At 41.0% G+C, this 288358-nt stretch overlaps 2 protein-coding genes across 14 annotated transcripts; one reads left to right on the plus strand and one right to left on the minus strand.

Moving 5' to 3' along the window:
* Nucleotides 1-780: 780 nt before the first annotated feature.
* On the plus strand, nt 781-36359 carry AASDH (aminoadipate-semialdehyde dehydrogenase). 11 transcript variants are annotated; one of them, XM_079153899.1, is made up of 16 exons: nt 781-897; nt 1613-1770; nt 3596-3861; nt 4986-5106; nt 7481-7794; nt 11395-11587; nt 14474-14715; nt 15215-15321; nt 15796-15968; nt 23090-23282; nt 24749-24864; nt 26178-26973; nt 31317-31480; nt 32844-32966; nt 33511-33642; nt 35951-36359. In XM_079153899.1, the coding sequence occupies exons 2-16, from the start codon at nt 1768-1770 to the stop codon at nt 36338-36340; spliced, it is 3333 nt and encodes a 1110-aa protein (XP_079010025.1). In that variant the 5' UTR covers nt 781-897; nt 1613-1767; the 3' UTR covers nt 36341-36359. The 11 variants fall into 11 exon arrangements, with proteins under 11 accessions (XP_079010025.1, XP_079010026.1, XP_079010022.1 ...); XM_079153900.1 differs by having other exon boundaries at nt 795-1028; XM_079153901.1 differs by having other exon boundaries at nt 848-866.
* A 518-nt stretch (nt 36360-36877) lies between these two features.
* CRACD (capping protein inhibiting regulator of actin dynamics) lies at nt 36878-169935 on the minus strand. 3 transcript variants are annotated; one of them, XM_079153737.1, is made up of 10 exons: nt 169805-169935; nt 96790-96961; nt 76362-76497; nt 68844-69008; nt 66326-66394; nt 63766-63948; nt 59626-62329; nt 54239-54429; nt 52742-52904; nt 36878-42096 (listed from the first exon to the last, which is right to left on the minus strand). In XM_079153737.1, the coding sequence occupies exons 3-10, from the start codon at nt 76479-76481 to the stop codon at nt 41936-41938; spliced, it is 3756 nt and encodes a 1251-aa protein (XP_079009863.1). In that variant the 5' UTR covers nt 76482-76497; nt 96790-96961; nt 169805-169935; the 3' UTR covers nt 36878-41935. The 3 variants fall into 3 exon arrangements, with proteins under 3 accessions (XP_079009863.1, XP_079009861.1, XP_079009862.1); XM_079153735.1 differs by lacking the exon at nt 169805-169935 and adding an exon at nt 74424-74445 and having other exon boundaries at nt 96790-96925; XM_079153736.1 differs by lacking the exons at nt 76362-76497; nt 169805-169935 and having other exon boundaries at nt 96790-96929.
* Nucleotides 169936-288358: the final 118423 nt, after the last annotated feature.

A 288358-nucleotide genomic window follows, 5' to 3' on the forward strand; every position in this document is an offset into this window, starting at 1 on the left:
TAATGAAAACGAGTTAAAGCAACTACCGTTTCTCCATTGTAACAGAAGGGTTCCAACTTATAGAAACAAAAGCTAGGCGATATATACACACGTAGATTTAGCTAGGCTGTGCTTAGCCAGCCTAAGAATGTCTCTTTCTTTAAGCTGCCTTGGCATCCGTCTTCAGCATGAGGAAGTGTGGAAGTTCTACTTCACAAATACCACAGTTACTGTCCTTCACCCTTATTGTAATAATTTACATGTCTCCAACTATAACAGCCACTTGTATTCAGGGGCATGGCTTAGGAAATTCGCTCCATCTCAGAACTGCTTTGTTTTCTTTACGGACCCTATTAAAAGTTGCAGATTTCTTAAAACGTCAGTTTCATCATGACAGGAGCTTTGCTTGTAGGTTTAGCCACCGCATAGTCCCCACCAGTCTTGGGTAAAGTTCTCAGAAAATGCCGAGTGAATGGAAGGCAATCATTATCATATTTCACAATGATTTCTTCTTCATAACCTTAGGAGATATTTTTAGCCCCCCTTTATGAATGAAGAAACAGCGGGTCAAAACTCAAGATTCTTGTCCAGGGTTTTCCTGGCAAGTGGTAAAAGGTAAGATTTTACACAGATCAGCTCCAAAGTCCTTGCAGTCCCTGTCCGAGACCCACCGTAACTCGACTCAGCACCGAGGCCGAGAACCGTTAGCAACAACCCACGAACTCGCGCTGGTTTCCTCTACAGCTTCCGAATGGGTCGCCGGCGTGACGTCATTCCAGCGACACGGAACATTTACGTCATCCCAGAAGCACGGCGGTGTAGCTTTACGGCTGCTGGGTACTCCTCAGCGAGGGGTGTTCTCCTTGGGCTTTTGGGAAAAGTTCCGGGTGGGTCTGACGTCTTTGGAAGATCCTTTCAGTGAGTCGCTGCAGGGTGTCGGTCAGGGTTCTGTGAGAGGAAGGGGAAAGGTGGCGACCCCCGCACAGCTTTGCTTAGCTTCAGAACCACTGCCTCACCGAGGGCTTGAGTTGGTGGGGTTTGGCGGACTGGTAAGGTGCAAGTTAAATGTGACCTGTGTGATCTACCGATTCACCTCATTGAATGGAAGTAAACTACGCCTGTAATCCCAGCGACTCGGGAGGCTGAGGAAGGAGGATCGCAAGTTTGAGGCCAGTCTCAACAATTTAGCAAGAACCTATCTCAAAATTGAAAGCATAAAAGAGTTGGGGGTGTAGCTCAGTGGTAAAGCGCCCCTGGGCTCAATCCAAAATGCCGCCCCAACTATTAAAAAAAAAAAAAAAAATGGAAACTTGCTTTGCCTGTTACCTCTTAATGTGATTTCAGAGCATAAATGAAAGAAATGTTTTGGAAGCTATAAAGTGCACGTTTTTGCTAAACGTGATTGTAAGAGTCCTTAAAGCAATAGAATTTGTTAACACTTTCTTTCCTCTTGTGTTTTGCGGTGCGCTGGGGATTGAACCCAGGGCTTTTCACATGCTGTAGTTGACACTTTTAATACCTCTGATGACTAAATAACAGTCTTTAGAGTAGTAAAATAGCAAATAACTTAAACTTGATACCTTTATGAATAAAACCTACTTACCATATTTTTTGTTATTGCTTTTCTTATAAGGACCCAGAAATGTCTGGACAGCTAATAAGCAGAGTATTCTTTATTGGAGAGATTATATATTTACGATTCAGTGAATAAAAATGAAAACTTGAGACAACACTGGATTTTGCCACTGGAGATTAACAATAGAAAGACATCTTCCTGTATTGGTGCCTATGGTGAGTTGTTATAATGTGTCATAAAAATGGCATTTTAGGGGCTCAGTGGTAAAGTGCTTGCCTTGCATGTGTGAGGCACTGGACTTGATCCTCAGCACCAAGTAAAAAAATAAATAAAGTTATTGTGTCCATTTACAACTAAAAATATTTTTAAATGGCATTTTAATTTTTAAGAATTTATTTATAACCCTGCCCTTTGATATAATTGTGAGGAGTTTAGTATTGTAATCAGGTTGTTATCATGTGGAAAAATGCATCTTTTGCGCATAGACTAAATATTTGTAATACCTCAGAATGATATATAGTGTAGGCAATTTGGTAATCGTGTAAAAGAGGATAGCAGAAGGCACTCTTTGCACTAACTTTATGTTGCAAAATAAACACATTCCCTGTAATTGCAGCACATGCTCTGGCTCTTATATTTAATTCTAATTAAAAATTTTATGCATCACAAAAGACCTACTACTTATAGAAGTTCTTATTAAAAATACTGTAAGTACAAAAGTTATGTTTTAAAATTTCACTTTTATAAATTACAACATTGAAATTTTTTAGGTCTCAACAGTTACTGGTTCATTTTATTGATTTTTTTTTTATTTTGTCAAAGTAATTTAGTTAAATGACACGAATGAAAATCAGTTTGAACACTGGGCAGGGTGGCACGTGCCTGTAATCCCAGCAACTCAGGAGGCTGAGGCAGGGGGATAGCTAGTTCAAAGCTAGCCTCAGCAACTTAGCAAGGCCTTAGGTGACTTGGTGAGACTCTGTCTCTGAATAAAATACAAAAAAGGTCTGGGTATGTGGCTCAGTGGTTAAGTGTCCCTGGGTTCAATACCTGGTACCAAAAAAGAAAAGAAACTCAGCTTGAAATTTGTTCAAATAGCTATAAAGAAATAAAAAACTTGAATAATGAAAATAAACTACTTGATAAATCTTGTTTGCTTTGAAATATGGAAAATAGAGTTCAGAGGGAAAAGTCACCTTTACCTTCAAGGAAACTCTAAGTTGAGTGTTTTTTGTTATCATGGTTCTCTGTTCTTTGATGAAATACTTTTTCATATTTTTTTACATAATCTGCATTGAGAAGCCCAGAAAACACTATGCTATTGTGCTGTAATACTTTGAGTTATAATACCTTTTTTAGAGTCTTTAAATAAATTTATTGTTCGTTAAAAATCAAGTAAAATTGACCAAAGAGCTTGCTTCTTAACAATTGTAAAAATTACTCTAAAATATAAAAAGTAATGGTAAGCACTATTTGTATACATAGTGCTCTAAAAGTGGGTGCATATGGCATGAAGTTTTTTCTTTTTTTTTTTTTCTATCAAAGATTGATTTTACTTTTACCTAGGTTCAGTTCCTACTTGAATTTAGAAGCAGACTTTTATTTACATAAGTCATTATGTTGGATATTGACCATGTTATACAGCTTGATCAATCTGTAGCAGTAACTGAAGGAAATGGAAAAAATAAGTGTGTGGTGCTTTAAATTCGGTCTTACTGGTTAATTTTCAAATATATTTCCTTTTTATATTGTGGCCAGTTGAGAACGAAGTCTATATATCTATCTTTTTCATTCTCATCTATGTATATATCATGACCTTCATTTTTTTTCAAGCTCTAACCCAGTGCTAGTTTGGCTATATCAAGTTAATTTTTAACTTTGTTGTTATAAAGGTACCATAAACATTTCATAAATTCAGAGCTGCTCCAGTTATGTATTTTGATAGTTATTTTGTGTTTTTCCTCTCCCTGGACTAAGCTCCCTAAATCTCCCTCTCCCCAAATCTCCCTCTCCCCCTAACATTTCTGTGTACATATACAGTCCTCTGCCAAGAATATTTGGATAAACTTAAGTGAAATGACTCTTCAGGAATTGGTACATCAGGCTGCTTCCCTTTATTTGGACAAAATAGCTGTGTGTTTTGATGAGTGCAACAACCAGCCTCCAGTTTATCATACCTACAAGACTGTGCTTAATGCTGCTTCAGAATTATCAGATTTTCTGCTATTACACTGTGACTTTGAAGGAATTCGAGAAATTGGTCTCTACTGCCAACCTGGAATAAACCTACCCTCTTGGATTTTAGGGTAATATTTTTTACTGCTATTAATTAGCAATAACTTACTCTAAGCTAATTTATAATTTTTAGTATAAGAATATATTGCACATTACTGTTTTGTTTACTGTTAGTTTCAGTGAATGAGTGAAAGTATTGGACAATGTCTATTAAAATTGAATATGAAGTCAGGTACAGTGGTGCTGACCTGTAATCTCACTAGTGACTCAGGAGTCTGAGGCCAGAGGATCACAAATTCAAAACCAGTCAGTCTCAAACAAAAAGGACTGGGGATGTAACTAAATGATAGAATGCTTGCCTAGCATGTGCCAGGCCCTGGGTTCAATCCCCAGTACAAAAACAAAACAAAAACTTGTGCAAACAAATGTTTACAAAATGTTTAATCATTCAAATTGTTCTAGGATCTTATCCTCTTGTAGTGATTTCTGTTTTAGGACTCTGCAGTAAATAAATGTGGCCAACAAATTAAAGTTGGTATTTATCTCATAATATGTCCTAGATTAATTATATAATTGTAAAGTAAAAAATGTTCCAGAATTTACTCAGTCATTAACAAAGGTTTTTGAGAATTTACTATATGCAAAGATCTAGTTCCTCCAAGTTTACCTTAAGTATTTTTACTTAAAATGATTAAATGATGTTTGACTTTGTTCATATAATATTGCTATATACAGAAATTTAAAGGTGGGTTTTTTTTTTTTTTCCTCTAAAGGTGTCCTAATTTAGGTGAAGTATATTTTTTGTAGGATGCATAATCTGCATACTAATAAGTTGAGTGTGGATGTTTAGCTTCATTATACTAGTCTGCATAGACAGTTGAAGAAATTAGATTTTGCAGGCCTTTTGGTATTTTAGTAGTGGCCAATTAGTCAAGTATATTACACTGTAATACTTTGCTTTTTAAAAATCTTGTATTTCTTTATATTAAATGGTAAGAATTTAATGTAGAATCATAAACATCTCAGGATGTTTGTTAAGAGCAAGATAAAATAACAATGTTTATAACCAAAAGATTTGTCCATGAGAAACACTGGGAATTTTTGATAAACAGTAATATGCATAAAGCAGTAGACATGCTTAACGGAGGGTTACATTTGGTAGACATTCTATCTGACTCTGTACATGTTTCTTTAGAATTCTCCAGGTTCCTGCTGCTTATGCTCCTGTTGATCCAGATTCACCACCATCTTTATCGACACATTTTATGAAAAAATGTAATCTCAAGTATATTCTTGTTGAAAAAAAGCAGATTAATGTAAGTCTAGGTGTTTAAATTGCTTTTTTGTGTTACATTTATCTTTGAATTTAAGAATTCCCTTCACCCCCATCTTGATTTCTGAATGTGTTAACTCTGGCATGGTGAATCAGTCAGCTTTTCAGTTGCTGTGACCAAAATATCTGTCAGTAACAACTCAGAGGAGGAAAAGTTTATTTTGAGCTCACAGTTTCAGAGGTTCAGTTCCTAGTTGACTGACTGTCTCTCTGGGCCCAAGGTGAGGCAGAGCTACATGGCCAAAGGTGAAGTGGAGGAAAACTGCTCACTGCCTGGTAGCTGGAAAGCATAGAGAGAGAAGCAGGAGCTGGGGGACAAGATATAATTCCCAAGGGATGCCCCCAGTGAGCCACCTCTTCCACCCCATCACCCTACAGTTACCACCCAGTTAGTCAAATGGATTGATCCCCTGATTAGGTCACATTTCAGGTAATCTAATCATTTCACATCTAAACATCCCTGCATTAATGCAGGAGGAACTTTTGGGGGACACCTTATATCCAAACCATAATAACATAGTTTCTCAGGCTTAGCTTTGTTGATATTTTGAGTAGAGTAATTGTTTATTGTGGGAAGTTTCTATGTCGTTTTGAATGTTCAGCAGATTTCCTGACCTTCACTCACTAGGTACCAGTAGCACCTTCCAGTTGTGACAACCAAAAATGTCCAAACTTCGCCACATTGCCAGATGTCCTTGGCACCTTCCACCCTAGCAAGAACCACTACTCTGTGGCATGAAAGTGTCCTCTGATCTTATGGTGTCCGTGCATTGTTCTGAATTTTCTTTGTGTTTCCAAAGTATTTCCTATACTGAAAAATTTTTTTTAATACTTGAAACTTTGATCATTTATGGCAAGTACATTGGTCAAAACATTAAAGAATTATAATCAAGCTTAACATTTTGAAAAATAGATTGGCACATAGACCAGACCTTCCTGGGAAACGAACTTTGTTATTTTTTATTTTTAAGCGTCTGCCAAGCAAAGGTATAGCTAAGGAACATTGATTTAAGAGCAAGAATTAGTATTATATATTCACCAATGTGAGGCAGCTCATACTGTATTATTTCTTATTTATAAGATATTGTTCTACCAAAGAATGTTACATGTTTTTACCTATTTCCTATATGAACCAGTTTATATTTGGGAGTAACCAAAATGCATTGTGTGTGTGTATGTTTACATGTGTGTGCCCATGCATACACACATATGAAGTAACAAGAGCTTGAGATGAATGAGACTTCCTAGAGAATCATAGGTACTAGAATAAGATGCTTAGAAAAAGATCTAAAGTGTTAATATGGTTAATATTCGAAAATTTTTGAAATAAACATTTTTCAGAATCTGGCCAAAGCTTTCTCTTTCCCTCAATTGGTTATTCCTATATTATTGGTAAATAAGCAAAACTGAAATGGGGATGTAATATTTACTTTTTTTAACCTTGGTGAAAGTTTTATAAAGGAGATGGTTGGGTAGGAGAATTGTTAATATCAAGCTTCTCTCTCTCTCTCTCTGTCTCTCTCTCTCTGTGTCTCTCGTGTGTGTGTGTGTGTGTATGTGTGTTAGTTACTGGGAATCAGTCCAGAGGTACTTTACCACTGAGTTACATCTCCAGTCCTAAAAATTATTTTGAGACATGGTCTCACTGAGTTGCCAAGGCTGGCTTCACATTTGTAGTTCTCCTTAGCCTCCTGGGTAGCTTAGGATTCACGTGTGTACAATTGCACCCAGCTTTAAGGTACTATTTATTTTTATTTATTTATTTATTTTTTTATGTTACAGAGGATTGAACTCAGGGCTTTTTTTTTTTTTTTTTTTTTTTTTTTTTTTTTAATACTGTTGAGCTATGCTCCCAGTCGTTTATTATTATTTTTTTAAATTTTGAGGCAGGGTTTGGCTAGGTTGCTGTGGGTCTTGCTAAATTGCTGAGACTAATCTTAAATTTGTGATCCTTCTGCCTCAGCCTTCCATGTCTCTGGGATTACAGTCATGCTACCATTCCTAGTGAGAATAGTTACCTTATAACACAGATGTTACCTATAGAGCAATTTGTGACCACCCATGCAGAATTCAGTCTAACCTTCTCTGTCTCCATTAGTATTTCAAGAACACATTTATTACATTTGCCAAACTGCATTTCAGTTGCATGTTTTTGTCTATTTTGAAGGTGAGTTTGAAAATAAGTATAGCATTTGACTCTTGATGTCTCTTGTCTTTTTATCCCTGGATATATAGTGAATATCCCATCGACCCTAAAAAGCCACATTCAGTGAGTAAGTGAATATTTCATGTTACTTCTATGTAAAAATACATTTTAACATTTTAATATTTTAAACTCTGTCCTTTATCCAATATAGAAATTCACATCTTTACATGAAACCTTATTGAATTATGATATAGTCACAGTAGAACATAAGGACCTGGTACTCTTCAGACTGCACTGGAAAAATGCTGAGGTGAACTTGATGTTAAATGATAGAAAAGAGAAACATGCAAAAGATAAAAGAAAAAACAGCATGAGCTCCGAGATCAGCATTGAAGAAAAAGAACACATGAATGTGAGACTAAAGCATTGCTTAGCCTATGTTCTGCATACATCAGGGACTACAGGTACCCCCAAAATCGTCAGAGTGCCTCACGCATGTATACTACCAAATATTCAGCATTTTCAGTAAGTTCTATTATGTGAATTCTTCTTAGAACTTGTGTTTTAAAAAGAAAATAACTTTTAAATATTTGTTCTTTGTAAGTCTTGTTTCTAAATGGATAGTACTAAGTAATTGTATCTGTTTTGTTTCATTTCTCTCTGAATGTCAGCTCTCTGCCAACTAGTTTGCTTTTTGATCCAGGTCAATCAAAGGAAAAAAATGATATGTTTAGAAGCCTTTGTTTTTCTAATTATTAATAAGAAGAGAAGAAAGATGTTCCTAGCAGAGGTACCAGCAGAAGAAGCGAGGGAGAAAGGGGTGGGTCCTGTTAGAATGTGTCAGGGCAGGACTGAGCAAAGAGTGGGAGAGCAGGAGCCTGGAAATGTCCACTTGAAATTTGAACTTAATCTATTAGATGATGGGAAATGATTAAAAGAGTTGCATTTTATTAAATTCACTTCTGTGGTGCTGTTTTGGAATTTGGCTAATTGATGTGGCTAAGAGATAAAAAATAGCTGAAGTTGAGATTCTCAATTTGTGAAGAAAGAAATAGAGGAGGAAGAGTGAACCAGAGGGGTGTAGGCAATGGAGAGGAAATAATTCCTGGTACTGCAAAAAAAAAAAAAAAAAAAAAGTTATATAAAATTTACAATGACATGAAATTATATGTGTGTATAAGGTAGCTTGATAAATAAAAATTAGTAAATAAATAATAAAAATTAGATAAATAAAAATTTGTCTTTAGTAGCAGAAAGAGATGGGAAGAAAAGACTTCTCTTGGAAGAATAAGGAAAGACAAATAGAAATAGGTTTTCAGAAAAACAAACAGGAGATTGAAAGTTTGTGATGATTGCTGTATATTAGTTGCAGTAGGCTTCCTGTCTTCCTCATGGTCATTGAACTTCCTCTGGGGGGAGGGATTTATGATAGACTTTTCCTTGGCCTTCCTGGGAAGAAAAGTCACTCTGAAGAGGTGGTTTACTGCAGCCTCATTTCTCAGAAGTTTCTGCTTTTAGTCAGATAAGGGAAGTTCCAAGAAGGTTTCATCTTGATTTGTTGAATCTCAAATGTCTTCTGCTTAAAGAAATAACATACCAACTTTAGGGTTCTGAGTGTCTTCATACAACATACCTGCTTTGTATGGTGGTTGGAAAATTAAGAAGCAGTTTATTAGACAACCAATGCAATATCACAAATAGTAAGTTCAAACATTCCTTCCATTCCACCTTTTCCTCTTTCCTCTAAAATCTCTTTTTTTTCCTCAGGTTTTCTTGTAACAGGTAACAGAATACGTCTATTGTGACTTAGATATAAGGTGTACCACAAAAGTCATATGTGAGATAATGCAAGAAAGTTTAGAGGTAAATGGTAGGATTATGAGAGTCTTAATCTGTGTATTAACCCCCCTAATAGGAATTAACTGGGTGGTAACAGTAGGCAGGAAGGGTTTGGTTGGAGGAGGTGGGTCATTGGGGAGTGTGTCTTCAGGGTCTATATTTTGTTCTTGGTGAGTGGAGTGCTCTCTCTGCTTCCTGGTGTGAAGTTCTGAGCTGCTTTGCTCCACGACACTCTTCTGCCATGATGTTCTGTCACCTTAGGCCCCAAGGAATGGAGTCAACTGTCTATAACCTGAGACCTCTGAAATCATGAGCCCCAAATAAACTTTTCCTGCTGTACTTTGTTCTGTCAGGTCTTTTGGTTACAGCATTGGAAAAACTGACTAAAACAGCATCTTAAGCTGCTTTCTTGAAATTAATGCCCAGATAGATTTTCTGTGAGTGTTTAACATTGCCCATGTTTCAGGGTTTAAGCTTTATTAGAAGCCTGTTAGATAGTTTGCTTTCCCCTAAACCAGAAAACCAGGCAATATTTGTGAAAAATAATTGTTAGAAATTGAAGTTTGAGTGTAACCTTAATTGTCAATGAGTTTTTATATTATCTGAGACACAAGTGTAGCATAGAGTTTTTAAATCTTTATACCATGCTTGACGATCTTTTGAGGTTAAGGTTATCTCTGCTTTTAGATGGGTTTTGTGTGCCATAGGTTCAACCCTGACTTTCCATGCTCTGTGATATCCTAAGTACACATATTCTTGTTCTGTTCTCATTTTAGATCCTCAGAGGAAAATGCCAGATAGTGGGGAAAGGGAGTGGGAGTCTCTATTAAGCATTATTGAAAAACTATGACAGAATAAGATTTTTACTAGAATAAATCCAGGAGGATATATCGGGGTTAATACAAGGAATTGGCCTACACAATTGGAGCTGGCAAAGTGAGTCTGAAGGCTCTAGGCAGGCAGTCAGGAAAGGATGATTACAAGCAGGCTGGAACCCCAGGGGCATCAGATTATCCACAGGCTAGTCAGAAAAGAATTCAGGTGGAAAGGAAGTTAATTGCAGACCCAGCTGGTGTCTCTGGGCTCTTCAGAAAAAGGCTAACCCTTCTAATAAAGGTCTCAACTGAGTAAATCCAGCCAATTAAGCATAATCTTCCAGTTGATTGACTTAAAAGCAGCTGAGTAAAGATTTTTAGATTAGGCCAGGTGCATACCTGTAATTCCAGTGACTCAGAAAGGTTAGGGCAGGAGAATTAATAAGTTCAAGATCAGCCTCAGCAACTTAGTGAGACCAAATGAAAAATGAAAAAATGAAAAATGGGTTGTATCTCATGGCCGGGTGATGTGGTTCACACTGGTAATCCCAGCAACTTGGGAGGTTGAGGCAGGAGGATTGTGAGTTCAAAGCCAGCCTCAGCAAAAGTCAGGCACTAAGCAACTCAGTGGTGAGACCCTGTCTCTTAAATAAAATACAAAAAAGGGCTGGGGATGTGGCTTAGTGGTCGAGTACCCCCGAGTTCAATCCCTGTACCCCACCCCCCAAAAAAAACGGGCGGATGTATCTCAATGGCCAATACAAAAAAAAAAAAAAAGACTAGATCAGTGTTTGATTGAATAACTGGGAGGAGGTGGGTGCTACCAAGTGGCAGCTGCCACCCTGGTGTTCTTCAGCTCTCACTCTTAAGAAGAAGCATACTAGAAAGGGAATTCTGGGAACTGTAGTTCTGTCTGTCCAAGTTAATGTGTCAAAATTATCATAAACTGGTGTGATGGGGCACACCTATAATCCCAGAGGCTTGGAAGACTGAGACAGGAGGATCACAAGTTCAAAGTTGCTCAGGATGTGAATTAGTGGTTAAGTGCCACTGGGTTCAAGCCTTTGTATCAAAAAAAAAAAAGAAAAAAGAAAAAAGAAAACCATAACTGATGATAAAATATATGTAATATATATGCATGACCTGGAGGGACACGTCCAACTAAGCTGCTTGTGACTGGATGACTTTGTTCTTTGCTTGTGTTTTTATTTTTCCTGTAATGCCACACATTAACATTTAAAAAATAAATGCTATTTTAAAAACAAAAAACAAAACAAAACAAAAATATATATGTAATAAAAAAATGGATATTGCTTTTATAAAAGGTATTTCCAAAATTAATGGCACTATTTTTGTTACTGTAAAGAAGAATAAAATCTGGCAACATTCAGAAACTTAGTCATAAATATTTATTTAGAGTCTTTTTACAAAACGTTAGACATTCTTATGACTATGTGCTTTTTTGCCTTAGGATACTTTTTGACATCACACAAGAAGATGTTTTGTTTTTGGCTTCACCTCTGACCTTTGATCCTTCTGTTGTGGAAATGTTTGTGGCTCTATCAAGTGGTGCCTCTCTGCTTATCATACCACCTTCTGTCAAAGTGCTCTCATCAAAATTAGCTGAGGTTCTCTTTTCCCATCACAGAGTGACTGTTCTGCAGGTACATTTTAGGAGCAAATGAAGTGTTTTGTTTTTTATTATTTAATATTTTAAATGTTTTAGGGAAACTATATTGCTTTAGTTCTTTGTAGTAGATTAATGGTAATCTAGTTTAATTGGCAAGTGCTGTTCCCTCATGATGTCTCTTATTTATTTAAAAATTTAAAAATCAGTTAATTCTGTCAAGAAAATTATTTTATCATGTATTATATGCCTACTATATAATACTAAAGGAATTTCACTCAGATCTGTTGGAACATGCTGTTGGGATATCTCTGTTGGAACATGCTGTTGGGATGTTAAGAAAGTGTATTGAAAGCTAACATAATAATTATAATTGATGTAGACATTTAAATTTTTGAAATTTTTACATCAATACATTTACATTAACCTCTAAAAACATAGTTTTGAAGTTTGATCTTCTAAAATTCTTTTCAAATGTGTACTTGTAAAGTATGTGGTACACAAACCTAAAGATACTACATTATAAATGGTTACAGAGAGAATGAACAAAATTACATACATATCATGATATCTTAGTTAAGTGTTTAGCTGCTGTGAGATTGCTTAATCCATAAATAGAAATATCCATTTCATATGGTAGTGGAAATTAAATGAGATAGTATAGCACAGTTCCTAGTATGTATGTGTCTCAGACTGTGTGAATTATTATAACAAAACACCACAGACTGGGTAGCTTATAAATAACAGAAATTTATTTCTCATAATTTGGGAGTCTGGGCAACCCAGGATCAAGGCTCCCAGCAGATTCAGTTTCAAGTGAAGGCCCGCTTGCTCATTCATGGATCCTTTTCTTCACTGTGTCCTCACATGATGGAAGGGGTGGGGGTCTCTCTTGGGCCTCTTTCTTTTTTCAATTTATTTTTATTGTAAACAAATGGGATACATGTTGTTTCTGTTTGTACGTGGAGTAACAGCATACCATTTGCGTAATCATACATTCACATAGGGTAATGAGGTTTGAGTCATTCTTGGGCCTCTTTTATAAGCAAATATTTTATTCATGAATGCTCTGCCTGTGTGACCGGATCACTTCCCAAAGGCTTCACTTCCTAATTCTATTACTTTGGGGGTTAGGATTTCACCTTATCTTATTGTCTAGTGCAATAAGATAGAGAAGGATGATAAATTTCTGCTCCAAAGGCAAAATTTGATATTTTGAACTTTTTTTGGACAGTGTTTTTCCTCTAAAATTTTGACTAAGTGGAATTTATCTCAGAAACGTATGTTTGACTTATCCAAAATCCATTGATGTTATGTATTACATGAAGAACAATAGACAAAAAAGTACATACTTATCTTAATAAATGCAGAAAAATATGTTTGGCAAGATTTAACACCCATTGAAAAGAAATTTAAAAGAAAATTATCAAAAGAAAATATATTTAAAAAAAAAATCTTTCAACAAACTTTGAATAGAAGGATACTCCACCTGCCCCCCAAATCATGAAGGGCATCTGTTATTAAAAAACTACAACTAGGACTGAGTATACAGCTCAGTGGTAGAGCACATGCCTAGCAAGTAAGAGGCCCTGGGTTCAATTCCCAATAACACACACACACCCACAGAGCTCCAGCTAACATCATACTTAATGAAACTCTGAATGCTTTCACCTTAAAACTGAGAACAAGACAAAGATGTTTGCTTTTACCACTTTTTAGCATTGTTTTGGTGCCTCAGCAACTTAGAAAACTGTCTCAAACTAAAAAATGAAAAGGACTGGCATCAATGGTTAAGTCCCCCTTGGTTCAACTCCCAGTACCAAAAAAATTGAAAAAAAAAAAAAAAGGAAAAATGATAAATAATAATGATAGTAATTATCTATTGTGGCTGAAAGTAGATCAGCAGTTATCTGGAGATGTCCAATTGAAGAAAAAGAGTTACAGTGGTACTTAGGTAATATTAAAGGTAATGTATACACTATAATTTGAATATTTGTCTCCCCAGGATTTATATATAGAAATTTAGTCCCTGTTGTGTTGTATTAAAAGGTAGGACCTTTGAGAGGTACTAGTTGATAAGGGTGGAGCCCTCCTGAATGCCCTTATGAAAGAGATTTGAGGGAGCTTTTTGATCTTCCACCATATGAGGACACATAGACACTGAATCTGCCAGCACCTGGATCTTGGACTGCCCACCTTCTGGACTGTGAGCAATAAATTTCTGTTGTTTATAAATTACCCAGTCCATGGGTAAACTAAGACAAATATATTCATTCTTTGGATTGTGGTGAAAGTTTCACCAATGTATACATATATGAAACTCTGTACTAAATTGTACACTTAAAATAATTTATGTCAGTTGTACCCAAATAAAGCTGTTAAAGACATCTATTCATATCATTTTGCTCAGGTATATTTTTAACCCTTTTGTTTACTTTTTGTAGAGCTAAAGGGGTAAAAGGAAATATAAAATTATTTTGTAGATATATTTTTTAACTTTAAATCTTTTTAACTTTAAATCATTTCTTATAAACTGTATAATGAGAGCTTGGCTCATTATACAGTGTGGCTCAGTGATAGAGTGCTCGCTTAGCATAAGTGAGACCCTGGGTTTGATCCTCAGTACCACAGAAGTACAAAATAAAGATATTATATCCACCTACAACCAAAAAAGAAAAAAAAAAAAAAAACTGTACAACGAAACAACTAATATTGTTGCATAAGTTTTTCTTAAGGCATAATCCCTAGTCACATTAAAAAGGTAATGCTTGCATCAATAGTTTTCTAAATATGATTTACCATTTGATAAATATTGCCTTAATTTTATCCATGTGAACTTAAAATGCATAACTGTGAATTAATTAGTACAGTGTTTACCTTCTCAAGAAGTGAGAAGAAAGAAATTATTTTAATGTATCTGCAGGCAACGCCAACATTGCTTAGAAGATTTGGAACTCAGCTTATTAAGTCAACTGTTTTATCATCCAATACTTCTCTTCGGGTGTTAGCCCTTGGTGGGGAAGCATTCCCATCATTGACTGTTCTCAAAAGCTGGAGAGGAGAAGGCAATAAAACACAGATTTTTAATGTTTATGGTATCACAGAGGTATCAAGTTGGGCGACCATTTATAGGATTCCAGAGAAGATTCTTAACTCTACGTTGAAGTAAGGATTTTAATTGTTCTAGAGAGGAGACTGTATTTTTCTGGATTTTAGTACTCTGAATGGGGTTTTTGTTGGTGGTGTTTTTGACTTTTTTTTTTTTTGGTGGGGGTGGGGATGGTTGGTGCTTATGATTGAACCCAGGGCCTAGTGTGCCAAGCACACGCTCTACCCCTGAGTTATATTCCTAGCCCCTGCTAATTGTGTTTTGATAGACCCTGCAGTAATAATTTTAGAATCACTATTTATCCAGTATTTTAAGTTGGGAATCCAGAACCTTATCGTAACTAGAGCTGAGATTTTGCCAGAACTTTTTGTAACAATTATAATGAACAACGTATGTGACAGCTTTTTCACCTACCTTTTCCTCTTGTCAATCTTTGACTTATATCACAATATACTTCCTTTTCTTCTTTATTTGGTGTAGAGTGATTTAAATACACTGGGAAATATTCTATTCAAGTGTAAAATTTTAAATCTACTTTGGGTTTGTTTTTCACAGATGTGATTTTCCTGTACAACTGGGATTTCCTTTGTTTGGAACTGTAATTGAAGTCAGAGATACAAATGGATTCACAATTCAAGAAGGCAGTGGCCAAGTGTTTTTAGGTTGTATTACATTTGTTGATTGGCAATATTTTTTTTTTTTTCAGGAAGAACAACTAATGTGTTTATTTTTTTTCTTGATTTTTTAAATGTCTAGTGTGCTTTTCAGTTACAATTTTTAACTCATTCTCAATCATGAAATATTTCATGTTGCCATAATTATATCATCTACAGTGTCTAATATCTAATAAAAGTAATTTAGAAACTAACTTGGACTGTTATGACAAAATTATATTTAATGATTATTATAGAATTTTTAAAAATCACATTTTTACAAATAAATTTTATTTTATCCCTTTGTTTATCTACTGAAGTTATGTCTAATTTTATCTGACATTTAAAAGTGGGCCCCCTTTAATAAAAATGGTTCAAATTTTGAGTGTTAGTAATTAAACTATTAGAGTCGTATTTAATTTTAGGGTTTTTTAATATACGTTCTGTGCATTTTTATGGTATCTGTGTTTATATCTTTGGAAGGTGGCAAAAACAGAGTGTGTTTTGTTGACGATGAAATAACAGTACCTCTTGGCACAATGCGAGCTACAGGAGACTTTGTGACTGTGAAAGATGGAGAGATATTTTTCTTGGGAAGGAGGGACAGTCAGATCAAACGCCATGGTAAACGTCTTAATATTCAGCTTCTGCAACAGGTATACCTATTTAAATATTAAGTATCTACTAATATATGTAGACATTAGCAGTGATTAGCACCAATCTTCTATGCCAGTTCTTTTATCAGTATCATTTATGTCTAAGATTTTTTTGTGTGTGTGGGGCAGTACCAGGGATTGAACTCAGGGGCACTCAACCCCTGAGCCACATCATCAGCCCTTTTTTGTATTTTATTTAGACACAGGGTCTTGCTGAGTTGCTTAGTGCCTTGCTTTTGCTGAGTTGCTTTGAGCTTGAGATCCTCCTGCCTCAACCTCCTGAGCTGCTGGGTTTACAGGCATGCGCTGCTGCACCCAGCTAAGATTTTTGTATTAGTGATAAGTTACAATAAAAATTCAGTATGCCTCTTATTCTCAGCATAAATAGATTTGTGGTTTTTTAGAACTAGAGATTGAACCCAGGGGTACTCTACCACTGAGCTATAGCCCCAACCCTTTTTATTTTGTATTTTGAGGCAGGGTGTCACTAAGTTTCTGAGACTGATAAACTTTTTTTTTTTTTTTCCATTTTTTTAAATTAAAAATCATAAATTTACATAGGGCAATGTTGTTTGATTCATTCTGTTATTTTTTCCCTTCCCCTCACCCCTCCCACCCCTCTTTTTCCTCTATACAGTCTTTTCTTCTTCCATTCTTACCACCCTCCTTATCCCTAACCCTAAATCTAATCCCAGCTCTAAAGCTAACCCCTCCTACCCCCCATTATATGTCCTTATCCGCTTATCAGCGAGATCATTCGTCTTTTAGTTTTTTGAGATTGGCTTATCTCACTTAACATGATATCCTCCAATTTCATCCATTTGCCTGCAAATGCCATAATTTTATCATTCTTCATGTAGGAGTAATATTCCATTGTATATATATGCCACAGTTTCTTCATCCATTCATCAACAGAAGGGCATCTAGGTTCGTTCCACACTCTGGCTATGGTGAATTGAGCAGCTATGAACATTGATGTGGCTGTATCTCTGTAGTATGCTGATTTTAAGTCCTTTGGGTATAGGCCAAGGAGTGGGATAGCTGGGTCAAATGGTGGTTCCATTCCAGGCTTTCTGAGGAATCTCCATACTGCTTTCCAGAGTGGCTGCACTAATTTGCAACCCCACCAGCAATGTATGAGTGTACCTTATTCCCCACATCCTCGCCAACACCTATTGTTGCTTATGTTCTTGATAATCGCCATTCTAATTGGGGTGAGATGGAATCTTAGTGTAGTTTTGATTTGCATTTCTCTTATTACTAGAGATGTTGAACATTTTTTCATATATCTGTTGATTGCTTGTAGATCTTCTTCTGTGAAGTGTCTGTTCATTTCCTTGGCCCATTTGTTGATTGGATTATTTGTATTCTTGGTGTAGAGTTTTTTGAGTTCTTTATAGATTCTGGAAATTAGCGCTCTATCTGAAGTATGAGTGGCAAAGATATTCTCCCACTCTGTAGGCTCTCTCTTCACATTACTGATAGTTTCCTTTGCTGAGAGAAAGCTTTTTAGTTTGAATCTATCCCAGTTGTTGATTCTTGCTTTTATTTCTTGAGCTATGGGAGTCCTGTTAAGGAAGTCTGCTCCTAAGCCAACAAGTTGAAGGTTTGGACCTACTTTTTCTTACTATAAGATGCAGGGTCTCTGGTCTGATTCCGAGGTCCTTGATCCATTGTGAGTTGAGTTTTGTGCAGGGTGAGAGATAGGGGTTTAATTTCATTCTGTTGCATATGGTTTTCCAGTTTTCCCAGCACCATTTGTTGAAGAGGCTATCTTTTCTCCATTGCATATTTTTGGCAGCTTTGTTTAGTATGAGAAAATTGTATTTATTTGGGTTTGTGTCCGTGTCCTCTATTCTGTACCATTGATCTACCTGTCTATTTTGGTGCCAATACCATGCCATTTTTGTTAGTATTGCTTTGTAATAGAGTTGAAGATCTGGTATTGCGATACCCGCTGCTTCGCTCTTTCTACTGAGGATTGTTTTAGCTATTCTGGGTTTCTTATTCTTCCAGATGAATTTCATAATCGCTTGCTCTATTTCTGTAAGGTGCATCATTGGGATTTTAATTGGAATTGCATTGAATCTATATAGCACTTTTGGTAGTATGGCCATTTTGACAATATTAATTCTTCCTATCCATGAACATGGGAGATCTTTCCATCTTCTAAGGTTTTCTTTAGTTTCTTTCTTTAGTGTTCTGTAGTTCTCATTGTAGAGGTCTTTCACCTCTTTTCTGAGATTGATTCCCAAGTATTTTATTTTTTGATGCTATTGTGAATGGGGTAGTTTTCCTAATTTCTCTTTCTGAAGATTCATCACTTACGTATAAAAATGCATTGGATTTATGGGCATTGATCTTGTAACCTGCTACTTTACTGAATTCACTTATGAGTTCTAAGAGTTTTCTGGTGGAATTTCCAGGTTCCTCTAAATATATAATCATGTCATCAGCGAACAGGGATAGTTTGAGTTCCTCTTTTCCAATTCGTATCCCTTTAATTTCTTTGGTTTGTCTAATTGCTCTGGCTAGAGTCTCAAGAACAATGTTGAATAGAAGTGGTGAAAGAGGGCATCCCTGCCTTGTTCCAGTTTTTAGGGGGAATGCTTTCAGTTTTTCACCATTTAGAATGATATTGGCCATGGGCTTAGCGTAGATGGCCTTCACAATGTTAAGGAATGATCCCACTACCCCAGTTTTTTCTAGTGTTTTGAGCATGAAGGGATGCTATGTTTTATCGAATGCTTTTTCTGCATCTATTGAAATAATCATGTGATTCTTAACTTTTAGTCTGTTGATATGGTGAATGACATTTATTGATTTCCAGATGTTGAACCAACCTTGCATCCCTGGAATAAAACCCACTTGATTGTGGTGCACTATCTCTTTAATATATTTTTGTATGTGATTTGCTAAAATTTTGTTGAGAATTTTTGCGTCGATGTTCATTAAAGATATTGGTCTGAAATTTTCTTTCCTCGATGTGTCTCTGTCTGGTTTAGGTATCAGGGTGATATTGGCTTCATAGAATGAGTTTGGGAGGGTTCCCTCCTCTTCTTTTTCATGGAATACTTTGAGAAGTATTGGAATGAGCTCTTCTTTAAAGGTTTTGTAGAACTCGGCTGAGAACCCAACTGGTCCCAGACTTTTCTTTTTGGTAGGCTTTTGATGACCTCTTCCATTTCATTGCTTGAAATTGATTTATTTAAGTTGTGTATGTCCTCCTTGTTCAGTTTAGGTAATTCATATGTCTCTAGAAACTTGTTGATGTCTTCGAGGTTTTCTGTTTTGTTGGAGTATAGATTTTCAAAATAGCTTCTAATTATGTTTTGTATTTCACTCATGTCTGTTGTGATATTTCTTTGTTCACTCCGAATTTTAGTAATTTGAGTTTTCTCCCTCTTTCTCTTTGTGGCTAAGGGCCTATCAATTTTGTTTATTTTTTTCAAAGAACCAACTATTTATTTTGTTAATTTTTCCAATTGTTTCTTTTGTTTCAATTTCGTTGATTTCGGCTCTCATTTTAACTGTTTCCTGTCTTCTACTACTTTTGATGTTGGTCTGCTCTTCTTTTTCTAGGGCTTTGAGCTGTAGTGTTAAGTCGTTTATTTGTTGATTTCTACTTCTTTTGTTGAATGCGCCCCATGAAATAAATCTTCCTCTCAGTACTGCTTTCATAGTGTCCCAGAGATTTTGATATGATGTTGATGTGTCTTTGTTCTCATTTACTTCTAAGAATTTTTTAATTTCCCTCCTGATGTCTTCTGTTATCCATTCTTCATATAATAGTGTATTATTTAATCTCCAAGTATTGGAGAATATTCTGTTTTTTATTGTCTCATTTATTTCTAATTTCAATCCATTATGATCTGATTGAGTACAAGGTAGTATCTCTATCTTCTTGTATTTGCTAACAGTAGCTTTGTGGCATAAAACATGGTCTATTTTAGAGAAGGATCCATGTGCTGCTGAGAAGAAAGTGTATTCGTTCTTTGTTGGATGGTATATTCTATATAAGTTGGTTAAGTCTAAATTGTTGATTGTGTTATTGAGATTTATGGTTTCTTTATTCAATTTTTGTTTAGACGATCTATCCAGCGGTGAGAGAGGTGTGTTAAAATCACCTAGTACTATTGTGTTGTGGTCTGTTTGATTTCTGGAATTGAGAAGGATTTGTTTGACGTACATGGATGAGCCAATGTTCGGGGCATAGATATTTATGATTGTTATGTCTTGCTGATTTATGCTTCCCTTAAGCAGTAAATGTCCTTCTTTATCCCTTCTGACTAGTTTTGGCTTTAAGTCCACATTATCTGAAATGAGGATGGATACTCCAGCTTTTTTGCTGTGTCCGTGTGCATGGTATGTTTTTTCCCATCCTTTCACCTTTAGTCTATGGGTATCTCTATGAGATGAGTCTCTTGCAGGCAGCATATTGTTGGATTTTTCTTTTTAATCCAATCTTCCAGTTATGTCTTTTGATTGATGAGTTCAGGCCATTAACATTTAGGGTTATTATTGTGATATGATTTGTATTCCCAGTCATTTGACTCATTTTTGGTTTTTTGACATGATTTGGTTTCTCCTTTATTTGGCTATTCCTTTAGGCTAGTTCCTCCCGTTGCTGATTTACATCGTTGTTTTTCATCTCTTCCTCATGGAATATTTTGCTGAGAATGTTCTGTAATGCTGGCTTTCTTTTTGTAAATTCCTTTAGCTTTTGTTTATCATGGAAGGATCTTATCTCATCGTCAAATCTGAAAGTAAGTTTTGCTGGGTATAAAATTCTTGGTTGGCATCCATTTTGTTTCAGGACTTGGTAAATGTTGTTCCAGGCCCTTCTAGCTTTTAGGGTCTGGATTGAAAAATCTGCTGATATTCTTATTGGTTTTCCCCTGAATGTAATCTGATTCTTTTCTCCTGCGGCATTTAAAATTCTGTCTTTATTTTGTATGTTAAGTATTTTCATAATAATGTGCCTTGGTGTAGATCTGTTGTAATTTTGTATATTTGGAGTCCTATAAGCCTCTTGTACTTGGATTTCCATTTCATTCTTCAGATTTGGGAAATTTTCTGATATTATTTCATTGAATAGATTGTTTATTCCTTTGGTTTGTTTCTCTAAGCCTTCCTCAATCCCAATAATTCTTAAATTTGGCCTCTTCATGATATCCCATAATTCTTGTAGATTCTGTTCATGATTTCTTACTATCTTTTCTGTTTGGTCAACCTTGTTTTCAAGATTAAATATTTTGTCTTCAGTATCTGAGGTTCTGTCTTCCAGGTGATCTATCCTATTGGTTATGCTTTCTATGGAGTTTTTAACTTGGTTTATTGTTTCCTTCATTTCAAGGATTTCTGTTTGTTTTTTTTTCAGTATCTCTAACTCTTTATTGAAATGCTCTTTTGCTTCCCATATTTGCTCTTTTAACTGTTGATTGGTGCGTTCATTTAATGCCTGCATTTGTTCTTTCATCTCCTCGTTTGCTTCCCTGATTGTTTTAATTATGTACATTCTGAACTCCCTTTCTGACATTTCTTCTGTGCTGTCATTGGTTTTTATTGATGTAGTGTCTAGGTTTGTTTTGGACATTTTCTTCCCTTGTTTTCTCATATTGGTCAGATGTCAGTGGGACTCTGTGATATTGTAGATTTCCTCTATTGGCTTATAGTGTCCCTGTGGATTTCCAGTGTATCACCCACCAGCCTTCAGTAGCCTGAAGTCTTGGATTAACTTGATAATGTAGTGCTTCCGAAGAACGCTGCCCCTAGCCCGCTACTGGTTCCAGGGAGAGAGACCGGGAGAGGTCTCTTGCTGCTCAGCCCTGGTCCCAGAGGCTGCTTGCAGGTCGGAGGTCTCCACTGGCTTGGGGACTTGTAGCTGGCTCTGTGTAGACAGGCTTTCACTGGGCAGTCTGCCCCGAGAAGCTAGCCTAGAGAGGCGCTTCCTGCTGGAGGGGGCTGGGCTGCTTGGGGAAGTCCCTGGCGCCCTGTGCTGGTCTCTGAAGCAACCTGAGGGCGGGCCGGAGCTGGCTGCGCTGCTTCTGTGCAGAAAGGCTCTCACTGGGGGGCCTGCTCCACGAGGCTGGAGAATCTGGCCCTGTGGGAGGAGCCCACCACCAGAGTGCTCAGAGCTGCCTGGGGGAGCCTCTATCTGCCCTGTCCTACTCTAATAAGCCGCTCGAATCCGGGCCTGCCGCCCAGCTGAGTTTCACTGGGTGGGGGAGACTCACTCTGTGGTTCTATTTTAGTCCGAGTCTCTCAATGCCTCCCCTTCTTGAATCCTGGGTTCTGGAGCAACTGGAGATGCAGTCACCCTCTAGTCCGCCATCTTGGATTGCCCCGTGGAAAAAGCCTGCAGCTGGAGGGGTGCAAGGCTGCCTGGAGAGGTCTCTGGCTGCCCAGCCCTGGTCCCAGAAGCTGCTTGCGGGTTGGAGGTCTCCGCTGGCTTGGGGACTTGTGGCTGGCTCTGTGTCGAAAGGCTTTCACTGGGCGGTCTGCCCCGAGAAGCTAGCCTAGAGAGGCGCTTCCCGCCGGAGGGGGCTGGGCTGCTTGGGGAAGTCTGAGACTGATAAACTTTTGATCCTCTTGCTTCATCCTCCCAAGTCATGAGATTATAGGCATGCGCCATTGTGCCTGGCAGTGATTATTTTTTAAATTAGTGACAGAATGGATTTTGAGATCTGTGAAAGTAAATTTGGTGTATTTGCTTTAGGACACATTATTTTTGAAAAATATTAAGAACCCTGCATGCTTGTAATATCGTTCTAAACAGTTTTTAAAAAAAAGATCTCTAGGATATTCCAGAATTTAATTCAGCAGTATTTCTTTCTTTCTTTCTTTTTTATATCAGCAGTTGAACCCAGAGCACTGAAACACTGAGCCACATCATCCAGCCCTTTTTAATTTTTAAATTTTTAAATTTTGAGACAGAGTTTCACTAAGTTGCTGAGGTTGACTTTGAACGTAATCCTCCTGCCTCAGCCTCCCAAGCTACTGGGATTATAGATGTATGCCACTATGCCTGGCAGCTTTACTGATTTCAGACAAAATTTGAACATTGAAGAAGTTCATTTTTAAATGTCTTCATTGGCAAATAGGAATATTCTTTCTTATAGGTTGCTGAAGAACTTCAGCAAGTGGAATCTTGTGCAGTTACATGGTATAATGAGGAAAAATTAATTCTCTTCATAGTGTCTAAAGATGATTTAATGAAGGATTACATCTTTAAAGAACTGCAGAAACACCTTCCAAATCATGCAATCCCAGACGAGATCGTGTTGATTGATATTCTGCCATTTACATCTCATGGTAAAATAATTTAAAGCAGATATATTCTATGCCAAATCATACTGATTGTATTCATACTGGTTTAATGGCCACATAACTCTCTGTTATGACAAATGATACTAGAATTTATTGTAGTAGAACCTCTGTTAAGTACTTTATATAATTAACCCCTTTTCAGAAAATCCTCTGGGTAGGTGATCTTATTCCCATTTATAGCTGAGGAAAATAAGACTTAAAGAGGTAAGCTAATTTTCCCAAAATCACTTTGCTTGTTAGTGGGTGTATTAGTCAGGATTCTCCTGAGAAACAGGAGTAATTTTTTTCTAATTATTATTTTTTTTATGTTGATGGACCTTTATTTTATTCATTTATTTATATGTGGTGCTGAGAATCAAACCCAGTGCCTCACACATGCTAGTCAAGTGTTCTACCATTGAGTTACCACCCCAGCCTGACAGGAGTCATTTTTAGATAGTTATATAAAAAGGAGATTTAGGGACCGGGGTTGTGGCTCAATGGCAGAGCACTTGCCTAGCATGTGTGAGGCACTGGGTTCGATTCTTGGCACCACATGAAAATAAATGAATAAAATACAGGTCTGTCAACAACTAAAATATATATATATATATATATATATATATATATATATATAAAAAGAAGATTTATTGTAAGAAATAGTCTCATGTGATTATAGAGACTGAGAAGTTCCTTGCTCTTTCTACAACCTGGAGACCCAAGAAAGCTGGTGGTATAATTTGGACTGAATTTAAGGCCTAAAAATGATACAAACCCCAGAGGACAGGAGAAGACAAGATGTCCCAGCTCAAACAGGCTCCTTCTTCTGCCTTTTGTTGTGTTTTAGGACTTCTAGGGATTGGAAGATAACCAACACTTGGGAGGGCAGTCTCCTTTACTGAATACACTGATATTTATGCTAATCTCATCCTGCAATACTGTTATAGTCACCCAGAAATAGTGTTTAATCTTGGCATCCTATGAATCAATCAAATTGACACATGAAATCAACCATGATAGTGATAGAGTTAAAATTTTGCCTAGCATTGTTTGTACTTAAAATATGCTCCTAATGTTCATATTATATTACCTTCCCAACTTAATTTTTATTTACTAGATACTTCAAAATGTAGTAATTGCTCAGTTAACAGTACCATTTCTTTTAGCTCTTTAAATTAGATATACATTAGCTCCTTTGCTTTTAGCTATTACTACATTCTTTGTAGCTTTAGACTGTTTTCTTTAGAATTTATTATCTATGACAAACTATATGATTCCTAAGCTTTGTAATAAAAATCGTGCCTGGCTAATGAAGATGTAAAATATCTCCGAGATGAAATTTTATTTATTTATTCATTTGTGGTGTTGGGAATCAAACCCAGGGCCTTGCACATTTAAGCATGCTCTCTCCCAGCCCTGAGATTAAGTTTTAAATATTATTTTAAAACATGTTGTTTCTCTTTTATATTAAGGCAAAATTGATGTTTCTGAGTTAAACAAGATATATTTAGACTACATAATCTCAAAGCCTGAGAATAAACTCAATGGAAAAGAGGAACTTTGGGAAAAATTACAGTTTTTGTGGAAGGTACAACTTTTAAAATATAAACTTATTATTATAAAGAGTTCATTTTAGGAAATGACAGCATCCTAATAAGTCTGAAAAGATTTTCTAGGAATGTTATCAATGTCCAGATGTCAGGTGGTATTTATTCAATTTGTATAAAAATAAAGGATAGACTCTTAGATTAAGTTTCTCACAAAGAAATGTATTGGATGCTGGGTGCAGTGGCGCACTCCTATAATCCCAGCTGCTTGGGGGGCTGAGGCAGGAGGATCTCGAGTTCAAAGCCAGCCTCAGCAAAAGCAAGGCACTAAGCAACTCAGTGAGAGCCTGTCACTTAAATATAATACAGAATAGGGTGGGGATGTGGCTTTGGGGACAATTGTCCGGTACCCTCTGCCCCCAAGAAAAGAAATGTATTAGAAGTGAGGTAGTCAAGATGTAGGTAGACAAAGCCTGTCTTGACCTAATTTACATTTAGGATTATGTTATTAGTCCAAAAGAACTTTAGTAACAACCTGTGTTTCTGTTTAAGGGAATTTTTTTTTTTTTAAGTACTAGAGGATTGAACCCAGAAAGTCTCTACCACTGAGTCATTTCCGTAGCCCTTTTGTTTTATTTTGAGACTGGGTTTCTAAGTTGCTTAGGCAGGCCTTGAACTTGTGATCTTCCTGTCTCAGCCTCTGGAGCTGTTGCAATTACAGGTGTGTGCCAGCACACCTGGCTCAAGGGAATTTTTTTAAATACATGTGTCTCATTAGGTCAACAATTTTCTTAGATAAAATGTAGATTTTTCTTTTCTAGAGTTCTGAAAAGGTATATTTGTTTCTCTTGTCTATAAAAATAGAGGCTATCTAAAGTCTTAATCACTTCATATTTAGATTTTTAAAAAAAGATATATATATTTTTTTAGTTATAGGTGGACAATACCTTTATCTTATTTTTATGTGGTACCCAGGTCTCATGCTAGGCAAGCGCTCTATCACTGAGCCACAACCTCAGTGCCATTTTTAGATTTTTATTAACTAATTTTGATTTATGCCAATAGATGAGGATAAATATTATTCCCGCTATAGATGACAAACTATTAGTATCTTAGGGAGTTTAAAATTAGTAAAGCAAATGTTTTTGTAGCCTTGGTAGAGTTGGTTAGCATAGTGTTGGTCTCCTTTTGTATAAAGAAAAAAAATTGATTTATTTTAATTATAAAAATATTTATTTTGTATTTTTAAGTTTATATCTTTAATGTAGGTACTGTCTTCTTTGTATCTTACTTGTCAATGATGGAGTCTTTTGGTTTGAGGCCTTTACCATATTTCTCCCTTTTCCCACTCTAGTCTGTACTAAGTCTCTCAGAAGATCTTTTGAAGGTTCCCGATGAGTCACTCTTCTTAAATAGTGGTGGAGATTCCCTAAAGTCCATACGGCTCCTTAATGAGATTGAAGAACTTGTTGGTACATCAGTCCCTGGCCTTCTGGAAATGATTCTCAGCAGTTCCATTTTAGAAATTTACAATCACATCCTTCAAACAGTGTTTCCAGATGAAGATGTGACATTCAGCAAGAGTTATGCCACAAAAAGGAAACTCAGTGACACTAATCAAGAGGATGCCAGTGGAAAACCTGTGCATCAGAAGTCTTTCCTGCCTTTAAGTTATGACAATGAGATAAATGCCTTTATTGCACTGAGCAGAGGGAGTCAGATCTTGTCTCTGAATACCACCAGGTTTTTAGCTATGTCAGGACATGGCACTTCAGCCTTTTCTTCTGATTTAACTACACAGACCAACAGTGAAAATTTGAAAAGCTTAAGTCCTCCAGCTGTATTTGGGAAGTCAGAAGATCCATCCTATGTTGAAAAAGTTTGTGAAGAGGGGAAACCTGTGATAAGGGCTGAGAAAATGGAGTTAGGTGTGCGGTGGAGGTCAGATACAGGCAAATGCGTAGATGCTTCCCCTCTGGTTGTAATACCAGCTGTCGACAAAGCTTCTACAACTGTGTACATTGGCTCTCATTCTCATAGGATGAAGGCGGTTGACCTTTACTCTGGGAAGGTGAAATGGGAGCAGATTTTGGGAGATCGGATTGAGTCATCAGCATGTGTATCTAAATGTGGAAACTTTATCGTGGTGGGTAAGTGTCTGAATTTGAGGTGTGTATAGTTAAATTGAATTACCTTACAAGAATGCTAAGGGCCAAGTTAAGTTAGAAAAGAAAAAAAAGTGGGGGCTGGGGATGTATCTCAGTGGTAAAGTGCTTGCCTGGCATGCATGAGGCCCTGGGTTTAATCCCCATCACCATACACACACACACACAAATTATTTTTTTTAAGTATGTATGGTGGTTTTGGTTGCTGCCAATGAATAATAGTTTAGTCTGTGCCAATTAAGTGTGGACCTGGGGGTCAAAAGTTCTTGGGTTTGAACTTAGTGCTATAATTCTTACAAGCTGTGACCTTTGGCAAGTTGCTAAACCTCTCTGAACTTCAATTTTCTTATGGGAAAAATAATAAAATGTGTTGTTGCATCCCACATTTCCCTAAAACTTAATGACCTAGAGCAACAAACATTTATTATCTTATAGTTTTGTGGGTCAGGAATTTAGGAGCTGCTTAGCTAGCCTATCTCATGTAAAGTCTCATGTTTCTGTAGCCATCTGACAGCTTTACTTGGGCTGGAAAATCTGCTTCCAATCATTGCTCTTGGCAGAAGGCCTCAGTTCTTTGCTGGTTTTTGACAGGAAGCTGCAGTTTGGGCCATATGAGCTCCTCTGTAGGCTGCTTGACTGTCCTCACAACGTGGCAGCCAACTTTCCTTAGAATGAGTGATCCAAGAGAGAGCAAGTGAGGAGGAACCCAGACCACTTATGACCCAGCCTCTAAACTTGGGTACTATGATTTTTGCTTTATTCCCTTCATTAGAAACCCACATTCAGGGGGAGGGGAATTAGACTCCACCTCCTGAAAGAAAGAAAAGCAAAGAATTTATGAACTTGCTTTATTTTATTTTTATTTTTTGGTTCTGGGAATTGAACCCAGGGGTGCTTAACCACTGAGACACATCCTCAACCCTTGTTTTTTACTTTGAGATAGGATCTCACTAAGTTGATGAGGCTCGCTTTGAACTCAAGTTGCCAGGATTACAGTCCTGTGTCACTGCACCCAGCTATGGATTTATTTATTTATTTTTAAACTACTATGATCATCCTAGAGCTTTTGGGAGGATTAGATGAGATGCTTTCTTGTGAACCCTGTAGTATCTTACCAGGCAAGTACTGAACTTTATGGTTCAGTTGATTAAGGTGTAGGTGACTTTGCTAGGAACATGGATCTCTTAAGTGTAATATCTCTCTCATTACACTTTTTACTCCCCCATCTACATTAGGTTTCACTTTCTATGCTCATGAAATCTGTCAAACTTTGAAGACTAAGTGCTTAGAAATTTGTTTCCCTTCTTGTGCTATCCTAGCTGGGATCTACTTAAATCTAAATTTGATAATTTCATTTTAAACACCTACATTTTGAAGATTATAGTAAAGGAAACTTTTAGTTTTACTTGAGATTATAGGTTCTAGAGTAATGCCCATCCCAAAATCAGCTTGTTGAAATTCCTGTTTGTATTCTAAACAGCTAGACTGGAATGAATTCAAGCATCCTTGTTCTGAGTGACCATCCTTGTTTGAGTCTTGATGCTTGAGATCATAAGTTCAGGATCAACCTAGGCTAAATTGCAAGACCCTATCTCAAAAATAAAAGTTTAAAGGTGGCATTTTTTTTTTTTTTTTTTTTTTTTTTGCGGTGCTGGGGATCGAACCCAGGGCCTTGTGCATGCGAGGCAAGCACTCTACCAACTGAGCTGTACCCCCAGCCCGCAAAAACAAAAGTTTAAAAAAATGCACAAAAGATTTGAACAGATACCTTATAAAAGATAGCACAGATTACAAATAAGCTTTTGAAAGCTGCTCTACATACTGGGCAGTGGCTCATGCCTATCATCTCAGCAACTAGGGAGGCTGAGGCAGGAGGATCACAAGTTTGAGGCCAGCCTCAGTAGCTTTGCAAGGCCCTAAGCATCTTAGGGCCTTGTATCAAAAAACAAAAAGCGGCTAGGGAGATAGCTCAGTTGGTGGAGTGCTTGCCTTGCAAGCACAAAGCCCTGGGTTTGATCCCCAGCACCGCAAATAAATAAATAAATAAAAATAAATAAATAAATAAAAAGGACTGGAGATGTAGCTTAGTGGTAAAGTGCTCCTGGGTGCAATCTCCAGTACTGGAAAAAAAACAAATAAATAAAAGCTGCTCAATATCATCAGTCACTAGGGAAGCGAAGGTTACAAGATACAAGTCCTATTTTGTTTTTTATTTTTGCAATGCTGGGGATTGAACCCAGGGCCTCCTGCATTTTAGGCACACTGTATACCCCTGAGCTACATCCCCAGTACTGTATATGGGTCCTTTATCACATGTTTCTCCCGGTCTTTTGCTTGTTTTATCATTTTCTTAACGTGGTATCTTTATTATTATTATTTTCCTTTTTTGCAGTACTCGGGATTGAGGAACCCTCTGTCATTGAATTACATCCCCAGCCCCCTTTTCGTTTTAAATTTAAGATAGGGTCTTGCTAAATTGCCCAGGCTGTCCTTGAATTTATGATCCTCTTGTATCTGTCTCCTGAGTAGCTGGGATTACATAGTATCTTTTGAAGAGAAGTTATTAAGTTTGATTAAATCTGTTTTTCCCCCCTGGTGCTGGGGATTGACCCCAGGGGCCCTCTACCACTCAACTATATCCCAGCTCTTTTTGTTTGTTTGTTTGTTTTTTATTTTGAGACAGAGTTTTGCTAAATTGTGCAAGCTGGCTTTGAAATGGTGTTGGTCTTGCCTCAGCCTCCTGAGTTGCTGGGATTACAGTTATGTGCTAGCACACCCAGCTCAATTTATTTGGTTTTTTATTGAGTTGTGCTTTAGGTGTTCTATCTAAGCAATCTTTGACTAACCCAGAGATTTTCTTATATATTTTCTTGTGGAAGTGAATTTAACTGAAAGAAATGTTATTACTAAGCAGGAGTCCACTATTTTCTTGCCATTAAGTAGTCATTTACACAGAAAATACTGCACAAAATTATATTGGTAATTGAACCTCAAGTGAGCAGCAATGGCCTTGGCCATGGGCATCGCCATCTGGAAAATGGAGGCCAATTAAATTGCCCTAAATGTCCTCAAATTCACCTTCCTTTGATTTACATATGGCTACATTACAGGGAAATCGAGTAAGCTCCTCTTTGTAGATTTGACCACTCGTACTTCTAACTAGGTGTTTGACTATACCAAGGTCAGGGACCCCTGCCGTCTTCTCATTTATGGCTGTAATCTGGGAAAAGCAGTTTAGTGTGTTATTAAGAACATAGGATCTATAGCTTGACTTCTTAGTTTAAATATTGGCTCTGCCACATGTTACCTTTATAATTTTGCTCCAGTTAACTTACTCTCTGTGTGTTTCAGTGTTGTCAGCTGTAAAAGGCAGATAGCGCTTTTTTATGTAGTTTTTACTTTATGGTGAGTTTTAAATAAGTTAACAGATATATAATACTTAGCATAGTGCCTGACACATAGTAAATACTCAGCAAATATTATTTATAAATAATGATAGCATTTCTTGTTACAATAACCCTTGAAGTAGATGAATCCACATTCTGCCGAAGAATAAACTGAGGCTCATTGGTGCTGGATGATTTGCCCAGTGTCAGCCACGATGAAGTTTGAATCCAGATTTGTCAAATTCTTTCTCTGCTACACCACACTTTATTGTTTTCTTGGTTGTGAAGCACTTCACTGTACTTTTTAATAACTAGCAAATGAAGTAGTGCATGCCAATAATTCCAGCTACTCAGGAGGCTGAGACAAGAGGATCACAAGTTCAAGGGTAGCCTGAGCAACTTAGTGAGACCCTGTCTCAAAGTAAAACATAAAAGTGGTTGGGAGTGTAGCTCAGTGGTAGAGCATCCCTAGGTTCAATACCACACACGTAAACAAAGATACAACTGCTAAGTAGGTGTTTTACTACTGTTCATTTGGTTTATGCTTTATGTTGTAGGAATTTAAATTAGATGAGTGAGCAGAGACTGAATACATATGAAGACCATCCAATACAAATTGTTATGATTTAGGCTAAAGAGTATTTTCTGACTTCTGGAATCCAAGCTTTTGGGTGTAAGTGAGCTGGAGAAGTCCTCAGATGTCTCTTGTGAACAAGTGGATCTAGATTCTCTGACCTGGGTTATTCTAGGAGTTCCTTGGGCCTTGCAGGAAAATGACAAAGATAAATGACAGGAGAGTTAGGTCAGGAAGGAAACGTCTGGGTAATAGGCTAACAAATCTGTGCTGAGTGCGACATTAACCAGTAAATCTCAGATGAGGACACTTAAAGTTATCTTCTAGTGATGTATCTAAATCTCATTTTTTATATTTTGTTTCTGTAGGCTGTTACAATGGATTAATTTATGTTCTGAAAAGTATTAATGGAGAAAAATACTGGATGTTTACTACAAAGGATGCTGTCAAAAGCTCAGCAACCATGGATCCAACCACAGGCCTCCTTTATATTGGCTCTCATGACAAGCATGTGTATGCTTTAGATATTTATGTAAGCATTCACCTCATTGGTCTTGTACTGTAAGCACAGAGGAGTAAGAAACTATCAGGTGCTGTTGAAAAGAATAGGTATTAACTGTTAAGTAGGGATTAAGTTTTAATATCATAAGACTTTTTTATTAGAGCTTTGTAGTTACAGATAGTAGTTCATAAAACATTTTTAACTTCCTTACCAAATTTAGCACAAATACATGTTGAAATATAAAAAACTTAGAATTATTATCTTAACAATAGAGAAAATTTACAAAGTAAGATATCAGGAAGATATTTTAAGACCTGATTACATAAAAGTACAAAAGTTAATGTAAGAATTATAAAAATAAACAAGCTTGGAAAAGTTTTGAAATAACTCTGAAAAGTATAAAAAATTGTTTATAAGTATAAATTTAAAATAAAAAGCAAATACAAATTTGTATAAAAAAATGAAGACTCAGTAAAATAAATTTAAGGGACATAAACATTTTTTCTAGAACCTCAAAGAAAAAATGGCTAATAAATGTATATAAATGTTTCATACCTTTAATAATCAAAAGAGTGAAAATTAAAACTATAAGATAAATAGTATTAGATTATAAAAAATGTTGAAATTATAATGTAAGTGCTGATGAGAGTAATAGAGGGTTGTAACTGGCGAGGCCTCTAAGGAAAACAGTTTGATCATGGATAGAAATTTTCTATCTTTTGATCAGATAAAATTCTTTTTCTAGAATTCTATCTTGCCAAAATAGTTAGAAACAAACAAATACATGTACAAGGATGTCTGTTTCTAAGTTGTTTAAAAGCCAGGTGCAGTGGTACATGCCTTTAATTCTAGTGACTTGGGAGACTGAGGTAAGAAGATCATAAATGTGAGACCATCCTCAGCAAGATCCTGTCTCAAAATAAAAAATAAAAAGGGCTAGGGTGTAGCTGCTGTGGATTGGACTTCCAGCACCACAAAAACAAACAAGTCATTTATAATACCTAGTAATTGGTTCAAAGCAATTTTCAGTGGTCAGGTAGAAAAATTACTTTATGTTCAAATGGGATATTGTAAATTAAAATATTTAAGTCATTTTACAAAATAAGTGAGAAAAACATAATACCAGGTGATTTATTCAGAATTATTTCAACTGTATTAATCAACACAAATACACATATACCAAAAAGATTAAAAGGGAAAATACTAAAATATTAACAGTAAATCTGGGTGATGTCCTTTGTTGTCTTTATATTACTGATTCTCCACCATGGGCATGTGTTTTTTGCTGAGTTAAAAACCTACGTTAACTAAATAGACATAACACATGGGAAGTGAGATATATGGATTTGTTACCCACCAGCAAAACCCAATTATTTTCCATTCTTATTTGCAGGAAAAAAAGTGTATTTGGAAGTTAGCATGTGGAGGAACTGTCTTTTCGTCTCCTTGTTTGAACCTGATTCCACATCATTTGTATTGTGCCACGCTGGGAGGACTTTTACTGGCTATAAATCCTGTAAGTTAAAAAAAGCATGTGCGTATTCTTTTCCTTAATTTTCTTTTCTTTTTGCTTTGGATTCTGAAAATGTAAGTTTTCAGTTAGATATAATCCACATAGTACTACTGAACCTGGATTTGTTTAAAATGATTGACAAGAAGTCTGGAAAGATAAGAAAATCTGAGTTCATGTGCATTTTTTTTAGCCTAGTTTTAAAATTTTTAGAATTTTCCTAGTTATATTAAGAACATGTTGTCCATTGTAAGGAGATATTAATTTGTTTTGTTATTTTTTAAAATATGTCTTCCTTAGCCCTCTTTTTCTTTATAAGGCTAGGTCTTATGTGCTGCCTTTTTCTTTGTTGGTTTTCTTGCAGCTTTTTATCCTAGCTGTCATAATTAGCACTGATCAATTTTGTAGCTGTGTACATGTGTTCTTCCTTCATTTAGCAATTCCTGATCTTCTAGCTCTGCCTCTGGGAGATTCATGAGTTTGTTTTAAAAAGGGTAACTGATTAGTAGAATGATTTTAAGAGCTGTGTAATACTTTTTGCCCATGACAGGCTACCGGAAACATAGTTTGGAAACACTCCTGTGGAAAACCGCTCTTCTCCTCCCCACGGTGTTGCCAACAGTACATCTGTATTGGCTGTGTAGATGGGAATTTACTCTGCTTTACTCACTTGGGAGAACAGGTAAGAAAGGTATAGTTATGTTTTGTATAGCTTTCTTAAAGGCATAGTAGCAAGTGGCAATGGAAATAAAATTTTCAACATCATTATTTAATGCACTGTGTTAAGACTAGTTGTAATTAATTGTCAAGTCATAGGTTTCTTATTATTTGAATGATGATATAGTGGCATTAAAATATTTCTACCTAAACATTGTTAATTTCTTTTGCCATGTCTCTCCCTCAGGTTTTAAATTCTTAACAGTGTTTTCCCAGTTTTATTATAACTTCTGTAGAGGTTGTATTAGTGTTTTAGTCAGCTTTTTCACTACTGTGGCTAAAAGACCTGACCAGAACAATTGTAGAGGAGGAAAAGTTTATTTGAAGTCTCACGGTTTTCCAGGTCTCAATGCGTAGGCAGTAGGCCCCATTCCTCAGGACTCAAGGTGATGCAGAACATCATGGTGGAAGAGTGTGATGGAGTGAAGCAGCTCACATGCTGATCAGGCAGCAGAGAGAGACTCCACTTGCCAGATACAAAATATATACCCCAGGCTGGGCATAGTGACGCACATCTGTAATCCCAGCAATTTGGGAGGCTGAGACAGGAGAATTCTGAGTTCAAAACCAGCCTCAGCACTTAGCAACTCAGCAAGACCCTGTCTTTAAATAAAATATTTTTAAAAAGCGTTGGGGATGTGGCTTAATGGTTAAGTACCCCTGGGTTCAATTCCTGGTACAAAAAAAAAAAAAATATATATATATATATATATATATCTGTCTCCCAAAGGCACACCCCCAATGACCCACCTCTTCTAGCTATACCCTACCTACCTTCCAGTTTCCACTTAGTTAATCCATCAAGATTAATTCGCTGTTTGGGTTTAGACTCTCCTAACCCAATCATTTCTCCTCTAAACCTTCTTGCATTGTCTCACACATGAGCTTTTGGGGGCCACCTAATATCTAAACGATAGCAATAAGTTTAAAGGAGCTAGACACAATGGTGCACGCCTTTAATCCCAGCTCTTCAGGGGGCTGAGGCAAGAGAATTGAAAATTCAAGGCCAGTGTGGGCAGTTTACCAAGACCCTGTCTCAAACGATAAAAAGGACTTGGTGTGTATTTCAATGGTAGAGTGTCCCTGGGTTTAATTCCCTGTACCAGGAAGAAAAGAAAGTTTAAACATGCTTTATCTTTTAATATGAAAACAGCAACCTGTTTTGCAATTAGAATTGCATTCTGTTTTGGTCTTATTCCTCAACTTCATGGCTGTCAAGGTAGGCTTTTTCTGGTTTAAATTAGCTCCCCACTTTCATAAATTTTTGCAGTGGCTCCTTTATGCACAATTTTTTTTTCTTTATGCACAACTTCTGCTGCATGCTTGATCTGGGGGATTATTGTAAATTTGAGAGTTCACTTGGTACATCACTTGATACAACAAAGTTAGCCCATTGACAACTGATCTTGATTCTGTGTTTTTTTCTTCTGTACTAGAGATTGAACCCACGGGTGCTTTACAACTGAGCTGTCTTCAGCCCTTTTTAGTTTTTATTTTGAGAAAGGGTCTCACTAAATTACTTGACGCCTCAGTAAGTTACTGGGGCTGACTGGCCTTAAACTTGGGATCTTCTTGCTTCAGCCTCCCAAGTTGTTGGAATTACAGGTGTACACCACCATGCCTAGCTTATTTCTGTATGCTTTTAATTTACATTCATCCTTCATAACTTAGCAGTTCCTTTTGCTCTGTGTAACAATTTATGATGAATTTATTATTACATTCATTTAATTTTATTTACAAAGTAGTATGAATATATTCTCACCTTGAGATTCCTGAGAAGTAAGAAGAGGCAGAGGCACATGCTATTATACCCTTCTTTTTTTTTTGTATGAGCCTTAGAAAAATAAAAGTGATTTTGTAAAAGTCAGAAATAGATTTGAGATCACAGATTGTATTTTGTAAATATGTCCAGTTTTTTTGTTTTTTCCATTATGCTACTGTTACTGTGCAGTTATGAGCACTACCTTAGATATCATGTCTTTTTTTTTCCCTTGTGTCTTTTCTTCAAAATATTGACCCAGAGGTTTGTCTGTAGTAGCTTTTTTTTTTTTTTTTTGCGGTGCTGGGGATTGAACCCAGGGCCTTGTACTTGTGAGGTTGGCACTCTACTAACTGAGCTATCTCCCCAGCCCCTGTAGTAGTTTTGAAATAAGAATACAGTATGTACCCACAGGGCAGACACACATCTCATGTTTCTGTTTAAAGCTCTAAATTATTACATTTAAACTCTTTGAGCCCCAGTGCATTATTTTTGCTTTTACTTCCTTGTATAGGTTTGGAAGTTCTCTACCAGTGGACCAATCTTTTCGTCTCCATGTACTGCAGCATCAGAGCAAGAAATATTTTTTGGTTCCCATGACTTCTTTATCTACTGTTGTAATATGGAAGGTCATCTCCAGTGGAAATTTGAAACTACTTCAAGGGTGTATGCAACACCGTTTGTTTTCCATAACCACAGTTGTAGCAATGAAATGTTAGTGGCAGCAGCATCTACTGATGGGAAACTATGGATCTTGGAATCTCAGAGTGGAAAATTACAAAGTGTATATGAACTTCCTGGAGAAGTCTTCTCCTCTCCTGTAGTCTGGGAATCAATGCTTATTATTGGGTGTAGAAATAATTATATTTATTGTTTGGATTTATTGAGTGGAAGTCAAAAATAATCAAGTCTGATTTCTGTGAGATGTTTGAAAATATTTGACCATGATAGAACATGAAGATAGACTTATTTTATATTAAAGATTATATTTTGGCTAAGAAATGTGCCTATTATACTTTAAGAGGGAACAAACATTTTTTACTTTCTGTAGGAGCAGCAAAAACTTTTAGAAGGAAAGGATAAAACATGTCAGTATATTAATAGTGCTTTCTTTTAATTAGTTGTGATGGTTAATTTTGTCAAAAAATTTTAATTAGCCAAAGGGATGTGCTGCTGTGGTTTAAATGTTCCACCAAAACTCAAGATAGAACCTAATTCCCATTGTGAGGTATTAGGAGGTGAATACTTAATCTGATTATAGTATTAGCGTGGGGCCTTTCAGAGATGATTAAGGTTAAGTGAGGTCACAAGGGTGGGCCCTCATCTCCTGGGACTGTGGCTTTGTAAGAAGAGAAGAGACCTGAGCTAGGACATTGTCTTGCCATGTAATGCCCTGTGCAGCCTTGGGACTCCAGAGAATCCCTACCAAAAAGAAAGATGCAGCTACCTGATCTTAAACTTCCCCGCCTTCAGAACTGTGAGCCAAAGTAACTTTTATTCTTTTTTTTTTTTTTTTTTGCGGTTCTGGGGATTTGAACCCAGGGCCTTGTGCTTGTGAGGCAAGCACTCTACCAACTGAGCTGTATCCCCAGCCCCAACTTTTATTTTTTATAAATGTGGTATTCAGTTATAACAGAAAATGGACCAAGACAGATGGCCAGATAGTTGGTCAAACACTATTTCTGGGTGTGTCTGTGAGGATGTTTTTAGAATAGATTAATATTTGAATTTGAAGCAGTAGACTTGAATGAAGTCTGTCCTCACCAATGGGCCACTATGGATGGGCATTATCCAATCTGATAAGGTCTTAAATAGAACAGAAAGGACAAATTCTCTCTCTCTCTCTTTTTTTTTTTTTTTTTTTTTTTTTGGTCAATGGACCTTTATTTATATGTGGTGCTGAAAATCAAACCCATGCCTCAGCCGTGCCAGGCAAGCGCTCTACCACTGAGCTACAACCCCAGCCCCCAAGTTCTTTTCTTGAACTGGAGTAACCATCTTTTCCTGCTCTTGGACACTAGAGCTCTTGGTTTTGGGGCTTTTGGACTATGGAACTTAGACCAGCAGCTGCTACCTCTCCTAGTTTCTCAGGCCCCTGCATTCTGAGCTTTTTGGATTTGTACTGAATTGAATTATACCACATGCTTTCCTGGATCTTCAACTTGCAAACAGAAGATGGTGGGACTTCTCAGCCTCTATAATCAGATGAGTTAATTCCCAATCTCTCTATCTCCTATTGGTTGTTTTTCTGGAGAACCCACATTAGGGCTACACATTTTATATGTAGTATATAAGAAATCTTTAAAAATTTACATATACGTGTATGTATACATATGTATATATGAAATTATAATTATATGTAAATATATATATATGTATATACACACACAAAGTCCTATTGGTGATATTTCCGTGGAGAACCTTGACTAATAGACTAGTTTTATGGGTTTGAATTTTAAGAAAAAACCCCCGTGGAAAAGAAAGATCTAAATATAACTTAATGGATTAGAAACAGACAGTGATATAATAACCATTCACTTATTGACACTGAAATTCATACCAAAAGCTTTTCAAAGGTAGGAGCTGTCAAATTAGGTTCCTTATTTGTTGTTGGGGGGGGGGCGGTGTGTGTAGCTGGGGATGAAACCAGGGACCTGTGCAGTTTGGCAAGCATTCTACCACTGAGCTACATCCCCATCCCCATATTTGGTAATTTTTAAGTGAACTAAAGTACCACTAGACACACACACAGTGTAGCTTTAAGTTGATCTGCGGTGATCAGTCAGGCATTCGCTGTTCCTGGCTATATAGCTCGAGCCCTTGTCAAAATTCTTCATCCTTTTAAGTTCTGAATGCTCCATTCGTGGCTCCCTCAGTTAACACTGGGCACTGTTCCCTATCACTGGTATCACTGCAGGCTTCCTCACAGTTCCTGCATCTTTTGGTGGGTTGCTCCCAATTCATTCTTTTCTAATTCAAAGTGAAACACCCTCAAAGCAGTTTAGTGAAGCACATAGGAATCTGTGGTAGGAAGAGGGTGCTCTCTCCCATTAAGACTCATGACTTGGACAGTGCCCCAGACCGGGGATTTTAGTGCTGGCTGCCTAAAAGACCTATCTTCTTCCACCTTTTAGATCAGTGCATCTCAGGCCTTAATGTGCATGATCACTTGGAGCTCTTGTGTACATTTGGGTTGAGCAAGGCTGGGAGTGGGATGCCCTGATAAGCCACACTGGAGCCTGTGGCAAAAGGAAAATCAGTAATCCAGAGGCTGTCTCTGCTTAAAATTTTGGTCTTTTGTCCATTGTGGATTTTTAAATTTTTTTGCATTTTAATTTTTAAAAATATTGTATTAAAATAGCATTCTCTAGATTGCTGAGATTTTTGGCAGCTGAGGCAAGTGCCTGACTGACCTCCCTCACTTTATCTGGCCCAGCCCTGTGAGTCAGCCCTAGCTGCACTGTCATAGGCTCTCAACTAAAGCTGATGCTGCCTGAACATGGCCCGAGCTGTAAGGAAGCTGTAGGATCATTCTGTCTTAAAACCCAGGCCATTCAAGATTGAGATCAGCCTTTGTCCCTGTTCATTATTTTTCTCCGAAATACAATACTATATAAAACATTTTGAAATTCTTATTTCCAAAAGCTCTGTAAATGAGACTGCTTGTAGTTGGTCATCAGAATAAGTAAAAAGTTCAGCTTAAAAAGGAAATTCCATCAGTGCCAAAGATATTGTCGGTATTTTTTATTGAAAGATCTTTTCCCTTCAATAATGGACATTTTACATTAAAACTTTATACAACCAAAAGTCCCAAAATAATATTAAAATCACACTAAGGTATTTTTATTAAGTCTCTACTTAACTTTATTGTTGGTAAAAATATTGCAAGACACTTGTAGCTAATATTTCTGCTTTAAAATAAGCAATTAAACTAAATGTCACAAGAAGAGACAATGGATACATACTATACATTTGCAGATAACTGGCTAAACTGATAATTTAATAGTAATTAATAATGTTTGTGTAGAAACAATTGCACTTGAAAAATTAAAAAAGTAAACAAAAAAACTCTAGTTTTACATATAAGTCTATGAACCAGAGGTTAATCATCTATAATTTTGCCAGAAGTATATTTAAATTCAAAACAAAACAAACCTCATGTATTTAACATAGCAATCATTCATTTTTTTTAAAAACTGTCTTGAACTTTTTATATGGTTTTACAGAATTTTCCTATAGTTTGTTGCTCAGAAAAGACTACAACACAACTAAAGCAAAATAACACTTCATTGGTATTTAGTGCAAATTTGGGGTGATGTGTAAATGAAATGTTAAACATGTACCCTTCAGAAGTTGTTAGAAATAAATATGATGACTGCCCTTACCCCAGTAGACTCTTAAAAAGATGTAGATGGAGCATTTTTAACTCAGGTATTTCTCCTACTTGGTATGACACCTGAGCCAGTACAGACTTGACTAATCTTCCATTCTTTGTTAATGACCTTATTTCCTCTCTTGTTCCCTTCCATTACTGTGATATTGTCCAAAGCTGATAGGATGAAAGAAAAAGTCAATTCAGAAGAATTACCTTAGCACTGTGATTCCAGGGCTCTAGGTGGACCATTCCCATTAAAAAGTTATATTAGTGAAGAAGTCATTGAACTAACAAATTCCTACCCACAGGACTTAGAAATGAGCAGCAGCATGGAAAACGTGCAGTGGGATATTAATTGCTTCCAGTAGCAATAAAAAAAATTACATTGATTCTTAACAGTTTGAAGGTCCAGTATCTATAATATTAAATCTGATTTGCAAGAGAACAACTATCCACTTGGCCACACATGCCAGCTGCTACTGGGGAGTTGAGCCATTGTTTCTAGAAAGAAAATGGTTTCACTATGGTAAATAAGTTTGCTGTCATGCTTTCTTTAAGGTAAATGATAAAATGACAGCACATTGCATATTGAGTAAGCATAAAGTAAAGTAATAATGAATACTATAAAATGCTTTTGTAGGAGAGAAAAATGGATGTAATTCCTCCTGCGCTGGGCAAAGAATTTGCACCTATATTTTGGAGTAAGAATCTAAGAAAAGGAGAATATGCCAACACCATGAAATATAAAGTTAGTGCCACAGTATGTGGTGGGAGAGGGTTTGCTGGTATGTCTGTGTTTTGTATAAAGCAAATTTAGGGAAATAAAAGTAAATACATGTGGCTTTGAAACTTCCAGATCCCTTATTAGTATGCACATGTGTATGATAATAACAAGGCCACTTAAAACTCTGAGATGTTTTTTAAAGGTAGCAAGGTGAATGCTCTGAATTTTAAATGCTACTGAACATTTGACTCTAAATATGAATAACTTGATTATAGTAAGGACAAAAAACTTCCTGCAGGAAATACTTAGTACAAAGGCTTCAAATCTTGGCTCCCTGTGAATTTTCCCTAAAGACGGAAGGGAATCTTCAGAGACATGTAATTTCCATAGTCTGATATTATTGTTCTCACTTGAACAAGCTGCCCCTTCAGAGTCTAGAAAATGAGATCACATTAGAATACGTGAATCCCAAGGTTCTTAACATTAGATACATTAGCATCATCTGAAGAATTTTTGCTAGCATGTACATTCCTGGCCCTGCTCTCACAGAATTGATTCAGTAGGCCTGGGATGTAGCCTGGACACCTTTTGACCCACTGCACTAGGTAGAGAGTCTCAGCCAGAATAACAACATATAATTAATATAGAACCTCCTTTCTTCGCCACATTGAAAAAAAATGTTCCCTGGGAGCAAACTGAGTCACGTGTTTCACATGCCCTTGAGGGTACTAGTATGACAGAGACTCATACTGTGTTGACGATATTGTGGATCCACAGTGTGCCAGAAGTGTGAATGGATTTGCCTTCCATGTGACAGCTTCAGGGCGGGGGAATTCATGAAAACTGGACATGGGCACAGAGTTGGGAGCCAGACTGTTCCTTGTGCTCCCCAGTACTGCATTTAGGAGAATAGGCAGTCTTGTTTTAATCTATATAAAATCCTTTTATCATTACTGTGGAAAGGGTAGATGCACCCAAATATATGGTAGCGTTAATGTTTTGGATAGAAGAAATTAAGGGTAGAGAATCAAAAAACAATTACAAAGGTTGGCAAAAGTATATGTCCTGAATGGTGCATGGGTGTACGTGTGTGGAAGGACCATGGAATGGGCATGGTAGGCTTTCATGAGGAGCTGTTTGGAGATTTTGCTTCATGTGGTCCCTTGGACGGAATTGTCTCTTGAGAATTAGGGGGAGCTCAAGGCACCAGGACCTAGGGTTGTGCAAATACACTCTTTACAAGGAACACCACCAGTTCAGTTTCTAAACATTATTTTAGAACCTATAAAACATGCTTCTTTCCCCTAACTTGGTTTCTTTACCTCATATAAAAAATAAATAAATAAAAAGGGCAAGAGAGGAGCCAATAACAGGCAATAGGAATGGATAAGAGTCACTCTTTACTTAATAATCTGTGGACAGTCGCTCCAGGCCTTTGCTTTTCTTTTGGCCAAAGCCAGCCAGGCTGGCTCTGTGGACACAGGGGCAGCATCTGGGGTGGAGAATCTCTTGGTGACTTCTTTCACCAGTGGTGCTGGGGGAGCTGAGTCTGAGATCTCCACTGTATTTTGTTTGGAAGAAAAAAGAGAAAGGATTAAGTCAGAACCACATTAAAAATTTTTTTTTTTTTGTTTTAAAATGTTTTTTAGTTGTAGATGAACATAATACCTTTATTTTTATTTATTTAGGCAAGCACTCTACCACTAAGCTACAACCCCAGCCCCTAAATTTTTTTTAATGAACAGAATTATATGTACTTAACTGTGTACATAATGATGTTGTTTTTCCTTTTAACTCTTTTTTTCTTATTTTTAATTTGTTCTAATTGGTTATACATGACAGTAAAATGCATTTAGACACCTTGTACCCAAATGAAGCATAACTTCTCATTTCTCTGGCTATACATGGTGCTGAGTCACACCAGGAGTGTATCTATACATGTATATAGGGTAATAATGTCTGTCTCATTCTCCCATCCTTCCTATCCCTACTGCTCCATCCCTCCCCTCACTCCCCTCTGCACAATCCAAAGTTCCTTCATTCCCACCTCCCACCCCCCACTATGGATCAGCATCCACTCATCAGAGAAAACATTCAGCCTTTGATTTTTTTGGGATTGGCTTATTTCACTTAGCATGATAATCTCTACAATAATGTTTTACACACACACACACACACACACACATTGTGGAATGAAAAAATCTAGCTGATTAACATGTATTACTTCACAAAGTTACCTTTTTGTGCCGAGAACATTTAAAATATACTTCCAGCATTTTTCAAGGATAGAGTGCTATTAACCATAGGCACCATGTTGCACAAATATTCATCTTATCTAATTGAAATTTTTGTAGCCCGTATCTCCCCACCCCTTACTCCAGAAGCACATTTTGATTTATCAGTATGATGAGGAAAACCATAAAACACAAGAGAGGCAAGTTCCTAGGTGGGCTTCAGTGAGAAGATCTGGGGAAAGCAAGCTATGTGGTTAGAGAATTGCAATGATCACAGTGCAGTAAGTTCAAATTTTGGGGAATTTCTAGAAGCCTAGTTTTCTGTATACAATAGGTATGCCTGTATGAATACAAGAATTAAAGGCATATTTTGTAATTCCAGTTGCACAACCAGGTAATATAAATAAAAAGATCAAAGCAGTTTGCATCAATCAACCTGGCAGGGTTAATAGCTACCTCCTCCACAAAGCATACCCTGGGTCCCTCCACCTGAACCTCGTGAATCCTGCCAGCTCTTGTGACTTGCAGTCCTGCAGGAATTCCTTTGCATCCTCTCACTTTCTTTAGTAGAGCTTACAGGCTTCGTGAGAGTGTGAGAGGGTTCACATCTTTTCTTTGGGTCACATTTAATGCCTGTCCCCCGCCCCTCGCACCCCCGCTCCCATTGCCTACATGTATGCTTCTAGAACTCGGGCAATAGTGATTGAAAAGACAGATACTTCAGAACAAATGTCTCCTTCATTAAACTGGAGCCACGGTTGAGTTGTGATATCCCTTTCATACTTCCAGTTGGGCAGGGAAAGGTATGACCTCTTCAACTTTTCAGAGCTTTTACTTTATTTTGAAAGAAATTCCCCCTCTTCCCCTCTCTCCTTTGTTCTCCCTCTCCCTCCCTCTCCTCACTCCAATCCTACCATTTAGAATCTTTAATTCCTATATGTAAGATCAAATGATAATGCCTATGGAGGTTCTAGAGAAATTAGTGTTCTAAAATGTTTTTCAGATATAAAGCATGCTCACCATCTCACCAAGGAGTACATACATCTTTAGTATTGAGACCTCTTTACATTTCCAGACCTCAGGTACCAGGTAACCAGTGGAGAGGAAAGCCTGGCTTGGTGGTTAGGATACTGCTACAGTTTGAGTGTCCACCCATCCAGAGTTCATATTTTGGAAACTTAATTCCTCAGTGTGACAGTGTTGGGAAGTGGGGTCAACTGGGAGGTGCTTGGGTCACAGGGGCAAGCCTTCTGAATAGATGATGAATGTTTTAATCACATGAATATGTTAGCTATTACATAAGTTCACCTCCCTTTTCTTTCTTCCACCCACTTGCCCATCCATTTTCTTTCTTTCTTTTTGGTACCGGGGATTTAACCCAGGGGCACTCAACAACTGAGCCACATCCCCAGTCCTTTTAACAATTTTATTTAGACAGAGGGTCTCACCAAGTTACTTAGGGCCCTGCTAAGTTGCTGATGTTGGCTTTTAACTGGCAATCCTCTGCCTTAGCCTCCTGAGCCAGTGGAATTACAGGTGTGTGCCACCATGCCCCGCTTGCTCATCCTCTTTCTACCTTAATAGCACAAGGCCCTCACCAGATGCAGCTGCCTAATCTTGGACTTCCTGATCTGTGAGCTAAAAAAAAATTCCTCTTGTTTTTATTAACTACCAGGTCTCAGGAATTTTGTTATAGCAGCAGAAAACAGACTAAGACAGATGCCCTCTGGAGAATAGTACTGCCAAATGAGGAAAATAGATGCTATGTTAATTCCTGGGAGGAAGCATGTTCAAATTTCTCTATCTTCCACACAGTTTATTATAAGGAAACAGAAACTGTTGGATCATTTTATCTTTCAATGCAGTAAAAGATTTTTTTTTAAAAAGCGTGTGTGTTTTTATGTGTTATGAACATATAAAAATTGATGTTGCTTTGGCAGCATATATGCTGAAAACAAACCCCAACACTCCTGTTGTTAATTGACATCAAGGACAGTGCTGAGAAACCTAACTCTGCAAAATCTTAGACTATCAGAAATGCTGTTTGAAATCACAGCAGTAAGAACGGATCTTCACAGTATTGCCAGGATCATCTGAGCCACATGGGTCACTATGACACAGAGAAGCAGTTTCCACTTCCAACTTAGATGTAGACTCCCAGGTAGGAGATTTTAAATACGAGATTTCACACATTTATCTTTTTTTTTTTTTTTCCTTTTTGTGGGTACTAAGGATTGAGCCCCAGGGCCACTTTACCACTGAAGTCACATCCCCAGCTCTTTGTATTTTTTTTAAATTTGAGACAGGGTCTCAACTAAAATGCTCAGGCCCTCAGCCTCCTGAGTCACTGGGATTATAGGCATGTGCCACTGCTGCCGGTCACACATTTAACTATGCAGTTTTTCAAAGGAAAAAGGACCTTGAATCTACTTCGCAGCTCAGCTTGATGTCCACCCTTGCTTTGCTTGGAGCCTATCAAAATGTTGCTCCATTTAATTTTTTTTTAAATTCATTTTTATTGTAAACAAATGGGATACATCTTGTTTCTCTGTTTCTACATGAAGTAGAGGCATACCATTTGTGTAATCATACATTTACCTAGTGTGATGGGCTGACAGATCTGACTCCATGAGAATGTTCTAGGCCAGACTCTAAGGGAAATGACTAAACAGACTCCATTTTGCTCTGAGACTCCATGTTATGTAGGAAATAAGCTTCTCCCATGGGAACACCCCGCCTCTGTATCCATCATCAGTTACTTGGTGTGACATGTTTAATAATATACAATGGCAACTCCTATGTAGTAAAAAATTGCTCTCTTTTGATTCCTATTGCTCCTAAACAATGTACCATGTGAACAATGATTGTGTGGATGTTAGTAACCATTCTTTAGTTTGTACCTAGGTAAGGGTCACTTTGACCCACTTTCCCCTGTGTAGATGATCTCATGATGTTAGTTTGTAATTTTGAATCATAGCAACAGACACTTATGATTGACGTGATTTTTGGTATTAGAACCCCTACAACCCTGTGTTCGGGGCTGTTCTCCCAATAGCCATTTTTTGGGGCATTGTGTGAAACAGTCAGCCGGCCGGCTTAATAAAGACTCTCAAATTTGGACTTCTCAGTGGTGATCGGTCTGTTCTTAAGTTGTGCCCCATGACATTTGGAGGCCCCAGCGAGATCCTCGCTGCCTGGTGGGTAACCACTGCTCACTGCTGACCTGGAAACTCCTGCGGAGGGGAGAGGCCACAGCGTTGCTCCTAGGGGAAGGCCTCTGAGAGAGGTTCCTCAGCCCCAGGCTGCACGGTCTGTGGAGCCCCGCCTCAGGACTGAACTAAATTCTCTAAGAGAGTCACCTGTTTCTGCCCCGCTGGGGGACCGGTAAGTCTGTTTCTGGTGGATCCGCAACTGGGGACTCTGAGGAAGGCTGGACGCAGCATTACTTCCTGAGTCCGGGGCTAGCAAGGCGTTGCTCAGTCCCTCTGGTCAGGAATCTGAAGTGGCCACTTATCTGTGTCTTTGTTGTTTTATCTGTTCTCTGTTTGTTTGTCCTTTTCTGTTTTTTGTTGCCTTTAAGTGTAAGTATGGGTCAGTCTCCCTCACGTCAGTCATGTGCTCCCCTCCAGTGCATGTTAACTAATTTCCAGGAATTCCAGAAGAGAGCCAGTGACTACGGAACCTGCCATGATGTCTTTTCTCTCTCTAAATTCTGTAAGAGAGAATGACCAACTTTCGAGGTCAGATGGCCCCCTCAGGGGTCCACCAAATTGTCTTTGGGCAACCTGAACATCCTGATCAAATGTTTTATAGTCAAATTTGGGTAAAAAAAAAAATGGTTAAAAATGTTTTTAGCCATGTTCACTGAAGCTTACATTAAAATGTAAACTGCTGCCAATTGGAACTTCCAACTACTGGAGTTGGTCCACCAAAATGCCAGGCTAAAATTTTGATGGCTGCTTTCCAAGAGACCAGGAAAACCGGTTTAGAACAAGACCCCAACCTGAGGGGGCTCTCTCAAGGAGACCAATGGAAGCAGCTCCTTTGCTGTCTCTTTGGGAAACTCCTTCAGGGAGAGATAGGGCATAACTTTTGTCTATATTCTCTTAATTCCTTTTCATCTCTGATGAGAGGGACCACATCAGGATGGAAGCCAAAAAGACTTTAAAATTCTATCTTTTTGACTTCATAATTTTGATCTGGTGTGCCTAGGTTAATTTTTGATCAGACCTATTTTATCCAATTACAAAGTTTTCTTAATGCTCTGTTTCATTCAGAGGCTAGTTTACAAGGGTTAACTCTCAATCTAATGGGTTTTAAAAAATAAGCTATAAGGTCTTTGTCCTTCTGTTTATTTTATGTATATGTACACCGGTGTATTGTCATGTCTACATATATTTGGTACCAAAATTAACATGTGAGCTCATAAATTAAAATTTAAAAAAATAGATCCAAATGCTTTTGATTTGTGATTTAAAATGTTTTTAAATTGGGTAAACAAAAATATGGCTTTCAAGTTATTAACAGTTTTGTTTCCAGGTGGTCAAAAAATAAATAAATTGTTATTTTTATAAAATGTCTAATAACCATTGTTTCCAGGTTTTTCTTCAACAGGAAAGAAATGACTGATATGGCTTAATACAATTCTCTGATATCTTGGCTTTTAAAAAATAACTAAATTAGATTTAACACATATAGGATTGATCATGGATATGTTTGTTAGAGACATCTGATTGGTTCAGAGAGTTAAAATGCTAACTGTTAAATATAACATCAAGTACTCTTAACTCCTTAAATTCCACAGGGTAACATACTTAAAACATTTTTAGTGTTTTCATAAATTGGTAAATAAAACAAGGGTTTAAATTTACTTTATGTTATCACTAAAAACATGATTACTAAAAGTCTTAACAGGTATTATTCTGTATAAAGGGTCCAAAAGTTTCAAGTGTATTTAAATAGAGTTCTATAAATAACAAAGTATTTCATTGGATTAAAATGGAGTAATTTATCTGAATTCAGAGATTTATAAGGGTTGTTTCAGAATATAAATTTTAAAAAGGGGATCAACAGATTAAAACATAAGGTTTTAGATATAAAAATATATTTAATAAAAATGTTTAGATAAAAAAGTCTATGTGATAAAATAAGGCTGTAATACATCTAAGTAAACAACAAGAGTCTCTAAGTGATTAAAAATTATTAATTAAGAGTAAATTTTAAAAGGTTTACGTGTAAATGTAAGTAACACAACAGTTAAAACTATTCAAGGTTTTTCCTAAGGGCAAATATTAATGTACTGATATAAACCAAATTTCAGTCTAGATGCTAAAATGGCCAATAATTCTAAAAACATTAATTTACTCTTAACATTGTATCTGTTAAGTTTTATTCTGTAGAGCAATTAGTCTTAAAAATTAAGGGTTTGTACAATTCTGGTTAAACAGCAACTGTTATTTTAGAGTATTGTACTACATTACAAAGTCTAAATTTTCTTTAAAAGTTAAACATGGTTAATATAAAAACATCAATGTAATTATGATTTTATTATTCTTATTCATATATTAAATGTTTTCATGTCTTCCAAGTCTTTAAAAGGCTTAAAAGAACATTTTGTCAAGCTGGTGTTCTCCAACCTAAAGTTGTAATGATAAATTTAAACTTATCAGAATAAGAAATTTTATTGGGGATTTTTTTTTTAATTTTTATTTTTTATTTTTTGGGTGCTGGGGATCGAACACAGGGCCTTGTGCTTACAAGGCAAGCACTCTACCGACTGAGCTATCTCCCCAACCCCTGGGGATTTATTTATATCATTTAGTGTTCTGTAACTGAACCTGAACCTTCTGTTACCTTCTGCACTGGAATAAAAATGTAAATGTATTTCTAAAAGATAATGAGAGCCTGATCTGTTTAAAAGTAAATATCATAAAACAGGAAAAACATTTTGCCACTTTACTATACAAAAGGAAAGCTAAAAGCTCTCAGTTTTCTTTGATTCATGTTTTAGATGTAATATCATATTGTGTTAACTAACATTCAAATAGACTTGGAAAAAATATATGTAAACTTTATAAAGTGATATTTAAAAAGACAAATGTCAGCTTCAGAACTAGGACTGCTTTAACTAAGATTTATGAAGAGCCCCGCCTTACCTGAGATAAGGCTCTGCTTCCTACCTTACTACTTGTTACAATGGCTCCAAAATAAGTCAGACTTCAGCTCATTTAAAGCTATATTCAAAAGATTGATTTTTTTGTTATTAAATTACCGTGATCTCAAACAGGGGACCTAATATATAGCTCAGCCAAAATTCAAGACAGCTATTACACAACTAAATATGTTTTTACTGTTGTTAATTCCATTTTGTATTTTCCTTGTAAACTCTGTAACTGTTGACTGATTAATGTTTTACAGAGGTACTGCTTCAAGAACAATCTAAATTAATTTGAGATAATAAGCCATCACCTATAGGACAGATAATATAGACCCCAGTTTAATAAAAGTTGGTAAATAACTATAAAGTCATAGACATTAAAGTTAAAACCCAGTACTCTTACTGTATGACTGGTGAAACTGACTTGCTGGATGTTAAAGATCAAAACTTAAAGATTTAGATTAAAATAAAGGGGTCAAGAGATCATATTTGGCTCTTGCCCTTGGAGTCAGCCTAAACCCAGGGAACAAGAGAACTTCTCTAAGGAGCTTTGCAACTCTGGGCCACACAACCTTCTGATCAGGGAGACTAATAAGACCACTAAAGGATGATAAGCCAATCAGTGCACCTGCTGCAGAGGAGGGTCCTTGGGAAAGGGAGACATCCTAATGCTTCCAAAGGAAGCCACCTCCTCAAGGAGACCCTACCAGGTGAATGGCACTAAAGGAGCTAAGAAGTTGCTCTCAAGTTCCCCAAGAGTGACCCCTGTGGGAACTCAGCTGACTCTTAACAGCAGATAGGAACAAGGTCAATTTGACCAGCTTGGTCTTAAACACCTAGCAAAACAGTTAAAACCAAAACACAGTCATTCCTGGACATTTTAAAAACTAAACAAGAGTTATTTTCATGTAACTTAAGATGTACACTTGTGTTAGCCCCTCAAATAAATAAAACTAGAGGTAACAAAAAAGATTCTTAGACAAAAATGCCTGATAACTATTAAGAGAAACCACCAGAGTTATAAGTTTTTAGTCAGTTTAAGACCTGCAGATCATCTTAACCTCTGATATAGGTAGACTTAATCAATGTTTGCTAGTATGATTCTCTAACCCTAAGTAATAAAAGTAAAGGAATCTCTACTAAACAAAAAGATCATGCCAGTAAAAAGATATTTTACAAAAATCAGGTGATATTAAGTAACTTAACTAAATGTTGTGCTTACATTCCTGATCACTCCAACAGTGTTAAAGATTTACAATTATCCTCTCCAGACTTGTTAGGTTTTGTTAGGCCTTTTTATGGGAACAACCTCTCAGCTCTTCTACCTCCTGGTAAGAGATTATTCATTTCTATCAGCTTCATGATATTCATTCAGAACATGATATACATGTTCCAGATGCTATTTATTTTGTACTCATGTTTTTTTTGTTTCTTTCATAAACAAGACTTTTACCCCTACAAGGGAACTTTTTACTGCTTGCCCCACCCCACATCGCCCCCTCTCAGCTTGAAGCAGCAAGAGCAGTCATCACCTTTTTTCCTTACAGCAGTAAAAAGTCCCTAAAATTACAGGGGTAATAATAAAAATTTTAAAAAGACAGTCAATATAGATAGGTAAGTTGGGTTAAATCACAAAAATAAGAGCCAGTTTGGGTCCAGAAAGTTGGAGGCAAATGACCTCTGAGAGATTAAAAGATTAATATTTTCAGAGCCCTTCCTCCAACCTTACCAAGAACCTACTCCTGTTCTAACCTGTTGTTAAGTCTCTCCAACAGGTTCAACTTATGAAAGAACCAGTCCCAAGAGACCACTGATTTCCAACACCCATTTCAGTCAGAAAACTATGTCTACATCAAATTGTTCCAGAAAGGACTAACATCTGGCTGAAATGGAAGGGACCTTACTCACAACATGGGCTCATCACATGTGAGTCAAGACAACAGAAAAATGGACAGCCCTCAGAGACCCCAACCACCATCTAAAGATAAGACTGAAAAAAATGTTAATCGTGTTTTTTTTCTTGCTTGGACTACATCAGGAATAACTCTGAGCTTAACTGTTCAACTTTTTGAGATTGCCAAATAGGCTAAATTCTGTATACTATTATGATGGAGAGGAATAAAAGGAACATATGGGGCTAATATCTAAACAAGCAGCCCCTGTCTTAGTTCCCCTCCTAGTGGAAATAGGTATAATGGACTCCAAACTGTAGGAACCACTGCCCTGATTACCGGATACCAGAACTTAAATATATTAGAGACAGAATCCAGTCTGTTAAGCTAATGGGGTTGCACACTCACTACAATCACCTATGCACTACTAATAAATCAATGATTTGATTAGGTACATAAAACCAGTGGGGAATGTGATGGGCTGACAGATCTGGCTCCATGAGAATGTTATAGGCCAGACTCTAAGGGAAATGACTAAACAGACTCCATTTTGCTCTGAGATTCCATGTTATGCAGGAAATAAGCTTCTCCCATGGGAACACCCCGCCTCTGTATCCATCATCAGTTACTTGGTGTGACATGTTTAATAATATACAATGGCAACTCCTATGTAGTAAAAAATTGCTCTCTTTTGATTCCTATTGCTCCTAAGCAATGTACCATGTGAACAGTGATTGTGTGGATGTTAGTAACCATTCTTTAGTTTGTACCTAGGTAAGGGTCAGTTTGACCCACTTCCCCCTCTGTCGATGATCTCATGATGTTAGTTTGTAATTTTGAATCATAGCAACAGACACTTATGATTGATGTGATTTTTGGTATAAGAACCCCTACAACCCTGTGTTCGGGGCTGTTCTCCCAATAGCCATTTTTTGGGGCATTGTGTGAAACAGTCAGCCGGCCGGCTTAATAAAGACTCTCAAATTTGGACTTCTCAGTGGTGATCGGTCTGTTCTTAAGTTGCGCCCCATAACACTAGGGTAATAGTTTTTGATTCATTCTGTTATTTTTTTTCTTCCCCCCAACCCCTCTCACCCCTCTTATCCTTCTATACAGTCCCTCCTTCCTCCATTCTTGTCCCCCTCCCCCCGCCGCTCCATTTAAATTTTACTTCAATTAACCCTATCCCCCAAATCCTAATATACTCTTGTCTCTCCCTTCACTGAGGTTTTTTCTGGTATTGCTCTTCCATGTTGCAGAAAGTTAACAACTCAACTTTGTCAGACAGTAAGCAAGATAGGTGTTGTCACACTGTCTTGTTGAATGTTCAAGAATTTAGCAGGCCAATCACCAGGCATAGTAGCACACACTTCTAATCCCAGCAGCTTTGGAGACTGAGGCAAGAGGATCGCAAGTTCAAAGCCAATCTCAGCAATTTCACAAGGCCCTAAGCAATTTAGTGAGACCCTGTCTCAAAATAAAAAAAATAAAAAGGGCTGGGAATGTGACTCAGTGGTTAAGTGCCTCTGGGTTCAATCCCCAGTCCAAAAAAAAAAAAAAAAAAATAGCAAGCCAGTTGATGTCATATTGGTAGCTTCAAATTGGCCATGGTGGAAGTATTTACACCATGGGGAAGTACTTACACCATGATGGAAAATGGCAAATGCTACACATGAGAGGTTTCTCCACTCCCTGAAGAGCTGATAGCTAAACATTCACCATCACACCATGGACAGCAGGCAAGTTCCTGGTGGTCTTCACTGGATGAGCTTTATCAATGTGAAAGTTTATGAATGGGGTTCTGAGACAGCCTGTGCTCTCTGATGCCCAAGGTGCTGTGCTAGTTGCGACACTGTAGGAAATAAAGCATGTTCTAAGAGAAACCTGTAACCAGGGTCAAACAGAAATGGACCTGCTCTCTACCTGTCACAGACGTAGGGAGAGTGTTGGCCTTTTTCAGTTGTTCTCTGCGCTCGAGCCTCGACACTGCGGTCTCAGGCTTCTTCTCTTCTGGTTGAGCAGTGGACTTGTGCAGGGAACCCGCTCTGCTGATACTGCCACTTCCAGGCTGTGGGCTCACACTGACCTGGGAGGGCAGAGACAGAGAAAGCATGTTTTTAACCTGTGATGTGGAGAAGCCTGAACTTGAGAGCCTCAAGACCTCCACCTGCCAGCCCTGACCTCTGCTCCTAAAGGAAGGAAGCAGCTCAGTGCCCTTGTGCCAAGGAAGGAAAGTTATTCTTCCAAAAACACGCCATCAAGCTGACTGTAAAATCAGGTCACAGAAGAGGCTCCTGATTTCCTCTTCGACTACTGCTAAAAATAAGTCATTTTCATATTTCTCATATACAGTAGTCTCCCCTTAGCCAAGAGGGATCTATTCTAAGACCCCTGTAGATTCCCAAAATCATGGAAGGTACTGAACCCTGCATATATTATGTTTTGTTCTTATTTTAGATGTTAGCAACATCAGTGTATATATTTTTTTCATATTATCAAGAACTTTCACCTTTACACATCAAAAAAATACTTCACATTTTCACTTTGGCATATTCAAATTGCCAATATCACTTCTCTTGTGCTTCACAGCCATTCTTAAGTAAAATGAGAGTTACCTGAACACAAGCATTGTGATACTGTGACTGCTGATCTGATAACCAAGATGGCTACCAAGAGGCTAACGGGGGCAGTACATACAGTGCAGATACACTGGACCAAGGGCTGATTCATGTCCCAGAGGATGGAGTGGGACGGCATGAGATTTTATCACATTATTCATAACAGCAATTTAAAACTCATAAATTGTTATTGCTGGAATTTCCCATTTAATATTTTTGAACCACTGCTGACCTCAGGTAAGCCAAGAAAAACGAAACCTCAGATAAGGGGGATCTACTGTACCTGTGTTGTGTGTGGATCACTGCAACGTATATATCCCAGATGGATTCATCCTCCCTCCCTTCCTCCCTCCCTCCCTCCATTCCTTTCTTCCTTCCTTTCTTCCTCCTGTCTCTCCCCATCCCCTCCCGACCCTCCCCGCCCTTCCCGCCTCTCTCTCCTCTCTTCTTTTCTTGTGGTGCTGGGGATTGAACTCAGAGACACTCTACCACTAAGTGTATCCCCAGACCTTTTCATTTTTTAATTTTGAGCCAGGGTCTCATTGAGTTACCCAGGCTGGGTTTAAACTTGGGATCATCCTGCCTCAGCCTCCCCAAGTGGCAGGGATTACAGGTATATGCCACCACGACTGGCTGGTTCCCTGCTTTAAAGGTGGTCAATATATTTACCACTCTGCTCTCTGTAAACTCTACCACCCCCAGCTATCATCTCCTTCTCTTTCTTTCTCTCTCTAATCCTTGTGACTTAAAAGAGAGCCAAACTTAGACTAGCAAAACTAAAGCAGTGGAGCAGGCTACTCACGTTTTCTTTGGAGAGCTTCTCTGCCTGTTTGGCTTCTCGGGCTTGCTTTCTCTCCTCTCGAGTTGCTTGCTGCTCACGAAACCCCTTTTGCTTTTGTAGTGCTAACGTTATCCATAGTGGCTGGGCAGTTTCAACTTTCTCTGTAATTTTGGAGCCATCTAAAGAGTGCCTGCTCTGAAGCATTGGCTTCTCTGTAGGGAAAAAGAAGAGGTTTGCTGTGAAATTCACTGCTAACTTGTCTCAGTTCCCTACCCCCTAAATCTTGTGGCATATTAATACACCTAGGAAATATTCCTTCCTCACACAAATCTGTGCCAATGCCTGAGGGACTCCACTGGGTGGGAAAGTAACATCTTCGATCAACTGAAAATGGGGCATTTCTCTTCCCTAGATATGGAAGAAGCTACTTTGCAAGAAAATTAAATTTTCAGTGTCATCAAATCTCACATCTACAGGAGACCAAGACAGTTATATGGTTCAAGGTTGGTTGTTTTTCTTTTAATTCATTGCTTTAATGAGATTTAAAGCTTCAGCAACAGAAGTGTCCCTGAACCCCACCCTTGTAAACAACATCCTATGTGGAACCCCAATGTTTGAAAAACAAACAGGTACTGCTCTGACTTAGGAGCTGCTGAGGGCAGCAAGGCTCTGAGGAACACAGTGAGAAACCCATGCTTTTGGTCCAACACCCTCCCGTCTGATGGCTGGGAGCACTGGCATCCACAGCAAACCAGCTTCTTCTGACTTCCGGTCTCTGCAACCGGGTAAACACCTGGCAGGTGGTTGGTGTCAGAGTAAGCATGGCGCTCTGACACTGAACAGGTCTGGCTTTGATCTCATGTGACCTTAGGAGAGCTACTTAACCTTTAGTTCTGTAATAAATAAAATGAAAATAATGGCACATGCCTTATCTGATCAGAATATTTAGAACAATGCTTGGCACTTAGTCATCACTCCACAAAGTGAGCTGTAATTATTACTTATGTCTGTGAGACAGAGGTCTCCCTTCTTTACTCTCAAGTAAAAAGTAAAGAGATACTTATTCTAGGATGGGTTTCTTTACTAATTCAAAGGAAAGGGGTTCACTCTAGTCTTGTTCTTTTGCAATCCAACAGAAATTTATTCTTTGATATTGCAGAATCTGCCACCAGGGCTCTCAATCAGCTGGACTTTTTAATACTGTGCTCCAGGATGAGGGCGAAGTCCAAATGATAAGAAAACAAATTAGAAAGCTTGAATGAGGAATTTAAACAATAGTAATAATAATAAGATATTCTACTAAATTTTCTTTTTGGGACTGGGGATAGAACCCAGAGCACTCTACCACCAAGTTACAACCTCAGGCCCCCTACTTAACTTTCTATCTCCTTTAGATAAGGCTGTACATAGAGCATTTGTCTTCATAATGAATCCTGCACATTGCAATGTCCCTAATCAAATAGAGATTCAAGTATGATCTGACACAAGAAAGAAAAACAAAACATTTAAATCATAAGGTTTAAAAACAAAATAAAACAAGTGAAACTGAAATGAGTTTTGATTATTTCTGGTTCAGTTAACCAGAAAATTTGAAAGAACTACTTGCCCCTCAAGCTTCTTTGGTACTGAGTTGTTTACATACACGGGAACTAACTTGATGAGTTCCTGTTTTCTACCCAAGGACTGTAGAGCACTTGTTTGTAAAACTTCTAAAAATCAAACTGCCAAGACCTAAATGATTTCCATATAAAGTTATTCTGCAAAAGAGAATTTGAACTAAACTTTCAGTCTGACCTGGCCTGGGAGGATCATAAAAGCAACCTGTCAAAAACCTTGACTGGTATTTATCATAAGGGTCAAAAATGCCTTTAAAATATAATCAACTAAATTTGTAACTGAATAAAATTGAAAAAAACCTTCTGGGTGGGGGAGGAGGAAAGATGGCGGCTGCAGCTCCGTGACAGTTGGTTGGGTGTGTTATACGATTCAGAATCTGGGATGTGGGGGAAGCTGGCCTTGGGGCTTCTTTTTTCTCATAGTGTTTCTCTCCAATCACATATCCACAAAAGTGCTTTTCATTTGTCAAAAGTGGGAGAAAAATAGAATTATCTTCCTCCTGGAAGATGGAGGAGAAGAGCGTATGCTAGGAAGACACTGGCCTCCTGGTTTGCTGGGGCAAAGGAGGTGTGAGTGGTGTCCGGGGTCCAGAGGTGGACTATATGACAGAGATGGGCAGCCTGGATCGGGAATTGGAGATCTACTGACAGGGAAGGAAAAAACACGGAAGGATGCAGGCGAGGGGTCTAAGGAACCTACAGAAGAACCAGCGCTGAGCACCCAAGAAGAGAGAGCCTCAAAATGTTTCACTTCTTTCCCTTCCTTTCCTCCAGCTCTAGAGCCAGTTTCTGGGATGGAAGGATGGGGAGCATTGTCCATGCCCATATCCCCATGATAGGAATTTCAGACCTAAGCAGGCCAAAGGGCAGGAAGGGAGACATTTTAATTGAAAAAACATTGCCCTGGAGGAAACTTATTAATTACTAACATGAGGTTACTGTTATTGAAAGGGAGGGACTTTTTATATAGAAAAGGGACTGAACTACAAAAAAACAAAAAAACAACTCCTACAAATCAACAACTTTTTTTTTTCTTTTTTCCAAGTGTTTGAAACTGAGCCCAGTTAGGCAAGGACTCTATTACTGAGCCACATCTCCAGGCCTTTTTAAAAAATTTTATTTTGAGACAGTGTGTCAGTAAGTTGCCCAGGCTGGCCTTGAACTTTCGATCCTCCTGCCTCAACCTCTCAAGTCACTGGAATTATAGTTATATGCTATCTTCCCTGGCTGTAAAAATGTTCAAAGACTTTCAGCATTTTACAAATACCAGGTGAGAATTATCAGGGGCAGCTGTGGAGTGATGAGGAGATCATTTATCCTAGGAAAGAACTCATGTTGCTATTACCATTGTGGGAGTCAGCAAAACACCCAACTTTACAGATACTGCTGTCCACATCTGTAAAACAGAGCCAAGACTATCTAACACATGTGCTGGTGAGATCCAGAAGCAGTGTAAATAAATGCACTTGGATACAGTCCAAAGAAAGATTGCTGTTGAAATCATCTAAACACAGGGAAATCCCTCATTTCATCAAGATTTTATCAGACAGGGATGCTCTGTGTCAATCACGTAACTTTTTTAGGCAAGAAGTTAGAATTCCTAATTAAAAATTGATTTCATTGCAATTTACACCTACTGTCTCTCATTCTAAACTCAGTGAACGGAATAGTCCATTCAAGTTCCCTTCTTCCAATTCTAGAGGACAAGCAGGTGACACCTGAGGTCATTGGGTTCAAGTCATTACTCCCCAAGGTTATTTCTTAGAGAAAGGGGTTCTTTATTATTTATCTGTTCTGCATACAACATGTAGGTAGAAATTCTAGAATGAGATGATACCAGTAATCAAAGTCTGTATATAGTACAAACAGGGATTGTCACTGCTGTTAATTCCCACCAGGTGGGTTCAAATCAATACAGTGGCTTGGCAGAAGGCAGTGGCTTGGCAGAAGGCATGGCCTATATATTGGCCTGTTCAGCCTCCAGAATGCAGACATCTTAGTGGTCTCCAAGAAAAGGGGATCTACGCCCTAGGGAATGTGTCAGACAATTCACTGGGGTGAAGAAAGAAATGGTGAGAATTTCTACTTATCTATTTTAAAATCTAAATATAAAAATGAAAGACTGGTACTGACATCCTCACTCAGCCCACATAGCCAAAGACTATGTATAACAAATAGTATGTTTAAAGAATCATGAGGGAAGTTGGGAGGGCTACACTGTGGGGGGTGGGGGAGGGGAGGTTGGGAAGACCAGCATCATTGTTCTCCTTAATTTTTGCTTTTTGCATATTGGAAGGTTTTGTAGTTGGATGAGTGCATGGAATACCCTATCTCATTTTAATTAAATGAGCCCTTACAAGACAGACAAATGGCTTAAAGAAACAGCTTAGATTCATTTTACTACATAATGCAAGCATCAGAAAATAGCAGAGCTCTTTGCCTGCCACTTTAAGAAGAAATCAGATTTGCCAAGAAGTTGGCCAAAGAAGATAAAACATGGCACCATGACTTGCAAAACATCCACCGTTGTTACAATGAACTTCACTCCAAGTACAGATGATGTCCCAGGGCTCGAGTTAATGATGGTACCACATGTATACAACCAACAAGTACATTGGAAGTCTGTGCTTAACATTTTTATCCTGACGGGATATTCAGTTAAACAGATTTGGTCAGCTCTGGTAGCAAGTTGAACAGCAAAACCCCCATGAATAGAGGAGGCAGCAAGTCCCACAAGGCAGGGCCCTGGTCTTGCTTCTATGTGTTTTTTGTTTTTTTGTTTTTTCTGTATCAAGAAAAATTAAATTAGCAGACACCGACAGCCCAAAATCTGAATGCTGGGTAAGAAAACAAGGGTGGTAATAGTTGGGGAAGAAAATTATAATAATTGAAGGGTCATGTCTAAAAGAAAGAAGCAAGCATGAGTTTTATTTCTTTGAGGAGAGATAAAGTGAGCAATAGAACAGGATAGGTCTTGAGAGGGAATTTGCAGATACCAGAAAAGTAACAACACAAAAGCTCATGTCAGAACTAAAAATGGACCCATCATTCAGCAGGACAAACAGAAATCATTAGAAAGAAGAAGTCTAGAAGCTGCTGATCAACATGTGCATTTAGGAAAACAAGCTAGGTAAGTGGACAATTTAAAAAGACTGTTAGGAGTTGAGTGTCTAGGAGCATGCCTGTAATTCCAGCTATTTGGGGGGCCAAGACGGGAAGTTTGCAAGTTCAAGGTCAACCTTGGCAACTTAGAAAGACCCTGTTTCAAAATAAAAAGAATCACCAGGTTTGTCCAGAAGTGAGGGATGCTCTTACATTTCTGTACAGGAGGACTTCACAGTGGCAAGCCTGCGGGGAGGATGTGAGGTTGCATTTGCAGAGCATTTCACATAAAATTAAGTGAAAGTCAAACATTTGGAGAGGGGACCCACAGATAGGATGGGGATGTCTGAAGCCCCTAGCTTCCCATCTCAGTGCAGTTACTGCCCAGAGGCAGAGCACAGACACTGGTCCATAAAACTAGTAAAGGCAAAAGATTTATGCGATCTGAAGAGAAACCAGAACGTGGAAACTAGTTTTTTTTGGTCACTGCACTTCCCCCTTAGAATGGTTAATGACATATTTATTAATTAGGACTATACTTCATATCAAATAATAAGGGCATCACTATGACTGAGTGAGTGTCCTTTGAGAATGGCAAGCTGGCCTCTATCAGTCACTGGCTACCCCAGCACTTGAGGCTCCTGCATATAAGCTGGACAGAGGCCAAGGCTCCATCCAACAGCCACCTACCTTTCCTCCCCACCTCAGGCATTTGGGAAAGTCTCTCTTGCTGAGTGGCAGAAAGAGGTGGTGAAGCAGGTTTCTTCTCTGGCACCTCTTCCTCATCCTCCTCCCTCTTCTGTCCCTTCCTTTCCTCTGGGGGTGGTGGTGAGGGTGGCTGGGTACCACTGCTCTCCTGGATCTCCTGTCCCTCCTTGGGCCTCTCGCTGGGCTCAGAGTCTGGCTTCCCAGCTCTGCGGGCCAGCAACTCTACCAGGTAGGGTCTGCTCAGTTTGGAGAGTGGGGATGGCGGCGGGGTCTGGCTGGTGGGCTTGGGAGCCAGGGCTGGTTTCTGCATTAACGGCATTTTGTTTGTTCCCTTGTCGTGCTCTAGAGCTGGGGTCTGGCTGCTGGACGGTGGGGGTGCCGGCTGGGCGGCAGGAGGAGAATGGGTGGAAGGGATTTCAGCAGAGTCCCTCCGAGGGGCTGGGACTTGCTTCCTCTCCTGGGGGAAGGATGGGCCATGCTTGGGGGCCACGCCCTCTGTCTCTTTGTCTGCACTGGCGCTTGCCCCTGCTGGCGGCCCCCCATCGCCACTGTCACTAGTGCTGCTGTGCCTCTTCTTCTTCTTTTGTTCAGCTTGTTGGTCGCAGTGGAAGCGCAAGGAGTAGTTGGTCCTTCTCAGTTTTATTCCAAAAGGTGAGGCTTTTTCTTCTGCACCTGGCATCACAGGGTCTGGCTTGGCTACACCACTTGCGGTCTCACTGTGCGCTGTGCTTGCGGATTCTGTGTGGACCGCTTTCTGCGGAGGCGAAGGCGGGCTCGGAACAAGGAAAGATGGAAGGTCTTTGGCAAATTTGCACCCCTCGGTGGTGTCTGCTGGCTCGTGGTGCACCTCCGGCTTCTCTGGGCCCTTCCGGGGCTCCGGAGTACCAGCGGGCGGGGGCGCCGTCTCTTCGCCCTGCCCCGGCCCGGGTCTTTTCCTAATGCCCTCTGCCTCCGTGTTCTGTTTGGAGGTCTCGGTGCCACCATCTGCGAATTTCTGCCAGGCCGGCATAATAGAGAACTTAGCGTTAACGGGCGGGGTCTTGCGGAGGTTCCCGCGGGAATCAGATCGGGCCCTGGGAGCGGGCTCGTCCCCTGGCCGCGACTGCTCTCTGTCGCCGCGCGGCTCGCTCTCTGCGTTCTTCAGGATTCTGGACCGAATGGAGGCCCACTCTGCCAGCGCGGCCACGCTGCTTGGCGACTCCTGGGGAGGCCGGGCTTTGCCGCCGCCTCCCCGGGGCTCGCCGGGGGCGCGGACTGGGTGCTCCGCAGTGGGGACGTCCACGTGTCTCTTTTCTTCCGACAGGCCCAGAAGGGACTTGCAGGCCGTGTCCTTGATCTGGTTCAGGTTGACCGCCGGGCCGCAGAGCTGAGCTCCGGTGACCAGAATGGCTGTATGGGGGATGCTCAGGGCGGAGGGCAGGGCGTGCGAGGCCACGCTGGCCCTCGGCGCCTGGGGTTCCTGCGCAGCAGGGCTGGGTCCCGTGTCTTTGGCGGGCGTCACGGGGGTCAGATTGACTTTGGGGAAGAGAATCTGCCTCCCTCCTGAGGACACCTGGAACGTGTAGGGCCTTGGCATGGTCTGCCGCTCATCCACTTCCTGCCACCTGAGTTCCTCCACCTTTCTGTCTTTTTCTGGAGTGGAAACTTCGTTCTTCTGCGCCGGAGGCAGGGTTTCTTCCTTCTGCCCCTCTTGCTGCTGGGGAGGGTCCATTTTGTCTGTTTCTCTTCTTTCCTCCACGACACGATGATCATCTTCGTGAAAATCGCCCCTCTTCCCCGGCTGCTCTCTTGCTGGCTCCGCCTCTTGCTTCTGCTCCTCCCGGGAGCTTTCTCTTTGCCTCTTGATTTCCAGGTGTCCTCGATCTTCTGGCTTCTCAAAGTCACTCTGCAGGGCGGTCCGCGGGCCTCTGCGGCCCTCCAGGTGCGGCTGCCTCTCTTCGTCCGGACTCTGTGGCGTATCCCCAAGCTCCTTCTGCGGTTCCGGAGCCTCCGTTTCCTGTTGCTGCACCAGCTCTGGCCTTCGCTTCGCTTCCTCTTGCTGCTGTCTGAGCCCCTCTAGTCGTTTCCCTTCCTCTTCCAGCTCCTCCCGTTGCCTCTGCTCCTCCAGCCTCCTGGCCTCCTCCTCCTGCCGTTGTGCCTCCAGCCTTCGGAGTTCCTTCAACTCCTTTTCTTCTTCCTGCCGCTGTCTCTCGGCCTCACGCTGCCTCAGCTCTTCCGGGCGCTGGGCCTCTTCCTGCAGGCGACTCCGTTCCTCGGCCTCCAGGCGCTCTCTGTTCTCCTGCTCCTTCCACTCTTGCTCTGGGCAACTTTGCTCTTCCAAGCCCCGCTGCAGCCTTTCCCCTGGCCCCTTTTCCTTCTCGGTTTCTAGCTGCAGTTCCTCCTCTTCACCCTCTTCTTCATCGCCCTCCTCTTCCAAGAGCTCCTGCCTTCTGTTCTCTTCCCACAGCCTCTTCTCCAGGGCCTGCAGCCTCTGCTCTTCCAGGCGTCTCTTCTCTGCTGCTTCTGCCTTTTGCCTTTTGCACTTGGCCTCAAGTTCTCGCCAATAGTCTTCTTGGCGTCTTTTCTCTTCCTCAGAATCCAGCAGCTCTGGTTCCTCTTCAAGCCACATGGGCTTGTCTTCTCCTGGGTGGCCATTTTGGTCCAGGGAAGGCTGCCTATCAAGGCCACCTTGCTCATTTTGTCGATCCTAACAAGAAGAAGAGAAATATTTAGTCTTTTACTTTTCTCATAGAAAACCCTTACTCTTCCAATTACAATGCAGGTGGCCTGGCAGTCTCAAAAGGGATAGGCGTTCCTAGGTACAGATACATTAGTCTCCCCTTATCTAAGGTTTTGCTTCCCATGATTTCAGTTACCTGTCCTTAATCAAATGTTAAATAAAAGTTCCTAGAATAATTCATACATTTTAAATAGCTTTTTCCCCACCTTGGAGAGAGGACTTACTGCCATTGTTGCCTAGGCTGGACTTCAATTTGCAAATCCTCCAGCCTTAGCCTCCCCAGTAGCAGGGATTACAGATGTATGCCACTATGCCCAACATTAACTTTGATAACAGTATATTGTTATCATTGTTGTTAATCTCTTACCTAGTTTATAAATTAATCTCTTGCCTAAGTTATAAATTAAACTTTAAAATAGGTATGTATAAGAAAAAACATGGTTTGTGTAGTAGTATCCAGAACTATTTGAGGTTTCGGGCCTCCACCAGGAATCTTGAAAATTTTCTTGATGGATAAGAGGAATAGTGTGAAGGTAAAGTCAGACAAAGGTCACACCAAGCAAGAGTAAACTGTGGGAGATTTACCTTCTAGCCCTTTTGTCATTCCCAAATTCCTTTTTCTTAATATAAATGAACAATAGGAAAATAAATAGCCCAAAAGTAGGAAGATGAGCAAAGAAAGAGATTTGGATCAGACATGGTGGTGCATGCTTATAACCCCAGCTACTTGTGGGTTTGAAACATGGGGGATGGCAAGTTTGAGATTCAGTCTGGGAAATTTCATTTGATTTGTTTCATAATTTAAAAAAAGTGGGGGGCTGTGGTTGTGGCTCAGTGGTAGATCACTTGCTTAGCATGTGTGAGGCACTGGGTTTGATTCTTAGCACCACATATAAATAAATAAATAAAATAAAGGTCTGTCAACATTTTAAAAAATAAAAAAAATTTTCAAAAAAGGGTTGGGGATGTAGTGCAGTGGTAGAGCACCCCTGAATTCAATCCTCTGTATCCCCTCCCCCAACATATATGCACAAAGACAGAGAGAGAATTGGAATTCATTAATGTCCCCTGAAGCCCATCACTTAGAAGTCTACTCTAGTCAGACTAAAGGCCTTTTGGCTAAGCCAGCTGGGCTGAGCTGGTCCACCTTTCTGATATACAGCAAGCACAAATCATCTGAAGTCCCTCCACCTGAGACCTCCCCCTCTGAGTTCCACCAGCCTCATCTCAGAAAGGACAGGGGAAATAGACCTACAGATACCCGCATGCAGGTACATACGAGTTCCCAATGGGTAGAGACCTAGATCCTCCTAGGGTTCTACCCCCACACCAACACACTTGGTAGAATTAGTGCCCAGCAAGCAAGGGCACCTGTCTGGGCAGCCAGAACATGATCTACGCACCCGGGCAAGTCGCCTGTGCTTCTTTGACACCCTCTGGTTTTTTGGCTTAACAGATAGTTTGTGCTTGGCAGCACTGTTGTCCAGGCGAGCGATGGCCAGGGGGATGGCATCGAGGTTGACACTTTCAATGGTGCCAGCAGAAGAGAAATGTCTTTTTGGCCGAGACGGTTTAACTGGAGCAACCTACAGTGCAGATTAAGATAAGGTCAGTCTGGATCAGAATGCCTTGCGGGGAATCCAGCAACAGTAACTGAGCTCAGCCTGTGTCTGCCCAGTCTGGCCCAGGGAACGCTGGTAAGCAAGGGGGCTGGAATTCAGTGAAATGAGCCCTGATTTTGGAATCAAAGGACAGGATGCTATTTGTTCTGCCAATGGTGATTATATTCACTGGTGAAGGTTATTTAGTCTTTGCATGGCTAATTTTCCTACTCTGATTGATATGGGTTAGAGTCAATGGAGAACCAAAGCACCTGCAGCCTGTTTTTGATAAATGGAATTTTACTGGCCTACGCTTTGCGCACTGTCTTTGGCTGCTTTTGTGCTACAAAGAAGAACAGCACAAAGGAGAGTCATGCAGTTGTGGCCTAAAGTCACAAGCCTAAAATAACTAATGGTTTGCTGGCTCCTGGACTAGATCATCTCTATGCTAAGAAATCGTGTACTCTCAGACTGTGTACATACTCAGCTCCTATGCAGGACTTTAGTCCCTTCAAGGCAGGAAGGAGTCTTTTTCATCTCTGCATCAGTCTCTTTTTTGCTCAAGTAGCAAATCTCATTTGGTAAGTGATCAGTACATACTTGTTGAAGGAATGAAGGAAAAATAAAGTATAACATCCACATCTAGGATACGGAACTTGTAATCAGCAAAAATGTTTTGACATAATTACTCCAAAGTCACAGACAGGGTACTGAGTGTACAAAAAGCTAAAGGAAAAAGGGCCTTTTTTAGGGCATGGTGACACATGCCCATAACACCCAGTGACTCGGGAGGCTGAGGCAGGAGGATTGTAGGAAGATTGTTCATGGCCGGCCTCAGCAATTTAGTGAGGCCCTAAGCAACTTAGCAAGACCTTGTCTCAAAATAAAAAATAAAAAGGACTGGGGATGTGACTCGGTGGTAAAGTGCCCCTGGGCTCAATCCTCAACACTGCCCCCCCTCCAAAAAAAAAAAAAAAAAAAGAAAGAAAACGGTTTCTGGTGAAAAGAAAAAAAAAAAGTGTCGAAAATGTGCCTCTTGGGCAGGTGCAATTCCTCAAAGGATGCACTGCAGAACAGCCTGCAGTTCTGGAATACATATGCAATCACTAAAAAGCCACAGCCTCAGACTACACATTTAGAAAGGTCAAAGCCGCCATGGCACCTGAACCAGAAGCCACACTAAATGAGAAGGTAGGAAGCCATGCCTGTAACTGCAGAGAGTTTAGTTAGGGAGAAAGGGGCTCCAGGTTACACAACGCCAACTTGCAGCAGGGGGCGCTCACAGCCCCATCTGCCAGAATCCCCAGCTCTGCACACACAAGGGCAGCCCTGGATTGGAAGGGACAGGGTTCATGGGTTTGTGTTTGTGCTGGAAGTGCAGAGTGGATGAGATTTAGGTGAAGGGCCTGCTTTTTGCAATTACCCTCTATATTTATGTACAAAAGATAAAAGACCACGCTAGCACCAAGAGCAAAATGGAAGCCCAGTGCATTATTAATTTATGAGGAAAAGCACTGAAAAATAATTCCAGCCTTTAGCCTTTTAGTTTTCATTTATTTATGGCTATCTTTTTATAATAGGTATCAAATTCTGAGCTGTTGTTGAGAAGAGACAAATTAAACATTTATTTCCATCCCCTATGAGATGCATGAGGAAAAGGTGTCAGAGCCAAAGTGACAGATTGAAGACAGAGATAAGCACTTGAAGTTGAGATTGAAGTGCCATGCTGTTTCTAGTTATCCCAGCTGGCCTTGTCATTGTCTTGCTGGTGGCACCATCTTGAGCCATTCCTTTTGTAGTAGCAGACCTGCTCAGGGTTCCACTTGCCAGATCTTGGGAAGCGGCTTGTTTCCCTGTGCAGGTGAAAAGTCCCCATCAGAGCAGACCAGCTCCTACAGAAGTGAGCTCAGGGAAAAGGATCTAGACTCCCTAGACTCCTGTAGGTAAAGCCCTAGGTTTAAAAGGGACACAAAAACATTAAAACATACTATGTACAAGCAGAGAAAGGATAAGGTCAGGTCTTTTGTTTCTTGCATCTCTAAGAGGATCCTTCCTTACACTTTTTCAATGGATTAACAGTGTCTTCAAGGATGTGATACATTTAGAAAGACGATCAACTTGTTAAGACCCCAGGGCATGCTGGGAGTGTGGCTATTTTTCAGAGCAGGGTTTAGTTCCAGCAGTTGCAATGCTGTGGAAACAGATGCACCAACCTATACCACTAGTTGCATGTTGAAGAAATTTAAAGTAACATATGAAGGCAACATTTAGAAATGGAAAATAAAGCAGTAGATTGGGGAAAAAAAGGAAAAATGGGAAGTTAAAGTAAGGAAGCTCAACAAATAAGTTCAAATCCTATTACCTTCTCTTCCATCTCACTTCCAGCTCCAGGGAGATTCAGAGGACTTGGAGAACTTGGCGTATCACTGGACTGGAACAGTAGAGAGAGTGCTCGAGTCAAACACAGGAACAGGAAGTTCTGGGCAAATAACTAAATAACTAGACACTGGCTGGGCCTGGGCAGGACTGCCTCCTCCCACACAGGGGTCAGCTGGCCTCAAAGAACCAGCAGGAGTCACAGTGGGGACTTTGCTGACAGGGACTACCTGAGGTGCAGAAGGGCCACCATCCTCTTCCCGAGTTCAATGCACTCCCACCTGGGTGGTCCCCACCTCAGCCCTGCGTTTCTGTGCTCTGGCTGAGAGGAGCTGCGGGCGGCTCAACAGCCACCTGGCCTGGGAAACGAGGCCTCTGACCTCGGAGTTCTCGCCTTTGCTGGCTGTCTTGCCCCTTCACCTGTCAGACCTCTCCCCTCTAAGCAAGGATGCAAAGGGCAGGGCTGAGAAGGCGAAAGCCCAGGGAGGAGGACAAAAAACACAGAAGGGAAAGGCTGAAGATTCACGCCCCAGTGTCCTAGGCACGCTCCAAGAGCACCCCTGCAGGCTGTCCGCGTGTTTCAGACTGGTGGACTGCTCTATCTCTTGTAGCGCCATTTTATACACAAGGATTTTCTCTTCCCTTCCAGGGTGACCACGTCAGCTTGCCCTACCTCAGTCCATTCCTCACATCACACTTAGGAAAAACTTTCAGAAAACACAAACCAGATTAAAACATTACCCTGCTTAAAATTACTCACAGGTTTTCTATTGTCTTCAAAACAGAATTCACCATTTCCCCATTGTCTACACCACCTGGCATCACCACCTACTCCCCTCCACCCCAGAAGGGCCACACTGGCCTGCTTCCTGGTCCTCTTTTGGGGATGACTTCTTGGGCCTCTGTTTTGGGATATCCTTCCATCTCGACACCCCCTGCTCTCAACTCCACATGCAGAGATGTATCCTCTCCCCTCCTAAGTTATTCACCTTTGTATTACCCTGTTTATTTTTTGTGAGGCCAATACTTTTCTTGATATGAAATGATTTTATTTATCTATTTGCTAACTTGGGTATTGTGTGAGTCCCTTCTCAATAGGGTGTAAACTTACTCGGAGGCAGCCCCTAGGCAAATCTTGCTCATCTCAGTAACACCCACATCTAAGACAAGGTCTGTTGAACAAAGATCCTTTCTTCTCCTAGGCCACTGTGCCTTGCACTTATGAGGTCACTGGTAATGGCCCAGAGGCTGTTTGAGTCCTCACAAAATCTCTGCCTCAAGAGATTTTGTAATGCTGCCACCTAGCATTGGGGAGGCTGGGGAGAGCAATCTTAGACCTACCATGAGGGAGGGCCCTATCCTGCTTCGCCCACCACCCAAAGGTGTCAATGTGTGGGTGCCAGGGGTCATCAGGGTCAGGCAGAGATGGACAATGGGGTGGACCACGCTTTACTTCCCTTCCTTGCTTCCCTCTGCAAGTCACTTGCACCTTTCTTACTACTCTCGTCACATATTAGCTGATAAAAGGCATGATTTCTTCTGAGATGCCCATTTGAATAACATCTACTACAATTTACTACAACTAAAGCTTATTAAGCTTTTTCCTTTAAAAGAATGCTTTTTCCTTTAAAAAAGCAAAACTGAAGCCCCATCCCTCATTTATAAATTCCCAATTCTAGTTTGTAGGACTTATGTTTCCTTTTCCATAAATGCTCTAAGGACATCCTTTCTGCTGCTGGAAAAAGTCTCAATTCAGGATATGCTCAACGTATTACCTTAAAGTGTCAACGGACAACATTTAGATGAAACAGTGCTAGAATGTGACTTTCTACACTAGGGTGACTTCGAGCTGGCCTGTTGATGTATTCTAGCTCACTGAGCCCCTACTGCTTTCTCTTTTTCATTTCCCTTTAAATTAGTCCAATCTGACAAGTAATTACACAGTACAACTAAACAGGCACTAGTCAAGATCTTGGGGGGTGGGAGGGGTGGGGGGGAAAGGGAAAAAAATAACAATGAATCAAACAACATCGCCCTATGTAAATTTATGATTTTTAATAAAAAAATTAAAAAAAAATTTAATTCTCTAAAAAAAAAAAAAGATCTTGGGGAGACCCAGATGGGTAAGACCCACTTTATCCTCAAGGAAGCCGAAGTTTTGAGATGGAGAGAGAACAGCCCCATGGACAGAGACAGGGACGGGAGGTACAGAGCAAAGGTAAAGAGAAAATATACTCAGAGGTGAGGCTGGGCAAGAGTTCCCAGAAGAGTTGGGCACAACCTGAGCCTTGAAGGGTATGTGAAAAGCGTCTGCCCCCTCCTTCTTCCCCTCCTCTTTGCTGGTCCCAGGAAGTACCCTCCACTCCTGGGCTACTCTTCAGAAAAGCTCCTCCCATCTTATTCTCCCCACTGCAGACTGCAGGGTCATGAGAAGCCTGTGTCCACTGCCTAAATTCCTGTGAATGGCTTATGAGCAATCAGGTCATTCCCTGGTAGAGACTCACTTTGTTCTCAGCGTCTGAGAGGATGATGTCCTGCTGAGCCACAATTTCCATGGGACTGGCTGGGAACAGGTCCTCTTCTGAGCTGGCCTCTCCACTGCCTGCCTTCTTCATGGGAATGGCATTGGGTGGCCGCTGCCCAAACTTGATATTCTTGCCCAATTGTCGCTGGAGAGGAACAAAAGAAAGATATTCTGAAGCAGTGGAGCGGTCCCCAAACCCACAACCAGGTTCCCCAGCATTTCTAGGAAGCGCTGAGGCATATGCCCGTGCCCAGCTGCTTTCTAGACCCACCCGCCATGCCAGGGAACCACAGGCAGGCTTGTAGTATCTGCATGTTTTTGTCCCTTTTTCTTTCCCATCTTCAAGCAGTGAGTTTTTTCATCCGGCCACCTCTTTCATGGAAATGCCAACATTTTCTAGTGGGTACAGGTACAATATTTCAGAACCAAAAGTTGGAATATATGTTCTTGATTTTAGATTTGTCTATAAATCTAGAAAAGTCTTTTTTTTTTTTAAGTACAAAAATTATATGGAAAACAGTTACACGAAATGTAGGAACCTCTGGGGGAAATGAAGACTCCTGGAGTGGGTGTAACATGGGAACTTTCTAGCCTCTTCTGGACATGTTCCCTGTGACAGTTTCTTCTTCCACCTCCCCGCCTGCAGCCCCATGCCAGACCTCATACTCAAGCCGTGGTGGGCACGGCTAAGGTGAAGAAGGTCCCTGGGCTCGCAGATCTCCCCTGATCAACGTGAGAGCATATAAGGGATGGGAACAAACTGGACTTCTTTGCCTTTGGGGCAAATGAAATAGGGGACCAAGACTGAAGGAACCAGGAAGAGAAAAGGGTCAAGGAGGGGTGGACTACGGGTAGGTGGTAGCTAAAAGGATAGGGAGAAGGGAAGATAAAGAGTATTTGGAATTAGACAAGGGCCAGATTAGAAAAGAAAAAAAAAATGTTGTCAGATGTTTTCCAGTGTCCCTGGGGTGGGGGGTAAAATTGCCCCCAACGGAGAACCACTGCTCCAGATATCAGGTTCTTGAGTTTCACAGTCCTTATATGCCTCAAAAAAATTATCTGATATTTATCTTTAATCTGGCTAATGTTTAATCCCACAGACCAGTAAAGAGCCTTAGCAATCACCTACTTGAAACTTCTCACTTCGCAAAAAAAAAAAAAAAAAAAAAAAAAAAAAAAAAAGCCAGAGGTCTGACAGGGAGAGGCAATCGGCCCAAGCCCCAAAGGAATCAGAACCCGAGTCTTCTACAATCACATTCAGGGTTGTTGTCATTGCACTTCATCAGCTCTCATAAATTTGACAATGTCCTTCCTGCTTGCAGGGGCAGTTATATAAAGAGATGATGCAGCATTTTAAATATTCGTCAGAAGTTCCCTAGAGGGAATTGCCCTCTCTCCCTTGGAACTCAATGGTACCAAATCCACCCACGTGTGCCCAGCTCCCCCACCCCCAGCCTTGCCTAGGGAGAAGGGACACACACGACAGAGACGGGCCCCAGCCTCCCCTCCCCGCGTCCCCAGGGAACCCCGCATGCCAAGGCAGGAGCACCGCAAGGCAAGGGCGCGGATCTGGGCCGTGGGTGTTTCAGCCTGAGCAGGGCTCCCCAGCCCCACAGGGAAGGAGCGCACATCCAAAGCCTGAGTTCAGCCAGGGAAGGGCAGCTTCAGCAGCTTGAAAGGGTTGCAGGGAGGAAAAGGCTGAAAAAAGGTGTTTTCCAAAAACAAGCCTAGCAGGAAATGGCAGTTAGTGTCTACTCTAAGCAGGTCAGTAAGCAGGCACGGTTAGAACAGCGATGGAGTCAGACAAGAGGACATGGAGGCGCAAAGCCAGCGGCGAGCTGGGCTCTGCTGCCCAGGGCAGAGGACGGGGGCAGGTTCCTGTGTCCTCCCAGGCTGGCCTTCCTAGTAGTGTTGGCCAAGATCTTGGGGCTGTCCCAAACCCCTGTGATCCTGGACACCTTCTATGAGCAGGGTCTGCTGTTTGCCAATGCCCCTGAATTACTGAGATGTAGGCGTTTCTTTGTTTAATTGACATATACTAATTGTATGTATTTATGGAGTATGATATTCTAATACATGTATACGGGGTATAGTGATTAGGTTAGGGTAACTGGCATATCCATTACCTCAAACACTTATTTCTTTGTGTTGAGAACACAGTTCTCTTTTTCTAGTTGTTTTGAAATACACAATAAATTACTGTTAACAAATATTTCAATACATGTATTCAATGTCTAATGATTAAACCAGGGTAATTGACATATCCATCATCTCAAACATTTATCATTTCTTTGTTAGGGATATTCAAAATTCCCTTTTTCAGCTATTTTGAAACATATAGTATATTATTGTTAACTATAGTCACTCTACAGTGCTACAAAACACTAGAACTTAGTCCTCCTCTTAACAGTAATGTTGTACTGTGGACCAACTGCGGTGAGGGTATTTCTCGTACCTCTAATGGAAAGGATGTCTTTATTGTAATTCTTGGCCTAATATTCCCATGCCATTTAGTCGGGAATGAATATGCTGATATTTTCCTTTTTAAAATAGTGATGTTGGTTCTTTCCGATGCTTAAGAAGCAAAAAAGAATGTGGCAAAACATAATCACATTCTAGACAGAAATAACTCCAAAGATGGGATGACTATTGTGGCCACAAACAGAAAAGGAAAGAGAACATGAGAAGAAACAAATAGATGAGTAAGAATGGGAACAGTACAGTACCAGGGGCAAAGCTGGAGGTGAGGAAGGGACAGGTTCACAAATGAGGTAGAGAATTCAAGAGGCAGATCGAGGGAAGGTGCTGGGGACAGAGGAAAGGCTTAGGGAAGATGGGAGAGAAGGGCCCAGCGAGAGTTGAAGGCCCTGCGGGCAGTTCCAATGGCTGGAGGACCTGGGGGACAGACAGGGAAAGAGGACAGGAGGGAATGACAGTGTGTGTGTATGTCAAAGTGTTGGTTCCTGTCACAGATATGTTCATCCTGTCAAAGGAAAAACACTGCTGTCACCTTTGAAAATGAAAATGTCCCTCTTGGTACAGGAGCAGACTTGAAATCCCACCAGAAAAAAAAAGATTCAGGCTGGTGGCTGGGGACCTTGCGGGTGGGAACTGGGAGGCAGAAGGGAATGGTGGCAGGGATCTGGAGTACAGCTAGTCTCTGTGTCCAAAGGACTGTCCTCGCAGACACACCCTGCAGCTGCCAGGCAATAGACGGTGGGACTTAGGGTCCAGAGCTGTGGCCACTGATCCTTCCATACCCAAGGACCAGGAGCTCCCACCAGCACGCCCTCTCCCGCCAGCTGACTCAAAGGAGACTGGGCCCTTACGTCATTTTGTGAAATTTATGACGATTAAGATATGACTACCAAAACCTGTTGGGCAATCTCGGGTGTCAAGTGAGCTGACTACGTGGATAAACATGGCTTTTCTGTTACTCTAATTTGTACACTACTCAGTTATTGTCATAAGAGGAACTAGGACATAAATGAGCAGTCACCTCTATAAGATGAGGTGGTCCTAGGTTCAGAGACAAACTACTGCTCTCCTCACCTTTTTGTTTTGTTTTGTTTTGTTTTTTAAATACCCATGAGCTGTCTTTATACACACTGCAGTTATTACTTGTGTCTATACTGAGTCTATCCCTGGGCTGTGAATGGAGTTACTGTTGAGGCTGGAATGTGAGCTAAGAGGAACCATATTTTATTCATTCACATTGGGCCATTTGGTTGTAATATGGAATGCCAGAGAATGACGCTACAGGAATGTACATTCATATTCATGAGGTTTGTTCCTATGGTGTGGAAATGCCAAGCACATCGTTTTCTGCAGTTCTCTCATTGCCAGAGTCTAGAATTCCCCAGATTTTTCATGGCCATTCTTTAGACCATGTCCATAAGAGTAAAGCAGAGGAACAATAAAGTTGCTGTCTTCTTGAACAAACTACAGATACTTCCATTGTTAAATTAAAAAAAAAAAAAAGAAAAGCATACCAATTTTAAAACAACTGCTCTTTTAAAAGTGACTTTTGAAATGGCTAAGTGCAGGTGTTTATTCTTTGTGTTCTTGACAGCTGCATTAGGTATCAAAATGCTCAAATGTATGATTTTGGGTATTTTAAAATAAAATCCAGCTCAGTAGGGGATTCTAGCTACTGAGGACAAAGGTTTCTCTCCTATGCCAAATAATCCATGATACAATATGTCCTGACAAAGATCTGGTATAACTGTAAAAATCACCTACAGACTTAGAGTGTGATACGCCTGAGTTTTATCATCGGCTGGGACATAACCTCACAGCCTAGTCTGATCTCAAGGAGGCACCAATCCATGCTGCTGGGATCTATAGGTAATATCAAGGTCACTGTAGTCCAAATGCCACAAGGTAAAACACATAGCCACCTTGCACAACAGTAGGTGAAGAGTGACTTCACACATGTGGCAGGTCTCAGGAAATAGAGAGGCCCTTCACATTACCCATTACAGGCTTCCCCTTTATCGTACAGGTGGGCAAAATGAGTGTCAGACAGTTCAGTGGCTTCTCACAAGGCCACACAGCCAAGTGGTGGTAGAGGCCTGACACACTTTTTATTTCACCTAGTTCCCTCACTCATTCAAATGCCATGAATCCTGCTGGCCGAGGGACAACTGGCTTCTTATGTACAGAGTCTTCAAAAAGGACACTGTTGTTTTTGTCCCTGTAACTGTGTGCCCTATATATTAAAATTTGTTCTCACTCCTCACATGTATTATTATTATTACTAATTAGGTTAGGTACTGGGAATTGAACCCAAGGGCACTTAACCACTGAGCTACATCCCCAGCCCTTTATATATTTTTTTTTATTTTGAGACAGAGTCTTGCTAAGTTGCCTGGTTGGCCTTGACTGATCCTCCTGCCTCAGCCTCCTGAGTAGGTGGAATTACAGGTACGTGCCACCAGGCCTGGCTGAATTATTTTTATACTCAGAAAAAATTTAATTTTTTAAAAAAGGTTCAATAGTTTGCCACAAAAATCTTAGCAGGTGGTAGGCTGGCTTTACTCAGGAAAGGACAGATTGATTTATGCTATATGCAGCTATTCTGTACTGAGAGCTGCTAACAGCTGCCGTCTAGGTGAGATGGCTTCGTGTGGACACTGGAGGGCAGCCTTTTCAAACGAAGAAAGACGGACGCCCTTCTGTGGGTTTCTAAGGGCTCTGAGGGCTGGGCAGTTTTTTAAGCTATGGAGAAAAAATGTTTTGAAATGGAATTCCAGTAGAAATCTCATTTCAAAAGAATGTCTTAATATGGTGGCTAATCAATTTGACATTTACTGTCAAAGAGGTGTTATCCATTCTGTATCTCTCTTTAAAAATAAACATAACACATACACAAGGACAATTCCAGACATAAAAACATACATGCCTCTGACACACTGAACTCTCTCATTCCATGCTGGAGTTTATGAGAGGGCGGTCTTTTACGCTGCTTACTAAGCATCAACACCAGCATAACGTTGTCATGGAAAAATGCAAAGCATTCATGCAAGTTAATAAAGTTACTACTATTTCTACGACTTACCAGGAACATACTGCTTAGTCGACTGAAAAATAAAGCACAGTCTTTTGGGGGTGATACAGTCACATCTTAGGTTACTCCAAAACTCACATTTGCTATGATCACGGTCCCCAAGTCCCTCCTTGAAGAGCAAAAGCCTTTTGTATTTTCAAAAATATCACTAGAGAGCTGAAAGGAAGCTTGTGAATCCATGCAAGCAGAAGCAAAATTAGGCAGACCTCATATGAGGAGGTGTTGTCAAAATGAGAGAACTCAAATCGTTACTCTACTTTATTCCCATGTTTTCTTCTTGTATTAAAAGAAGTGTCACTTCAAGGAAGTTAGTTATTTGACATTTCATTAATTAATGCAATCAGGTTATTTAAAAATCATGCTTATTGGTAACAAGTCATTAGCACATATTTTTGAGTTTCTATATTTTCATTATTACATAATAATATATTTTTTACAACCCTAAATCCAGTTTTAGGAGAGGCAGTGGCATGTGGTATGATACAGAGCCTTATCATTTAAGACAACAGGCTACTGTCTATTTTTTCAAGAACTTCTAGAAAGGCCCTGTAAAATATAGCTATTTCATGTCCTGAGTTCTGCATGTCATTCCTCTAAGAAAAGGGATATGACGAGCCAGTTCAAAACCTATTGGAAATACTACTCTAGAAATCAAAAGATGGGAAGGGGGAGGTGGCTCAAGGTTTTCCCTGGCCATCCCCATCCTCCCTTCTTCTCCAACCTATGGGAAGTGTCAGCTTGCTTTTCCATCAATCTATGAACAGCCTAAGAACACAGCCAGCTAGAACCAGGAGTGGACGTTGGCTGGGGCAGGCTGGAATCTGAAGAACAGGCCTGGGCTGGCTCTGCAGGCAGGACTCTGGCCCTGGGCATGGGTGGCCACAGGCATAAAGATCTGGGCACGGCTGGGTGTGGCTGCAGGGTGTTGGCTCCCTATTCACCACATGCCACCTTTGGCTGAGTATGTGTGGAATATGTGACCAAACACAGGTCACAAAATACAAAGCTCACGCTCAGGAGAACAAGAGCAGCTCATGAAGAGAAAATTTCCTTTTGCATACAATGCTTCATTATACCAGTAGCTACTCGGGTCAGCTCTTCCTTTTTCCTTCCCCCTACTCCTTATTCATTCCTTCATTTGTTGTGGTAGACTTACAGACAGTGAGAATCTGCAGGCCAGAATCCTCTGTTCAAAATCTGGGTAGCCTTCAAGCACTCCCATCTCAGAGAATGCTTGCTGTGGCATTGCTCATGGGTGTTTTGGGGCAAGGGAATTCTACCAAGCACTGGGGCAAACCTACAGTCAGACCCTCAGTGTTTTCGCTCTTCTTGCTTATCCTGGAGTCCCCTTATTTTGATTGCAGTTGGTAAAGAATTATTGTGTTTTCATTGCTAGGGAGTCACTGTCTGAGTCAATTTTGCATGGGAAAACTGTCCCACTCTGCAGCATGAACAGGAAGGAGTGTGTGGTGTTCGCCTAAGACAAGGTGGCTGGGGAACCAGATTTACAAACACAGCAGAAGTCTCATCCACCGATAGAGACTGACAGTGAACATGTGCTATGCAGACTGCATTGACAGGGATATGGGTCCATTTGGTTAGGAGCGTTTTTCTCCCATCCAAGCCCTGCATCTTCTCTTGGGTACTTGTTCTTTTCATGTCCAGTCAAAAAATAAACAAACAAATAAATAAAAAAGGTTTATTTGAGAGACAAGGGGAGGGTAAGTTGTGCAGGTGAGTATGGTGGTGATGTCTCATAGGGTCACAGGAAACTTCCAGAGAACTGAGTCAGGATCAGGAAGGAATCTCATCAGGAGCAATCCTGGACCTCCCAATCCATTACTCAAGGACAAGCTAGGGACTTGTCCACTTCCCTCCATGGCTGGACCCCTCCTCTGGCTCTGACCTTCCAGTCTTAGGCTGTCTTACCTGAAGAGTTTTGACTTTGCCCAGGATGTTGTCCTGTGACATTGCTTGAACTGTCTGCTCACTTTCTGCTCCCCCATCAGGGATAAAAATACTGTCATGGGAAAGCGCCCGGGTTCCCATAGAATAGTTGAAGGACCTGGAATGCAAATCATGGGCTTCATTTATTAGGATGATAAATTTCTTTTGGCAATTCAATTTTCTGCTCTGACTTGAGGGACTTCACCCATGTCCCCTGTCTCATTCAGAAATCGCTTCCAGCACTGTGGCCCCTCCTGCTGGGGATCAGTCAAGGGGCTAGATAGATGAAAATTTCCTCCAGGAATGAGAGAGCATGCCTCTTATACAATCCTGGTTCAGAACCACTCAGAGGGAACCCAAAGACTGTTAGTAGAGGACTCAGGGTAGAGGTTAATGCAGAACTTTTAATTGGAGATTTTCCAGCTGGGCAGTCATATCAGTTTTGTCCTAGGATAGCTTGTCAATCAGCATTTACTAATAACATTCAGATCTAGAAGTGAGAGGCAAGAGGTTCTTTCATAATCAAGTTGAAATAAAGATATGTACATCTAAAGCAAAGGCTTTGGAATAGAACCATAGTTCCTCATAGGGATGATCAATGCTTGAGGAATTCAGAGAAGGGGGAGGAATTTGGATGGGTCTTTGTGACAGGCCTCATACATACTGAACACCTACAGGTGGTTAGCACCCAGCTGCTATGGTTTAGACGTGGTGTGAACCCAAGGGTTCATGCATTGGAAGCTTAGTTCCCCATAGGGTGATGTTAAAAGATGGTAAAATCTTTAAGAGGTGGGGCCTAGGTCACTGAGGCCACTGCTTCTGGAAGGAAGTGATGTACTTCTCACAGGACCCTGGTTAGTTCTGATTAGAACTGGTATAAAGAGCAAGCCCAGCCCCTCCCGTGCTCTGGCTTCCAGCCTCACCGTGTGAACTCTACCTATTGCACACAGCCTGCTATGATGCCATCTACCATGATGTGATGTATACAGAGAGCCTCTGCCAGAGCCAGCACCATGCTCTTTGGACTTTCTGGTTGTAGGACTATGAACCAAATAAATCTTACTTTTTTGGCTCTTATTTATTAGAACTTATTTTTAGAATTCTAAGTAATAAATCTTATTTTTTATAAGTTACCCAGCCTCAGGTATGTCATTATAGTAATGGGCAATGGACCTGGGGGTGTAGCTCAGTGATAGTGTGCTTGGCATGCATAAGGCCCTTGGTTCAATTCCCAGCACCCTCCCTCCTAAAAAGGAAAGAAAGAAAAAGAGAAAGGAAGAAAGAAAAAAGAACAAGAAAATGGACTAATACACAAGCTCTTTAGTTGAAAGTTTGGACTTTGAGGAAGTCCAGACTTCCGTCTGACATGAGGTATGAACAGGGAAGAATACAGGATGAGGAAGCTGCAGAAGCAAACTCCTTACTGGATCTTGGGAACTAACTTGTCTCTGGAAAAGAACACCTACCAACGCTTCCAGTTCCTCAGGGCAGGAGAGCCGTTCACCTTCCCTTTGGCAAGAGAGCACATTTCCCCAATGCCAGGCAACATGGTGGCACTAGGGGAGTGGCGAGGGGTGGGGAGGTGACAGCATCCCCAGAAAGAGACCTCAACTGGGGATTTTCTCAGTGAACAAGTGCAGGAGAAAACAGCCTTCCTGCAGGTCCCTCCTGCTGAATTATGGAATGAAGTGTGCAGGATCCCTGGGCAGCTGTACTGTTCCCTGTCCCAGTCTAGACTGAGCTGGGAAGACTGGTTATAAAATTATATCACTTAATTTGCCAAATTACAGGAAGTATGGCAAAGAGTATTTGAGGTTTAGAAATGAAAGGCTTGGATATGAACCTCCTGGCTGTGTGACATTAGGCAATAACACCATCAAGTAACCAACCAACCAATGAATCAGCCTTCAGTTTGATTTCATCTGTGCATTTGATTTCACTCTATGAATTGAGGTTTAATTTCATTATCTCATTTAATCCTTATCATCACCATCTTGTTAGAGATGAAGTACACAGTTGTGTGTGCAGCACATACCACTGCCAGGTTAAGTTCCAGTCCAGCTTCTACATCAATTCTTTTTTTTTAATATTTTTTAGATGTTGCTAGACCTTTATTTTATTCATTTATTTTTATAAATGCTGAGAATTGAACCCGGTGCCTCACACATGCCAGACAACTCCAGCCCTTCTAAGTCAATCTTGACTGTGTCATGGAAGTTTATCATCCTTGCTTCCATCATTTTTTCCAGGTAGGCTAAGAATTTGCACTCTGCTGCTCTTTTCTGTTGCCACCAAATGTTCTTTGTTGCCAATCAGGATTTTGTCTGCCCATCCCCCAGTTACAGATGATCATATTGAAAACAAGAAAAAAATATTAATAATAGAAGTTGTAAATTATTATAATAATAGAAGTAGTCATATTGTTAATAGTTAATTCTAGCTAAATTTTATTGGGCACTTAAGACACCCCTTGAATATGTTAGCTTCTTACTGTAATATCTAAATCCTTGATATATAATATTTAAATCTTGGGTGGTAAACACTATTATTAAGTCTATTTTATAGATGGGAAACTAAGACTTAAAGACAGTAACTTGCCATAAATAAAGGAACTGTCTATATGTGAATCTGACCCTGGCCTCTGTACCCTTAGTCTGCTTGTCTGTTTTAACCGTACTAACCCTGTACTATAGCTTCCAAATGAGTCATGATATCTATAGTTTTTCAGATTTAATATTTGGGTCTTTTCTCCCAAGAAGGCTATTCTGTCTCTTTGCATTTCTACATGAGTTTCCCCCCCCCCCCGCCCCCGTTTCTCCTATGCTTCTGAGATTATTTTTGTGATGGCATTAGATCTATAGATAAATTTTGGGTTAACCAATGTCTTTACAATATTAAAACTTTTATCCATGAACATGGGCTACCTCTGGGTATTTAGAGCATCATTAATTTCTTTCAAAATGTCTTGGTAGTTTTCTGTATAGAGGTCTTATACATGTTTTGATAGATTTTTTTTCTTACATATTTGGTGGTTTTAAGTCTTTGTAAATGATAGAAGTCAAAATTCTTATTTTCTGACTTTTTTAAATTGGTGGAATATAAAATACAACAGTTTTTAATATACTTATAACCAGCAACTCTGATAAACTTATTTACTAAATATAATAATATAATTGCTGATTTTTTTGGATTTTCTACATAATACAATCAGGTAATGTGCAATAAAGATCACTTTATTTCTTTTCCAATACTGTATTTTTTTTCTTTTACTTTCTTTCTTTTTTTCTTTCCATACTGAATTAGCTAGAATCTTCATAAAAAATTGAATAGAAGTGGTGATGGCGGACCTTGTAATGTTCTTAAACTTAGGGAGAAAACAATATTTCAGCATTAAGTATGGTGGTAGCTATAGATTTTTTATAGATATGATAGTCTCACTGCTTCTTTGAAAAGACATATAATCTGTATTTTATTTACAGTGGAGTTAAAAATTCATTTCTTTAACTTTGGTTTTCAGCAGTTTTACTGTGATATGGCATGAATGTCTCCTAATTTATCCAGTCTGGAATACACAGTGCTTTTTAAATCTGTGGCTTGATGTCTTTCATCAGTTTTGGAAAATTCTCAGTCTTTATTTCTCGTTATTTCCCTCTAATTTCTTTCTGATACCCTCACATTAGGCCCTTTCAAAACAAATCATTTGTCTTTTATTCTCATGTGTGTTAATTTCATTCTTTTTACTAAAAATGATTCAGTCTAGAACTTTCTATGGACTTGCCTACCAGCTAATTCTCTCTTCAGCTTGTCCACTCTGTTATTAAAATTCCCTATTCAGTTCTTAATTTCAGAAGTTTTTTTTAAAATCTCAATTTCCACCTATTTTTTTTTAATTGACTTCAATTCTCCAGTGAACCTCTCAATCTCATCAACTAATTTCTTGACTATACTACTCACAATTACTTAAAAAGTCTCTGAAACTCCAGTGTCTTAGTCACTTCTGTGTCTATTTCTACTATCTTGTTTTCCTTTTAGTCTGTTTCTTAGATAATGTCTGACTGGTAATGTCTTATGAATTATACATGTCATAAATGAAAAAATTTAGAGGTTAGGTTCTCTCCTTCCAGAGAGGATTCATCCACTTCTCTTGTAGGCAGCAAACAGCAAGGTAGCAGGTAACCCAATCCAATCTGATTCATGGCTGGCCAGCAATCTTTGTAAGGCTCAGACTATCTCTCTTTTCACTTCTAAGTCCTCTTGTAGTCTCAACAGAGAGCCTAGGCTATTTCCTAAATTCCCACTACTTGGCAGGCTGGGAACCCCAATTTTTATCTTTCCAGTATAGCAGGATGCCAAAACCTCTATCCTGTCAGCCTCTTTCCCTGAGCAAGCTTTCTCAGCATATACCTCAAAAGGAAATCTCCGTCTAAAAATTTGCCTTCACTCTTCTGGACTTCTCTTGGGGATCTTAATCCTTCAAACCCTGACTACCTCAGCAGCCTCAAACTCCCAAGTTTTGGGTCCCTGATCCCCTGACATTGCCTACAGCAATCCTGCCTTCTCTTCCTGATGTCAGCTACCCACAGGCTTTCTGACCTTGCACCAAAAAGCAACTAAGGACCACAGGAGAGGAAGAATATGCAGACGGCTGTGCTCAACTATTGCTTTTTCTGAGGCTGGCCTTGAACTCTTGGTCCTCCTGCCTCAGCCTCCCAAGTCACTTGGATTATAGGCATACACCTCCACGCCTGGCTTGGATGTCTTTATTTTAACACTTTTCTGTATTTCTAGTTGTTCTTGGTGGCAGCACAGATTTGCCACAGGCTACTTCATTCCAGTCATAAGTGGAAGTAATTAAATAACTTGATATTTATTAAGTTTCTACCTCATGATACACATATCAAAGATTATTTGTTGACATTGCCATTTCTCTTAAGAGGATTACTTTTCCCAAAGTGATCATAAACCTTTATACCTTTGTTGTTGTTGTTGTTGAATTTAGTTTTGTTTTAATTTAAGGTGCTAGAAAAAACAGCAGTGAAGATTGGAAACTGGATTATTAGTTACATGAGTGAACATGCTCTTGTAAGTAATTTCATTTAAATAATGCAACTTTATAGCATTGTTGCTGGCTCCAATGATGTAGATTATTTCCTTTTCTCTGAAGAGGAAGCTGAGACATTGCTCAAAGTTCCAGAGTCTAGGGCAGGGTTAGAATGGAAACCAACAGCCCACATGGGGAGATCTAAGCTCAACACTATGTTCTAGTGAACAAAGAGCTTGGAATCATTGTCCTGAACCAACTGAGAACTACAAAGTACACGATTGGGAGGTGAAGGGTCGATTTTCCACAAACGGTACCTCAGCAGAGTTCATCTGGACCTCTCCATTCTTAACATTTAAACTTCTTTCACGACTGATTGTGAAGCAGGCCACCCTTCCTTCTCCACACCTCCCTTTGTTATGAGTAAACTAAGAGGTAAGGGGTCTCCCAGCCTCACTGCTAAAACCTTCCCTCAGAGTATCCCTGCTCAAGTGGATGTAGCCTGTCTGTCATAAGAGATGTGTAAATCCCTTTAAAGTCCTGGATTTTAAACATCTAACTGCAGATGGTCAGTATAGCCATTTAACTATTATTTTAATTTGAAGAGCTGAAGTTGAGTGCAAAGCACATGTGAGAAAAGCAAGCTCTAGAAAGGGAAAAAGAGGCCCACGTGGAAGCTCAGACCACAGTAGTCTCTGAGGAAAGTTTCCTTCAGCCCAGGAAAGAATAACAGCCATGACTTACAGAGGCCAGAAAAATGGCTCCTCTGGACTAGGAGGTTGAAGCTGCAGAAGTTCCTGGGGGAGGGGGCTTGGCTGTCCTGCAGTCAGGAAGGAGCTTGACCGAGATATTCAACTCCCTTTTCTGTATTTCTCTCCTGGCTGCGTTGCAGTTATCATTGACATTATTAACACTGGCAAAAAGGTTTGGCTTCAAACATCTAAGCAGGGGTCTTCTAGTAGGACCAGAGACTAGCTTCTGGTCTTGTCCCTCCATTCTTTGCTGATTCGTGTAGTTATCTTTCCAACTGCATTGAGTTGGAGGCTATGCTCTGGTTTTCCAATTACTTCCCCCCCCCCCTTTATTATTAGTTTTAATTGGCACCCAAACTATAGTCCTATTTTTTTATTGGTGGGGGATACCAGGGATTGAACTCAGGGGCACTCAACCACTGAGCCACATCCCCAGCCCTATTTTGTATTTTATTTGGAGACAGGGTCTCACCTTAGTGCCTCACTTTTGTTCAAGCAGTCTTTGACCTTGTGATCCTCCTGCCTCAGCCTTGTGACCCACTGGGGTCACAGGCATGTGCCACCATTTGAAGAATAATCGCCTTTCTTTCTTTCTTTCTTTTTTTTTTTTTTATTTGTTCTAATTAGTTATACATGACAGTAGAATGCATTTGGACATTTCATACATAAATGGAGTTGAACTTCTAATAATCAGCTTTCTTGACTGTTCTCTCTTCCAGCTACAGAGAGGGCCCTGGTATTTGGCCATCTCACTCTCTCTACAAACTCAACATAAAGCCAAACTCACCAACATTTCCCACAAAACTCTCTCCTACTTCTTTGTTACCAACATCCCCAGACTCTGTGCTATATTTTTCTCTAAGTGAGGTGAGATCCAGGTTAGGGAGAAGACAGAGTGCAAAAAATCTTAATAGGTAATGTCATATCACCTACACTTTCACATTCAGAAATCCTTCAAAGTCAATGTGGAAATCAGTGAGCCGAACTGAAAATCCTGAGCTCCCAGACCCATTCCAAGCCTGCACTCTGCTCTGCTGGCCGGCCTTCCTCTACCAAGGTGTTCGGGAGCTTGGAGAGTGAACATCTACAAGTAAACCAGCAGAAGCAAAAAGGGGAGCTGCCAGTCTAGGACTGTTTCAGGTGGCAAGTGACCACCCTCACACAGCCAGCAGTCACTGCAGAATGGGCGGAACCCTCTGCATGCAGAGTCCAAGAAGCAAATCTTTAGGAATGAAGAAGCAGATCTCATCAAGGTGAACAGAGAAACTCAAATTCAAGGTGAAGAGAGAGTCTCATTCCAGACAGAACCAAAATGAGAACTCAGGCGCCTGACTTGTATCTCACGAGCTTTCTACCTTTTTTTAATTTTTGTTTTTGGTACTGGGTATTTAATCCAGGAGCATTTCACCACTGAGCCACATCCCCAGCATCTCCCCCTTTTTCCCTTTATTTTAGAACAGCATCTTGCTAAGTTGCTTAGGACTTCACTAAATCACTGAGGCTGGCTTTGAACTTGCAATCCTCCTGTCTCAGCCTCCCAAGCCACTAGGATTATAGGCATGCCCCACCACACCCAGCTTACAGAACTTTCTACTTTAATATTTGCAGATATTGGGATTGCTTTGGGACAAACACACTATGAACAGTGTCTCTTGGACTTTAAAGCAGGAGCCTTCAGGCTCCCACAATTAAAAATCTTATACAAAGGGTAAAACCAGTTTTACTTCTTCAACACTAAATCTGTCAACATCAAAAAGAATGCCAGTATCCACAGATATCTTTATTTACGTAATTTTTCTCTCTTTCTTTCTTATTATTGTTTTAAAAATTTATCTTTTAATTTTTTACAGACTGAATTTTGATTCATTGTACATAAATGGGGTACATCATTTCATTTCTAGGTTGTACATGATGTAGATTTACATAATTTTGATTGAGTTTTTTATTATGGTAAAAATATATGTAAGATAAAATTTATCATTTTAACCATTTTTGAGTGTACGATTCAGTGACATTAAGTCCAATGATATTATTACACAACCATTATCACCATCCATCTCTAGGACGTTCTCATCATCCCTAACTGAAATTCCATGTCCATTCAACAGCAACTTCACAATTCCTCTTTCCTCGCAGCCCTGGCAACCATGATTCTACTTCCTATCTCAACATTTTGACTATTCCGGGTGTCTCCGGCAGGTGAAATTGTATGATATCTGTCCTTTCATGTCTAATTTTTCACTCAGTACAATATCTTCAAGGTCCATCCATGTTGTAACATTGTCAGGTTTTCTTTCCTTTTTAAGAATGGATAACCTCTCTTCGTATGTTAGATACCACATTTTGTATAAACATTCACCCATCAGGGGACGATTGGGTTGTTTCCACCTGACTGTTGTGAACAGTGCTACAATGAACATGGGCGAATCAATCGAAAACTTGAAAAACGCAGGAACTTGGCATTATGACTGTGTAAATGTGGCCAAAAAGGTAAATGGGTGCATCACGGTCGTCATTTCACAACAGAGTTGTCTTTACTATCCATAAAGATTCGCAGAGACTTTATAGGACAAAAGAGGTAAAGGGAGGAGGTGGGAAGAAGGTAAGGAAAACTGGGCCAAGAGGGAGGAAGAAAAGAAAGGAGAACCCCTTGGCATTGCCTGACTCGTGGAGAGTTTTGAGGGGCAATGCTGGAAAGGCTGGTCCTGGTGTCTGGTGCCCAGAGCAGCAGCCCAGGGGAGTGGAGCATCACCCCACTTCCTGGAGGCGGGAGGCTCAAACACCATAAATGCCTTCCAGATCTATCGACTGGAGACCAGAGACTTCAAATAGGCTGTCGATTCTGAGAAAGGATGTGTGGTATTAGCACTAGAACAGTCCTGGAGTGGCTTTGAGGGTCCTGTCCTACCTATATTAGAACATTAGAGTCCTTTGACTTAAGTCATCAGGGTTTGGGAAAGACAAGAGGAAAGACACGGCTGTTCTTACGCTCCTTCTCTCCCCCTCCATGTGCTCAGGGAGCTGGATTGGCCCTCAAGAGTCTACCCGCAGGCTCCAGAGGCTTTTTTAGAACAAATAGCACAGGACTCTCAGTGTCCTCGGCAGCACGTAGAACAAAATACAGGGCTGCTCTCAAGGGCCCACCTCTGTGCTGAAAGACCTCAGGCTGCTCAGCTGAGGCCTGGCTGGGTTACCTCACTCTGCTGGAACATGTGAATCGGATTATTATTCAAATAACCATCCATAGCAATGGGCAATAGCAATAAAAAGTTCAAACCTTTTAACCTTCGCTCTGGTGAAGTTTTTTTTTTTTTTTTTTTTAAATCGTCCTTGTTTATTGTGAAGTCATTTCACACTGTTTCCCTGGACCATTAGAAAGCAAGGTGCTGGAGGGATGCCCCATCACCCCACAGGGCCGGTGGTGGAGGCCCAGAGTGCCTGCATTTGATCACATAGGACGATGTGTGTGGAAACCTTCAGAAGTAAAAGGAGGAGCCGCTGAGCGCAGCTGGGAGGTCAGAGTATCTGTCTCTGTACCCCTGGTTGCACCTCTGGCATCTGGTACTGTGAATGGCATCTTTAAATGACTCCTACTTAAGTCTTCTGCATTTCTGCTTTACCTCAAACCCTACATTAATAATAAAGCAGCTGATTAGTCAGCTCAGAAACCACCTGTGTTTCCCCTTTGACAAACTACCTGACAGAGCTGCCGTGGTTTCCTGGCACTTAAGGCCCTTCCTTCACAATAGGACCTGAACTGCTCCAACTCTATGAAGTAAAAGTTGTGTCACGTAGAGACTAGGTGCTTGGGACCAATGTGCCCACCTCTGAGACCTGGTTTTACCACCTCCCAGACGTGGTATTTGGCAAGCCACTAAACCTCTACGTATCTGGTTTCCTCTTTTGCAAAATGAGCTACAATATGGAAAGCACTTAAAATAGTGCAAAGGCTTCTATAAAGATTACCTGTTACAATCAGATGTTCCCCTACTTCAAGCACCTTTGAAGCAAACCCACCTCTGTTTTCCAAATACCCTCAATGGGCTCTGTCACCACTGAGGTTCTGCCTCTCTCTGAACTGCCCAAGACCAACCTCTCCATTCAGGTCTATTCATCCTTCAAGGTCCAAGCTCCACTCATCAACTCCACCCAGCCTTTCCTGCTTCCCTAGAAGAAAGGGATGTTTTCTCCCTCCGAAAGTCCTTTGCAGGAATGTCTTGCTGCTTTATGTTATAATTACTGTAATCATCCTTAAATGAGAGGGCAAATAAAAGTGCTTTGCATGGGACAACAATGATGATAATGGCATCATCAATGGCCGCATGGTACTGAGCCGCATGAGGACAGGGATCACATCTGTGGCCCTTGTCTCTCCCACATGCTTTCTATGATAAAATCTGCGATAAGTCCTTTTAGTGAATAAGTGACTAGTAGTCTCGGGTGAGCTGGTTTACCAGATGGACTTTCTAGAGAGGTCGCCGAGGGAAAGGAAGGCACGATGCAAACAAGTCAGCGCAGGAGGGAGAATGCCGGTCACCAGGATCTTCACTTTTTTTTTTGCGGTGCTGGGGATTGAACCCAGGGCCTCTACCAACTGAGCTATCTCAGCAGCCCAAGATCTTCATCATTTTTAAAGGGTCCTTCCAGGCCCTCTTTTCAACTCAAACCAGGGAATTGCTCAAGGTTTTGCCTCCCGTCTTCTATTTCGAACCTTCTGTCTCGCTTTGTTTTCCTGGTATCTACACGTGTCAGTTCCAGCTCCTAGCTGAAAGCAGCAGAAACTGACTTTATCTCACTCAACCAAATGCAATGGTGGGGGCTTACAAAACAAAAGAGGCTAGAGCCCAGGCACGGAGAAACACAGGAATTAAGAGAGCACTAGACATCTAGGCATCATAAGCTGCAGGAAGGGCCCGGTCGTCAGGTCCTCTTAGAGTTGTGTCTCTTACATCCTTGGTACACCTGCCCAGGAAGGTCCTAGGAGGGAAAGTCTGCCTGTGCTCATGCCAGCCTGCAGTAGGAGGGGAAGTGGGGCATCTTGCCCTTTCGGCTCCTGCCATGGGAAGCCAACACTATGTCCTGTTGGAGCTGCACACACCAAGGCAAAGGTGAGTCCCTGAAAAGGAAATTTGGATGCTGTTGAGAAGTGGAATTAGATGCCAATGGTTGAATGAGCTACCACATTATGCTTGGATCTGCATCTTGGTTCCATTTTCTAGGCTAGTCCCTCCGGATGGACAGCTCATTTGTACGGCTCTCTGGTGTTTTCATTTCTACTTCTCCCCTACAGGCTGCCCTTCTTTCTCAGTGGGATGTGCTGCTGTCTGAGAGCAAAGGATGCCACACCCCAGCAACTGGAATACCCAAGCCCATGCTCATCTGGAGAAGTGGAGGAGATGGGACAGAGGGCACATGTGGGGCCTGTGGCCTGGAGCTCAGGGCACTGGAAGGTCAGAGTAGAGAGACAAGTGAGAAGAGAAGCAAATCAAGTCGGACCTGTAGTCAAGCAACTCCATCCCAGCCACTGTGCACTTTGTACTAAGGAGGGCCAGGGAGGAGTCAAGAAGAGCAGCTTCCATTTTAAAGTCCACTGTCTTGACCTACTGTCTGCAGCAAGGTCTGGTGTGAAAGGAACTAAAGCAAGGGACAGTCTGCTACGGGGTGGCATTTCTGGGAAATTCCCATTCATAAAAATGACATGAAGCCAGGCATGGTGGCACATGCCTGTAATCCCAGGGGCTGGGGAGGCTGAGGCAGGAGGATTGTGAATTCAAAGCCAGCCTCAGCAAAAAGCAAGGCCCTAAGCAACTCAGTGAGACCTGTCTCTAAATAAAATACAAAATAGGACTGGGATGTGGCTCAGTGGTTGAGTGCCCCTGAATTCAATCCCTGCCCCCCCACCAAAAAAAAAAAAAAAAAGACAGTAGACAGGGACAGTCCTCTTTTTGTCCCTGGTCTTTGTTGTCTCTGTGACATCTGGAACTGTGGCAGTCCTCTTGTGACTATGAGGAGACAAACCTGAAGACAAAAGCCCACCCCCAAAGGAATCTGACCAGACCTGGAAGATGCTGCTGGCTCATCAAGCTCTCCACACCTTCCATACATTGGATGACAGATGTCATTACTGTTGAAGACACTAGCACTTGGGTTTTCTGTTAGAACTGAACTTGCCCTACCTGACATGGCCTTCTAAACACTACTGTAAGTACTGGGCACCTTCTGAGACCCACTGACATCGTCTAACCTTGGAGCTGGAGCCAACAGAGGGAAATTCTCCCTGTCCAAATAAGGAGAAGGCTTTCTGCAGCTGCACGTGATTGTGTGCCTCGGGCCAGTCCCCCAACTCCTCAGCCTTTGTCTTTTTTGGACAAGCATCGTGTAATTTGGGAACATAGATATTGGGTGATTACTATGGCAGTGATTAGGGACTCACTTCAGGAATAAGAAAATATAATTACAGTCCCATTCCAGCTTGTTGCCATGACAACGGGGGCAAATGCAATTGATCAGCAGTTTTCTTTCTAAACGGATCTGTGAGTCTCATTCAAACGAAATGCTAAAGAGCAATTAGTTATCCTCAGCCAACAAACTAGAGTTGCTGGAAGAGACAGGAAGCAGATGATATGTTATGTGGCATCTTGGAGACTCTTCCTGGATTCTGGTATTCTATGAAAAAACGTGACACCCAGTAGGCTACAGAATTCCACATTACCTGCCACAACAGAAAGAGGTCATGCCCGACAGATTCAAGGAAGAGGAGGAAAGTTTGGAATCTTAAAATGCTCAGTCTTGGAGCTGGAAGTCAAAGGGTCATCTACTCCAATCAATAAGGACAGTAGACCTGCCTCTCCAGCTCTGTAGGGACTCCTCAGGCTTCCAGACTAGCTCTTCCACTCCTCGGTTGCCCCCTGTGGAAAAAGAGCTTTTCTAGCTATCATTCGAATCAATCCTCTTGGTTTGTGCTCTGGAAATAGAACATGAGCCATCAACATCCTCTTTATCTGTCATGACATCACCTTGTGTTGGTAAACTGCTTTATAGCAGGTAGTATAAGATTAAATGGCCTTTTATTTATTTATTTTTTTGTCCTTATGATAATCCTGGAAGAGGGTATAGCCATTTAACAGACGAAGGGGCTGATATGGTTAAGGTCACTCAGCTCATTGGTGACAGCACCTGCATTCACAAGAGCATCCTGGCTTGTGGCCACCTGCATTCCCCACAGCCTGCATCTCTAAGAACTGCTATTACTGATTCATCAACCTTCCTCCCTCCCAGACTTATTCATCTTAATTCTTTGACTTCTCTTGCTTAGTTCTTAATTTCCATTCATTTATCAGGTTTTGAATGTCTTCTCTATTCCCTGTTCAAAATAGCATCTCTCAGGTTCCTATGGATAGAGAATAAATAATCAAGTAAAAATGGGTCTCTTCTGACTTCATCCTCTGAAAAGCAGCAAGGCCAAGTGACCTAAGGCATGCACTTAACCAGGGGGCCTGAGCTTCATTGTGGTTTCATGGCTGACATGCTGTCTCAGGACGCCAGCCGTGTAACTTCCCTTTTGCAGTGGGTCAAAGGGATGGTGACACTCTTCAGCGTGGTGGGGAACCAGAGGCCAGATTAGAACAATGACTTGCACAGTGGGAAGAGTCAGTCTGGTAGAGTGTAATATTCAGGCATCCATCCACCCAGTGAACGCTGACGGAGTACCTGCTGTATGCCAGGCAGAGTGACAGGGGCTGAAAATACCAGGACCTCAGGGCACAAGGAAAAGAAGAAGTTGTAGGAACAATATAAGGGGAGGGACTTGATCTAGGCCAAGGGAACCAGAGAAAGCTTGCTCCTCTGGGGAAGACTATTTGTGCAGAAAACTGAAGGATGAAGAGGGAGTAGTGGTGGAGATGGGACATGGGGCTGCCCCTGGAAGAAGGGTCGCCAGGACAAAACCAGCGGACTCAGATTCTAGCCATATCTCTCACACTAAGAGCTCAGGGATCTCTTTGAGCCTGTTTCCCCACTTACGAAGTGAAGGTACTGAATGAAAACTTAAAGTTACCCTAAATCTTCATTCGTGTGTTTATTTTGGCAGTCCTGGGGAGTGAACCAGCTCCGTCCCCAGCCCTTTCTTGAGACAGCTTGCCCAGGTTGTTCTGGAACCTGTGGACCTTCCGCGTCAGCCTCTGGAGGAGCCGGGATCACAGGAGTGCACCACCTGAATCTTTTAACATTTCAAGTTACCACCACGAGTGTATGAGGGTTCCACTCTCTACATACCCTTGCCAACCCTTGCTTTTGTCTGTCTTTTGGGCTGTAATCTTCCTAAGGAGTGGGAAGTGATCTCTTAGCATTTCCGTGATAGCTAATGATGTTCAGCAGGTATGGTTTATGTGCTAATGGACATTTTATACCCTTTTGGTTTTTGAGAAATGTCTATCCATATCCTTTACTCATTAAAAAAAAAAAAGAATTTTTTTGTCTTTTTTATTATTGAGTTGTATGAGTTCTTTACCTATTGTGGACACAAATCTCTTATCGGAAATATTACTTACAAATGTTCTCTTATTCTGCGGATCTTTTATCTTTTCTTTTTCCTTTTTGGTACCAGGGATTAAACCCAGAGCCACATCCCCAGTTCTTTTTATTTTTTATTGCAAGACAAGGTCTCACCAAGTTGCTTAGGGTCTCACTAATCTGCTGAGGCTGGCTTTGAACTTGCGATCCTCCTGCCTCAGCCTCCTAAAACACTGGGACTCCAGGCATGCACCACTGTGCATAGCTTTTTTTCATTTTTTTTATGGTATCATTTGTAGCACAAAATTTAATTTTTTAAATAATAACTTTATTTTATTTAGTTTTGTATGCGGTGCTGAGGATTGAACCCAGTGCCTCATGCATGCTAGGCAAGTGCTCCACCACTGAGCCACAATCCCAGCCCACAAAACTTAATTTTGATGTAGTCCAATTTATCTGTTTTCTTTCTTTTGTTATAGGTGCTTTTGGTACTTAAGAAACCACTGCCTAATTCAAGAAACTTACTTCTTTGTTTTCTTTTAAGAGGTTTTTGTTTGGTTTGGTACTGGGGATTGGACTACATCCCCAGTCCTTACTTTTTATTTTTTTAAATTTTGAGACAGGTTTTTTCTAAGTTGCTGAGGATCTCACTAAGTGGCTGAGGCTGGCCTTGAATTTATAATCCTCCTGACTCAGCCTCCCGAGTTACTGGAATTACAGGTGTGCACCATGGGGCCTGGTTTCATCATTTAATTGTTGCATTTAGATCTGCAGTCCATTTTGAGTTAATTTTTGAATATGGTATAAGAAAGGAGTCCAATTTCATTCTTTTGCATGTAACTAGTCAATGGTGTTAGCATAATTTGTTGAAAAGACTATTTTTACCCATTGCATTGTCTTGGCGCACTTGTTGAAAATCATTTGATTACAACTGTAAGGGTTTTTTCCTAGACACTATTAAATTCCAATTATATATGTATATATATATATATATATACATATATATATCAATAGATACATATTCTTATGCCAGTACCACATATTCAGATTACTATAGCTTTGTACTAAGTTTTAAAATTGGGAAGTGTGAGTCCTCCAACTTTTTTTTTTTTCTATTTAAGGATTGTTTTAGCTATTCTGGGTCCCTGCATAAGAATTGTAGGATCCACTTACTCATTTCTAGAGTTAAAAAAAAGACAGCTGGGATTTTTTTTTTTTTTTTTTTTGTGGTGGTGCTGGGGATTGAACCCATGGCCTTGTGCTTATGAGGCAAGCACTCTACCAACTGAGCTATATCCCCAGCCCACAGCTGGGATTTTGATAGGGACTATGTGGAATCTGCAGATCAATTTGGGAGTACTGCCATCTTAATATTTTCTATTCCATGAACATAGGCTATCTTTCCATCTATTTAGATCTTTGATCAAAGACATCTTTGATGTCTTTCGGTGATATTTGTCATTTTTAGTGTACAAGTCTTGCATTAGTTCTGTTAAATTTAGTGCAAAGTATTTTATTCTTTTTGATGTTATTGCAACTGGAATCATTTTCCTAAGTTCCTTTTCAGATCATTCATTGAGAGTGTATAAAAATACAACTGAGATACAAAAACTCCAATCCTGTATCCTGTAACCTTGCTCAACCTTGTTTATTAGTCTAGTAGTTTTTTATGTGTGTGGACTGATTCCTTAGGACTTTCTATATATTATCATGGCATCTATAAAAAGAAATAGTTTTATTTCTTATTTTCTAAGATTGATGCTTTTTATTTGTTTTTATTTTCTAATTGTCCCAGTTATAAACTATAGTATAGTACTACACAGTACAGTGTTGAAGAGAAGGAATCAGAAAAGACATCCTTGCCTCATTCCTGATTTTAAGAGGAAGACATTCGTTCTTTCACTATCATGTTATCAGCTGTGAATTTTTCATAGATGTCCTTCACCAAGACGAAAATGTTCCTGTCAATTCCTATTGTCTAGTTTTTGTTTTTCAGTCATAAAAGAGCATTGGATTTTTGCCAAATGCTTTTTCCGGCACATCTAGAGATGATTATGTTTTCTCTTATTTTATTTTTTCTTCCTTTTATTTTTATTAAAATGACATATTACACATATTGATTTTTCTACATTGAACCAACCTTGCACTCCTGGGACAAATTCCACTTGGTCATGGCATATAATCCTTTATATTTGTTTCTGGATTCTGTTTGCCAGTATTTTGTTAAAGACTTTTGTGTCTATATCCATAAGGAGATTGGCTTTTGTTTTTTATTTCATTTTTATTTCTTGCAATGTCTTTGCCTGGTTTTGGTACAAGGGTGACAACGGTCTCAGGGAGTAACATGGAAAGGTCCCTCCTATTCTGTTTACCACATCCATTCTTCCATCAGAGTTTCTGCTTATGTCATTGTCTGGCAGGTTCATGCTCTTCTCAGCTCCTCCAAGTCCTGCACATTGTCCAGAGCCAGCGCATGGCCTCCTCATTCCTGAACCCCGTCCTGATTGTTTCAGTACTAAAGTGAGCTCACCCTCTCGAGTGCCTTCATTTTTCCTGCACTTACAGTTGGTACTTAGTGTAAAGTGCTGAAGTTGTGCATCGTATAACAGATACTGCGTGTTCTGGAGAAACTGGAAGCAGAACAAGTGGAGTCCTGGTAATCAGGAGAACCTCAGTCAGGCAGCTGGAGGCAGGCAGACACCTGAGCCTAGTGACCCAGGACTGGTAGGACAACTCAGGGCCACGTGACTAGCTCCCTAGGAAGGCTGCAGCCTCCTTGAGAGGCAGTGCAGCGAACACTTAAGAATGCACTATTTAGGTCTCAAATAGTTCAGGATCATACTAGCCATATGACCTTGGGCAAGTCACTCTAGCTTTACTGTTCTCATCATTATTCCAGGGAATTATAATGTCAATCTTAGAGTAAATATTCCATGAGTTCACTTATGCAAAACACATCACACTAAGCTCATTTAGTGGTAGATTTAATACATGCCATTAGATATTTTCTATGAAAAAGAGGATCTGGGGTCAAAGGACTCTTGGAAATGCTCCGTACCACATCCTTCTTCTTAGGATTCACAGGGCACATGAACACGATAGAAGCCCTATAAAATCTCATGTAAAGAATCCTATTTTTTTCGATATACCAAAATGATGCTTTTCTCCCGCTTTTACATATAACATCTGTTTAACATACTTACGGAAGCATAGAATTGATTGTATTTCACTAACAAAGAAAGTCACATTAAATTGTTAAAAACTGCTGGTGTTTTATTGCTTCACTTTTCCCAAGGCATGTATAGTTTAAAAGCAGCAGCCTAGGAGACACAAAGGTTTCTCACCCAGCAAAAGAATAGAATGCTTTAAAAGTCCAAAGGAAATAAAAAATTTCAGGCAGAAGGAGCAGATCAATGAGGAGCTATTCTTGGCCACAGAGACATTTCTAGAATTACAGATTCTTAGAGTTCAACCGTCTGTTGAAGTTCAGCCACTTTAAATTCTGTATCAGCGAAGAAATCTCACCCTCATGGGCCCCAACCCTTGTGATATAGACACGAACTTCCCATTTTTAGGTGGCTTTAGTAATTATGGAATTCTCCATCACACTGCACTGCAATCTGCCTCTCTGAACCTCCAACCAGGATCACATTGATAGAATTTGTTGTTGTTTGGTACCGGGGATTAAAACCAGGGGCACTGAATCACTGAGCCACATCCCCAGACATTTTTGACTTTTTATTTGAGAGTTGTTAAGTTGCTTAGGGCCTTGCTGAGTTGCTGAACCTGGTTTTGAACTTGTGATCTTCCTGCCTCAGCCCCAGAGTCACTGAGATTACAGGCATATGATACTGCATCTGGTGAATTTTGAGTGTTGAGTATCAGTGAGAGTTTTCCCTAAGTAAAATTTTACCTTTTAAAATCATTACAAGATAATTGAGTAGTGAACTAAATATAATAATTGTTGGAAACAATATTTTTCATTTTCTTCATCTAAAAGGAGGCAGACAGTCACAGTTCAGTTATGCTGTAAGCAATGCATGCGATTTTTACTTTGTAGAATTACTTTCCAATTGTCAATTTCCTAGAGGAAAGGGGGAATACATGTTTTTAGATTATTTCTATATTTCCATTTTAATTTTTAAATTATTTAGAGATTTTAAGAAATGTATAGTCCAAAGTGAATCCTGAATCCTGCTTGTTTTCTTATTTATGAGATGAGCTTTTTTTTTTTTTTTAACATTTTTTAGTTGTCAATGGACCTTTATTTTATTTATTTATTTATGGTGCCAAGAATCCAACCCAGTGCCTCACACATTCCAGGCAAGTGCTCTATAACTAAGCCACAACACCAGCCCCGAGATTAGCTTTTAATATAAACAGATATTTAATTGGAATATAGCACATGTTTCATAAATGGAGGTTTATAAACGAGTCAATAATGAGAACAGGTGACATTATCTACATTTTATAGAAATGTAGTTACTTGATCCAATGTGGGCTTTTCCAACATTTTGAAAAACTTAAAACCTTAAGGAAAACTTCAAGAGGTAAAGAGAATCTAGGCTTAACTGAGAAGAGAATTTCCAGGGTCCCCAGTTCTCTTGAGTCCAATAGGATTCAATAAGATGTCAGGGATGTGGCAGAACCATAATCTACTATAAAAAGGATGTGTTGGTTTGATAAGATCGTCTTTCCAAAGGCAAACTTTCCTCACGACCTCATTTTGCATAAAATTGCTTCTTGGTCATGCTTTAGCAGTAGCTGTATCTCATTCGGATACCCAGGCAACAAAGATTCATGTTCCTATTTGACAACCAAAGAAACTGAAGTAAAATCAAAATTGATTCTTACTGAACAAGACTCAACTATATATCAGCACTGACATTCCAACAGTTGGGTTACTGAGGGCTCACTGAGTTTCCCTTTCAGTTAAGTTCTTTCCTTGTATGGTTTTCTCACCCAAAAGTGTGCAGGCAATGGAAAACAAACACAGGCCTGTGGAGGAAGTCGGTGGGGGCCGGACTAAGGGCTGCTGCTGGGGAACACCGTAGGGCTTAACGCACACTGCCGTTCTGTAATTTGGACACAGCATTAAGTAGTGTCCATTAGAATTCACTGTCACACCACTGAGAGAAAATGTGTCTTTCCTTGCAGCACAGGAAGAATACCACAGCTCCTCCATCCCTCCCTTTAGCATGCATTAGGTAATTAGGCAGGGCCGGATGGTCACAGGAACTTTTTTTTGAACACCTAATAGGAGGCTGAATGAAACCCCGTACCTGACTTCATGGGACTCACAGTCAAATAAGAGAGACAGACAAGCAAATCGAGAATTTCCATAGGAAAGGACCAGTGCTTTGCTGCAGCCAGGCCCATAATGCTAGAGAGCATGGGCGAGGGCAAGTCAGCCAGACTGGGTGTTTGCAAAAGGCTTCTTGAAGGAGCCCATTTCTCAGTTGTCGGAGTCAGAGTGCAGCCTGCTGACTCTGACTTCAGTTCCCAGCATCAGGTGATGAGGTCCCCCTGACCCTGCTTTTCTGAGTTTTTGACACAGACACAGCAAGATTTAGTGCCTGTGTTCTAAGAAGGAGGAAGCGGGAAAGGGAAGAGAGAGGGAAGAAGGAAGGAGGGAGGGAGAGAGGGAGGAAGACAAAAAAGAAGTTAAAAGCTTCACCAAAACACATTCTGGAAGCTGCCAGAGATGGCCAGCGGTGCGAAGGGTGCTACCCGTGTCTGAGCGATCTGTGCCTCCACTCAAGTGTCAGGTCTAGTCTGTGGTCATCTTCTCTTTGCCAAGTAAGGGACACGGGAACCTGGTCTTCAATCCTGAGTACCTTGTTGGGTGGGGCCAGTGTGCTGCCTTCTGCCAACAGGGAGGGCAGACAAACCAAGGCCCAGGGCCTGTGCACTCCAGGAAAGTGAGGCCAGAGCCCCCCGCTAAGTCCCCACCCACACAGAACGCACAAGTGCTGCCAGCAGGCTCCAGGTGGGCACATTTGTGACGCTGCTCCTGCCTGTTGAATCCCCAGGTGGCACCTGCCTCCTTAGAGATCCCACTCCCCACCGAGGACTCCACCCGAGAAATGAAAGAGTCCATCATTACCTTAGATTGTCCTCCAGGGTCTCCTCATCTGAAGAGAAGGTCCCATTGCTGACACTCTGGGAAGAGTAACTCTTCTTCCCCACCGACTCCTCCCGGGACAATGAAGTGTCTTTCTTTTTCCTTTTGCCAAACAACTTCTTAAAAGGCTGGAATCTGCCTCCCTTCTTCTTGTCTGTGGATTAAAAGATAAACACGCGCTGCAGTTTGATAGGGCTGTGCCTCTGAGCCTAGGAGCAAATTACAACCTTGCCTCTGGCCCAGGAAGCCAGGGCAAAGGGCGGCCAGTGACCAAGCCCAGTGCCAGGAGCAGCAGGGCCAACCCCAGTGCAGTCTGTGCTCAGTGGGGCAGAGCACCAGCTGAGGCATGGTTAGACTGTGTCCCTCAGGATCCCAGGGAACGTCTGGGGTGAGTGAGACGAGGTTCTCAGCTTCACTGGCTGCTACAGCACCCCTGCACATGGGCTACATGAAGGTGGTGGCTGCTGTCTTTGACAAAGCAGATGGCCAGGGCCTGGTGCTGTAGCTCAGTGGTAGAGCACTTGCCTAGTACACGTAAGGCACTGGGTTCGATCCTCGGCACCACATATAAATAAGTAAATAAATAAAACAAAGGTATTATGTCCATCTACAATTAAAAAAAAATTTTAAAGAAAGAAGATAGCCAATGTCTTTTTGCACAGAAGAAGCCGAGAAAAACATGTAAGTTATGCAGGTGTTTGTGTCTATACACACGCACACCTTAGATCATCCGCTTTAGTCCTTATTAGATACAGAAGATAACGGCTAACTCTTGGCACAAGGTTCGCCCCCAATACCCGCATCACCATATATTTCCATTTATTTCTCTTGTCTCTTTTAAAAATCTACAATGAAGGGCCCCAAAGGAGTTGCTTTGAACGCCTCCCCATACCTACTGCATCTGGTCAGGACCTAGGCTTGCTGCCAACATCTGCTGCCGATACTTTAGGTAATACCTTACAGTTCTGCTCTCTGACACAAATTTCTTCACATTACTCCACTCCTACTTTGGAAAAGAAAGTGTAAATCACCTTCTGCCAGAAAACACATCTTTTCTCATCTTTCCTTTAAGAAGCTTAAAAAGCCACTTAGCCAGTAGTCCAATAACTACTTTTTAAATCTTGCTTACTTGTGTCCTATTGCTTTAAGAACTTTATAGACACTCCTACAGTGACGCAACCACATCAATGTTTACAGCAGCTCAATTCACAATAGTTAAGCTATAGAACCAGCCTACGTGCCCTTCAACAGAGGAAAGGGTAAAGAAAATGTGATATAGGGGGCTGGAGTTGTAGCTCAATGGTAGAGTGCCTGCCTAGCACATGTGAGGCACTGGGTTTGATCCTCAGCAACACATAAAAGTAAGTAAATAAAATGGAATATTACTCGGACATAAAGAAGAATGAAATTATGGCATTTGCCAATACATGGATGGAACTGGAGACTATCACACTAACTGCAATAAGCAAATCCAAAAAAACTAAAGGTTGAATGTTCTCTCTGATATTTGGATGCTAACACACAATAAGGGGGGAGGGGAGAGAAGCAGTTCATTGGATTAGACAAAGGGGGATGAAGGGGGGATGGGAACAGGAAAGACAGTAGATTGAATTGGAAATAATTTTCCTATGTTCATATATGAATACACGACCAGTGTAACTCCACATCATGTACAATCACAAGAATGGAAAGTTATACTCCATATATGTATATGTCAAAATACACTCTACTGTCACGTATAGCTAAAAAGAACAAACGAAAAAAAAAAAAAAAAAGAACTTTACAGATACTAACTTGGTTAATCTCCCAACTCTAAGGTAGACATTATTAACGTCCTATTTTACAGATGAGGAACCTGAGACATGGAGGGGTGGAATAACCTGCCGATGTTGTGGGAAATATAGCCCTGCAGCAAGGATCAGGAGTTCTGAAGGAGCGGGAAAGGTGGAAGCTCACAATACAGACTGAAAAACATCTGCTCAGAGCACCCAGACGCCACCCCCAGCTGAGTCAGAGGCCCTGGAATTCTGCTGGCCACAACCTGCAAAGGGATCTGGGGTTAACAGTAGGTCAAGGATGTACCCAGCTGGGGTCTCCCTTCCTCTGGTGACCTTCAGTGCTGCCCTTGCTTCACTGAAAATGTGAAGTGAGGAAGAAGTGGTTCCAGCCCAAGTTCACAAGTGGCAGAAGGTGCTGAGGAAGCAGTCAGAAAACTGGCCATTACAAAGAGAAACAGCCTGGGGTCCAGCACAGGTGCAAACAGACCTTCAAACCCGAGTGTACTCAATGTTGCTTTAGATCGCATTTAAAAGGAAGCCACGTTTGTAACGTAGTAGATGCTTCATGTACTCCAGATAGGCATCCAGCCCTCAAAAAAGGGTTGAATTATTTTTACTGCATGTTATCTGAAAGACAAGAAAGTGGGCAGCAATACAGTTAAGATCATATTTTAAGATGGTTAAAAAGAACTGGAGGGTTTGATTTCTGAACGTTTGTTCGTTTTCAATGGTTATTTACGCAGCAGTGAATATGCAAGTGATTTTCACGACGCTTGATTTGGGTTTTCATGAGTAAAATCCCTCCAAATTAAACAATCTGTATGGGAATCGATGAAACAAGTGAATAATTCTCTGCAACTGTCCAAGGCTGAAAATATGTAAATAACACCTGATTTCTAAGTTCAGCAGTACCATAGTAAATGGTCACGCAGCAATTTATACTACACTTCACTTATTTCCAACATAAGTCTTTCTTTTTTCCTTTTATACCGTTTTTTTTTTTTCTCACTGCAGAAATTCTAACTCCAAATTTCCTAATCAGAAATATTCCAACAGATAATAGCAAAATTCCAGAAACACCAATTTGGGTATCATGACCCCAACTGGGTCTATGGTCTAGCATTTATGCTAAAAACTGTAGATTATGTTAGAATTTATTAATAGGAAAAAAAACTCCTGAGTGCTGTAAAGTTAAAGTGACTTCGGTGGTGTTCAGTTGAGATGGAACCAAGGGAGTTGGATTATAATTTAAAATAAAATAAACCACAATTTTTTGAACAGGTTACTGACATATTTAACCAACAGGTGAGCTGGTGTGTGGGTCAAGCTCAGAAGGTTGATGAGGTCATGAGAGTCACAGCTATACAACCCTGAAAGGTGGCAGCCACCCCGTGAGATATTCAGTCACATGATTGGGGAGCACGGAAAGAGCTGAATGGGAACACAGGGTGGGGAGAGGCAGCTCTGAAGAGGGCGCCAGGCTCTGGAGACCTTGCCTCTGACACCTGGGTGGGCTTTCACAAGCACACGATGGACTCCTTCAGGTGACCTGTGCACAGGGCTAGTCTGAGGACTGCCTGTGAAACAGGTGCTGTCACTTGGTGCTGCGCCTTATATGGGCAGCAACTTGGCACAGGTACATCATTCTGGAAGAGTGTCAAAGTCCAGGTGTCACAGTGCACTTCTCAGGGGGCACCGGGGGTGCCGTTTCAGCAACGCCTCAGGTATTATCGCAAAAAAGAACAGACCAGTAGCATCCAGCGAAACTTCCATTCACCAGCCAGCCCATCTTACCACGAGGGGGAAAAGGTCAAGTCCTAAACACAGGACTTCTCCTTTAGAGAACTTGGAACATGAACGCTTTTGTCAGAAGTCTGCTCCGAAGTCTGCGTTTGGCAAACATCTCTGTTACAAAAAAATAAATTCCCCATCCTCATTTCCAAAATTAATCAATGCACTTTTCTGTCGGAAATAACATGAAATCTTAAGATTTATTTCATTAATGATCTGGCAACTGATTAATTTTCTAGGATTAACTTTATGAAAAGATTCAATAGTAACAAGTAAGCCAACCCTACAGTCAGAGAGCAAAATTTAAGTGACATTAGGAGGGAAGAAACCTGGTAAACCAGAGGAATTATCATCTGATTTATTTGATACCCCAATATATACTTTTGGACACAAGATCTCTCATCAAAAAAAGCAAGTTATGAAACACAAAGACCATGATGAAAATCTGAGCACGTGTCTCTTAATACCCATTAAATAGACCAGTTTATTATCAACACGCCGGCTGTCTCCACAGAATCAACTGCACTAAGTGCACGGTCGCCAGCAAAGACCCGTTCTTGACAAATAACCCATCCTGCGAATGCTTTAGTGGTACACAGATGGAACCTGAAAGATCAAAGCCATTTTAGTAATTCAGGAAAACAATTTTGCAATGCAATTTTGATATTGTGAAATATCCCCAAATCCAACTGCCAGGAAGTACAGTCTAGCAAAGGATTTTTCAACACAGAGTGTTTAAGGTGGCATTTCGGGATTTTACAACATTGAAGTTACTTTTGTTGGGTGGTTGAAGCAGTGGGGAGAAGGGGAAGGAGAATTGCAATTAGTACCAATTTTGCTGTTTTAAAGGTTACAGATCCAGTTAGGGGTTAAGTGCGCGTGCTAGATGAGTGCTTGGCCCAAATCCTGATCCCATCTTTACTAGCTATGAAACATCTGCTTACCAGCCTCTTTAGAAATTTACCCTCTTAGGCTGTATGATCGTATTTATAGGCAAGAAAGGCAGTGGGTGCCACATTTTCTTAATACTTCAGCATTTTTCTGTTATAATCTTCCACATGAAAGAACTTATTTATGCATATATACTGCCAGGGATCACAGCAATTTTTATTTTTTAAAGTATGGGATTAATTTATTTTCATCATCCAATAATTACTTTAGAGATTTTTTTTTTCACGTAAAGAAGTGTTCATTATCCATTATTTCAGGGATGTGATTACATACCATCTGATGGCAGAATCATCATAATTACTAGTTTATATAGAAGATCCTAAAAATTAAAAATCACTGGGCAAGTCAAGCAAATCTGGTTCATTTTCCATTTGTCATAAGGATGCAACTCTTACATTTTCATTTCTGAACCTAAAATAATAACAGCTTCCAATTCCTTTGCATCAAAGTTCAGTGGTATGCTTCCAAATGAAAACCAGACATCTCTTACGATAGTTCATTTTAAGCTTCATGAATGTCTTAGTCTCTGGGATTTCTCAGAAGTCTGTACCAGGTTCTTAAGGCCAGTACATTTGAGAATCCAGTTAAAATAAAGATAAACATGTTTCTCGACTATGGGGCCTTTCAGAGCCCTTAATGTGCTGCTATCACTGCCATTCTCCGTGGCAGGCGAAACCCCTGCATCTAAAGATGGCGACTGGCAGAGAGCAAACGGCGGCCTGATTATGCCTGGAGAACGGCGGGAAGCGTTTACAATTGGCTGCATGATAATCAGTTCAGCCACCTAGCGCGTGGACAGATATACTTTACATGTATGCTCCAGCGAGTGATCGCTTGACCTTTAACAGGATTGGATGGACATATCTGGTTACAATTGCTTATGCATGAGACTGCTTATATATTGAGTGTGTTATCTGAATAAAGGGGAAGCTGCTTCATGAACCTCTGAAGAGTACGTGTCTTTTGTCCCGCTGGTTGGGCCGAAAGAGCAAGAAGTGGCGCAAGCCGCTTGAAGCAACCCAGGCTAAGAAGCAGCGGTTTTCGGTAAGACCACTGCCATTCTCCGAAGAGCAGAGAATACACAGTGCTTCCTAGACGTTTTTTGAAATTCAGCCTTGGAAGTTGAAAGTCTTGTTTGGCCAAGGAAACTTGACTTTCTTGACAATTATCATGATTGGGGTTCCTCTGAACACACTTTGGGAAATGGTCTGCATTATTTCTTTCAAACATCTTTTAATTTCTTTATTTTTAAAATTTTTATTTGGTCTTTTTAATTACACATGACAGTAGAATGTATTTAGACATATTATACAAACAAGGAGTAGAACTTCCCATTCTTGTGGTTGTCCATGATGTGGAGTTACACTGTGTATTCATATATGAACTCTTTTAGTTTCTTTAGACACCATAAATTTCAGACACATACGCAGGCATGCCTGTGAACACACACACACACACACAAACTCCCCTCCTCTAAAACCTGGTGCACATCACTCAGGAAACATGAGTGGCTTGCCTGAAATGTTCTGAGATTCACTGGTTAAATAAACCTAATGTTTCAAGTAACTACTGACTTGAATCATACATGCATTAGAACACGGTACACAGCAGCTGTCTGAGTTCGGTAATTTTACTACTTAAAGGAAATTTTTGCAAAGCTTTTCTTAGCTCTGATATATCTAAATACTTTTCAGAACCAACTGTTAAGTTAAAAAGGTCACCCAACATACCCTTGATGCACAAGCACTTCATGGCTATCACATCTACACTGAACCCCACAATCCCGGGACATTTCAATAATGATTAGAGGTAGCAACCAGCCAGGGGGCTGTGGTGCCTCAGGGCCCTGCAATGACCAGACTGAGGACAGAGATTCTACTTCTGGAATGGAGGGGACAGGTGGGGAGGGTCACATGGTGGTTTGATGCATTATAAGGGGAAAAGAAGGAACAGTTTTCTATTTTTCTGAAGGAATCAGGAAAGGAGGAAGACACTTGCTGGTGTGCTAACTGGAACATGAAGAGATAGGACTGAAACTCTTAGAAGGTAGAGGGGACTCCCTAGAATGAATGGTGACAGGTCCAGGGGAGGAAGAGACTGTGGCTTTCACAAGCCAGGGGTCAGAGGCAGAAAATGTGATCACCAGCTAGGTGAGGTGGCACGTTATATAATCCCAGCTGCTTGGGAGGCTGAGGCAGAAAGACTGCAAGTTCAAGGCCAGCTGGGCAATTTAGTAAGACCCAGTCTCAAAATCAAGGCGGGAGGTGGTAGCTGGGGATGTAGTTCAGTCGTAGAGTGCCCCAGAAGTGTAAATAAAAAGATTTTAAAAAGAAGTAGAGAGAGTAGAGTGAGGACCAAGCACACTGGGTGCTGGACATCTGGGTGCATGGGCCATGTATTTGTTGCAGATCTCTAAAGCAGGCCCAAAGCTTGGATTTGCTTTGTTTCCTCAGTCACAAATGTCATTTTCTTCCTTTTCAGTAAGACGTCACTCTATGGATTCTTTGAGACCTCTGTCCTTGACCTTCGCCTGAGTCCACACCTGTGACAGCTTTGTCCCTCCTCTGGCTCCTGTGGGCTCTGCTCATGCTTCTGCTGGGCCACACCCCAATTCACATGTCTGAAGTCCTGACACTCTGCAGCTCAGAATGGGATCATTGATGGGCAGGGTCTTTACAAGGTAATAAGACTTAAATAAGGGCACTAGGGTGGGCCCTAGGCCACTATCACTGATGCTCTCACAAGAGGAGATCAGGACACAGACACATGCAGTCAGAAGGCAACCTGAAGACACGAGAAGGCGACTGTCTACAGGCCAAGGAGAGAGGCCTCAGAAGACACCAGCCCTGCCCACATCAGGTCTTGGACTTCTGCCTCCAGAACTGTAAGGAAATAAATTTGTCTTAAGCCACCAGTCTGTGTTTAAGCCACCCTAGCAAACTAATCCAGGGCTTATGGTTGTGTGACATTAAGGAGACCACCCTGGATGTGCAGTCATGTAACTCTGTGCCTTCGCATCTTGCTTCTACCTGAAATACCTTTCCCCTCTGCCTAGAGAATTCCTAGTCCCCAAACTGTCCAGCTGTCATGTCCTCTAGACAGTCTTCCTTGAACATGCTGGCCAGAAAGATTGACTCCCTCCTCTGTTCTCCGCGTGTGCACTGGGCAGACATCCATGACAACATCTCAGAGCTCACGATCTTCCTGGGCTGCAAGTTCCCAGGGACTCCGGGACTGCACCTCATTTCTCTCTGCATCTGCAACACCCAGCAAGATGCATGATGCTCAATAATATAAACCCCCTGTTCGCTACCTCTCAGGGCCAGGTGTGTTTTAGAAATTGGAATTTTTTACATTGTGTAACACTATATTTAGGTCCTTGTGGGTTCTATGACAGCACTTCATGATCAAACACATTATTTTTGGAAAACATCAATATTCAAAGTAAACTTTCCTAAACAAATGAATGTGCACCAGACTTATGAAGAATTTTTGGGATAATGGCAGTAAAAATAAAGGACAGTGATTTCTTTATGTTGTTAGGTTGGCCCAGTAATCCATCTTGTCCAGAAAATGCAAATTTGTTCCAATGTGATTCGTATGTGCTATCTCATCCAAGAGAAACACAAGGTGAAAGCAGAAAACTGTCCTCCACTGAAATGAGGTGTGTAGAAATAAGACAAAATGCACACATGCATAACCCCAAATATCCTCTCACTGCCTCAGATGGCTGCTTGGGTTAGGAGCTGGGCCCATCCACATGAGGTGTTACAAGTTTCCACTTGATTCCAGATAAACCTCCTCGTACCACTTCACCAACGATGGCCCTCACCATGCCCCAATCCGCAAGCCAATGGCACTGCTTCTTCAAGGTGAAGTGCCTATCTACTACATTCAGGTCTTTCTTAACCACTTACATCTGTGACACTGTGCTACATTTTTTTTATTAGATCCCTATCCTTTTAAAATTAGGGTTAGAGGTTATTGCCTTAGATGCTAGTAGAGTGTGTGACATTTAGTATAGCACTTTATAATCAAATGCAATATTTGAGAAAATAATGATATTCACATTAAGCTTTGCTAGCAAATGAATTTGTGTCAGACTTACACAGAATTTGTAGCTGTCACTGTGACTCATGAATTGTTCAAGTACAGCACCACATCATAAGCCCTGTGGTTTTTGTATCATGATTTTGCATTTCTTGTAACATTAATTTTTAGCAATGCATATGTTGCTTAATAGAAAAACTGTTTGGACCCAAACAGAATCTCCTGAAATCGCTTGTACTTACCTAGGTCTAGGCAAGGGCCTATTGATTAAAATGGCAACTATTTTTTTGGCCCCTCCCCATTTCTTGAAACCACATTAAGCTGGGCATGGTGGTGCATACCTACCTGTAATCCCAGTGGCTCAGGAGGCTGAGGGAGGAGAATCGCAAGTTCAACAAAGCCAGTCTCAGCTACTTAGTGAGGCCCTAAGCAACTTAGTGAGACACTGTCTCTAAATAAAATATAAAAAGCGTTGGGGATGTGGTTCAGTGGTTAAGCACCTCTGGGTTCAATCCCCAGTACAAACAACAACAACAACAACAACAACAACAAAATTACAGTAATTATTCTAGTTTTTTGTTGTTGTTTGTTTGTTTGTTTTTATACTGGGGATTGAACCCAGGGACATTTAACCACTGAGTCACATTTCAAGCCCTTTTTATTTTCTGTTTTGAGACAGGGTCTTGCTAATTTTCTTAGGGCCTCACTAAGTTGCTGAGGCTGGCTTTGAACTTGTGATCCTCCTGCCCCAGCCTCCAGAGTCTCTGGGATTATAGGCATGAGCCACCATGCTCGGCCCCTCTAGTTGTTTTCACTGGCCTATCAGAACCTGCTTTTCATGTTTTACAATTCAAAAGGAAATCAAATAATACCTAGAAATAGTAACAGGCAGAGAGGATTTTGGTGGGAAGCCTCAGTGTTTAGCCACATTTCTCCCACATACTAGAAGGCGTGTGGGTGGTGGCTCCTGTCACTGCCAGTTTCTGCTACTTGCATTTCAGTGGGTGCTGGGAATCTGTGATAGACTCTGAGGGGAGGATGCTGGAGGAGAGCTGCCTGCTGCCTGCTCTTACACGCTCAGCAAAGTAGCAAACTACCTCAGCAAAGGAAGCTGAGGCACAAAGGCCAGCACACAGAAACAACGTTCCCAATACATACCCAACACCCAACACCCGTAGCTCAGTGCTGGGTCGGGCTGGCCATACTGATGGGTAAAACAAAACTTGCAAAGGACATGGGGAGGGGGTTCAATCAGAGAAACAAAACCAGCAGGAGATGGAAGACCCAGGGATATACCAACCTCTTTATATATGATGCATTAGGAAATATATTACAAGGAATTGTCGCATGCCAGATAAGGGGCTGGCCCAGCAAGTCTGAAATCTGGGCAAGTCATCAGGAAACCCCAGTTGGAATTCACAGGCAAGAGCTGAAGCTGCTGTCTGCGGGTGGCATGTCTTCTCTCAGGGAAGCCTCTGCCCTGTAGAAGGTTCGCAATAAAACCCTTTCAATATCTTGAATCAGGTCCACCCAGATTATTTGATGAATCTCCCTTATTTGAAGTCAACTGACTATGGACTTTAATTGCATCTATAAAATACCTTCACAGCAAGAACTCAAGCAAAATTACAGTTTAATTAAATAACTAGGGACAATAGCCTAGCCGCGTTGACATATCGAAAAGATCATCATGCTTCACCCTCTGTCAATTTGGCACTCATACACGTGGCCTTAAACAGAGCTTAATTTCCCAACAGTTAATAACAAAGTTGTATTCACACCAACATGATATCCAATACCCCACATACATATGAAAACACAGTATTCTGTTCCCCAGAAGAGGAGCCAAGTCCTTGTGGGGTTCACACCTCTGCTTTGATATCCTATGACTTAAATATAAAGTTAACCAAGATTATGTCTGGTGTTAGATAAGGGGATATGATCGGGAAACAACCAAACAAAAAATTTTGGTTAGTATATATACGGACATTCGTAACAAAATAAGGAAGATATACGACTATTAGAGTCCTTGTTCCTGCAATGGGCACATGGTCACGCTGGACTTCACGGCTGTCTTCTGCTAATCAACCTACACTCCTGCTCTTGGCAAGGACCTCCACAGGTGGTGGCTCTTTGCTGCATGGGATGATCTACACCTGTGTTCCTGCAAAGCTGGGTCATTAGCCACCCTGACGTGGGTCACTCTGGTTTTCTGCTGCCTTGCAGGGTGTGGGAGCGTGAAGATGGCGCTAAGGGATCCCTGCGTCTAGACAAGCTCTTCCTCACCTCCACTGTGGAGCACCAGCCCAGGTCCTTGCTGGTGATCAGCATCAGACACTGCAGTCGGCAGCCTGGCCCCTTCTTCTGGTGCAAGGACTCCTCCCTTTGGATCCAAGACTCCTAGGTAAGTGGGGTCTCAGGATGGGAACAAACGTTTCCTTGCAGATCACTAGGAGTAATAATGAATGGAGCCAATCCTATTTGCACCCCTCAAATCCTGGGCCCACAAATCCAAGCTAGGAGAGAAACGCTCCTTACGTTGGGTATTGACTTAGAGCATAGACAGACAGTCCTTTCAGGAATATTCACAAGGGGCAAATGTCTTTAAATCTATTGCCCATTCACAGAGGTATATCCACCAACTCTTTCCTCAGATCCTTTGTCTCCAAGTTTCCAATCGTGTGCTTTCCAAGTTCTTGATCACGCAGCCTACTTATCAGTACAGACTCACACCTCTGGCAATTTCTCCTTAGAATCGGGAGCACTGCTTGAGGTCCTGCCCACTGGGGGGCATTCCCCCTCACCAAAGTCCTTTGAAGCTGTCCCAGAATGGGGCTAGAGCAAGAAAACCTTCAGGCGGTGCTTTCAATATCATGCAGAACCAACTGGAAATCAGGCCTGAGTTGTCCTTTCCTGCATTATCTTGAGATAATGCAAGGAAGTTTAGAAGTGAAATGATTAAGTTATGAGAGCCTTAACCTAACCAATCAGTGCATTAATCCACTGATAGGGATTAACAGGGTGGTAACTGTAGGCAGGTAGGGTGTGGCTGGAGGAGGTAGGTCACTGGGGGCGTGCCCTTGGGGTATATATTAAGTAGGCAATCTCTCCCTACTTCCTGTGGCCATGTCCTGAGCTGCTTTCCTTTTCCACCATAATGTCCTGTCTCACTTTAGGCCAAGAGCAACGGGGTTGAACATCTATGGACACAGACCTCTGAAACTGTGAGCCCCAAATAAACTTTTCCTCCTCTAAAATTGTTTTTGTCAGGTCTTTGGTCACAGTGGCACAAAAGATGAGTTAAACAAGGTTTAATCACCATGTTTACAAGTTTGTGGTTTCTATGATGTTACTGATGTGTCACTGATTTCTTTTAAAAACAAGCTAACTGGGGCTGGGGTTGTGGTGGCTCAGTGGTAGAGCACTTGCCTCACATGTATGAGGCACTGGGTTCGATCCTCATGAACCACAAATAAATAAATGAACAAAATAAAGGTCTATCAACTTCTAAAAACTAAGAAAAACATGCTGATTTTAAAAAGATTCTGTGTCTGTATGGTACTCTTTCAAACTTTTAACTGTTAACAGTTTCAAAGTCTCTGTGTCTTTACATTAGTACCTTTGTTAAAATCCTGAAGAACATAATGTTTATTGAGAACTGTTAAATAGAGAACATTTAGTAATCTTTGAAGATATCCCTGGTTTAACTGTAAATGAGTTGAGCAGACAATTTATAGAAATTATTTGTGATACTGAGACTCAAAAAGGCTAATTGAATGTTTATTTAGTTACAGATTTCAAAATTATTTGATTAACTAATTTTTAAAATTGTACAATATTTTTATTTAGTTTTCATTAAACAATGCAGAGATTTTACTAGAAAAAAGACTAACAGTTAATAGTTTTCACAACTAGGGCTCTTCAGTGAAAGCTTTAGGATAAAGCAACTACAATTTTCAAAGTAACCAAGTCAACTCTAAATTAATATTAACTAGAACTTTCACACATACACAGGTGAGTTATCTTCTCTAATACAGATAAAACAGAAAATACAGGTGACTGACTAATTTTTTTGGCACTACTGGGGAACAAACCCAGGGCCTCATGCATGCTAGGCAAGTGCTCTGTCACTGATCTATATCCCTCACTCAACTAATGTTTTATTTTTTAAACCTAGGGCAGACATAAACTTAGTCCTGCTGAATAAAAGATAAGTTAAGACCAGGCACAGTGTGTAAGCCTGTAATCCCAGCTACTCAGGAGATTGAGGCAGGAGGATCACAAGTTCGAGGCCAGCCTGGGCAACTGAGTGAGACCCTTTTTCAAATTAAAATAAAACTCTTAAAGGGCTGAGGATGTAGCTCAGTAGTAGAGTGCTTGCCTAGCATATGACAAGCCCTGGTTAAATTCTCAGGACTATGCCAAAAAAAAAAACAAGAAGAAAAGACGAGTTTAGGGTAAAATTCTCAAACCATGCCAGAGTGTATAAAAATTCTTAAGAGATGCAGGGCAGCAGTCATTAGTTCTACTATGTGAGCATCAGCTCTTGATAAATTTAGCGGAAATTCTAGATGGTACCAGTGAGAAGTGGACGAGGGTCAAAGCGATACCAATGTTCCTCAGATCCAGCAGGCACAGGCTTGTTTATTTATTGAATTGATAAGACCCACGAAATACGGACCCAAGTGATAGCAGAGTGAACCCCATAACATTCAGATGGGCTAGGAAAGGAATAGTGGGTTATCTTGTGCATACCTATGGGTAGAGCTACCCTAATATTTCTGAGAACTGGGGTGGGGGCTGGGGGAACACTGTTTTAAAGGATTTTCAAATGAAATTCTGTCATCTGCCTCCAGATTCCAGACTCTATCAGGCTGACCTTCCCTGAGCCTCCCTGTATCTTGCACTGACACCAAGTTCTTTCTTTCAGCCCCTTCCTTCTAGCCCCACTGGAGAGCACCCTGGGCCCTTGAAATCCCATCCTGCAGCCACAATCTTGTTCCTGACTCAATCTGCTCAGGTAACAGATGGACTCTGGCACTGTCCTATTTCTGACAAGATAAAAAAGATACAACCGCTACCTGTTCTGTACAATCTTTCAGTAAATTCATGCACCCAATTCTGGTGGAAGAGAAGAACTCCAATTCTGAGATCTGAAGGGTTGATGATTTGAATTGCCACCCATTTCTTGGGGTGTTCCCTCTTTCACTAGTGATCACTGGTTCATATGAGGTAGAAGAAGAAGAAACATCCCTGAAGCTGTCCTTTGTCCTTTCATTGCTGGGAATAACTTCTGTGACACTATCTCCATCGACAGTGACAGGTGTCTTTGAAATGCAGATGTTTGCTATGCAGCTTTTCACTGTCCAAAGCCCACGGGAAGGGCCATGGGAGCGCCAAATCATCACCAGGAAACCTCGCAGTGTCTCTTTCGGACCATTTATTGCTCATATTTTTGTTACCTAAATGAAGCCTCTTTGGGCAAATCTGGCTGGGTTTTGTGAATTGGTTTTGCGTGTGTGGGTGTTTGTTTCTTTTTTGTTTTAGCATTACCGAGTCTATGAACAAGGGTGGAAACCATGACATTTTGTTCACTATCTCTTAACAACAGGGAAAAATCCTCTTTACTTCAAGAGGAAGTGAGACAGGAAAACAAGCCCTGGGTCTTGGAGATCTGGGGTTAGCTACCTCTTCCATTTCCTAGCTTCTCAGGACCTCAGTTTCCACATCTGTAAAATGAGGCTATCAAATCACTATGGACTCTTTATGATTCCTCCCAGTCCTAAACACTATGATCTGTTTCTTTAAAAAGCTAAGTAAGGGGCTGGGGAAATAGCTCAGCTGGTAGAGTGCTTGCCGTGCAAGCACAAGGCCCTGAGTTCGATCCCCAGTACTGCAAAAAAAAAAAAAAAAAAAAAAAAAAAAAAAAAAAAAAAGCTAAGTAAGTTTAGAATTTGGCTGACTCATAAAACTTATAACTTCATAAAATATCTGTAATTATATTGGTTATGTTTTCTCCATTCCCAGTTTATCTCGAAATTAGGCTGGTTCTGTAATCACTGTGCTTATTTAGCAAAATAAACGACCTTTGGCATTTGGGAGAGGCTACAGCATAGTCTGCAAGTGGGTACAAGAGTCACGTCATTCCATGTCACCTCTTTTTAAAAAAAATTTTTTTTTACATGTTGATAGACCTTTATTTAATTCATTTATTTATATGTGGTGCTGAGAATCGAACCTAGTGCCCCACATATGCTAGGCAAGTGCTCTACCACTGAGCCATGTCTCCAGTCCCCATGTTACCTCTTTATGTCAGGATCCAGGACCCCATTCCTAGGAATAAAAACGCAGAGAGAGGAGGAAGGTGTCATAGTCCTAGAATCTGGATACCCAAGCCTCATGAGCACACAGCCACCCTGAGGTCTGACCCAGTGAGGTTTTCCAAGAAGAGGGGCCTGACATGTGACCCTCAAATCTGGGCAAAATATGTGGCCCTGCCCTTCTAAGATACCAGGATGACCTTAGCCACTCAGGACTGCTTAGCTTCCGAGGGTCTACTAGTAGCAAAGTCAGAAGGGCTTCAGACAGACTCAGGCTGATGGGCCAGCGATACAGGCCCATTAGCTTTAGTCACTGACCAATTCTGTCCCAGGATATCCAAAATGTGCAAGTCCTGCATTCGCCTGTCTGCCTTTCTTGAGGTCTTGTCTATTCGGGAATATGCACCCTGCCTGGTCTCTGGCTCCACCTAACAATCTTACAACTTTAAATCCTGTATACTAAACTCAGCCCATCTTTGGAGAAGCCAGTATTATTCTAACACAGGTGAGGGCAATCTCTATAAGAGCCCTGTTTCCACTGTCCTCAGTGTAGACCAGGCAGTAGGGCCAGGCCATGTGTTCACTACAGCCCTACTGTATGCAAAGCAATTGAGCCAGCACTAGCACATTCCAAGATTCTTCAGTTTCTGATGACAGGTAACACTATAAAACTTAGGAAGAGAGTGTGTGGATTTGTAAAATTGACAAAGGTTTCATGTTCTAATCTTTTATGAGAAATAACTGGAGCCTACCTGTGGCAGAGTGGAGTGGGGATCCCTAATAGGAGCTGATGGGGTTCTACCTGAGGGTCAAAGAATTTGGCTATAGGGGTGATGGTCATAATGGTGCTATGTGTGTGTGTTGGGGTGATCTCAGGTCTTGCCTGAGTCTGGGGAAGTGAGATGGTATTTTGGACTAAGAGGAACCCTAAAACCAGTGTTTTCAAAATAGCAGTTGAACTGGTCGTGGTGGTGCACACCTGTAATCACAGTAGTTTAGGAGGCTGAGACAGGAGGACTGCAAGTTGAAGGCCAGTCTCAGCAACTTAGTGAGGCCCTAAGCAACTTTGTGAGACCCTGTCTCAAAATGAAAACAGAACAAAAAAAGGTCTGGGATGTGTAGATCAGTGGTAAATTGCCCCTGAATTAAATCCCCAGTATAAAAAAACGGAAACAAAATAAACAAAATAACAATTGAAGCTGGGCATAGTGATGTACACCTGTAATCCCACGGACTTGGGAGACTGAGGCAGGAGGATCCCAAGTTTGAGATCAGCCTCGGTGACTAGGGAGACCCTGTCTCAAAAAATAAATAAAAAAGGCTAGGGGTGTAGCTCCGTGGTAGAGTAGTCTAGGTTCAATCCCTAGTATGGTGAGAGAAAGAGAAAGCAAGTTTGTAAGCGATAGCCCTAACAATTCACTTTAGTGGGTTATGACCAACATTCTCCTTTAAAAATAAGTAGAAGGAGAGATGAAAGTGGAATACAAAATAGGGTGCGTACTATTTCGTGAGACTTTTGTTTCTAGTTTATGTGTGTGTGTGTGTGCGTGTGCGTGTGTATTTGGTATATATATTTTTGTTAATACATGTACACACATACTTCCTGATAGAAAGCATATTTCTTGCTCAGCATCAAGTAAAACGAACCTGAGAAACATTGATCAGGAAGAATTATCACACTTCCCAATAAGTAAGTGAGGCATTTCAATGCAAGTCTGGGCCAAAGGTGAGGCAGAACATCATGGTGGAAGAGCGCTGCTCACCTCACGGCAGCTTGGAAGCAGAGGGAGCGAGTGGGGGAAGGGGCCCCAGGGAAGATGACCCTTCCCAGGTCAAGCCCCCAGTGACCCACCTCTGCCAGCCACATCCTGCCCCCTACGGTTACCACCCAGTCAGTTCATTCAAACTAGGGTGAACTGGCTATGTTCCAGCTCTCACAACACAATCATTTCACCTCAACACAGGCGCTTTTGGGGGACACCTCATTTCCAAAACATACCATGTGTCACTTTTGTCTTTGATTTACAAATTTATGTGTGTACACAATTTTAAGCACACATACCTTCTAACAGAAAACATATTTCTTGCTCAGGATCAAGCTGATCATACCTGAGAAACACTGATCAGGAAAAAGTACTGCACTTCTCATTCAGAGGCAAGTCGACAACTATTTATCCTCACGAGCCATGGCATATGGGGCAGTCGCTTTGACTAAACGAAGACGAGGAAGCACTGCATACAAAAATAAGCAGCCCCATGACGAAATAAGCTCCCTGCCACGGCCAAAGCCAGAGCGATGTGCAGACGGATGAAATCTCCACTTTGGCTTTGATCCTTTTCCTTCTTAAGTACTGAGACTTCACAGGAATTGAACAAGATCTTCCACTTCTTAATTAGAGAAAGAGAGCTTTATTAAACTTGAGCTTTAGTGGCTACTGAGCTTGGTTGTGGGCCTAATTAAAAAACCTCATAATTTGGGGCACAACCGTAAGAATTATGCTTTACCTTTGTATATGTTTTACTGTCAGTATAAAATTCCTGCCTAGGTTAAAGGAAATCAAATCTGTGCATGCCAGATTAATTTCTGATGAACCACATTACTTGATTTTAAAAATCTGTTTGTTTTTATTTTTACAGCACTGGCAATCAAACCCAGGACCTGACACATATTAGGCAAGAGCTCTACCACTGAATTATACACCCAGGCTTACCTGGCTCTTCCCCCCACCCCCAGTATTGGGATTGAACCCAGGTGCTATACCACTGAGCTGTACCCCTGTCTTTTTTATTTTTTGAGAAAAGTTCTCACTAACTTGCTGAGGTTATCTTCAAATTTGTGATGCTCCTGCTTTAGCCTCCTAAGTGGCTGGGATTTCAGGTGTGTGCCACCATACCTGGTTTTACCCGTTATTTTCTGAGGGCCTTTCAAATAACAATTTCAAGGAGTTTGGAGTGGCAGCAAAGTACCTAATGAGTTCCACATCAGGATGGAGAAGTGAAGCTGGCTGAAGAAGGTCAAATGCCAAGTGAGTGAAGGGTCCAGGTCTCTCAGCTCTCAGCCTTATATGCTGCCGCTTGACCAGATAAGGGGAAAGGGTAGGTGCCCCCCCTGCCAAGGAAAAGGGCAAACAGATGAGCGAGCCTCCAGCCTCCAAAATGGCCCAAGCAGCCTCTGTGGAGGTGGGAACTCAGTGGACTCTGCAAGATAACTGCCAAGGTAGGTTCCTGGTATTTTAGGAAAATTCAATGTCTCTAGTGAATACATGGAGACTTGATTGCATCTTAATTTAAAAAAAAAAAAAATCAATGCTTGGGCTGGTATAGCTCAGTGGTAGAGCACACACAATGCCACAAATAAATAAACAAAAAATAAAATTTGCTGCTTATGGGGCTGGGGTTTTGGCTTGGTGGTAGAGCTCTTGCCTCACATGTGTGGGGCACTGGGTTTGATCCTCGGCACCACATGAAAAAATTCTTAAAAAAAAAAAAATTGCTGCTTATGCTCTCTGTCCAAGCAGAGTGTAAGCTCCATGAGAGCAGGATCCGTGTCCTCTGCTTCCCTGTAGCCTTCACGCGACCCACCTAATTGTGGCAGGAGCACACAAACACTTCCCACTGAACTGCAGTTCCAGTTCATCAAAAGTAATCAGATTAATCACTGAACGTTTAAATACAGTCTCCCAAGAAAGAGCAGGTCCCTGAAATGGGCATCTTTCCTGTAAAATGTCAGCTCTAACTCAGTGTAAGAGTGTAAGAGTGATTTTGAGAATACTTTCTGATAACTTGAATGAAGAAAGCTCTTGGAAGATAATTTCGCTGTGTTGTCCTCTGCAGAGCTCCTGACTCTTGGGTGGAAATACATACTGCTCCTGTCTGTCTGTAAGAGGAGCCTGCAACAGGCAGATAAGCTGAGTTTGCTCTTATGGGATCCCCTGGACCTGCCACTGGAAATATTAAGTCCACATTCTGGCATTGCTGTGATGATTTACCCATCTCCCTGGGTAAAAGAAATCCACAAAGAATCCTCAGCTCACAGAGTTCATTCTCGTGCTGTTTACCTTGACGAAATACTGTCAAGTGCTGTATGTCTGCAGCATCCCACGCCAGATCCCTCCCCAACTTCACAATGGGATTCTCTACCTGAGTTTTCCTCTCCTGGTTGTTAAGTGGAAGGCTGCCCCCCATGGGGAGACGGGACGAGAGAGGTCCCTCCTGCAACTCCAAAGCCCAAAAAGAGCTATTCTTCAGATTCCTGAGTTACCCTCAGCAACAACTACCAAACCACACAGCTCAATGAATAGCTAATATAATATTAACTACTTGTAACACGGGAAATAAAGCCAGGATGAAAAAAGGCTATTGGAAAAGCAGTGCTTTGTCACACAGGACTGATCAAATGAGAGACACACAGGGCAAAGGCACTTTCTACACCTGGGCTCCAACTCAGACTGCAGGGCAGAAAGAGAGGATCCTGTGCAAAAAGGACTTGCTTCTTACACAGATGTCACAGCAGAAGATGGTCACGGAGCGCAAAGCTTGAACCAGATGCGACTTCCTTCCCGGTGATAATGTAACCCTTTCACGTTCAACAAAGCTTATTGAAATGCAGGTACGTGAGAAGGACTTCCAGGGGCCCACTAAGAATGCTGTCTGACTTTTCTGAGCACTTAGGTACTTTGCAAATAATAACAGAGTATTTGGGAATGTGCCGTGTGGAAAATCTTTCAAAGACAAGAAGCTGCAAGCCATACTCTCGTGGGGACAACGATGACCTATTTTTTTCCCCCCATCTCCCAATTTCAGAGGGAATGGGCAGGACCTTTTCTTCACATTCCATACTCTCAGCTTCCAGGCTGATTGAAGCCTGAGGTTCCCAAATTAAACAGCTGAGATGCTCCTGTCTGGTTACTTATTCCAGCCAGAGACACTGTGGTATGGGGTATGTATGCTCCACTTGATGAGTTCAGGAGGGCAATTTGTATATTATGATAAAACTTCTACAGTAGAGTCAGGTTAGGTTTAGGTACTGCTGGGTTGGTTTTTGACACTGCCAATTTCAGCAGGTAGAAAACAGCCTATAGAATACCCAACCCAGAATTCTGCACCCCACAGTGGCTCTGGGAAAGGCGGTTAACACTGTACCTGCCCCACCCCATGTTACAGCTTTGTTCCTGACCCTGAAGGGAGGTGTGTGCCAAGGGACTTCATTTACATTCGATTCACCTTCCCACACAAGGTCTCCAGGTGACAATACCTACTCTTTTCATTGAACAACATCAATGAAAAAGGAAGAAGATGAAAGATGAGAGGAAAAAGGCTAGATATTTCCATCCAGCATTTTTTAGTTGCAGAGGACAGAGCAGGGCAGGTCAAGGAAGTGTCATTGTCCTTATATGGGACAATCTAAAGCTCTGCTGAGAGCTGCACTGCAGAGGGTGAGCTTTGGCTGACGCTGGTCCAGCAGGTTGGAGCTGGCGATCACAGCCTCACAGACCCTGTGGGCCTCCTGCCCAAGTCCCCTCCATCAGCATCCTCCTAGGGCAAACACCAGACACTGCTTCCTGGCAAAACAGACTAAGGCACAAACACATCAGAGTCTGTATTTTTGCCTGAATCTTATTTAAAAGAAGACAGAAAAACAGTCAGACCTATGCAAGAAAATTAAATTTGCCTATATACCAGTGAGTTTAAGTGCAAATTATTTGCTACTTCAACCAAACAGTATAAGTTGTTTTTTTTTTTTTTTTTTTTTTCTTTCACTGTTACGAAGGGCAATAGCAGACTGAGTGTTTGGGGGACATGATAGGTAATGAGGTACCATGAAGCATTCTGTTCCTGTATCTGACTTCGCCAAACACTTTTTCCCAGGCAAAGCAGTGACTCATCCTGTGCTGCCACAGCTACACAGCTTGATTTGCTGCAGTGAAGCAAACTGTTACACTCCTTAGAAAAAAAGCCCCGCTCTGGCATTTCTGGAAGATTAATTAAAGTCAGTGCAGAAAATGGAAAATTACTATTACTATTTTAAATTAGAGATGACCAAAACACAACTGAAAGTACCCAACGCTTTAGTTCAGAAAAATCAACAAACACATCTATATTTGTTTGGTGTGTGGTGTTGTTTTTTGTTTGTTTGCTTGTTTGCTTTGGTATGTAATGAAATATATCATAGGGTTTGGACCCAGGGAGATTTTTCAGGATCTCTTGAGATTATTCTACACAGACATTCTAAAGAAGTGATGGAATGGTCAGCGGGAATGGTCAGTGACCAAAAACCTGTGTTAAAAACGGGCAGTCTTTCAATTTAGAATCATACTGTCATTCATTGCCATTTATTGCCTATTTACTAGGAGAAAGACATTACAGAAAGTCCTAAGAAAGTCCCTCAACACAAGAGAGGAAGCAATACGCTCCAGAAAACAGGGATGGTTATTTTGAGGAGGGAATGATCATATCTAAGACGAGTTTTTTTTTCCTCCTCTTCTAAGGCACCGGGGATTCGAACCGTGGCCCTTGTGCATGCTAGGCAAGTGCTCTCCAAAACCAGCGATTTGTCGGCTCCAAAATTTAATCTTTTTTTTTTTTTTTTTTTTTTTTTTTGCGGTGCTGGGGATTGAAGTGAGGGCCTTATGCTTGCAAGGCAAGCACTCTATCAACTGAGCTATATCCCCAGTCCTGACTGTTTCTAGATGAAGGTTTTCTGGTAGAAGAGAAAATGAACTGGCTTTGAAGAATGAATAAAATGTGGAATGTTCAGAAATCAGAGAAAAATCTGAGTAGGGAGCATAAAGAAATAAAGGTAAGAAAAACGCAGGGGATGGGAGCAGCAAGAAATTACAACTGCCTGACACACAGGGAATTTTGGAGAGGTACTCAATTAGATTGGAAGAGCAGCTTAGGAGGAGATTTGTAGAAGGCTGGAACACCGACTAAGCACGTGGATTAGTGGGATCTGTGTTTGGCCATCATGTCCCGTTAGCAGGACTTATATTCAGAACTAACAACTAGAGTAGGCAGGACAGCTACCTGGATGCTTTCATCAAAAGCCTAGAAATCCCCGATTGTCCATTCATATTTAATAACAAGGCACTGACATCTGATTTGCAGCTAGCACGTGGTATAAGCTGGTAGGTTTTTGTTGTTTGTGGTTGTGGAGATGGAACCCAGGGCCTTGGTGCATGCTAATCAAGTGTTCTACCTCTGACCTACACTCTCACCTGGTTGGTTTCATAAATGAGTATTTGAATAAAAAGCCAGGGGTTAATTTTTTTTTTTTTTTTAATACAGGCTCCAAAATACAGTGGCTCAAGCAAGTAATAAGTTGATGAGCAGTGTGGGACAGGTAGAGCTGCTATTCTCTCCATTCTTTCTATCTGGCTGCTCCACGCCCTCCCAGGATGGTGTCCCCGTCCGCAAGGTTGAGGCTGCCTCGCCAGTACTACATCCACATTCCACCCTTGGAGGCCCAAAAGAAGTGCAAGGACAAGTAATGGAGCGAAGCTCGACCTACCCACACCACTGACAAGTGGTTCTGAACTGAGCTCGCTGGGGAGGGCCTGGGAAAGGCAGCCCTTATCGAGGGAGCCATGTCCTTTGCTAAAACTCGAGCGAGTTCTATCAAAAAGAATGAAGGGAGATTGGAGACTGGGGGACAGTGAGGTCTTCTCCAAATTTAGGACTCTCAAATGTCAACATGAGAGGTCTTTCTCTGGGGTGATTCAGGTTCTCCAGGGGTGGGGCCCCCAACCCCTCATCTGGTGCACTAGGCCTTCGGTATTCAGCAGGCCCCACCTACTCTGTTGTTTTCACAGGGCTCCTCCCTCATACCTATCCGGGCCCTCAGGTTTTGTATTTCCAGAGAATAAACCAGATTTTATGCTGGTGACCCATCTATGGAATAGGGGAGAGGAACTAGGGGCTCCCTGCTCTGGGACAAACTTTCTCTTAAAATCCCTTTTCTCGGCCTCCCACACCCCCCTGTTGTTCCCATGCTTTTATTTCTGAGTATTCCAGGGGTCTTCCGGTGCTCATCCTTGCAGGAACTTAGGTGTCACCCTCCCACCCTCACCTGGTTCCTCGGCCACTCTTCAGTCTCGATAGGCTTGAGTTCATGGTCTCTTAGTACCATTAAAAGTGAAGCCTGCATTTCTGTTTCTTGTTCACTTTATTATTTGGGGGATTTGGACAAGGAGGAGGAAGTAAAAATAGCTCTATTATCTTGAAAACTAGAAATATATTTTTTTCATCTGTATGTGATGCTATCACTGGAAATTTTATCTCAAGCCACAAATACCAATTTGCTTAAAATCAGTTTCCTTTTCCCATCCATCCTGTGGGTGTACGCTCATGATCTCCACAACGTAACCACTAATTGCATTTCATTCTAAAGTGATCTTTAAAAGGCTTATTGGCAATGATATCCAAGACTGGCAACTGTGAAGTCATTCCCCCAAATGCTTCCTAAATCCATATTGAATTTCTTTGTTCTCTTTCAGATGACCTTCATAAACATTTGAATTAACAGGGACACAGATGGCTTCAGGGTATTGTGTTTTGCTTGGTGGTTCAAAATAAAGTTATTGAGAGAGTGTCTTCTAATAGAAAAGATTTTTTTTTTTTTTAAAGACCTGAATGTAGGGTGACTTTCCTTATTCTGAAAAGTAATTTTTTACAACAAATTTTTCTTTATGTTTTGACATAAGAATCCAGACTCTGTATCACTACCCTGTTTTTCACTCATGTGAGGCCATGTACTTTGCCTTAGTTTGAATCTGGAATGTTTCCCGTAGGCTCCTGTGTTCAAGTTTGGTTCCAGTTTGGTGCTAGTAGGAGGTGATGGAAACTAAGAGGTGGAGCCTCGTGGAGGGTCTTTCAGGTCATTGGAGGTGTTCCCTCAGAGGGGACTGTGGGGCCCTGGACTCTTCCTCTTTCTCTCTGACTCACTGGCCATGATATGAACAGCTTTGTTACAGCATGCATAATGATGAGCTGCCACAATCCCGAAGCAATGGGACCAAACAATGTGGACTCAATCTCTGAAGCTGTGAGCCAGAAATAACCTGTATAAGTTATCTCCCATATTTTTAATAGTAGTGGAAAGCTAACACATACACAGAGCACCATCTTCAGTTTCTTCCTCTGGCTAACTCCTATTTATCCTTCTAGATCAATTTCAGACGTCACCTTCAAAAGAGGCCTTCCTTGACCACGTCCCAGAGTTCTTGGAAGGCTGACCCAGTACTGTACCTATATTTACAAAACACCCCATGTCACCCCTACATAGCATTTACTATATTGTAGTCATTGGTTTATTTGTCAATCTCTCTCACTAAACCACAAGGTCCTGGAGAACAAGGTCCATGTGTTGTTTATCTTAACATTCCTCATGTCTACAAATATGCCTGGACACAGCAGTGGTTAGTTATGTATTTGCTTATTGAATGAATAAGAGAAAAGCTAGTTTCCAAATGGAAATAAAGGGCCCTTGGTGAAATTAGAGGCAGAGAAACTGGGAGGGATAATTCACGTTGGTTATTCACTCACTTCTCATTAACTGAGCAAGCACAGAAAACTGCTGTAAGACTCAATTAAATGAAATTTCAGAAAATAATGTTTACCTTGGAAAATTAAACTACTGCCAATTGGATAGAAAAGTGCATAAACTTGTGCTTTGAGTATTTGTCTTAGTCAAGAACCTTGGGTTGTAATGAACAGAAATTCATCCAGGTTAAAAAATGGTGGTTCATGTGTCCAAAAAGCATAGAAGTCCTACAATGAGCAGCCACTGGAGACAAGAGAGAGTAGGAAAAATTCACCAGCACTTTGGTCTAAAGTTTGCTCCGCTTTTCCATATGCCAAGCAGATACACAGAAGAAAATGGAAACTGGAGTGATGTGGATTTTGACCCATGGGCTACACAGCTGGCGGAAAGGCCTGAGCTGCTTTATTGCTGTCAACCACTGGCAGCTGCAGTGAGCTGCTCGCCCACCATGCTGAGTGTGGCAGGCAGCCCCAAGCATGGCCGATGTGCAGACCAACTGATCACAGCAGCACACAGGTGCAACACCAAGAGACAGACATGTTTGTCTTAAGAAGCAGGAGAAACAAACCCAAGGTCGCCCCCCCGCCCCACCCCCCTGAAGGTCAGGCATGTGGTTGGCTAAACAGCTCTAACTGAGCCTTCCTTAAAACTCTGGTCTCTTAGGACCAAGTCAGCGCACTGGTGGTTTTTGTATAGTTTATTCTCCAGGGAATCTCTCTGGGCATACTGGCCTCCTCCAGCCTCAGTTAGTGCTGGGTGCCCCTCTCTCCAGTTATGGTGTGCGGCGGCAGCCCTGTGGCTTGTCTCTCTCAGGGTGTTTACTACCTGTGGCCTCACCAGTGGCCTCGTCCGTCTTCCTCACTTCTTGAAGTTGGGAATGAGGTCATTTATAATAAACCATTTCATATACTTTTGGGGATAAGAAAGGGTCCACATATTTAATAAATGAATATTATCCTGACAGGTCTGTATTCTCAGTGCCTGAACATTAGACGAATGAATAATAAAAAATAAACAAAATTTAAATTTAATTGCTTTTCAAAAAGCCTATAATAAGAGTCATATAGGTTTAGTAACTTATGACTTACATCTGATTCATTTCACACACACACACATCAGCAAAGCAAATGCCCATATGCACATTTTTAGCATTCAATTCCAGAAGACTGTATGTTCTGAAGTAATTAAAGTACAAAACCATTTTTTTTTTTAGGCTGGTGCTCTTAACACAGAACAGGGAGTGGGTAGGAGGTCCCAGGATGTCCTGAAGCTGAATGCTTATTGACTCTCATGACAGTTGACTTTGTTTTCATTTAATTAATTAATTTACTTACCTATTTATTTATCTATCTTGTTACTGGGGATTGAACCCAGGGGTGCTTTATCACTGAGCTACATCCAAATCCTTATTTAATTTTTTAATTTTTAAATTTTGAGATAGGGTCTCACTAAATTGCTTATGGCCTTGCTAAGTTGCTGAGGCTGGCCTTGAACTTGTGATCTTCCTGCCTCAGCTTCCTGAGCTGCTGGGATTGCAGGCATGTGCCACTGACCTACTTGACTTTGTTTTTAGAAAGGTGAGTTTAATCTTAACAGTATCCATACTACTTCTAGGTTAGATACTTTTTTTTTTTTCTAGGTGCAAAGACAACCTGAATCTGCTGCAGATCGAGTCCTGCTTAAATGCATTAAGATGACAGGTCATTGCTCATGTCAGCTAAACTTGGGGGAAGGGGAGGTTTAGTGGCTCTATCATTCCTGGATAAAAATGGAACAGAGGTTGACTAAGAGGTACACTAAGGGTCAATTTGCACACCTGTAAATTGCACACGATGGCACCCATCTCAGAGGCCATATGGGATGATATGTGTCCACCACACTGCCTGATACACAGTGAGTTCCTGGTACACATATTCGTGAAATCTGAATCAATTTGATGAAATAAGGATCTATCCCAAAGATACTTCCATCTATTTTTTAGCTCATGGAAGGCAAAGTTTTACAAAGAATTTCTTTCTCAGGGGATTGAAGTCTAGAAAACACCGAGTTTTGAAAAACTGGGGATTAAAAAGGCTAAGACCCAGAGGACTTTCCTGTTTCCTCTTGGCTGGCTCCAACCCCACTCAGTTCGACTCTGTTGGGAAACTTTGGTCTTCATCCTGTCATTTCTCCTCTGTTTCAGGGAAGAATGGGAAGCCAAAATGAGTTGGGCTGCATGTCCGAGGTCTCTCATCCTCCTCCCCCTGCTGCAGCACCAAATTAGAAAGCCATGTTTCACTGTGGACAAGCAGAAGCCTCGGCCCCCAGGACCACACACACCGACTTCACCTTGATTAAGTAGGGATACATTTAGAAAAGGAAAAGGATGGGAATCAGCACATGCAACCTTAAAATATGGCATCTTGGTATTTGAGAACACAGCAGAAGCAGAAGGTCACACTCCCCTTCCTGTGGCCTTTTCCCTGAAGCAAGACCCCCCTTTGAATTCCAGAGGAAAGCAACTTCCTCAGCTCTACGGATGCAGGAATAGAGAAGCCTTGGAATGAACAGGCCTTGCTAGGTTTATTACCATGAAATCAGACACTTTCCCTCCAATCATGTTTCTCCACCACCATCCTCCTCCTCAAACAGCATACCAATACACGGGTTCCCTGCTTAGGTGGGTCTTCATTTCCTTATGAGAGCTCCCATGTCACATATCAGGTAAATCTTGGGTAAAATAAACTCTCATGCTCTTCTCTTGTTAATCTGCCTTTTGTTATGGGTGCCTCAGCCCTGAACTTGGTGACTGGTGAGGAAAGGAATCTTTCCTCCCACACAACACTACTGTAAAAGTGAACCACTCCGGAGTTTGGTGGTACATAATGAATCAAAGACACACTGGCGCGTGAGATCTAAATCCTGACCTTGTTTGTTGGCATCTTCACCTGCCAGCAGCACCCTGGTTTCATTGTGCCTGGATGACTGCAATCTACTCGCACCATTACCTCCTCCACTCCTGTCTCCCCATAGCCACGGGGACCTTTGAACAGGCTAAGGCCATGTGAGATCCAGAATCTTTTTTTTTTTTTTTGGCACCAGGGATTGAACCCAGGGGGTGCTTAACCACTGAACCATATCCCCAGCCCTTTTTATTTTTCATTTCTAGACAGGGCCTCGCTAAGTTGCTGAGGATGGCTTTGACCTTGCAACTCTCCTGCCTCAGCCTCCCCAGTCACTGGGATGACAGGCGTGTGCCCCCAGGGTGGCAAGATCCAGGATCTTTATGAGCGGCTGGTGGGCTTCTCCGGCCTTGCTTGCCTCCCCAGGCTCCTCCTGTGCTCACTCCCCTCAGACCACACTGGCTTCCCTTGGGTTCCTCCCTTCTCTGGGCCTCTGCCTCCTCCCTGATGCCCATCCCCTAGCCTTTGCCTGGACATCTCCTACTCTGGCTAGAGGCTTCGGTTCAAGGTCGCTTCAGCCCCCTACTTGGCCCTGCACTTTCCCTTCACGGCACTTGTTAGAACCTGTGATTTTATATTCATTTCTTTGGCTCTTCGTTGACTGTCCATCTCCATTGACAGAAGAGACGATCCACAAGGGCAGAATGCGTTCTGGATACCACAGTCCGTTCAGTACCCAACTCGGTGCTTTGAGTGACCGAAAGCAAATATGCGTCAGTTAATCCCTCCCTCTCAAGGCAGGGTTACCCTGTGGAGTGGTAAACCCAGAGCCACTCAGCAGGCAGGATTCTCTTTAAGGAGAAAAGGCTCTTTTTTTTTTTTTTTTTGGAACAGGGATTGAACCCAGGGGCGCTTAACCACTGAACCACATCCCCAGTTCTTTTTAAAATTTTTTACTTCGAGACAGGGTCTTGCTGAGTTGCTCAGGGTCTTGCTAAATTGCTGATGTTGGCTTTGAACTCGCAATCCCCCTGCCTCAGTCTCCCAAGCTGCTGGAATTACAGGCATGCGCCACTAAGTCAGGCTTCTTTTTCGTTTTTTTTCTTTCCCCTGAAGTACTGGGGATTAAACCTAGGAGCTCTCAACCCCGAGCTATGCCTAAACCCTTTTATTTATTTATTTTATTTTGAGAAAGAGCCTCACCAAATTGCCCAGGTTGGCCTCAAACTTGAAATTCTCCTGCCTCAGCCTCCTGAGTACCGGGGATTAGAGGTGTATGAGACTACTCCCAGCAAAAGTTTAAAATTTTATATGGTCACATCTATCAATCTTCTCCTGTATGTCTGCTTAGACTTTTATTTCAAAAGCTGAGCCTATTGTCAATGATGATTATTTGTGGGTGTGGTTCAGTACAAAGCCTGGGCAGGCCTGTCCCATCTATACTGAGCGCGGTGAAGCAGGACCTTCAGCAGGTACATTGTAGCCAGCGTCCAGGGAGATGATACTCCTGTGATTTTGAGTTCTAGACATGTGGTATGTCTGATAACCTTTGTTCAAAGATGCCATTACTCAAAGAACTCTGCTTTATTGATGGAGATGTGAGCTGCTATTTTATGAGTCCGTAGCACTACGGAACATGCAAATCACTTTCTTGTTCCTCCCTGGAAATAAAAATATCCTCTAAAACAATCTTTCCATAGACATTTCACAAACTGAAAGCTTCTAAATCCTATAATATTTCACTGTTCCTAAGCAGAATCCTTAAATGGTTTATGCAAATCCAGGCAGCTCCAGCTGTAGATGTCTTATCTGTTTTGATGAAAGCTTTCACTTGACAAAATAGTTCCAAGATTGATTGTTTTATGGCATTTGGTCAGATATGAGTTAATAGGAGCTTTTACAATTTCCTCCCCTAAAATATATACGCATATTTTGTACTAGAGAATCCAAGGGCGCTCTCTGACTAAGTCACATTCCCAGCCCTTTTTATTCTTTTATTTTGGGACAGGGTCTCACTACATCACCAAGGGGGCTGGCCTCAATCTTGCGATCCTCCTGCCTCAGTCTCCCAGGTTGCTGGTACTGCACCATGCCTGGTCCCATGGGTGTTTTTAAGGACATAATCTAGTGTTTTTTATCTAATGAAAACAGGGTGTGGCATTTTATTTCTTTTGAAATTCCCAGTGTGAAGATACCTAAAAGCCCATTATGTCATAACATGCATACAAATGGTAATGAATGGTTGGAAATGTGCCCTTAAGCACAAGAGGACTCTGCCCTACTCTATCCAATTCCTAACAATTAGACTGGAGGGCGGAGTAAAAGGCATATTTTACTTAATTCCAATTTGTGTGTGGAAAAAAAAAAAAAATCAGAGCGTTCCCTTGGCTTTAATAGTAGCACTATGCTGATTTCTAAGTCAGTATTTTCAGTCTTAATCTTTCACCCACATCCCAGCTGTCTACTGAAACATTTCCATTACAGTCACATTGCATATAATTATATGAAAGCAAATTAACCAACATCCTTTCCATTTCCCAGTTTCTGGCAGGACCAGGTCTTCAAATCTTATAGTTCCTTTGGCCCTACTTTTTTTTTTACACCCTATCAATTCCTGTTAACTCATTCTTCTCTAAGCTTTGCTTCACTATTTTCCCTTTTCTCAAACATACTTTCACAATTACGAGCCGAGTTTAAAAACTCAGCTTTAAAAACATAAAAACTCCAATACGAATGTTCACAGCAGTGTTACCGATAACTGTTGACAAGCAGCCACGATCTTAATGTCCACCAGCCAAATAAACCAAATGAGGTCTCTAACCACACGACGCATACAATGGAACATGATTCAGTCACAGATAGGAACGAAGGACTTATTCATGCTACCACGGGGATGAACCTTAAAGACCTTCTGTTAAAGGAGTGAATCTAGTCACAAAAGGTCACACGTTGTGTGACTCCACGTGTGATAGTCTGGAAAAGGGAAAAAGGGACAGGAAGCAGATCAGTGGTTGCCAGGGCCAGGAGGAGGGAGGGAGGGAACTGACTGCTGTGGGGCTTGGGAGCCATGAGGACATTAGAATGAGACCGTGGTGACGCCTGCAGGACACTGGACACGCTCAAAACACCGAGTCGCTCGCTTGGGAAGGGCGAATCTTACCGTCTGTGAATTATATCTCAATAAAGTTGCTATAAAAATGATGGAATCTACAAATAAGGTACCATGTCTAGTAAGCCTAGCAAGTCGATCTAGAAAGATTGCAGGATGCGAGCGAGCGAGATTAACATATAAAAATCAGTTATGTTTCTATGTGACAGTGACAACAGAAAATTGAAAAGATAAAAATGACAGCATTATAAAACTAGACCCAGGACTGAATCTGGCAAAAGATGTAAAAGACAAAACACCGATGAGAAATGAAAAGTAACTTAAATAACTGGAGAGGGACGCATATTCATAGGTTAGAAGACTCAACCTTGTTATCCATCTGTTACGGTTTGGGTGTGAGGTGTCCCCGGGAAGCTCACATGTGAGACAATGCAGGAAGGTTCAGAGGAGAAATGATTGGGTGGTAAGAGTCTTAACCCAATCAGTGAATTAATCCCTGATGGGATTAACTGAAGTGCTAGGGTGTGGATGGAGGAGATTGGAATTGGGTGTGGCTTTGGGGTACATATTTTGTACCTGGAGAGTGGAATCTCTCTCTCTCTCCTTCCTGATGATACAAGCTGCTTCCCTCTGCCACACTCTTCCACCATGATGTTCTGCCTCACCTGGAGCCCTGAGGAATGGAGCTGGTCTTATTTGTACTACACCATGATTTAGACACACAGACCAGCTACTGATTTGTAGGTGAAAATGCTCACTTTTTAAATTTTTTTTCAGTACTGGGGATTGAATCCAGGGCCTTGTGCTTGCAAGGCAAGCACTCTACCAACTGAGCTATATCCCCAACCCAAAATGCTCACTCTTGCTTTAATTTGGAGTTATTTCTGTATTAATGAGTTTGATTACTTTTTATGGCTTATTTGCTTATTAGCCACTTTTATTCCCTATTTTTGCACTATATTTGTATAGCTGAAAGTTAGCATTCCATTATACATTTTTATTTGTATTGAACAGTCTGGCACTTTATCATCTTATATACAATGTACACACACACACACACACACACACACACACAAAAATGTGCTATTGTCATTTGTTTCAAACATCCCTAGGTATGAAAGATGATTGCTGGTCTTATAATCCCACCAGGTTACACAATTATTCACTAATTGCATTTTTCCACATATCTTTTTTTCCTATATATTTTTCTTTTTTCTAAATATTTTATACAGATTTTAAAGTTAACTGTATTTGTAAAGTGTACTAATCACATATCACCAGTATAAGGCAGATTCTACTATTCAGTTACATATAATTAGTGGATGATTTGGTTTAAGAAACAAAAGATGACTAGAGGGCAGATCAGAGTGTTGGTCTGATAAGGATGATTCCACCTGAAATGAGAACAGTGACACGACGTATCGAAATCTCTGGCACACTAGGAAGGAGGGTCTGAAAGGAAGTTCATAGCAATGAGCTCATTCATTAAAAGAGAACATCACCAAATAAACAACCTAACATTATTTCTCAAAGCCCTAGAAAAAGAACAAATCAATGTCAAAAGGAGAAGACTGGATATAATCAAAATTGGAGCTGAAATCAATGAAACTGAAACAAAAACAATTTTAAAAAATCAACAAATAAACCCTTAGTCGAGCTAGCCAAGAGAAAGGGAAAAGGTTCAAATGACTAAAATTCATGATGAAAAAGAAAATATCACCACAGACACTACTGAAATACAGACGATAATCAGAAACTACTTTGAAAATTTATACTCCAATAAAAAAGAAGATTTTGAAAACACTGACAAATCTCTGGAGGCATATGACCTTCCCAAACTGAATCAGGAGTCAAAAAAAAGGAGTCATCAAAAGTCTACCAACAAAGAAAAGCTCAGGACAGACAGATTCTCAGCTGAGTTCTACAAGACCTTCAAAGAAGAACTAACACCAATCCTCCTCAGATTATTGCATGAAACAGAAAAGGAGGGAACCCTTTGAAACTCATTCTGAAGCTAGAATCACTCTGATACCAAAATCAGACAAAAGACACATCACAGAAAGAAAACTCCAGACCAGTATTCCTGATAAACACAGATGCAAAAATTCTTAATAACATAATGGCAGATTGTGTACAAAACATGTTAAAAAGATAATGCACCATGATCCAGTGGGGTTCATCCCAGGGACGCAAAGTTGGTTCAACATCCGGAAATCAATAAACATAATTCACCACATCAAGAGACTTACAGACAAGAATCACATGATTATCTCAATAGATGCAGAAAAAGCCATTGACAAAATACAGCACCTCTTCATGTTTAAAATACTAGAAAAACTAGGGATAGTAGGAACATACCTCAACATTGTAAAGGCCATCTATGCTAAGCCCATGGCCAACATCATTCTTAACGGAGAAAAACTGAAAGCATTCCCTCTAAAAACTGGAACAAGACAGGGATGCCCTCTTTCACCACTTCTATTCAACATAGTCCTTGAAACTCTAGCCAGAGCAATTAGGAAGGAAGAAATTAAAGGGATACAAAAAGGAAATGAACAGCTCAAATTGTCTTTATTTGCGGACAACAAAATTCTACATTTAGAAGACCCAAAAAATTTCTAGAACTCATAAACAAATTCAGCACAGTAACAGAATATAAAATTAACACCCACTAATCAACTGCAATCCTGTACACCAATGATGTGCAGCATGTATACAGTATGATAGTTTCCAGCTCCATTCATTTACCAGCAAATGCCATAAAGTCAGTCTTCTTTAAGGCTGAGTAATACTCTATTGTGTATATATTATCTACTCATCTGTGGAAGGGCATCTAGCTTGGTTCCATAGCTTGGCTATTGTGAGTTGTGCTGCTATAAATATTGATGAGGCTGTGTCACTGTAGTATGCTGATTTTAAATCCTTTGGAAATATATATATATACCAAGGAGTGGGTCATAAGGTGGTTCCATTCAAATTTTTCTGATGAATTTCCATATTGTTTTCCACAGTTGTTGCACCAATTTGCAGTCCCACCAGCAATGTATGAGTGTACCTTTTACCCACATCCTCGCTAACACTTATTGTTACTTGTATTCTTGATAATTGCCACTCTGACCAGAGTGAGATGAAATTTCAGTGTAGTTTTAAATTGCATTTTTCTAATTGCTAGAAATGTTGGACATTTTTTCATATATTTGTTGACCATTCATATTTCTTCTTTTGAGAAGTGTCCATTTAGTTCCTTTGCCCATTTATTGATTGGGTTATTTTTGGGGGGATGCAAAGTGTTTGAAATCTTTGTATATCCTGGATATTAATACCCTACCTGAGATGCAGGTGGCAAAGACTTTCTCCCATTCTGATGGCTCTGCCTTCATACTTTTAATTATTTCCTCTGCTGTGAAGAAGCTTTTTAATTTGATGCCATCCCACTAATTGATTCTTTGTCTTTATGTCCTCTGTTTTAGGAGCCTTGTTAAGGAAGTCAGTGCCTGAGCTGACACGTGGTTGGGTCTACCTTTCCTTCTAGCAGGTTTCTTGTCTAATCCCTAGATCTTTGATCCACATTGAGTTTTGTGCAGGTGGGAGATAAGGGTTCAATTTCATTCTATTACATAGGATTTGCAGTTTTCCCAGAACCATTTGTTAGATGTATGTTTTTGGCAACTTTGCCTGACAATCACACGACCAGCTCCCAGGTTAAATAAAACACACACTACCAGCTGCCAGAAATTCTTCTCATGCTCCCTGTCCCAACTTCGAGTAGTACAGAATAGTTATTTCTGGACTTCACATAAACAGAATAATGTGGCATGCCCTCTTCTGTACCTGGCTTCGTGTATAGTCGTGAATTGTTCATTATTATTATTGCTTTGAATTCCAGGTACAAATCCACGTACTCTTCTCAACATGTATTGATGAGTGATTGGGTAGTTTCTAGTTTTTCCCATCATTTGTATTGCTCCTGTAATGTTCTAGAACATTACACGCATTTGTTTTGTTGCCTGTTTACATAGGAGTGAAGCTGCTGGATCACAAGGTATGGGCATGTTCAGTTTTAGAAGATGAATAACAGGAGTTTATAATATCAAAGAACAGGCAGAAATGCAACTTTTTACATTTGCACAGTATTCATTTAACAAGTAATTTGACTGGCAAATATTTTTTTGAACATTTATATTATTTGCCAGGCCTTGTATCCGTATGGTTATGTATTGGTAGACAATATTTACCACCTCTGCCTTTGTAACACTTAAGAAAATATCCATGCTCTAAGGTTAAATGAAAGGTCAGGCTACAGAATGGATAAAGAAACTGTGGTATATATATACAATAGAATATTAATCGGTCATAAAGAAGAATAAAATTATGGCATTTGCTGGTAAATGGATGGAGTTTGAAAATATCATGCTAAGTGAAACAGGCCAAGCCCAAAAAACCAAATGTTTTCTCTGGTAAGTGGATGACAATACATAACGAGGGTGGTGATGGTGGGGGGAGAGAAGAATGAAGGAACTTTGGATGGTGTAGAGGAAAATGGGGCAGGAGCGGGTGGGGGAAGGAAAGATAGTAGAATGAGACAGATAGTGTTACCCTATGTATATGTATGATTCCATGAATGGTGTGAACTACACAGTGCACAACCACAGAAATGAAAAGTTGTACTCCATTTGTGTACGATGAATAAAAATGCAGTCTGTAAACGTAAACACAATTTTTTTTTAAATTTAAAAAACAGGATACAGAACTCTGTGTGTTTGTGTGTGCACATGTGCGTGTGCACGTGCATATATACAGATATACAAGATGCTCTGCACTTACAGTGAGGTCATCTCGAGATAAACCTATCACATATGGAAAATATTCTGAGTCCAAACGCATTTGATGCAGGTGACCTACCAAGCATCACAGCTTAGCCTAGCCCACCAGCAATGTGCTCAGAGCACTTACATTAGCCTACGGTTGGCAGAGTCCTCGAACACAAAGCGTTTTTATAACGAAGCACTGGATATTTCACGTAGTTCATGGAACAGTGTGCTGAAAGTGGGAAACAGAACGGTCGTAGGGGCTCATTTCCACATTGTCAGGTGGAAAAATCAGAAGCTGAACCAGCCTCAGTCAGGGATCTAAGATGGTTTGACTTACAACATGTACAGTGTTAAAATACCACTACATACAGAAAATAAATCAGAAGTGTAAGACTAAGAGGCCTGGGGCTGGGGCTCAGTGGTTGAGCACCTGTGTAGCATGTGTGAGGCCCTGGGTTCGATTCTCAACACCACATACAAATAAATGAATAAAGTAAAGGTTCGTCAACAACTAAAAATAAATAAAATTAATTAAAAAAAGAAAAAGAAGAAGTGTGAGACTAAGAATCTTTAGGTGAGGGCTGGGGCTGCGGCTCAGTGGCCAAGTGCTTGCCTCACATGTGTGAGGCCCTGGGTTTGCTCCTCAGCACCACATAAAAAAATACTGGGTCCATCTACAACTAAAAAAATATTTTTTTAAAAAAGAATCTATAGGTGGAAGACCTGTTAGCAATTTTCCTCTTGTTCTTTATTTTCCTTCCTTTCTACATTCTCTCAGACTACCAGTCATATCACATTTCATGCATATTTTCATTCAAATGCATAGAGTACCTAACCAAAGGTAGTTATGGTGTCCAGAAATCATGACATTCTCCTGTCTGGAAGGAATTTAGTGACGATTTGTTGAGTGACTGCTACAGAATTCCATGTCGCATGTCCGCGCACATGCTTACATTCGTTCTTATATGTGGTTGCCAAGTCTGAGGTGCACAGAAAACCAGAACTGGAGGAGATGTCACAATGACATCTATTTCGTTCTGAGAACTTTTATTTGAAATTCCATATGGAAAAAAAAAAAAAGAAATTCTATATGGAAACCTAATTCATTGAAGAGAGTCTTGAGCATTTGGAAGAGGTGGGGACCCTGAGTTCAGCCCCCTGTGACAGGTCTTAAGTACCAAGAATCTTTAAGAAGCACTGTTTGAAAACCACTGATCAGCTTCATCCCTTCGTTTTCCAGAAACAAACAAACAAACAAACAAACCCACTGAAGCAAGTTTCTAAGGCAAGTGAGCTCCAGAGCTAGACCTTCTAATCCGGAGTTGAATCTTTTCCGCTTTACCAGTTTTTCCAAGCAGACTCCATGCTTCCCAATCCCAGGAGCGATGCCGTGTGCCTTGTGTCTGCCACAGACAGACAGCAGGGCTCAGCACACCCCCCTGAATCATGCAACTGGTGCACACACCTGCCAGGCAACCGGGGCGCGCCAGAGCACCACCGGAGGTTAACCACAGGCGAGTCGTGCCTGTTCTTAGAAGGGGAGCTCAGGGTGACTTCAGTCGCCGTCCCTGCTCTGGCACCAAGGGCATCCCCAGCACCAGTAAGAGGACGAAGAAGTTCGACAATAAAACAGCTGGGCTATGTGATGGGCTGGGAGCAGGAAGAAGAAACCCGTACTGAAGAAAGTTCTTCCTGCCCAGGGCAATTAATGTGGTGAACAGATGGGGAGGGCGGGGGACCATTTTTAAGCTTTAAAGGGAAGATAAAATACACAAGGAAATAATAAGCAATTCCATCTGCAGTGCAGGGGCATCTATGGAAGCAAGGGGCGGGAAAATGAGCTCAGGAAGTCCGGCGCGCACTCCACCCCTGGCCGAGAGGGCAGACGGCCAGGCGCCCCTTCATTCAGAAGGTCCCGCGCGTTGTTGATGCATATCATAGGACATGAGGTGGCATCTGTATTGGCAGAAAAGCACCAGGGTGTGTGTTGGGTATGGTTTTATTGTGGGTCTTTGTCAGGTGGCGATCCCTGCATGGCTAAGGCCGGGCGCCGTCCTTCCTTCACACCGCCTCAGTCCACTCGGTGGCTCTAGCAAGACACCTCATACCAGGTCATTTGAAAACAATCGAAATTTATTCTTACTGTTTTAGATACTGAGAAGTCCAAGATTCAGGTGCCAGAGTAGCTGGTGTCTGGCAAAGGCCCCGTTCTTCACGGGTGGCACCTTTTCGCTGTGTCCTGACATGACAGAAGGGCATAAAAAGGACAAGCTCCACTCCTCGCAGAGAGGAAGGGGTGGAAGGGCAAGAGAACATCGCTTCCTCCTGCCCCTTTATAAGGGTGTGAATTCCAGTCACGAGAGGCCCACCCTCTGACATCTGCACGTTGGGGCTTAAGTCCCAGCACAGGGATTTTGGAGGAACATATGCAATCAAACAGAGCAACCTGAGACTGTCTATTCCTCCCACATCATTCATTTTGCTCGGTCCTCCTGCGTCACCGCGATCTCTTACATTTGCAGAGGACCTTAGACTCTGAAGACACCTTTCACCTCTCTTTTCCCATTTTATCCTCAGGACAGCTCCATGATATGACCTTGCCATCTGACAGACAAGGAAAGATTCTAAGTGTTGACTCTAAGGTCCCATGGTTATGACTGACAGGGTTGAAAGAGGAACCCTGAACTTCTGGCTTTTAGTCCATCACTCTTCCATTACAGCTACTTACTTCTCAGCCACATAAAGTACTAGCAGATGTCCCCTACTGTCCTCTTGATACATCCACAGATTCAGCGTGGCTTTTCAGGTCCCCTGGATTTGGTATTGGATTTTGTCCCCTGCCTGACCTTCCCTCCCACTTCTCTCTGACATGCACCAGCTGCTTATGCAGATTAATGCCCTCCCTGGACTGTCCTCTCCTCTTCCTTTTTACTTAATCAAATCCTCCATATCCTTCAAGGCTCAGCAAAGTGTCTGGCACACATAATCTTCCACCAAAAGCTGCTAAATGCACATTTTTAACATTTGATTGTATTTAATACATTTGTACTGAACCACAATTGTTAAATTATTTGTTTTTTATTTTTTGAATTTTATTTGTTCTTTCTAGATATATACGACAGGAGTGATTTTGACATCTTATACATACACAGAATAAGTATAATTTGTTCCAATTAGGATCCCATGATTGTGTTTGTATATGATGTGGAGTTACATTGGTCCTGTATTCATACATAAGGATACGAAAGATAGGTCCAATTCATTCTACTGTTTTTTCTATTCCCTTCCTTCCTCCCTTCCCTTCATTCCCCTTTGTCTAGTCCAATGAACTTCTAATCTTCCCCTCCCTTGTTGTGGATTAGCATCCACATATCAGAAAGAACATTCGGCCTTTGGTTTTTGGGGATTGGCTTATTTCCCTTAGCATGATATTCTCTTGTTCCATCCATTTACCAGCAAATGCCATAATTTCATTCTTTTTTATGGCGGAGTAATATTCCACTGTGTATATATACCACATTTTCTTTTTTTCTTTTTTTTTGGGGGGGGTGCTGGGGATCGAACCCAGGGCCTTGTGCTTACAAGGCAAGCACTCTACCGAGTGAGCTATTTCCCCAGTCCCACCAAATTTTCTTTATCCATTCATCATTGAAGGGCAACTAGGTTAGTTCCATAGCTTGCTATTGTGAATCGAGCTGCTAGAAACATTGAAGTGACTGTATCTCTATAGTATGCTGATTTTAAGTCCTTTGGGTATAAACTGAGGTTAAACCACATCAGTTAAATTATCTAAAAATTGTTTACTGTGTTGAAGTCTTGTTTCTGTTAGAAGACCAGATTTTTTTTCCTTGCCAAAGGAGGTATCATCTACTTTCATTCATGAACATAAACCAGGGTCTAGCACAGAGTAGGTGCTCAGTAAAAAACATTGGAACAGTTCATTTAGGTTTCAATACAGCACCTGACTTTGTATGACAATATTGTCACTGTAATGACTAGAGCTGAGGATGAGGCAGAATTTCTGGTGCAGAGGATCTGGGGTAACATGAGGGCTCCAAGGGAGGGATGGGACAGGAACACAAGACCTGAGAGTGGGTACAGAGTGAAAACAGCACCAGTAAGACGGGCACGGTGCTCCTTAGCTGTCTCCTGCTGAGGAAAGGAAACCCTGCTGGGCTAGGACTGAACGACAGGTCAGGTTAATTAGCTCCAGAGAGAGAGAGAGAGAGAGAAAGAGAGAGAGAGAGAGAGGAAAAGGAGAGGAAAGGAGAAAGACAGAAGGTGATCTGGCAGATCACTGGCAAACTGTCCTAGAAGAGAGCTACCTTCGGTAAGGCAGTTGGTATGTATGAGATGCAGCTCACCTGTGACCCATGATGGAAAATAGCACTCATTTTAAAAACCCATATACTTCTCGAAAACATTTGTTTTTGTAAATAAAGTTTTATTGTAATACAGACACTCATGTGTTTAAGCACCGACTACAGTTGTTCTTGCACTACAAAGATGGAGTTGAATAGTTGCGGCAGAATCTACGTGGCCTACAGAGACACTAATATCTGGCCCTGCACAATAATTGGCTGATCTCTACTCTAAAATCTGGTTCTGTTTTTTATGAGGAGATCACAAAGCAATTTTTGGCAAGGGAGACCCAGAAGCTGTCAGTACCTTCAGAAAGGCCAGGAAGTTTCCTTCTCTAACTGAAGACACATAGCTCTGATTGATGACCTTACCACTTAAGCATCCTGTCTTAGTTATCTTATTTGTGAAGCTGAGATTCTTGTACCTACTCTCATGACTTGGGCCTGAATTTTTCTAGCACTGTGTCTGTGTACTGTGTCTGGCTGTGATTATTTACTAATGTGTGTGTTCAAAAGACATGCAAAGAATAGAAGAGAATGAGTTGTTTATACAACTGTCAAAAAAAGTGACAGCAACAATTTATCTGACCAGGAAGGAAGTAGCAGAATTGGTTTTTTTTTTCTTTCCCTGTGGTGGTGGGGATCAAATCTAGGGCCTCACACATGCTAGGTAAGAGCTTTGCCACTGAACTATGTTCCCAGCCCTGGAAATAGCAGATTTTAAGTTAGCCGAAGTATATTGCTCACATTTTATTTTATACTTTTTTTTTTTTTTTTTTGGTACCAGGGATTGAACTCAGGGGCCCTCAACCACTGAGCCACATCCCTAGCCCTATTTTGTATTTTATTTAGAGACAGGGTCTCACTGATTTGCTAAGCACCTCACCGTTGCTGCTCTGCTGGCTTTGAACTCACAATCCTCCTGCCTCAGCCTCCCAAGTCACTGGGATTACAGGCGTGCACCACTTCGCCTGGCCTTATTTTCTATTTTTAATGGAATCTTTTCTTAAATGGATTCCTAAATTTTTACTTATTCACAGAACATACAGAACATAATTTTACCCCCTTTTTGCTGACTCAGAATCATCATAACAAAATTCAGTGCCCTCTGGGGTCACTAGGCATAGAGGCTAACTGAGCTAACACAAATGTACAGAGAAAACAGATTTCAGAGTTCTTGTATTTGCATTTCTCCTTCCTCATTCTCAGTGACCGTTCTGCAATGGGACAACAGGACTGAAAAGTGATTTAAAGTAACTACAAAACTCATGCCAAAATTCCTAGACCCAAAAGATATGCCCACCTCAGTCGGTACGGTGGTACACACCGGAAATCCCAGTGGCTCGGGAGGCTGAGGCAGGGTTTCCAATTCAAAGCCAGCCTCAGCACTAAGCAACTCAAATACAAAATAGGACTGAGGATATGGCTCAGTGATTGAGTGTCCTGAGTTCAATCAATCCCCAGTACCAAAAACCAAAATGAAACAAAACAAAAAAAAAAGTGCCCATCTCATGGAATGGTTTGGTGTAGTGCAGTTCAGCAAATCATCAAATATTTACAATGTGCCTTCTCTAGGCCAGTCCTAGTCTTAGTTTTAATGATCAGTAATCATCATCAGTCATTACCGATCTGCAACCAGGGTTTCCGTCTTTAAAACACATGGGATCTCAACCTTGGTAGAAAACCTGCATGTGGATGAGGGGGTCCAAATTCCTACAGTTTCACCTGTTGCTTCTTTGCTTATTAGAGTGCTAGCTCATAAACCTTGTATTTCACTTTTTGGACTCTACACATATTTTCTTATTTACTGCATTTTCTGATGACCCAGAAAAATATCTCAATGAGCAAGGCCTGAGTAGGAGGAGCAGGATCTGGCCTTCCAACAACAGTGCCAAGAGGCAGTTTCCCAGAGGGAGTTCCATCTAAAAGTGAAGCGTTCCTTGTTTTGCACAGAGACATCTCACAATCATTTCACCACCGCCCATGTTCTGCTCACGAAGTACTTCCCAAAGGACCAGGAGACATCGGGAGGACCTGACCTGCTTCTCCTGCTGCACTAACCTGTCATTCCTGCCTCAGGGCCACAATGATGAACTGAGAGAAAGTCCCAAGGATTTCTACCAGAGCAAGCATGGTAAATCAAGCTCTAAGACTTTATAAGAAGACTTGGAGATCAAATATAATGCAAAAGAAAAGGGGGATACTTGGGGAAAGAGAAAGATAAAAGATAAGCAGAAGAAGAGAGAAATGAAAAATGGATAAGGAGAAAAGCGTTCCTGGAGCCAGAAGGAGATGAAGGCAAGAGAAAAGATAAATGCTAGCACAGTGGGGTGCACCTACCATCTCAGCTACTCAGGAAGCTGAGGTAGGAGGTCCCTTGCGTCCAGAAGTTTGAGATCAGCCTGAGTAATATAGGGAGAACCCTTCTATAAACAAATAAATAATCAATCATGAAATGGAAAAGCATGCCTGCCTTGGCTAGATATCATTTTTAACTTACAAATGCAACTCCAATAAAAAAAATATTAGTGAGGAAAACTCTGAAAGAAGGGTAAATTAGCCCGAGCAGATGTTAAGATGCTTTACAGACCCTCAGTGATTGAAACGGTATGAAACAGCTGCATGGAGACAGAGCCCAAAAAACAGGCCAAAGACATCGGAAAATTAATACATGATAAAAATGGCATCTTAAATCAGTAGGCAAAGATCAACCGTTCAATAAATGTTGTCAGAGAACTGGATGGATAACTGGAAGAAGATAAAGTGAGAAGTATATTCACATCGTACACCAGGATAAAACTAACTCCAAGTGCAACAAAGATTTAACAGGTTAAAAAATAAACAATGAAAGTACGAGGAGACACACACACACACACACACACACACACACACCAAGAGGCAACTGACATTGTCTGCCTCCCAATGGAAGAAAACACCACTTAAGAGGTAATCTTGAAAAAAAAGTCTCATTTAAATCCAAGAGCTCCTTGACCCCCAGCAATTACAGAGGAGAGGAACGTACAGGCTATGCCATAGGGATGCAATCAGCAAGGCCCAGACTGTGGGAGGCTCCGCAGGCACACACCAGATGTTAAAAAAAAAAAGAAAGAAAAGAAAGGAAGAAAGAAAAAGAAAAATCAAACAGATGGAGGGTAACTACTCAGGATTAGAAGAGACTTAAAGACACAACCCCTTACTTGTTCATGAGCTCTCGCCTGCTGTCAATCTGTTCTACTCAGGAGCTTTTACCACATCATTACATGATCATGATCTGCTGTTTTTGTGTTCTGCAGCTCACTGGTTTCATAGCTTGCTTTCTTCATTTAATTTTTAAGGAGGTAATAAATCCCCATCGGTTAGCAATTCAAAAGTAAAAAAAGGCATAAAGTGGACTTTCTCCCTCCCCAAGATATCACCGTTTTTAGTTCCATGTGAAACTCTCTCGAGATATTCCTAATGCATTTGTGACAAAATGTGCATCTCCATTCTTTCATCCCTCATAACAAATCTGGGTGCCAGACATCTTGCTCTTGCTTTTCCTCTGGAGCATCGCCATGGTTTCCGGTGCATTTTCCTGTGGTCTTGCACCTTTGCACCCACACTCCGTGGCTGTTAGTCTGGTCATCCCAAAAAGCACCCTGATCGTGCAACATTCGGTGTTTTCCGCTTCCCTGCAGGATCAAGTTTGACTCCCTTTCACGGCATAACATTCACTATCCTTCATAGCCCAGCCCTGCCCTGACCTACTGCTTTCCAGGGGTCTGACCGATCACCCCTCATTACAAACCCTCAATCCCAAGCACACTGGATTACTGACTAGATTCTGAAAACACCAAATACATTTTTTCTTCTTTGTCCATGGATTCTGTCGGCCTGAAACTTTTCCCCACTCCTTTACCTCGTGAGTTTTCGCTTTCTATCTGTCCTTCAAGGTCCAGCCAAAATGCTACAGGTTTTCAGAAGCCTGCCCTCACCTCCCACAAGCAGAACCATCGAGGACTGTTCTCCTCTAGCACAACTAATTCCTCCTCCTGCTGTGCCCAGAGTCCTTTGTTCAGACCTGTGATAGAGTACATGTCACAGGACATGCTCTTATTTGTTCTCATCAGTATTTAATAAATGAATAATCATGCTTTATAACCACCCTGGTCTCCTCCCCAAGGATCCCAAGTTCAAAGAATGGAATTCCAAAAGAGAATATCAAAAGCCAGTCTTCAAAAAAAAAAAAAAAAAAAAATTGCCAGTCCACTGAAATAAATTTATTGGCTTATCTTCCTTCTAGATGATCCTTGAAATCAACATCTTGTATTATCCACCCTGCACACCAAAAGTTGCAGTGGGCTTGACCCTTTCTTGCAATAGGCCCCAGCAGGCTACCTGATTCCTTCAAATAAGACTAAGTTACCCTGGGTGTGTGCCAACTAAACCCCACGTCTCATCCCTCAGTGAGCTAAGAGAAGCTCAGACAGCTTGTTTATGGAGTGCCAAGACTTGGTCACAAGAGTACAGGCCTGAAATCACAAGTCCTTCTAATTGGACTTTTCTGCTCATCTCCCAGAGAGCCAAGGATGTCTCCAACTGTCTCACTTTCCTTGTATGTTTAGGAGTATGTATTTGAGCTTATGGGGAAAGTATTTGTCTGCAGAAACACACTCGATCAGTGACAAGGGCATAGGTGTGGCTACCAATCAACGTGTGGAAATGCAGGAGCTTATCAGTCCTGTGACCAGCACCCTGCCTGTGGTGCTGGAGCCGACAGGCGGATTCCCAGGTGCTTTTACTCCCTTTTTTTTCTTTCACTCAAATACAATCGTCTTATCTCTTTTCTTGTAATTCTTCCAACATACATTCTCAGTTTCCTCATCTTACTTTGCTGCAGCGATACATACTACTGCCTCAATGCACCAAATGTTTTCACAGATTAGGTCCAATCTCCTATCCAAAACCTTTTCTGGCTTTTTACATTTGAGCTAAGTCACTACTATCTACCTCCCTAAATCACTACTATCCACTTATCGTCTTCTTATGTACCAGTAACCTTGGAATCACAGGACTTGAAGCAGGAAGGTATTTGAGAGATCACCTAAGGAGTTAATGCCCACTCTGAATGGTTAGTAAATAGAAAGATGAATATACATTTGTTCAAGATCACATTAACTGACTGCAGACCTCAACCTGAATCTCTTTTCCTAAAGTCCAGTTGACTCTTACTTCTATCACATCTTAATTCTATCTCCATTCCTTCCATTTTATTTCCTTAATCCTCAGTACTGTTTTCAAATTTGTTTCATAACAAACTGTGGTCCAACCCCCAGAATCCTCAAATGAAGGAGTTCCTGTTGCCAGGACCATCTTCTTGAATTATCTTCAAATACTCTCTGGCAATGGGGAGGAGTAGAGATGGAGGACAGAGACCCATTTTCTTCACCTTCAGTTAGATGAGCCCCTCTTCAATCCACCTGACATGCAGAAGGTTCTGAGGTGACCCACTATTGATTCTTTAATAGCATCTCACATTCAGGAAGCTATACTCAGGGCAATCAAGGTCAAAAGGCAGACCAGGCTTCACCGCAACCACTTGGCCAACTGTCAGGAAAGATGGTAGATTTATTTGCTCAGTGTTACAGTCCAAACTAAATGAAAGGAATAATTTCATGATAAAATAAATAATTCTTATGAAAATCTTCCTGCTTTCCTCCAAAAACCTTGTAGGGTACAAAATGTTTTGTGTCTGTTATGAGAAGGAAGTTCTTGAATCTTCAAGTAGACACCTGCTATGGGTTGACTTATGTCACCCCAAAAAAGATAAGCTGGACTCCTAGCACCCAGTACCTCAGAATGTGACCTTATTTGGAGGAAGGGTCTCTAAAGAGGTCATCAAATTAAAATGTGGTCCAATATGACTGATGTTCTGGAAAAAAGAGGAATTTCGACACAGAGACATTCATTGAGGAGAACAATGTGAAGACACAGGGAGAAGATAAGGTAAAAGTCAAGGAACACCTGAGCCTACCAGAAGCCAGGAGAGAGGATGGAACAGATTCTCCGTCAGAGGAGTCAGAAGGAACCAATCCTGCCGATTCCTTGATTCTGGACCTCTAGCCTGCAGAACTGGGAGACTGACGATTTCCATTGTTTAAGCCACCACTTTGTGGTATCTGCTACGGCAGACCTAGGAATCTAATCCAACAGCTGATGAGAAATGAGTCTCTAATAACGCCCAGCCAGCACTGTCAGGATGAACTCCAAGTCAAGAGGGACAGAAGGTATACAGCTTAGCTGACTGCGCAAAATAAATCTAAGAGTTCCACTTCACCATCATTTTCATGTTTATGAAAAGGCTAATTTTAAATGATGCAAATCCTACACTGCCACCTTGCCAGACCAGAATACGGAAAGTCGGAAAGTCCTACACGGCCACGTCCACACCACACACACTCACAGAGTGGGGCCCTATATTTGGTCTGGAATAGACTGGAAGGTCCCATAGTTGCTGGGACTATGATTTCAACTGATGCCTGCCAGTTTAGCAGATGAGACTGTAACAGCTGCTTCTTCAACACACAACATTGTCTTTAAAAGATGCTCAGAGTGAATTACAATTAAATTACAGAGCTGTCAAAGAGGGTTATAATTATAGCATTTATTTGCCACATTTACAAGCCGGACAGATAAAAAAGGAACTGAAAGCTGAAGAAAAAGGACAGAATACCCGCTCCACATGACTTACCTCAGCAGGCAATCTGGGCGAAGGGAGAAGAGGAGCTAGACAGCTGTGGCGCAAAGAGCCCCTTCATGGCAGCGAGAATGCACTGTACTTCCAGAGGGGCTTCCATCCCAGAAGCTGGAGGTGCGGCAAGACATCGCCTGGTGGCAACCCCTCTCTCCTTCACAGTTGAAAAAAGGAGGGCCGGCAAGGTGCCATGACTCACCCAGAGTTAGACAAGCAAGGGAGGAGCTGGGACCGAACCAAGAGCCAGGGCGGCTCCTGCAGGGGGCCGAGCGAGGAGAGCAAAGCCAGGACAGCCAGGCCCAGTGCCTTGATTTGCTCTTAGCGACAAGAGCATATTAATTTACCCCGCAGTTATTAATCATGCAGCTCTTTTGGGAAGCTTGGAAATCATCCCCACTTTTCCTGCTAACATGACACAAGATAATAGAGAGGAAAAGTATCCTCGGCTGCCATTTATGTTAGTCAATTCTGCTGCTAATCAATAATGCATTTAGCACCACCGGAAGACTGGTACAACTCACTTAGTCCCCTCCAACCTCAGCATCCAAAAGATAAATTAAAGGTAGTAATGCTTGTGAAGTGAGGGACTCCTCGAATTAAAAAAAAAACAAAAAACAAACAAACAAAAAAACCCAACTAACTAGATCATCATTTGTGGTTTCTATCAAGCAACCAACAAATATCAACTGTATCCCCTCTAGGTATGTGTAAGACATTGTGCTAGAGACTGCCAGGGACTTACAGAGGACCAGATTTAGGCTTGTCCCTCAAGAGCTCATAGTTAAGCTGAACAGACAAGATACACAGAAAGATAAAGCAAAACACCACGTTATAAGTGCACTATGGTAAACGACTAATTCAGTTACACACGAGCACAGAGGACTGAATGTTCTTACATGTTAAGATCACACTTACATGTTAAGATCTTAACCCCCCAGGGAATGGTATGGGATGGGGCCTTTGGGAATCAATTAGGTCATGGTTAGTGCCCTTATAAAAGAGGCCACAGAGAGACACTTTGTCCCTCCTGCCAGTGAGGTTACAGTAAGAAGAGATGAGGAAGGGGGTCCTCAGCAGACCTGCCAGCACCTTGATCTTGAACTTTCCAGCCTCCTGAACTATGAGAAATAAATGTCTTGTTTGTAAGCCACCTGCTCTACAATATCTTATAGCCACGAGTTCAGACAAGGAGGAAATTACCAGATTCCAATCAAGTTCTCACCTTTTCTCACCTAAATGTGACCACATACGGTAGTTTTTTTATTGTCTTCAGATTTACCTGAATTTTCTCCTAAAAATTCTTTTCTTTTTTTGCAGCATGGGAGATTGAATCCAAGGCCAGCAAATGCTCAGCAAGCACTACACTACTGGGCTGTATCTCCAGCTCTAAAATTTTATTTCTAAAGTCATTCAATTTATCTTCTTTTCCACTAGTTAGTGATATTTCCATTGTATACAAAGCACACGCGTGTGTGTGCACGTACACACACACACACACACACACACACACACACACACACACACAAAGCTTCAATTTAAACCCTTGCTTGGTGACAGTGGAATTAATCTCTAGGGGAAAAAGAGGAAACACCTCTAGCAGTGCTACCTACCACATCTAGGACTTTATGGGAGCTGTTCTTTGAATTAAGACTAAGGAGTGAGGGCATGACATTAGTCTCCTCTGCTGTGTCCTGGCCAGACATCACTTATTGATCAGGTCATTCTTTTCCTGCTCACCACACATACAGCCCCCACAAAAATAGTTCCTAACACAGTGTATCACAGGCAGCCAATTGGCAAATGATCAAAAGTGATTTGTGAAAGAAGCCATTTGCAGTTTAAGTCACATTTAGAGTCTAACCTCTTAATAAGGTAATTATGTCATGTATCATTAAGTGCTCTGGGTTCGAAATGTGATGAGTGGAATTTGATATCAAAGATAGATGTGACAGAGACTGACAGCTGTCACCCAGCATCCATTCTTCATTTCCTCAACAATGCTGAATTCCATGACTTGCAGCTGGGCCCCTGGGTCTGTTATAAATTCATAGCTATTGGAACAGAGCAATTTCTAGGATATGTGCTTAAAAGGAAGGCAAATGCCATTTTTCCTTCCCTTCCTCCATTGTACTGCCTAGAACATGGTCATGGTAGCCAGCCATTGTGGACCACATGTGTGAGAAACAGGTCCCAGATGTCCCAATGGAGTAGAGTCATCTTACTATCCCTGAACCATCTACTCCAGAGCTGTTATAAGAGAAGTAAAGGAATTTCTATGTTATTTATACTAGGTTATTTTTAGATACTTGCTTTTTATGGTCAAGTCTATATCCTTGACAAAGCTGGCACATATTAATTTGTACCAGTTTAGTGATCCAACTCTTGTATAAGAAACAATGCACTGGGGAAGAGTTAAAGGATGTTTTCAAATAAAAATCAAAGAAAAATTTCTGTTAGTCTGCCTTGAACATTTTTAAAGGTTAAAATCCCATATTCCTAGAATTCTAGATTTCTCCAGAGGAAAGGTAAGCAAGCAGACACATATGTATTACGTGAGATCTTTGTCCATGTATCTGTTCACCTAGAATATCTTTAAGTTTGCAGAAATAATACTGAACCTCAGAATTACAGACAAATCTGAAACAAAGCTGAGGATCTACAGAAGTGAACAAAAGACAGTTTGCCATGATGGATGCTGGACTTCCAGCCTCCAATGGACGTGTGTGCAGACACACGCTCTCAAATACATTCACGCTCACGTGCAAACAGACAAGATACTTAAATAGGTTACAAGAGAGTTTAGAACAGTTCATGGGGCCTTCGTAGTAGCCTGTTTGGGAGGACTATGACTCTGGTAAGTCCATCCCAGCAGCCCCTGTCCCACATCAACCTGTTTTTCAGTTCTTCGGGAATCTGAACGTGGGGCTGGACAGTCGGGCTGCACCCCTCAGGGCCCTGCTGCTGCTCTCAGGTAATTCACAGAGCAGCCGTGTGCAGGGGTCTACCAGGTCCTCAAGAACAGGATTACACCTCCCGTAACTCCTTCTGGGTGTGGGCATTACTTATGTTTTGGTGGGTGTGAGCAAGGAAGGGAATCATTAAAATCAGATCCAGTTTTATTTTTTGTTTTTTGTTTTTTTTAGTTGCAGATGGACACCGTTTATTTATTTTTATGTTGTGCCGAGGATCAAACTCAGTGCCTCACACATGCCAGGCTCTACCACTGAGCCACAATCCAGTCCCAGGTTTTTTTTTTTAAACCTCTCAAGAACCCGACTTTATGGTTCTTATTAATCCTCTTGCCTCAAACCTTACCTTTCCATGCCTATGCCTGAGCAAACCTAGACAGGAATTACCAAAGACTATGAAGATTATAACGATCAATTTTGCTCTTTTTTTAATTCGTTTAAATTCTTTTAGTTGTTGGAATATTCATCGTCTTAGGAGATCTAAAACCCCACCAACCTAGAAAGACAGGAGTCTGACAGATCTGTTTGTCTGCTATTGAAGAAACTGTTTCAGTGAAGCAGATGGGTTGTCAGATCCCAATAACAGACAACTTTAAATCACAAGAAAAGGAACTTTTAAAATAAAAGAGCAAACAACAAAGGAGCTAAATCCCAGGATACAAACCAGAGAAGCCTAGGTACTCAAGGACCCCAGATCCAGGAATCTGGACTGTCATGTGAGGACTATAAAAGAAAAGGGACATTTCAGGCTGGCAGTTTTCCACTCTGTGGCAAGGGACCGGCCAGGTGTTCCCTAGGTGTGGCACTGTATAGGTTACACAGGTCGTTCCCTGCACAAGGACGCCCAGCCAAGAATGCCAGGTGGATGTCTCCAGCCTGCCTGCCACTTAGACCTGCCAGGCTGGGTGCCCTGACAGAGGCCTGTGTCCACCTGAGAGAAGAGCAGTGTTTTCGGACTCTGAACAAGGCTCCAACTTGTGGGCCATGGGCTGCATCTGCCCAGGGAGGACATCTGTCCCTCATTCTCTCTTTTTAAAACCTCTGCAATTATTAATTTATTAGTATCATCCAGGACTCAGATGTTTATTTAGTATTCCTCTTGAAATCAGTGAGACCCTGTCTCTAAACGAAATACAAAATAGGGCCGGGATGTGGGTCAGTGGTTGAGTGCCCCTGAGTTCAACCCTTGGTGCCCCCTCCCTAATTATGTTAATAAAACAGCACTCCATCACTAAAGCATGTAAAATTACAAGAATTATATTTTAAAACACTGGCACTTTAAGAGAATGATCTCAAAACCCACAAAATTGTCAAATGGCTCCCTTAACTGCTAAGCAGATAAACATGACTCTAATGAATGAATCTGGGTTTTGTGAAGAAAAATAAAAATCAAATAAGTTGGATAATTGGTACAGATTGGTGCAAATTTTTTCCCCTCATGTCTATTTTGATTTATAAAGGGGCAAACCACAATAAAGGAAAATATACCCTACTTTAAATGTGGCATTGTAATTTTAAAAGCTGGCCCAATTAAGTAAAAATACTTTTAATGGAGTCTCAAGTTTTCTAAGTAGTACCTATTCAGATAAATGGGAAAAGGCATTTCAGAATCTTTGTTGGGACTAATTGCAACAAAAAATTGAAAATGGCTGTCTTGTGTTTTACGCTTACACTTTTGGGGATACATTCCTGGGTCTTCTTTAATATGGGAACTACAAAATATAGCTGCCATTACATGGTTTAACTTTCTTATAGTTAAAGAACACAGAGTTCTTGTGAAAAGATTAGAATAACTTTTCTGTTAGTTCTTCCAGGACAGACTTTCAGAGATTGTTTGAGTCTAATAATATGCTGTGAGTAGAACTGGTTACTCTTCGCTTTGGAAAGGTAAGTGGGCTATGTGAAATTCGTGATCCACTGATCAAGGTTTTGGAATTTCATTTATGGAAGAAAATGTTCTCAATTTAACTTTTATTACTCTCATCATGATTTGCAGGGTGTGTAGACAAAAGCCTTTTATCAGTTAACTATATGAAAAGATAAACACTGTAGTAATTCATGTGATTTAAAAGAGGCAAAAGGCAGACTAGCTTCCCCACAAGAATAAAAAGTTCAGACCTACAGGAAAGGACAATACTAATTTTTAAAAAAGGAGTATTTACTTAGAAGTATTTGTTTAGAATAGCCGCAATTTTCTTTTTTCTTTGCAATTAGGGTATTCAGTGAACAGAACAACACTTATTTTGTATACGCTTCATCAGGACAAGTGAGGATGAAAAACTACCATCCCATATATAACTAGCTTGTGTTGTGCACCAGTAAGAACTTGCTTTAAATTTCCATGCTAATTTACAACCCCACTACTCTGCCAGGCAAGGTTGGTGACTACTGAATATCACCAGGACAGGGCTATCTGAAGACCCATTCCGTAGTGTGTTAATTATACAAAAAAACAAACAAACAAACAAAAAAAAAACAAAAAACACACAGTACAGTTTAAAACAGATCTTATACAACCTTACATTTCTTTTTTTTTTTCTTTAAAAGGACTAAGTTGTGACAGAATGGTTAAATGCTTTATAGACAAGGAAAAAAACTACTCTAGAACCAACTAATTCATCATCTTCTTCAACTTCCTCCTCTTCCTTCTTTTTCTTTTTATCTTCTTCTTCTTTTTTTTTTTTTTTTTCCTTCAGACTTGATAACTCTCTTTACCTGCTCAGGAGGCAGCAGTAGCCTTTTCATATTTCTCTTTCAGTTCAACAGCTTTCTTCTCAGAAGGCCGCTTGTCATCTGCAGCAGTGTGACTCCATGTCACTGTTTCTTTGCAACATCACCAATAGTTAGGCCAGGGTGTTTGCCTTTGGGTGACAGAATAGAACAAGAAGAAGGTCGCTGGAGGCCTCTTGGGTGCACTGGAATCCTTGAACTTCTTTTCTCTTCCCCTTTAGTACAGAGAGAGGTTTTCCTTTCTCTTTCACAACAGGCCTTGTCTGCCTCCGCCATGTCTGCAAATTTTCCTTTCTCTTTAGAATATGTGATCTTCCACCTCTCTGAGCGCTTCTTAGAAAACCCTGAGAAGGTGACTGAAGCATCTGGGTGCCTTTTGTGCTCCTCCCGGCAAGTCTGCACAAAGACTGTGCATGGTGACATTTTGCCTATCAGCTTCTTGGAATGCCTTTGCCCATGTTCAGTTGTTTTCCCTCAGCGAGGCCGAGACTCCTGATGCCCATCTGGCTTTTACTTGCCCCTTGCTGTCTCTGGGGAGCTCTATGCTCTGCAGTGGCTGTCACCTTTCCATCACTCTCAAGGAGAAACTTTGTTCCAAGTATTAGAAGGCCACTGGGCCTGTAAGGAGGTGCTCAGAGGGAAAGGAGGAGGAATGGGGGTACTGCCGGTGCATCTTCCCTTGGTAACAGGACACTTTCAGTCAGGAAGTGAGCCTAAGGTGGGCAGGGCCAGGCTAATGGGCACGTCTGCTGTGCAGTTGGGAAGGGCCTGCACTCATTTTAATGCTTTGAGTTCGTTCACCATCTTAAACTCTTAAGACATTTAAAAAAAAGGGGCCCACATTATCATTTTGCACTGGACCCCATAATGATGGAGCTATTCCTGAAATTTAGGATGACAGACTAAAATGCTGAGAAGTCAAGAATTACTCAATGCTGTTGCCTCTGGGGACACAGGTTCATATGCAATTCAGGACTTGGGGTGAAGGAAAGCTGGGACCTCATGATCCAAGGCCCCAGTGGAAAAAGAAGATTCCCACCCGGGATCAGAACCTCAGGATGAGCATCTCCATAATCCAATTGTTCCTCCTACAAATGTGGGTCTACTGTAGGAGTCACTCAGGGAAGAATTACTCTCCACATACCCAACACCACAAGGGCTTCAGGTGTTTGGTGATGGTCCCTTCCATTCTTGGCCAGCCACGGATTATGGCAGCTGCCCTTGCAGGACAGCAGGAGGGAGAAATGAAGAAATTCCTTTGCTGACACTTTTACTCCCTTCGTTAATAATCTGAAGTTGTAGGGTTTGATTGGCATACATGTCTGCCTGCCAATCTCCCTCTTTTAAACCTTTCAACACTTCTATTCTTCTCTTTTATTAAAAAATTCTTATTATACTGTACAATGGTACCAAAAATTTTCTGCAGGAATTATTCAAGAACTTTCACTAACACTGTATGTGTCTCCTGTTAATTCAGCAATGAGACAAGTGGTTAGGGAGAAGGGTGCTCTTGTAAGGAAAATAAAATGAAAATCTTTCAAATTTTCAAATTGGCAGCATAAGCAAGGCTTTGAGATAGCTTACTGTTATCTCTAGGTGATGGAATCATAGACAATTTTTATTATCATGCTTGTACTCATTTATTTTCAAAAAGTTTTCTAATGATCATGTATTTCTTTAATGATTAGAAAAATGAAAAATTATTTCAAAAGATTTAACCTTAAGAAAAGTATTTCTATATGCTTTAGAAACACCTTTTTCTATAGAAACTGTTGGTAGAGTATTAGAAATTACTTTTATCTATTCATTAAAGCTGGTTCCTTAAGGACTTGGCAGTTCCTTGATAGCCTGCTTCAAATTGTTGTGATCTGTCATCTTTGAAAGCCATAAGAATGATATTTTCTTAAATTTTGAGTTTGAAAAAATAGAAAAAAAAATAAAACTCACTCATAATCCAATCAACCAAGAAAAAAAATCACATAAAGTAAAAAGTAAAATATCCTCCAACCCTAATTTACCACATGAACAGGCTGATCTACAAATATACTTTTACAAATAAGAGGTGAATTATAATTTCTACTTTTTCATATAAAAGTATATCGTGCATGTGTGTAGCAGACAGTGATATACAGGTACCCTGTCCTTCCACTGTCTGTTGGTACCATGATTTATTTAGCCAATTTCCCACTGCTGAATAATACATTATTTCTAATTTCTTGTTATTTCAAATATGGGTTCAGTGAACAACCGTGCAGATGTGTCTTTACTTTTCCATTTCATTTTACTTTTTGAAGTGGGGTCTTCAAAAAGCTTGCTGTGTTGCCAAGCTGCCTCAAACTCATGGACTCAAACGTTCCTCCTGCCTCAGCCTCCTGATAGCTGGGGCCACAGGCGCACACCACTGTGCTTGGCGGTATGTGTATTATTATATATGCTATTATTTCACAGAATTCTTAAGAGGGTCATTACTTAATTAAAGAGGATAGAAATGTTAGATCTTAATAATTGCTATCAAATTAGCCTCTTAAAGAGGTTGATCATTACACTCTCGTAATGTATAAGTATCTACTTTCCCAAATCCTTCATTGCACTTAACATTATCAATTTTCAAAATTCGTTCCCAACATGACTCTCAAGAAAATGTTTTCATTCATAACCCCTGAGCACCTTTTTCTTTTTAGACATACTTTGGCTGTTTTGAAACTTCTGTGCATGTATTAATATCCACTACTGGGTTACCCACTGGCTCACCTTTCCCGTGCCACTCCCTGCCCCCCCTGCACTGTGCTCCGTGTGAGTCTGCCCTTAGCTTGGGAGCCCAGTCTCATCTATGGACATGCCAACTTTATTAATTTATGCTTTTACTGTTTCACAGCCTTGTGCACAGCAATCAAAAACATCTATCAGCTGCTAATGACCAACAGCCTGAAGCTTCCCAGTACTCTGAGAAGTTTTAATACCAAGAGAGATGGTTAAAGGAAAGCATCACATCACCACATCCACCGCGTCCAGTTAGGTTCTTCACTCAATGTCCTGTGCACACACAGCAAAGTCACAGCACACCTGGGCACACTGTGGGCGCCTTAAAGAGACAGAGCCATCTATTCTTACAAGAGATAATTACAGACCACACTCTCATTAGTCCGTATAAAAATATATGGATGTTAAAAAAAAAAAAGCCAAACTAAAACACACCACAAAAATGCAAGTTTGCTTTGAATGACCTTTTTTTAAACACTCCAAATGTCATTTTAACTTCATCTTTAAAAAGGTTTTTTATGATGGAATTAGTGATAATGGTCGCTCAGCTATGAATATAATGAAAACAATGATTTCTACACTTTAAAGAGTTGAATTTTATGGGAACTGGGGTTGTAGTTCAGTGGTAGAGCATTTGCCTCATACGTGTGAGGCACTGGGTTCAATTCTCAACACTGCTTAAAAATAAATAAATAAAATAAAAATATTGTGCCCATCTAGAACTAAAAAATTGTTTAAATGTTGAATTTTATCGTATTTATGTGTATTGTTGCTTAATTAAGCTGCATTTTTCACTTTTTTTTCTGAGATGGGGGTCTCACTATGTTGTTCAGTTGTTATTGTTTAAAGTAAAATTTAAAAGCTAAAATACTAGTCTATGGGAACATGGTATGTAGGAGTTCTCTACACTTCCTGTTTAATTTTGCTGCTAACACAAAATTGTTTTAAAATATAAAGTCTCATTTTTTAAAAAAACAATGGTTCATTCTTTGTTAAATTTGCATTAATCTTGTGTTAAAAATTCTGGAAGGCGGTAAAAGCTGAAGTATGCCAAGTCTCCAATCCCTTGTTTTTGGCAATGGTATCTGATGAGCAAATCTTAAAAGTGTCACTGAAGTGAGTTGTCAGCATATTGGAAAACTTCTGGGTTCTGGATCCTAGGGTAGAGAGATCTGTTCTCCCAGGGTGCTTTTTAGAACTAACAGTGTTAATACAGGGAGAGGGAGCATCTTAGAAACAGTAACTCCTCTGCCTACTTTGGCTCAGCTTCTGGGTTTCCAGCTGATGATTAATGAAGATTTCATTGTGTTGAGCTATTTCATATAAAAAATTAAAGTTCTAGGTTAATTAAAAAGCCACAGAGAATAAATGAATTCCATTTGTCGACAGCATACTATAACAAATGAGAGTTCTCTGGGGACTGGCTATTCTATTAGAACTTCCTATTTGAATGCTTAAGCCACAAAGAAAGGGAGAACTTGCAACAAATATTACATTTAGGATACCTTAAAAGAGAAGCCAGAGTAATCTCTAAGACTGATGCATGAAATTGTTTTACAGTAATGAATTGGTAATAATAGACTTCTAAATGTTTTAAAGTTTCTACTCTCTGAAAGGAAATAGAAGATGGAGCACGCCTATTATAGGTGTTGGGAGGCTGAGGCAGGAGGACCGCCAGGCTGAGGCCAGCCTGGGCAACTTAGTCCCTGTCTCAAAATAAAAAGTAAAAAACCAAAAAAGGGTAGGGATGTAGTTCAATGGTAAAGTGCCCCTGGGTTCAACCCCTAGTACCAAAAAGACGTGGGGGGTAGAAAAATAAGAATCGTTATTATTCCCAAATACTAAATGGGAACAACAGATTTTTTTTTTTTTTTTTTAGGTCTGATGGTCTGATGTATGGGAAGAGACACTGGATCCTAAGAGTCAGAAGTTTAAATTAACTTTCAGAGAGGTGAAATCTGCCCTTGAAGCTCGAGGAAGGGAAAACTTCTCTCTGAAAAGAAATTTCTAGCTGTTGTTTATTGTTTGTCTTGTGGAAGTTCTTAGGGAGTGAGGCATAAATCATACCAATACTGGAGAGACCTCAAGCTGGGGAACAGCACAAGGAAATGTCAGCTTCTCTCTAACCAGCCCTGCTCCTCTCACCTGAAGTAACTTACAAAGCACGAAGAAGATGCCATTAGAGCACAAATGTCCTTATAACCAGGGTTCGCCTGGTGGCCTTGTTATATACGATATTTGCCACAAATTCCTGCACTTCTTCCACTTCCAGTTTGCTCCTTTGATGGCATTTGTGTTGGCTACAGCTCCTTCCAGGAGCCGTTTTCCCATCATCTTCCCATGGCAGTGGGAAGAAGCGGATGGCCTTCTTTAGGAGAGGTCTTGCCTGCCGTGTGTGTGTCAGTCAAGCTGCAGGACTGACTGCCTCCCAAATGTCACTCCATTCCCAAGGAAAAGGGGTGCCCCCAAACACACACAGAAACCCAGAAGCTGATAAAATACGAGGCAGTCCATCTAATGAGCGGGACCAGGAGGGAATTTTCTACTGAATACTGGCAATCTATCACTGCTCAGATTTATTACATCTGAGTCAAAAGCAGGTACCCCAAGGTTAATACTGTGGTTTCATTTTAAAATATATTATTTTTTTTCTATGCCCTTGGTATCTCCCTTCAACTTTAAGGGCACAAATATTATATTGTCTTACTTTAAAAAAAAAAATCAGCACAAGGAAGGGACAAAATTTCTTTTTCCGTCCTATGGGCACCAAAGGGACATGGTCATGGCTCTAAGAAAAATGATATTTGTGACAGAGGGCATAGTACTTTGAACACAGTAGGTAATAAAAAAAAAACTCATAAATATAGAATAAGGGCTCTTCTGGGGAAAGTTTTGTGTGTCTACCTCTCCACAGGCATTAAGTGTGTGCTGCAGACTTCCTCTTCCCTTTTCTGTTTCCTCCTACTTCCATACCAGGCGCGCCCCCACCCCTCCAAAACAGATGGGTCTCAAAATCTTGCTGTATCATGGAAGGGTGGAATGAGATTGTTATGGATCTGCTTCTTCTCTGATTATGTGCCAGCGCCAACCTCTAATATCAAAGACCTATGATAATACAAACTCCCTCAGGAAAAGGGGTCCTCTCCTCTCTTTTTGGGGTTCATGGTCAATGAGCAGAACAATTTCTCATGTCTCAAAGAAATGATGGCTTAAGATGATAATTTTAATGACTGATAATTTTTTTTTCATTCAAAAATAAAACCAGGTTTATTTGGGATTTAAAAAAGAGATGCTTGAAAAATAACAAATAATGGTAGAATTGTTCAGATGAATTAGACGGGCAGTAAAGTAAATCTGTGATTTATGATGGGGAAAGATTAAAAAAATGTGATCAAGGGAGTCGTATAATCAAGAAAAATAAAATACATCTTTAAAAAATCACTCTACACAATAAGGAAATGAGGAGAGTTAATAGCTTTTGTAAACTCCCTAGGGATGTGGTAAAAGCTTCACTGTCTGACTCACAGAAAATTATACTGGGGCTTGGCTTTCACAAACACACTGTAAAAGTCACACACTGGCCAGAGGGTGTGTGTTGGGAGGGTCAGGACCCAAGGGGAGGAAGACAAGCCCAGGGTCAGCTAATGCAGGACTGTCTTCTCTAGTTTATATATATAAATTTTTTTTAGTTGTTGATGGACCTTTATTGAATTTATTTATTTATATGTGGTGCTGAGGATCAAACCCAGTGCCCTGCACATGCTAGGCAAGCGCTCTACCACTGAGCCACGACCCCAGCCCCTTCCCTCCTTCTTGTCATCCTAATTTAATTTCTATTTTCCTAAAGGGAAAAGTGTGTGACATCTAAATAAGCTATTTTCAACATACTATTTGTTCAAAGGGAGAGAAATTCTGTACTAGATAAATTAAAACAAGGTAAACATTATATCACACTTGGGAAATTAACCAGCAAGAATGAACTATTATACACATCTCTTTTTTAAGTCTTGCCAAAAAAGGTGAGGTAAATCCAACCATTTCTGGTTCCCTCTCGGTCACTGGGGGGAATTTTGCAGGGGGAAAAGATAGAAATCAGAATTTAAAGTCAAAATGTTCCAATCACTACCAGTAAAGATACATTTTAGTGCTTATCTAACACAATATATTAGCGTCATTCTTACAAATTTAGTTGGTATTAGTGAAATTAACTAAATGTTATCCCTATCATTGTCAAAGTTTTTTTTTTAAACTAAAGCATTTTGAATGGAAATTTCTCTTTCAGATTATACACTGAATTGAGTACTTGATATCGTTATGCTTTGGGGCAATAAAAAGACGTCTTGAGGAAAAACTGAAATATTCAAGACAGTGTGTTCCTCTCACTGGACTTTTGGCCTTAAAACATTTCTGCCCATTTAAAAATAGGTTTTCTGCCTCTTTATATTTTAACTTATCACTTCTATTAGTTTGGTGGGTCTGATTCCCACAGTTGCTTTGCTTATAAAATTCTATTCCTTCTCGCACTGTGAGATGGGAAATTAGATCGCCAAGTCTCTGTAAAGAAAGAATCACTCAGTGCTGAGTGAGTCGGAAGACCTCCGCTCTGTACAGGAAGGCTGGCGTGGCTTTGCATGCTGCAGCTTGACAGCTCACGTCCAGCCGCTCCACTGTGTCCTAGGTGGATAAAGTCATTGTCCAAGTTGCCTGTGGGGAAACCCAGGCATTTCTGCACGGTAAAAACAGTGGGAAAAGATGGCTTCTGTCTCTTTAATTTGCAACTCAGAGCTGCCACTTTGTACCATACCTGAAACACTGGCACTCAGAGCCTCATTGTGGACATTCTTTGTAAGTGTAATTTCCTCCATGGTCATGACTTTGGTAAATGTTACTGAAATAAAAAGTACAGCATGCAAGTCTATGAGCACAAAACTTATGGAAATGGGGATCAAGGTGACCGCACTGGATTACCAGTTTTGCCCTACGTCTGCCACATGACTGAAAACAAGCACATTACCTCTCACTATTCGATGCGTATCATATGTAACACAATGGATGAGATGCAGGACACAAAGGGATACCTGTAATAAAATTCTGAAATTATTACTGCTTTTCACAGTCTATAAAAACTGTACATCCACTGAATTACAGTCTCCATCAAATTGCTGACCCTTGTCCTGAGCGAGAAATTTATTGTATTCCTCATACCTGAAAAGGAAAGGCAGCATTAGTTTAGGGGTGCTGTCCTTTTTATTATTAGCAGAAACAACATTCACACTGAAGGAAAATATTTCATCCCCAAACCAAGCATCAGAAAATTATATTTTGCCAAATTTACAACCCTTTCACATTTCAACTATTTTGTTTCGAAATGACCTCTAATACCCAAAGATGCATATTCTGCTATTACAGTATAATTTCTCTTAACACCCTCAGGATAAAAGGACAGGGTTCTAAAACAGGGTAATAATACATAGTAGCATTTTCTGTTGTTCCTGAATTATTTTCCCAGTAACTTAAAATTCTATGCAGACATTCTCATAGATGTTTATTAGAAGAATACCCTCCAGGGCTGGGGAGATAGCTCAGTTGGTAAAGTGCTTGCCTTACAAGCACAGGGCCCTGGGTTCGATCTCCAGCACTGCAAAAAAAAAAAAAAAAAAAAAGAATAATACCCTCCATTAGCAAAAATGATCTTTGAAACATTTAAATTTATATTAGGTCAATACTATGGTTTGAGTGTGTCCCTTAGGGGTTCATGTGTTAGAGGCTTGATCTTCAGTGTGATAGTATCAACAGTGATGGGATCTATAAACAGTGGAATCCAGTAGGAAAGATAAGGTCACACTGGGGTTACTGCTCGTAGAAAGGATTACAGTAGCTCTGGTGGGACTCTAATTGTTTTTGAGAAAGCAAGTTGTATTAAAGAGCAAGCTTGACCTAGCTCACCATGGGATCTCTCCCTCCACACACACTCAAGCCATAATGTCATCTGCCATGATGTGACACAGCCAAGGAGGCCCTCACCAGAGCAAAGCAGAAGTTAACACTATGTCCTTGAGCCTCCAAAACTGTGAGCTAAATAATCTCTTTTCTTTATAAAGTACTCTGTCTCTAGTATTTTGTTATAGAAACATATAAACTAATATAAATCATCTTTATCAGCTTGCATTGCCAGTTATAATGAATTTGTTCTACCTCTTTAGAAAATTTAAATTCCACGTGGTTTTATATCTCATACCCATAAGTTCCTTTGGCACCCATCTTTCTCCTTGGTATAAGTAATCACCTAAAATTGCCTAACCGTAATATATTTTTTAAACCTCTTAGACCTTTTCTACTACCAACGATGTTTTTTTTTTTTTTTTAATATTTTTACTTGTAGAAGGACACAATACCTTTATTTATTTTTTATGTGGTGTTGAGGATCAAACCCAGTGTCTCACATGTGCGAGACAAGCGCTCCATCACTGAGCTACAGCCCCAGCCCCCAATGATGTTTTTGAAGCATTCATTTCTCTGCATTCCCATAAGCTTTAAACTGTTGATCTTTGGAATCCTATAGCTTTGACCAGCTGTTTAGTACAACATTCTTTCCTGAAGCAGTTGTGATCTTTTCTCTACATATTTAGAGATGTGTTTTGACTACCCTCCCTTATTCTGGAGCAGTGGTCTCCCTACTTCAACAGCACAGCAGGGGCTGGGGTTGTGGCTCAGTGGTAGAGCACTTGCCTAGCACACGTCAAGCACTGGATTCAATCCTCAGCACCATATAAAAATAAGTAAATAAAATAAAGGTATGGCATCCATCTACAATTAAAAAAATTACAGCCTGAAGTATTTCCTTAAAATAAGAATATCTTTTTCTCAACTTCTTCCATTCCAAGGTCTTATTTTTTCAAAGGACTCCCATCACCTACAAAAAAAAAAATCTCAAATAGAAAACATCAAACAAAATACTTTAAAAAATACTTTTAGTTATAGATGAACACAATACCCTTATTTTATTTGTTTATTTTTTTATGTGGTGCCGAGGATTGAACCCAGTGCTTCACGTGTGCTAGGCAAGCACTCTACCACTGAGCCACAACCCCAGCCCCCCAAATACTTTCTTAAAACTTTTATGAACATTGCAACAGATGCCTCTTCCTTTAAAAAGTCCCAATTTACTGCTTCCATCCTTAATGCTATTGAACTTATTGCTATGACAGTTAAACAGTATCTACCTAAATGTCATCTCTCCATTTGGAATTGGCCAGATCACCAAAAGGTTCCAATTACTGCAAGGGGTTAATCCACTTTCAGACAACTGTATTTCCCATGTGTCTCAGTCCTATCAGGGCTGCTATGACAAAATACCACAGGCTGGTGGCTTACAAACCACTGGGACTTATTTCTCACAATGCTGGTGACTAAGAAGTCTGACAGAGTTCCAGCAGATTCAGTGTCCAGGGAGGACCCATGTTCTGGTTCACTGATAGCACCTTCTGGCTGTGTCCTCATGTGGAGCAAGGGTCTAGTAGATTCTCTGAGGCATCTTTTATAAGGACACCAATTTCATTCATGAAGGCTCTTCCCTCATCACCTATTCACCTCCCAAAGGCCTGGTCAGATAACACCATCACTGTAGAGGTTACGATTTTAACACAGGAATTTGGGGAATGGGGGCACAAGTATTCAGACCATAACACTTTGGTTTTATGGTTTTCCTTTTCATTTTGTTTACCTCTGAAGCAAGCTATAATATTAATGTCTTTCTGTTCGATTTTGAGTCAGGTTGTGTATCTTTTAGCTGCATTACTCTGAACTTGCTAACCTTAAAAATCCCATCATCACTGAAGAATTGGATATTTTGAGGCTTTGCTACTTTTGTTGCTGTTTTTGTTAGCACTGCCAGATTGCTGTGAATGGTACAATATTGCTTTTGGATGCAATTTCCCGGGCTTGACTTACAAATGCCCTCTGTTGGTTTTGTCTGAAATCCGTCACACATTCTCTTTTGTAAAATGTATTGCCACTGTATACTGCAAATATTGCCTGTGACTTTGCCTTTCACAAGCTGCTTATCTAATCATGGAATGTTAGTAAAGAGATGGGAAAATTTATCAAGATAGATCACTGCCTATGAGACCGTTTCTAATCATTTTAGTCTACCCACACTAATTTTTATGGTGCTCATATTGGTATATTTTTCCATTTGATCTAAGTCATCAATTACTTACTGGCTGCCCATAAGTCTATACTATCAATCTATGCAAACAGAGGCCTAAGTCATAGCTTACTCTTAGCAAATTTACATTCTCAACAAAGACACGCTGAAGGATGCTTCAGTACTGGAATATTTCAAAAGGAAGAAAGAACCTCTTTTTTCCTGATTTTCTAAATAAAATATGGTTGCCTTATAAGCATACTTTGATTTAGTGTATGTCAATTTGACTATACGCAAACGAGTCCTTGAGATTATACATACAATACCAAGCATATGAGAAGTAGCAATTTACAATTTCGTTAAAGAATGATTCCCAGAACTTAATATCAACAACTGAATCTCAATATACATATGCTAGTCTTCATTCATATTGCACATTTTGGAGAGAAATTTTATGCTGCAGTGCAATGAACGATTTGGGAATGAAGAAAATCTCTAGATGTATCCTTTGAAATTCTCAAAAGTCTACTTCCCTGTATACATTTTATCTTTTTTCCCCCACATGCCCCTTCTTTTGGCAGTTATTTTTAAATAGATGAATGAGTGCTTGATACACAGGAAGGGACTAACTGCAATCGTCCTCCTGGGAGCTCAACAAGCACTATGGTAACGTGCCACACCACGTGCTAAGCTGGGTTCTCAAAGAAGAATCCAACACTGGCTTGCACAGGAACTCAGTCCCATGCTCTAGCATTGTCTGGAGCGGAGGGAGGCCAACATTAATTAATCTCATGCCACTCCCCTCTGTCATAGATCTATGTGGAACTTCAAAGATCTTTCATGCCTGCATCTTGAAGGAAAAACTTCAACATTTTAAGATGAAGAAGTTGTCTCATTTTGCTTATTTAAAAAAAAAATTTTGTAGTTGTAAATGGACAGAATACCTTTATTTTATTTGTTTATTTTTATGTAGTGCTAAGGCTCGAACCCAGGGCCTCACACATGCTAGGCAAGTGCTCTGCCACTGAGCTACAAGTCCCAGCCCTCGTTTTACTTATTTGAAGTAAAATATTTTTCTAAGGTTACCTTGGTCTTTTTTCATCTCTCATTTCTTGACTTTTCCTCGTGGTCAACCTCCTCCCACAAGTATGCACAGGATTAACCTCCTCATACACTGCGTTCCCACTTAACATTAATATTATGCTCTACTGAGTGACTACAATACTGGACAGCTGTTGCTGGAATCGGTAGGTAATGGCTGTGCCATGGTTCAAAGTTAAGACCAGCACGGGACTTTCTTAAACAGAGAGTAAACTTACCAGAGCAATGAGTCTTGCTCTTCTTTCAACACACAGTAGGCTCACATTTATCTACAGTGTGAAAGGTCTTGAAACTCTGTCACAGAAGAGGCCTTCGGTGGTCTTTATGCTCTCTAAGAGTCTAGTTTATCCATGGTCGTACATCACACATGGGAACTGGTGTTGTCCCTCTACTGAGAATTCGTTTTCCCTTAGGAACGGCATCATGAATGTTTGCTGTGGTGCTCCACAGGTCTCCCTTGAGGAACGGTCACTTATTCCCTAGCCACGGGCAGTGCTGTGGAGAACACGTGACCTGGGGCAGGTAGAATAATTGCATCCACACACGTCCACTTTCTAATCCCTGGAACATGTGAAAATGTTCTCTTACGTGGCAAAGGGGATTCTGCAGATGTGATGACGTTAGGGACATTGAGATGGGAGGATGAGCCAGGACAGTCTGGGTGGGCCCAACAGAGTCACAGGATCTTTATAAGAGAGAAGCAAGGACAAGAGTCACAGGAGGAGATGTGATGATGGGAAGCACAGGTCCCAGAAGGAGAGGGAGAGACACTGGAAGAGGAGGAAGCAGCCACAAGCCCAGGAAAGCAGGCAGCCTCCAGAGTGTAGACAAGGCAAGCAATGGGGGGTCTGTCCCAGAGCAAGCTTAAGGAAGCAGCCCTGCGGACTCACTTTTGTCTTCTGACCTCTTCAATTACAGTTTTTGTTGTTTTAAGCCTCTAAATTTGTGGTAATTTGTTGGAATTAATACATGTTCCAAAAAAACTATCAAAGTTTCTGTGGACATGTAAGTTTGGAAACAATATTCCCAATATGGTCTTCCAAATGTCTATACATTAAGAAGTGTTGCAATGAAGAGCCCTGCGGAACTTTGTTTAAATCATTAATTTCCCAAAAGTATTTAACCATAGACATTTTAAAGAATACTACTTAGGGGCTGGGGTTGTGGCTCAGTGATAGTATACTCTCCTAGTGCCCATGAGGCCCTGGGTTCAATCCTCAGCACCACATAAAAATAAAATAAATGTACTGTGTTCACCTACAACTAAAATGTATATATATTTCTTTAGAATTACTGTGCCATGGCATTTACTCTGAGAGTTACTAAATGGATGGTGGTAGTGCAAAGAGGTGCAGGCATTCTTGGAAACACTTCTTAGATGGAAACTCCATCCACTGAGCTCATTCAGTGAATCATTTCCAAGTGTCCTTTATGGCTGAATATTGTGATAGGTCCTGGGACAAGGGTGGAGGGCATGACATATGAGATTATCATTTAGTAGGACATATGATACATTGACCAAAAATTATAAGCCACATAGAGCAAACTGCATGTGAGAGAAAGATAGACAGATGGTGGTTAGGGAGAGATGAATGAACTGCTATTGGAGTTTGCCCGGGATGGGGGAGGGGTTGGAGTGTCATTTCTGGGAGAGGAGGAGTCAGAGAATGACCTTGGGTGGCATTTAAATGAGCCCTTTAAGGACAGAAAGGCTTTGACCAGAAAAGACTGGTGAGAAGAGAGGAAGGACATCCAGAGGTGGGAGATCAGGGAGCAAACCCATGGACTGCAGGCACTACCCAAATCAAGGACTGAGTTGCTTCCACAGGGGGGACATGTCAAGCCTGTGCCATCCTCATCTGTGCAATAATAAGAACTTAAACTTGGGGTTCCAGTTCTAGTAAAACACCAACATTTATCACGAAAAAAGAAAATGATAGATATATGCTTTTAAAAATATTTAAGTATTTATAACTAAATTTTTAATATAAAACTTCAGTTCTGTCTTAAATACTCCCTTTGAGGATATTTTTTCTGCTTGGAGTGAACTTTCTGAGATTATATAGTACTTTTTTTTGGGGGGGGGTGCAGGATACTGGAGATGGAACTCAGGGGCACTTTACCACTGAGCGGCATCTCCAGACCTTTTTACCTTTTTGTTTGTTTTTTGAGACAGGGTCTCACTAAGTTGCTGAGTCCAGCCTTGACCTTCTGATCGTCGTCCTGCCTCAGCCTTTCCATTGTTGGAATTTCAGGCATGCACCACCATGCCCAGTCCTATGAAGTTTAGATATGTGCTCTATAAAGTTTAGATGCTTTTTCCTTTTCCTTGTAAATTTTCCAGTCAGAGAAATACAGCCTTTTTCACTGTTCCTTGGGCCTTTGAACTTCAGTTCAGAATTAGAGCACATTTATTTCAAAGCATTTAATATTAATTTTGTGTGCAGGTATATCGCTGAAAGATTCTGCTTTGGTAGTAAATGGTAGAGGAGGACCATTTCTGTGCTGACTTTAGTTTTTTGTGTTTGATGTCAATGTTGATGGGAGCAAAACCTACCTTACTGTTTGTTTTTGTAAGCCTAGAATCCAGAACAGCGCCTTTTCCATGGGAGGCATTTGGTGTGTTTGTTCAGACAGATGGTAAAAGGATCACGGAAGTGAAATCTTGGCTATCCTTGGGTCACTTTAAAAGAAATACATTTTTTATTTTTATTTATTTATGTGTGTATTTATTTACTTATTTAAATAAGGAAAAAGAAGATTAAAGCAGGTGGCATTTTACAAAAGGATACAAAAGAATTTTTTCCCTGGCTTCTAGCTCCTAGGAAAACTAAGGCATCTCTAGAAGGGATGTCTATACTGTCTCTGGCTTAAGCCAAAGCTGCTGGCCCAGCAACCAGTTATTTTCTACAGTTTCGCTGGGGAAGCAAGGGGAGGATTTAGAGGATCCAAGGGCCCCCTCAAGGAGCCTGTGGACAAAGCATGACCTCTGGAGACTGTGCCCCCTGCGTGTCTGGCAAACACCTTCTCTTCTTTCAGGCAGGCTCGGGTGACACCTCTGGGAGCCTGTGCTCCCTGTGGCAGTTGTTTACTTTGCCCTTTGTGCTCTCCAGCACTCTGTGCAAAACTCTCTCAAATATCACTAATCACATTTTATCCTGTTATCTGTTTACATATCTGAATTCAATTCAGTGAAGTCCAGCTCACATTGTACTGCCCTAAGTATGTGCCGGGGCTGTGCTGGGGAGGCTATGCTCAAAGGCCAGAAGGACTCCAGTCTTAGGACGACTCTGGCCTCCCACAGTGGCAGACAGACAGCACCCAACCACTTAGAGATCTCTGGAAGGGCAGAACAGGATGCAGTCCGAGAGGCCTGGACCAGGGCGAGACCGTGAACTCCTGGACCGAAGGTCTCAGTTCACATCCTTAGTCCTGAGCACAGGTTCTGAGAAGCTCCAGATTGTTACAGAGGAAAGGAGAAGGGAATAGAAGCAGGAAGGAGGGAGAGGAATCACAACGTGCCTACTGGGTACCTGAAGGCAGGATTTTCAGGCTCTTGGAAGAGATCTTTCAGAGCAGATAGTTCAAGATCAGTCCTACCGAGCGCATAATACAGGGCATGATAATCGCCATTTGATGGAGACAAGCCGGCACTCGCCCTGTATTTAACTGTGGTCCCCCAGGTGCCCGTGAATCATACTGTCCTCCCTGGAGATCTATGGAAGAGACTTGCTGGGGCTGCCCTCTTGGGGCCACCAGCCTAGATCTTTGCCTCTGCAGCACCCGAGGCCCTTCTGCTACCACAGAGGGATTTAACGGGAATTTTGTTGCCATCCGTTTTCTCTTCCAGCTTCCTCCGTGTATTGGTCTTAAGTTACGTCGGCAGATGGGGAGAGGAATCGCATTTCCAGCCTCGGTCTGCATCCCAGAGCCGTCCCTGAGCAATTTCACCCAGCAGGGCAGGGAGGAGGGACTGGGGATCAGCAACTCCAGGAAATGACAGTGTAAAGTATGCCTCAAATTTTCATCTTCAACGGCTGGTGTCATCTAACTCCCTTGGGAGAGAATATGCCCTGTTGCTTAGACCAGCAATATAATCTCTCACTATTCCAATGCCAAAATATCAGTTACAAGTTCATTTGTATGATGGGATCCACTGAAGTTCTGACCCTGGAACAATGGCGTAAGTCAGGGTATGGGGTGCAACACCCGATGGGATTGAGCCCATGTGAAGTGAACTAAGGGAAAGTCAAATTATCTGTATCCTCAAATATTAAGTAACTTAATTCCAAACTGCTCTTTGTCTTATTAAGCAGTAAAAGGGGAGCAGGTAATCCTGAAGGGGTTTTCTTCTTAGAAGTCCCAATTAGAAAAAAATTAACACTCCCATAGCACCCCAGCTCTCCCCACATAATGATACTGAAAAAGCAATAAGCGATTTTTAATTAGAAATAAATGTTTTACCAGACACAGAAGTTCAGCTAATTGTGAGTCTGTTCACATGAAATATCTAGAATAGGTAAATCTACAGAGAAAGAAAGCAGGTGGGTGGTTGTCAGGGGCTGAGAAGAGGGAGAAATGGGAATAACTGCTAAATGGGTGTGGCCTTTTTGTGCAGGTAATGAAAACATGTTGGACTGAGACGGCAGTGATGGCTGTACAACACTGTGAATGTGCTCAGTGCCACCGAATTGTCCTCTTTAAATGACTGATTTTACGTTACGTGAATTTCACCTGAATGATTAAAGCATGATTTATAATTAAAAGAGTCATCATTTCTCACTGCTGAACAATCTACCACCACGAGAAACGGGGAGGATTTTGTTCCCATTCCACAGTGATAAGAGGGATTAAGTAGGTCTCTCAATTCTAGTATTTGTCACCTTTTGACCTTTTTGTGTGTGTGAAAAGCACAGTATTTCCCAGATGTCTGTAGCACAGAAGTAATTCACACCAATGACCCCTGATTTGTTTGGCCACACAGTCTAACTTCACAGTCAGCATCAGCAGTGGCAAGAACAGCAACTGTTGATCTACAGTTAACAAGTGCTGGCTAGGTCACCCAAAGCCAGCTGAATAGGCCTGTGTCTACCTGACTAAGCCCAGCGGGCCTGTGTGGCCTAGCTGGCTGCAGGGAGCGGCATTCCAGGGTGGTGACAAGACAAAGAGGACAGATCGCTTCAATTCAGGGGAAGAATATGAAGACGGACAATTTCCACACACTTTCAGGATCAAAGCAAATAAATGTTAACAGAGAGCTGAGAGATCTTTGGAAAAGAAGCAGCTTTTATCTTTTTGACCTTTTTATACTTAGAAGAACACAGGCTTCAACACAGAGATCCAAAGCAGGTGGCTGTTCAGGGGAAGAAGCCCCATAGCTTAGAGGACATCAAAACACATTTAGAACGGAGGTGACAAGAAGGGATCTTGAAAGGAAACTATAACACAATACCATCAAACACGTGACTCAGCCGGGTGTGGCGGGGCACGCCTGTAATACCAGCGGCTTGGGAGGCTGAGGCAGGAGGATTGCGAGTTCAAAGCCAGGCTCAGCAAAAGTGAGGTGCTAAGCAACTCAGTGAGACCTGTCTCTAAATAAAACACAAAACAGGGCTGGGGATGTGGCTCAGTGATCGAGTGCCCCTGAGTTCAATCCCTGGTACCAAAAAACAAACAAAATACGTGGCTTGACCCCACTCGGGAGAGGCTGGCCAGTTTTGCCCCCACCTGCCCTCTCCACACCCCACATGCCTTGCCCTGGACCGACAGGTCTCCCTATCCCTCGCCCACCAGCCCACCAGCGCCCCAGCTGTTCTCCTTGCCTCAGCCCCGGTTCTTAGTACACCTCTACTCTTTCCAGTCTTGACCTTAGGATATTTTCTTCCTATTGTGGCTTTGTCTTGCCTCCCAGACTGAACGCTTAGCTTTTCACGCTGATTTCCCCTGACCAGGATCTAGACATTCCACCAGCATGACCCCCTTCATCCACAGTCGGCCCGGCCAGGGATGTCACTTGAGGGCTGTGTGTCCTCACAGGCATGGGAACTGTTGCATTCTGTTCTGAGGTGACCTTCTTCTTCTCAGGTGCATCTCTCAACACTGTGTATAAATTATGGCTCTAGTGTTGATTCAGACTCACAGTCAGCCAGACAGGCTTCATACTTAGAAGGCATGTTTGAACACAATGAAAAGCAAAATTTATTAAACGCTTTCAAAATCCCCTCATTCTACTGCAATAAGACAACTGACTCATATATGTGTATATATATGTGTATATATATATATATATATACACACACACAATTTTCCCCCCATGTTATGTGAGGGAAAAAGAAAAAAAAAAACATGTATTCTTGTCACAAAATGTTCTACAAGCCACAGAAATTAATTGCAGTTTCATTTCCTGGAAAGAGTCCTAAAAGAGGAGAGAAGCGTCTGTTTCTCATGCTCATCAGGCTGAGATGAAGTGCATGACGGGAATGGGTTGACAGCGGGCTCCTACTTTCCTCGGACAGGAGCTCTGAGACAGAGCGCTGAGCAACATGGACAGGGCTACAATACTGTCCCCATGCAAATCCCGCCCCAGTCCAGGGCAGCTCCTGGTCGGCTTCATCCTGATACCACAGTCACTAGCACGCATGTGGCAGTGTCACACTGATCTGGCTCTTTTGCTTGCTGACTCTGACCTTCAGCAAATCATTTGAGCTTTCTGAGTCCGTTTCTCCACTCATACGACGGGAATGGTAATATCTGTTGTGAAGAATTTAGAATGACTAATGATGCCGTGACTCACAGCTCTGGGGCAGATAAGCTGAGGTCCTGACCCCCGGTTCCACAGCAAGTGACTCTACTTGGACATAGGGTCATTGTGGTTGTAATTTAGATGAGATGAGGGAGGTGGCACTGTGGAGGAGCATGAGCCCTTAATTCTACATGCAGGCGCCCATACAAGAAGAGGGAAGATGACCACCCGCAGACACAGACACAGCAGGAGAGCCATGTGACAACAGAGGCAGATGCTGAGGAACACCAGGGCCTGCCAGACACCAACAGAAGGCAGGAGGAGGTAAGGAAGGATCCCCATCTGTCTCAGAGAGAGCATGGTCCTAACTTGATTTTGGACTTGCTTACAGGACCATGAAATAATACATCTCTGTTATAAACTACGTGGTTTCTGGTACTTTGTTATGGAAGTCGAGCAAACCAGTATGGTGGTGGAGGTCTAATTTACTTAGTGCGCGTGTGTATTTTCACTGCAGAGGAAACACACTTCAAGTAAACCAGGAAGGCAAGAAGGAAACTTCTCTTGTGTATTTGCCATGATTTGAACGTGTCCCCAGAGTTCGTGCTGGAAACTTAACCCTGATTGCCACAGTGTTGGGACCTGGGGCTGATTGGGCCATGTCTCTTCAGTGGCATTGGTTAGTCATTGCAAAACCATACCTTATTATAAAAGCAAGTTTGGCCACTGTTGCTCCCCACTTTTGCCCTCTATTGCCCTTTCACCTTCCTCCATGAGATGATGCAGTATGAAGACCCTGGCTGGATGCCAGTGCCGCACTCTTGGACTTCCCAGCCTGCAGATCCATGAGCCAAAGAGGTTCCTGTTCTTTATAAACTACCCAGTCTCAGGCATTCTGTTATAGCAGCAGAAAATGGACTGAGACAGTATCTAACAATGGAAATGTCATGATTTCCTCTGGACCTGACACTGCCTCTCCAAATGCCCTCCCATCACTCTGCCTCCCACTCACTCCGTCCTGGCATGTGCCAGCTATGCCTCCTCCTTAGGGCCTTTGCATCAGCTGCTTCCTCTGTGAGTTCCATCTTTCCTCAGTGAGCCTCTAGATATTCAATTTAACACAACAAAGAGAACTCATTCACCTTCAAATAAATACTCCCAATTTCGCTCTATTTTTTTATTTTTTCCATCTTCTCGCTAGCTTCTAATAACCTAATAACACAATTTGTTACGTGCATTATTTATAATGTCTCCCTTCATGCTAGGACATAGCCCCACACGGGCAAGATCTGCACCTGCTTTGTTCACTGATGGGACCAAGCATTTAAAACAGGACCAAGTTCACTGGAGGTACTCAGCAAACATTTTTTTAAGCCCATCGTTCATTTTTAAACAACCACATAATTATTACAGAAGCCATCTATGTGCACTGCAAAAAAATCAGAAATAATTAAAAGCTTCAGATTCCCACTATCCAATAAAACCTCTAAAACTAAAATAAACGAGAACAGTTTTTTAAAATCTTCTTTTAAGTGATTCCTTAAGGGTTCCTAATCACCTGAGAAGAAATGTCATACCCCTCTGCAAGGCTTGCGTGTAGATTAAGTGAACTAATGTATCCAGAAACTTAACACAATGCTTCCCATAAAAAAAAATAAGTAGTTGCTATTTTCTTTCCTTTGATCTTTTCTTTAACATCTATCCCATCCCCCCAACTTCCTAAGAGTATGTGGCAGACACCTACAGACCAAATAATGGAAAGATGCTGTTTTCAGAAGGGAGGTAGGTGGGGAGGGCCTCCCGCCCTCAGCACCCCCAGCATCCAGCCCTATGGTCTAAAATCACCATGAGGCATGGCCACTAACTATTCTAAGGGATTTTGTAAATAGCCACACAACAGTAAGCAATGATAATGATCTTTTTATAGCACATGCCCCTCATCCCCATTTACAAAGAGTATCCAATGAACTTTTCTTTTATAAACAGAAGAACTGGGGTTCAGAGACTGTAAGTGACTTGTCTGGGTTGACTCAGTCAGTAAGGAGAAGGGCTGGGACTTAATTCTAGAATTAGAAGATCATCAGCGACAAGGGTTCCTTAGTTGATGTTTAGTGAATTACATACTATCACTCATAGAGTCCCATTCACAATACATGAAATCCCCTTCTGTCCTTTCTAGATCATGAGCTACTTCCCATCCGTCCTCTATGTAGGTGACTTACCTGTCTTAACAGACACCAGTCCTTTTGTTGTTGGATAATTCTCCACCAAAATTTTCTTCTTATAAAAAGGAAAATTCACCCTCAGCGGTAAGGATGTCAAAAAATGGGGAACACTGTTGAGGAAGCCTGGGAATCACTGCTCTCGTGAACTGTTGAGAAAAAAAAAAAAAAACATGGAGAATGTTTTAGGTCTTTAAGCCACTCTCTGCAAGCCTTTAAGATGATCTCCTTTCCTTCCATTCCTGGGCAGAGAAGTCCATATAGAAGGGGCAGCCTTTGGTTTGTTGTTGCTGAGGCTTCCAATTAGGTGAAGTAATATTAATTTTTCATTGCTTATCCTAAATTTATCGTAGGTCTTTAAGAGTATTGTGCATAAACTGTTCCCACTTTTGAGAGGATAGAAAGAATCACACCCATGAACGCTGAAAACTTGTGTTCTTACACACAGAATTCTCACTTACTCTTCATGGTAGGTTAGCCTAAATTCAAGGAGCCAGAACACATCCATTCAACCTAGCAGAGAGAAGGCAGGAATCCTTAGGTCATCTCTTTCCCCAGAGGTAGCCAAGGCATCTTTTATTCACATACAAATCGGATTTAGCCAGGTTTAGAAGCTCCCTGTGGGCAAGATATATGATCCTCCCCCAGATGAAAACATGAGGTAGTAACAGCAGAAGGTAACTGGAATGGAGGAGGGAAATGTCCAGGACACAATCCCAGATCCGGATATGTCCTTTGTCAAAACAGGTGAAACAAGACAACACTGAGGCAGTGATACAGGAGGCAGCCCCTCCGAATCTCAGGGTGCTGGGGGGTCCTCTATGTGTCCTCAGAGGGGGCATCTCAGATCTGGCTGAGGGACTAGCTTGTATCAGCCCAGTAAAAATCTCTTCCAAAACCCATTGAAAGACATTGGAAGGCTACGCAGGACGTGCCAGGCAAGATCGCAGGGAGAGGGGAGAGATACCAAGCAAGCCCGGCTTTCCTCTCGTATCGCTTTTCCTTTTGAGACATCAACTGATTTTGCAGAAGCACAGGCCAAACTGCTGAGAAGCCGGGGAGAAGGCAGCTGTTTAGAGACATAGAATGTGAGCGGACTTTTTGTCCCGCTCACAGGATGGGAAGGTCCCAAAGAGAAGAAACCAGCAGAGAAGCCAGCTCAACATTCTGCCTCTGGCACATCTGCGGATTGATAGGTGATGTGAACCAGGCAGAAAGCAGCAGAGAGGCCAGAGCACTGAACAGACCCCTGAACCGTCCCCATGGTGGGGGCTGACAGAGTCCAGGGTCCATCAAAGGAGTCCAGGTAAAGAAGCCATACTTCCAGGAGGGCTAAAGGCTGCACCTGAGGGCGAGGGCCTACAAACTACCATGCCAACCTCACAGCAGCGCAGACCCTCAGTCCCTCTGTGGATTAGGGAGGTCTGTCCTATTCCAAATGCCCATTAGAAGCAAAAGTAAGCCCTCAAGAGAAAAAAATGCCAACCTCCACAGTATCTACAACTCTGGCACAGAGTACTGTATTCCAGCAGCAATGACAGGGCACACCAGGACCAGATTCGAGAAAGAAGCAATGAAAGTAAACCCAGAGGTGGCCCAGATGGAGACAGGATGCAGTCTAACGTAACTAGCAGGAATACGTCCAAGATTATAGATGTAGATTTTAACGCTGTCTTTCAGTAACTCACAGAACAAGCAAAAGATCAAATAAGGACTCAAACGATTTGAACAACACAAACACAACCTTAGTCACCCATATAGTAATACTGCACCCAACAACTGTGACCACATATTCTTCTAAGGCACATACGAAACATTTATAGAAAATGACCATACAGGCCACAAAGTAGGTCTCAAGAAATTTCACCAAATGGAAATCAGAGTATTTTAAAGCATGCCATTTTGAATTAAAGTTTCACAGAAAATCGTAAAATAAAGTTCCGTTTTTCAAACGTGAGGTAAAATTTTCATATGGTGAAATGCAATGCTCTTAGAGTATACAGTCTGAAACATTTTGAGAAGGGATCCGGCTGTGTAACCACCAACAAAATAAAAATATAGACTATTTCCATCACTCCAGAAAGTTCCCTTGTGCCCCCTTCAGTCAATCCCCACAGCCCAACAGAAATGTTCTCGTTTCCAATACCATAAATCAGTTTTGCCTGTTCTTGAGCTTCATAAAACGGGCCCAGTCAGCGAGTGTTCTTTTGTCTGTCCCTACACACCCCGCATAATGTCTCTGAGATTCATCTGCACTGTTATCCACGGTTGGTTCCGTTTTATTCCTGAGAAATAGTACATTTTATGAAAATACCGCACATTTTTTTATGCCTTCTCTTATGGAGGGGCATTCGATTGTTTTCATTTGGGGGCTACTTTGAAAAAAGCTGCTATAAACATTCTTGTACGAGTCCTTTTGGGAACATGCACTTTCATTTCTCTTGGGTAAGTTCCTTATCCCAGGAGTAGAATTGCTAGGTTCTAGGCTGATAAACGTTTAATTCTGTAAGAAGCGGCCAAACATTTTCCCACAGTGGTTGTGCCGTTTTCTAACTCTACCCGTAGTGCCCGAGAGCTCCAGTGGACACAGCCTCGTGCACATTTGGGGTTGGCAGCCTTGCACTTTGAGCCTTTTTGGTATGGCTCATTCCACTCAATGACAGAAAGACAAACACCCCAATTTTTTAAATGGGCAAAGGACTTGAACAGATACCCCCCATCAAGGAAGATATGTTAATGCCAGTGAGCCCTTGAAAGGATACTGCATCACTAATCATTAGCAATCAAAACTCTGATGAGATGCTGAAATAGTTAATGGGTCCCAATTAAGGCTCTTTTTAATATAAAGGGCACTCCATGAAGCTAACCTGTAGAAACATCCCAAACATTTCAGCCAACTCTTTGTCCAAGGATGGTGGGAAAAGGGAGGCGAGACAGATATGAGTGAATCCTACAGACCCGAGGGCTAACCAGGAACTTAACGCTGCTTTTCTGGTACCTGTTTAGCATGGATTTTGACCAACAGCTTTGATACTTCACCAATACCTGATGCGCACAGACACTAACCAATAACTGTGATGATTTTTCAAGACCTGATTAGCACAGGTATGGATCAATGCCCGACCCAGTAGCTATAAAACCCCTAGACTACCACACTTGTGTGGCAATCTGCTCTCAGGTCCCCTCTCACTGTAGGGGAGCGCTATCTCTTTTCTTCTCACTTAAACAAATCCTACTCCTTTCACTCTGGCTTTTTGGTTGTTGTCCGTGGATTTCTTTCTTTGAATTTGCGAGATAAGCAGCCAGAAAGAACTTTGGTGGCGAGCTGTCAGGATCCGCCATTAAGAGCCGCAACACTTGAAAGAGCTGGAGGGGAATCTGGCCTGCCAGCTGTGATCCTCTGAGTGATGCCAGCAGACATCCCCTGTTGCTAACACGAAAACAGGCTTGCTTAGCTGCAGAGGCCTGCAGCTTAACACACACCCCACCCGCCAGCAGAGGTGGAGAGAATTGAGTTTCATCTCAAACTTCAGTTTTATTTATCTTTATTTTTTTTTTTAGTTATGTGTACATGACATTAGAATGTACTTTGACACATCATATATAAATGGAGCATAATTTCCTATTTTTGAGGTTATACATGATATGGAGTTGCACTGGGCATGTATTCATATATGAACATAGGAAAGTTATATATGATTAATTCTACTGTCTTTCCTGTTGCCATCTCCCCTCCCTTACCCTCACTCTGCACAATTCCTTCCTCCCCTGCATTCCCACCCAATGTGAGTCAGTCTGCGTATCAGAGAAAATATTCAGCCTTTGGTTTCTGGAGATTGGCTTATTTCACTCAGTATGATAGTCTCCAGTTTCACCTATTTACCTGCAAATGCCATAATTTCATTCTTCTTTGTGGCTGAATAATATTCCATTGTGCATATGTACCACATTTTCTTTATCCAACCATCTGTTGAAGGGTACCTGGGTTGGTTCCATAGCTTGGTTATTGTGAATTGAGCTGCTATAAACACTGATGTAGCTGTGTCACTGTAGTGTTGGGGGCTATGCCATGCGGACTATGCCAAGATGGCGCCTGGCAGCCAGCCAGAGGTTGTTTTGATCACATCGGTGGTGAGGAGGTTGATTAACATAAGCACACCCAGGTGATTTATCATTGGCCGTATTCAATTAAGTCCATGCACACAACGTGTGCACAGGCGTTCGGAGTGCTCCTGATTGTGCCTGCTCGTTTTGACCTTTATTGTGATTGGACAGCTAGCTCCTCGCCTAATAATTGGTGTCAGCCCTACCCTTCACCTCCAGCGCCGGTAGTCCCCGGGTTTCCTGAATCTACAATAAACCCTTCTGAATTCAAGAGCCTCGCTACTCATTTGTCTCCCGTGCCAAATTGACTCCGCTGGACGGCATCACTGTAGTATGCTGATTTTAAGTCCTTTGGGTATATGCTGAGGAGTGTGATAACTGGGTCAAATGTTTTCTGAGGAATCTCCATACCACTCTCCAGAGTGGTTGCACCAATTTGCAGTCCCACCAGCAATGTATGAGTGTACCTTTCCCCCACATCCTCGCCAATGCTTATTGTTGCTTGTATTCTTGGTAATTGCCATTCTGATTGAAGTGAGATGAAACTCAGTGTAGCTTTCATTTGCATTTCTCTTGTTAGTGATGTTGAACATTTTTTCATGTACTTGCTGACTGATCATATTTCTTCTGTGAAATGTCTGTTCAGTTCCTTTGACCATTTATTGATTGGGTTATTTGTTTTTTTGGTGTTGTTTTTTGAGTGCTTTATAAATCCTCGAGATTAATGCTCAATTTGAGGTGCAGGTGGCAAACATTTTTTTCCAGTCTGTAGGCTCTTTTTTTCATGTTCTTGATTGCTTCCTTTGCAGTGAAGAAGCTTTTTTAGTTTGATACCAACCCATTTATTGATTCTTGATTTTACTTCTTGCCCTTTCAGGGTCTCATTAAGGAATTCAGGTCCTAACCTGATGGAGATTTGGGCCTACTTTTTCTTCTGTTAGGCACGGGGTCTCTGGTCTAATGCCTAAGTCCTTGCTTCACTTTGAGCTGAATTTTTTGCAGGGTGAGAGATAGGGGTCTAATTTCATTTTACTACATATGGATTTCCAGTTTTCCCAGCACCATTTGTGGAATCGGAGGCTATTTTTCTCCAATGTATATTTATGGTGCCTTAGTCTAGTATGAGATAACTATATTTATGTGGGTTTGTCTCTTTTGTCTTCTATTCTGTCCCACTGGCCTTCATGTCTGCTTTGGTGCCAATACCATGCCATTTTTGTTACTATGGCTCTGTAGTATAATTTAAGGTCTGGTGTTGTGATGCCTCCTGCTTCACTCTTTTTGCTGAGGATTACTTTGGCTATTCTGGGCCTTTTCTTTTTCCAAATGAATTTCATGACTGCTTTTTCCATTTCTATGAAGAAAATCATTGGAACCATATTAGGAATTACATTAAATCTGTATAGCACTTTTGGTAGTATGGGCATTTTGACAATATTAATTCTGCCTATCCAAGAACATGGGAGATCTTTTTTTTTTTTTTTTTGTCTGGCAAGGATTTATTAGAAAGCTTATTAGTCACAGTGACTAAACGCCATGAACAGAAGAACTCAAGAGATCTCCAAATTCTGGCATCGGGCTTAACAACACAAGTTAGAAGCTAATAAAACATTAAGGAGGTTCCAAGGGGAATCTTAACTAAGTCTCAATCTTACCCCGACTAGGTTACCCATAAACACAAATGATTCCCGTGCTCTCCCCAGATTGCTTAGCTAGGCAGTGGGAAAGACCTTCCCCACAAGCTATCACACATCATCAGGAGACTCCTGTCTTCCAAGGTATAACCACGGGACACTGTGCGTGACAGACAACTCCAAGCTGGGCAACTTGACAAGAATGCTGAGTAACAGGGAGAAGGAACAAGCAGGGACAAGTGTTTCTAGTTGGAGACCCCCGATAGCTCATACAAACAAAATCCTGGAGCTTCAGGTTTCCTGGAACTCAGGAAGTTTCCATTTAAACAAACAAACAAATCACATAAAAATCCAGCCACAAAGCAACAAGACACTTGGGATCCCATGGCCACATCAATGGGAAAAGCAAGCATTATCCATGACAGCCAGATGCCACCCAACCTAAGATCCAACTTCTGCAGTGCCCTAGAGAACCACGATTGTCCCTCAGCACCCACACAAACCTCCATGGGAGATCTTTATATCTTCTAAGGTCTTCAATTTCTTTCTTCAGAGTTCTGTAGTTTTCACCGTTGAGGTCTTTCATCTCTTTCGTTAGATTGATTCCAAATAATTTTTTGAGGCTATTGTGAATGGGATAGTTTTCCCAATTTATCTTTCAGTTGATTCATCACTGATGTATAGGAACACAATTGATTTGTGAGTGTTAATTACATATCCTGCTATTTTCCTGATTTGTGAGTTCTAGAAGTTTTCTGGTAGAGTTTTTGGGGTCTTTCTAAATATAGAATCATGTCACCAAATAGGGATAGTTTGAATTGTTCTTTTCCTATTTGTATCCCTTTAATTTCTTTCTTCTAATTGCTCTGGCTAGCATTTCCAGGACTATGTTGAATAGAAGTGGTGAAAGAGGGCCTCCTTGTCTTGTTCTCATTCTTAGAGGGAATGCTTTCAATTTTTCTCCATTTAGAATGATGTTGACCTTGGGTTTAGCATAGATGGCTTTTACAATGTTGAGGGATGTTCCTACTCTCCCTACTCAAACTTCAGTTTTAATACCATCTCACATCCATTAGGATAGCCATTTTGAAAAATACCGACAGTAAGTGTTGGTGAGGATGTACAGAAATTAGAAGCCCTGTGCCCTGTTGGAGGGAATGTAAAGGTACAGTTGCTGCTGAAAATAGTATGGCAGTCTCCGAAAAAGGTAAAAATACAATTACCATCTGATCCAGCAATTCTACTTCCATGCATATACACAAAATGAATGAAAGCAAATAAATTTTAACAAGAAGGAAATTGGAATCCATGAATAATGTGTTTTTTAAAAAAATTTTTTGGACCTTTATTTAATTAATTTATTTATATGTGGTGCTGAGACTCAAACCCAGTGCCTCACACATGCCAGGCAAGTGCTCTACCACTGAGCCACAACCCCAGCCCCACGAATAAGGTTTGATGGTATTTCTATGTATGGTTTCAAGTCTGAAAATTTGGTTTCCCTTTCTTAAATTTCTTTCCATTTATACAAAATAGGGCTGGTGAAACTCTCTAACAAATTTCACAGCTGGAAGCAAGGTGTAAACTGAACTAGATCTGTGGATGCCCACTTACTGTGGAGGAAGCCATGTACAGCTTGTTCTCTACTGAACGCTTCCATTTGGACTCTTCACCCCATCTCTGTTCATTTCCTTACTCATGGACTCCAAGAGAACTTTGCAGAATGCTTGAAACAGTCTGTAATTCACAAATGAATAAATCTGGGCACTGTTTTCAAATACAAGGTCAAAAATCAACAAGAACAAGGCAATAAGTGTTTGATACCACACCCTGGGGCCTGCAGGGAAGAAGGAGGAAAAGGAAAAACAATGTGATCCTTGAATGTGTATCACAGGTAACTCCTCTGAATAAGGTGAAAAGCAGACTTGCAGTTTGTCATGCTGTGTGGAGCTGATGCCACAGACCCTCTGCGGGGTCTGTCCTAAACAACCTCACAGGGGTGATCAAGAATAAGGAATCAAGGGCTGGAGAGATAGCTCAGTTGGTAGAGTGCTTGCCTTGCAAGCATGAGACCCTGGGTTCAATCCCCAGCACCGCCAAAAAAAAAAAAAAAAAAAAAAAAGGAATCAAAAGCAAGTAGGCTGTACTTCAAGTTCTGCTCCAGCAGCCATGAAGAATGGGTGTTGGGACCACATCTCCAGGATTCATTTACTTCTGCAAGTCATAATGCCTGCGACCTGGCATTTCAGAACAGATTGCAACAGAAACCACAGCTGAGCTACTCAGAAGGAAGGTTTCTGCCCAGGAGTCCTGACTGTGTTGCTGGCTGCTTCCGGCCAGGTGGTGGAATTAGGTTTCTTTCTGCATGGCTTCAGTTTTGTGGGTAGATACACCATGGTCACTGAAGAGTGTCTTCTCAGTCCATTCTCAGTAGCAACTGGCAGAAGCATCAGTGATGAGTTTTAGTGGCTCTCGGTGGACAATAGCACCTGAACAGTGATGCTCTCTCCTTTTCCTTCTCTAAAGCCCCAACCTGATGGCAGTACAGCAGCCATGATCAGAACCAGGAGACCCATATTCCAGTCTCAGCTGGATATGAAATTATATTGTAAAGTGGGGAAAAGCCCTATATCCAGGCATGGTGGCACATGCCTTTAATCCCAGTGACTCAGGAGACTATGTCAGGAAGATCACAAACTCAAAGCCAGCCTCAGCAACTTAGCAAGACCCTGTCTCAAAATAAATAAAATAAAATAAAAAGGGCTGGGGATGTGGCTAAGTAGTTGAGTGGACTCCTGGATTCAATCCCCAGTACCAAAAAACCTAACAAACAAACAAACAAAAACCCTACATAAATTACTTCCTTCCTCTCTGCTCTACCTTCACATGCTAGGAGGAGGACAGAGTTTCTGCTACTCCATGTCCTATGTATCTAAGCCTCTTTTTTTTTTTTGGTATTGGATTGAACTCACAGGCACTTAACCTCTGAGCCACATCCCCAGCCTTTTAAAATATTTTATTCAGAGATAGGGCCTCAGCAAGTTCCTTAGGGCCTCGCTAAGTTGCTGAGGCTGTTCCTCCTGCCTCAGACTCCTGAGCACTGGGATCACAGGTGTGTGCCACCACCCCTGGCTTCCCCAGCCTCTTATCCAGTGGAAGTTTCTGGGAACACATAGGTGTAAAAGAGATACTATAAGCTGCATGGCTGGAGCTTCAAAGGTGGCCTATCTAAAACCATCAGCATGCATCAACCTCTTTTGGATGGATACCAGAAGAGTCTGGCTCAAAGGTGGAAATTCACTACCTCCACATAATCTATACCACCCCTTTGCACAGAAAGCATTTCTCAGCCAAACTACAGGTAATCTGTAAGCTTACTGCTACTATTGATTTTCCTTTCTTTCTTTTTTTCACCATGAGGCTGCAGAGGTGAAAGATGTACACTTGCAGCTCCTTCGATGCGGCGCTGTTCTCTCCTGCACGCCAGACTACTCCTCATGGCGCCAGTCCCTCATCTCCCACTTCTGTGTCACCAGTAACCTCTGAATCCCAAGTACAAGTCTTGACACCCCACTGAACCACCTACAGTCCCCTGATAGAAGATGCCACTAACTGGATGTCCTTACTTAAATTTTTCTGTTTCCTTGATACTGTATCTTCCTGGCTGGTTCGAACCCTCTACATACTCTATTTTTCCTCTATTGTAAATCTTCAAAGTGAAGCAAATATGGAGTCCTCATCAGTTGAATGACAATACGGTTATTTCTAAGCAAACACCTGTCATTTGACTTTTCCATTCGGTTGTTCTCCATGCCTGGTTAGCTTTTAAAAACTCTTAATTTGTTTCTTTCTTTGAGTGTCCCTTTAGCCTGTCATTCCCATTACCCACCCTAACCCAGGCCATCATCTATGCACGCCTGGCTTGCGGGAATATCCTATTAAACATTACTGCCAGGTTGATCAGGATGTGCCACTTGCACGAAGGCTTTCCTTCCTGTGAAACACAGGGTGACTTCCCATTATTCACGGAATAAATTTCTATCAGAGACTGGCATCCAAGGTCCCTACAACCTGGCCCCACTTTACCTACCCAAGCTTCTAGATTCAACACCTTCAAGCCCCCATCACAAATTGTCCACTCTGGACACATCAGTGTCCTGGCTATCCCAAAATACCCACGATATGTCTCAACTCTAAGGCTCCCTTGTTCTCAATGAAAAGCACACAAAGCCCTTGGTTTCCCTGGACCTTCCACTTCACGTTCCCACTACTGCTATGATTCGTGAAGCAGTCCCAACGGAGAGCAGCAGCACCCGCAGGTTTGCCACAAAGAGTCTCCACTCTTCAGAGTCAAGCGATTCCACCAGGAACTGTTGCTCCAATCAAAGCAGAAAGCAAGTGAGAGGCAGGGAGTGGCCAGGCAAGGAGTGAAGGGTCCTCTATGTTTGTGATGCTGGCACTGAATGTTTTTTCCATTATAGAGGGTGAAGGAGAAGGAGGCGGAGGAGGAGGAGGAGGGAGGAGGACAAAGGATTTCTTTTCTTTTTTTTTTTTTTTTGGTGCTCAGTGAAAGTACACATAGAACCTGAGCATCACAGATGGAATTCATTCCATTCTTTTCAGTAAAGTAGCTCACCAGATAAATACCTCCGCTGGATGTTGGAATTGCAGCTGAGTAAACTGATGTGCTTCTTTATTTTCAGCTTCCTCAAAGGCAACTGATCACAAGCACATCTCCCTCATACTTGCCTGGAGGATAAATGGCTATTAATTTTCCAGGTTCTTAAAGTAAAAATCTAGGGTTCAAGCATGAAAGGAGAGGCCCGATGTGGGGCTGTGAACCTGCTCTCCAGCATGGGAGGCAGAGCTTGAGCAGACCACCCTCAACCCTGCCCTTTGGGAAGCACTGTTCCCTGAGCTAATCCTAGGGACCCAAGGCTCCTAATCCAATGACAAAAGTTAAACTGTAGACATACTGCCAAGGCCACAGTCCCCAAACTGCAACCTTCTTGAAGGCTTTCCTGAATTTCTGTTCTCCTGTCTCTTTCAACCTCATTCAAGTACTTCTTGAAAACTCAGCTCTGGCCTCCTTTGTTAGAATTTGAGAACGCAGTACAGAATCTTCTCTGGTTTAGCTACAAAGAGACATCTTATTCCCTATTAATCTTTGAAAAATATTTTTAGTCCTAGATGGACTCAATACCTTTGTTTTATTTATTTTCATGAGGTGCTGAGGATCAAACCCAGTGCCTCACACATGCTAGGCAAGGGCTCTACCACCGAGTCACAACCCCAGCCCCATTATTCCCTATTAATTTGTTTTCTAGCAGTGGGAACAGTCTTCCATGGATCAACCATACTCCAGGCCCTGATGGATCTTACCAGTTTCAGTAATGCCTCTATTGTGTGTCTCATCAACATAGTTAGTCTATAGCCTAAAAGATGTGATTTATTTTATATATTGGTTTGTAAAGTCAGTTGCTGAAATGCCAATGGTCTTTTCCTACAGTAAACATGTGAAAAATGATCACTGGGTTCTCACGCTAATTCTTGCCCATTCATCCATAACATTGCTGCTGCAGTAGGAAAGAAACCTAATGTCTTTCTGTGTTCTGAATCCTCCTGACTTAAAGGCAGGTAGGGAACGACAGTTCCCGTGTCTTCGGGGTCTCTCCAGCTTGTGTGTATGCACAATCATATGTAGACATGTATGATGTCCTTAACCCTTCCTCCCTACTTTCTTCTTAACATAAGTCAAGTATAGATTCAGTAATCCCATTTCTGGGCATAGAGCCAAAGAATTTACAATCAGTATGTCAAAAATGTACCTGCACTCTCATATTTACAACATTATTATTCTCAATAACAAAGTTAAGAATGAATCTGTCCATTAACAGATGAACAGATAATGTCTCTCTCACACACAATGGAATACCATTCAGCTTCAAAAAAGAGGAAAATCTTGCCATTGGCAACACTATGGATTAAACAGGAGAACTCTATATGAATTTAAGCCAGGGACAGAAATACAAAAACTGTATGTTCTCACTCCTGTGTGGAATCTAAAACAATTAAGCCCATAGAAGCAGAGAACAGAATGGTAGTTATCAGAGGTTGGGGGATGGAGGGAAATTGATCAAAATTTGTGTTTCAGTTGAACCAGAGGAATAAATGGTAAATACTTGAGGTGGTGGATATGTTAACTAACTTATTTGTATACATACATTATAGCATCACTTGGTACTCACAAATTATAATTTGTCAATATCCAACTTTTTAAAAGTTAGATACATACACATTGTCCCACACATTGTTATTCTCCCTCTCTTGGAAATCACTGCATACTAGTACCATGTAGCTAGCTCTGCTATGTTTTCAATAGTTCTATGGATATAATGGCTTACTTTTTTAGAAAAATTCAAATTATTTAAAATAAACTAGTAAATTTTATAATTAAGGTAAATTTAAATTTCCTATTCTTATTATAGAAGCAGTAAATAACAATAACCACAGGAAAATCTATGAATGAAAAAAAACACCCTCAATCCCACTAAACCTTTATCAGCGTACTTCTTTTAAGACAGCATTTTTGAAGTCTGGTAGGTAGGCTATTCACACCAGAATCATTTCCAGTACCTGTCAATAAGTTAAGTAAGCACTGTGCCATATTAAACCAGAATTTTTGAGTATCGGGCTCCAAAACTAAAAGATATACGGTCAAAGACAGATGACTGTTATTTGAAGACCCTTTTCTCTGCCCCCCCAAAAGTTTTAATTATATTTTACATGCAATTTTGCATTCTCTCTTTATTTTTTACAGCTAATGTTTTATATTGCCTATTTTCCCCATATTACCACATTGTCTTCTCTATTTTAATCACCTGAATGATACACCATTGAATAAATATTTCTTGATTTACTATCTGTTCATCTGTTGTTGGACATTTAGAATCCATTGTATGTAGTTTTAAATATACCAGTGCAACAAATATCTTTACTGCACATAACCTTTTCCATATTTTGGATTACTTCCTAAAGAAAAAGTCACATAACTGGAAAAATTAGGTTAAAAAGAATAAATACAGTTAAGGATCAAAATGGAAACTGCCTTCCAAACTACATTAATTTTCTTTTCCATTAGTAGTGCATTAGTCTTCACTGTCTCCATCTGAACTCTTTGCTTGCTGATTTAAAATGCAATACATTAAATTTCTATTTTTTGTTTCTTTGTTTATAAGGTAAACATCTTTTCTAGATAACTGTCAATTCAATGTTTTCGTAAATTGTCTATTAATGTTAGTTGACCTTCCATCTCTGAAGTAACTATTTCTACAGAAATGAGAGAACTGTATTTCATCTTAAAGTTATTTCCTAGGGCATCTAGCACTGAGATTCTGGGACTCTGTAAGTAGAGTACCAAAGTAAGTACTGTACTTGCTGTTCACCTGTGCACCGCAGAGAGGTCATACAGCAGAGAACAGGGACTTAGCACCATGTCAACCTGGGCTCAAAATCCAGGTTGCTTCTGTGTCTTAGTAACGTGCCCTTAGTCAAGGTACTTAACTCTCCAGGCTTCCGCTTCCTCACTTTAATGAGCATCATGATAATCATGACCAATAATCAGTGGCTGTCTGGCTGAAATGAGGTAGTACACATGGCACCTGGTGCATAGTAAGTGCTTAGTAAACGTGAGCTGTTAGCCATCTTGTAGGTGAGCTCCAGGACAGTAGGGGTCTCTGTTGTCTGCTGCTGTGTCAGTGCCCAGCAGGCAGGAGACTTAATGGATACACTCTAAATGACTAGCCTAGAAACATCACCAAAAGTAGTGGTGGGACTCCAAAGTGTCAGAGATCTGTACCTTTCATTTTCCCATGTAGTTGGAAGAAAGGACGTGGATAAGAGTAAATATGGAATAAAGCAACCTAATTCACCTCAACTGCCTTAACATAGGGAAACAGGCACTTCTCAGGAGTCTGTAAGAATGGCCAGGGCTGCCATCTGGGTCGAGCCTCTTTCCTGTACTTGACCTCGGAGCTCAGCCCTGCGCTGAGGTTCTCCCTGGGTCTCTCTGTGAGAGTAAATACAAGGAGTACTCTGACCCAAACTGCACTCAGAATTTAACCTGAAGAGCAATTTATGGAACCCTTTTAGGTCTATTCTCCATTCGCCTTTGCCTGAGAAACTCTCTAGAACAGTTTTGATCCAGTTTAATGAGGTATAATTTACACACAGGAAAATTCACGCTTGCTAAGTGTACAGTTTGGACACAGGTCCAGTCATGTCACCATGCCATAATCAAGGAATAGAACATTTCCATCACTCCGAAAAGCCCTCTCATACCCCTTTGCAGTGGATCTCTCCTCATGTCCCCAACCCCTAGCAACCCTGATCTGTTTCTGTCCCTACAGTTTTCTCTTTCCTAAACGTCACACGGAAGTGGTATCACACGGTGATACCTTTTGTGCCTGGGTCCTTTAGAGATTCCTCCATGCTGTCACATGTGCCAGTAGTTCACTCCTTTTTGTTTCTCAGTGTATAATTTTTGAACCATTTTAAGTTAGCCTCTTTACCCCCAAAAGTACATGCCTGTCTCTTCCTAATCTTACAGATATGCATGACTTTTATAACTCAGGAAACCTCAGTAACAGGAAGATACTGGGGATGTATAACTCGCTGAAGTACATATTGTCATATTCCTGAGTTACTAATTTTTTCTTTCCTGTATTTGAAAAACTAGTTGGTTCCATCAGAAAATTTAGTATGACATAAATTTGTAAAGTAGTGGTGGGATGCGTCATAAAAATAAATAGCAATCAAATTCAGTAAAATTTGTTAGTTTATTAACATAAGGAGGCGTCTAGGGCTGGGGATGTAGCTCAGTGGTAGAGTATGTGCAAGGCCCTGGGTTTGATCCCAGAACCCCCAACCCCCACAAAGCCTAGACATAGGAGACTTCTAAATGAATAAAGAACAGATTGACTTATTTATTTTAGGATCTGTCTTTTAAGACAGTTTTTAATTGACACTTAATGGTACATATTTATGGGGTATGAGACTGATTTATTTAATCATCTCCCTTGGGACTACCAAAGAGCAAGCATCAATTTAACATTAAAAATGATGTTCAGCTGAGTAAATCAGAATGCTTTACATAAACTAGCCCATTAGTCTTCCATGACATCTGTGTTGAAGGAGGAAAATATTATTTATCAATATTTATAGCTGTAAAATTGCATCCTTGGCAGAGGGTAAAGGTTTTACTCTAAGCTACATGATCTCTTTCTCATTTGGAGGCTTCCTTAAGGCAGAGACTCATTTTCTTCATCTACCTGACACACAGGATGCTCAGGGGGTATCTCATAAGGCTCAGAGAGCGAGTGTAACAACATGGGGCACACGCCCTGGGACAGTCAGAAATCACAACTCACTGGTCCAATCTTGTGGACAGCCTGTTTTGCTGAAACCCCTACTTTAAAAATTTATGTCATACTAAATTTTCTAATGGAACCAACTAGTTTTTCAAATATAGGAAAGAAAAAATCAGTAACTCAGGAATATGGCAATATGTACTTCAGCGAGTTATACATTCCCCTAAAGTTTTACTGAAATTCAGCCACACATTCATTCATTACAGTATTATCTGTACTGCTTTTATTTCACAACAGCAAAGTTGAATGTTTGTATCAGGGACCGCCTGACCAGAAATATTACAACATTTATTATCTGGCCTTTTATAGAGTTTGCCTGTCCCCACCTCTAAGGCAGAGGGGCCCCCACCAAGACCAAAAAATTAAGCAGGACTTCAGCTGATTGTTGGAGGCCATGTATAAATTATGCATTTGTTTGAGCCATTAAAGCAGGGAAGCTGCTTCTCTGGGAACTCCTGGTTTGAGAAAACCCAGACTATGCTGGAGCCCTGTCTTAGCTCACAGACTTGGGATCAAACGGCTTCCTGGAGACAGGCAGAGATGAGCATAACCTGCCAAGCATGAAGCAACCTGTTTACCCGAGATCCCCTGCTGCACTGAAACCTTATACCTACCAATCCTCTTTGGTCTGTACCACTATAAATAAAGCAAGTGCAGGTTTTTTCTTTGTTAGAAGTCAGATTCCCCTGGTCAGTTCAACCTGTACACCCCTGCTTTGAAAACATATAATTCTTGCCTTTTTGTCTTTATTTTCTGAAATACTACTTTCGTAGCTTTTATTTCGCACCAGCCCATCCCTCCGATGGGTACCCACTCCCTTGCCCACTGGAAATGAGAGCTGATTATTTCTAAGTTGTCACATTACTAGATTTTAAACTCCTTCCTGGGTAGGATCTTGAATTCCTCATCTTTTGTCGTACCCACCATAAAAGCACAGTACCTTGGTCACAGCAGACCTCAATAAATATGTCTTAAATGCAAAATAAAGTTGTATTAACTGGGCTAAGAGAAGAATTTGTCTGTATCAGACTTGACTCTTAAATACCTAGTCATATCAAAGGTATTACGATAAAATTCAAATGCTTCAATTTGAAAATCCAAGCTTAAAAATAAAATCTACCCACCTGTAAACCAAAATTGTGCTTTTCAACAAAGTAGTATTTGTAGTCTCACGTGTCCTGGTTAAGTTGTGGTTAATATCAGCTAAAAGAATGTGTACACAAAGGGAGCCAAAATCCAAAATAGGGATCAATAAAAAGGGAAAAGATTTCATTTGCCAGAAATGTGAGCAGTCTGGTGGGCCCATGGAACAAGATCATTCTTGAGCCCCAAATGACATCAATTTGTCATTCCTAAAGAGTGCAAGAATATGAGTATAAGAGTTTTTCTTTCCACAGTCCCTCCTAATTTTACAAATTGCCTAAACATGTAAATTTATGCAAAAGAAAAATGCTATTTTAGTCCTTCCTGATAGAATCACTTTCATTAAGTGATCTGCCTACAAAAACAAACATCTCATGCTGAGTTACCCTAAAATTCCAAAGACTGAGAGCTAGTCATTATAATTACCAGGAATAATGAACCTGTTTCACTTAATTATTTCCTTTGAAGACATTAATGTGTTTTGTTTTGTTTTTTTTAACTGCGGAGCTTTATTTAGGGATGAGCAATGTATTTCTGTAGTTTTCTTAACTGTATCTAGAACCCCCAGATATCCCTTCCATCTGGTGTATTTTGTCTTCCTGCTGTACCAGTGAACAGGTTCAAGGCAAAGCGAATGAAGAACTGGGGATATAACTGGGTGGCTTGCCCGGTTTTGTGAGGTCCTGTGTTCAAGCCCCAGGACAGTGAGATATATATATGAAGAAGAATGAGGATAAAGAAGCACAAGGTACTCCAGCCCACTGGATGGACCACTGGAGGTTTCAATGGCAGGCCCCCAGCGACAAGGAGCAAGGAGCACAAAGCTGGGCATGCAGGCAGAGGGGAACGGACTTATCCTGTAACAGGTGCACACATGTAAATACTTTCATTTGTATAGTACCTGGGAAAAGCTGGTAGGACTGCACTCGTTTTATTGATTAAGAAACTGAAGCTCCCACCAGGCACAGTGGCACATGCCTGAAATTCCAGCGGCTCGGGAGGCTGAGGCAGGAGGATTGTTGAGTTCAAAGCCAGCCTCAGCAACTTTAATGAGGCCCTAAGCAACTCAGTGAGACCCTGTCTCTAAACAAAATGTAAAAAAAGGACTAAGGATATGGCTGAGTGTATAAGAGCCCCTGGGTTCAATCCCCCAGTACCAAAAAAGAAAAAAGGAAAGAAAACAAGGAAAGAAAGGAAAGGGAGGGAAAGGGAGGGGATGGGAGGGGAAGGAAGGAAGGAAGGAAGGAAGGAAGGAAGGAGGGAGGGAGGGAGGGGAAGAAGGGAGGGGAAGAAGGGAGGGAGGGAGGGAGGGAGGGAAGGAAGGAAGGAAGGAAAGAAGGAAGGAAGGAAGGAAGGAAGGAAGGAAGGAAGGAAGGAAGGAAGGAAGGAAGGAGGGAGGGAGGGAGGGAGGGGAAGGAGCGAAGGAAAGAAGGAAGGAAGGAAGTGAGGCTCCCAAAGTAAGTTTGCCCAAATACTCATAGCTGACAGAGACAAAAGCAGAAATCAAACCTGCACTCGGGGACTGGGGGTGTAGTCAGTGGTAGAGTGTGTGCTGAGCATGTAGAAGATTCTAGGTTCAATCCCCAGAAAAAAACAAAAAAGAAAAGAAGTCCACAAAAAATGTGCATTTGGTGCACAGTGCAGTTTTATCTTTTCATTTGGTACATTTAACGATCTGTCATGTAGCGTCTGTCTTCTTCAAAAGGGGAGTGAGAGTCTGTTTACATTAATGTGAACTTTATGAGTAGCTTACTTTAAAAAGCAGGTGGCTTTGTAGTAGAAGATCTGGTATTGCAATACCCCCTGTTTCACTCTTCCTGCTAAGGATTGCTTTAGCTATTCTGGGTTTCTTATTCTTCCAGATGAATTTCATAATTGCTTGCTCTATTTCTGTAAGGTACACAATTGGGATTTTAATTGGAATTGCATTGAATTGTATAGCACTTTAGGTAGTATGGCCATTTTGACAATATTAATTCTTCCTATCCAAGAACATGGAAGATCTTTCCATCTTCTAAGGTGTTCTTTAATTTCTTTCTTTAGTGTTGTATAGTTCTCATTGTAGAGGTCTTTCACCTCTTTTGTGAGATTGATTCCCAAGTATTTTATTTTTTTCGAGGCTATTGTGAATGGGGTAGTTTTCCTAATTTCTCTTTCTGAAGATTCATCACTTATGTATAAAAATGCGTTGGATTTATGGGCATTGATCTTGTAACCTGCTACTTTACTGAAATCACTTATGAGTTCTAAGAGTTTTCTGGTGGAATTTCCAGGTTCCTCTAAATATATAATCATGTCATCAGCGAACAGGGATAGTTTGAGTTCTTCTTTTCCAATTCGTATCCCTTTAATTTCTTTGGTTTGTCTAATTGCTCTGGCCAGAGTCTCAAGAACGATGTTGAATAGAAGTGGTGAAAGAGGGCATCCCTGCCTTGTTCCAGTTTTTAGGGGGAATGCTTTCAGTTTTTCACCATTTAGAATGATATTAGCCATGGGCTTAGCATAGATGGCCTTTACAATGTTAAGGAATGTTCCCACTATCCCTATTTTTTCTAGTGTTTTGAGCATGAAGGGGTGCTGTATTTTATCAAATGCTTTTTCTGCATCTATTGAAATAATCATGTGATTCTTGACTTTAAGTCTATTAATATGGTGAATTACGTTTATTGATTTCCTGATGTTGAACCAACCTTGCATCTGTGGGATGAAACCCACTTGATCATGGTGCACTATCTTTTTAATATGTTTTTGTATGCGATTGGTACCAAAATAGAAAGGTAGATCAATGGCACAGAATAGAGGACACGGACACAAACCCAAATAAATACAATTTTCTCATACTAGACAAAGGGGCCAAAAATATGCAATGGAGAAAAGATAGCCTCTTCAACAAATGGTGCTGGGAGAATTGGAAATCCATATGCAACAGAATGAAACTAAACCCATATCTCTCACCATGCACGAAACTAAACTCAAAATGGATTAAGGACCTCGGAATCAGACCAGAGACCCTGCAGATTATAGAAGAAAAAGTAGGTCCAAATCTTCACCTTGTTGGCTTAGGATCAGACTTCCTTAACAGGACTCCCATAGCACAAGAAATAAAAGCTAGAATCAACCACTGGGATAGATTCAAACTAAAAAGCTTTCTCTCAGCAAAGGAAACTATCAGCAATGCGAAGAAAGAGCTACAGAGTGGGAGAATATCTTTGCCAATCATACTTCAGATAGAGCACTAATCTCCAGAATCTATAAAGAACTCAAAAAACTCTACTCCAAGAAATCAAATAATCCAGTCGACAAATGGGCTAAGGAAATGAATAGACACTTCACAGAAGAAGATCTACAAGCAATCAACAAACATATGGAAAAATGTTCAACATCTCTAGTAATAAGAGAAATGCAAATCAAAACCACCCTAAGATTCCATCTCACCCCAATTAGAATGGCGATTATCAAGAATACGAGCAACAACAGGTGTTGGGGAGGATGTGGGGAGAAAGGTACACTCATACATTGCTGGTGGGGCTGCAAATTAGTGCAGCCACTCTGGAAAGCAGTGTGGAGATTCCTTAGAAAACTTGGAATGGATCCTCCATTTGACCCAGCTATCCCACTCCTTGGCCTATACCCAAAGGACTTAAAATCAGCATACTACAGAGATACAGCCACATCAATGTTCATAGCTGCTCAATTCACAATAGCCAGACTGTGGAACCAACCTAGATGCCCTTCAATTGATGAGTGGATAAAGAAACTGTGGTATATATATACAATGGAATATTACTCAGCCATAAAGAATGATAAAATTATGGCATTTGCAGGCAAATGGATGAAACTGGAGAATATCATGCTAAGTGAGATAAGCCAATCTCAAAAAGCCAAAGGACGAATGATATCGCTAATAAGTGGAGGATGACACATAATGGGGGGGAGGGAAGGGTTAGTATTAGGATTAGAGTTAGGGTTAGGGAGGGGGCAAGTATGGAGGAAGGAAGTACTGTATAGAGGGTAAAGAGGGGTGGTAGGGGTGGGGGAAGGGAAAAAATAACAGAATGAATCAAACAACATTACTCTATGTAAATTTATGATTACACAAATGGTATGCCTTTACGCCATGTACAAACAGAGAAACAACATGTATCCCATTTGTTTACAATAAAAAATAATAATAATGAAAAATAAATAAATTAAAAAAAAAAAAAGCAGGTGGCAAAATGTCATTAAACCCTTCCCTGCACAAAAGATAGGTTGTTAAAATATGGAGACATGGGAGTGACTTGGCTGGAATTTTTCTAGTGTGACTGCTTTTACTAAATATGTCTTAATTTTTATAGAAAAAAATTTTCAACACAAGTTATTTTTAATATCTTAATTTTCCCCACTTTGGGACTGGGGATTGAACCCTGGGGCACTTTACCACTGAGCTACATCCCCAGCGCCGCCGCCCACCCCTGCATTTTTGAGACAGGCTCTCACTAAGTTGCTGAGAGAATGGGGTCGAGCTTGTAATCCTCCTGCCTCAGTCTCTCAAGTTGCTGGGATTACAGACATGTGTCACCATGCCCAGGACTTAATATCTTAACTTTTAAGGTCAAGCATAAGACCAAGGTACTGCGTAGTACTGGGCCTGACACGTTGCAGAAGGGACTCTGGTGTCGGCGTTGATGCCCACAGCATTTGGACAGTGCAAAGATTTCATATAGTGTTGCTGAAGAGAACAAAATGAAAACATATGAACTAAAATACAGCTAGCGTCCTCACCGACCCATGAATGCCAAAAGGAATGTTTTTTCATTTCCATGATAACTTTCTAAAGGGACTGAAGGAGTGAGAGCTCATCACAACACTGTGATCACAGAACACACACAACGTGCAACTGCTTCTGCACAGGGGAGCTGGGAGATTTTCCACAGGGAAAAAAAGACTTGTTGCTCAATAGGAAGAGTGGGTCAGATTTTGCCAGTTGGGGAAAGAAGAAAGAAGAACAGCACATTTAAAAGTCAGGGGAGCACCCCATTTGTGTACAATGAATCAAAATGCAGTCTGTAAAAAATTAAAAGCTAAATAAAAATAATAATTAAAAAAAAAAAGTCAGGGGAGCAAGAGTGCAAGCTGGTGCTTCTCTGGAGCTCACACAATGGTGAAAAGGAATATGTGCTGTAAGACCCGTCCTGAAATAGTTTTCTGCCATTCTTCAATATGCAGATCTAGAATCCAGCCAGATCCTTACCTAGCTGATTGATGGCACAGTCAGCTCACTGACATCGCCCTGATGAATGTGGTCATTTGCTGTCACCTGGTGATGTACCTTCTCTTCTCTCCCTGCTGACATATCACCGCACAGATGACAACCAGCCATAAAGATAAGGAATTATTTTCCCCTAAAACAAATATCAGGTAGACAATTCCATGGGTCTTATGCAGAGATTTACCATCTTCCACAAAATACTCATAAAACAGTTGCCAATTGGGCTGAAATGATTACGACTTCTCAAAATGTCCTTTTTTGAGATTAACAGGCGGAGTCACAAACAAGATCTTCCTTTATCCAAGAAGGCAAGAACTTACTGGATGATCTGCATTCTTTCCTTGGGAGAAGTTATAAAACATTATTTACAGGATTGGCTGTAAGGGCCAAGAGACTTTCAGATAAAAGCACTATTTCAGCAAACTGAAAGTAGAAAAGACAGGAGGCTCATTTTCAGAAAGTTAACCTGCAGGACACAAACTTTTTTTCTTTTTCTTTTTTAAGGAAACAAAAATCACTTCATTTTGAAAGGTCATAACAGTACCATTTGCAAAATTCAATAAGGGCAGATGCCATAGGGTGGTGGGTCCCGGGACACCCCTGCCATGCTCATCTGTGGCGGAAGCATCCTGAGTGGCCCGGAGGCAGATGCAGAGCAGCAGGGGCTCTCCTGACCCAGATCCTGCCTGCAGCTCCGGGAGAGGCCTCAGGGCCCAGCACCAACCTGTGGTCAGGGCACTTCCAGGTGCTGAAAAGTGGAGCAGGGACCATTGTGGGAAAGCTCTTCCTTGGAGTTCTGGAGGTGAGTGAGCTCCCTCCCAGACCCTTGGAGAAGACAGAGGGAAGGCGGGAGGGCAGCTCTCACCCTCGGGTCGAGGCCTGGCTGGAGTGCTCACCACAGCGGGCAGCCCCTGCTCCTGTGCATATGCCCCAGGAACCAGGTCCATCCAGAGAGGACCCAAACATTTTAAAGAACGTATTTATACAGTAAGAAGCACAGACACAAGCTAGAGAAAAACAGTGCATTTGCTACTTGATCTGTGGCAAAGAGATTCTTCCTACCAAGTGTCAGAAACCAAATTTAGAGGCCTCCAGTGAGCAGTTGTTTTGGAACTAGAAGAAAATGCATGCATATATGGGGATTTATTTATAAGCTGCCTCATCCTATAGGGATCTGGAGTGGCTTTTAGCATACATAACCAAAAAACATTAAAATATTAACACATATTTAAAATGTGAGTAGGGAGCTGAGTGTGGTGGTGCACACCTGTGATCCCAGCAGCTTGGGAGGCTGAGGCAGGAGGATCAAGAGTTCAAAGCCAGCCTCGGCAGCAAGGCCCAAAGCAGGGAGACCCTGTCTCTAAATAAAATATTAAAAAGGGCTGGGGATGTGGCTTGGTGGTTAAGTGCTTCTGGGTTTAATTCCTGGTACCAAAAAAAAAAAAAAAAAAGGTGAATAGGGAAAATATTAGAGAAAGTTAAAATTCAAGACCACTGAAATCCAAGACATAACTGCGCTACCACAACTGAACTTTGGGTTTGATTTTGGGACTCTGGGCAGTCAAAGTGAAAAGAGAAGCACAATTAGTCACTTTCATTCTCATTAGCAGAAAAGAGGAGGCACAGACATCTCCCAGAAGCACAGTTATCCTAGCTCTGATTTTGAAAAGTAAATTCTCAGATGGCGCATTCTTTGGATGACATTGAAACAAGACAGTAAGTACTGCCCGGGAAAACACCTATAATAAATGCAGTAACTGGTTTGATATGTTTTTCTTTTCCATTGAAGCACGATTGATTAAATAAATAAATAATAAAACAGGACAAAACCATAAAACCCAACTCCGTGAAGGTGGTTCGTAACTTTGTTCAGCAGTATTATTCGGTAATTGACTGACGAAGCAGTTCAAAAAAAGGAGACGGTGACATGTCCTACAGTCAATCTTCCAGAAAATAAACATTCGTTCATTCGTTTCTAAAGCTTCAAGTAGATGGTAAGAATCAAGTTAGATTCTGTGATTCAAAGACATTAACAAGGTATAATCTCAATTCTCAAAGACCTCTTGGTTTAGTAAACACTGAGTTTCCAAGGTCTTTCTGTTGTTATTGCTATTGTTGTCTGAGACAGGGTCTCCCTATGTTGCCCAGGCTGGTTTTGAACTTGCAATCCTCCTGCCTCGCCTTCCGAGTAGCTGGGACTGTAGGCATGTATGACTATTTCTGGCTTCAACAGTATTTTCGTCAGAGACCTTATCCCCATGGTACAAATACTACCATGCTTCAGCATTTATTAAATAATTTATATTTTGTTTTTAAAAAAATTTTGTTTCTCAGAAAGCTACTAATATAACTTAAACAAACCAATAATGGGCAATGGGATTTAAGCAATAATAAACACTTTCAGCAAAGAAAAGCCCAGGACTAAATGGACACTCAGCTGAATTTCACCAGATCTTAAAAAAGAACTACAGCCAATGTTCCACAAATCATTCCATGACATAGATAGAAGGAAACCCTTCCAAACTCATTTTATGAAGCCAGTATCACCCTGACACCAAAACCAGATAAGGACACACCAAAGACAGAAAGGTACAGATCAATATCCTTCATGAACACAGATGTAAAAATCCTTAATAAAGTATTAGCAAACCATATTCAGCAACACATTAAGAAGATTACACATCACGATCAAGATGGTTTTATTCCAGGTTTGCAAGGATGGTTAAACATAAGCAAATCAATAAATGTAACTTGCCACATAAACAGAATTAAGGATAAAAACACATGGTCATCTCAACAGATGCAGACAGTCTCCAACAAAATCCAGCACCCATAGAAGGAACTCACCTGAACGTCATAAAGGTTATAAACAACAAACCCAAAGCCATGAATGAGGAAACACTAAAAGCATTTGCTTTAAAATCCAGAACGAGACAAGGATGTCCACTCTCATCACTCCTACTCAATGCAGCACCACAAATTCTAGGCAGAACAATAGCACAAGAGAAGGAAATAAAAAGGGATACAAATAGAAGTCAAATTATCAGTCTGCAGGTGACATGACCCTCTACTTAGATGATCCATGAAACGCCACCAGAAGACTACTAGAGCTATTAAACATTCTCAGCAAAGGAGCCAGTTACGAAATCAGCATACAAAAATCAATATCTTTCCTGCACACCAATAATTAATCTGCTGAGAAAGAAATCAGGAAAACAATTCCATTCACCATAGCCCAAGAATAAATCTAACTAAGGAGGTGAAAGATTCAGAAAGAAACTGAAGAAGACAACTAGAAGATGGAAAAACCTCCCCAAGTTCATGGATAGGAAGAATTAATATTATTAAAATGGCCATATTACTAAAAGCGATACACAGATTCAATACAATTCCCATCAAAATACCAATGATATTCTTTACAGAACAACAAAAAAAATGGACCTAAATTTATTTATTTGGGGAAAAAAGAGACCCAAACTAGCCAAAGCAATTCTAAACAAAAAACAATAAGTAACTACAGAGTTGTTTATAGTAGCAAAAATGCATGGTACTGGCATAAAAAACAGCCCCATAGATCAACGGACAGAATAGAAGACACAGAGAAAACCCACATAGATCCTTGATAAAGACACCGAAAGTATATGTTGGAAGAGACTGTTTAACAAGTGGTGCTGAGAAAACTGGTTACCACATACAGTATGAGACTAGATCCCTATCTCTCACCCTGCACAAAAGCCAACTCAAAGCGAATCAAAGACCCAAGAATAAGAACAAAAAGTATAAAACTGCTAGAAGAAAACACAGGAGCAACACTCCAACATACTGGTGCAGGCAATGGTTTCTTCAATAGGACACTTGAGCTTTAGCTCAGGAATTAAAACCAAGAATTAATAAAAAGGATGGCATCAAATTTTAAAAGCACAGCAAAGAAAACAAAAGAATATAAACACAGAATCTACAGAATGAGAGAAAATCTTTGCCAGCTACTCTTTCAACAAAAAAAAAAAAAAAAAAATCAATATCCAGAATATTAAAAGAACTCAAAAAACTTAACACCAAAAAATAAAAAATAAAAAATTTGATCAATAAATGGGCAAATGAACTAAACAGGCATTTCTCAAAAGAAGAAATACAAATAGCCATCAAATACATGAAGAAATGTTCAACATCTTTAACAATCAGGAAAATGCAAGTCAAAACTACATTAAGATTTCATCTCACTCCAATTAGAATAGCAATCATCAAGAATACAAATAATAATAAATACTGGCAGGGATGTGGTGGAAAAGGAACACTTATACATTGTTGGTGGGATTGAAAATGAGTACAGCCACTGTGGAAATCAGTATGGAGTTTCCTCAAAAGACTAGGAATGGAACCACCATGTGACCCATACTGTAATTATACATGCAAACCTACGTTTATGTCTGCACAATTCACAATAATCAAGTTATGGAACCAGCCTAGGAGTCCTTCAACGGATGAATGGATAAATAAAATGTGGTATATATACATATTTTATTCCGCCACAAAGAAGAACAAACTTCTATCATTTGAAGAAAAATGAATGGAACTGAAAGCATCATGTTAAGTGAAATAAGCCGGGCTCAAAGTCAAGGGTTGTGTGTCTTCCCTCATATGTGGAAACTAGAGAGAAAAGTTAGAAAAGAAAAAAATAGATCTCATGAAAATAGAAGGGAGACCAGTAGAGTAGAAGAAGCAGATCAGAGGGTGGGAGGAGAGAAGCAAAAGGGGAGGGACTGGGGAATGAATTTGGTCAAATTATGTTTACTGCATGTAAGAATGTATCACAAACAACGCCCATTGTTATGTATAGTTATAACGCACCAGTAAAGAATTCATCGCCTTTGATGCTTAAAAAATTTAACACCAATCAGGACAATTCTCAAAAAAGACACACAAAAATATTCCCACCAACAACTTGTGCTCATTCTTGCATTTTCTAGCATGAGGGCCCCTGGGTTAGATGGCCATGCTTCGAAACCTGGCTCTGCCATCTACTACTATGTGAGCTCAGGCCTCAGTTTCCTCATATGGATAATGGAAACAATAATAATACCTACCTGATAGGTTAGCTGTGGTGATTCACTGAGTTAGTAAACTTAAAGTGTTTACAACAGTACAAATAGCATTTAGCAAATGTTTGCCAGTGAGGTACACTGTACCACTGTTTCCAAAGAGTCCCATTCCTAGTTTCTCAGGTACCCCCAGGGTATCCCCTGGTCTTCCCCCTGGTGCATGTGGTTTGCAGGATCCTGTGGAAGGATTATGTATCTCCAATCCATTGACAGTTTGCTTGGCCATATAATGTGCTTGGCCAATAGCATGAGAAGACAAGACATACCTAATGTCTGGCACAAGTTTTACAAGCCAGTGCATGTCCACTGGCTCTTCTGTCCACCTGAGCACAGCATGTCCCAGACAGGGGCTGCTCCCTCATCCTGGATCCCAGAACAGAAAGATACAGGGAGCAAGAACAGATCTAAGGTCAGTCTGTCACACACACTTAACATGGGCAAGAAACAAATCTGTTCTTGTAAGCCACTGAGATTGGGGGCTACCTGTTACCACAGAACAGTTGACTAAAATAGCTGTTATTATTGGATTAGGTTGTGACTATAACAACACAGAAAACTTTTGAAAAACTTCTGGAAAAAATCAGAAGGTAAAAATTCCAAATCTCCACAACAGATTTCTCATCACTGAGATGAACTGGTCTAATTTTTACAGATATCTCTTAGAAAAATGAGTAAAAGACAGTAGTTCTTTATAGCTTCTTCTTTTTTCCTTTATCTGCTATGTCCCCTGACAAAACCTCACAGACAGTGATGGGCACCTCCATCGAGTTCATTTCCCACATGCATGACACCCTCCTTGGGAGCCATGATTTACAAAATGGAAAACAGAAAGCAAGGAGCTGGCTTTCAAAGGCCTCTGGTATTAGCTCAACAGCCTTGTAAAACAAGCTGCTTTTCATCTTAAGGATACAGAATTCATTAATGTAGATTTCATCATGGTTTAAATTTTTTTTATTAAAAATAAATCATGGTGAAATCTTCCATTCTGATTTTTCCTGTCTTGTCCGTTGCTAGTTTTTATAACAATTAGCTTATGAAAATCATTTTCTTCTGTTACACCCATGGTCACATTTAACTTTTCCATCCCTGAAAAAGGGCAGCCCCTCTTCCAGGCAGTGCACTGTGTTCATTCCTGGTGGCATTTAGAACGGAGCCACTGTCACTACCTTCTAACAGTCCGTTAGCACCCTGCCACGAGCTAGCCCAACTTGCCTCTCTCAGGCTTTGGAGTCTAATGGGGAAAATAAGAGAGCAAGGAAACAACCAAATGACTTCATGTCATACTAAGCGAGGAAGGAAAGAGACAAGAGTGTTTCAATAGAACCAGTTGTGGGTAAGATGCACATCTTGGACATTAGGAAGACTCATCTGAGTTAGAGGCAATTAAGGTGAGAACTGAATTATAAGAAGAGTTTAGCTGAGCAAAGCAAAGAGGGCAGATGTTCAGACGAGGCCCTGCCAGAGAAGATTTAAGAAAGAATGAATGAGGGAGTTGCTCTCCATAGTTCAGCAATAGAAAGAGGGACAGGAGAGGATGCAGCTCGGTGGCAGAAGGCACCTAGGTTCTGCCCCCAGAATGCAAACGGAGGAAAGGAAACAGGTAATATATCAAAAAGAAGCCAGCCTGGAGTGGTGCTCAGTGGCCAAAAATACTTGCCTATTACAAAAAGAAAAAAGAAGCTGGGTACAGTGGTGCATGCCTACAGTCCCAGTGGCTCCAGAAGCTGAGGCAGGAGGATCTCGAGTTCAAAGCCAGCCTAGACAAAATAGAGGCGCTAAGCAACTCAGTGAGACCCTGACTCTAAATAAAATAGAAAGTAGGGCTGGGGATGTGGCTCAGTGGTTGAATCCCCTGAGTTCAATCCCTGGTACATCCCTCCCCCCCCAAAAAAAAGTAACCATACAGTGGAAAAACTCAGCAGTGACTACCTTAATCAAGTATTCACAGGTAACATCATCAATAAAGTGATGAATCAAAATCATTTGCCACCGTATAGGATGCAAGAAGAGCACGGAAGAGGATCTGCTGTGACATTCCTGGGATGACCCCTGACGTGAACTGGATCATGAAGAGGTGAGAAGCAATTGTACACTGGGGGTATGTGACAAAATAACTGGCCTGTAGTCTACAAAAGTGTCAAAATCATGAGTGGATTAAAGCAACATTCATCAACCAGATGAATCGCATATACTACGTGGATTTCTTTTTTCTTCTTTTTGGTGCTGAGAATTAAACCCACTATCTCCAGCATGCTAGGTAAGCATTCTTCCACTGAGTTATGTGAGTTATACCTCCAGTACAGGAAGAAATAAATTTTAACTCTATCTTGTCCCCCTCACCCCTGTCCCGTGCTAGGGATTGAACCCAGGGGACTACTATCGCTGAGTTACATCCTCAGACCTTTTTATTTTTTATGTTGGGACAGGGTCTCACTATGTTGCTGAGGCTTGCCTCAAGCGTACAATTCTCCTGCCTCAGCCTCCTGAGCGGCTGGGATTACAGGGGCGCGCCACCATGGCCAGCTCTTGAATAAATATTGCCATTTAATAAAGTATGAAAATGGACAGAACTGACTTTACCAGTTAGGTGGTAAAACACTTTCAAAAGTAAGGAAATAACTACCACAAAAGTTAAGATAGTGGAGGTGGGGACAGAAGGGGCCTTGATGGGACGTGAAGGGTATAGGGCTGATTTCTGGATGCTGGCAATTCAAGTTGCCCCCAGATCAGTGGTTCCCTGAGTGCTTATTTTATCAATGTTCACTAACATGTACAAATATAATCTGTATGCTTTCTGGCTACACATAACATTTCACAATTTAAAAATCATTACAAACAGTTGCTTACAGCTCCTGGATGCTTACCCCGTGCCAGTTACTGCTTTGAGCTCATATACATGCGCTATCCTTTTGAAACTTCCCAGGCCTGAGAGGCAGGTCCCAGGCCTATAGGAAGCACTATTTTCTCTAATTTACACACATATGAACTGAAGCTTACACAACACACAGCACTAACAAGTAGGGACATGAATCTATTTTGGCCGATGCCTGAGCTTACACATTTAAAAACTAAGCTCTGATTCCAAGTACTGCTTTGATCGTTCTATATTTTTCAATCTGTTATTAAAATTGGGGCTGCTTTTTTTTTTTTTTTGACACATTTGTTTTTTGTGTGTGTGGTGCTGAGGATGGAACCTAGCACCTCACGTGTGCTAGGCGAGCACTCCAAACCTGAGCCACAATCCCAGCCCCCAATTGGGACTTCCTGAGCAGTTTCACTGTAAGTTCCCAAAGCACCGGTACAACTGAGGCTTTAGAACCGAGGCTTGTAAGTACTGCTGGCTGCCTGAACAATTTATCATTTCTAATAACACCATAAACCCTTGTGTAATGTACTGAAACTTCTCAGTCCTTCAATCAGAGCAGAGAGACTGGGTTCTCAATTATAAGGCAGAAGTCTTTAAAAAGTCATTTAAACTAGGAAAACATTTACGCTAAAGTCAAAGTCAAGAGATTTACGTGACGTCGACAGCAGGAACGCACGCCAGTACATTACAGCCATCTCAAGAAGGGCCTGGGAGACGGCAGTCCTGCACAGCCTATCCAAAGGGATCCTGTGTGGCCATTAAAATCTGAATAGCTCTGAAAAGCAGGTTTTTGTATTTGACATAGTCCTACTAAGCCAATTTGACTCTACTGAGCTTTGAAGAGGAATCATACCTTTTGAGTTATTGGCTTTGGATTTATGTAATGTCTTTCTCCCTAAAAAATCTCTACATTTCATTTTGCCCTAACATTATCCTATTTATTTTTCCATGTTTCAGGAATTTTGCTTGCAAATAAAAAAAAAAGGTAGAACATTTAAAAGGAATTTGATAAAGCAATGCCCAAAAAGGAATAAAAAAAAATTTTTTTTTTTTTTCTCTTTGAAAGATTTACCAATTTAATGGCAGGATTTGAAGAGTTTGGGAATTTTATCTTTCTTCTTGAAAGACTAGAGTTTTGTGCTGAGTTAGCAGTATAATACACAACAGGCTTCATCTCCTGTTTAACTCTAATCAGTTTTAAGATGACACAGAAAATAGAACTAAGATCAACTAGCAGCACTGGTAGGAGGACAGGAGAGTTAGCAGTAGTGGCGCGGGAGCAGAGAGGAAAAGATGGATCTCAGTTTCATTGCCACTGAGAAAATATATGCTTAATTTTTTGTTTTTTGTGCCGAGAAGTGAACCCAGGGGTGTTTAACCACTCAGCAACATCCCCAGCCCTTTCTTGTTTTTTATTTTGAGGCAGGGTCTCACTAAGTTGGCTAGGGTCTTGCTAAGTGGCTGAGCCTGGCTTTGAACTTGTGATCCTCCTGCCTCAGCTTCCTGAGTCTCTGGGATTACAGGCATGCCCCATGGCACCCAGCATTAAAAAAATTTGTGTGTGTGCAGTGTGTGTGTGTGTGTGTTGTTGCTACTGGGGATTGAACCCAGGAGCACTCTATCTCTTAATTACAGCCCCAGCTCTTTTAATTTTAATTTTATTTTAAGACAAGGTCTAGCTAAATTGCCCAGGCATTTCTTGAACTTGCAATCCTCCTGCCTCAGCCGCTCAAGAAGCTGCTTGTACCACCATCCCGGCTAAAAACACTTACTAAAATCTACGAATAGGAGTGGGGGTGGAGTTTAGTGTTAGAGAACTTGCTTAGTACGTGCAAGGCCCTGGGTACCACTGCCGGCACACACACACATACATACACAAAAAAGCATTTTTTATAAAATGTTTAAGGATAAACATTCCGACAGTCAATTAACTTAAGAACATGATTTCTGGGCACACTGGTCCCCACCTGTAATCCCAGCTACTTTGGAGGCTGAGGCAGGAGGTGCAAGTTTGAGCTGAGCCCTAGCAACTTAGCAGGACCTGGTCTCAAAATGAGGAGGGTGGACTGGGGACGGAGGTCAGCAGTAGGGCATTTGCCTAGCACGCATGAGGCCGTAGGGACGATCCCAGTACTGAAACAAAAAAATCAATTCAACAAGATAGGAAAGAAAATAATAGGAACAATAGGAAATCATAATAAAAACAGAAAAGGGACAGTAAATATATAAAGTTGCTCAACATCACTAGGGGAATGCAAATCAAAATCACAATGAGACACCATGTGGTTTACTGAGATTGACAGGAGGAAGTGCTGCTGAATAGGTGGCTTAGACAACAGAAATTCATTTTCTCACAGTTATGGAGGCTGAAAGCCTAAGATGAAGGTGTCAGCAGGCTCAGTTTCTCCTGAGACTTCTGTCCTTAGCTTGCAGACAGCCACCTTCTTGCTGCGCCCTCATGTGGCCTTTCCCCTGCACTCGTGTCCCCCTGGTGTGTTTCTCTTACCCTTCTTCTTAAAAGGACACCAGTCCTGTTGGGTTAGGGCCCCACCCTTATGACCTTATTTATTCTTAGTGTCCATAAAAATCCCACATCCAAATACAGTCTCACTAGGGATTAGGACTTTAATATATATGAATTTTGGTGCACAAAATTAAATAAGCAATAGAGAGCTATATAAAAAAGTCAATAAGAAGAGGAGTTGATGAGGCTGTAGAGAAATTAAAACCCTGATGGATTGCTGATGGTACTGTTAAACGTTGCAACACATCGAGAAAACACTATCAGTTTTTCCAAACGGTCAAACACAGAGTAACCTCATGGCACAGCAATTCCACTCCCATCCAGACACCCAAAGGAAATGGAAACATACCCACAAAAAACATGCATGTTTGTGATCTAACATGGACGAAGCTTAAACACATTATGCTAAGTGAAAGAAGCCAGTCACATAAAGGTCACATGTTGTATGATCCCTTTTATATAAAATGTCCAGAACAAGCAAATCCATGGAGACAGAAAACGCATTAGTAGTTGCCTAGCACTGAAGACTAGAGGGAGGTTGGGAGAAAATGGGAGCGAGCACTAATGGGTACTATTTTCTTTTGGGGGTGATTAAAATATTCTAATATTGATTCTCATGATAGTTGCAAAACTCTGAATATACAGAAATAATTGAATTACAGTGTTTAAATGAGTCCACTTTATGGTGTATAAAGTATACCTCAAAAAAGCTGTTCAATAATACATCAATCCAAGACATATGTAAATGAACTAAATTCCACTATTAGAAGGGCAGGACTCTCAGTGTGGCCTTAAAAAAATAAACTCTTATATAAATGACAAGAAATGAATTGCAAAGAAATTTTGAAAATAACAAACTGGACAGAAATATATATCAAACAAATGCAACAAGAAAAATAAGACAGAGCAGCAATATTACTATTAGATACAATATGGTCATGAACAATAATAAACTGAATACATTTATATCTAACCAACTATATATTAAAATCATAAGCAAAAGCTAACAAATCACTAGGTATTAGAAAATATTCTTTTGAATAATTCTTAGGTCAAAACTGAAATGACAGGGCCTGCATGGGGGTACAAATTCAAGGTCAGCCTCAGCAACTTAGCCAGGCCCAAGCAACTTAGTGAGATTGTGTCTTAAGATAAAAAAATAAAATGGCTGAGGACCTGGCTCAGTGATTAAGCACACCTGGGTTCAATCCCCAGTACCAAAACCAAAAACAAACACACAGACAAAAACCTGAAATTACAAGTCTTGAAATTAAGAACAAAGGATCCATAATAATAAAATTAACAGGATGCAGTCAAAGGTGTATGCAGAGAAAAAAATCATAGCTTTCAAATATTCTTTATAGTAACTTTGAAAGTTGCTAATCAATAAACTAGGCATTTAACTCTAGGAAACTAAAAGAGAAACAAAATAAACTAAAAAGAGTAGGAAAAATAATAAATAAAAATACAAGCATAAATTATGATGAATTAGAAAATAAAGAGGGAATTATTTTAATAACTAAAACTAAGAGCTGGTTCTTTGAAATTATTGAACTGCTCCACTGAACACTAATTCCAGAGGGTTCATAGATCCTCTGTAGGGACAGAAAGGTTTTGTGGCAAAATGCTTGAAAAACACTTTATAACAAACTTTCCACTTAAGAATCCAAGGTGTACATTAATTAGTGTATTTAAAGACTCTGAACATCCTGAAGCACACAACTTGGAAGTAGTGTGATCCTACCTTTAACTTCCGTGCCCACGAACACTTCTCTTTATTGGCATTCTTAGAGCCGAGTTCCATGGAATATCCACTTGGGAAATACTGACAGAGGAAAATCCTTGGTGTATATAACCAAGAATAAGTGAGAAAATACGAACACGGATCATTTAGAAAAAGAAATGAGCTTTCACACAGGTGTGTATGAGGCTATAACAAGAGAACTGGTATGATAACTATTGCTTTAGGATTTTTGTCATCCGGTCTAGACTTTGAAAAATCCCTGTAATGGTATGGTATTCATTTGAACCTCAGTGCATCACTATTTAAGCTCTCATGATATCAAGTGCACATGAAGCAAGATAAACTACAAAGAATTCAAGTATTGATTCACTTCCTGACTTCATTCCATATCCACTGTTGTATCAGGAGCCAGTTCCACATGCAAGGAGTCATTGGTGAACCAGACTTCCTGCTCTAGATTCTTCCATCTTGCCTTCAGGAAGATGGAAGATTTGCTTTTCCTTCTCCCTAATCTGCTTTTCTCACTGTCATTCAACTTGATTGCAGAAAGATTTTTCCAAAGTGAAATCAAAGAGGCAAACTCAGACCCAAGCCTGGCTTGGCCCTGGGAAGGTACAATTTTGATTTTAGATACTCATTGTTTTTTTTTTTTAATTTATTTTTATTGTAAACAAATGGGATACATGTTGTTTGTTTGTATATGGAGTAACGGCATACCATTTGCATAATCATACGTTTACATAGGGTAATGGTGTTTGATTCATTCTGTTATTTTTTCCTCCCCCCAACCCCCCCCAGCCCTCTTTTCCCTCTATACAGTCCTTCCTTCCTCCATTCTTGCCCCCCTTCCACCCCCCATTATGTGTCATCATCCGCTTATCAGTGAGATCATTCATCCTTTGGTTTTTTGAGACTGGCTTATCTCACTTAGCACGATATTCTCCAATTTCATCCATTTGCCTGCAAATGCCATAATTTTATTATTCTTTATAGCTGAGTAATATTCCATTGTATATATATATTCATCTATATATATTCATATATATATATATATATATATATATATATATATTCATCAATTGAAGGGCATCTAGGTTGGTTCCACAATGTGGCTATTGTGAATTGAGCAGCTATGAACATTGTTGATGTGGCTGTATCTCTGTAGCATGCTGATTTTAAGTCCTTGGGGTATAGGCCAAGGAGTGGGATAGCTGGGTCAAATGGTGGTTCCATTCCAAGTTTTCTAAGGAATCTCCACACACTGCTTTCCAGAGAGGCTGCACTAATTTGCAGCCCCACCAGCAATGTATGAGTGTACCTTTTCCCCCACATGCTATCCAACACCTATTGTTGCTTGTATTCTTGATAATCGCCATTCTAATTGGGGTGAGATGGAATCTTAGGATAGTTTTGATTTGCATTTCTCTTAATACTAAAGATGTTGAACATTTTTTCATATGTTTATTGATTGCTTGTAGATCTTCTTCTGTGAAGTGTCTGTTCATATCCTTAGCCCATTTGTTGATTGGGTTATTTGTATTCTTCGTGTAGAGGTTTTTGAGTTCTTTATATATTCTGGAAATTAGTGCTCTATCTGAAGTATGAGTGGCAAAGATATTCTCCCACTCTGTAGGCTCTCTCTTCACATTGCTGATAGTTTCCTTTGCTGAGAAAAAGCTATTTAGTTTGAATCTATCCCAGTTATTGATTCTTGCTTTTATTTCTTGTGCTATGGGAGTCCTGTTAAGGAAGTATGATCCTAAGCCAACAAGTTGAAGATTTGGACCTACTTTTTCTTCTATAAGATGCAGGGTCTCTGGTCTGATTTCAAGGTCCTTGATCCATTGTGAGTTGATTTTTGTGCAGGATGAGAGACAGGGGTTTAGTTTCATTCTGTTGCATATGGATTTCCAGTTTTCCCAGCACCATTTGTTGAAGAGGCTATCTTTTCTCCATTGCATATTTTTGGCACCTTTGTCTAGTATGAGAAAATTGTATTTATTTGGGTTTGTGTCTGTGTCCTCTATTCTAAATCCTAAAACAACAGTTATCATACCACTAAAAATATTTCCTAGTGTCTTTCATAAAATTCACTCCATACACCTTTTTAGTGTAAACAATGAAAACATGAATTTTCTTCAAGATTACCAAAACAGTGTGTAAGTCAAGACTGTCAGTCTCCTCCGACTGATTTAAAGTGGATAGATCATCAAAATCATCAGTCTCCTTCACGGATTGAGAAACAATGAAATACAGTTCATATATCTTAAAACTCATCATTTTAAGATGTACAAGTCAGTGAAAATTTACCATTATTTTCACATCATTTTCAGTACCCCAGAAAGAAACCCTGTGTACCATTTCACAGCACTGACAATCTCAGAAATTTTCCCCCAACCACCTTCTTATTCATTCACAGAAAAAAAATTCTATTTATATATTCACACATCTATTCATTTTCTTCAAATATTTATTGAGTACTTATTCCTTGCCAGGCTTCATGCTATTTGTTGAATACATAAGAATGAACCAGACACTCACAATCTCTACACTATGAAACCTTACATTGTAGTGAAAGAAAAAGATATTAAATATATTGATAAATTAAAATTATGACAATACCTTTGAGAAATAAAATGTATAAGTAGCATTTGTTAGTTTAGAGTTCTGAATTGGGCAGGATTCTCTAAAGTCAGAGGCATTTAATCTGACATATAAAGGAAAGTAGGAGCCTCTCACTTGAAGGGTTATCCCTGAGATGGGAAAGAGTGTGTTTTATTTAAGGAACTGAAATAAAAGACTACTAATAATATTATCCTAAGTTTTTCCAGTTCTTAAATGTGTCACATGTCCCAATTCACTTATTCCTGGTTTTTGACATTGGTTTCTGTAGTCAGTTACTTGTTCAATCATTTAAACAATGTGTTCTGGCTAATTGATTTCAGTTTTCTATCAGATAAGTTATCTTGGAAAAATAAGCTTTGTACTTAAAAATTTGAAATTATACACAAAATGGACAATTTTCCAGAAAAATATGCAATTTCATGAGAAAGAAATAAAAAATAAATGATTTCATTAGCAGGAAAAGAGAAAAAGCTGTATGATTAATTTTGGTTCCCTGTTTCAACTGCAGTCAAATTCTATTATATTTTCTAGGGACAGTAGAGCTTCCTAATTAATTCTCTAGCATCCGGACACACAAGGTCCTCAGCATTTTCTCAGCTTTGTGAACTGGTCTCCTGACTCCAGTGCAATGAGTGAGATTCCTCTACTAAAGAAATCTGAGGCTGTGGTCGCAGCTCCGTGGGAGAGAGCTTGCCTCGCACATGTGAGGCACTGGGTTTGATCCTCAGCACCACATAAAATAAATAAATATATTGTGTCCATCTACAACGAAAAAAATAAAAATGAAAGAGAAATCTGAGCATATCACCTCTCTGCTTAAAATTCTTTAACGGCTCCCTCATGACTCTTCTCCAATCTGTGGGCATGTTCCACAAGGCCTGGGAGGTCTGGCCCCTGGGCAGCACTCCAGTCTCGTCTCTCAACTCCCCGCCCCCACACACATCTGCTCTAATTCTAATGAACATTTTTCCTTTACTCAGATGCTCCATGTTCTCCCTCACCTGCAAGTCTTCCCAAGTTCTTCCATGTCCCCATGAATTCTTCAGAAGGGACATTGCTCCTTAAATGTCAGTTTAAAGGTTACTTCCTCTGGAAAGCATTTTCTGATTTCTCCAACTCTGGAACAGAGGCTTCTCTGATTTTGTCCCATATGTCATGTATTTCCCTTGTACCATTTCCAACACTGTGCTTTAATTTCCTGTGTTCTTCACTCTCTCCCTCCACAAGCTCATGAAGGCAGAGATTTTTATCATCTTGTTTACCATTTCAGCCCTGGTACCTGACAACACTCCAGGCAAGTAACAGAAGTTTAATCAAGTTTATTAAAAGAGTAAGTGAAATATAACATTGACATCAAAGATGAAAAAGACAGCACCCCACAATAACCATAGGCCCATCTCATCTATGAACACAGATGTAAAATCCAAAATAGTATATTAATAAGTCAAACATCTCAGTCTAATAAAAGAATAACACGTTACGGTCAAACTGAGTTTACTTTAAGCCTGCAGAGATGACACAACATTAGGAAGTCTAAGAAGAAAATATGAAGTGGATGCTGATATATAACGGGGGGTGGTGGGAGGGGGTAAGGGAAGAATGGAGGAATGTTGGATTGTGTAGAGGGAAATGAGGGGAGGGGAGGGGGCGGGAGAAGGAAACATGGTAGAATGAGACAGACATCAGTACCCTGTGTGTATGTATGATTACACGAATGGTGTGACTACATTGTGTACAACCAGAGAAATGAAAAGTTGTACTCCATTTGTGTACAATGAATCAAAATGCAAAAAATAAAAAATAAAGAAGAAAGTATATATATATATATATAATCATTTTGATAGGTGGTAAAGAACATTCTATAGACTCTGAAATTCATCATGATAATCAATAGTAAATTCAAAATAGAAAGCTATTGAACTTTGTATAAAACATTCTCCTTAATGGGGGAACAACGGAGGCAAAAACAGGAATAAGACAGGAGGCCTAAGAAAACTGCTGTTAATATTTTGCATGCTTTAGCTGAGATGCAGTAAGACAGAAAAGGAAAGATACAGGGCTGGAGGTGCAGCTTAGTGGTGAAGCACTTGCCCAGCAGGTGCAAGACCCTGAATGATCCCCAGCATGAAGAAAAGAAAAGGGGAGGGAGTGGAAAGAGAGGGGAGGAATAAAAACACTGGGTGGGAGAAATTTTATGAAGTTTTCTCGTTACAAGATAACAACTTTCCCACATTAACTAGAAAATGGGGTGGGGGTGGGTACCATTCATGAAAACTCCAATATAAAATTCCCAAGAATAAACTTAAATTCTTTTAATAAAACAAGTCATTGATAATATGTAAAAAAAAAGTGACAGAGAAAAATCAATGAAAAAAGAAGCTTGCCCTACCAGATAGAATATTATCTCGTCATTAAGTAACAGGATATAGATGTATATTTCTTGAAGTAAACATTAAGTAGTAAAAAGTTTTAAGAAAAAAAAAATCTGTGTAGGATAATCCCAGTGGTGTAAAGCCTTTACATACAACAGAGATGGAAAGAGACAAAATGGTAACAATGATCATTTCTAGGTAGAAGAAAATGAGTGATTTCTTTCTTTTTCTTTAAAACTTCTTACGTTCTGATTTTTTTCAATGAACACCTATCACTTTCATAAACAGAGGATAATAGAGCAAATTCAAAGCAAGAAACACCAAATATCTTACAAGTAAATGTAAATACCTAAACTGAAAAAGGATGGCTTTTGAGGAACTTTTATCCCAAGTCCTGGAGTATCTCTTGAAAGCTTGAGTGACAGGTAAATCACTGTTAGGTGACAGGAAACTGTAAGAGACCATCACCACCATGTTCCACAATCCTCTGCCTAGCGCTCAAGCTCTTCCATCAATTGGCTCCATCTTTGCTCCCTATGTAAACTTTCTGTCAAGTCAGGCTTTGTTTCTTTAGTGGGAAACACACACACAAAATGTTTGGTGTTTCTCTCTGGTATGTCGAATTTAAGAGATTTTTGTTTTGCTGTTACATATTTGGGTTTTGCTCTTCACAAAAGGCCTCTTGGTGGCAGTTACCAGAAGAAAACTGAAGGAACGCTAAACCTCAGCCATTCTCTGGGACCCCAATCCTGCTCCTTCTCGGTCTTTAACGATTATTCTGCATCACCACAACTTTTTGTGTGTTCATATGCTGGTGAACATTCATTCATGCTTGGTTATGTGATTTTCTGCTTTCTAGATGAACTCAGCAGCCTAGGAACAGGCCTGGAGAAAGCAAAGGGTTGGGATTATTCCAGGGTTTGGTTTTTGCTGGGCCTGCATTATGGAAGCACAAGAAAGCGCAGGACATTACCAAAAGAGCGGTTGTTAGAACAGACTCTGTGGGCAAGTAATATTAAATAGTATGGGGCTTTTTGACTTTAGGTTTTTTTCTTTTTCCTATCAGAATTAATTGGGAGCAGGGCATCGCCTTTTTCTCCTCTGCTTATTTACAGCTTCCATGTTTTAACACCCCCTTATAGAGATGACCTGGAAGAAGTGAGCAGTACCTGGGGTCTTTGAGTCCTTGTAGTTTATAGCAGAGTGGTTAAGAGCAAAGGTTCCAAATCAGATGCACAGTTTGTAAACTTGGCTCCCCTACTTGCTAACTCTACATTCTTATACAAGACGCTTCTCTGAGTCTTCATGTTCTTCCCTGGGAATTGAGCTAACAATGGTACCTTCCTTGAAGGACTGCCATGAGGAATATATGGCATGAGTCATTTGAAGATTTTATCACAGTGCCTGGAACATAATAGGGATTAATAAACCATAACTATTATTTTTTTTTTAAAAAGGTGGGTATGATGGTGCACACCTGCAATCCCAGTGACTTCGGAGTTTGAGGCACAAGGACAAGTTCAAGGTCAGTCTCAGCACCTTAGTAAGGGCCTAAGTAACAAAAAGAAAAAAAAATGACTATGTACTATAAGGCAGATGAGATAAAAATGAATAAAAGTGACAATGAGAGAGCTGACAGAGAGGGAGGAAGTGATTTTTCAAAGAACTAGCCCCACAAAATGCTGACTAGGCTTTTCAGGACTGCTTTTCATTTATCTTGTATTATCTGGAACTATAAATGCATATTTTCAAAGAATAGGAATGTCTGTGTGAGAAAGTACTCATATAAAATAGGAATATCTGTCATTCTGTTAGGAATAAGCAATATAGAAATTCAATAGTAGAGGGAAGTCTCATCAATCACATTTATTAAGGAAAGATCTTTCTCTTCACTGATGCATGCCTGCATGCTTCAGAGAATGAGGTGAAAGAAATAGCAAACCAAACAAACAGCCAAGGGCAACTTCGGAAGGTACCAAAAAGAGTGTTTTAATAAATAAGCAGTGTTTCTTAGCAATGCACCTTCCCAAAGGTCAGAGTCATTTCCAGCCTCCTCTGTGACCTGATGCAGAGCTAGGGAACCACAGGATAAGTCTGACATGTCCAGTTCTTCCAGACTCAGTTAACAAGAACCTTGGACAGTCTGTGTGGACACAGGGATAGAGGGAAGAGAGAGATCTAGGGCATGAAATGCCAACAGGGGTTAAAACACACTTTTCTAAAAGAAAAGAAAAGATAGTGGATTCTGTCCTCTGGTGACTCTCCTTTGATAAATGTACAGAGTGAGGCAAAACTAAACAAGTTTACAGTAATCCAGAAAAAGTGTGTTGTAAACACAAAATTTGTGTTATGTGAGGCTGACTTTAAAACCTAAATATCAAATCATATTTATGTATGGTTTTAATTTCACAATCATTATACAGGTAGGCAAGTATGGAAAAGAAAGAAGAAAAAAATCAAAGTTTAAATATGTAGAGGACAGTCATGGCTATTGTCCCTTTTTACTTAAATAAATGTAGTTATAGTTGTGCAAAAAAAAAGAAGATAACCATTTTTCTCTTATGAAAGAATTATGCTGGGGCTGAGGTTGTGGCTTGGTTGTAGATCACTTGCCTGGCATGTGTGAGGCACTGGGTTTGGTTCTCAGCACTGCATATAAATAAATAAAAAATAAAGGTCCATCAACAACAACAAAAAAATAAAATAAATAAAAAAAGAAAGAATTTTGCTATCCACTATATTTTGGGACATAAGCCCATGTTCGAGCATCGTGGTCAATGTCAATCATCTTGACATACGGATGCCCTTCTCTCTCCTCAGTCTATGTCCCGGGCATTCCTTCTCAGGTGGGCTGGAGATACTGGGGCCATGATACAAAATAGAAACAGCAGACATTGTCTCAGCACTCCTTCCAGAACCTTCTCTGTCTTTGATTTTTCTATTCAAAACCAGGATCCATTCTAAGCTCCAGTTATAAGGCTGAAAGAGGATCGTTTTTCTTCTCCACATCCTTGCCTCTGGGGATGCAACAAAAAAAGGGAGCCAGGCTCTTTTCCAAGTAGCCATGAAAGACAGAAAAGGAGGGAGGAGGCAGGAAGGAAGAGAGGGAAGTACTTCTGATTCAGAAAAAAAGGTTTCTTTTTTTTTTTTTCTTGCTTCTAAGAAAGCTTCAGAGGTATGACAGAAATATGATCCATGATGATTATTAAGTATTGACATAATGTTCCAAGTTAAGTACCACAAGGAAAAGAGGTTTTATCTCTTACAATATTCACAGGTGAGTATGCGGAAGCACCTTCTGATGAAAACAAACTTCCAGATGACTTTCTAATATATCGTGGACCCATGGAGAGACCCACGAGTGACCTCACTAGCGCCTGTCCCCTCATGCCACCACTAGCTTTTCTCAGAAGAATCCTTATGCTCACCAGCCTAATTATAAAACCTACTAAAGGACTTTGTTATCAGAGGCTCTGCAAAATCAGAGCTTTCTAAAGTCTGCTGAGGAAAAAAAAAAAAAAAAAAAAGAAGATATTTTCAGGAAAGAATGGGAGAAAGGAATCATCAAAAGTGTTTTCTCTGTGGATTAAAATAGAGACAGTTATTTCCAGTTTTCTAGGTCAAAAGGTTTGAAATGAGAAGGGAAGAGGCATTCTTCAGGTCTCAAGGAGGGTCAGACCTTTTCACAAGTCTCACCTTTCAGACTGTTCTGATAGAGCATGGTCGACCGTCCTTTTACACAGGCGGCTCTAGATTCAGATTTAGAGTCAGAACTGAAGTGTCGGAGAGGTTTTGTATCATTCCTTCATCGTCCCGTCTACCTCCTGAATCCGTGATTCAAACTGTTGATCAGAATCTCAGGAAAAAGTCACCCAGGCCTGGAGTGGCCAGTACTTGGAAAGGCCAGCACGGGAGGGTGTGATGTGCTGCCGGAGTGGAAATGCAAAAGCTTTCAGTGGGACCGGGTGTCTCCCCACCTCCTTAAGCCTGTCCGTAAATCCAAACCACGAGAAAGTGTGCAATAACCATGCTCTCTATAGCCCCACTCTCACCTCAATGTGCTTCATTCTTCAAAAAGTCACTTGCATTCTGGCCTTGATGGAGGAGGAGGGACCAGATCTGCCGTCGCCACCTAAACAACTAAAAATCTGCACAAAATACATGAAGCAACATTTCCCAAACACTGGACAGACTGGATCCCAGAGAGAGGGAAACAGAAAGGGTGATCCCTAGAACTGCCCCAGTTTACCACCTGCTGGGACCTGACAGGCTGCAGGGCAGGAGACAGAGGGGTAGGGAGGGAGGCCAGGGCTGCTGGAACCCGGGACAGGCCGCGAAGAGGACAGGGCTACACCTGCTGACCAGAGTTCTCCATCCAGCGGAAACAGCTTATTTCAAAAACAAAGCTCAAAGAAAACTGATCACCAACAGCCCAGGACCTCAAGGAATTTTAAAGGAAGGTCTTTAGATAGAAGAAAATTATGCTAGACAGAAATCTGGATTGACACAAAATCATAAAAAAGCATTGAAAATAGTAAATATGGCAGTAAATAAAAAACATTTTTCTTTCATTAAATTTAAAATGTCCTTAAGAGATAATTGTTTAAAGCAAACTTAGTACCAATAAATGGTAGGATTTCTAACCCTGGGTCAGGGAGAAGTACAATGCATGACAATGACATACGTAGGTCGGGAAGGAACTGAAGCGCACTGTGGGAAAGAGCTGGTCGTGTGTGCAAGGTGACGTAACATTACTTGGAAAGGGAGCAGGAGGCATTAAAGATGTACACTGTGAATTCTAGAGCTTGCACAAAAATGTAACTGAGAAGCCAACACTGGAGATAAGAAGAATAACAAAAAATACTCAGTTCCCCCTACTCAACCCTGCGAAAAAGAAGGCAGGGAAAGAGAAAAAAAGAAGATAATGATCAAAGGAGAAGGGGAAAAAAGTAGAGGGTAGATTTAAACCCATCCATAGCAATAATCACTAGTTCCAAATTAAAAAGGAGTGATGGTTCGGGTCTGTGAAAAAAAGAAAAGGAACACATTTCAAATATAAAGAATATTTTAAAAATATTCTTTTTTAAGACTCAGTTAAAGCAAAACAATGGACAGAGATGTATCAGAATAACTTCAACTGAAAAAGAGCTGGAATGGCTGCATTAATATCAGACAAAGTAGAATCCAGAGTTATAAATATCACTAGGGATAGTCATTTCATAACAATAAATTTTTATGTACATAATAAGAAAGCTTCAAAACACATGAAGCAAAAACTGATAAAAATGAAAGGAGAAATAAGTTGGAGAGTTTAATATCTCTTTCATAATTTATAAAGCAAGTAGACAGAAGAACCAGTAAGAATACAGAAGACTTGTACAGCACTATTAATAAGCTAGTTCCACTGATTTGTAGGACACTCAACCCAATGAGATAAAAATATATTCTTTTCAAGTGACCCCCAAAACAAGTCCAAATAAATGTGAAAGGACTGAAATCATACAAAGTATGTTTCAGACCACAGTGAAATGAGTTAGACATTAACAGGAAAAAGATATCTGGAAAAATCTTCAAATGTCTCAAAAATAAAAAACATTTTTAAGTAACCCTTAAGAAGAAATCAACAGAGAAATCAGAAAGTGTTTTGAACAGAAAAAGGAAAAACATGAAACATCAAAATAAAGTAATGCTTAGAGAAAAACTTACAGAATTAAATGTTTATACTAGAGTTAGGAAGCTCAAATATAAGAAAACTAGAAAAAGAAGAAGAAATTAAAGAAGAAATAATAAAGCTAAGAACAAAATTCAGTGATAAAATAGGAAAAGAATTTATAAAGTGATTCTTTGGATCTGATTTTTATTGAAATCAGTAAAATGGATAAATCTTTACCCAGACTGATCATAAAAAAGAGAGAATTCATAAATTATTAATATCAGGAATGAGAGAAGAGATATCACTATAGACCTTAACATTTAAAATAACAAGGAAATATTAAATAAAATGGACAAACTCCATAAAGACATAAGCTACAATAACTTACTCAGTATTAAGAGATCACCAAAATAGCCTACTATCTATTCAGGAAATTGAACGTGTAGTTAAAGACATTTCCAGAAAAACAACCCCAGGCCCAGATGGCTTCACTTATGAATCCTACCTACTCTTTAAGTAAGAAATAATACTAATTGTACACAACTCTTTCAGAAAATAAATATATGAAACATACTCATTCATTGATAAGGACAAATGAATACTCAATTCACTTGATAAGGACTGCATTATCTTGACACCAAAACCAAAGTCACTAGAAGCAAACTACAGAACTATTTCCTTCATGAATGTGGACACAAAATTACTTAATAAAATGTTATCAAATAAAATCCAATAATATATAAAAAGGATAATAAATACACCAAGTAAGGTTCATATCAGAAACATAAAGTTGTATTAACATTAAAAGTGAATTTATTTCACTATATCAACAGAGTAAGACAGGAAAAAAGTATAATTCTAATACAGATAAAGTGTTTAAAAATCCAACATGACATAGCTCTCAGCATACCAGGAACAGAAGGAAACATCCTCAACCTGATAAAGAACATCTATGAAAAATCTGCTGCTAACATCATACCTGATGATGCTTTCAGATTAGGAACACAGCAATAATAGCTGCTCTCACCAGTTCTATTGCTGAATAGAACACTACATTGAAACTCTGACCAGTGCAATAAAACAAGAAAAAGAAGCCAGGCATGGTGGTGCATGTCTGTAATCCTAGAGACTTGGATGGGAGGCTAAGGAAGGAGGACCGTGAACTCAATCCCAGCCTCAGCAACTTAGGGGAGCCCTAAGCAACTCAGTGAGACCCTGTCTCTAATAAAATATAAAAAAGGGCTGGGGATGTGGCTTGCTGGTTAAGTGCTCCTGAGTTCAATTCCTGATACCAATGGAAAAAAGAAAAAAAGAAAAGAAAGAAACAAGAAAAAGAAATGACATAAAGTTTGAAAAGGAAGTAGTAAAATTATCTTTTCTTTTTATTATTAAATTTACTATTTATATTTATTGCTTTATACTATACATTTTTACATATTTATATATATTGAGATATTTATTTATATATTACTACTGATTATTATATGTGCTTTACTCTAGTAAGACTCTTTCAAAATAAAATTTTAAAGGTATTAGCTTCTGTAGTTACATAATGTAGGGTATGTATACCTACGTACATATAGGATATGCAGCTCAGTGGTAGAGTGCTTACCTAGCACATGCGAGGTCTGTGTATGTGTGTATGCAGGTATACACATATATGCATATATATATATTTAATATATATTAAATTATTGGGAAAATGTAATAGTAGATGTATTAGACATACACCAAACACTATAAAACATTGCTGATACAAATTATGGAAGAACTAATAGTAATCATATTCATGGATTGAAAGACACAGTATTGTTAAGATGTCAATTCTCTCTATAACACTTGTTTTGTTTTGTTTTGTTTTGTTTTTATTTTTTAGAAATGAGGAGCTAATTATAAAACTTACACAGAAATGCAAAGGTGCTAAAATAGTCAAAACAGAGTTTGAAAAAAAAAAAGAGAGAGAGAACTTCAACTATGTTTTTTTAAAACTATCCTAGTCAGGACAGTGTGGTATTGGTGTAAAGACAGACCCACAGATAAGTGAAACAGAATGCAAAGTCCAGGCAGGGTGGAATACATGCATACCTATATATATGTATACACACATACATGTACACACACACTGTTGATTTTAACAATGGTGTGAGGGCAACTAAAGTAGACTAGGTCTAAGCAAAAATTTTAGCCTTGTTCAATCCTTACCTCACACCGTATACTAAAGTTAACATGAAGTGGGTGTACTTGAATGTTCATGGCTACTTTAAAAGTTCCAAACTGGAAACAAAAAGTTTTCATCAAGGGGAGAACAAACAAAACGGTATAGCCATACAGCAGACTACCCTCAGCAATTGAAAAGAACTGTTGTTAGGCAAAACACCACGGATGCATCTTAAAATCATTATATCGAATGAAAAAAGTTACCCCCCCCCCCCAAATACTGTATGATTCCCTTTACACAGAATTCTATAAAATGCAAAGTAATTTATCCTGACAGAAAACACGTCTGGGGTGCTGGTAGAAGGAGGGCGGGTCTCAGAGGAGCATGAATATACTCTGAGGATGTAATATTCTTTATCTTAAATGTGGTGATGGTTTCCTCACTACTTTTCCAAGGGAGTTCAAGTCTATTCCTATGTCAAATCTCATCAAATCGCACATCTGAAATATGTACAGCTGCTTGTATGTCAAGCTTCAACAAAACTGTCTCAGAAATAAGTTACCTGAGCACTGAACTGTTCACTGTTCTTCAACCTGCAAGTTCACGTTCTCTTACTCCCAGACATCAAGAAGTCTGCCTTGCTTCATGATTTGGCATCCATCCATGAAATGCTATTTTAAATACCTTGCCTATTATCCTTTCCCAGAAAATGCAGGTGGAGGGGAAGGTGGAAGGAAACAAAAGAGTAGACACTTGATCAACAGTAATTGGAAGGTGGAGGGAGCACTGAAAATGGACATTTGATATTTCCTTGTTCCTTTCTCATCCCCTGAGCTGGCCCCTTATCTGGAACTGCTCTGGAGCTCCCCAAGTCCATCTATTTTTCTTTGTCAAACAATGGGCTGTTCCAAGAAACGGCCTGAGTTGCCACATAGCTTCCTGCAAAAGCATGCCATCGGCCTCTTTCCTCTTAACATCCTGCATGCTATTCAGAAGTGAAAGGCCAGGGTCAGGCTATTTTTTCAGTTGCGTCACAGACACAAGCCATGTTCCACCCTTTCCAGGTAAACAGCCTTCCTCGACCACTCCAGGACTTGCTGAGTTCCCTTATCCCCCGGCTCTACAGAAGTCTCAGTGTGTAACACACGATTTATCATTCCGATTGCTAGTTTTCTCACCTACTGAAGGGGGATCCCTTCTATCCTTCTGCTCGAGTTTCTGGCTTTGGCCATAGCATGGAACTTCCGCTCACAGGGCTGCCCTCTTGGGAAGTAAGAGGGTGAAGCTCACACTCTCATCATTGCTCACCGCTCTCCCCTCAAGAGGCAGAAGCAGTCTGCTTGGAGAGAAGGTCGGTTCACACAGGTGACCCAGCTTCCGGTCAGCCCCTTCTCTCAGACAGCTGCTGGCCCAGAGGTAGGCATATCTTCTCCAGGTGGGCTTGCAGGTCGGCATACAGCTCTCCAGCCACCCTGCCTCCCACCAGGTAGGCACATGAAACGGAGGAGAGCAAGGAATGCTGCAGGCCCCATGCTGACCTTGTCTAGGCCACACTCCTCAGTCCAGTCTGATCAGCAACACAGCTGATAAATTTAATCTCTGCCATCAACACAAGTGATGAGGGATATGAGTCATTAGCACCACCAACATCCAGAATGCCTTTGCTTCCTTTAGTTGACCATCAAAACGTCTGCCTTTCCAGACTGATGGCCTATTCAGAAAGTCTTTCACGAATCATGAGTCCTGACTGACCATTTTCAAATCTTTGCTCCCAAGTATTTTTTAAATTAATCAATTAATTAATTAATGTATTTATTGATGTCTTAGTACTGGGGATTGAATCCAGGGGTGCTTAAGCACTGAGTCACATCCCCAGCCCTCTTTATTATTTATTTTGAGACAGGGTCTCACTAAGTTGCTGAGGGCCTTGTGAAACTGCTGAGGCTGGCTTTGAACTTGAGATTCTCCTGCCTTAGTTCCCCCTACTTGCTAGGATTACAGGCATGCGCCACTGGGCCTGGGTCCCCAAGTATTATAGTTGTTCCTTCTATGAGCATTTATTCTACCTGGCAAGCTAGTCAACTGTATACATCACTTGCAAAACTTAAATTATAAACTCCTTCAGAGAAAGGGCTAGGTCATATTTATCTTTGTTTCAACCAATTCAGCTGGATTTTTTATAAATCTGGATCATCTTTGTAAATGCTTGTTTCCTGTCTATTTTTGTGCAGAGTATAAGTTCCGTGAGACAGGGAGTTACTTCTTATCAACTACTGTTATAACTTCCACAGACTACACCTCTCTCTCAGCTACAGGGAAGGCTGAGGTGGGAGGATCGTAAGTTCAAGGTCAGCCTGGGCAACTTAGCAAGACCCCATCTCAAAATAAAAAACAAGAAGGATTGAGGATGTAGTTCAGGGTCGCGTGCTCCTGGGTTTGATACCTAGTACCAAAGAGAAAGAGAGAGAAGCATAATTCTGAGCCCCTGACTAAAGGATACACACAAGTTGGCCAGCAAAAGGCCAACTTTTAGAAAATGGAGAATAGAGGGGAACAGAAAGTCCTGGAGGCAAGAGAACATGGCACAGGCAAAACATGGACAGAGATCTGCTCCTTTGACTCACAATGAATGGAGAAGCGTGGTAGGAGATGAGACTGGAGGCACCGGGAGGGCCACACTGAGGAGTCTGAAGTTCATCCAAAAGAAAATGAGGAAACTGGACGGCTTCAAGCAGAGCGGGGACATGACTGTCAAGAAAGACACACACTGAGAACTGTCCTCTGGGCTTAGGAAGGAGACAGGGACCTGGCAGCGGCGGCTTCCTGGGCTGGAGCAGGACAGTCCACGTCAAGGTGGCAGTGTTGACTCAGGCAGGCAAACAGAAGAGAGCTGTGCTATTCCTGAGCTCTACTCTAACTGCTGGAGGAGAAAATCAAATGCAAGAGGTAAAGTGGACTGCAAAGACTTTTTCTTTTTAATGATAAGACATCTGAAAGTCTTTAATTCTGACAGATGATACGCTAGAAGACAGAAAAATAGAACAAATAGATACAAAGTATTTTTAAACAGAAGGAAGATGTGTTGAGTTTTGATCCTGAGTTTTGATCTTAAAAAAAAAAAAAAATTGCCAGGTGTGGTGGTGCATGCCTATAATCCCACAGCTCGGGAGGCTGAGACAGGAGGATTGAGAGAGTTCAAAGCCAGCCTCAGCAATGGCACTAAGCAACTCGGTGAGACCCTGTCTCTAAATACAATACAAGATAGAGCTGGGGATGTGGCTCAGTGGTCAAGTGCTCCTGAGTTCATTCCCTAGTACCAAAAAAAATAAATAAATAATAATAATAATAATAACTTTAAGATTTTTTTTTTAAGCACTGAGGATTGGACCCAGAGATGCTCTACCACTGATTCACATCCTCAGTTCTTTTCATTGATATTTATTCATTTATTTTGATTTTGAGACAGCATCTTGCTACATTGCCAAGGTTGAGATCTTCCTGCCTCGGCCTCCCGAGTAGCTGGGATTATAGGTATGCACCCAGCTAAAATGGTTTTAAAGAGGGATTAGTAATAAGATTTGTTTGCCAGAGGGATTCAAGATGGCGGCCTAGAGGGTGGCTGCATTTCATGTTGCTCCAGGACTCAGGATTCAAAAGAGGAGATATTGAGACGCTTGGGACCAACTCAAAGCAGCCGGGTGACTCTCACCCCCTGGGGAGGCATCCCGGATGGGACGGTGGTCCCGGAACGCAGGAAACTTTGTGAAGTAGAGCTGCCGGCGAGACGCCCCTCCCCCCGCTGGAGCAGTGAACTCGGACAGCTGGGAGCACCGTAAAGGAGGCCGCTCGGCACAGCGCTGGGACTCGGAGCAACCACTGGGGCTCCGGCGGCTGCCCAGGGGAAGAGTGGCGAGGAGAGCTGTGTGGACTCAGGACACCGGGGCCTGCCCTGAGGAGGAGGAGGAGGAGCGTGGCCACTTGGATTCGGAGTGACTGCACCAGAGCTACAGGCGGTTGCCAGAGGAGAAGCTGCGCAGCGAGCTGTTTGGACTCAGAACGACGCTTCTGAACCCCAGGGCCTGCCCTGAGGACGAGGAGGAGGAAGAGGAGCGCGGCCGCTTGGATTCGGGGTGACTGCACCAGAGCTACAGGCGGTTGCCAGAGAAGGGGCTGCGCGGCGAGCTGTTTGGACTCAGAACACCGCTTCTGAACACCGGGGTCTGCCCTGAGGACGAGGAGGAGGAAGAGGAGCGCAGCCGCTTGGATTCGGGGTAACTACACCAGAGCTGCAGGCGGTTGCCAGAGGAGGGGCTGCATGGCGAGCTGTTTGGACCACTTCTGAACCCCGGGGCCTGCCCGGAGGAGGAGGAGGAGGAGGAGCGCGGCGGGTCCTTTGGACTCGCAGTGACTGCATTAGCGCTCCAGGCGGCTGCTCAGAGGAGAAGGCGAGTGGTGAGTTGTTTGGACTTAAAGTGACAGCTCCTGAACACAGGGGGGCTGCCTGGAGGAGAAGCGTGGTGGGACGCTTGGTCTTGAGTGGCCGCACCAGAGCTCCGGGCGGTTGCCCAGAGGACCTGTGCTGCGGGTCACGTGGACTCAGAGCCACTCAGAGCGACCGCTCCTGAACACCCCGGGGGTTATCTGGAGAAGGAGGAGGAACGGGGAGGGTCACTTCGACTCGGAGTGATTGATTGCCCAGGGCTACGGGTGGTTGGTGGAGGTAGAGGCACGCAGTGAGTTTCTTGGACTCCTAGTGACCGCACCGGAATACTGGGCAGCTGTCTGGAGGAAGAGGCGTGTGGCGGGTCTCTGGGACTCAGAGCGATTGTTCGGGGCCCCAGGTGGCTGCTCAGAGGAGGGGCCGCATAGCCAGGCGATTAGGTGCAGAGCAGGGTCCCAGGATCTAGGAGGCTTCTAGGTGGAAGAGCTGCACAGAGACAGGCTTAGGGCGGAGCGAAGGTTCCAGGCCTGCGGGCAGATTCTCTGAGGAAGGGCAGCCTAAAGAGATTCATCTGCAAAGGGTGAGGCTCCCAGGCCCAGGAGGTAGGGCCGGGCCCCTGGGAACTTTGCAGAGGAAGGCAGCCCAGCCCAGGTGGTAGCTGTAAATTGAGGGGAACCTCTAGGAGGGAACTGACCAGCGAGACCTCCCCACCGGGTGAGTCTTCCCTGCTGAGTGAGGTTTCCCCACAAGGACGGTAAAACCAGAGACTCAGGCCCAAACAGGCCTTGCCTCGCCCACAGCCTAGGTCCCCTTTGGATGACCATTGGTCAACAAGTGGAGGCACCTCTGCCCACTAGCAGGGATTATACCCCACCTGAAGGCCACCACTCCTAGAGAGGCAGCTTCCTTGTGGAGCACCGCATTATCAACTTCCTCCAAGACTTCAGCCTACTGAAGGCTAAGGGGGGATATATATAGAAATCTTCAGGGACATTGTAAGTCAATAGAGGAAATCTGCAATATCTCAGCGGTCCTCTAATACCTGAACAATATGAGAAAACAAGGAAAGAAAATGCTGCAAACAAATCTAGATGTTACATCAATAAAACCCAGTGACAGCATGGCAGAAGAAATGACAGAAAAGGAGTTCAGAATGTACATAATTAAAATGATCAGAGAAGCAAACGATGAGATGAAAGAGCAAATGCACGCACTGAATGATGAGATGAAAGAGCAAATGCAAGCATTGATTGATCGCACCAATCGACAGTTAAAAGAGCAAATACAGGAAGCAAAAGATCATTTCAATAAAGAGTTAGAGATATTGAAAAAAAACCAAACAGAAATCCTTGACATGAAGGAAACAATAAACCAAATTAAGAACTCCATAGAAAGCATATCCAATAGGATAGAACACCTGGAAGACAGAACCTCAGACATTGAAGACAAAATGTTTAACCTTGAAAACAAAGTTGAACAAACAGAGAAGATGGTAAGAAATCATGAACAGAATCTACAAGAACTATGGGATATCATGAAAAGGCCAAATTTAAGAATTATTGGGATTGAGGAAGGCCCAGAGAAACAAGCCAAAGGAATGAACAACCTATTCAATGAAATAATATCAGAAAATTTCCCAAATCTGAAGAATGAAATGGAAAATCAAGTTCAAGAGGCTTATAGGACTCCAAATACACAAAATTACAACAGACCCACACCAAGGCACATTATAATGAAAATACCGAACATACAAAATAAAGACAGAATTTTAAAGGCTGTGAGAGAAAAGAACCAACTTACATTCAGGGGGAAACCAATACGGATATCAGCAGATTTTTCAATCCAGACCCTAAAAGCTAGAAGGGCCTGGAACAACATTTTTCAAGCCCTGAAAGAAAATGGATGGCAACCAAGAATCTTATACCCAGCAAAACTTACCTTCAAATTTGACGATGAAATAAAATCCTTCCATGATAAACAAAAGCTAAAAGAATTTACAAAAAGAAAGCCAGCATTACAGAACATTCTCAGCAAAATATTCCATGAGGAAGAGATGAAAAACAAAGCAGCAAATCAGCAAAGGGAGGAATTATCCTAAAGGAATTGTCAAATAAAGGAGGAAACAAGTTGTGTCAAACAAATAAATAAATAAAATTTAAAAAATGAACCAAATGACCGGGAAACCAAATCATATCTCTATAATAACCCTGAATGTTAATGGCCTGAATTCATCAATCAAAAGACATAGACTAGCAGATTGGATTAAAAAGAAAGATCCAACAATAGGTTGCCTGCAAGAGATCACCTCATAGAAAAAGATACCCATAGACTAAAGGTGAAAGGATGGGGAAAAACATACCATGCACATGGACTCAGCAAAAAAGCTGGAATATCCATCCTCATTTCCGATAATGTGGACTTCAAGCCAAAGTTAGTCAGAAGGGATAAAGAAGGTCATTTCATACTGCTTAAGGGAAGCATAAATCAGCAAGATATAACAATCATAAACATCTATGCCCCAAACAGTGGCTCATCCATGTATATCAAACAAATCCTTCTCAATTTCAGAAACCAAATAGACCATAACACAATAATACTAGGTGATTTTAACACGCCTCTCTCACCACTCGACAGATCTTCCACACAAAAATTGAACAAAGAAACCATAGATCTCAATAACACAATCAATAATTTAGACTTAACGGACATTTATAGAATATACCATCCAACCAAGAGCGAATACACTTTCTTCTCAGCAGCACATGGATCCTTCTCTAAAATAGACCATATATTATGCCACAAAGCTAATGTTAGCAAATACAAGAAGATAGAGACACTACCATGTATTCTATCAGATCATAATGGATTGAAGTTAGAAATAAATGAAAGAGTAAAACACAGAAACTATTCCAACATCTGGAGATTAAACAATATGCTATTATATGATGAATGGATAACAGAAGATATTAGGAAGGAAATTAAAAAGTTCTTAGAGGTAAATGAGAACAAAGAAACATCATATCAAAATCTCTGGGACACTATGAAAGCAGTACTTAGAGGGAAATTTATTTCATGGAGCGCATTTAATAAAAGAAGTAAAACTCAACAAATAAACGACCTAACACTACCGCTCAAAGCCCTAGAAAAAGAAGAACAGAACAGCACCAAAAGTAGTAGAAGACAGGAAATAGTTAAACTCAGAGCTGAAATCAATGAAATTGAAACTAAAGAAACAATACAAAAAATTGACAAAATAAATAGTTGGTTCTTCGAAAAAATAAACAAAATTGATAAACCTTTAGCCACACTAACAAAGAGAAGACGAGAGAAAACCCAAATCACTAAAATTCGGAATGAACAAGGAAATATCACAACAGACAGGATTGAAATACAAAACATAATTAGAAGCTATTTTGAAAATCTATACTCCAACAAAATAGAAAATTTTGAAGGCATCAACAGGTTTCTAGAGACATATGAATTGCCTAAACTGAACGAGGAGGACATAAACAATTTAAATAGACCAATTTCAAGTACTGAAATAGAAGAAGTCATCAAAAGCCTACCAACAAAGAAAAGTCCGGGACCAGATGGGTTCTCAGCCGAGTTCTACAAACCTTTAAGGAAGAGCTCATTCCAATACTTCTCAAAGTATTCCATAAAATAGAAGAGGAGGGAACCCTCCCAAACTCATTCTATGAAGCCAATATCACACTGATACCTAAACCAGACAGAGACTCATCAAGGAAGGAAAATTTCAGACCAATATCCTTAATGAACATCGATGTAAAAATTCTCAACAAAATTTTAGCAAATCGCATACAAAAACATATTAAAAAGATAGTGCACCATGATGAAGTTGGTTTCATCCCAGGGATGCAAGGTTGGTTCAATGTCAGGAAATCAATAAATGTAATTCACCACATTAATAGACTTAAAGTCAAGAATCACATGATTATTTCAATAGATGCAGAAAAAGCATTTGATAAAATACAGCACCCCTTCATGCTCAAAACACTAGAAAAAATAGGGATAGTGGGAACATTCCTTAACATTGTAAAGGCCATTTATGCTAAGCCCATGGCTAATATCATTCTAAATGGTGAAAAACTGAAAGCATTCCCCCTAAAAACTGGAACAAGGCAGGGATGCCCTCTTTCACCACTTCTATTCAACATCGTTCTTGAGACTCTGGCCAGAGCAATTAGACAAACCAAAGAGATTAAAGGGATACGAATTGGGAAAGAAGAACTCAAACTATCCCTGTTCGCTGATGACATGATTATATATTTAGAGGAACCTGGAAATTCCACCAGAAAACTCTTAGAACTCATAAGTGAATTCAGTAAAGTAGCAGGTTACAAGATCAATGCCCATAAATCCAACGCATTTTTATACATAAGTGATGAATCTTCAGAAAGAGAAATTAGGAAAACTACCCCATTCACAATAGCCTCGAAAAAAATAAAAATACTTGGAATCAATCTCACAAAAGAGGTGAAAGACCTCTACAGTGAGAACTATACAACACTAAAGAAAGAAATTAAAGAACACCTTAGAAGATGGAAAGATCTTCCATGTTCTTGGATAGGAAGAATTAATATTGTCAAAATGGCCATACTACCTAAAGTGCTATACAAATTCAATGCAATTCCAATTCAAATCCCAATGATGTACCTTACAGAAATAGAGCAAGCAATTATGAAATTCATCTGGAAGAATAAGAAACCCAGAATAGCTAAAGCAATACTTAGCAGGAAGAGTGAAACAGGGGGTATTGCAATACCAGATCTTTAACTCTACTACAAAGCAATAGTAACAAAAACGGCATGGTAGTGGTACCAAAATAGAAAGGTAGATCAATGGTACAGAATAGAGGACACAGACACAAACCCAAATAAATACAATTTTCTCATACTAGACAAAGGGGCCAAAAATATGCAATGGAGAAAAGATAGCCTCTTCAACAAATGGTGCTGGGAGAATTGGAAATCCATATGCAACAGAATGAAACTAAACCCATATCTCTCACCATGCACGAAACTAAACTCAAAATGGATTAAGGACCTCGGAATCAGACCAGAGACCCTGCAGATTATAGAAGAAAAAGTAGGTCCAAATCTTCACCTTGTTGGTCTAGGATCAGACTTCCTTAACAGGACTCCCATAGCACAAGAAATAAAAGCTAGAATCAACCACTGGGATAGATTCAAACTAAAAAGCTTTCTCTCAGCAAAGGAAACTATCAGCAATGCGAAGAAAGAGCCTACAGAGTGGGAGAATATCTTTGCCAATCATACTTCAGATAGAGCACTAATCTCCAGAATCTATAAAGAACTCAAAAAACTTTACTCCAAGAATTCAAATAATCCAGTCGACAAATGGGCTAAGGAAATGAATAGACACTTCACAGAAGAAGATCTACAAGCAATCAACAAACATATGGAAAAATGTTCAACATCTCTAGTAATAAGAGAAATGCAAATCAAAACCACCCTAAGATTCCATCTCACCCCAATTAGAATGGCGATTATCAAGAATACGAGCAACAACAGGTGTTGGGGAGGATGTGGGGAGAAAGGTACACTCATACATTGCTGGTGGGGCTGCAAATTAGTGCAGCCACTCTGGAAAGCAGTGTGGAGATTCCTTAGAAAACTCGGAATGGACCCGCCATTTGACCCAGCTATCCCACTCCTTGGCCTATACCCAAAGGACTTAAAATCAGCATACTACAGAGATACAGCCACATCAATGTTCATAGCTGCTCAATTCACAATAGCCAGACTGTGGAACCAACCTAGATGCCCTTCAATTGATGAGTGGATAAAGAAACTGTGGTATATATATATACAATGGAATATTACTCAGCCATAAAGAATGATAAAATTATGGCATTTGCAGGCAAATGGATGAAATTCGAGAATATCATGCTAAGTGAGATAAGCCAATCTCAAAAAGCCAAAGGACGAATGATATCGCTAATAAGTGGAGGATGACACATAATGGGGGGGAGGGAAGGGTTAGTGTTAGGGTTAGAGTTAGGATGAGGAAGGGGGGCAAGTATGGAGGAAGGAAGTACTGTATAGAGGGAAAAGAGGGGTGGGGGGAAGGGAAAAAATAACAGAATGAATCAAACAACATTACTCTATGTAAATTTATGATTACACAAATGGTATGCCTTTACGCCATGTACAAACAGAGAAACAACATGTATCCCATTTGTTTACAATAAAAAAAAAAAAAAGATTTGTTTGCCGATAACTGGGGATTAATCAGAAGGTAATTAAATTGATTAAGATATTTATAGTCTTTTAAAACTTGCTCTAAATAATCTTCCTATATGCCTTATATTTATTAACTGTTGCTGTTAGTAATTGGAGACTCAGGATTTTTAGACTTGTTGAGTTTATGGTGACAGTTTTATAGAAAAACATTATGGAATCGGTCATGTGCAAAATGCCTCTCACTTCAACCTGGCTGTCATCCCTCAAGGCAAGGCTTGGACAGACGCCCCCTTCAGGACACCTTCCATAAAATCAGCGCTGGCCAAGTCTTTGAGTTTCCTGGCACTGTGTGTGTGTCTGCCTCTCACCTTCCAGGCGAGCGCCTTCTGAGCGGGGATTCTGTGTCGCTCATCTCTGTCCCCCAGGGCCTACCACTGTGCTTGGCACACAGCTGAGTTAAAGAAAAGCCTGGCAAACTCCTGCGCTGCAGGAGTTTGGACTGGAAGCCATCATCTAGACACCTGCATCCACCTAGCAGCAGCAGCACTCAAAAGCCTGAATCTCCATCCACCTGCACGGGTATCTAAATCCAAACAACAAAAAGGCCGGTTCAGACCAAGACCTAATGCTTTCATCTTTATTTTCTCACAATGAATCAAATAATAAACCTGATGAAAATCATAAGAAACAAGTTTTATAACTAGGTAAAACAATCCAGCAATATTATTAAGATTTTTTAAAAAGAGATTCCAAAAATAACCATGTTGAGCCAGGCCTGGTGGTACACACCTGTAATCTCAGTGACCTGGGAGGCTCAGGCAGAAGGACCACAAGTTTGAGGCCAGCCTCAGCAACTCAGTTCAGACCCTGTCTCAAAAAACAAATAAAAAACCCCATGTATGATGTATCTTGTTGGCTACTGAAAATAAATACTAGCTCAAGAAATTGTACCTCAGAAATATTTTTTCTTATTGACCCAATGTTAGTCAATAAAGCCAACTTACTATTTATATTTGAGTGCCAGTACTTGTCTGGTTATCACAAAATATGATCTTTGATTTTTTTTTTTTTAATGTAGAGATCACAGTTGGGGGGTTCACATACTTTCTAAGGAATATCTTTTTGTTTTGTTTAAACCATTATTTACCCTGCATTTCATAAAAATCATAACTGAACTACCTTCCTAATTGGCTTTGCAGTTTGGCTGTATCTCAAACATCAGCAAACAATCCAATCACCCTTGTCAAGAAGCATTTGCAACAATGGAATGAAGGATCTGCCCTGCAAACAAGTTAATAAAACCAGGCACCAGGCTAAAAAATTTCAGAATCAGCAGCGATGGGGAAGGACTGCTTTCCAGCCAGAGAGAGAGCTGGAAACCTACCTCATGGCCACACAAGCTCTGTGATCCGTCCCCTCAGAGGTCGCCACATCATGCTTTGTAAACTACCTTATGGTCTGTGAAGAGCAGTAAATTTAAATCATTGTTTTATAGATTTTTCAATCCAGGCAGTGTGGGTTATAATCATCCCTGGTCCACTTACATTTTAATAGGTCTGTCTTTTTTCCAGCATGACTTAACTTCCGGCCCCCTCTACACCACACACACACACACACACACACACACACACACACACACACACACCTGGAAATATTGATAAGATGGGACTTAGTGCCAACTCCCATTTCCTCTGGCTCAAATTCTACCACCTGTCCATACTTCAACCTCTTCCACTGAAAGAAAACACTAGAGAAAAAATAGTAATATTTCCCTCCTCCACCCATTGTGATACCAAGGACAATTTGATAAATGTGTCCCTTTGTGCAAACAAAGCCTACAGACAGTTCCAATATGTGCTGCCTTGGAGCTGGCTCTGCCTCTCTGGAGCGAGGCCGAGATTTAATGAGGCTTTCTAGATCGAAGGTCAAAATGGTGTGCTGAATAACAGGGTCTCTGCAGAGGACCATCCACTAATCCCAAAGAACAGCACATGGCTCAGGGACAACTGAGACACATCAGTAGAAGGCAGGAGACGACTGTGACAGCGTTTCATAAGGAGAATCACATGTGCCCAGGTGTCTTACTTGTGAGACCTTAAGGTAAACAGGTGCCACACAATGGGAAAATGGGCTATGCATAGGCAGGAAAGTTCCAAGATGTTCTCCTCCCAAAGCACTGCATCTGACCTCTGCCTCTGCCTCCAAAAAAAATCAGCCACTTTTCACATTAAATATTAGGAAAAGAGGAGGAAAAAGGAATTCGGGGGAAAAAAAAGCCACTTCAATAACAAATAATTATATTCTTTCTAAACTGGAAATCCCAGGTGCCTGCTTCTACAGACTCATCATTTATTTACTTGAGTGAATGAATACCCTCCTCCTCTCTTCACTCCACAGTCACACAACTACATCCTAGAATTTATTATGATATGTAAATGGGGGTAGACTGATGCTTTATCATGAGAATAAAAAACAAAAACTTCAAAACACAACCCTAAGGTTCTAGTCTTAGTTCCCACTGTGTAGCTATACAGAAGTCACCCAAGGTCTTACTGATCCAGGCGTCTAATACATAAAATGTTAGTAGGTGAGCATTTTTCTAGGGCTAGAATCCACTTTCATCAGACTTTCAAAAAGGCTGAGATTCAAAATGTCTTAAAGAACCACTGGGTAAGAGGTTGGGGTCGTGGCTCAGTGGTAGAGCGCTTGTCGATCATATGTGAGGCCCTGGGTTCCATCCTCAGCACCCATAGAAACAAATAAACAAAGTAAAGGTATTGTGTCCATCTACAACTAAAAAAAAAAAAATTTAAAAAAGAACCACTGGGTAAGACAATTTCTATGTAGAAGTTATACACTAAAGAGCCTCCAATTCTATGATTCTTTGGAGAACAACAGAAATGGTAAAATTTTAGGTCAACTGGAAGAGAAAAAGAGCCTAGAAATTTCCATTCTTTGAGAATGGAAGTTAGAAGCTCTTCATTCAACCCATCAGACATTAAGGGGCTGCAGGGCAGAACGGATGAGTCAAGCATCTTCCCTCACCCTTGGTGGGACGCTCAGGGTCATGTCAAAAGGCGTGGAATAATAAGCAGTGAGCTCACCTCGGTCCAGGTCTCAGCTTTTAAATACTATTTCCCAGTGACAAAGGTGGGAATCCTTGAAAAAATGGCTGCGTTCTGCTTGGGGCAGGGAAGAGGTGAGCCTGCATCTTTTGCTGGGCTGGAAACAAGGAGGTGCTCAAAGACCAATGGGAATGGGTTCAGAGCTGAGGAACCGTGTGTGGCAGGCACACCACGGAACTCTACCCAGTCGCGAAGAGATGATGGCGCCTGCAGGTAAAGGGATAGAATCGGAGAACATCATGCTAAGGGAAATAAGCCAGACCCAGCAAAACAAGGCTTGAATATTTTCTCTGATGTGTGGAAGCTACAGAAAAATGAGGGAAAGAAGGCAGTGAGGCAAGGGGGATCAGATATCCAAGAGACAGGGAAGATCAGTGGAGCAGAAGAAGGAATGGAGAAGGAGGGAGGAAGGATGGGAAAGGGGAAGAAATATGGAATGAATTTAACAAAATCGTGTTAAATACATATATAAATGTACCAAAGAAAACTTCACCTTTATGTGTATGCAGAAAGCACCCATCAAAAGTAGATTTTAAAACAGGAGTGAAAAGAAGATCAGTAGAGTGGAGGAGGAGGGAGGTGGGGAGGGATGGTGGGCAATGAGGACTGAAATAACATTTCATACAAGTATGAGTCAAAAAGAATCCAACTACTATGTATCACTATAATGCTCTTAAAAAACAAGTTGAGGAACTGGATTCCAGTGACCAAATTTGGGACAAAATGCACATCAAAAAGAAAAATGAGTCAGGCCTGGCGATGCATGCCTGTAATCCCTGTGGCTTAGGAGGCTGAGGCAGGAGGATCACAAGCTCAAAGCCAGCCTCAGCACCTGAGCCAGGCCTGAAGCAACTTAGTGAGACCCTGTCTCAAAAGGAAAAACAAAAAGGGCCGGGGATGTGGCTCAGTGGTAAGGTGCCCCTGGGTTAAATCCCCAGTAACAAAAACAAAACAACAACAAAATAATGGTAGCAAAAGATTCCAAACATTAAAAAAAAAAAAAACTCTGAGTACAAAATGATGAGGAAAAGAGTACCATTAGAAAGCAGATTTAAAAAGGGGAGAAAAATAAGGAGAACTTGTCATCACAAAAGAATTCCAACTAATAACCAAACATAAAAGAAACCGAAAAAATCAGAAAATCACCATTCTGCAACCCCCAGATAATAACTGATTTAGACGAACATCATCGGTGGATGCAAACATCACTGGCAGTGAGTGATTTTTTTCATGGACACAAAGAGACTCATATGGTCTCAAAACATCACCCAACATGTCCCTTGCTGCCAAGCTTTCCACTCCTCAAACCTTGACTTTTAGAAGGAATGTGGCATTGGATATTCTAACTAAATGGGATCTTGGCTAATGGTCATTAACTTCATTGAACATCTGGGAACTTCTCAGTTTTCAAAGAAGTAGAACATATCCTATAACACAGCATCACTTGATAATGACTGAGAGTTCAGACACTCCTGTGAACCGTACCAGGTCTCTTTATTTAGTCAGTATGAACACGAGAGATGAGAGTCACTGCTCAGAGGGCCCCAACAGGACCCAGTGGGACATGAAGCTGGCTACTGTCCCTGCTATTTCCCAGTTCCCAGCGACGCCACTCAGAGATACCACAGTCCCCATCTGTTCTGCTGTCCATTCCTAGCCTTTATTGAAAATGAAAAGCAACTCTTCCGCCATCAAAGGTGGAGAAAGACAACACAGAAAATTCCTTAGGATAAATGACCGCATTCCTTGAATGAATGGTAAGCGGGGAAAAGGGGAAAGGGATTGCTTTAGAAATATATCAAGTGCAACGTAAGAACTTTATTTGGATCCTGACCTAAACTAACTGTATGAAGATATTTATGAACAAACAAACAAATAAACAAAAGATGTTTATGGAACAGGAAAACCGGAACACTGGCTAGATGTCAGATATCAGGGAATTATTGCTGACTTAAGTGTCACAACACAATTGTGACTGGATTTTTAAGACAGTTCTTTTTGGACAAGATACATCATTAATAATTTACTCTTAAGATAATATGATACTTGAATTTGCTTTAAAATATCCCAGTGAGGGTGGCAGTAAAAGAATACAGATGACATGACCGGCCATGGGTTCGTAACTGCCCAATCTGGGTGATGGATTTGATTTGCGAGGGTTCATCTTTCTTCTCTACTTCTGTGTATGTTTGGAAATTTCCATCATAAAAAAAAACATTTTAAAGTAAGGAAGCCCTACTAGTTACAGGTACAGACAAAGTACAGTCCATGGATGCCCAGTTGTTCAGATTCTGGATTTAAATACTCTATTTTAATCACTGTCTACTAAATGCCTGCTAGATTCTGGCACCCTTAGAACTTGGCGATGCCCAAGGGTCCTGTGAAGGACTGTGGAGGGGACAGTGGTTACCAGTGTGGTCTCTGGAGTCAGATGGATTAGACTGCGTTCCCAGCTCTGCTGCCACCGGCTGAGTGACGTAGGGAGAACAGCCTGACCCCTCTGCCTCTAGTTTCTTATCCATAAAATGGGAATAAGACTCCCTTCCCACTGTGGAAGGAACAGGAAGAGTACCTTCCTGCTTTGGAACTGCATCCCTGCAACTGATTTGTTGAAATGCTAACTCCCAATGTGACTATGTTGGAAATGGGGCCTTTGGGTAGCATGTGGGTGGGGCTCTCATGATAGGATTAGTAGTTTTCTAAAAGAAAGACAGATCACTCTGCCTTGCAAGGACCCAGCAAGAAGGCAGCCCTCTGCAGGCATGGAAGAGAGGCCTTGCCAGGCACCTAACTGGCCTGTACCTTGATCGCAGACTTCCTGACCTCCACACCCGTAAAAAATCAACGTCTATAGAAGCTGAAGGTACAACAGAGGTCACCAACGTTCTGTAGCACAGTAGAGTAACTAGTCTACAACAATTGATTACCTATTTCTAAATAACTAGAGGAGAAGAGTTTGAAATGATCATTTGATCCATATCAATGATATGGAAATGACAATTCCCTTGATTTGGTCATTAGACAATGCAGACATAGGTATGTATCCGATTATAATACTGTACCCCATAAGTAAATGTAAATATTATGCCAAATAAAATACTACAGATGAAAACAGTAAATAGCTGTAGTTTAAGCCACCCAGTTAGAGGTATTTTGTTACAGCAATCCAAACAGACTAACATGCTCCTTCAGCAGGTCATTGTGAAGTACATAAACAGTGCCTCGCATGTAGTAAGCACTCAATGGATCGTTAACTACTATTATCAACGTTCACGGGTTGATCAAATGAAAAGAAAACCTATGATTTATACTGTTCTATCATTGAAAACTCCATACAAAACACTGTCTTACTTTGATAGCTATTAAATATTTAATGCCATTCCAGATTTCCTAAAATTTGATGGATGTGGCATTTGGCTGTGACACATCTATGCTTATAACAATTTGAGGAAACATTATGTTCCCTCACATTAATTGACAAAAAAGATACTGAGATGCAGAATAGCAAAAAGTCACCCCAGCTGCCCTTCGGTGAATCAATTTATTTGGAAATACATTTTGTTCTCAAGCGATGTATCCCTGATATTCATCTGCAGATATAAGGTCACGCCGCCGTCATAGTGGGACTGGAAAACGCAAATCAGATTGACTCACCGATAATACAATAAAGTTAAGGCATAAAAATGAAAGAGACCCTCTTGCCTCTTCTCTGCAAGGGAGGGTTTGGTGAGAATACTGATGTTACTGAGGCATTCAAGTCCTAAGAGAAGGTGGTAGTGATATTGGAAGCAGATGGGGATACTGAACACACAAAACACATCAGGATCCATCTAAGGACAAACACAGTGCAGGGTCATCCATGGAGCTTAGCTAAGAGGAGAAGTAAAATTTAAAAACACAACGGTAATTCTGGCTGGGGATGTAGCTTAGTGGTAGAGCATTTGCCTAGCATGCTTGATAGCCTGGGTTCACTCCCCAGCACCCCAAAAAGAAAAAGAAAAAGCCCAATACACAAGACTCTAATCAATGTCACATCACATGCAGGGCCATGGGAGTGTTCTGTCCCACATATAAGCATAGCTAAGGGGATATGATGTCAGTAGAGAATTTTAAAACAGAATAAACTGACTACAATTTGGTCTGCTTTTTCTTAACATCATGCACCGGCAATTGAAAACAATATCAGGGATAAAACACTCCTGCTCCCCAAATCTTTTGTTGGTCTAAGTTCTAAGCCATTACTACAGCCACTGTCAAGTTTTAATGCTATTAAATATATATATTTAGTGCATATATATAGTGCTTTTATAGTGCCTCAATTCAGGACATTTTTACTGTTGTATTCTCTAGTAAACATTAGTCTGCATGGAAGTTACTTTGGAGAAAATCCACTGATAAATCTGTGGAAGTGGATTCAGCTACCCAGATTCTTTTCAGAGTAAGTTTATAATGGTTCAGAAATGTTCAATCTGGCTTTAGTCCCCTGTTCATGCTATATCACCACACACTTAGGAGAGCCACAAAAACAATGATAATTCAATGCAGCAATAAGAAGAAACAGAATTTCCATCATTTGTGTGACCACTGAACTTTTTATTTGCCTTTTAAATAGTAAAATATTGCAAAATTCAAGGTGCTGTATTTTTGTTTGGTAAGTGCAAATTTTATTTTATATAGGAAATATTTTACTGAATCTGAAAAATATCTTTAAAACTAAAATTTCTTTTAAAGCTAAAGAATCAAGAAAATAATGATTATTACTAATATTAAATTACTAAGTAGCAAAAATAATTCTGTTTACAGAGGAGGGTATTTAAAGATGATCTATTCCAGGCCTGGGGATGTGGCTCAGTGGTAGAGCCCTTGCCTAGCATGCTCGAGGTCCTGGGTTTAATCCCCAGCACTGCTAAAAATAAACAAAAAAACAAAAAGGTTAAAAATTATCTGTTCCAGTTTAAATACACTAAGTTATACCATTGTCTTTGAATACCTCTGTTTTGATATAAATCATTTAATAGTATTTGAAAATCCCAAGACCTCGATGATAAGGATCAGAACTGGTAATACTGGGCTGGGGAGATAGCTCAGCTGGTAGAGTGCTTGCCTCGAAAGCACAAGGCCCTGAGTTCGATCCCCAGTTCCGCAAAAAAAAAAAAAAAAAAAAAAAAACTGGTAATATTGACTGGTGCTGCATTCTGTGATATCACATGCTTAAATCACACATGCTTTTTAAAGGGCAGGATAACTCGAGTCAAACAGTTAACTGTCTTTCAGGAAAAGAAAAATGAAACCAGGCCCCAATTGCTAACTTCTGGCACTAATGCTACCGAGTCATCATTCATATATGAATATTTATAACCATTCTACTGGTTACTGTGGTGTACTGTCTATGTTATTTTCACATTAGATTGAAGACCCTTCATGTAAGAAATCACAGACTGGTGTTTTATAATTAGAGTTGAAAATGTACTTGATTACTATCAAGAGTTTAAAGCAGAGAAATTATATATTCTGAGATCTGGCAACTTGTGTGAATTGATGTGAAAAAGACTTTTAAAAAAAAGGGTTAAGATTTTCTAAAATAATGTGATCTGCTGCTTAACAGGGAGTGATTTGGTAACTCAGAATTTTTCAGTGTTACAGTGAAGCAAACCTTCTATCTGCCAATGTTAGTGAGCGAGTGAGTGCCCTGCCCAGGCACTGTCCTGGTCCCTACGTTTTGGTTTGAAGGGCATTTAGGACCACAGTCCATACTAGTCAACGGAATGATACATATGAATGAATAATTGTGAAAAGTGACCAGTGAGATCACAGACACGATTATGAAATGCTCAGGAGCAAGAGGGAGTAGTTAGAAATAAGCTCCGAATCTCAACTACTTTGAAATCAAGGCGGATTTCTGGCATCATGTTGGAATTAAATAGATAAGCAGTGAAAGTCGATTTCACTTTTTTTCACATCCAAGCCGTCTGATCACTTTGACTCATTTCGTCTTCACAGAACTTATTTAATTTCATCAAAAAATCCTAAACCTGAATGTGTTAGGGAATCAACTAAGAGCAATGAAATCAGTAGATCAGAGGAGAGTCAGCTATGAACTGGTGGAAGGAAGAAAGGAAGGTAACAGGAGAACAGCACAGACAGTGATGCCACCAACCAGCTACAGAGGAGAGGAAAGCAAGAGAAGGAGCTCACAATCACCTTTGAACACACTGCATGAGAAGCTCAGGGGGAAATGAAGGCAGGAAGCGCCGGAGGACAGGCGTGCCATCGCCAGGGGTGGGCTTGGATAGTTTCAGAAGTCACGGGTTGAGAGACAAGGCTTCTCACTGGGCAGGTGAGATCTGCTAGCAAGGGCATGTGCAAGTGGAGAAGACTGGTTCTAGAACTTGATCAAACACGGTTGTGTTCTATTCCTTAGAAGTACACCTTGTCAAAGACACATCAAGGAGAGGAAACTTCAGACCAGTATCCCTGATGAACATAGATGCAAAAATTCTTAATAAAGCACCGGCAAATCTCATACAAAAGCTTATCAAGAAGATAGGGCACCATGATCAAGTGGGGTTCATCCCAGGGATGCAAGGTTGGTTCAACATATGGAAATCCATAAACGTAATTCATGAGGACAAGAATCACATGGTTATCTCAATAGATGTAGAAAAGGCATCTGACAAAATACAGCACGCCTTCATGTTCAAAACGCTAGAAAAAGTAGGGTTAGGAACTAGGGTAGGAACATACCTCAACATTGTAAAAACTATATGTGTTAAACCCAAGGCCAACATCATTCTAAATGGAGAAAAAATGAAAGTACTCCCTCTAAAAACTGGAACAAGGCAGGGATGCCCTCTTTCACCACTTCTATTCAACATCATCCTTGAAACTCTAGCCAGAGCAATTAGACAGAAGAAAGAAATTAAAGGACTATGAACAGGAAAAGAAGAACTCAAACTATCCCTATTTGCTGATGACATGAGTCTTTATTTAGAAGACCCAAAAAAACTCCACCAGAAAACGTCTAGAACTCAAATGAACTCAGCAGAGTAGCAGGATATAAAATTAACACCCAAAAATCAATTGTGTTCCTATGTATCAGTGATGAATCCACTGAAAGAGAAATTAGGAAAACTATCCCCTTCACAATAGCCTCAAGGAAAATAGAATGTTTGGGAGTCAATCTAACAAAAGAATAAAAGACTTCTACAATGAAAACTACAGAACGCTAAAGAAAGAAATTAAAGAAAACCTTAGAGGATGTAAAGATCTCCTATGTTCTTGGATAGGCAGAATTAATATTGTGAAAATGGCCATACTACCAAGATGCTATACAGATTTAATGTAATTTCTATTATGGTTCCAATGATCTTCTTCATAGAACTAGAAAAGGCACGCTGGGGTTGTGGTTCAGTGGTAGGACACTTGCCTAGCATGTGTGAGGCACTGAATTCAATTCTCAGCATCACATATAAATAAATGAATGAAATAAAGATCCATCAACTAAAAAAATTAAAAAAAAAAAATAGAAAACGCAGTCATGCAATTCATTAGGAAAAATAAGAGGCCCGGAATAGTCAAAGCAATCCTCCCCAAGAAAAGTGAAGCAGGAGGCATCACAATATCAGAACTTAAATTACACTACAGAGCTACAGTAACAAAAATGGCATGGTATTGGCACCAAAGCAGACATGAAGACCAGTGGGACAGAATAGAAGGTACAGAGACAAACCCACACAAATATGGTTATTTCCTACTAGACAAAGGCAGCATAAACATACACTGGAGAAAAGACAGCCTCTTCAACAAATGGTGCTGGGAAAACTGGAAATCCATATGCAGTAAAATGAAATTAAACCTCTCTCTCTCATCCTGCACAAAACTCAACTCAAAGTGAATCAAGGTCCTACACTTAGTTCAGAGACCCTACACCTACTACAAAAAAAAAAAAAAAAAAAAAAAAGTAGGCCCAAATCTCCATCATGTTGGCTTAGGAATCAATTTCCTCAACAAGACTCCTACAGCGCAAGAAGTAAAATCAAGAATCAACAAATGGGATGGTATCAAACTAAACTCTTTGCCACCTATACCTGAGATGAAGTAATAATCTCAAGGATATATAAAAACACAAAAACACCAAAAAGACAAATAACCCAATCAGTAAACGGGCAAAGGAGCTAAACAGACAGACACTTCACAGAAGAAATACTATTGGTCAACAAATATATGGAAAAATATTGAACATGACTAGCAATTAGAGAAATGCAAATGAAAAGTACACTGAGATTTCATCTCACTCCAGTCAGGATGGCAATCATCAAGCGTATAAGTAACAATAAATGTTGGAGAGGATGTGAGGAAAAAGGTGCATTATATATTGATGATGAGACTGCAAACTGGTGCAACCCCTATGAAAATCAATATGGAGATTCCTCAGAAAACGTGGAATGGAACCACCATTTGACCCAGTTTTGCCACTCCTCAGTTTATAAACAAAGGACTTAAAATCAGCATACTACAGTGACACAGCCACATCAATGTTCACAGCAACTCAATTTACAATAGCTAAGCTATAGAACCAACCTAGTTGCCCTTCAAAGGATGAATGGATAAAGAAAATGTGGTATATATACACAACAGAATATTACTCAGCCATAAAGAAGAATGAAATTATGGCATTTGCTAGTAAATGGATGGAACTGGAGACTATCATTCTAAGTGAAATAAGCCAATCCCAAAAAACCAAAGGCCAGATATTCTCTGATATGTGGATGCTGACTCACAACAGGCGGTGTGGGCTTGCGGGGGCTTGGAGTGAAAGTTCACCAGATTGGATGGGGGGGGATGGGGATAATGGGGGGATGGGGATGAGAAAGACAGTAGAATGATTCAGACATAACTTTCCTGTGTTCATATATGAATACATGACCAGCATAACTCCACATCATGTACAACCAGAATAAGAAGTTGTACTCCATGTATGCATATGTCAAAATACACTCTACTATCATGTATAACTAAAAAGAACAAATTTTTTAAAGTGGGGAAAAATTATATCTTGTCATAAATAAGTATAAACTTTCCTAAGTTTTTAAGTTTTTAATGTCTTTTGTCCAGAATAGTGGTTTAAGAGTCACTCGAGAGCTGGGTGATCCATCTTTCTGGGCCTCAGTTTCCTTTTTTAAATTACTAATGTTTTTTGTTTTTCAGTAACAGGAACTTTTTTGTTTTTCAGTAACAGGAACTTAGGACTTTGCACATGGTAGGCAAACATTCTACCATTGAGCTCATCCCCAGCATATCTTTTTTTTTTTTTTTTTTTGTCCTTTGGGTTGCTGAGGATTTTTTTTTCTTTGAGAATTAGATGACAGTACAGTGTCTGATACAGGGAAAGCACTGTATAAATGTTAACCACTCTATCAAAGACAATGATGAATTCTCCACAAACGACAGTTCTAGCCATATGGCAAGAACTAAATGAATACTGGCTGTGTACTGTTCTGTATGTTTCTAGAATCTGTTTCACCACTGAATGGTGGGGAAAAAAAGTAAGAAAATTTTTATATGAGTAAAAAATATTCACTAGGGGCTGGTGGTAGGTAGCTCAGTGGTAGAGCACTTGCCTAGCATGTGTGAGGAACTGGGTTGAATCCTCAGCACCACATATGAATAAATTAAAAAATAAAGGTCCAGCAACAATTTAAAAAATTTTAAAAATATTCACTATATACTATAGACTATTTATGTACATATTATTGTCACTATATAAAAGAACCTGATTGAAAAATTATTGCACTGAAGGAAAACTGTACTATACTATCCTTTGCCCATTGACATTAAATAATAACCTGCTACCAAAATCTTTTTCCTATTTAAACATTCTAAGTATACATGAACATAGACCAAGAAAAAAACCTAAGTTTCTTTCCAAATCACCCTTTACAACAAAGAATGAAAATATTTAGGCAGAATTAAAAATGTATCCTCAAAGCCCCTACAGCATATGGCTGTATTACCCCACTTAGTTAATTGTATTACGGTCGGCAGTATGTGAATATGTCCCTTCCCATAGGTTTGTAGGTATCTTGAAGTCAAAGACGGTCTTCAGGATCCAATCCATTACTCATTACTTAACATGAGTAAGTAATTAGTAAGAGTTCATGAATGAATGAACGAACGAATGAATGAAAGAAAGAATTCAGGAGCATGTGAGACAGGATGGGTCTTCTGGATTGTACAAAGTAGTGAGAGTGAGCAGATGATCTCCGAGGCTCCTTTTTGTTCAGTTATGATTAGCCTATGGTTGACATTGCATATATCCCACTGCCATGAATAATGAACATCTGTCAACTGAATAGAGATAAATGATAAGAGGACAGGCTATATTTCAGTAGTGTCAGTATTTATAAAGTACTATTATTTTTATGAATAAACAATTTCCCCAAATTTTATTATATTAAAATATACAATGTAAAAATCGACCATCATAACCATTTTTAAGTGTACACTTCAGTGGTATTAAATGTGCTCACAATGTAGTACAACTATCACCCCCATCCATATCCATAATTATCTTAATAAAACTGAAACTCTGCACCCATTAAACAACAACTCCCCCGTGTGCCTCCCCCATCCCGGCACCTGTCATTCTAGTGTCTGTCCCTGTGATTCTGACTAAGTACCTCAGCTAAGCAGAATCACACAGCATCTGCATTTTTTGTGGCTGGCCTATTTCACTTAACATAATATCCTTAAGGTGGAAAAAAAAGTTTTAAAAAAATTTAAAGTCACTTGGAAAAAAGAGAAGGTATACTTTTTTTTTTTTTTTGCGGTACTGGGGATCGAACTCAGGGCCTTGTGCTTGCGAGGCAAGCACTCTACCAGCTGAGCTATCTCCCCAGCCCCATACATATTTTTTTAATTGAATAAATTTACTTGGAATAAGGAGGCTGGAAAAAAAAAAAAAAAAAAAAAAAAAGACAGGGCATAGCTTGACAAACTTGTTGATGAGAACCGAAATTGCTCCAGCAAAGCCTGCGAACCTTCAGCCCTTTTAAAGAAACCTACTATTAAGCACAGATCCCTTTATACTGTCCTATATGATCACCATGGTGCCGCACAGCGAGGAAGGAGAATGACCTGGGATTGAATGACCGCTCTCCACTTACTGTGACCTTGTAAAATGAACACAATGTCAACCCTACAGGAATGGAAACAAAGATGTCCACTCTGACTGTACAAAGGCTCTATCCAGCCATGAGCTTCACTAGTTTTTTCTTTCCTTACAAAAGCTCCTTTCCCCCTGTGACATTATGAAACCAGAACAGCAGTGCTACCCTGACTCAAAGAGCAGGAGCCGCGCCACTCAGAACTAGATAAAAGACATCAGCACACACACGTGAGAAAGGAGACTGGAAATCCTCTCTCTGGGCACGGGCCTGGTACAAGTGATCATCGCCTTCTGCACGACACAGAGGCCATGACTAAGCTTGTTAGCTAAAGCAATTACTCCAGAGTGCAGGCAGAGGAGAACAGCAGCGGCAAACACCTAATACTGACTGGCAAGGAGACAGATGAGCTGATCTTTTTGATTCTGAAAATGGGTCACTGTATCCTCGGCAGTAACCTCGGAATTCTAATGACCGTAGAACCCACAGCCGCTGACCCGATGAACAGAGCGGTGGGACACAAACAACTGACACTGGTGGCTCCAGAAACGTTGGCAGCAAATAGGCTGCAAGGTATGAGATCACTTTGTTTCTAGCAAGAATGGAAGATCCTGAAATTACATGCTCTCGCTTCCTCGTCCCTCTTAAAATTACTGAGCCGGGCTAGAAAACCACCGCAGTGAGCTGATGGGCTGGGAAGTCAACGGGTGACCCAGCTGGGTTCCTGATCTGTGCTTCACTGCCGTGAGCTCCTTGAATCTCATTTCATCTGCATAAATTAGGTGAGGCTGGACCACATGATCTCTCAAGCATCTTCGAACACTGAAATTCTATGGGTCCAGGAGCACTTTGATTCATAAATAAATTTCATTTTATTTTATTAGCACACTGACCTTGTCTTTCTGTAATAGCTTCACTTTCAGGTGCCCACATATGAACATGTTTTTTAGTCAGGTAAGGGCAGTAATCATCATCTCCACTTTACAAAGGAGGAAATGGAGACCTGGAGGTAAAGATGATTTGTCCAAAAGTCACCTTGATATTCTGGGTTTAGAAAATGGGGTGGGGTGGGTACCGGGATTGAACTCGGGCACTCGGGCACTAAGTCACTAAGTCACATCCCCAGTCCTATTTTGTGTTTTACTAGAGACAGGGTCTCACTGAGTTGCTGAGCACCTCACTGTTGCTGAGGCTGGCTTTGAACTCATGATCCTCCTGCCTCAGCCTCCTGAGCCGCTAGGATTACAGGAGTGCACCACTGTGCCCGTCTAGAGACATTTTTTAAGAGGCAAAATTAATAGCTCCAGAGTGAGCTGGAGTTTTACAATAATTTAGCTGTGAAGTAACTTGGGGTCATGATACAGGCACAACAGCTTCCACACAGGTATGAAAAACACTCAGTGCCTTGTGGGGGAGACTCAACGAGGAGTGTACCCCTCTCCTTTAAGACTCAGCTCAAATGTCGTTTTCTTCAAGACATTTTCAAACCTCTCCTCATTCCACTCCCTGCTCGCATGGAATTACTATAAATCAAACTCCATTGACTTTCCAAAGCATTTTATTGGAATCTTTTATAGGACATACACTTTCTTCCTATACTGTAAATATTTACACACTTTATCTCCTCTAAGTTCCCCAAATATCCCCCAAATTGCTTAAAATAATAAATACTTGCAAAAGCAATTATTTATCAGAACAATGGCTTTCAAACCTTTAAAAAAAAAAAACAATTCACAGGTAAGAAATAATTCAAAATGTGATCTAGCATACACATAAATATAAATAAATACATGAAACAAATGTCATACAAGATGCATGCTCTGACCTAATGAGATGTACTCTGAAATACTCTATTCTGCTATACTTCATTCTTTTAATAATGGTAGCAACTAACTAGGTTGATTTTTATGCACCTCTAATGAGTCTTGAACAACAGTTTGAAATAGTGCCCCAGAAGAATTACTTAAAAAAGAAAAAGCAGATGGGCACAGTGGCGTATGCCTGCAATTCCAGCAACTCAGGAAGCTGAGGTAGGAAGACAAGCTTGAGGCAAGGCTTGGCAATTTAGGGAGACCCTGTTACAAATTAAAAGGATAAGAAGGGATGGGGATGCAGTTGAGCGGTAGGGCACCACTGGGTACAATCCCCAGTGTCAAGGAAGGAAGGACAGATTTTATTTTAATTTGGCTATCCAAAAGACATCCAAAATCTACTCCATCTGTGTATCCTTACAGATGCTGAAAAGTGAAATATTTATCTTCCTGGACTCCCGTGAGAATACACACAGCTATGAACCCATTTCTTGCCAATTAAATGTAAGTGGAAGTTGCTGGAGTGTCTTCTAGGAAAGGTTTTTTAAACAGTCAGAATCTCCTTTCAGCCTTTACCCATCTTTCCCTTCTTTTTCCCTAAAATGTGGAAGACATGCCTGTGAACACAGTAAGCATCTGTTGACACACTGATCCCACACATACTGAATATGTTTAGACCCACTCATCCTCTATGGGAGGTAAAATTTTTTAAAAAGGAAGAGAGTTTTTTTTTTTTTCTTCCATTTCTTTTGGAGGGCCTTAAATGTTCTTATTTATACAAGAACAACTTTGGAGGTCTCAAGTACAAAAAAAAATACCTCTAATGATCAGTTCATAAATAACTCACTTTTGTAAAAATCTAGATCATGTATTTATCTCATTTCTCATGTTATCCCCAGACCTGCTTCTAGTCACCCAAAACTAAACTCAACTCCAGTCTCTAAGGGTTTACAGTCTGGAGGGAGCACAGGGTGACATCAGGCCGTGAAATGAGCTAGAAGCAACTCAGGCTTTTTTATTTTTTGGTCGCAGGCAACAAAAACTAGCACGTTTTGCTCAATGGTTTTAGTTCCTTAATTTCCCCTCTAAAAAGACATTTAAAAGATTATTTTTAAAATGGAACACTGTAAAGAAACCTTCCCATGTCCTCCAATGGAACCCTTCTCTGGTTGCTAGAAATTGTCCCGTTTTTTTCAATTAAATCTCCAAATTGCTTCTTGCAAACTAGGAGAAAGACTTACTCCCTGTCATCTCACATCACATTTATCTTACATTTGCTGTTAAACTGGTGCCATCGTTGAGTGTTAATTGACTTCTGCTTTAGCACTTTGAAAAGATCAAGGACCAAAGATAATTGATATTTGTGTTCGCCGGCACGTACTAGAACAATAGACAGTAGACTAGAACAATAAGACAGTCAATTCTGTCAAATTAAAAAAGGTAAAGACAAAAATTTAAAACAACACATACTAGAAACAAGAATGCTTATTACACAGTAACTAAGTTAATCAAATAAAGCTATTAAGATCACACTGACCTCAATACAGGGGTTTAAGGTTACAACCACACTCCTGAACAGATAGGCAGGCCTACTTACGTCTATCTGGAACCTTTTCTTTTCTTTTTTTAATTTTTTTTTTTGTCGGCGGAGGGGTGTCTTAGATACAACACTCATACTCACATCAACTATATTTTCAAACCAAAAATTAATGGAGCCTAATTGTTGAAGTTGAAACTAACCTACCAAAAAAAAAAAAAATCCAGTAATCTGATACAAATAACCACCAGGCCTGATCTTTGCCTAGTCAGAGGAAAGATTTCAAACAATATGGTCTTGGTGCAGTTTCTATTTTAGTTCATGAATGCCTTTTATCTTAAAGAAAACTACAGGTTTTTGAGAAGGTTTGAAAACCAGAGGACAGATGACAAATTGTGACATATGCACATTCATGTTTCCTGCAACTATAAATTCTTCTAAAACTTAAAAAAAAAAAGAACTTTCTGGAATTTTTTTCTCTCCTTTTAGTATTACTATGTAGGGATCATAAATAATTTACTTCTTGGGGTGAATTAAGTATTTCAAAGTTTTTGAATAACTGTCATTTTGAGGGTTATTTTTTCACTTTTATTTTCCTACTTTCCTTTTTCATATGTATCTTTCCTTTAAGACCAAAGTTATATAGAAATGCATTCTAAAGAATCAAATAGTTCCCCACACGGTTCATTACAGAAAACTACAGCGATCTCCCCCACACATATTTTCCTACTTCCCACAAGGCACCACATTCAGGTCTGCTAGCTGTTTCTTTTGGCATTGATCTCCATCTTCTCAGGCAATGGTGTATTGCCACTCTTAATTATTTTAGTCATAAAGGTTTATTATCTTTTGACTTCCTGCCACAAAAGTTAACCTCATCAACACTCACCATAATCCACACCCCACCTCTCTACCTCCCACTAGATATACTATGTATTTACATGGTTCTATATCAACACTTACATTATCACTACATAAATGCTACTGGTAGCTGAAACATGTGGTATACTGATAATTTTTCTTTTCTTGAACAACTCTTTCTATCCCAACCCCACCCTGAGTGACTGATTTTTTTTTTAATGTATCTGACATCAATTGTTTTCAAAATTATCCACAAAGTAAATTTTCTCTAAATTAAACCAAGAATTCTAACCTCAATGCCTGAAATGCAGAAATGATACCTGGAAGGACCATAGGTACCTAATGACAAACTGAGTCTACATGTGTTAAATACTTTTTGACTCAGTGATCTTGTAGGGAAGGCAAATTTTTTAAAAAGAATATCTTTTTGAAACTTATTTTAGAGAGACTCCAACCCTCTTATTACTATAAGAATAGCTTTGAAGACCTCCATATGGAAAATGCCCCTAGTGATCAGTCCACAAAAAAAGAATCCTTGGAGACATGAGCTCTGAAGACTGCTGGTCTACTCAAATTTGAGGTATTTTGCCTTCCATGCCTACTACAGAGCTGTTATCTTGAGATTTCCTTTCCTTCACTGTTGTGTTAAATCTACTATTCCCTGGTTTCCATGTTTTCCTCTTTCTTTTGACATCTTTACTTTGATGAAGCACATCTTCTACTAACTTCCTGGGACATACACGTTTTGAGACTTTGAATGACTGAAAATGCATATATTCTACCCTCATACACTGTTTGCCTAAAGATAGAATATAGGTTGAAGACACTTCCCTCAAATATTTGAAACCATGGCTCCGTTCTCTTACTGTATCCTTTCTATGGACATCCTGTGTCTGTTTCAACAGACCTATTAAGAAGTTTGACCATTTTGACTCCTAACTTTGGGCATGTAACCTTCTGGAGTAAAGCTGTATGTCTTCTCTTTATCCCAGTAGTTCACAGTGTTGCTCCTGGAGGCTTCAGGGTGAATTCTTTTACATCTGTTGTGCTGAGTGCTCAGTGGGTCTTTTTAGTATTGAAATGCCTGTTCTCTAATTCTTTTTTTTTTTTTTTTGCGGTGCTGGGGATTGAACCCAGGGCCTTGTGCTTGCAAGGTAAGCACTCTAACAACTGAGCTATATCCCCCAGTCCCATACTGTCTAGTTCTATGAAATTTTCTTGAATTATTTCTTTGATTATTTTCTCTTTCCCACTTCTCCCTCCTTCTGGATTTCCTGTGATTTGGATGTTGAGCTCAAGGACTAATATGTTTTCCCTCTTATGTCTTTTTCTCTCTACTTTCTGAGATTTTCCTCGACTTTCTCCTCCAAACCCTTGATTATATCTTTTTTATTTACCTATGGTATTTGAATCTTTTTTTATATTTTATTTTGAAATGATTTTAAATTAAACATTGCAAAACTGTCACAGAGAGTTCATATACTCCTCTCACTCTGCTATTCTTAATATTAACAACCTACATAGCGACAATATAATTATCAAAAGCAGGAAATTAACACTGACACAATACTATTAACTAGCAGTGTAGACTTTATTCTACAAATTTCACCAGTCTTTCTACTAGTGAACCTGTTCTCCAGGATCCAATCTGGTATCCCACACAGCATCTAGTTTTTACAGCTCCTTCGTCTCCTCTGATCTGTGACAGGTCTTCAGTCTTTTCTTATCTTCATGACTTAGATACTCTGGATGAGTTAGTCATTTATTTGTATTTTGTGTCCTCTCAATCTGAATGTCTGACGTCTTCTTATGATTTCACTGAGGTTATCTGTTTCTGGCAAAAAATACTAGAGAAGTGATGTGTCCCTCATAGTGTATCATATCATGGGTATTAATTAACATATCATATTCTAGGAGTTGTTAATCTGGGTTTTTTTTTGGGGGGTACTGGGGTTTGAACTCAGGGGCACTCAACCACTAAGCCACATCCCCAGTCCTATTTTGTATTTTATTTAGAGACAGAGTCTCACTGAGTTGCTTAGTGCCTTTTGCTGAGGCTGGCTTTGAACACGATACTCCTGCCTCAGCCTCCAGAGCCGCTGGGATTAGAGTGGTGGTGTTAATCTTGATTGCTTATTTAAGGTGTTGTCTGCCACATTTCTCAAGTTTGAAGATAACATTTTTTCCCTGTGTGACTGAAAAAAGGGCAGAAGGCAGGCAACAAACTAGCTCATTGTGACCAAAAGTAACTATTTTGAGTGAATTTGTCACTGTTTTTCATGCAGCCATCTAAAACAAACATTCTAGAAAGAGTTCCTTCCCTCTGAACCCTTGAGAAGGAATATTTCTCCTTGGCATCAGCCCTCCCAGCATCCTCAGGTCTAACAAAGGCAAGGATCCACACGTACCATTGATGTCTGTAGTCCCTTTAGTTAAACAGGGCTGAACTTGTAAGTAACCAGCAATGGCTTAATTCATTTGAATCCTAAACTTAGACCAAAATGCAGGTAGCTCTCTGCGGAGGGAGATTCACACGCCCGCGGCAGCCCGCAATCCAGAGCATCTCCATCTGAACCAATACAATCGCTTGCCTGCCGGGGTAAAGGCCCCTGTCAGCCAGTGGCTCCCCTAAGGCAGAATGAACCTCTGGGTTTGATGAAGGAAGAGAAACCTCTCTCACGGAAATGCCATGAACAGGAAGGAGGGCACCTCGGTTCCACTCCAGGAGGAGTCCTGCACTGACTAGCGGCACTGCCCGTGCTGTGAGCCCCTGGGAGGTCCGAAGGCTGCCGACATGACAGGTTGGAAAACTGAAAAGAAGGACGATGAACAAGTATCAGGCTGGAAACAAGATAAGTCAAACCATAGGAATGGTAGAGGCCAAAATGTGCTACACGAGATGTGCCAGACACTGTCACGAGTGCATTAAAAACACAACGCTGTAAGGTAGGAACCATCACTGTCCCCATCATAGAGAAGAGAATGGAGTCACAGCAAGTAGACAGTCCAGGCTGAACCCAGGCACCAGGAGTCTTTAAATACGATGTCCACTAACACTAACAGATGTTCATGTGCATGGTCGACAAGTTTCATCGACTGATGATCTTCGGTGCCAATTAAGGCATTATCAGAATAATTATTATTATTAAGCTATTATCAGAAGCTGCAGAGCCTTCGTGTGAAAACAGAGAGTTTGGTCTTAAATATGCCTCGAGCTCTTCTAGTAAATATATTTCTGCCTCCCCACCATGACAATTATCACAGCTCAATGGTGCTCATTAAATAGTCTCATGTTTTTGTACGACCAAAATGAGATCTGATTATTAAAGACCAAACTATTAAAGAGGAACCAGGAAAAAAAGAGGGAAAAGAATGACTTCCCTTACCGAGTTCAGATAAGCTGGCCTGCTGTTTGCTTTAGGGAACTATGTGGCTGCTCTGACTATAAAACAGTTTTCTCATGGCTGGTGAGAGAATTTCCACATAGCTAACACTGAAAGGGATTGCAGATTGGAATAAATCAATCTTGCCAGGCTTGGAAATTTCCAGATAAACTATTCAGATTGATAGTGACAGAAAGGCCAAGAAAAGCAAGTCTTCACTAAGGACGAGTGCTTTTAAAGACCAGCAGTCTCCAGAGTTGGTTTTATAATTCTTAAGTGTGGGATCCACTCCTGGGAGTTGAACTTCGTGTCTCCTCTTACTGTGCTCTTTCAGTTGTTTATGGTTTATAATTTGGAAGTTCCCTAGGGCCTTTCTCAGCTCATGCAGAAGTCTAAAGGAGCAGAGGATCGCACTTGAAGATGTCTGGGAACAAATAAGATTATGAAGAGTTTTAAGAAGACAAGAAGCCTGGACTTGCAAATACAATGTGCCTCTCCAGGGCCGGACTGGGAACCAGAAAGGGACACTGCCCAGATAATGTACCATTTCCCCTGGGCCTGAAAGTTCCTCAACAGGAGGCTAAGCTATAATAACACAATAACTTCAGTTCACAACACAAGACTTTCCTGAAAGCAGGTTTTAATGGGAATAAGAGCTTTAGGCTTGGAAGGAGAATCCTGAAGGAAGTTAGAGATCACAAAAAGGATTACTTAGAGGCACCACGGGGGCGGGGGGGGGGGGGTCTATTTTACAATTTTGCCAAAGGCAAGGCCAACTATCTAGCTCAGAGCTCAGAAAGAAGCAATGAAATTTTACAGGAATGGATTTGCAGAGTGGAAAGAAGGGATATGTAATAAATACATAACATGCATCATATCTATTCCACATTTAGAATCATATCCCAGATAATCTGTGGATCCAATGAATTTTGATGGAAAACAAAGGTATCAGAGGTAGGAAAGGCTGCTGTCTACCTGAAGAGGACAATATGGTTTTGTTTTGTTTTTCACTGAAAGACATCAGTTAATAATAACAATTAAAAAATCATAATAGTCAACAATGCTGGAATTGCAAAAGATACAGAATAGGAAATTTTTAATACTAAAAGCAAGATGTTGGGCCGGGGACGCGGTCAGTGGTAGCAACACACACACACACACACACACACACACACACACACACACACACACACCAAGAAAGCTGTCACTTGAACACTGTTTGGACCAGGCCAGGAATTTTGTCATTCTTTGAGGATTAACATAACAAAATGATAGTCATAGACAGAACCCTCATTTGTCTTATGCAAGTCAAAGTAATCATTTAGGGGGGAAAACCTAATTGCTTATTCTTACATGGTACCATCGTTTTGAGTTCTGCTGGTGGAGAGCACACAGGAGCCCAGCTGAGGAAGGGGTTCCACAGATGTGAAGGCAAAAGAAACCCAGGGTGACTGGAAAGCAGATGAGGAGGGATCCAAAAGGATCTGAAGAGGCAGGAGGGGCAAATCCAACAGACCAAGTTAGTAGTGGTCCATTTCCACTATGCAATGGGGTACTCAGAGGGTTTTAAAAAGGAGGTGATAATTGAGGATTTCAGAAAACTTCAGATACAACAGAATCATGTTGGTATGATAATCCACACATACCTAATGATGAAACTTCTGGTCAGTGAGTCTAATATGGACTCTGTCCTGAACAACACCATAAGGGTCATTCATTCATGTGGTTGGTGTACTGGCATAAAGATCAGAGGACTGGGAGTCCTGGTTTTTGCCAGACTGGAGATGTTGAGCTGGCTGCTGCATTTCTTCAGCCCCTATTTCCTCATTTGTAAAATGAGAGAGGTAGACACTAGGACCACTCAGTCCACTGTGACTCTGACTAGAAAAAAAAGAAAAGAGGATACATTTTCAAAAACCCAAGTATCCAATAAACATGAAAGAGATGCTGATATTCATTCATAATCAGAGATATTAAAATGCAGTAGATTGGCAAAAAAAAAAAAAAAAATCAATGCTGGCACAGATATGGAATACCAAGAGCTCATGCTATTAAGTAGGAGTGTAAACTGGTACAACCACTTTGTAAGACCATTTGGCGGTATCGAGAAAGACTGAAAATGTACTCGCCCTGTGATTTAGCAATTCCACCCACAGACACGTTCCCTAAATAAAAGTTTCGCACATACGCACAAGGAAATATGTATAAGAATATTCAAAGCAGCAACATTCTTGATAAGGGCCCAGCTAGAAGGAACCTAAATATCAGGAAGAGAGTCCTGAAATGTAGATGACCCTCCAGAGTCATGGGACCTGTATCCATGATTCAACCAACCACGGACAGAGAAAACTGCTTCTGTATGAATATGTACAGAGTTTATTCTTGTCATTAAATCACTGAACAACACAATCTAACAACTACGTATATAGCTTTTACACTGTATTAGGTATTATAAGTAATCTAGAGATTAAGGCATACCAAAGGACGTCCTCAAGGTTCTCAATTTTTATAAGGGAATTGGGCATCTGCAGATTTTGGAATCCTGGAGGCTACTAGAACCAAATACCTGAGGTTATCACACAACACAATATACTCACACGATAAAGAAATTATATAGCAGGAGAAATAAGTAAAATGGAACAATGTATTTATCAATAAGGTTAATCTCATAAACAAACCTGAGTAGAATAAAAGCAAGTCCTAGAAAGAAAGACATCTGACGTATGTTTTAATGTTTAATATATGAACAATGTACTGCACATTGTTTAGTAACACTTTTTAAAAAATTAATCTTTAAAGCATAAAAAAATAAAAATTGTACACATCGGTGGCACCATGTGATGCTTCAAAACATGTATGAATTGAATGATAAGGTCACACATATCTATTTCCTCAAATATTTGTCCTTTATGATAGACATTCACAATCCTTTCCTCGCCCTCTCTGAAGCATGCAGTACACAACCAGTGTCCACAGTCAACAGCACGACAGACCCTCTTATTCCCAACTATAACTTAGTACCCACTGATCAACCTGTTTCATTTTAATAAAAGTACATGGGCCATACATGGCTAATGGCCAAATTTGATAAAGCGGTCACCTCCAGGGACAGGGAGGACATGTGACCAGAGAAGGGGCTTAACTCAATTTGAAATACCTTAATAGCTTAAAGTGGTGGGTGCACCGGTAACGATGTTATTCTCTATGACTTTTTATATGTGGAAGATATTCATAATAACAATCAAATGGATAGGAAGATAAAGAACAAATGCAGGTTGCTTCTGTGAATCAATGTTGTCAAAACAGTAGGACCCGACTATGTGTAGAAATAGCCTTGGGAAGAAAAAGGGATTGGACTCTACCTTGAATCAGCCAGCAGGAGCTGGGATCTGGATCTGGGCATGGATGTGCCCATCACTGACCCTGGAGCCCTGAGTAAATCATCCCACTGCAGTCAGTGTCCCCTCTGTAAATAAGGAGACTGCAAGAGGATGTGCGAGGTCCTTCCAGACCTGAAGCCTCACAGTGTCCAACTGTACTGGTTCTGCCCCTTCTCATCAAAGCTCTGGCTTGGGCAGTGCAGGGACTAAGCCAGCGTTTTTCCCACCCAGATCATATTTAATCCAAACTGAGGTTTTGAAACATTCATTTACTCACTTACTTATAAGATCCTAAGTTTTTATTCTCTCAGTCACTCCTGATCCACGGGTTCGTTTGCCAGGGCTGCCCTGCTCAAGCACCGCAGGCGAGCAGCTTGGAGACTGCTTTCTCACAGCTCTGACGGCCACAAGTCCAAGATCAAGGTTTCTTCGGAGGCCTCCCTCCTTGGCCGCAGGTGTACATCCTCTCCCTCACCATACTTCCTGTGTATTTGAGTTCAGATTTCCTCTTATAAGGACATCAGTCTCATCTTTGGACCTTATCTCCAAAGAAACGTATGTTCTACGGTACTGGGGGTTAGAATTTCCATATGTGAATTTTGATGGGTCTGGGGAACTCTAAATTTTCCTACTTGATAGGTCTGTAAGAGGAAGTAGCAGAACTACTAATTTGCTAATTTCAATTTGTTAACGACTCTATAGACTGTAACTGCTTACTTCTTGTCACTAAAATGCCAAACTCTTTCCTAATTAACGAAGGACAATAAGTATATGGAGTCACTTAAAAGGGTGCTCATCAATTACTAAATTTAGCTATGCATATTATTAAAGCAAGATTAATACTTTCTGATGATAAATTTTTTAAATTATATTTTTCCCTCTTAATGAAAATTCATTCACTTTCTAGAACTAATCAGGTCAGAAAAATGCATGACACAAGTGGTTTCAAGGACCAAAATCTGGTGCCAAAACTGACCTGCATGTGATTTTTCAAGTCTCCACTAATCAAGAGATATTGCAGCTTCAGAGCTGATCCACAGCAACATATCCCGCATTGTCCAACGTCCAGTTGGCCAGTCTGTTCCACTTCCAGCATGCTGTTCAATTAATTTAGCCCAGTGAGTGACAAATTGAACTCTGCTGGCTGGCCCAGGGAAGTCTCCATGTTTGCTAAGCCACACAAAGCCTCCTTTCTTGAGCCCGTAAGTCACAGGAAAGAGAGCCAGGTCTCAGGGCAAAGCCATCAAAGGACATCAGGAAGCACGGAAACTGGCCATTTCAGAACAGTCAATATGCCAAAAGCCTGAAACGCTCCAGTAGGAGCAGCTGAAGAACACTGGGCCTCTAAGCCACAGACGTGTCTATTTTTAACTCAGGAAAACTGTGGTTTTGGCCATATCACACCTCACAGCAAAGGCAGGTGAGTACACCATCAAAGCATGTCTCAAGAGAACAGGAATTTATGAGGTCCAACTTCATTTAAAACATGAAGGAGGTAGAGGAAACATCATCGAATACTAAAGTCAGACCCTGACCTTAAAAAATAGTACTTGACTAAGTACTTGTTACTAAGTACTCTTAGTAACAAGACCAGCCCACCCAAAGTCCTCCTTGTGACTCTAAGGTACTGATGACATGTTTTTAAATTATTTTATTTGTTCTTTTTAATTACACATGACAGTGGAATCTATTTTGATGTATCTATACAGACATGGAGTATATCTTCTTCTATTTAGGATCCTAAGCTTGTGGAATCTATTTTGATATATTTATTCAAACATGGAGTATATCTTATTCTATTTAGGATCCCAGGCTTGTGGATGTGTACAATGTTGAGATTCACTGTGGTGCATTTACCTATGAACACAGGAAAGGTATGTCGGATTCATTCCACTGTCTTTTCTATTCCCATCCCTCCTCCCTTCCCTTCATTCCCCTTAGTCTAATCCACTGAACTTCTGTTCTTCTCCCCCACCCTCTGGTGGTGGGTTAGCATCCACATAACAGAGAGAACATTCAACCTTTAATTTGGGGGATTGGCTTATTTCACTTAGCATGATAGTCACCAGATCCGTCCATTTACCAGCAAATGTCAGAAAGTCAAAGATGAAGGTCAGAGACCAGGCAGAGTGGGGTATGCCCGTAATCCCAGTGGCTTGGGAGGCTGAGGCAGGAGGATCACAAGTTCAAAGCCAGTCTCAGCAAAAGCAAGGTGCTAAGCAACTCAGTGAGACCCTGTCTCTAAATAAAATACAAAATAGGGCTGGGGATGTGGCTCAGTGTTGAATGCCCCTGAGTTCAATCCTTGTACCAAAAAAAACAAAAAAACAAAAAAAACCCTGAAGGTCCAAGTGCTCAAAACAGTCTCCGATGATTTAGACAGAGGTCCATTAATTAACTGTACCTTGAAATGAAATCTAGGCAGCACTCTGTTTCTCAATGAGTGGCCACTAAATCTTTAGTAATCCCACTTCTAATGTAATTAGCAAGGTGGGAATTCCACAGGGACCTTGTGCTGTTTACTGTGGTGAAGAAGAGACACTGTACCTGGTGGTGGTGTCAAGTTTAAATGTGGGGGTCTCCTGGGAAACAAGCTGTTGATCCCTGGAAATTACCTCTTGACGCCTTAAGTTCTTGTTCATAGTAAATTGAAGAAGCAGTAATTACATCCATCATTTAAACTGAAGCAAAAGTGGGTTGGAATATGAGGTCCTGAGTTCAATCTCTAGCCCCATTCAAAAAAAAAGTATGGATTAAAAAGTGAAGTGGGAGCAGAAGAGGAAGAAGCAAGAATGCTTTGAATCTATGACAACTAAAATTATTCTTACAGAGTAGGTCAGAATAAACTTCAGTAATTACTTTGCTTTTTTAAGTTGCTCAAACTCTACAGAATTACCCAAAACCATACTACCTTTTGATTTTTACCACAATAGCACAGAGTTAACATTAAACTTACCAATCATGATACATGAAAACAAAAAACTTCACCCATAAATGAAAACAAAAAACTCAAGGCAGATTTTACAGCCTGTCCACACCAGAATCTGTTGCTCCACTGCACTAGAAAAACCTCAAGTCTTCCCTGTTTTTCACAGCATGCTTTAGGTGCCAGAAAATTTGCCTCCGATTTCGAAATCACTAAGAATCCTACCTATACTAAGAAAAACATTAATCAAATCAATGTGCTTAAAGCGCCAGAACTTCAAACTGGAAAGTTTCAGTTCACTGGATTTGCCAAAAGACTTTTAGGAAAATATTTTTAAAAACCAGCAAAAATCACCAAAGCATTTATGGCTTTAAAAACAACTTTTTTGGCGGGAAAATATATATATATAGATAGATAGATAGATATGTACATTTTTTTTCATTCTAGGGTTCCTTTGGAGAAATCTCGGTGTTAATTTGTAGAACATTAACATGAGAGCAGGGCTAGGCCAAACGATGAGAATGAAAGAGATAATTATTTAAAGTAGTTACCACTCCCAGCAATAGGGCCGGGAGTGAAGCAGCTCAGTGGCAGAGCGTTTGCTTGGCATGCATGAGGCCCTAGGTTGCATCTCCAGCACCGAAAACAACAACAAAGCGCCACTTCTCTAAAATGATTGACAAGCACCCTCCTCTGTGCCTTTACCCTCTGCAGATCTCACTGGAACTTTGATGTCACTGACTCCACTCTGCCCTTTTCACCATGACTGTTGATTCTCTTGCCCTCAGGTCTCTTCTTAGCCAGTTTAGGGTCACTTGCTGGCACACACCTCCCCTCCCATAGCCTCTCTCCTCGGTTCATCCTATCCACCTGTCAGAACACTAACCGAGCCGGCCCAATGCCTACCTCTTCCACTGCTGTGCCAGTGCCCTGAACAAGGACACAGGAGCACTCCACCAGGCTGACAGGTCATGGCCTGAGCTCACTAGGTCCACGGAGCAGAGCCCTACTGTGTCACCACCACATCCTTCCCTCCTCCCCCAGACAGCCTTTCCGTACCTCCTTCTCACCTCAGACCTCCAACACGGCCCCTCCTCTCTCCCGGCTGATGAAACAGAGGCCTCCAAGGAGAACGCCACCGCTCACGCTGCTGTGTCACTCCCTGCCCGTCACTGGGCCCGCAGCGTTCTGCCTTCCCACCTGCTGCCATGGGTGGCCAGTGCATTTCCTCGTCTCAGGCCAACCCCACCTCCCTGGGCATCACACCACATCCACGCCAACCCACTCGAGGGCAAAGTTCCAGAAACCTCCCGCCTTCCTGCATGGCTCATCGGCTCGCTCTTCAGCATCACTCGGCATGAATGGGAGCACAGAAACATGCTGCGTTTCCATCTTTTCAAAGAACTCTTGACCCTTGTTTCTCTTCTACACTCTTGTCACATTTCTCTGCTCCACGTTACAGAATTCAAAAAAGTATCTCACAAGCTGGGTTCAGTGGCACACGCCTGTAATCCCAGTGGCTTGGGAGACTGAGACGGGAGGACCACAAGTTCAAAGCCAGCCTCGGCAACAGAGAGGCACTAAGCAACTTAGTGAGACCCTGTCTCTAAATAAAAACAAAATAGGGCTGGGGATGTGGCTCAGTGGTTGAGTGCCCCTGAGTTCAATCCCTGGTGCCAAAAAAAAAAAAAAAAGTATTTCACAGTGGTACACACTTGTAATCCCAGCTCTTTGGGAGGCTGAGGCAGGAGGATCACAAGTACAAGGCCACCCTGGGCAACTCAGTGAGATCCTATCTCAAAATAAAAAAAAATTAAAAGGGCTGGGGGTGTAGCTCAGTGATAAAGTGCTTGTCTAGCATGTGCGAGGCCCTGGGTATCATCCCTACTAGTACAACAACATAAAAAAACGGTTGTTTCTACTTGCTGTCTCCAATTCAACTCCTTCCTTTATCCTTTAAACCTATTTCAATCAGTCTACTGCCACCACCATTCTGAACAGTTTTGTCACTGTCCCCAGTGACCTTCATCCTGCTAAATCCAATGGTCAATTCTGAGTCCTCATCATACTTGACCTCACAGCAACACCTGCACAGTGGACTATTCCCTCCTTTCTTTTTTATATTTTTATTTTACTTTATTTATCTATTTATTATTTTTTGTGTGTGTTGGTTTGCTTTTGGTACTGGGATGGAACTCAGGGGCCCTTAACCACTGAGCTACATCACCAGCCTTATTTATTTATTTATTTATCTTTTGAGACAAAGTCTCACTAAGTTGCTGAGGCTGGTTTCAAACCTGCAATCCTCCTGCCTCCGCCGGCAGTCACTGGGATTACAGGCATGTGCCTCCACGCCTGACCTGTTTCTGACACTGTCATCTTCGAGCTCCAGATGTCCTCGACACTAGCTCACCAGAGGCTCTGCACAGTGCCGTCTGCTGACCCTGCTCATTGCCCAAGTCTCTGAACACTAAGTGTCCCAGGGCTCAGGCTACGACCTCTTCCCTTCGCAATCTGAACCCACGCTCTGGGTAACTGTAGTCTCATGCCTTTTAAATGCACCTGTACACTGAAGCCTCCCAAGTGTATGTTCAGCCAGCTCTCTTCCTTCAACTCCAGTCTCCACACTCCACCACCTCTTCTATCTCTTCCTCAGTGACTGACAGCCATCTTGAACTTACTATGCACAAAGCTGAGTTTCTGCTCTTCCCCTCCAAACCTGCCCCTCCACAATCCTCCCCACCTCGGGAAAGAGCAACTCCATCCTCCCAGAGACCCAGACAGAAAACCTGGGCACCTTCCTTGCCTCTTCTCTTTTCTCTCACCTCCTACAGTCGATCCATCATCAAATCCTGTTAGTCTACCTTTGAAAAAAATGAAGCACACAAAAACATGTTTTAAACGTGACCACTTCTCAGCTCACGACTAACTCCATCATGTCAGGTGGATGAGCCTCCTACCTGGTCTCCCCGCCCCAATGTCCTCTCAGCATGGATGGCAGAGGGGTCCCTTTCAGCCACATGCTATCACTCTGTCACAGTCCTCCAGTGACTTTCCATCCTTCTGAGGACAGCCTCACATGAGCCAACAGGCTTCCTCCTCTCCCACAGCTCGTCCCCTGACCACTGCAGACCGCCATACTGGCCTTCCATGTCTTGAACCAGCCAGGCACAGCCCCACCACAGAGCCTTTGCATGTGCCACATCCTCAGCTTAGTCCTCTTTCCTCTCCAGTCACATGCCACCACCTTAACTTCTTTGGGTCTTTGCTGAAATGTCACCTTCTGAGTGACAACTCTATTTATAATTTGAATATTCTCTATTGCCTTTGCTTGCTCTTCCCATTGCTGACAGATTATTTCTCCACTGAAATTGTGATCATTCTGATAAACCTTACATTCTTGATTTTTCATTTATTACCTTCCCCCACTGAAATGGAGTACAGGAGAGAAGGAAAGTTTGTATACTGCCATGTCCTCAGAATCCACAGGAGTTCCCAGCACACTGTAGGCAATACATATTTGAGATACGAATGAATATATTGTAGGATTAAAACAATATACTATACTATGCTTTCAACTTGGATATAGTCTAACTTATCAGTCTTTTTTCTTTATCATTCCAATATCTTGTCCAAGAAATCTTCTCCATCCAGATATATCTTTTTTTTTCCATTTTTTTTAATTAAAAATCATAAATTTACATAGGGCAATGTTGTTTGATTCATTGTTATTTTTTCCCTTCCCCCCACCCCTCTTTTCTCTCTATACAGTCCTTCCTTCCTCCATTCTTACCACCCTCCTTATCCCTAACCCTAAACCTAACCCTAGCCCTAACGCTAACCCCTCCTACCCCCCATTATATGTCCTCATCCACTTATCAGCGAGATCATTCGTCCTTTAGTTTTTTGAGATTGGCTTATCTCACTTAGCAATTTCATCCATTTGCCTGCAAATGCCATAATTTTATCATTCTTCATGGCGGAGTAATATTCCATTGTGTATATATGCCACAGTTTCTTTATCCATTCATCAACTGAAGGGCATCTGGGTTGGTTCCACAAGCTGGCTATGGTGAATTGAGCAGCTATGAACATTGATGTGGCTGTATCTCTGTAGTGTGCTGATTTTAAGTCCTTTGGGTATAGGCCAAGGAGTGGGATAGCTGGGTCAAATGGTGGTTCCATTCCAAGCTTTCTGAGGACTCTCCATAGTGCTTTCCAGAGTGGCTGCACTAGTTTGCAACCCCACCTGCAATGTATGAGTGTACCTTTTTCCCCACATCCTCGCCAACACCTATTGTTGCTTGTGTTCTTGATAATCGCCATTTTAATTGGGGTGAGATGAAATCTTAGGGTAGTTTTGATTTGCATTTCTCTTATTACTAGAGATGTTGAACATTTTTTCATATATCTGTTGATTGCTTGCACATCTTCTGTGAAGTGTCTGTTCATTTCAGATATATCTTTATACCATTTCTTTAAAAGAAACAAAAAGTACAAATCACAAAAGAAGAAATTAGGCTTGGCAGGGTGGTGTGCAACTCAGGAGGCTGGACAGAGACTTTCACTTGGGCCCAGGGATTTGAAGCCAGCTTGGGCAAGATAGCAAGACCCTGTCTCAAAACATTTTTAAAAATAAGAAATCAATAAGTCTGTTTTTGTAACCCTGATTAAAGATTACACAACTAAAGCTAAAAGACATTTTTTAAAAAGATGATCTAAAACATATAAATATGTCCCTGAAACTGGAAAGGAAAAGACAAGAACAAAACAATCGGAAAATGGGCAATACTGATGTCTTGGCACTTCCTAAAAGAAACTAAACCCTTTTAAAATGTTCATTATCGCAGTTTGATAACTAAAGGGCTCAGCTATCAGCAAAAACTGAGAAATGTGCCAACAGTGGTGGTAATAATATAGATAAATTGCAACTTTCAGACTGCAATTTATGCATGGGTGTATAAATTGGTACAACCACTTTAAGGAACAATTTGATCACACTCATATACAGATACAAGGTTGCAGAAGGATACGGGAGTGAGATACCATTTATCTTTAATTTGTACAAGATCATTATAATGGTGAAGTATTTTAAAGTAAATGCAAGGATATAACCCTAAGACTGTGGTTACCACTAGGATGGAAAGAATGTGAATGCACTGTGGAGCGGGCAAGAGGACTAAATATTCTTAAATTAAAAAGAAAGCCAGGCATGGTGGTGAACACCTGTAATCCCAGCAACTTAGGAGGCTGTGGCAGGAGAACCACAAGTTTGAGGCCAGACTCAGCAAGTTAGTGAGACCGTCTCAAAATAAAAAGGACTGGGGATGTGGCTCAGTGGTAAAGTACCTCTAGGTTCAACCCCCAGTACCAGAACGATTTAAAAAAAGGAAGACATATTGCAGAGTTAACACTGGTTAAATGTAGGTGATAATCACACAGGTAACAGTTTCCACAAGTCTAAAAATACTTTCAAAATTTTTTTAAATAAAACCAAAATTGAAAATTGCCTTTCCATTTCTTGGCATTTATTATAAGAAATGTAGTTTCTAAGCTACCTGATAGATCATTCTGTTAAACATGCACATGTGAATAGATACACATGAAGTTATGGGATACGTACACACGAATATTAACCCATTATAAAATTCCTTCTCTGTTTGCTGATACCCACACGTCCAACAGAAAGACCGCAGTGGCCAATAAAGTGGAAGTCAAACATCATTACAACATGTTGCTCCTTGAGACAGCAAGAATTCAAAAGAAATAACTATTGAGGAAACAAAGATATATGTAAACCAATTCAGTTTCCACTGCATTTTGAAATAGCTTGAATCAAAATTAAATTTAAGCAACCTTTCCATCCCGTTGTCGACTCTGGTGAGTGTCCTAACAGGCAGCCACATTCAGTCCTACCAGTGACCCCATTTTAAATATTCCTTATTCAAACCAAAGTACTAAGACTGCCAGAGTCTCAGCGTGAAGCCCAGGATCTGCCAGCTGCAGCGCACACATTACTGACAGGGAGAGAGACCACCTGGGAAGGAAAGGCCTCTGAGTTTCTGCCAAAAAAAAAAAAAAAAAGCATTGACATTTTCTTCCAGCCCATCGCTATCTAAAATGGACTTGGGCCAGAAGGTCCTCTGGTTACCTCATCTCCTGAAGTATAAACACGGGCTTCAGGATTCTGATACTGTCACTTTCAGTTTGTCACTTCTGTAGAACAAGAGTATTGAAAACATTCTGAAGATAAGGCATGGCTTTGGCATTGAAAGTCTCAAATGGAACCTGGCACCAGGATCCCTTTTCAGGGACTCCAGGGGAAGGGCTCACCTGCCTTGTGAAGAAAGAAGGCAGCATTTAACTGAAGGGAAGATAGCTGGAGGCAGGAAACACAAGGCCAGGCTCCCCGTCCTAGGAAATTCTACGGGCCACTTGGGCTATCACATAATCTCTTCATTTGTAAAATGGGAATAATTATTTTGACTTTTCTAATAAAGACCACAGAAGCCCCAAGTGAAAAAAACCAAAGCAAAAATGTAAATGAACATCGGGCCATGAACCTGCACAGTAATTTCTCAACATAATCCCTCTTTGAGTTCCAAACACACTCCCAAGTACCCCAGTGGTCACACCAGGAAGCAGGGAAAGGGAACTCACAATGATTCATTATAGACTAGACTGATTTCCCAGTGCCTTGCACATGGTAGGCATGCTATCGAATCTGATTTTATCCTCAAAAAATGTCAGTCATCATTAATCCCTTTGAGAGAGGAGGAAGGACTAAGAACCAAATACACTGGCCCAAGTAAAACGAACTCAGAAACTATGACAAAGCTCCAATAAATAGTAGACCTAGCACTGTGAACCCACACCAGATTCCAAAGCACCTGCTGATTTATCTACACCGAGCCTTCCAACAGAAATATAAGCTACATATGTCATTTTAAATTTTCTAGTAGTCACACTCAAAAAGTAAAAAGAACTCAGTGAAACTTACTTTACTATATATTTTATATAACCAGTGCATCACCAGGTTATCCACGCCTGTACACAGTATACAGGTTGTACGTGTGCGGTGCATGCCTGTAGCCCCAGCTACTAGGGAACTTGAGGCCAGAGCATCACTTGAGTTTAGGAGTTCAGAGCCAGCCTGGGCAACATGGTGAGACCCTATCTCAAACAAAAAGCAAGATGGAAATAAAACAAAAAGCAAGATGGAAAACCCTTATCAATGTACCCAAACTATTATTAATTAATTATTAATTATTGTGTAACTGATGTTACATTTTTACATTCATTTTTTGGTACCAAGACTTCAAACTCTGTTGCATATTTACACTTAGAGAACATTTTGGGGTGGTCACATCAAGTGCTCAACAGTCACGGTGGCTCATGACGGCACACTGGGACGGTATGGATCTATAGAACACTGACTCCCCTGGGCATAGAGACTATTCTTGTGGTCTCAGGCAAACGGGTGTGCTCCACCTCAGAGTGGGTGGCAGGGACAGGCACATTCCTGGAGGCACTGTGGCACTTCTCTGCCTGGGCCAGAAGCTCCCTCCTCAAGTATGCCTCTGCTGACCGCCTCTCCTGCCTCCCAGCAAGGCAGGAGGATCACAAGTTCGAAGTCAGCCTAGTAAACTTAGCCAGACCCCAATTTTTTTTTTTACAGGGCTGGGGATGAAGCTCAGAGGTAAAGTGCCCGCGGGTTCAATCTCCAGTACTGACAAATAAAAACAAATAAGCTGTTCAATTTATTTGTTCACTGGTGTAGCACCATCTCCCCCTCCCTAAAATTTAAGCTCCACAAGAGAAGAGCCTTTTCTGTATTTCATTCCTCTCTTCCCAAATCTTGGATCGGTGTCTGACACAGAAGATAATCAATAACACTGGTTACATTAATGAACTGCCACAGCCAAAAGGGGACAAGGTCTCCTACCCCACAAACTATTAAATGCATTTACCATAGACTAATGTCACACAGAATCGAGTTTCCCAAACTCACCCACCAAAGACAACCCATAATGTAACCAAACCCTAGGAGGAAACAGCAGAGTATATGACAAGGTCAGCGTAGCAGAGCAGAAGCTCCTCCAAGGCCCATCCCATGGTAAGCCCGTGTGCTTTCACCCTGCCACCCGAACCCCCAAACACAGCAGCCCTTCGCAGGATTGAATGAATCCATCCTAAGGAAAAACTGAGTCAATTCCAACTACACTATGGATTAAATGACCATTTAAGGGCTACTCTGGGAAGCTGGCCAACAATCACACTGTAAAAAGATGCTGCAAGTGGCTTCCCTGATTCCTTAATTTGAGTGAGGTCCCCGTGTTACATATGTCTGTATTCTAAATTACTTCTCTAATACGAAGAAGCAGAAACTCAACTCAAACTAGTTAAAACAACACAGCACAATTTATCGTGAAGAGTCTGGGTCCCCGAGTTGGATCCAACAGAAACCCAAATATTGCCACAACGTTCTCCATCCCCAGGATCCACACTCCAAGCACGGGCGTCCTGCCCTCTGTGCCCCTGCCACGGCTTCCTCCATCCTGCAGCCTAATGTGATAACCATGGGCCTCACAGCACCCATATTTGCATGCTATCATTAGACTTTCAGAAATCCACTGGCCTTCTTGCCTCCCCCTATAGTTTGGGTCCACTGTGACTGAAGGCTCGGTCCACGGGGTGGCCCTGCTGGAAAGTGACTGAACCTGTAAGAGGTGAGGCCTAATGGGAGGCCCTTAGGTCACTGGGGGCATGAGGCAGTTCTCGTAGGACCCCATGAATTCATGCACAAAGGCTGATATAAAAGGAACAAGCCTCACCCCTCCCATTCTCTCTGTTCTAGGTTCAAGATACGATATTCTTGTTCCTGCACAAACTCCCAGTCATTGTTATCCTGGCCCCTGAGGTGAAGCAGCCAAGGGGGAGCCCTTGACATAGTGCCTATGCTACCCCATTTGGACTTGAAACTCTAAAACTGTGACCTAAAAATCTCTTCTTCTTCGTAAGTAACCTGTATCAGGTGTTTCATTACAGTAATGCGAAGCTGACTAACATACCTCTGTTCCATTTGGAAAATCCCTTGGAAGAATAGTTGTTGGCCCCACTTGCCAGTATTTATCCATGGACCCAATGATGGGCCAAATTTTATTAACGATTGCCACATAGATGACTGGGTTTAAGAGGTGATTTCTAGAAAATCCAGTGCCAGGCAGATGACCCCACTGCTATCCATTACTCTTCATATAAACCCTGAGCTTCCTTTTCATTAATCCATCACATATGAGCCCAGCTTTCTGTTCAAAGTTTACCTTTCATATTAAGCCATGTAATTATGGGAGGCAAAACGTGTGTTTCTGCTGGCCTCCACTCTATCTCCCCACCAGGAGTAGTTGCTGGCACACAGATGCCCCTCAGCATATTTCTGTCAAACAAATGAAACCGTTTTAAAGTGAAATGCCAAGATAAAACCATACAGTAAATTAAAAACTCCTCATTAGGAACTTTCTGTATACACTAATGACAGATAAAAATTCCATTGAAGCGGGCGCAGTGGCACACACCTATAATTCCAGCAGCTCAGGAGGCTGAGACAGGAGGATTGCAAGTGCAAAGCCAGCCTCGGCAATGGCAAGGCACTGAGCAACTCAGCTAGACCCTGTCTCTAAATGAAATACAAAAAAAAGCTGGGGATGTGGCTCAGTGGTTAAGTGCCCCTGGGTTCAATCCCTGGTACCAAAAACAAAAAAACAAAACAAAAAAACTCCATTAATCCATGAAAAGAAAACCTCCTCCTTTGGAAGGAGCCTATACAGACCACAAAGTCTTCTAATACCTGACCCAAACTATTTTATCCAAAGGATCCCTGCACACACTGGCCAGGTTCCCCACAGGAAGCTGCCGTGGGCGGCGGCTCAACAGTAGACATTCTATCAAGAAAAGTGATAGGGCTCAGGGAAAAAATCTGCAAAGTGAACCCTCAGGTAACAAAAGCATCAAGGGAGCAGCAAGGGAAGAGAAAAGCATCGGGTTCACAGCTTCACAAAAGAAGGAGCCCAGTGGCTGCAGCAATACCAGTCCCTTTCACTGAGAGAGTGACCCAGTTTAGCTGGCACAAGAAGTACGATTTCAAGTTCAGGTGCGACCTTTACGAGGCAGGTAACACTCCCCAACTTCTAGAGAGCATTCTAAATGTTACACTTTACTGGTTATGCTGAAAATTCATTCATTTACTCCTCAAGCCTCAAGTGAAATAACCTCTAATTTGCTAGTGGAAAAGTTAAAGGACAAAACTCTAAGAAAACTAAAATAACTTGCCCAGAATCTGTCTCTGAGGTGTTCCTACAACGCAAACTCAAATGAAAAACTAAGTCGTAGTCATTTTGTCTGTTACCCTAAAAGCACTTCCACACTCAGGGTGTGGCCTCTGCTTCCATCGTTCTTTATCACTAGGGTGAGGATGGTGCCCTTTATCAAGACGAGGAAGGAAAGGCTCAGAGGCAATAAATAGCACCCCACAAATCAGTTTAGCCAGAAATGGCCAAGACAATATTCTTACCCAGGGCTTTGATACTAAATCCACTGTTCTTTCTCCTGCCTCAGAAACCACAAGATAATTTTGGTAAGATTAAATTTACAATTACTGCAAGTTACGGTTTCAGTCGGAATGAGTAACAAGTATGTGTAAATACTGACAGAATTCCAGCTCTCCCGCTACCCTAGCTCACAACATCGAGTGCACGACATTTGGCTTCTCTGAATTTTCATTTCTTTATGCATACAGTGGATAGAATGTCAACCTCACAGGGCGTTAGGAGGGTTAAATGAGAAGGCAGCTTTGGGATTCCAAGAAGAACAAATAGATTGTTCTGCCTTGGAGGAGTCCAGTTCAGAAAGGAGACAAAAGTATCAACAAATAACTTCAACATAAGTGGTAAGAATGATATATGATATATGGAGGAATCATATCCAGGAATTAATGATATATGGGGGGGAATCAGAGCTGAATTTTGAGGTATTCATGGCCTTTGGTTCCAGGACTCCTGCAGATACCCCCATCCATAGATGCTCAAATTCCTTATTTAAATGTATATAACCTACACAATTCTCTCATATACTTTAAATCATGTCTAGATTACTTTGTATTATACCTAACACACATAATCGTTATACTGTGTTGTTTAAGGATTAATGACAAGGGGGAAAAAAAGGTCTGTGCATATTCAGTGTAGATGCGATCTTTCTCCTAGTACTTTCAGCCATGGTTGGATGAAACCACATTCTTGGATGTGGAACCTGTGGAGATGGAGGTCCCACTGTGTGCACAGTCAGCCAGGACAAAAGAAACAGGAAAAGGAAAGGCAGGAGCTGGAAGTGACCCAGACTCCTTCAGTCCAAAATGTGGTATTACCAGAACAAAGAGTGGACAAAGAACGTCAGTCAGGAAAGGCCCTGGGAGGTGGGCAGCCCATCATACGGGAGACCAGAGTCGCACTGAGGAGCACGCACCTTATGCTGCACTGGGCTGCCACTGAGGAATTTAGAGTGTGGCATGGTGGGATTCACTGGGTTGTCTTCACACGAGTGCATGGGAAAATTATGTCAGATTCATTCCATTGTCTTTCCCTTGCCTGCCCGCTCCCTTCCCTTCATTCCCCTTTGTCTAACCCACTGCACTTCTATTCTTCCCCACCTCCCCCCCCCCCCCCGCTTACTATGGGTTAGCATCCACATATCAGAGAAAACATTCATCACGTCCATCATAAGAATGGGATTCTATGTTACTCAGCCATAAGTGGATGGAACTAGAGACTATCATGCTAAGTGAAATAAGCCAGTCCCAAAGAACCAAAGGCCGAATGTTCTCTCTGATACACAGATGCTAACTCACAATAAGCAGGGAGGGGAACAGAAGTACTCTGGATTAGACAAAGGCGAATGACAGGAAGGGAGGGTGATGAGAATAGGAAAGACAGCGGAATGAATGGGACATAACCTTCCCAAGTTCATACATGAATACACAACCATGTAGCTCCACACCATGTTCAACCACAAGAATGGGAAGTTATACTCCACGTATGTATAATATGTCAAAAAACTTTTCTACCGTCATGTATAACCAAAAAGAACAAATTAAAAAAATAAATAAAAATGAAATAAAATTTCATGTTATTTGCATAAAAAAGAATGGGATTCTAACTAGAATAAGATATATTCCAGTTTTGTATAATTATATAAAAATGGGCTCTGTCGTCATGTATAACTAAAAAGAACCAATACATTTTTTAAAAAGCCTAAAAAGAAAGCAAAGAGTGTGGCATGGTGACAGGTCTGAATTTTCAATGTGGCCACAGGGGGAAGGATGGACAAAACTGGAGACAGTGATAGGGGAGGGGGCGATGGGGTGCTGGGTCAGTGAGGGGGTTAGGAGACAAGGAGGGACAGCGAGGGTAAAGGGCGAGGAGATGAAACCCGGGGACCTTGCTGAGTAGCTGGGTGTGGAAGGGAGAGGACATCCAGATTGAAGAAGATACTGCTATTTAAGGCGTAGGTGGCCTGGGTGACTGAGATGGGGAGTTGAGGAGTTTCGGGTCTTATGGAGAAGGGACTAAGGTTGGTTTTGTGATGTCGGTGGGGCATCTAACAAGCTACGTCCCGCATCTGGATAAAAGGGGGCCTCGTGCAGGAGGAAAGGTCAAGATAGGGTGCACATCAGGCAGCCCCAAGCACAGAGATGACGCCGACACTTCCAGAATGCATGACACCAGCTAAGGAGAGCATGCGGGAGAAGGGCTTTGGAAAGACTCCAGGGACAGGGCAACATGAAAGGAGTGGGCAGGGAGGAGCGAGGGGTCGAGAAACCCGGGAAGGCCGCCCTTCAATAGGCCGGCCCGCAACAGCATCTCGGCAACAGTTGTCCAGTGAGGACAGGACTGAAAAGCTGCCCACCCCACTGATCGATGCCCAAAATCACGAAAAAAGAGGGGCGTTTTTATGACTGGATGGGGACTGGTGGTAGAGAAGTGACCCGAAGGTCCATCAGTGGGCATGGAGAGTGGGCTTCATTTCCCAATGTGCCTGCCTGAGAACAAAGGCGATGTGGTCAAAGTGGTTCTGGGATCAGAGCCCCAACGTCGACCATGAGGACATGTGGCATCAGCGGGTACCAGGCCAGTTACCAGCTGCAGCAGCCAACAGCCACCGTGGAGAAAAGGTGAGAAGGCTCTGACCGGCATCGTTGGGCACACGATGTGTCTAGACAGTCCCTGGCTACCCAGGGAATCAGTCAGAGGGGCAGGGGAGAGGGGATCTTCATTACCATTTGCTCCTCACCTCCTCCTGCCATTCTTGCCACCTCCCAGACTGCAGAGTTGCTGAGGGCCACCTGCTGCACATTCGTTTCTCTACTGAGGTCTCCAGGGCCGATACAATGGTTGCTTCTCAAGATCTCATAACCTGAGATTGATACATTTCCAAATTTACACTATTAGTAGATCCACACTGAATTGCCCCATTGTCTAATGGCATTTTTTGTCAAAACTTTTTTATTACAGTATGTTACACTGATATCAGAATATATGAATTCAAAAAAATGGCTGCTTCTCTTTTTGTAAGTGTAAGGCAACGTGTCTGTCAGCAAATACAGCCATCCTTCTAATCTGTTTGCTTCTGGGGCAATTTGTATGCAGTAAGAAATGTGGGCAGTGCCACAAATGGTACATAGGCATATGCTTGGAGAGTTGAAACAAAGGAGACAGGCGCAACATCGAACTCAAAACAGAAAATTACGGGGCTGGGGATGTGGCGCAGTTGGTACAGTGCTTGCCTTGCATGCACAAGGCCCTGGGTTCAATCCCCAGCACCACACACACAAAAAAAACAGAAAATTACAAAAGAGAAATGATACCATCAACAAATTTATAATATTCCAAATGAAAGGTTTTTACACACACACACACACACACACACACACACACACACACACACCCAAAGTGCACCCTTGTCTCCAGAATCTACTCTTCACTCTGTTTTTCTCAGAGAATATGTCAGAGTCCTACATCTAAAAATGATCAGTTCCTACTCCTTTTTTCCTTTTTCCCTCCCTTTCCGCTATGCAGATCAGGGGTCAGCAAACTAAGGCCACGTTCAGCACACAGCCCCCTTGTCTATGGCCCAGGAGCCCAAGAATGGCTTTTACATTTTGAAGGGGCTGTAACACTCAACAGAGACCCGATGTGGCCTGGGAAGACTGACTCATGTACTCTCTGACCCATTACAAACAGAGGGTGCCAACCCCATGTAGACCAAGACCTGATGCCCAGGAAGGCAGCAACGCTGTTGAGGCCACACAGCATCCAGCAGCAGAACTCAGACAAGAGCCCATTTCTCTTGAATCCCTCCCACCACCAGGCACAGAATTTCTACTTGAAGATAAACAGAGTCATATAAATAATCTTTAAAATAAAGATGCTACTAGGCTGGGGATGTGGCTCAGGGGTAGGGCACAAGGCCCTGGGTTCAATCCCCAAACCACAGAGAATAAATAAAATAAAGATTCTACTAATATTCTTTAAGAACTCCTGGATGACTAATGTCAAAGAGGAAGGAAGTATCTAGTGATGTACAGCACACACCTCCCAGACTCTCCCTTTCAATTCTCGTCTGTAACCTCCAGCTGCCTCCTGAAATCTAGTCTAGTGTCCAGCACCTGGAAGACAACATCAGTGGGAAGTACAACAGGAAGTGATTTGTTCATGGTCAAGCACCTGACCCTCCCCCTATCCGTCCACACTCACACATAAAACCAACCTGGGAAGCTGTGTGACAACACACAGCCACCTAAGTGACACCACCAGCAGTTAAGACCACGTCCAAGGGATATTCTCATGGGGTTTTAAATGACATCCAGGTAAAAATGACTCTCTTTTAATACTTACAGTAGTTTCACATGCAATCCACTGACCTAGGCTTTGGTGAAGTTATATGTAATAATTGAACTCATCTTAAGTGGGAATAACCCCAGCATAAAAAGTTCCAGCTCTCTGCCCTGAATGACCGTTCATTTTAAACTCTTCTTTTGACAAATATTTAGTATCATTCACTAAGGAAGGACAGTCATAATTCATCTGTCTTTATAAATCGCACGCATCCTCTGTCATTCATCAGACGCTTCTCGATGTCCCTGGCCTTGTTCTCTCTTGGAGCTGGCCTCAAACTAAAACACCACACATAGTATCACAAACATCCAAAGAAGCAAGAAGATAAATGCAAGTTTCATATTATTTTAGAATATTAAAAAGATTTTAGAAATCTAATTCAGTTTTGTTTTGTTTTGTTTTGTTTTCACAGAAATACTAGGAATTATCTTAAATAACAGAACTCGGGTATAATGTTTTTCTTTCTTTTTTTCTCAGTGAAATGTCTTAATTGAGGGTTCCTTCCATGTCTTGTTAAATAAGGGTCACATAAAATTTTCTTTTTTTTTCCTTTTCTTTTCTTTCCTTTTTTTTTTTTTTTTTTTTTTAATGAAAAGAGCAAAGGCAGAGTGGGAGGAAAGAAAGAAGGAGTGGAATAAAAAGAAAATGTCTCTGCCAGGACAAAACCTACATCGGTCTGTAGTTCCTAACTTTTTGGGTCAATAGCTCTTCAACTCTCCGTTACTTTTATTATTTGTGAGAGGACAGTTTCACTAGTCTTTGGAGTAAAGCAGAACAGGGGGCCTGATAATGTGTCCGACTATAGTATGCCTAGCTTGCTTCCTGAGCTTCTATTACAACACCTATATAAAATGTTTTTCCTCTGATCTCACTGTTGAAACAATTGATCTGTATGTCCTCGCAGATTTCAAGGAAATGCATTTTCTACCAACCAATTTTTAAGAAAGTTAACAATGGGTCTAGGAGAGCTGTAGATCCTATTTACAAAAATCAAACCAAAAAAAAAAAGACTGATTTTCCTATTCTAAATGAAGCCTGTTTATTAAACCAAGAAATATAGTTGGGCTTAAGATATGGTAAGGTATATATATGTATCTAATGTGCATTTGTTTATGTATTTATTCTTGCAGCTCATTTAACTGTTAATTGACATTTATTTATTTTTTAAAATTTTTTTAGATGTTGAGAGACCTTTATTTTATTCATTTATTTATATGTGGTGCTGAGAATCAAACCCAGTGCCTCACACATGCTAGGCAAGCGCTCTACTACTGAGCTACAATCCCAGCACTTTACATTTAATTTCTTTTTTTTTTTTTTTTTTCATTAAGAAAGAGCTCCTTTGGGGAGCCTCTTGGGTGTCCAAGATTATGAAAAGTGTGTAACTGCACTGCCAACAATTTATTTTTCAGGTCATTATTAGACCTACCCCTTAGCTAAAAATCAACTAGAAAAACCATTTTATTCTGGAAATATTTCAGGGTACAAAGTCCTCTCGAATGACAAAGAATGGAATAAAGGCAAATTTCCGGCCTCTGAAAAAGCTTTGCTTTTGGTCTGTGTCTGGCATCACTTCCACAGTTAATTTACAATAAGGAAAAAAACAGTCCTGAGCTTACCACTGGCTCCGGCGTCTCTCTGACTCCATGTGTAGAATGGAGAAGGGAGAATCCAACCTTGGTGTGCCCTTTGCCTCTAATTTCGAGCGGTCTGTCCCTTTTGACTGTGATTTTCCTCTTTCTGCAATCTCTTCATCTCTGCATCTTTCTCTGTTTTGCTCATCTCTCTCGCTTCTATTTCCTACTCCATTTCCCTAACCTTTCTGTTCTACTTTTTCTCCAAACAGTTGGGAGAAACAATTACGCATTTACAAATATTTATTTTTAGTTATTAAACAGAATCTGATGTCCTCTGTTCCTGGAAGCACAAAGTTAAAGCTTTCCGTCGTCACCGAATCTTAAAAGCCTTCTCCATCACCACGTCCATTACCACCTCCATAACTGAACTTCCGAGCGTTTTATGGGCCAGAACCAATGATCGCGTCTCCAGGGGCAGTACTTTTCACGCACAACCCTCACAGCATTAACTAACTTTTAATGGTCTTGCAACATCTTTTATATTACTGTTTTAAATTAATATATTATTCAACTGTCATGATTTCATCATATCAACCACAAACATTAAATATGTACCGTCTAGAGCAGAACAAATATAGATAAGAAACAAAAATGATTTTCTCAGAATAGTAATGTAAGGCCCTGAGTTTGACTCCCAGCACCACAAAAAAGAATAGGAAGATTACTCAGTCCTTTCATCTAGGTGTTGACTTGAATGAGATGTTTGTTTCTGGGTGCTGTGCTGTACAGCTCCCCCAGATCATTAAAATAAAACTACTTGTGATAAATCCTCCATAGAACATTCAAGTGAGTCTTGGGCAAAAGCAGTAAGTGTAAATTGCTGTTGATGTTAGAGAATTTAATTTAAAAAAGACAGGCTATGCAAGCATTGAGTCTAACTGAACAAGATAACTGGGATCAAAGACAAAAGAGTAGAGAGATCTGATTGTAGCAGGAGAAATGTACACTTCAGGCTGAGTTGTGGTGGTGCAAGCCTGTAATCCCAGCAGCTTGGGAGGCTGAGTCAGGAGGACTTCAAGTGTGAGGCCAGCCTCAGCTACTTAGTGAGGCCCTAAGCAACTTAAGTGAGACCCTGTTCCAAAATAAAAAGTAGCTCAGTGGTAAAGCACCCCTAGGTTAAATCCCCAGTACATACCAGAGAGAGAGAGAGAGAGAGAGAGAGAGAGAGAGAGAGAGAGAGAGAGCGCAAGCAAGCAATGTACACTTTGGGATTTGGGAATTGTTTGTAGAAAGATGGCCATCATTATTCACAATATTCTAAACATTAGCCACATTTGTTATTAAGGGTCCACTGCCCTGGTTACTAGTCACTGAAGAGTGGATATCTTTAAAAGCAATAAATATTTTAAATCCTGTCACTTTGACTTTGCCACTGAAGCCATCTGTTGATGACAGAGGGGCCTTTATTTTGTAACTGTATCTTCTAGAAAGCCGACCTCCTTAAGGAACACAGCACATGAGGTTCTCCAGTTCAAAGCAGGTTCCATAAAAGCAGAAGCCACTCTTGGCAACCAGACCACCTCACAAACAAAACCAGAATTCTTCACCACCCGTACAATTACATGTATGTGTACTGAAAAAAAATTTTAAATTATGCAGGACTTCTTGGCAGAGGTGACAACTGATCACTGGACTTATGCCACAACATGCCCTTAGGACAAGTAAACACCTGGTATGATTTTAGTATTTTAATATGTGATCCCGTGTACTTGGTTGCCTCCAAATAATGTAGGATGATTTATGGACCTTATGTTTAGAATTGATTATAACATTTTTGGAGGAAAAAAATAGCACTTTATGGGCCAGAATCCATGGCAAGAAAATACGATTATTTTTAGAAATTCCCTCAATTTTTTTTTTAACCATCATTTCTTTAAAGGTTGTTGTGAAAAGTATTTTAGTAAATGAAATACTCAGTTAATAACGCAAGTCACAGGCTCCTAGGAAGCAGTGTGACCTAAGTTTCAGCTTTCCTGTCCTGTCACATCCAGGAGTCACCTGACTCTGGAGTCACCCCTCTAGTGCTCACACTCAAATTATTCTAATTATTAAACTGGTCAAATGGTAAACTTACCCTGCTTTCTTCTGTTGGGTAAAAGATAAGCCTGCTACTGTAGTATATACTGAGGTTTTTACATTTTTAAAGAAGAAAGGGGGATTAAAAGAAAAAATTATTAGGGAATGTTAGAAATAAGTTTGGTTTTGACCCAGATGAAATAAATAATTGTTAGGCAAAAGGGACCGAGAAAAATATCCTTCAGAGGGAAAAAGTATGGGGTAATGACTTAAATATGAGACAATTTAAAGAGTATGTTTTAAATCTTTCTTCCACAAATAAAATGAAAAAGGAGACACCTTGGCATACATACTTTTAGAGTCAGCCGTTACCTTCGGGATACACGGTGAACTGAAAGCCCATTCAGCCTCACTCTAGAGCTGTTTTGGGAAAACCTCCAGAGCCTGGTGTGTGGGCCAGCATGGCACCTATTAATGGCCTCCCCAGCCCTGGAAAGACTTGAGAGACTCCACATAAAAGAACCTTCCAGCACCAGCCAAGTGTCTGCAGACTTCATTTCCTGAACCGCCTGACTTCACCTGCTTGGTGTCTCCTGCTTGGCTCTCTGGACCTGCAGTGCCCTTGGAGAGTTCCATTGGTGGATCCTTCCCTGGTGGCCTTGTAAATAATGCCATCTCTCCCAGGTTCCTCCCTGCCACCTTCTGTGTTTCTTCTTTAATTTAGTGCACTCCACTTAACTATCCAGGGTAAACTCATTCTCTTCAACCAAGCTAAAGGACAGCATTTCCATAAACACATCAGCAAAGGGCACCCCACTGCATTGCCTCCCAGATAAGACACAGCCCAAAGAAACTCAAGGGAAACTAGAATCCACTTATCAAAAAATGGAGCAAATGGTACCTTGTCCTGTGCCTTCTCCTAAAAACTCAGTAATAACTTTGTAAATTAAGCAAGACTAGTATTATCTAGATGCTAAATTAAGTACAAATATAGGTAATAAAAATAATTCAGGCATGCATTGTGGCATACATCTGTAATCCCAGCTACTGAGGAGGATTACAGGAGGAAGGAGGATCATGAGTTCAAGGCCAGTATCAGCAATTTAGCAAGACCCTGTCTCAAAATCAAATGAAAAGGATTGGGGATGGAGTTCAGTGGTAGATTCCTTGCCTAGCATGCGTAAGGCCCAATCCTCATACCATGAAAAATAATTCACACTAACATTCTGATCCGCAGTTATACACTTTTCTGCAATGAATTGCATTATGAAACCAATAAAGCAATAATATTAAAGAAAATTCTGAAAAAGAAAACAGAAATTTACCCACAACTACATAATCATAAAAAAGCAACTATGAGCTAAGCATGGTGTTGCACCCAGTGACTCTGGAGGCTGAGGAGAAAGGATCGCAATTTCAAGGAAACTAACCAAGACTGTATCAAAAACTAAAAAGGTATGGGGATATAGCTCATGGTAAAGTGCCCTTAGTTTCAGTGTCCTTGGTTTTGTACTGGGAAAATCAAAGGCACTTTGATTTTCCCAGTACAAAATCAAACAACAAAAACAAAAACAAAACAAAAACAAAAACAAAAAAAAAAAACTATTGCTTTGGAAATATACCTTTTCACTCTTTTACCTCATACATATTCATTTTGAGAGCAGATATTTTCATATTTCAGTGACTGTGAGCACTTCTTTCCCACTTTTCATCTGGAAAATTCCTACTCTCCTTTAAAAACCCAGCTCAAATAGGGTGCCTTCCCAAAATACATGCAGGCAGAGCAGCTGCTGAGCTCTTAAGGTCTCACAGCATCCTGACCATAACTCCATGGCAGCACTAACACCACTGTGGTAGACTTTATGTGTTTTCACAAGTATTCAATGATAAACCACCTACTCATGAGAGCAAAGGCCTTTCTTATTCACCTTTACATCCCTACAACCTAATACACTAGCTACAGAATCTACCTCAAGACAGAAATGAATCAATTATGACTATGGAGTACATATAATCTGGGTCCAGCTTTAAATTCATTTGCTATCATAAATGTTGCCCAATACTCATCTCTAGAAACTGCTAGAAGAAAGAAATTTGAATCAAAATTACCAATAAGAGATTACTGGAAACTACAAAACAACTACAAAAGCTTAGGTGTTTTCAATGTGGTAGTTAGCCATTAAGTCCTTTGGGAAACAAGTCAAGGTGTGAGTCCTTTACACACACACACACACACACACACACACACGCACGCACACACCTACAAACATTCCACATTGTCAAGATATGAAGAGGACCTACAGCCCAGTGCAGGGAGAAGACCCCACTAGCATGTTTTTGTATTCAGAGATAAAATCATGCCCATTATGACAAATAATTCAGATAAAGTAGAGCAGATATAGTTGAAAATGAACTGAATTTGGTTGTTTAAAAAACTCAAGTTCAAGTTATTAACCTGTGATCTTAGTCCTCCATCAACAAAACATCCTGGCACTCTGCTGGCTGCTGGCAACTCACTGATGAAGTCAGGCTCTCCCTCACAAGGCTGCCAGTCTGGCAGAGGAGACAGACAGTAAGTACTGAGTCAACGCACAGCAGTAGGTCTGACACCATTTTGGAGGGTCAGGGACAGTGCCTGGAGGAAGCTAAATCCTGAAAGAATTGAGCAAAGAAAATGGGCTGGCATATAGTGGGGAGACAAGTGCCCTTCTAGGCAGAGGGAACAATATGCCAAAGGCCCAGGGGCATCTATAAAACAGGAATCTTAATATCTAATTACCTTACAGAGTAATTTTGAGGTTAAAATTGGATTGGGATGTGGAAAGGTAAATTCCTTTGCAGATGTTACTTATTAATAAGATTGTAACATTGGAAATCAATTTTGCAATTCCTAAGTAACTCAGAGAATCAAGAAAGAAACAGACCTGAAGTTAAAAAAACAAAAAAAAACAGGAGAGGGGTTGGTATTAAGTAAATCACTCAAGATCAGTATTTCTCAGTCTTTTTTTTTTTTTTTCATTTTCGCCCCCATACTTGTTCCTTAGGGCCATGAAAACAAAGTATCACACACACTGGGTGACTTATACAACAGAAATTTATTTTCTCACAGTTCTGGAGGCTGGAAGTCTTGAGATTGAAATGTCAGCAGGGTTGGTTCCTTTTGAGGTTGTAGATGATGATGTCTTCTACCTGTCCCTTCAAATGGCCTTTCCTCTGGGTGTGCCTGTGTCCATATTTCCTCTTGGCATAAGGATACCAGCTATATTAGGATTAGGGCCCATCCGTATGACCTCATTTAACCTTACTTAACTCTTGGAAGAACTTTCTGCAAACACAGCCACATCTGAGACACTGAGAGTGAGGGCTTTGAAATGCATACTAGGGGGAATCAGCCTCCTAAAAGGAGCCTTTTTTGGCATTCCTTTTCCTAATCAGTTCCCTCCCCGATGAAATCAGTATATGTGTTAAAATATCACAGGCACAAAGGTCATACAGAAATTCAGCAAAATGTGCTGGGGCTGGGAGTAAGAGGCTGAAAGTGAGAGAGAGAGAGAGAGAGAGGAGAGAGAGAGAGAGAGAGAGAGAGAGAGAGAGAGAGAGAGAGAGAGAGAGAGAGGAGGAAGACAGGAATTGTGAGTGAAATGAATTATGTAGCAATTTTGTCAGCCTGCAGGCAACCAGCCCGTGTGGTGAGGGCTTGGGAAGGGAAATGTGAGTCTGATTGGAACCCAATTTCCAAGAAATTCTAGAGTTAAAAGGTAAGCATTTTTCATAACCAGGGTCCCTCAATGGAAGCCAACTGTCACTGGGTACTCAACTAAAGAAATGACTAGGTCCAAAACTGGCTGTGTTGCAGGGCTTGGTGGTACACACCTGTCAACCCAGCAACTCAGGAGGCTGAGGTTGGAGGATTGCAAGTTTGAGGCCAGCCAGGGTAACCTAATGAGACTCTGTCTCAGGAAAAAAAAAAAAAAAAAAGGCTGAGGATGTTGACTCAGTGGTGGTTACACACCCCTGGGCTGAATCCCTGGTACAGTAATTTTTTTCTTTTGTGTTGTCTCATTGCAAAATGGTGCTTGCTCTCCAACACCACACCTCCCTAAGAATCTTCAAGGGCAATTTCAGTGCCTTCCTACTAACTTTTTTAACCTAACCTAATCAGGTAAGCCCCACTGTGCACAATGGGAATGCCCCCAGTGCAATATGAGTGTCACAGGAGAAAAGTAAAACCACCAAGCAAGACAGTGTGGCACTGGCATCAGGACAGACATGTAGATCAGTGGAACAGAACTGAAAATCCTGAAGCAAACCCTCATGCTTAGGGCAAACTGATCTTTAACAAGGGTGTCAGGATAACTCAAAGGAAAAACAGCAGTCTTTCCAACAAAGAGTGCAGGACAACTGCATATCCAACGCACAAGGATGAAACTGGAACCCTACCCTACAACCATGTACAAAACCCAACTCCAAACGGATCTAGGGGCCGGAAGTCTAGCTCAGCAGTAGGAATGATCACCCTGCATGACCAAGGTCATAGTTTTGATCCACAGCACTGGGGCAGGGGATCTAATACTTAAACACAAGAGATAAAATGCAGACTTAACTGAAGAAAGGACAGGCATAAATCTTCAACTATGAATCAGTCATTAGTTTCTCAACACCAAAAAGCACAAATGAAAAAAATAAAAAGACATTGGACTATGCCACCACTTAAAATTTTTGTGCCTTAAAGATCAGCATCAAGAAAGTGAGGAGACAATAAACAGAATGAAAGAGTATACCTGCACATCACCTAAAAAGGAGTGTGCATCTACAACATATAAAGAGCTTTTACCACTCAATAATTAAAAAAAAAAAAAACAGCCTAATTTAAAAATGAGTGATGCTGAGTGCAGTGGCACATGCTTGTAACCGCAGTGGCTTGGGAGGCTTAGACAGGAGGACCACAAATCCAAAGTCAGCCTTGGCAACAGCCAGGTGCTAAGTGACTCAGTGAGACCTTGTCTCTAAATAAAATATAAAACAGGGCTGGGGATGTGGCTCAGTATTTGAGTGGCTCTGAATTCAATCTCTGGTACCCACCCTCCCAGAATAAAAATAAAAATAAAATTAAAATGAGTGAAAATATGAATAAACATTTTTCCAAAGATGTACAAATGACCAATAAAAGATCAGAAGGTGCTCAACATCATTAGCCACCAAGAAAATGCAAATCAAAATCATAATGAGATGCTACCTCGCACACACTGGAAGGACAATAGTGTGCTGGGCCCAGGGGTACACACTTACATAATCCCAGCTACTAGGGAGGCTGAGGCAGGAAGACTGCAAGTTCGAGGTGAGCCTTGGCAACTTTGCCAGATGCTGTCTCAAAATAAAAACAGTTCAGTGTGGAATGCTTGTCTAGTGTGCCTGAGATCCTGGATTCTATTCCAGAACCACAAAACAAACAAAAGCAGTAACAAGTGTTGACAAAGATGTGGAGAAACTAGAACCCTGGTGCATGGCAGGTAAGCATGTAAAATGGTACAGTTGCTTTGGAAAACAAGCAGGCAATTTCTCCAAATACACTAAGCAGAATTTCCCTTTGACCCAGCAATGCCACTTCTAGGTCTATACCTAAGAGTCTGAAAAATATGTCTCCATAAAACCTTGTACATAAATATTCACAGCAGCATTATTCATAATAGTTAAAAAATGAAAACAACTCAAACATCCATTAACTGGTGCATGAATAAATACAACGTGGAATATCCACATGAAGGACTTATTCTGCAATGAGAACGAATGATCGGGGATACAAGCTACAAACACAGATGGAACTTCAAAACACTATGCTAAATAAAGGAATCCAGTGGGTAGAAAAGACCACAAACTGGGGTGTTGGGGATGCATCTCAGTGGTAGAGAACTTGCCTAGGATGCAGGAGGTCCTAGGTTTGATCCCAAGCACAAAAAATTAAAAGATACACACATACATACATTCACACACACTGTACGGTTTCATTTATATAAAATGTCCACAACAAGCAACTCCATTGAGACACAGGGCTGCCAGAGGATAAGAAGAGGGAGGAAAAAGGAGTGACTGTCATTGGCTTCTTTTTGGGGCGATGAAATGTTCTGGAATTAGATCAAGGTAATGGTGAAATGACTCTGTGGATATCCAAAAAGTACTGAATTGTGCACTTTAAATGGATGAGTTTCACAGTACGTTAACTATATCTCAATAAAACTCTGACTTCTTTTAAAAGGAGAAAAGTAGATATTAGAACAAAAGTGAATTTACTTCAATTTACTTCATTACCAGATCTGAAGCAACACCGACAGAAAGCAAGTAAGTCTCCATTTCCATAAACTGTCTTTCACTAATGTTAACAACTTCAAATGAATCACTTTCAAGTTAAAAACTATGAAGACATACAATTACGGTACGCTATCAAAGAGAATATGAAAGGATGCACCCATTCATTCACTCCACGTTTTATGTACACCTTACGGCGCAGGAGATAGGAGGCTTTGCAGAAGCATAACTGATGGGAGGGCCACTATCAACAGAAGCATACCTTGTGCTTCTCACTCTGAGCCTGAGCCAGAGTCCAGACTCTCCTTCAGTAAGAACAAAAGAAATAAATACAAGCTGTGCTAACAGTAACTGGGAACATCCCTAAATGTTAAGGTAGAGACAAACAATCGAGATCTTCCCTTGACAGGGTAAATATTAATTTTAGACAGAGGAACAAAAGTAAAGACAAGGGAACAGATCATCCATTACTGATGCCACAGGAAACTGATTTTTTCTGCCCTTGAAAACAAGAAGGTGTCTATCTGAAAAGATACTGGTTACTGTCAGCCACATTGCTGTTATCAGCATCTTCCTTGCCAGGAACCAATTTTCTCTTTTCCTGGTTTATCCTAAGTTTTTTCTAGTGTGAAAACTCTAGAAGAAAGAAAGTGTTACCAAAAGGATTTTTTTTTTCACTCTTAGTAGTTGTCAGTGCAATGCGAGCTGTTACACCAGCTATTTTAATTCAGATAATGTTATGAAAAGGATCCAACATTTTTTTTTTTTCAGTGCTGGGATTGGACCCAGGGCCTCCCATATGCTAGGCAAGCACTCTCTCGACCACTGAGTTTTGTCCCCAGCCCTAGAAGGATCCAACTATAGAGGTCTTACAGGGTATTTTTTACAAGGTAATAAATGATGAGGAATGTTGAGCAGGCCGTGCCAGACGCAACACACAGCTCTGAAAACAGGGCTCCACCTGGGCAGTCGCCAGGTAAAGAACAGTGATTCTCTGCCTTCCACTAAGAACCCCCCTTTAAAGTGCCTGCCTACAGAACACCTGAAACACACACACACACACACACACACACACACACACACACACACACACACACACCATAGTCTCTGTGCTGCTGCTTTCTGTAGAACTTGGCCAGCAGGGCTCCTCTCTGCAATGCAGGCAGGAGTGTGTGCAGGAGCAGGAGAGAGGACTAGAAGCTCCCGGCACCACGACCAGGTAGCTGCTGAGGTGCCCAGAATGTGTCCTGGGAATCGGGGCAGAGAATGTCAAAGCAGAAGAGAGTGGTGTGCTACATAGGTCAGGAAACAATCCACAGGTGGCAGATGTCTCACTGACTGCTCTTTCTTTTTGTGTAGCTTAAGGAAATCACTGTTGGCTCCTGAACACCTGGCTCTCGATTTCCTTGCCTGTGAAAGGAAAGTTAAGCATTAGAGAAACAGCTATTAACAATAATTATATAAGTTGCTCACCCATTATATGCAGAGCTGTAGGCTAAGCCTGTATACACATTATCACACCAAGTCCTTTCTAGTTCCAACCTTTGACTCTTTCAAAGACTCTCTATATGATTCTCATTCCTCCTTTGATCTAATATAAGGGGAAAAGAACCAAGACAGTTCTTTGCTGCTCTGGTACAATTCTGCCAAGTTTCCATTGCCCATACTGAACAGGATTAGGAGCTTCCCTGTTTTCTTCCTCCGCAGATGTAAACTGTTCCCTGGGTACAAGTCATCTGAGGCTAGTATTGGTAAGTTTGACCTAAATCTGTTTCCTTACTTGGAGGATAAATGTGACCCAAGGCAGCCTCCATGGAGACTGCATTCTAACTTGTATAAAAATTTGTAAGCCAGCTGTGTTTCTCAGCTTTGCTTTCCTGTGAGCAAAATACCTGGCAAGAAAAACTTAGAGGAGGAAAAGTTTATTTGGGCTTGCCGTTCTAGCTGTTCCATTGCTCCACTAGGAGCAATTGTTCTGTGTCCATTGGGACCACGGTGAGCAGAATATCATGGTAGAGGAGCCTGGGGGAGGGAAGCTGCTCAGTTCATGATGAGGGTGCTGCCACAGGGAAGACGAACCCTTACACACACCCCCTGCCATGCCCCACCTGCCTAGAGTTACCACCCAGTTAGTCCATTCAAACCAGGGCAGACTGATTAGGGTATAGCACTCATAATCTAATCATTTGACCTGTGAACATTCCTGCATTAAGGGGACACCTCAGATGCAAACCCAGACAGGAACCTAAGAGTATGCCCTTGTAACCAAGCAACTGTAATTCAGCCAATCAAAATAGCTGAGCCTCCAGCCAATCAGAGGCTGAAAGCCACCACATGATGACCAAATAAGGCAAATGCTGAGTATAGCCAATCAGGTAGTTTCCATATGTCACTTCCCTTTTCCTGGCTATAAATATAACCTGGAGTGTGCTGGGGCAGAGCATTCTGAACCACCGCAGATTTCTTGTAACAGTAAGGAACTAAAACTGAGTGCTTTAAAAATAGGAGGCAACTAACTCAGTACATAATTCTTCCTTTGATACTCAGAAAGAAAGAAAGATCTAGTGTTTTTCCCCCAGAACTTCTGCCAGAATGAGTTCACTAGCTGGTATTCCCTAGCTGTTCCTCACTTGCTCAGCCTCTGAGCCCCAAGACTGGATCCTTGGACTGATTCTCATCCCTGGACTCTCCGCATGAGGATCGCATCCATTCTCATTGAACACCATCTCTATAGTAACGACTCTCAACTTTGTATTTGCCGCCCAGATCTTTTCCCAAAGCTGTTTGTTATTTCAACACGTACATGTTGATGCTTTAGCAAAGGACCACAAACACAGCACCTTGAACAAAAATTTATTCCTCGCTGTTCTAGAGAGCAAAAGTGCAAAATGAGGGTGTCAACAGCACCACACTCTCCCCAAAGACTCTAGGGGAGGAGGCTTCCCTGCCTCTCTGAGCTTCTGGTGGTGCCTGGCTTTCTTGGTTTGTAGCAGAATAACTCCAATCCCTGCCTCCATCTTCACACAGCCTCTCCCTGTGTGCCTCCATGTCTTCTTATGAGGACATTAATCATTGGATTTAGGGTCCACCCTAAATTCAGGATAATCTCATCTCAAGATCTTTAACCACGGCTGTGGCAGAGCACTTGCCTAGCATGGGTGAGGCACAGAGTTCAATCCTCAGCACCATGTAAAAATAAATAAGTAAAATAAAGGTATTTTAAAAAGGATCCTTAACTAATGACATTTGCAAAGACGCAACTTGCAAATAGTGATATATTCTAAAGTTCCAGGGGAGTTTTTGGAGGATCACTATTCAGCCCTCTACAGCACTATAAACTGTCCCAAACCAAACTCTTGATTTCCCCACACAAACTCATTTCTCTTTCTGGTCAGGGCAAAACCTTGAACTGCCCTTGTTCCCTCTTGTCCTCACACCCCACTTCCAAACTGCAGGCACATCCCATCATCTCTGCCTCCACAGTATGTCTAGAATCTGACACTTTCTCATCAACACCCTGCAGCCCAAACTCCCAGTAGCCTTCTAACTGGCTGCCCACTCTTCTGCTTGTTCCCCTAAAGTTGATTCTCAATGCTAGAGTGATCCTTTGAAGGGGTAAGTCAGATCAAGTCCCTCTGATGCTTAACACCTCCTATGGCTTCCTCTCTCGTTTGGAGTAAATGCCAAAGTCATCTATCTGTCCAGTGGCCCACAAGGCCCTGCAATCGCTCTGCATTGACTTCCTGTGGGGGTTCTTCCTGTGGCCCTGAACTTGCTATTCCCCTCATCTGAAGTTCTTTTCCCCCCAGACAACCTCACGGAATCTTACTCCCTGCCTTTCTTCAGGTCTTTGTTTCAATGTCAGCTTCTCACCGAAGGAGTCCTGACCACCATCGCCACCATCTCCTCTCCCTGTTTCCCCTTTGTCCTTGCTTTTATCCTCATGTCTGAACCATGACCTGAAATACTTGATATTTCCCATACCGATCTGTTGGTTGACCACCTCCTCCCATGCACACTAGAATGTGAACTCTGTGAGGACAAGGAGTCCAGTCTACTCTGTTTACAGTGGCTTCTCCGGGACCTACCATGCTCTCAGGCATCTGGCAGGCAATCAATAAATACTGAATGATGAACTCCAGTTCAACCATCTGATCTGAAACACGAGGTGACGAGAACTCACCTTAACATGAAATGGGTTATAGAACTAAGAGCTGTTTTTCTGTCAGATAATAAATGCTCATTAACACATCAGTAAGCCATGCCAATACCAGGTTACCCCTTCCAGGGCAAAGAATTGCATATTTAAGAGGAACCCTTTAAAGACCGGTATCCAGATCCATAGAAGTAAAGCAAATGATGGGATTGTGAATACCATAAGGCATTTGGGGGACAGGCAGATGCTTCAGCACAAAGTCAGACCCGAGCTCCCTGCACCTGAGCCAGGGGAGAGAACTGGCTTCTGATCCACATGTTCACCCTTGTTCCCTTGCCCATCTCTAATACTCTCCTCCTGCTTCTGTCTTTTCTCTGGAAAAGAATTACTTATCCAAGTTTAAAAGTTAGGCATTAGTGGCACATGTCTCTAGTCCCAGCACTCAGGTAGCTGAGGTAGGTGGATGACTTGAACCCAGGTCTTTGAGACCAACCTGGGCAACAAAGCTAGACACCCCCCCCCCCATTTTAAACTTTCTTCCTTCCTCTTTTCTCATTTTCTACTCCCAATATCCCTTAAGAAATAGAGGCTTTGTGGCTGGGAGCAGGGTGGTGTGGCTCAGTGGTACAGGGCTTGCCTAGCATGTGCCAGACCCTGGGTTCAATTCCTAGCATGAAAAAGAGAGAGAGGGAGGAGGGAGAGAGAGGAGAGGGGGAGGGAGAGAGAGAGGAGGAGAAGGGAGGGGAGGCAGGGGAGGAGAGGCTGGCTCCTGGATGAAGACTTACATTCTTTCCTGAAAATGCAAGCATCTTATATGATCTTGGGATGAAATCAATGCTTGTTCTATTCTGCAACTTTCCATCTGAACCATCTTGGCTAATTCCAACTTAAATTTCTTTTAAATTCATCTGACTCTAAGCTTTACTCTCTCCTTTGTCTTAACCCATTCACTTTTCCCTTTGTCCTCTTCTATCCCTTTTCTTTGTTTTCTATGCTGTTTTCTGGTCACACATAACACCCTGCCACTCCTACTGCTCCTGTGTACATTTATTCTTTCGCAAACTGATTTGACCAGCTATTTACTTCACTTTTTAATGAACAGAGCACTGTGACACGTCCTTCCTGTGCTGCAAGTGTTTGGGGCAAGATTCTGGGTAGACACAGAGGGCCAGAGCAAAACAGTCCTGTTCAGCAGGAAGAGTCACCACTATCCCCCACCTGCCCCTTTTCCCCACGTCTCAGGGAATGGGGACTATTAGATAAGCTACTGACCCCCAAACTGTGATGGAAAATTCCTCATGCAGAACCTCAGAGCTTTGATGCGTATTTACCAATGCTCCAAGGAGCCCTTAGAGATGGAAGTAATAATACAGCGGTCAGATTCTTATCTCTTGCTGGGCTGTCAAAACTCACCAACAGCAGTGGCTGCCTGGTCGCACTGGTGGAGAGCCACAGCCCCTTCTCTGCACCATACGGCATTTGAGGGGCACCTTCCAAGCCAGTTGCTAGAGCACTACTCACAACAGCCAAAAGGTGGAAACAACCCAAATGCCCATCAGCAGACCAATGTGCCACAAAAGGTGGACCAGTCCCGCAATGGAATATTATTCATCCATAAAAAGAATAAAGTTCTGACACATGCTACCACACAGGTGACCTACATGAAAGAGCAGACACAAAAGGCCACATAGTGTGATTTCACTCATATGAGATGCCCAGAACAGGCAAAGCTTAGATGCAAAAAGTGGAAGACAGGGATTCCGGGCTGAGGGGTAATGGACAGCCCCATTGGTCAGAGGGTAAAGAGGTTCGGTCTGGAATTATGAGAAAGTACCACAGATGGACAGTGGAGATGACTGCATGATGCTGTCCGTGCACCTCAGGCCACCAAACTGTACATTTAAAAATGGGCAAGATTGTAAAAAGTATGTCATGTATATTTTGCCACAACTAAAAAATTAAAAAGTAAAAAACTACCTGACCCTGAGCCCAGCAAGAGAGCAGGAGAGCACACACACAGCCTGCTCTGCGTCTCACTGGAGGCTGAAGGTGGCGTGGAGGAGCCAGCACTCACCTGAATGAGGAAAATGCACAGGCATTTCTCTACCAGGAGCCTCGTCCCACAGACAGGAGGAAGGAGAAAGACCATGGAAAGTAATATCCCCGTCTGATGACCCAGGCCCACATCGACGGGTTCCAGCGTCCTCGTCATTTTCCCCAAGGACTCAGCGTTCTCATCCAGCTGCATTCAGCTATCTCCTCCCCCTGCTGCCCAGCAATCGTGGCTGGTCATCCCAAGCACAGAGCCAACCTCAGGTGACTTTAGTCATCTTCAAGGGTTGAAGAATCACTTCAGATGTTTGTGACTACCTGGTGTGCAGATTCAGATTGCAAAAAGGGCACTGCATCCGGGGGGCTGTGGTTGACATTTTTGGTGGAGCAGTAAGAAGCAGTTTCAGTTCAAGATGAGAAATAGCCAGAATGTAGAAGACAGGGACTTCGTTGGAAATGTATAGGTCAAGCTAGATACCTGAGGTCACACTTGTGAAAGGTCTGAGTGAACGAACGGAAGAAAAAGACCAAATGGTGTCTCCAAGAGAGAGCAAGGTGTAGGAGTAAATTTATTTTTATTAACAGATGATGTCTAAGGAAATTTATATTAAGAAAGAACCAGTGAAGAGAAAAGAGATCACCTAAGACCAGGGTTTCTGAGGGGGTGTGAAGAAATAAGGTTAAGAGATCAAGTAAAACATTAGGCTTTGGAAAGAAGCTGTTAGTCAGCTTTCCATTGCTGAACCAAAATACCTGACAAGAACAGCTTAGAGGAGGAAAAGTTTACTGGTGGCTCACAGTTTCAGAGGTTTCAGTCCACAGCCGGCCAACTCCATCTTGCTCTGGGCCCGAGATGAGGCAGAACACCATGGTGGAAGGACATGGCAGAGGGAAGTTGCTCAGCTCATGGCAGCCACAAAGCAGAAAGAGACAGAAACAGAGACAGAGATTGGCAGGGAAAGAAAGGTTGGGAGAGGGGGGAGGGAGAGAAGGAGAGGTCAGAGACAAAATAGAATCCCCAATGGCACACCCCAGTGGCCTACTTCCTTCAACCAAGCCCCACCTGCCTACAGTTACCACTCAATCCAGGAGGCATTCAAATTATTAATCCAGAAAATGGGTTAATCCACTGATGAGGTTGTAGTCCTCACAATCCAGTCATTTCACCTCTGAACATTCCGACGTTGCCTAACAGATGAGCTTTGCAGGAGACACCTCATATCCAAATCATAACAAAGGCAAACTTGTGAAGAACTAGGGAAGAAGACTGGATAACCCCTAAAGGAGATACGTATGAAAGAACTTTCCTAAAGTAGATAACGCATATGTACAGCCCACCCTAATGTACATTATCATTATGCAGCACGTCCCAAATGTCAATAGAACAGGCACGCAAAAACTAAGATTCAGAGAAAACCTGAGACAGTGAGGCAGTTACAGGAAATATCTGAGAAGGAGAGTTAGGAAGAGGAGCACATTCATGCGGAACTTCCTGAGAAAAGCAGGAGGCTAAAACATCCAAGAATAAAGGCGGAACTGAAATGTATGGAACATTTTTTAAAATAATTGCTCTGAAAAATTCTGTAATGAATGAAGCACATTAAAAAGGCACTGCAATTTTTAGAAATTCTACTTTACTGCTTTATGCCAGTACCCTACTGGATTATTAAGTTTTTAAAAATTTTTAATGGACATATAATTGTACATATTTATGGGGTACAGTGCAATTTTAATTAGCATGTTATTGGAAATGCTTTAGTCCTGACAAATAATGATGGTCCCATCAAGGACAGGGGATAGGCATGTGTAATGAAGCCAGTGACAAGAGCTGGTGGCTGAGGGAGGTGATCCAGGGTCTGCCAGTCAGGGGTCCCGGGCAGAGTTTAAGAGTGCCAGGAAGGTAAGCGCAGGGGAGAAGTGAAATGCAGGCTCAGGGCGCCCATGCTGAGTTCCAGGGTAGGGAAGTGAAAACGGGAGATAGATGC

Source organism: Sciurus vulgaris, assembly GCF_902686455.1.
Source record: "Sciurus vulgaris genome assembly, chromosome: 9".
Lineage (NCBI taxonomy): Eukaryota > Metazoa > Chordata > Mammalia > Rodentia > Sciuridae > Sciurus > Sciurus vulgaris.

Coding starts and splice junctions, on each gene's coding strand:
- AASDH (XM_079153899.1), top strand. Junction 24,865..26,177: donor AATTACAGTTTTTGTGGAAG/GTACAACTTTTA, acceptor TTCCCACTCTAG/TCTGTACTAAGTCTCTCAGA. Junction 32,967..33,510: donor TTTTACTGGCTATAAATCCT/GTAAGTTAAAAA, acceptor TGCCCATGACAG/GCTACCGGAAACATAGTTTG.
- CRACD (XM_079153737.1), bottom strand. CDS start 76,481: ATGGGAACCCGGGCGCTTTCCCATGACAGTATTTTTATCCCTGATGGG. Junction 69,009..76,361: donor GCAAAGTCAAAACTCTTCAG/GTAAGACAGCCT, acceptor GTTCCTCTCCAG/CGACAATTGGGCAAGAATAT. Junction 62,330..63,765: donor AGCACAGGCGACTTGCCCGG/GTGCGTAGATCA, acceptor TCTTCTTGTTAG/GATCGACAAAATGAGCAAGG.